Here is a 288,358-nt window from a genome sequence, read left to right as displayed (position 1 = left end):
TCCTTAAAACTTAAAAACTTAAGGAACTTTTTTTGAATGTTTTCTATTGCTTCAATGTATTTCTTGTAACTGGGGGACCAAACAGTGCTTGCATATTCTAGTGTACTCCTAACAAAAGCAAAGTATAGACATTTTATACAATTTATGTTATTGAAAGATTTGCATACACGTTTGACGAAGCCAAGTTGTTTATATGCTTTTTCTGTCATATTATCTATATGATTAGAGAAACACATTTTATCATCTATTAGTATCCCCAAGTCTCTAACTAAATTCACTTCTTTAATTGTTGTATCTCTTAATTTATAACAAAATTGTATTTTCTTATGTTAGCGAGTAAAAGTAATTTTACTACATTTTCCAATATTCAAAGAAAGTTTATTTTTTCTGTAATAGTTTTCCAATCTACTAAGATCCTGCTGAAGCTGAACACAGTTATCCATAGATTTAATTTTTAGAAATATTTTTTTGTCGTCTGCAAACATGAGAAATTGTGAATACTTGAAACAACTTTTTATATCATATAGATAAGCGTTGAATAACAACGGACCCAGTATGGACCCTTGAGGTACACCAGATGTCACATTTATAAATGTGCTCTTATGCCCCCCCGTAACTACCGCCTGCCTTCTATTGGTTACATATGATTTGATCCACCTGTATAGATCTCCACGAATTCCTAGCGCTAGTAACTTATGGAGGAGAATGACATGATCGACCCGATCGAAAGCTTTTTCGAAGTCCGTATAAATAGCATCTACTTGTTCTCCTTCGTCCATTCCCTTTAATATATACTCGGTAAAAACAGTCAGGTTGCTGACAGTTGACCGATTTTTCGTAAAACCATGCTGCTGTTGTGGTAGTTGTCTTAGGATAAGGGGACTTAACGTTTTACTAACTAATTTTTCAAATAATTTGCCAAATGAATTTAGAATCGAAATTGGTCGATAATGTTCTATTTTATTTCTAGATCCTTTTTTGTGGATTGGAACAATGTGGGCTTCTTTCCATTTGGATGGGAAACTACAAAATATATTAAGCGACTGATTAAATATATTTGTCAAAGGTTTTGAGAGTTGTCTATAGCATTTTTGTACAAAAATTGAAGGTATTCCATCGCTGCCTGAACCTCTATTGATATTTAAAGATTTCAACTCTCTACAGACTTCATCCTCAGATAGTACAACTTTGTTGCATATGTCGTCAGATTCAGGAAGGTGTTGAAGATTGTAATTAACATCAGGGGCTTGGAAAACGCTTCTAAAAAACTTGTTGAACCCTTCGCAAGCTTCTGCTTCAGTGTAGTACACTTCATCTCCGAGAATCATTGTGCTGGGGTAGCCTGGGCTGCATTGGCGTTTATTTCTCAGATATGACCACAAAGCTTTGGGATCCTTACTCAAATTATTTTGGATACTCTTCTCAAACATATCTAAGCACTTTTTGGATACAAGTTTTTGCCTAGCGCGTAACAGCGAAAATTCATCGTAGTCTCTTGGATTCCTATAAGTTTTCCACCGTTTGTGAGCTTTTAATTTATCTTTTATTATATGAATCAAAGACCTTGAGTACCAAATAGGAAATTTACTTTTACTAATATTCCGGCTCTTAGGAACAGAACTTGAAATTATTTTATTTAAAATTACATAAAAATTATCTGTCACTTCATCAATAGTATCTCCAATTAAAACATTTACCCAATCAATATTCGACAACGCTTTATTAATATCCTCATAGTTAGCGCGACGAAAGTTATATTTTATTCGTGCTTTTGGGATGGTTTCACGTAAAACTAAGTCGGTAGCATCGATTTTTAAGCAAGGATGATATATGTCAGATTTTACTAGGGCCATATCAGTTTTTGAACAGTCGATGGAAACGTTACTTAAAATTAAATCTAAGATATTATTACTACTATTAGGCGACAAATTATGTTGTTTTAGGCCGGAAATATAAATTTCATTTAAAAACATTTCGGAAATATTTTGTATTTTCGAGGTTCCTTTTTTTAATAGAATGGGCCCCAAAGGCGTCCAATTAATATTTGAGAGGTTAAAGTCACCGGCTATTATAAAGTTATCGTTTAAATTTGTGTCTATTATGCGGCTATACGAGGAAATAAACGTTTCAAGTCTTTCAGCCTGCATAGAATCTGGAGGTATGTAGACAAGGCCGATGTGGAGATTGCGCCGGCTATTGACTGCCAATGAATTATGGGGTATAGTTATCCAGAGTGTTTCAACATTATTGCAGTTCCACTCAGGCCTTTCATATGCTTTCAATTGACAAGATACATAGATGAGTAGCCCTCCCCCTATATTTTTACCGGAAGTTTCTTTCGTTCTGTCACGTCGAAACAACTGGTACCCATCACTGCACAGTTCATTGTCATAAAAACTGCTATTAAGCCATGACTCGGTTATCAAAATAATATCAAAAGTACAAGTAAGAAGATTTTGATAAAATTCATTTGTTTTTGTACGCAAGCCACGAACGTTTTGATAAAAAAAGGTTAAACTTTTGTCAACCATTGGAATACATAGAGATTGTACTAACTTTAATGTAGACTTTTAATAGAAATTTGTTATTTGGCTTTGTTATTACGCTGTTAAAACTATATTTTAATGACCAATTCAATCCAAGTCGAAATGAATAATTTAAGTAATCTACAAAACTAATAGTGAATTTATACACCGTTAATATCATAACAAAATATTGGTTCATATGGAACCAGGAAATCTCGTCTAGTAATTTTAAGAAGCAAAAACAAAGGAAGTAGTTTAAGTCTACCATGAAATACATAACAACTCTCAAATGGTACATACGAATAATACATAGTAGTAGGTTTAACGAACTATTTTTGCCAAATCCCGTTCGCAATTTATGGTTATAGCAGGGGACTCTTCGTTTCGGCGTAAAAAAATTCCACAGTTACGAACCCATACGTATTTAAAACCTTTATCGATTGCCAGCGCTTTCGCCTCCTTAAGAAGATGCTTATTATCTGGGGTCAAATGCTCATTTACGTAGAATCTTTTCGAGTCTCCTGACATCCCTATATCAGATGTATGGATTCCCCGTTTTTTACGTAGGCCAGATAATATTTTGTCTTTTACTTCGCGTGTCTTCAAGCGCACCACGATTGTTTTTGATTTGCCAGGCACAGATTGCTTCGGCTGTACACGATTGGCGAATTCAATATCGCCCGGTTGCAAATCCACATCAGCATGTTTTGCGATTTTTTGTATTAGTGAGCGTGTCGACTCGTTACTAGTTTGAGGTAAACCTACAATCTCTAAATTATTCATCCGGTTCCACTGTTGCTGCTTCCCGATTTGAGATTTTAGTTCACCTACCATGGCATTGCAATTCAAAAGATCATTCTTAAGTAGACTCAATTCCTCCCTCAGAGATTTTGTCTCTTCGACGTATGGAATAATGAAAGACTTGATTTCTTCTCGCAACTCCACAATAAGAGAAGCTTTTAGAGTTTCAATCAGTTTATTCTGTATATAACCTAGTTTAGTGTCGATTGCCTGGTTTATTCCCTCTGTAATTACCTTCTGCAAGTCATCCCTTGACAAGTGCTTGTCGCTTTGTCCTAGATCCTTTTTATGACGCCGCGTGGAGGCTTGCTGCTTTTCAGGCGATGCATCAGGGCAGCGCAGTCCTCTTCGCATACAAGGTGGGCATATCCAAGTATCACTCGATTCCTCCATTGTAAGTCCTGTACATTTACTGTGGCAACCTCTAAAGCACTGTTTGCATTGAATCTGCGTGCTTACGTCTAGGTCTTTAGAGCATGCAATGCATTTAAGCATTTTAACTAATAGTTTATTCTTTTTTCTTTATTATATATGGAAGAAAAATAAAAAAAATAAAAAAATGTAATGCAAGTTTAACAATATGTGTATGTGTTCTCGTCGCTCGGTATCGAACTGGCCTCTGTTACACACTGCGATAAGAGCTTCATGCACAGAGCCACGACGTCCGTGACGGCACAGCTGAATATATCTTATAGTATTAAGAATTTAATTTTCGTGAAGATCAATGACTAATAATATTAATTAATATATAAAATAATTGTATTTCTAGTCACGCACTCACTTTGACAGTACTGACCTTGCACTAAATCACTTCATGTATCCACAATATAACTGATTGTAGGTAAATTTAATTCACTGTATTCACTGTATTCTTCCGAGAAGATCTAACATGCACTTTTTCTGCTTTTTAGCGGCTGATAATGTTTGACAAGATAGTTCCTCAATAACACAACTCGATCATCACATTTAATTTGATTATTTCCGTTTATATTAATTTTTAAATATTAAATTTATTGAGACGATACGTGTCGACGCGGACGCTACCCTCTATCAATTCTCATTAATTAATTATATATTCTTCCTAATTTATTAATTAGGTAACTTTATCTTAAAAGTATGAAATTTAGTGGAGGCCTTAAGAACATTATTCCTGTTACTTATATTAGGCACTCCTATGTCATATAAAAATCTAACATTATGTTCGAGTCAGTATAAAGTTATAATTTATTCATTCAATACCAAAAACCTTAATAAAACCAAGACATATGAAGCTTCGATTTCAACCAGCAACTTATCACCTCATATCTCGCAGAATCACGATCTCATTTTTATATAAAACATTGGCTTTGTATCAAAATGATAAAAGTATTACGCAGGCGTAGTTCGAGATACGTTGCGTGCGGCCACACAATGAGCCCGACAGAGATTGATGACTACACATTCAACGAATACATTACGATTTTTGCTTTCATTTCATTCGATACGAATAGCAAGGTTATGATACAGTAATACTTACACTGAGGTGATAAGCTTTTTCGCTTTAACGATATATGGCGAACATTTTTGAAGTAACGCAACTTAAATTATCGTCGTGATACGTGTTACAATGAAATAAACGTTACACAATACGAATGCTCGTATGAAAGTCAGGTCGTTTAAGCTTATATGTTTCGATAACAAATCCTTTATTTACTATTTGATTCGTGTTTCATTATTAACTACTGAAAGAAATTTAAAGGAGAAAAGAAATAAATGTTTTATTAAATACTATGTTTTATTGGTTTTGTATTCACAGTCACCTATTTTAGTTACAAAACAATATTAAAATTAAATTAATAAGTTTGTACTTAACCTAGGTCATTGTCTAAGTATCACACAACAGTAGGTACTCAAAATAACTAGAAATATTCGATAACTAGATTTTACAGTTATTTTAACAGTTATATCTTTATTAGCAGCATACAATCCATTCATCACATTAAGAATTCATCTGGTACATATGAGGATTCATTTCATATGAAGCCCGCCCTAAGAAGGAATTAAAAAGTTTTTATACATAAAATATAATCATTTCCGTTTGTATAATTATAGCCGCATTGGTGCGAGGTTTTTTAACAAAAATAAAAGTATGCATGACCACGGTACACATTGAGGCTGAATAATAATCTGTTTGTGAGTTAAAATCATCATTTTCCTAAAGCAGTAAATGCAGCTTTGTACAAAGAAAATGTATAAAAATCATATAGTTATTATAGTTATAGCTATTACAATATCCATTTATTTTAATAAATTATTTACATTTAAAAGGTAAATGAACACAGCTGATAGACGACAGACTATTAATAATATCAAATGGTCTGTAGAATGAACTTGGTATGAAAATACACTATATAAATTAAAATCTAACACTTTATACACATTTAATTTACTTCATACGACAATGACTTGAAGGAAAAAGTACAAAATTAACACTCAGATTCTATACCTACCCTAAATAATCACACTTTCGACATTGTAAAGTTCACCTTAACACAATTCAAATGACTGGTTACACTAATTACACAACTTATAACAAATCTTACATAAATTACATTATCAACACGCGGGAATGGTAAAAGGAAATTCGTTAAAAATATATTTTTACAATTTAGATTATAAGGCGGTTAGACCATAGTCGGACTTTATTATGGGAGGAGTATTGGAGATGCCGGTGCCACAACCGGAACTCACTGGCGAGCTATGCGCAGAAAGGTTCGCAAGCATCGCTGGTTCCATGCCTGCATGCATACCCATCATATGCAAGTGGTGAGCCGTCATTGAATGCCCGTGATTCACACCTGGATGAGACATAGGACTTATAACTGGGTCGTGGGATAAATTTTGTTGCCCACCGAAATCGTTCATAATATTGTCAGTAACATTCTCTATACTGTCAGGTCGGCCATTATTATTTGATTTTTTCTTATCATTATTGTTTGTGTTCTTATTTGATCTACTCTTTGGTGTGGCTTTTGTCGTGGTAGTTGTGACACCAGCGGGATTCGTTTTTCTTCTTACATTTTTGGTATTGGGCAATTTGTTGTCTTTCTTCCATTTCATTCGTCTGTTTTGGAACCAAATTTTGATCTGCCGTTCTGAGAGGACTAGAGTATGTGCTATCTCTATTCGTCTCCTTCTTGTCAGATAGCGATTGTAATGAAATTCTTTTTCCAATTCTAATATTTGGTGTCTAGTGTAGGCTGTCCGCTGTCGTTTTGGTTCCATCCCAGGTTGGAAGGTTCCATTTGCTGGAACAAAAAAAATAGGTTATTGACATGAATCGATGAATTTGTGCCTATTTATAAAATAAGATAAGAAATAATTCAGTGAAATAACAAAGGTTTTAGAAATTAACAGTAACAAACTAATAAACTGACCAGTCAACTATTTATGAAGATTATTTCATCAATTAATTATATTTTAATAAGTATATTTAATTTTTATATAAAAATTAGTTTTTTTTCGTAATACTTAGTGTGAAACATAATATGTCCAAAAAAATTCTACATACATATCTTATGCTTAGTAATTAAATTAAAAAACATCATTATAACACAATTCCTAAGATAAAACCTTTTTAGTTATTAAAGATATTGATAAAAATACAACCTGAAATAGGTTGCGTGTTCCCTTCCTGAATAATGTATGTAAGTAACGACCTCTCAGGGCACTCTTAATTAATGTGCATAATAATTAGTTTACCATGAGCTTCCTTTTTCCATTGATTAATTATTCTGAGCAAATTAGTTGTAAACACAATATTGGAAGCGTATTGATGTGTTTTCTTATCATCAGTCGATTAATGATAATTATGAGTTAAGAATGACGAATAAGACTTGATTCTAATGGAAAGGAATGGTTCAGCCATAAAAATATTTAATTTTGGTATACATATTCATAAGTATAAGTTATAGCATAACTTATAGTAATCATTATTTTAAGAACCTTATAATACAGAGCAGTGTTAGCCTAGTGGCTTTAGAGTACAACGTTCACCTCTGAGGTCGTAGCTTCGATTCCGACTGTGCATCATTTACTTTTTTTCTTTATTTAACGTTCGCTTGATTGGTGAAGAAAAATATCGTGAGGAGACCGGCTTGTCAAATCCAAAAAGTCAACGGCTGACTTGCTTACTAGATTAAAAAATGATCATGAGACACATACTGAGGCCTAGACAGAAAAGGTTGTAGTGTCATTGATTTATTTAATTAAATTAGTTATAAATGATATTTAATAAATAATTTAAAATATCAACATTTCTATTGTTATAATAATACGGAAAGTTATAAAATACTGACGGGTTTACGTAAATATTAAATCGCACAGATTATGATTAAGTTATAATAAAACAGAATATTCTTCAATCTCAGAATATTTTGTAACCCCGTACCTAAGTTTAAATTCCACAAATTTTGACAGTCGATATGGCTTTCCTAAATATGGCCTTCGAAATAATCAACCAATAGAGACTATGAAATATTTCTATATTTTATGACATATCGCAGCTCGTACGAAGAACTTTAACACATATTAGTGAAAGTAAAATATGTGTTGTTACGAGGCCTCAATGAATGATTCACTTACTTAAGAATTTCAGTAACTTGAAGGTCTGGAGCAGGCCTTTGCCCGGGATCCGGAAACTAAGTATTTATTCATACGGGGCTACTTTATAAAAATGATAAAAAATATTTAGAAACGCGGAGAAAAACGTAATATAAAAAAATCATAATTTGTTTGGATTGGACGAATATTATCTAAGTGCATATTAATATTACAGTTTTGGTTAGGTTGTAGGTTCGATCCGCTGTTGATACACTGATGAATTTTTTGTGTGTATTTAAAATTCGCTCGAACAGTGAAGGAAATCGTCGAGAGGACACCGGCTTCCATTAGACCCAAACATTCATTGGCGGGTGTCAGGCATAGGCTGATCACCTACTTGTCTATTAGATTGAAAAATGTTGAAATCTGAGGTCCATGCTTAAATTGTAAAATATGGAAGTGAAGAAGGAGATACCTATTCTGGGTGTAAGCGCAAAATTATTATTATTATTATCTGCTGCAAAATATATGTAATTACTATCCAATTATATTAAGTTTTAATGACTGCATAAGATAGGTAATGTCTCAATCGACAATTGACAATACGACGAAAGTTTAATGTAAAATAAAATTGGCAATAAATTATATAAGATTTATAAACTGAATATCTAAAACTATATCCTATTCGGGACATAAGACAATTCATTATTCGTTAGAAAGGGACAGGGGGTGGGCAGCAGGAATTCCTCGGGATGAGGTTTGGGCAAGCTATGTGCGGCCGGCCGAGATTTCTAGTGGTCACCGCATTGATCCGCGCTAGCCTTTGGCTTTAGGTATATTGTAGTTTGAAGGTTAAATTGCTTTGTACGAAGAGCTATAAGAAAAGGTAGGGTTTTATGCGCAACTATCGCTACCTACCTAACATACTAGTATCTAACAATACAGCAATCTATTTGACTTAAAAACTTTTTGATACAATATTGTATTTTAAAAGCATTATATTTATGTAATTAATTATAGTTTTATTATTGTACCGTAATTCAAAAGGTGTTGTGTATTATTTTAAAAATCTATTTTACATTAAAGTATGAAGTTAACTATTAAGTATAATATTTATAAAGCTATCTTATTAGGCCACACCTCAATTTCAGACCGCGCAAGGTTTGTGGGGTCTAGGGAAGCGGCTCATTGCCTTAATGCTTATCCTTCGCCAAACACTGGCATCCTTATGGACCTTGAATCACTTCACATTACCATCAGTCTTTACTTAGCTGTACTAACTAGCATATGTACTCGCCATAATTTGTGGCTTTGAAGTAAGTAGTCTTGGAAACTATAGTCCCATTACCAAAAGAGTGCAGTTCGTTTGTCTCGTTATCCCTCGCCAGGAATAAGTATATAAGTAAGAAATGCTTCCAGCAATAAAGATACTGTCACAGGGACGAAACGTTTTAAATCTTTTTTATTTATCAATTATTATACCTAACTATGTAGGCTAAGAATATTGTGTATAGCAAATAAATTACGTGACATCTCTCATTCTATAAAATCTTCCCACATAATTTTTGACGGAACATGCGTTATATAAAAACGAAGACGAAGTGAACAAATGCAAAACGAGAACCCGTTCGTTAAAGCATATCATACGCGTCATCGGCGATGACAATCAGAATTGAATTACCAGCTACCCGTCGAACGTGTGGTCTCTCATCTGCTAATCAACGATCTCACTATCAGCCTGGTGGTCCATTACATCCTCTCTAGGCTATCACTATTATGGAGTGAAAAACTCCCGCGCACTGACAGCTACCGATAAGCGCGATTGAAAACTGCAACGCTAACGCATAAATCAGGTTTGTATGCCTTTGTTGAATATTTTGTCTCGTACCATGCTGACGATACGTACTTTATAAGGTAGAATTTACAAGCAGAAGTTAAAATACAGTATTTCTGCTTACAAATTATATTAACAGTGATGATATTAATATAATTATAATTATAACAAATTAGTATTTATTGTAAATACAGAGTTTGCTTTTTTAATATTTGTCTTGTTTGGTGGATGAACAATGAACATAGATAAAACATACTTCTGATACCGTGTAAGTAGTAAGCCTTTACTACATTACTTGAATACATTTGAAACTAACAATGATTGAATACTTTACATTTTAAACAGTTTGAATTGTAAAAAAAATATTTTAAATGTTGGTTTAAATACACCGACTAAGTTTTTAGTCTAGGTACGTACCCAAGATGAGTATTCAATGAAAGAGTGATAATTGCACATAGGAATATCTTTCAGTAGAATTAAAGCAATGGTTTAATACCGATGTCAAGGTTATAGTAGCACGCTTAACCAATGTCTATAGTTAATATGAGTAATATTTATTGTACACAGGTAATGGACTGTCAGTCATTTAAGTTGTCATTACGTGTCAGAGACGCAGTCATAGATGTATTCGAGATAAATCAATTCAAATGGTTGAATTACATCATGCGTTTGAAATCGTATACTAGTTACTCATAGTTATGGCTATATTTTACTTAAAAACATAACGATCACAATTTAAGCCTAGACTTGCTCAAGCTCTCGCGGGCTATGCTTAATTAAAGGAGTATTAATATATCCATAGAGCAATATAACCTCCGTGATAAGTACACCCCACATACATATACACGCTCATGTGCATACCCTCACCTTAACACAATCATACAAACGAATAAGGTTTTGCTTAATTATAGTATAGAATATTTTTTATTGATTATTTCCATTTGTAAATATTTAAATGCAATATGTTTGCATATCTCTATATTTGGATATTTTTCTTATACATATTGAGGCCATGAATTAAGTATGTACTACGAATTGCCACGGTTTTTATAGAATAATCTATGACTTTCTAGTAAGTCTTTGCATTCATTTCATATGTCATTTGCAAAGACATTTATGTCAGGAAATGTTTCAAATTTGATTCCTTAAAATTGTAACTTCATTGAATAGGCTGTGACTTAACAATCTGATCAAAATCTTTGCAGTGGCAATGCTAGACTTATTATTTACAACCTAAACCGTATTGAATTTTCTGTATAATTTCACATGTATATGAGAAAATTATAAACCTCTGTAGAGTTGAGGCCCAGTTTAAACAAACAATATTTCGAATAAAATTGTTATACAATTCTTAACGAAAAAATCTCAAAGGCGGATAAAATCACTGTGTCAATTGTCAAATACTGCATATTAATAATCGTACATACAATTCAAAAATCCTTAAGGGCTAGCAAAAAAAACTGATAATCACCGCGGCGAATTCCGAACCACAAACTGGCCATTTAAAAACTATAATATAAATGATACTCATTAAAATCACTGGCCCTTTGTCATACCAGGACCTGTTTAACGACACCACATTAGTAAACTGTCAAAACATATCAAAAGATCTTGAGGATTCGTAAACTTAGGGATGTTATTGATTGGCTGCAATTTGTTTATTTCTTTTAAAACGCACCGCGCACTCAAAACTCCTTAACGCTATTGTAAGTGAATTTGCACTCGTGTTACTAACAATGGTGAATTAAGCGGATATATGATGGCTATTAATCTTTTTTATGTTCATTTAAAAGTGATGGTAAGGCTCTAAATTTCTCATATGATCTATGAAAGTAATATATATCTAATAATATAGTTAAGTGATACCAATATAACTTTTTTATTTATCAAACATAATCTGACTCGTAAATAATTTAAGTTTCGAATGTTGTTAACCAATTTCAAAGAATATATGTCTTTAATAAAACTTATGGAAAAATGAAATGTCAGACAGAGCAGTGTTGCCATTCTGGTCTGGGCTATCATTCTCTCTAGGTCGTAGTTTTAATCCCTGACTGCACTAATGGTGTTTCTATCAACATACGGTGAAAAAAAAATATTATGTCTCTAAATAATCACGAAAGCTATTACAGAAATCTGAAGCCCAAACTTAACGGGTCGGTCGTAACATATTTTTTTGGATAATGTAAACCTAGAAATCTAATTAAAGTCAGTTAAATAAAAGAACAAATTCATACTTAGGGAATTCATGAATAAATGAATACATTTAATTGTTGATATCTAATAAGTTATTGCAATGTATACGTCCGATTTAATGCCTAATTAGAGTAATGAAAGATATGTTATTACTTTGAATTCACTTTCCACATAATGCCTATGTCAAATGAAGTAGATATATATTAAAGTATATAAGAGTATTTTAAATTTTAAACTTAACAAGGCTAATAACAAATTGGATAAATGTTTTAATTTGATTAAAAAAAAATAGCTAACTCAAATTAGAGTATAATGTGTAGCCGTAGCCATTATTGGATATAAAAAGGCATGAGTTCTTCTAAGATGTGCCTCTTGATCATTTTCTAATAATTTTAATGGATAACAAATGTTAACTTAACCGGGTAGCTTTAGTTTGTTAAATAATCTAAATAAATACTCTTTAGTATAAACTATTTGTTAACGAAACGTAAATAACATAATTTGATATTTAACTTTTTATAATTTACTAAACGTACACAAATAATGCTCCCACTGCTAAAGATTTCAATGCGACTTTTCAGTTTACTTATTTTTTACAATAACTTTATATATGCATAATAGGGAAAGATATATAATAATATCGCCTATTAATTGTAGAGCAATTGAAGGTATGAGTCAATCGCTGAAAAAATATATATCCCTATTTACAGTGACAAACGGTAATAAATGACAGTCTTGACCTAAACACGAATATTACTATACATATAAAAATTTACAATACGTCTATTTTAGCCTAAGATATGACTTGAAAGTATTGTCCACATTTTTCTCAATCTAATCAAAGTCTTCCTTTTGTTCGGAGTTTTTGTTTAGAGGCAGAAATAATAATTTTAAATTCAATTACTGCTTTGTCTCATATTGCATCATAGGTGATAATTTGTAAATATTTATTCGAATATGAAATTCATACATAATATCTAACAATTCAACTTTATTTATAGATAATCTTTGTTTAATATTATATAATATTTTTGACAATGAATGACATTTTTTTATACAAATGAATAATACTGAAAACTCTTGTGTGTTAATAAGAAAAAGCATAACAGATTGTCTAAATACTAACAATCAAAACAGTTGAGACGTTTGTGAAGTAGGTACCTATACTTTAGTTGATTTAGTTCTATACTAGGGTTGCCTAGAATGAATTGTTAGCGATAAGGCCGCCCGTGCCTAATAATTTATGTAACCTGTTAATTAATTGGAAATGTGGCGTCGCGTTGGGTTATACCTTACTTAATTAAATACATCTAATAAATATTTCTAATTATTAACTATTCAAACTTGTCTAATGTTTTATTAATTCACAGATAAAGAAGTTATGCTTTAACTTGCTTTTGAGTATAAAAATAGTATTTTTTATTTAATTTTAACTAACACCGCATACTTTACAGAATAAGGAACAATAGAATATCCTGATAGCATAGCCAAAAATAATTTTTTAAAATCGTCTCAAGACTAGTTAAGACTTTTAAATGATGAAATACGACTTTGACGTCGTCCGGATCTATTAAATACTTGCAAATAATACAATATTTACCTTGTGTACTACCGTTAAGATTGTTGTCTCTATGGACTATGGACTTCTAAACTACTTAACCAAATCAAATTTGCACACCGTGTGCAGTTTGATCTAACTTAAAAGATAGGATAGCTTAGATATATATAATTCCGATAAAAGAAACAACCGATTGTTGAAATGTTTTTTATGCGTTTGGGCGGAGCCCTGAATGGTTGAGATTCGCAAATCAGCCTTGCTGATGGCGCTGCAGCCGGTACTTTTATACTTTGTTTAATATCCTATTTGCTTGAGATATTATCCAGGACAACGTCTGTCGCGTGAGCTAATTTAATATATATCGCTCGTTGGAGGTTTTGTCAGACTTCTTCTATATGCTTCGAAATTAAAAAATAAGCCCGCCTGTCTTTTCCTATTTACTCATAGTTAAAATTATTATCGTAATTAAATTTGTTATAAAATAACTCTATATCTCTGTATTTATGAATTCTTGTTCTTATGTTTTTTTCTAACCATTAAGTGCACTACGAGACTTATTTTATGGACTTAGAGCGTAGATATAAAAATTGCAGTCTAGACTCTCTAGACTATATACCTACTGTACTAAGCTAATAAGTAATAGAATACTTTAATGTTTGATTTCAGTTAAAATCGTAGGAGATTTTACAGTTTTGAAAAGTTATATAATGAGCGTATAAATACAAATTCATATTACGCGTTTATGATGCGAATATAATATATCATCAGTTGAAAATATAAGCGATAATTACGATAGTTTATATGTGTATATCTACCACTAGAAAAACCCTCTGAAGCTATTATAACTTAAATAAATAACATTTGCTTGTTTATGGTGTCAGAAGATATTTTAGACTTGAATTATTCAGCCGCACGCTAATCTATTGAAAAACGCAAGACGCTGAAATATTGATTAGAGTTTAGCTATCTATGGAGTGTCGATGTTTACATCGGTGTTAACCGTATTATACACGCAATAAAATAATTGCAATTTTATGTTATATATCATAGGTTTTAGTATGTAAACTGGACAGCAAAATTATTTCCTGTTTATGTTTTCTCCATAAAATAAAAAATTAAATTATTTTTTCTGTTTATGTAATATAATAATAAATAATAAACAAAATAAAAGTAAAAATAATTCTAGATAGTAGGTAGGTACCTACGCACCTGCCGGGTAAATAAATCTGCAAAAATATACTTACAAGCACCAGCCACATGTATCTTCTTCATCCATGGATAAATAACTCGATCAGTATTATCTGAACATATTGAAGAGTCATCATCATCCATGGGTGGACTGTCCAGTAATAACCTCTCATCATCCAACTCCGAAGCTGGAGAGCCTTCGCGCCCTAGCGCTTGAAGCTTTCTTCCAGCTGGTGCGGCCTCCTCTATGTGCCTTTCGAGCCGTAAACCCAGTTCTGCTAAACCTGGAGCTGGTTCAGAGTGAATGTAGCCATGATCTGCATCAGACGGATGCGATGGTTCTGGCGGTCGAGGTGGTGGCGCCACTGGGGGATGCTGTGGTATGGGATGGTAGTAGCCGCCATAACCATAGCCAGCCCCAATTTGAACTGGGTATTGTTGGTACCCATACTGTAGTTGGTGCTGGTAGTATTCCCCTGGTGGGATGTAGTCTGCCTGGCTGTACTCCTCCGAGGGTGGGAACTTGGGGTCGGGTTGTGGTTGGTATCCCCCGTTCATGAGGAAGGAGCTCATGGTGGGCGGGATATCATTACACTACGCCTGTTAATATGGCCGCCATATAATCCTGTAAATAACGAGTTACTGAGCGCCGTTGTGTAATTTATTAATATATATTTTCAATAAGCATTGTTTGAGAAACTAATACATTATTAAAATATCTTGTAACAGTGAGAAAACATGTGCAATTATTTACTTAATTTTTATAGAATAATTCCCAGTGATGAATGAGCGAAATACATTGATATTATATTAAGATTAATTATTTTAGATGATATCATCAAAATTATTAAAATTACAATACGGCGCTTGCCACTTACAATTTAAATTACACTTAATTCACTCTCACTCAAGTTTTAAACAGTTCACAGTATGAATATCGTACTGAAAATATTGCGAAGTCACTTGATTTATCACTTTTTGATAATAAACAATAGGATCTGTAACGCGCACTCTCGCGACATTTTGAGACAATATACACTGCCCGACACGCCAGCGCACTCTGTCACTTTAAGGACCCCTATACATGTCCATCAATTTTTACATACCACCTTCCATTTTTAAGGCGGAGCTGTATTTCTACTTCATAACCAAGAACCAGATCAAACAGAATTCAACCGTACGCCCTACTGATAAAGTTGAAAAACAAACGCGTGTAACCCTTGGAACTCAATTCCATGGAATCGTCGCTCCCTCTTTAACGTTAATAGAAATCGCATGTGTGAGCGCGATGGAACGATTTATGCATTTTCGCAACCAGTAGAATAAAATTATATCTGTCTCTTTTTAATCCAAGCTTTAAAGCTTAAGAAAACGGGATAGATTACTATAGAAACAGTGCGTGGATTAAGAAGCTGTTTATAATAAAATAGGGCGACGTGGTCTCAGTTCGTTGCGACATGGCGCGGTGTTTTAAATATTTAATATGCAATTTCCTTTATAATGGTTTCTTTTAAATAGATGGCAAGTGGAATATAATTTGGCTTAAATTAATAGTTTTGTGTAATGATACAATGATGTGTAATTTTCATTGTGTATAATCAGAATTGTTCACGCCAATTAGCTCGTGATGAACATATGAACTGACTCTAACTTTTTAGTTTTAATTGCATTTAATTAGGTTAATTATAATATACATTAGGTAGGTGTATACATAATTTGACGTCAGCCGTTCATTTAAAGATTGGCTAGAAACTTTTCACAAGTTAAAAATAAATAGGTACTGGTAAAGTAAGGCTTTTAATTTTAATTAATTGTCTTTAATTACTTGCTCTATAATATTCCTTAATAATAACTTACTATGACTATATGTCATGCGAGAAAATGAAATATAGTTCTCAATCAATTTATAAGAAATAAAGCAATCCCATTTCAATCATGGTTTTGAGCAAGTGTTATATATTAATTGATTTTTTAATTTATATATGTTTATTAAACTATACAAGGACATATATGTCATGCTATATATAATGATATATGTACACCTATATTTTACAAGCTATATTATCTGATGTTAAAAAAAATATTATACTTACAATTCTAGTTTTAATTATATTCATATTTACAGGATATTATATTTTAATTATAACTAAATTCAATATGAAGTAAGAGAATAACATAATAATATCACACTGAATAGGTTTCAAGCCTCGTTCAGCTATATGTTTTGAACTAGTACCTAACGTGGTAATTACTAAGCAACTTCAAATTACTATTAAAGTTTAATATCTTTAAACGAATAAACAAATGATGGGTCCTCAAGGGAATTGTCTCAAATAATCTCAATAAGATCACACTAAAACCCTCTTGATCAGTAAGCTAACAAGGAAGCCGACAAATAAACAAAAATGTCCATGTTATTGAATTAGGAGATCACAATGTTCGGTCTAAATGCTGAGTCAGCACTGGCTTCCAACCAACAAAAGGTGGGAACACCCGTTCAAATGTTGTTTGATCAATAGCTATCGGCGGCTCTCGTTCTATAGAGAAATAATTTAATTAATTTATATAAGGAATTACTATTTAGTAACCAATTTAACTGACTTTAGAAGAGGAGGCCGATTGATATGTAATATTGGATTGGATATGGATTTGAATCTATTTGGGCTTATATTTACAATCGTTTGTTAAAATAAAATAAATTCACACAGTCTTAGTTTCATCAAAATTGGTCCAGTAGTTTTGGCGGTAGACCATTTAAACTAAAGGGGAATATGTGTACCTATGTGAAACAAAAAGTTGTTCTTTTTTTAAAATCATTGGTTTATTCCTTTATATTTAATTAACCTATCAATTAGATAACATCTTCCGTCATTTTCCTTTCCTTCGATTAAACTTCGTTTGCCACTTGTGTAGGTTACAATATCAAATATGCACTGAGTGCACTAGGCGGATGATTTATTAATTAAGCGAGTTAAAATATCATAGAAGTTACATCATATACGCACGTTTTCTGACGTCATCTTGTGATCTTTATCTGCCATACACTTGATATATAATATTATATTTGTGGAGGAAGGAAGATGTGGGTTTCCTCTGACCTAGGGAATATCCTCTACCAAGCACTGACTGGCCTGAACGCCCCAGTGAGAATAACTTTGGAATAACTGTATTAGTGCGATTTGTGGTATGATTTGGTAGTGATTATAAGATTCAAGCGTGTTCTCGGATAGAAACGTTAACAACAATCTTCTATGTAATTAATTAGTATATTAATTACATAGAAGATTGTAAGCGAGTCTACGGGACGTTTTAAAAAAAGCAGTCATCAGCCAATGGTGCCAATTTTAGTGAGTGCGTTAATGGGCTTTAAAATTTAAGTATTCATTTAGTATTAGGGCGAAGTGAGGCGCGACCTTAGTAACGCCTCTCAGTGAGCAAGTGTGCTTTCTCAACCTTGTATAGCAAGTTTTTGTATATATAATAATATCAAAATAATAGCAAAATAATAAAAGAAGGGTTTCTTTGTTGAAGGAAAATTATTTTCTTTTTTAAACTTTATATTTAAGTAAAATTCTTTATTGACCGCACCGCTTATCCAAGTATGAGTTGAGTCATCAAAAACCAGAATTGCTGCTAGTAAAACAAAAATAGTCTATATACCTGGAATCTAATCTGTCTATTCTGTGATAAAGATGTTAATGAAAGTTTTGTACCTCGTCGCGATGTTTTTTCGCAACGCTAACTGGCTCCATCCAGCGCAAACTTAATCCAAGTTTAATGAACAATACGACAGGCCCTTAATCAAACTTTGGATGTTCTCTTTTCAAGCTAATCTGATCTTTAACACACTGAAATAATGTTAATTTCACATAGATTAAATCTTGGCGTGTAAAACCTTTCTTGTCGTTTGCCAGTCGACGAAAAACCTATTTAGCTCAGTTTGATCATTTCTTGTTTTCCAAATAAAGTTTGAATTAGACTCGAGAATATTAACAGTAATTTACACTTTCTGTATATATTGCCTTATAAATAAAATAAATTGTCGATGTCCATGGGTTAGGGCGGTTTTGTTCCACGATCACCTTGTGGTGACATCGAGCCTCTACCTAGTAATGGTGGAAGTGTAGTTGAGTGCAGTATTAAAGCCAGCCATTTATGTTCAATGGAAGTTTTTCTTCTGTTTTTTTCCTGTCGCTTTAACTTCAAGAATACGAAGATAAGTAAAAGGGATAGGTAGAAAGCAGGTTAAGGTAAAATTTTATTTAGTTCCTGTTGAACTCTAGAGATCTAATCTTTGGGATAAACGGAGATTTTTTTTAAAATCATGGATTCAAATGGCAACTACAAGCTATAATATTAAAAAGGTTTTATGTGATAAAAATTAGTTTTATACAAGTAAGCAGAATTTTTTATTCTATTAAGTGGTAACACAAATTCGATTTATCTAATTCCTTCGGTATCGCATAACCAATTTTCTGTAATGCCGGGTTGCATTCGCTATCTTTGTAGACGCCGACATTTTTTGTTTCGCCCCTCCTAACCATATACGATTTGGCAAGGAATTCGAAGGGAATGTGTGCCTCTATTTACTTACGCGAATCTGTTATGTACTTTTTTACGCGTACGTTAAGTTACAAACTATAGACATACAGGATAACATTTAATAAGTAACAAGAAACTTTAAAGTAGAAAACGAGTATTTAGTTATAACAATACAAAATATAACATGTACGTCTAATAATTAGCGATCTTAAAGTACGTAGTTTACTTGCATGTGTGCGCCTTATCTTTTGTCTCTCCTGATCAAAGTGTGATTAAAGAGCGACAGAAAGAGACGAATACTTTAGCTATAACTGTGTATATAAAAGTGTGAATTGAAATTTGTTTAGTAAACACGGAAACGCTAACGACATGAATCGCATGGAGGCATAAGATTAATAAGCATAGTATAGCATAAGGTTATTATTAGTAAACTGAAGTTTTAGAGTATTAAGTTTAGGCGAAAGTATTTAAATACAATTATGTGTCCATTGAATGTTCTGTACAAGTTGCCTTTTCAAGGATCCAATTCCATTCTCGCCAAGGATCGAACCCACGGCATTTGGGTTATATATAGTATAACGGCATGATGAATTATTGATGTGTATGTCGGTCATATAATTGTCTATAAAACTAGCTCCCTGGCGCTCCTTGATAACTACCTATGTAATAGGTAGTTAAATTTTTAATTTAAAAAAAAATTATTCGATTGAGCCGAACCTGTGTTCCTTAGATTAGCGCGTTCAATCAAATACATCTTCAACGTTCTATTATTAATATAGATAATATTAAGTTTCATATTAGTTGAATTTCTCATTAAGTTCGAGTCGAGTGTTCATAAACACATAAGTTTTGACGTGGGAACCTCAACTTGTGCTTCAGAGTTTGTAATTTTCCTTTAAGATGATAAGTGAAGTTTGTTAGTTTTGCACATACGTTTAGTATGTACACTGCTTTTACGAGCTCCTCAAGATTTTATTGAAAAAGAATTAAATATTATGATGGGGTAGTTTTACATTGTCAACAAACACGTAATTTTTTTTTCATAAATTGAGTTTGATTATTGACAATTAAGAACCGTAATGCAATCATGTTATGTTTTTCTTACCTTAATTTCTGTTTATTTTGTTATTTATACTAGATCTCAAGGTGGTTTTTACCACGCACAACCGCTATATGTACCAGCTGCCAGATTACCCACCTATTTTCCTATTTCTAAACCAATTCGACTTAGGGCCTGTTTCACAATGTTCGGATAAGTTCCAAATAAACTATTTATTACTTATTGGTAGGATAAATAGTAATTTTGCGTTTCACGACTGTCAGATAGCGCTATACGTCATGAAATTTGAAGTATCTTATTTGGAACTTTTATCTTTCGAATAATTTATGTGTTGCATAGCTATTTGGCACTTTATCCATACATTGTGAAACAGGCCCTTAGACAGAAAAAAATTCGTTCTTTTTAGGGACCAATTCTTAATTAGCCGACAAGGCGCTTGCGAGACCTCTGGCAATATAAGTGTCAACCCTATATGTGTGTAAATACAGCAGGAATTGTACTTGTAACACGTTTATCTTTGAAAAAGTCACGAAATATTCTATAAGTATTTGAATACAGTATGTTAGTCTGTAGGTAACATGTATTTATTTGATTTCGAATGGTAGGCTTACCTACTCTAGAAAAGTTAATGGTTTTGCATTAATGGTAAGTCATTTTTCGTAGTACACCATTAAGTAAAAGATATGACAAAATTAATGTATTTCAAGCAAGTTATATAGTTTACATACGGCTGTATGGATAACAAAGAATTACAATAAAAAATATACTCAAAAAATTATTTTAATTCAAAGAAAATTTAAATTTGACTATATCAAGAATTAATACAAATTTCTTTAGTTCCCTCCGACTCAGAGTATCAACTGCAAAAATATTGCCAAAGCTAATAATCCCATATTTGCCATTTCATACATGCGCATGTCGTACCAAAACGTCAAATGTTAAAGCTTGAGGGGAAACGTTTGGTATTCTTCATTTGTCCTTGGTTCTTAGAAGAATTATTTTTACTTTCGAAACTCAGTTCTATTTTCAAAGCAATTGAGTTTGTTTTCGTTCGAAAGGGAATTGTCGATAAAGTCGTTTACAGTTGAGTGAACAGAGGTTTCATTAATCAGAGAGCAGTCGCGACAGTGCTGCAATACTCAGTCGCGTACAATTTTTTTCCTCTTGCGCCCTTATGCTGGACTCCATTTCCTGGGATTCTCAGGAACTGGGTGGTCTTAATCAATAATTTTGATAACTCTATTGATCGGGGCTAGAAGACATTAATATTTTTATTACAGTATCTAAAATATTTTTAGTGAGTGCGTATTATATGACATCTATGGCTATGTATATATGACTAAATATGACTAAATCTGACGATAATGTAATTAAAACTCATTCAAACTTAAAAATTATTATAATAGCTATCAAGGTGAGCTGAAACGTTTGTAGGCTATCATAGAAATAATCTTCGATATAGTTGTCTTCTAGAGCGATACAACGATTATATCTAGCGGTCGTAGAAAAATTCTATACTATTCATATACCTAGTAGGATTGGTCTTGAGCCTCAAAAAAGGCTTCAATTTCATCGATTACTTACTTTCTCAACGCAAAATTTATATCCATCGAATACTCGCTCTCTATGGTCTGAGAACATACTAATTAATAACTCTCTTATATCTACTATACTATTTTAATACCTATCTTTATTGTATTTATTGGAATTATCTTTATTGTACCTACAAGTGACGTACGTGTTTTTTTATATTTAAATATTGTATATATTTTTTTTTAATTTAAAGTTTATATATAAATATCATCTAAATAGCAAGATTTATTCTATCTATACATTCGCTACAAAAAATACATTCGTAAATATCAGCCATTTTGTCATTTATAAGTAGATTTAAACCCTAAAAAGTACTGTTTCAACATCGATAACTCCCTCAACGAAATTTACATTTTAATGCATAATTTAGGCAACATGTCGGCGTAGGGAGAGCCAGCCTATCCCCTTTATCTGCGCCCCTCAGTCACTCTTTGCACTCCATCCTGCGAATAATCCCTCTGGGAACAAACATTGTGCCCTTCTTTTACTTTTGTTAATGCTTACTGAACGAAAACTATAATACTACTCGTACTTGTGAAGGGATATTATATATAATCTAGATTCATGTATATAAGGGTATTTTCATCCATAAGCTATACATCTCAATATATGCATAGCATGTACTGCTATCATATAATATATCATGTAATAACGATTTTTACTTTAATTTATGCTGTAATCACAGAAATGAACAAACATACAAACAAACAAAGAAAATATCTCTTTATTCATCTAGGTAAACACTTATGAACTTCAAAACATTAAATTAATTGTAAATTTACATTAACTACCAGTTCGCAAGACAAGGGCGTAGAGCGGGCAAGAAGAACTGGCATGCATGAACTATGACAAGACATTGAATCGCTATTTTATTTGTTATACTATATGCAGGGACCACTGAAGTGTAGAGAAGTACTCCATATTGGGTCCTTTGTTAACTAGAAAATATATATCTGTCAATCATCCTATACTCGTACTTAAGCATCTTTATTAACTTAGCGTCTGATATGCGAAAAATGTAGTCTAGACAAATTGCATTCGTCAATGTATTGTTTTTTTATATAATAGAAATTTCATTGAAACGACATTTCATTTATATTTGTAATTCAGAGGGATGAAAGAGAACTGCAACCAACATTTTTGATAAACACATAGCAATCGCGTCTTCATAACACAATTTTTCGCCCAATCAATCTTGCACTGACTGTTACATTACACTTAAATCAACTCCAATTTCACGCATCTATATCAGCTAACTTTCTAACTGCCTGTGTGATAACCTGATCGATCGACCAGAAAATTGTTCCGAAATCGTAAATATTTTGACGCGATCGTATTACGAAGTAACGATTGTTCGAAATTTGAAAGATCGATCCCTGAGGACCAACGAAAACCTTATACGATATTTTAAATACATTCATAAAGGTGTTTGGCGAATTAAATAATGCGGAGGCCACAAAACCAATTGTCATCGTTGCATTCGTGATTAAGCAAAATCCAAAATTGATCGAAATAATGAATTTTATAAGTATTTTAATTTGTCTTGTTTTTTATAGATGTTTTATTACGTTTTGAATAAAGCTGGCCTCGAACGATGTTATAATAATCGTAAAAAAGAAAACAAAAAAATCGTACACAAATCGTAAGAATAATTTTCTTAACGAACAACCGAGAAGCAAGGTCTTATGTCAAAAATCCTCAATATTTTATGTCAAGGGAAGACTTGTGCAATCTCATACAGGATATTTAGGATAAAACGTTCGATTTTCAAAAAGTACTTTACTATATAAATTTACCTATGTAAATGTTAAGTAGTAATTCTTAGAAAAACTAGAATGCTTGACTAAAAGCGAGTACAATTATTCCACACATTTCAACAGAGGCAGGAACTGCATCAGAGAATCGCAAAAACCGCTCTGCAGCACGTCACAGAATGAGTAATGATGTGGTGAAAGCGTGGATTTCGAAAAATACTTCGTCGCATCCGCAACGATTGAGAATCACTAAAATAATTCAGATTACATGGATTTCGTAATTAAATACTTATATTACAGAGATTGTGTATTTTCAGAAGACCTATGGATTGTTCGGAGTAATTAGCTAAGTATTTAATGAAGAGTGGGTACATGCGAAACAGTTGAATCTAGGTCATATTATAGTAATAGAGCCTATGGCTAATGATACGCTAAACATCTAGATAATTGTCGTACACATTTCTGCAGTCTCGTCTCTTTGTTCTCTTAATCTAGCCTTAAAATAATGTACCGACTAATTAAAGTCAATTTTATTTATTCATAGAGTTAACCAACCTATATACGAACAATACGGGTGAAAATTAAAACGTATTTTTAATTTATAGATTGAATGCCAGTAAATGCCAGACGTGGGTGACATTAATGCTAGAACTCCTTGGTAACCTAATTTAGTATATTGCATTCATTTGTCATTTGATTTTGGGAATCGGCGGCAAATCTAAAACTCAATCAATGTTCTAAGTTCAAAAAATATTACACGACCATTTAGGGGTCGGGAAGCTTTGTATCAGATGGATTCCCCATACTTTAACCGACGATCAGAAACAACTTCGCGTGGACTGGTGTCGCTAAATGTTAAATAAGTTCAAAGACGTATTTAACATCGTTACAGGTGATAAAAGCTGGATATATTTCTACGAACCCAAAATCAAAAGGCGATCAGATCAATGGGTGTTTCCTTTCGAGGATCAGCCAACTAAGGTAAAGATAGTCAAGGTAAAAGTCAAGGTAATCTCGCCACAATTCTACTAGAATTGGAAGGACAGTTACGGCAGACTGGTATGTCATTCGCCGTTTGCCTGTTGTCTTGGAAAAAATTCGACAGCAGTGCCCTCGAAGCAGGATCCATCCTCCTTCAACATGACAATGCTTCAGCGCACTCTTTGACTATGGCAGGTGTCGATGAGTCATGACTGGATCTGACGGCTTACGACATTCATTTATTTCCATAAACTAGATAAAATTCGAGGTATTCGCTTTACGAGCCCTGAAGGTGCGGAGAAAGCGTACGAAAATGCCATAGAAGAGGCCACTAAGGAAGAATGGTTTACTCTTTTCTACTGCTTTTCTCAGTAGAAAGGAACGGAACTTCGAAAAACAATAAAAGTGTTGGCAACTTTCCACATTCAGCCGTTTTTAATTTTCTAAATATTTTCAGTGTATGTTAATATACACTATAATATGATTACATACTATGTACTATATAATTAATTGTTTAAGTAATTAACAATTAAAATTAAAATAATCTTGGTTAGAACCAACTTTTATTTATAAAATCAGTACATATAAACATTTCTCTCTTGCGCAAATCCCTTATCTTTCATATGGATGTAAAATGGTGACAACTGATATTGATTTTTATACTTGCAACTCAGAAAAGAAAAAGTTACACCTTTTTGAGTTACTTAGCTCGAACGAACAAATTCTCTTCATCTTTGCTATAATCCTATTTATATCACAGTTTCAAAAATACTTCTCATCTCATAACGATTACAGATATGTATATGACATAAGCATACAGAAGACAAATTTACGAAATGATTCATTAATACCTTCGTATGTAAAATTCAAAACTAAATTACTAAATTCTACAATACATGAGAAGCGTAGCTTTTTGAAAGTAAATCCAAAATAAAAATACTAAAAGTTGGCCTCAAAGAAAATGTTATCAGCTGTACAACTTCAGCACGAAGCGAGACGAACAAAGAGCCATACCTAAACCGATCCTTTGCTGAGAAAAATAGTAGAAAATCCATTAATAACTGTCGCCACGGCTCCTTGTTAAATGCATACAATACTTGAAGCTTTTTTAAAAGACTCACAATAGCAACTTGGCTAAATTAAAAGTTTTTCGATATCTCCGTACGAGACACTGCAAGGAAATAGAGAACGAGTAATTATTGCCACGACGGTAGTGATAGCAAAATAAAATTATAATTTACAGATTTCTTAGAAATTAGGTAATTTAATTTTTTTTTAGTACATGCAGGAAATTCTCAAGTACCAATGCAGCTTAATAATTTTTATCAATATTACATATTATTATGAATATTTCCTGAATAACGTGATATTCAGCCTTTATTAAAGAAAATCAGAAGACTCAGAAAATCACGTTTAGTTAAAATCCTGTTATTTCTTATTAAATCACAGCGATAAAAATAACAGAATGATTGACGATACATATAAACAAATGTATATGTTATTATGCTTAATTTGTGTCAGAGACATCCATTGCATATTTTAAAATCATTAACAAAAAAAAATAGGAATACAAAAATAAACGGGACTACAGTGTTTCCTTGCTGACGCTACCAAAAGTGTCAACCGGCTTGGATTTGTAAAGACGCGTAAAGTTGAAAAAATCAAAATTAATGATATCAGTGGCAAACAGTAAGGCATATGCAGGCACGAATTTTATACTTAACTAAACAGCTTTCTATAATTAGACGTTTCCGGTAACATAAATACACTTTTATGCATGCGTAAATTCGAAATGTAATCAAACAAACTTAGGTCATTTTCTATTATCGGAATATGATATAAAGCTTCGATATTCAAATATCGAAGTCTTAGTTATTAAACTTTTAGGGCCTGTTTCACAATGTCCGGATAAGTTCCAAATAAGCTATTTGTTACTTATTTGTAGGATAAACAGTATTTTTGCGTTTCACGACTGTCAGATAGCGCTATTTGTCATGAAATGCCAAGTATCTTATTCGGAACTTTTATCTTTCGAATAATTTGTGTGTTGCATAGCTATTTGGCACTTTATCCATACATTGTGAAACAGGCCCTTATTGTAACAAACATTTTCACTGACTATTTATCTTAAAAAAAGTGTTTTAGTAAATTTATTCCGAGATTGCCTATGCGTTTTCAGATTCTTTTATTAGGTATATAGATGCTACTATGAACATAAATTAGATAAAGTCAAACTTACATTAGGTATGTTTGTAAAATAATTGTATCAAACCCTAACACGCTAACAATAGACGATTCAGTAACAACATTACACAGTATTCACGGATAAGTTTTCAGCCGTAAGATAGCATGTTCGAATTTCAAATTGATTGACTTATCTTGAAATCGATTGGAAGTTTACGCGGGGGCGATCATTCCCAATCGTCGGCTGATACCATCTTCTGACGCAGCCTGACGCGATACCCGTCAATGTTTTGACGAGGATACAAAATTAGTTTACGTTATACGCTTCACTGATCCTTTATATTCTGAAGTAATATAATCAAGTTATATGTTTAGAATATTAAACGAATTAAATGTGATTATTTATGTATGTATGTACAGAAGATAAGACTGGCAAAGAGGAAGAATCGGTGGAGAAATAGATTATAACAAGAAAGCATGACCTGAATTTTGATCTAGTTAAAAAAGCAAATCGAACTAAACAGCTGACTGTAACGCCATTTCTCCGAAATATAAACTCTGAAATTACAAACTACCTGTTTTATAGTAGATCTTTTCTAAGTTATAAAAGAAGAATAAATAAGATTTAAAAAAGGTTTACGCGTCGTATGAAGGTAACATTACAAATTAAATTTTGCCTTGTATGTTTAGTCTAGTCTAGTAGTAGATTACCCAACCAAATTAAAATTAGGTTAGAACAATAACTCAGTATCCCAATAATCTTAAGATAGGTGGCGAAGTAACAGGAATTAATCGTCACTTAGCTTACTAGGAAAACTGAGCCATGACCTTTATTAGAAGACATTACAAAGTATAAAGTAATTGAAGTAGAAAGTAATTACAAAATTACTTTTCCATTAATAATTCACAACCACTCGATGACGATTTCATCGACTGTAGATTTCACCCGATAAAATACTGCGTTCTAAAGTAATAAACCTACATTTATAATTTGAATTTGGAATTGCTATAAACAAAACACTGTATCGATTGCAGAATCGTAATTACTCAAATATAAAGTGGCTCGAAGTAATCAAGACGAGACCCCGTGACCCGTTTTAAAAGTTTTATATGAAGGCGATCGGGACTCGAACGAGGGGAGTGATAAATGAACAACATCAATCAGACGAATTTAAATGTTGCGAATTTTCACCCGTATCCAGAAGTTATCGGAAAGGGGCTGTAATGATAAAATGATAGTGAAGAAAGGGATTCTTGAGTGTACTTTTAATTGCTAAAGAGATCGCCGACTGTCAACGTGTTATAGACAGCAGCTGTATTTTCGTTTTTATAGTACTTATTTGATACTCAACTCCATATTTTGCCTAAAGCAGAACCTTACAAATTGAAATTGCTTCTAATGTTAAAGTTCAATATACTTGTTAGGCGTCAAACTTACAGTCGTATGTTTTCAGTGCGATTTTGTGTATGCTCTGTCAAGTCATTTCTGCTATAATGTTTTAAATGACAAAGTCCGTCTCTATTTTATTGGACTAAGCGAGTGACCATCGCCAACTGAAATTATATATATTTTAAATAAAGCAGATAGGAATAAATATACAATAATAACTATATTTTAAACCTACATAGAGAATATAAATAATGAAAAATTAAATCAAAGGAAATGACAGGAAAGACTTATATTTGAGCCGTAGGTATATTCTTTTCCGCTGTGCCAAGAGAGGTGAGAGGGGGCTAACGTGTCCGGACAAGTAGCATCCCTTAACAAAGCCTGTTACTTCCTCCAAGGAATCAAAGATATTCCTTCATGCCGCTTTTCTCTAGCGATGCCTGTTGGCTCTAAAATGCCTAAAACATGACGGAGGCAATAGAGCGGCATATGAAGTAATTGAAAGCAGTGTGAGGAGAAAAACGACCTGCATTCTTTTGGTAATGGAGGCCCTCTTACTTCAAAACTATAGGGAGATCCTTATGGGGAGTACATATGGGCACATACCTTTAATTAATTACTTATCGTTTTAAACGTAAGGACTGAAGCAATGTTCCAATTCCTCTATTGGTGGTACAGCTCTAGATGCAATTTTCTGTATGTTTTATCATTATTATTTTTTCTAATATCGAAAAGGCCTTCAGATCAGTCTAAGGTTTGGATTCCTCGCGATCCTTCACCATGCGAGCAAGTATAAACTGTGCATATAAAAGAAAAAGTCCATTGGTGCACAACGAGGATTGAATTACCTATACCTACGACCAACAAATTTATAATCCCTTTGGGCCAAATATTTACTGACATGCTAAGCAAAAGCTTAGGTAAAATCCTTACATTTCGATCTAAGTAAGTCTAATTACTCTTTAGCCTTAAACTCGGTTAATTTGTTGATAAAATTTAAATCTCCATTGACCATATTTCGGAGTTCCGAAGAAAGCTCAATTGGCTACCCATTCGATTGCGGCGTAAGATGCGCATTTTACAACTTCTCTTTAATATTCTTTTTAATCCCAAAACCACTAGTTACTTAAAGCAAAATTTTATTTTCCTCTCCGGCGGCAGTTTTGACTTACGTTCCTTAGACAACCTAATTCTTGAAACTCCTACGCATAAAACTGAATTCTATCACTCCTCCTTTACTGTGCAGAGTATCCTGCTATGGAATTCCCTACCAATCGATATTAGACGAGCGCAATCTTTAAATGTATTTAAAAAGCTTCTTTTTGATCATTTTCTTTCTACCTCGTAATTAGTTCTGCTTATATATATTTATTTTTATAGGTTAACCTTTTTATTTGCTTTTAAATTTTTGTCTATAATTATTTTTATTTATTATTATTGCTATTTTTTCTTTGATTTTGTTTTATTATATTCAATTAGTTATAGTAACGCATGTTCTAAGTTTAAGTTTTTAGTTTTTTTGTTTTTTTGTTGCTTTTGTTAATTGATTTTTTTTTGTACTCTACCCTCTGATGGTTTTTCTTTAACGTTGTGTTTCTCATTAGGGTTGCCTGGAAGAAATCGCTTGTAAGCGATAAGGCCGCCCTTTGCCTTATATCTTTTGTTACTGTTTTTTTTATCTTTTTTTTTTATCTTTTATTTTTTTGTTATGTGTGTTTTTGTATAAGGCAATAAAGGATTAATAATAATAATAATAATAATAATAATCTCAAATTTGTATTAAAAGTATAAATATATATTAAAAGTTGCACCTTTAACAATTTAGACTTAACTTCAAAGATAATTCGTTCAACCCAATCTTAACAACTGAGATGCATTAAGCTTATCTTGTTCGATGATTACAATCAGCTACTGTAGAGAATGGGGACACTTTGGGAATACGCCTTGTTATAGTTAGTATGGGGTAATCAATTATAAAAGTATTTTACGTGTTTTGTTGATTATTTAACAATATTATATTATATATTCCCGTCCGGTCTTCAAGTATTCGAAAGTTTGAAATACCAACGTATCACATACCACCATGGTATAGGTACCATAGTACCTATACTATAGAAACAATTCTGGGTCTTTTTTATAGAACTGGGGTTAAGCGTGCAGGACCCCAGTTAACTTATCTGATGTTAAGTGATATCGGCCTTGTAAAAATTGGTACGCTATTTTCTTGAAGGAACCTAAGTCAAATTTACTTTAATAGGCAGCTGGTTCCAGATACTGGTGTAGTGCGGCAAAACTGCCTTAAAACGATAAGTGGAACGACGGACGTCGAGGTGATCGTGGAATTTCGTATTCTGCCTGCATGATGAAATTTAGTTGCAGGTTATTTACCCGAACACCTCCTCTGAACATATCCATGGTAAATGCGGTAGAACATGCATAGTGATCAGAACCCTATCTGTTGAATACGATCATGTAATAGGAGCTGGTAAATGGGGGAGCTCCCGTCCAGAGGTAAGGACAGTACTCCAAGAGCGACCGTTTCTGTGCTGAATTTGTGTAATCTGTGGTTCGAAGTGAAATGCCGTCTTGCCTTCCTGAGCATACCAAGCTCATTGGAAGATAATTCAGCGTTAACTTGCAAATGACCGCGAAATTGGACATCGTTCGACACGTCAACGCAAAGTTTTCCGATGCTGTGTCTTCCAAAAGAGTGGTAGCAACAAAGAGTGTTTTTAAAACGGAAAACGCGCAAACTTGTGCCTTTTTGTGCTTTAATTGGACTAAATTTAACCGTAACCGTAAGAGTCTCGGTAAGAAAGAATAAACCGGCTTCTCAGTTTCTAAATAAATGTGAAGCGCGTTAAGGTCAGAATTGAGACCCCTAATATAGTCCACTGTGAGCGTGGAAGGGGTTGCCTTCGATAAATTCTTCCGTTTGCCCCGAGATTAAAACCTGTTACAAGATTTTAAGTGTTGCAGCATAGCCTGTGCGTCCATATTTTTATACTAAATGTAAGGAATTTGTATGCTTTAACGTTAATATTTTTATTGATATTTCCTATCGATAGTAACTATTAAAAATGACTATGTCAAAAACTATTAATCAATATTCGATAAGAGTCCAAATGGGCGGTCCGTGATGTAAGGCAGGTGATTTATTTCAACGAGAACGTCCAGTTAAAGGAGCTCTGTTAAGAAACGTTTTTCATAGTATTACAAGAGCTCTTGAGGTCTTAGTAACTGGCGGAATATTGGCAATCGGCGATTATACAGTTAATAAAAGTAACAACGGACGAATTATTATTAATAATCTATTTACACATACTTAGAAAGTGCCTGTGAAAACAAAAAAAATAGTTTAGCCAATGGCGTAATTAAATTAAATTTATATTCCCTTTAAGCAAATGTACCTACTTCGTACGTTTCGATACATTATTTATTTTGGCTTAAGTTAAATCTAATCTTAATCTCTGATAAATATGTCTATTAAAAGTATTATTTTTATTTTAATATTTTGATTTGGCACACTAAGGGTGTTATTTTTACAAAAAAAAATTGGTATTGTTTTTGTATCATCAATTGTGCTAGTTATAATTTTTTATTAATATAGCACTTAAACAATCTATTTTTAATATTCATCCTATTTTATCAAAATATTTTATACTTTCTAATGCCATCTGTTGTTGAGTAGAACAACCTTCCGGATGCTGAAATCAAAAGCATATTACTATTAGAATTCTGGTACGTATTTCATTGCCATCTGTGGTCAAGAAGCGTCATGTAATCATAAGTAGAAGATTTTTATGCGTGATCTGTAGAATACTATCTGTAGTAGAATCTATGGCGTAAACAATTATGTACAAAATTTTTCTATATGTTCTATATGCAGTGGACTACACTTTTTACCTTTTTGAGTGAGTATTGTATGTGAGATGTCTATGTATGGATGTGAGCTACAAGTAACTTCGAGTTTAAATTGAATATGACGAGAATTATATTTTATTATACTTGTAGGAATCGATTTTGCAAAAATCCCTTTTACAAGTTATATCTAAATGCTATCTTAAGCAGTAGTTTATATTCAAAATTCATTTTCTTAAGATTAAATTTGGTTCTGACTTGTTTTGAATAGTCATTAGCACAGAGCGAAAATAATATTATTATAAGTATTAAGAAATAAGTTCGGTAATTCTATGTATAAGAATTCAAGGAATCAACATCTATTAATAAAGCTCTGACTTATTTGATCATCCGCTTCATTTGAACTGTAGGTCTTGGGTTCGTTTTCTACATGAAATAATAACTGCTTAAAACTTTAAAAAACTGATCACTTTACTTACTAAAGCCTAGTTTTATATATCACATTATTAAAGGGTAACAGGGAAAATAAACGTATGTTTATTTATGTAGGTATAAATTATTCGGACGCTTCTATAAAGTAATAATTATAATTTATTTCTGTAAATTTTAATATAAAAGTATATTTTTTTCACAACAGATATAAATAAGTGTTATTCACAAATAAATATGTATTACGTTGCTAATCAACAACAATACCTTTATAGTTAAGAGAAAAAAAACACACATTATGGATGATCAAATTTATAATTATGTATATACTTTCATGTTGGCTGTAAATGTTTTCACATTTCGTTGAAAATGTTTTCTAATTCTACAAATAAATCCTGGATTAAAGGCGTTTTAATCTGTTTAAAGAGTCTGCATATTTATTTGTGATATTCTGTTCCATTTTAAGTTCGTAATTCAAACATGGTTGTGATAGAGATAAACAATTTATTATTTGAATATGGAACTTTTCCGAATAAAAGACGCCATGACTACGAAACATACATAGTTGTTCAAGTATCGCAGCAGATATAGGACGTCATAAATTGAGATAAAGGCCTCTTAACGGCTTCCAGTGCCAATATATAGAGCAATAAACTTTAACGCCCATTCAACTATATTGAACACACATTGTATCGGAATACATTATACATTATATACCTATATTGTATTATATACAACAGCTTAACTGACGACGATACATTGTTGTGCTAAAATATACTGTTACAATACGGATGAGCTATTTTCATTATAACACACATTGATAAGTTTAAGTGGCACCATTATCATTATTATATATTAAATATATAGTATGTTAGTTTTACTACAATAATTAAAATCAATGTGGCTTAGTAAAAAGAGTTCATAACTATTGTTTGTTACATAGTAATTTTTGCTTTAAAATTCTGCACATAGTCTCCATAAAAATAAAAATCTATGAATTTCAAACACAGTTCAAAATTTCAACTTCGGCAAGAAAGAGTCACAAAGCATCCTTGTACACTATAAAAATCGGACATCAAATATAATTTTTAGATTAAGTGGTTTAAATTGTATATAATAGTAAATATACAACGGCCTGTTTTGTGACTCCACACTGAAGCAATATTTTTAATAAGTACAATAAGAGATAAAGACAAATATCTTCTCCTCCGTGTTGCAGTCCTAATGTGATGTGCTTGATTGATGATTCTTGATATGTGTGAAGTTAGTAGCGAGGTCTTCCAGCCGTGAGATACCTGTAGAGACGAGCTTCTGATGTAAACAACGCTACAAAAGCCCGGATCTACAGGGTAGATCACGAATGTGCCATAAATTTGCTTCTTTCAATTGCTGACTCTTCATTCTTGCAGTGGCGGAGTTGGGGCTATCCAAAACATGATTTATAGATTTAAACACATGCCTTCGCATACTATCTATAAACACATGTACCTAGTATAGTATATACCTAGATTTAAACATATCAATTTAATAGCATTAGTGACGCTGCGAAGCTTATATTAGTAGAACCCCAAACAGAACTCCGGGTTTATAGATTTTTTCTAAATACAGTATAATTTTACTTGTAGACATATATATTTTGTATTCTTTTTTGCATCATGCACATCGATTATTTTATCGATTATTTTTCTAACACGTAAGGTGCTATTAATACCTGAAAGGCTACAGTAGGATATCTTTGGAAACCTGACGAATAAAATGGGAATATAACCTTTTTTCTTTTTAGCATGTCCACAATTTAGTAACCACGACGCTCGGGTCTTTTGTACTATCTTCTTCATTCATTCTAAACCTTTATACTCTCTTGAATATATTTAGAATTCATAAATATGACTTTTTACGCCCAAATCTATTGGTCTGTTATTTACTGTATAAACGCAAATCATACAATGTAGGTATGATAAGCATTCGAAGCTAACTCTAGGTCACAATTGTAATCAGAAATTAGTTTCTGATTATAATAAGATAAAATATGAAATAATAGGAACATTCCTAAAAATGTTCCTATTATTTACTCTAATATCTCCATCCTATATAAGTTTTAGACAGTTCAGGACATTAATTCACTCTGCGGTCAAGATGACCGTGATCAATGTCAGTATGGATAATTTATATGTGGACAGCAGTTGTGCTTACATATAAATGGTTCAAAGCAATATGTCGATTGGGTTTAAATAACTCTTTGGGGCATGGGACAATCGTTTTTAACAGCTTTACAAGAAAGTAAATTAGCAGGCTTTTGTCATCTACCATTTTGTCGAGATTTAAACTAGAGATTTCATGGCTCATGCAAAGCTAGAATGTGGGCTACTGATTGAAAATAATATATACTTAGCCAGACTTATTTTTATGATTAAACTATATTATTTTTTATTAATTATTGTAGACGTTAGACTAATTAGACGTTGTAAATTATAGGCTTCATACTCGTGTCAGCATTACACGCCATGTCCTGAAAATGAAAAGAAATTGATTATAATTAGATAAAGACATATTTACAGATAATAACGAAATATAAAATTCCAGGTCTGAACTATATTTCAATCAGGACACTACAGCCTGGGGTTATGTGGCTAAGCGTGAAATGCCGTTGGGTGTTGGGCTTGATTCCGGGTCGAAACGGAAATTTTAATAAAATATTCCATGTCATAATGTCATTCGTAATACAGACAAGTCGTAAATCCATATATATGAAGGACACTCGATTCCTATTTTAAGTTGAAATAAGGGAAATGTATTATATATGTATTTAATATAATTCTTTAAAGCTTCCAAGAAAAACACATATTTTTTCCAGGATAAATTACACTTTACAAGGAGAAAAACCTTAAGAAACGAAATTATCATAACGTTCTCTTAAGATAAAATGATGAAAATATCTTGACACAAACGATCAATCACTCGCTTCCCACACAAATCCGCTGAATAATGTCGACGTTACTCATTTCGACATCATTTCAGTTATATTTTAGATTTAGGTATATTTTTCAGGACAATGGTCTTAAAATGAAGATAATAAACTTATTCTGTTATATAATGATAATAATACAATAGCTAATAAGACTATGAATACTAAGAATAACATGTTATGCTATTATAAAGCAAGTTTATATAGGAGAGGGATATTATATAGAAGATACATCGATTAAACTAACTTTTTACAGACAGAAATCTTAACGATCCATCAAGATCCATAAAATGCCTCCATAGACTATTCACTATTCTCCAAAAACAGACTGCCTTTCATGCCATTCACACCTCGATCAAAACCGATAAACTGCTTTGAGATACAGTACAACAACCTGTCAAATAACATAACTTTATTTTATTCGACACAAGACATTAACATCTAGTAATTAAACAAAATCACACAAAAACATCTAGTAATTTGCCTTTTTTATTTCTATGGACCACGGATTACAATTATTTTTTTTCAATTATTTTTTTAATTGTTTTGCTATCTCCCTCGTCATCTCAAATACTTCCATCTGACATAATATGGCTGTCCTTTCGATCTTGTGCCTCTTGGCCCTAGCCATTTCATGTGATGTGAGGATGTGATAACCCAAGAATGCTTATATAGAATATATCAGTGCTGTCTTACCCAAACAATTATTTGGAATTTGGGCTGCTTCAAAAATGGATTTGGATTTAAAGTAGAGATTGTATGACGTATTGTATTCGATTATGTGAATCAAGTTAAGTTCATAATTAAATAATACTGAAGCATACAAAAGCACCCTTAATCCAATTTCGGAAATGGCTAAATAAAACCTATTTGATTCTTAGGTCTACAACAATAACTAAGCGACTGCCAAATCGGAACATAAACTAAAAAAAATAAATAAATAGTCTATAAATCACATTAGAAAACAACTGATTTTTTTTTTAATATAATACAATACTTAAACATCTATCCTCATCTGATTCAATATTAAATTCACCGTTGCTTTAGCATTATTCAAACTAAATTCGCAAACAAATCAAAAATAGCTCAACTCCCGGCGGCCTAACAAAAAATAATTCGAGGCACTTTCCGCAAATCATCAGAGCATTGTGTTCTGATGTAGTAGGAACTCGGTTTAACAAAAAGACCGTAATTGCACGGGGGAGGAACGATGAAAGAGGAACATTCATTGTTTCCCGGGAGGCCTTTACACGATCGCCACTCATCAATTTCCCCCGGATTGAGATTCCCGAGTAATTCTATTTGACGTATCTTTAACGCTCACTGATTTTCAGGAAAAGATTTTGCTTTGATATAGTATAGTTATATGTATTTGAAATAGTATTGTGGTAGTTTTATTATAGTTATAAAGCTTTTGCTCTAATAGTAAAGAACATATAGCTTTAGTAAAGTACTCAAATATTGGTATATTTGCTTATGTATTCTTAGATTTAAATTCTAGTTTAAGGTACATTTTAGGCTAAATTTATGTTCATTACTGTATTCGTCGTCTTGTTAGCATAGAATAACGGATATTTGATAACTTAAGGTTAGTTAGACTAATTTAATAATTCAGTATTACAAGATATTTAATATGTTAGATATTTTATGACTTCATTATGATTTATTTAATATTTTAAAGAGATAAAAAACTTAAAACCCTTCGTTTTATTGTACACCATAAAAACGACGAAAGTTGAGGACCTACTATGAAAGTCAAATAATGTCCTGTTGTGTGTGAAAATGTGCAATGTACGTATGTGCGTTTTGAGGAGATTTACAAAATCTAATCGATTTGCTTATTTCCTTTGAAAATACGTGTTTAGTAATTTAGAGTAGGGTCGAGGCTTGAGTACTCCTTATTATATAGATTTACAATACGAGTAAGTATTTTGATCATAAGTAGTTTGTTGTACAAGAGGAGATATAAAACAGCTCAGTATGACGAGTTCTGTAATTAGGTAAATTTTAAGTCTGATGTCTTATATCTTTATCAAAGCTGTTTAATCAAAGTTACTTTATAAATTTATTCTCTTAAATCATATTTGTACTTCATTCATAATATAATCGAATCACACACCTGAAACCGTAAGTATACGACTTTAATACTAATCATTTTTTTTTCCCAATAAGAAATAATTTATAAAGCCTAAAGTAACGTTCATTATGTTTTGCACTACTGTAGCAATTAATAAAATTAATCGGGTTAGTACTAAAGAGGATTCTGCGCTATTCAACCCCGAGAACGATAATGAATTTCTAGCAAAACCAACGGATTTAGTTGTAGGTACAAATTAAGTGCTCGCTAATAGAACATCATTTATCAATCGTAATGATGTTGGCAAATATATATTTATATAACAAGAACAAACGGCCAGGAGCCTCATTTTATGATTTGATATGATTAGTGATACCGCCCATAGACAGTCACATTGCCAGAGGACTCGCAAGAGCGTTGCCGGCCTTTTAAGAATTCGTACGCTTTTTTTCTTGCAGGACGTTAAATAAAACTGTAGTAGAAATAAAGATTCTTTAAGACTTCGTATATTTATAGACTGTTTGTAACCATTACGTTAGAACTAATGCAGGTCAAAATAACTTATATAGGAAAGAAGATATATAATATATAGTCTTATTAATTGATAAAATAAATTAGGTTTTCATCAAACATAATATTGGCTATTGTTTAGCCTTTAAAATCTATTTATTATTAGAAAATTCTATATTGTTATTTAGATTGTGTATATCAGTTAAAGCAGTTTTAATCAAACATCGTAATTCCATAAGTAATTAGTTCAACAATATTCGAATATTTGGGTTTTAGCTAAATCGAACTGAATTTCTCGTACACTGTCCTTCGTTGTCATTAATCTTGCACGCTGTCGAGCAAACAGCAGCCTCAACGAGATAGGGAAGTGACCCATAATTTCTAACCAATCGATAAAAATTTAAAGGAAAACTCTAAATAGATTAGACGCCTTTTCTAACCGTCGGAGATTAACTAAATAAATAACAAATTTTAAAAGGTGTTTACAGATATACTTCGTAATTAAATAATTTTGAACAATTCAATTATGTATATTATTTTATAACATGATAAATATTTATTTTAAAAATTTCCTCATTTAAATCCTGACTTTAAAATGTTTAAACTATAATTGAAACCAATTCAATTTAAACAACATCTTAATAAGCCATAACACAAAATATCTTTGCTTTTAACCGTTGTATACGATAAAAAATTTACCGACTTATTAACAACACTAGTTCCTCGTTACGTCACAATAACTTCAAGTTGCTAAAGCTGTAGATTTCAGAGTAATACGCCTGTCTGAGCGTTCACAATGATTTTCTGTTTCCCTTCAGTGAAATTCAATTATTACTTTATTAATGTGCGGCGAGAGGATGATAATTCAAACATGAAGGTATATTATTTAAGTTTATTTAAGGATGCTTAAAGGTTTAATACGATCTAAGTTTTTAGATAACAGCGTCTATCAAAGATTGATCTTATGTTAATTGCCTTTTCCAGATGGCAAGATGTTAATATAACATTATGGCCGCCATAACAATTGCGTGAGAAGAGATTTCAAGATTACGTAATTATTCACCGCAGATTTATGTAAATAAATCCTTTAAAATTGTGTTTAAATTATCATCGATCCCACTTCGAACGAATCGCCAAATACTATACAATTCCAAGTATTATTTGGTTCAAGTCAATCTCCACTGTAAAACTTCTGCGTGACAGCCCTAAGGATCCGTGTTTACAAAAAGATATATACGGCTTACCTAGCAAAGATTGTATTCCATCTTCTTTGTATTCATACTGGCTTGTTTTCCCAAAGGTCGCCTGAAACATTCAGTACCAAATGTTACATTTCAATATGTTTACTCCGACATAACTTTTACTTCGTATTTTATGAGAAAGCAATATTTTTATGTACGCTATATATATAGGTCACTATGGAATACTAGTTAATTATTTTTTAATATACGAAATTAGCAGGGTATTTCTTATATTAATGGCTATACTAATTTTCGAATACATAAGAGTAAAAAATTCTTTTTTAGATAATTTTAATTAGATTCAATTTTGTTTAAATTGATATTTTTTTAAACGCTGGCAACGCGAACCCTCTGGCATTGAATGTCCATGGGCGATGGTATCACTTAAAATCAGGTGAGCCTCATGCCCGTTTGTTCCCGGATATATAAAAAATAATAATATGAAAAATGGCAACATTGTACGCTTACATAATATTATAGATTTGGTATTTTTACAGCTAGTTGTAAAAAAATATTTTTTAAATATATATGACAGGTAATATAAATATGTGCGTGTGTCTGAAGTCTCATTTTAGTTTACTATCAAAAGTCAGCAAGAGCACAACTCTAATCTTTTCTTATATTTGATTTTTTTGTTGCGTACCTATAATAGGCTGGGAATAACACACAAAAATTTCTTATAAAGAAATTCAGAAAGGCCTTGAATGGATTCCAAAGATAAATTTATCCAATAGTAAGATAGGAAAGAAGGAAATCACTAAAGATTATTCTTGAGATAAAATAGAAAAACTGGGAATACATTTTCCTTCAATTTATTTTTTGTATCTAACGAGATTGTGATTACTACGCATCGTTATTATGGACAAAAAGTCTGTGTCAATCTGACACAATAATATATCCTCCTGGTTTAAAGATCCAGGAGATAAAAGCATCAAGCCTTTAAATATTGAGCTATATAAGGTAATAATATTATATTTATAATAATAAATATAACATACGAGTGTGATTTCTGTATCAGTTTTGTGAACGCACTTTGTTATTCGTTTCAGGGACTCATTGGGAATTGTATATTAAGACCAAACACGATTATAGAAATTTGAGTCAAAAATTTCCATCAACAAAACATCGTTCCTTTCTTTAAATATAGAGAATTACTTATTATTTTTGTCCATACGGGGTGTTTTTTTACATTAGAGTCAGTTTGATTCCCAGACGAGACAAGTAATTTTTAGATAATCATTTAACGCACTTACTTTTCAAAATAAAAGTAAAATATCCAATCTACTATTAAAAAAATATCTAATACTATATATTTAAATTTAAAATATAACTATCCTACCTATAACATGATGTGATCTAGACTCCGCAGGTGCGGCACAAACAGCACAAATTGAATGACGAGGCGACGTGTTCTAGTACACACATACAGACAGGACTAATATTTCTAAATAAATATGATGTTATAAATAGTGCCGATGTTCATTTCTGAGGTTCACCTGCCCGGTTCTGGATAAGTCGATTGCAAACACTACTTATCCAGAATTCTTTTAGCAAGAGAAATAATAACTGGAATATACAATTCGATGTAAATTGGTGAATATAAAATAAAGACCTCTAGAATGATTGCTAACATTAATTTCTTGTCAAAGTTAAATTGAAAATGAAAAGCCGCCTAATAGTTTAATTAATCCCGCTCGCTTATAATTAATATTTCGAGAAATTAATCTATTTGACCTTGAACTCAGCCTTTCAAAGTATTTTTAAATGTAACGAAGTATTCGAAAGACTCGAAAGACAGCTTAATAGACTAATAATATATAATAATAGACAAGACTTAATAGACGCACTATTGCTGGAAGATATTAAAATGTGATATATCTTCTTCTAATTGTCCGAAATAAGAATGCATATACATAAAAAACTGAGTAAAATAATCACTAAAAAGCGATGTGCATATGAAATAGCCACATTCATATCAGAATATATGATATTGCGATAACAGTTTGGCCGGGAGCCAGTGACCGCGCAAGATTTATTTAATGCACAGCGATCGATGTTATTGGCTGGCACTTGGGACCAACCCGGCTTACCCTATCAAAATATGTGATTAGTGAAGCATGTTTTAATATTTAAATCAATTGCGTTTTCTGGTATTGATTCTGTATGGTTGAGCTAAGGAATAATGTATACAAGTAGCAGTGTATTGAAGGTTGAGAAAGGTTTAATCATTTTAGTTGGAATGTAAATTTTCGTAGGCAGCTGTGTTTGGAATTTAGTTGCAGTGTCTCGTGTTTGTTTATATTTGTAATTCGATTATTTTTTTAAATAATTTTACTTGTCGCAGCGTCTTAGAGCTGAGTTGAGCCCATTTTTAGATTTTATTATGTTTGTATTTCTTTACTTTTACATGTGTGCTGTGTGCAAATATTTTTTTCTCTCATTAAATATTTTTTTATAGTGGACTATAATATGTATATTAATTGGGACGCGGTATAGCTCCAATCCAAAACGGACATAGTTTTAGTCCTTAATAAAAAAAATCACGGCTTTTAAGTGTATTAATGTAATTAATTTATAAAATTCACACATACTGGTGAACTTTTTTTTTGTAGTACCGCCTAGAGTTTACTTTAGTAATGCGTGTCCCAATGCAAAATATACTTCCTTTGTTACTAGACAACGAATAAAAAACTTAAAGCGAAAACTTATTTCTTTTTTTGCAAACAGGAAGCGGTGAGGACACAGAAGCGAGGAAATTAAACTTCGTTACAAATAGAAGAAAATAAAAGGAATCTTATAATGGCGTCCGCCGCTCAATTTGAAACTGCAGCAACTTCTACTAGCCATTGTATTTTATTTTTCTTTGCTGCAAAGAAAATTTTTAATTTTTAAAAACTGTTCCTGTTTCATACGATATATACATACAATAGCGCAATATATATCTTTCTCCATATAAAAAGTTTGGATGTACCATGAAAATAACTTTTTATATACTTCATCACTTTTATATATCAGATGAAAAGGAGAAAAGAAGAAAGATGAAAAAGAACTAGGAGGAGGCGGAACCTGTCTCTTACTTAATAAGTCGTAACTATAACAGAAGTAGCGAATAATCTAAATAAAAAATATAATTATTTGAAGTATTCCTGAAGAAATACAACTCAGTTCAATCTACTACAGTGTCGTGTCCATAGGAGATGAAATAAGTTAAGACCTGTTTGCATTTGTTTAAAAAAGACATCGAAAATCCAGTTAAGTAGTAAGTTATTACTGCATAAGGTAAACGATTAGGATGGATGAATGTAAAAATTATTCTCGAAATTATGTTGACTGTATAACAAAGTGCTGTTCATTACACAATTCCATATCGTAGTAAAACTATTCTAACTTTAGTGGAGACAGTGTTAATAGTGCTCTATATCTTGGCCGCAGGGAAAATTACTTTAGCTTAATTCAGTTGCAAACTCCACTTGTATCTGCATAACGGCAAAGTTAAACTGCACATTTGCATGTTAACATAAACTCTGCATATTCCATTGTTAACTTATGTAACTTAACTATGCTTAAGTTAAACTGGACTAATTAGCTGGAACGGTCTTTATTTATTTGGCTACGATAATAAATTGTTATAAACTTTAATTTTCACGGATTTTATTTTAGTGCCTTCGTCTCGCTGAGGTCAGAACCCTATGGGTTCGAATACAGCTCTGCACCAACGGACTTTCTCCTTATATTTAACACTCGTACGGCGGAGGAAAATATTGTGAGTAATGAAAATCGAGGAACCAAGAAAGTCAGCATGCGTCAGGCACTGGCTGATCTACGAATACTTGACTATAAGGAGAAACAAATGATCACGAATCAGACACAAAAACCCATTCCTATTAGATTGTAGCACCATAGGCGTTTTTTCGCATTTGATAATACACAATAAACAATATAACTAATATACTTAGTAACTAAATATGATGAGCTTTTTTAACTTTAATTGTGATGCTGAACAAGATTTGGTGCTTTGATAAATTAATAAAAAACTAACTAAACGTAGGTATACCTATTGATATTTTTACATTTTTATTTAATTCGTTTGTTATTTTCATTAGTTCAGTTAATACATTAACTCCAGACAGCTCTAAATACTCTAGCTATTCCCACATTTCAAGCAATTTAGTACTGAATCTAATATTAGTCTAATTATTTTGGTCTGTGCAGGTAATTTAGTTCTACAACTATGTTAATTAACAATGGTGGTATATTCACACATTATTATTCTATGGTGTTGAAATATATATTCTTTGGTCTTAACCAATAACCAATGTGTTGAAATATAATATATTATTTGGTTAAGAGGAATTAAAATTTCAGGAAAAACAGAGCTAATCTAGTGTTCTAAAATGTGCAGTGAGTCTACCCACTACCTGCCATGTGCATAGAGTAATGTTTTCATGTAAATATAAATAAAAAGTCTATTTTTGTTGTTTTTTTATATATTAAATACTTAAAATATTTGAGTTAAACTTTATAAAGGATTAAAGACTATAATTGCTTAAAATTCATAAATAATTATATTTCTCATGAGGAACAATTATTATTAGTTGCTACGATTTCTCCTTTTCTATATGCATGCTTACAGTTACCATTACCATATTACTATTAAAATTGTGATTTTTCTGCGTCATAAGTAATATAAGAATCAACTAACTAATTTGACTCATAATGTATGAAACTTCTATTTAAAAATTTTTTCAAGAGAAATTTGTGTGCCATTATGTGTGAATATGCGAACTTTCAATTGTTTATTATTATAACGATAAAAAGCATTAAATTGTTTCTAAAGCCATTAAACATTATATAGAGCAAATCCTCAAAACAAATAGACAATTTACATAAATTCAATTCTAGTGCAATTTCCGCATTGCCCGCTAGAAAACGAGATAAAGCTTGCCAGAACATTGTTAGCTCAAATTGCATTTGCATATTTCTTTGTTTGGAGTCTAGAGTGTCTAGACTGGCAATGTAATAAACGGAAAGTATCATCGAATTATCCATTTGGGATTTGCCAAGCAAACAAGCCTTTGTCTAGGATATTTACAGATAAATGGATTTTTTAATTGTATTAACGCGTATATTAGGTATTTCGTATATTATTTTTATTATACAACTTTGTAATTTCTTTTATAATTATCTACTTTTATGTATTTGTTGTACACATTCCATACACTTTATTATATTACAAAACTGCTTTAAAGAAAAATACTCTTAAAGTATGCATTTATAATCAGGGACTCCATATTACCATCCTGTGCCCCATTTTATATTTTTTAATAATATTTCGTATGCGAAGCGTGATCGTAAAAGGGTGAGCGGCAGTAATTTCGCGCCTCAGGCGTCGGTCATAATTTCCTCGCTATCATGAATTAGCATGTATTTGATTACTTTTATGTCTGTGTGCGAAGATATATGTGCATGCGAGTATAATTATCGAGGGACAAGTGACCCTGCTCAAACATGGGCTGGTTAAGTAGATTATGAAATATAAATCTTAGCATTTAACATTTCATTTTCATAGTTTTTAATTTTGACTTGGTAAAGCGTACCTATAGCAAAGAAATTTTAATAGATGCATAATCTCTGTTACTTTCTATTGACTTGTTTGAGAAATAAAAAAATTAGGTATGCCTTTGAAATTAAAATCTTTTTACCTAATGTTTGTTAGACAATTTAAAACAATTGATACAATTTCGATTGTGAATCATCGTAATAAAATAATTAAAAGAAATAATAAAATAATGTATATTTGGTTTCACGATAAATTTTTTGCTAAACTGGACTGAAAAAAGTCAATTTTATTTGAAAAATTATTTGCAACAAAGCCTTCAGACCTCTAAATTAGTGTTGCCCAAATGCAAGACCAAGACGAGACTTAGACCAGTCTTGGTATTGGTCTTGCGTCAATACACCTGGTCTTGATCTTGGTATTGGTATTGCGCTCTCAGTCTTGGTCTTGGTCTTGATCTTGCAGCAAGAGTCTCGCAAGTCTCGCAAGACTTGTAAATACCTATTAGCCTATTGCTATTTATTCGTCACTCATGTCAAATTGTAAACATTCACTCCGAAAGCAATAAGAATTTAGAGTATCTAGCTAGGTAAATGGGCGAGAATAATAAATAAGATAGACTCGAAGCAAAACTGAATTGGAAATGACTGAAATTGAAATAAAAACTCATATTTATTTACCGACAAAGAAAAATGCGGCTTTCTTTGATAGATAGAATAAATCTTTAAAAGATTAAAAAACAGAAGTAGGTATCAGAATCAAAATCAGATAGGTTTTGTGCCTACGCAAAAATAAAGTGTAGATAATTATGCAAATAATATTGTTTATTATGTTCTGCTGTTTTTATGGAGGTTACTAGCTACTAGAGTAGATACGATAGAAGTTGATAAACCGACACTGCAAATCTCAATTTTTGGAAATGTGTGATTTTAAAACCAAATGCGTAAAGCAATATGACGTCGCTCATATTTGGAGTTTTTCCACGTTTCAAGTTTGTTTAAATAACCCACTTCCAAATTTGCAGTACAATGTCCTTCAAAAAGGTATACTTAATAGGTATTACTTAATAATAATATAAACTAGGTATATTATTATAACTAAATTTTTTATAATATCCCTACGACTACAATCTTCCTTGCGAGGACAACATAATCTACGTCCGTTCTGAGCACCCGAAAACCTATTTTATTCTTTGGAACCATAGGCAATGGCGGCGACCTTTGACATGAAAGCGACGGCGGCAACACAAAGTCTAAATTTTTACCTATTTTGGTACGGTTGTCAATGTTGGCATTAGCACAGAAAAATAAAATTAAGTAAACACAACGTTTATCACTTTTTTAATAACTAGGTATCCACGATAGAATATTTTTTCTACTAATTCCCTAAGTCTTAATATATTTTTCATAATTTTTTGTTTTTCAGTAATTTATTGTGCGTAATTGAATAGTAAACCCTAAATCTTACTTGAGAGCTTTTTTAAAATAAACTTTAACGTTTTAAAGTTAATAAAACGAAAGCACTGACATGGCATATACAATTTTCAATCTTGCTGCTCACACTTTAGTACCTAGGTATATCACTCACTATCTATCATTTAACGATATTAATAATGATTATTTCGAAATCAAAATAATCGCAATTCAATAGATGCAATACCTACTTAGTTATTAATTATCATCTCGCCCGACAGCCAGTGTGAGAATGAATTTGTACAAGAAACTCAGAGCATTCAATTTATACCTACTTACGGTCATTTAATTTTATCCTCCTGTACCAACCCTACCAAAATAGGTAACAATTTTGTGTGCCTCTGTTCGTACTCTTTGTCGGCGAATGCGGCGCTCAAACAGTGTCAAATGCTGTGATACACTTGTTGCAAACCGCGGCGTCTTTGTCGGTAAATTATCAAATGTAGGTATATATTACACCGACCGACCAATAGTTTATTCGCAAAACGTCACATTTTCCCAATCAACCTTGAACCTTAATTCTCTAGCGATAAAGTTGAAAATCTGTTAAAAAAATTTGATAACGCCCAAATCTCAGTTTGTCCTAACTGCAAGACGCAAGAGTATTGCAGGCTTAAGTATTGTCTTGCTCAAGTCTTGCAGGCTTCAGTCTTGGTATTGGTCTTGCTACGATAAGGCGGTCTTGGTATTGGTATTGGTCTTGCAAAAATGCAAGAACAAGACCAAGACTGCAAGACCAAGACCGATTTTGGGCAACACTACTCTAAATCCGACATTTTGTCTAATTATAACCTTTAATCTATGTTTATATATACGTTCATGTATATATAACAGTTATTGAACATAATTTCATTAACTAAAATATTAGATTTAATTTTAATTATTTCTGTGTTGAGCACAATGTTATTCCCAAGAAGATAATTTTACCCCTAGCCGTTTTATCAGAATAATAACAATTTAAACAAAGAACCTTCATAAAATATTATTAACGTCTAATTAGAAATTATATCAAATCGTTAAAAATAAAGGATGGAGCAATAATACTTTAATAACTTGTTGAGTTCATTTGTCATTCATATTAATTTTAATATGAAAGTTGCTAATTTCACGTTTTCCTTAGCGGCTATAAAATTTCACTAATGTACTGAAATTACAAGTTTATGCCGCCATTTTCATGTAATATTCTGTGTGCTCTCAACCGCGTTTGAAACTCGGTTGGTCTGGTTTTGTAATATTAAGTACTTTTATTCGATATATTAAATATCAAGTCAAGACGAGTTGTGGACAATTTTTGATTGTTTTAAACGCACAACATATTTTTTCTTAGTAAAAAGATTGCGCATAATATTTGAGTGTCTTTTTACGTCAAATTTCGTAAATCCACAAATTTATAGGATATAAATTTATATATATATTTATAGAATTAAAATTCATATCCAAACGATTATTTTGTATAAAATTGTCATAGTTTTAGAGATGTAAGTATTTTTAAATTTTATAATAGTATTTTTCCTTGTTTAGTTTGATCTCCTTATCAACCCTAATCTGCAAATTCCGTGTACGTATTCAGTTTATCTAATAACTTTTTCCTTTTATGTTAAAAAACCCAAATCACGCTCTACTTACACTTTGTATAACATTAAAGTGTCAATATAAATAAATTGCATTTAATTCAGAAAATTTTCAGGTGAGTGAACGGAACAAATTTTCAAGGATCAGGAAAATGGGAAAAGTTTTAATCCAAAGCTGGCAACGGAACAAAACAAAATTTCTTCCAAGTCACATCAACGAAGATTAAACTGATAAATAATAATGAGTAAGTCAAGTTTTGGGTATTACTAAATCAAGCGTTAAGGTATAGTAGACTTGTTACTTAATTGACCAGTTTTTTCAATGCAAAAAAATAATAAAATAAATCAGTGGCGCTACAACCTCTTCAGGTCTTGGCCTCAGATTTCTGAATCTGGTTCATGATCATTTTAAATCTAATAGGCAAGTATGTGATCAGCTTCCAGTGCGTAACACACGTCGTCGACTATTAGGGTCTAAGATATGTCGGTTTCCTCACGATGTTTTCCTTCACCGTTCGAGCAAATGTTAAATGCACATAGAAAGAAATTTCATTAATGCACAACAGGGGATCTAACCTACGATCTCAGGTATGAGAGTCGCACGCTAAAGCCACTAGGCCAACACTGCTCCTTTTCAATAATAAAATGGAATATATTAACAAGATGAGATAAGAGATGTGTCCAAATGGAGTATGTCTCGCAAGTGGAAGAAATGAATAGTATGTAAAACTTACATATATGACTAAAAAATACTTTTTATTCGAAGTTATTTATTTCAACATCTGCCATACAGGTAAGATAAGGTAGATAAACCAAAGTCTTAGGGTTCGATGTCTGACAACAATCATCGAATCAATTACCCTGTTATTAGTAGATTTTGATCTTATGATATGTAGCTCCTACAGAATTTACCATGAATTTTAACTTTGAAGTCAAAGTTTTGAGTTTTCATTTAAAATAATAATTTGATTACAATATTAAAAGCAAACATAAATAAATTTAAAAATTCAAAAGCTAATCAGCTTAAAACATATTCTTGTGTTTTCATTTTTAACAAATATTTGTTTACTTATATGCGACGGGTGATAATAATAATATGTTGTTAGGGTAACAAACATGTGAATAACCTTATATCAAAAAACACCCTTTACTTTAATAGTATTTATATCAATGAAATAAATTCACTCTTTAAATAAAAATAGCATTATAAAAGCGAATAAAATAGAAAGCTATATTACGTATAATATATATTAAGTAAAAAGTATATAACCAAAAATTAAACAATAATAAATAATATCTTACCTTATCCAATGCCACCATGGAAGACGCTCAGCATCTGAAATATAAAATGAAATTACTAAACACCCATTTAAAGATACAAACATTCAGAATGAACATGGTAACACTGGTGATCACGCGATATAAAAACAGATATTGGAATATTCCACCCTTACTCTCATATTAAATACGCACCTTTGGTTTCTGGGCCTTAAGGACTTTTAATAGAATTCGTGTGGCTGAAGCTCCGTCACGTCTAACTTTGAAGCGAGCCGCGCCCCTACACGCTACTTCAACTGAATCTCTACCCCTATTCCGGGCTTTGGGAGGCGGTTGTATCTAGTTCCAAATAAGCTTATCTTCATATACGGTGTACAATGCAAACTGAACTTTATTGTCCATGCTTAGGATTGGAAATTACTTGAGCTGTTAAATGTTAGGACCTTTTCAAGTCTGCCGAGTGCATTTCGGTACCCGGGGATGCTGCGCAAAATAGGAGCACAAAATATGAACGAGACTGCTAGGCGCTGCCGGGGCGGGGCGGGGGTGCGAACAGACAGGGGATATTCGAAATTTGAATAGACTTCGCCAGCACCACAGTTTATATATTACAGTTATGCTAACATAGTTTATATTAAATGTAATAAAGGTTTTTTTTAATCCAAATATTAAATAAGTTTTAAACAAATATTGATATTGGACGTTTGATTTTTTTAAAGGTTAGCTTAATTAGGGCGGTAGTACAAATCGGTGAAAAGGGCAAAGTCCATCGTTTATACCTCTGTTTTGAAAAACAAAACAGCGTTGGATAATTGAATTTTCCCTCATTACATTATCTGTGAAGCAGAATGTTTTAGGGAAATTGTATCCTCCCCATACAAACGTTATATTTGTTTTGTTGGCACGTTGTTACTGATTATCTGTTTTATTTATATCTACAAAAAGCTTGAAATAAATAAAAATTGTGTCGAAGGTGATTTTATAATATGAGCGATATAACTTATTACCACAATACCACTAAAACTAATAACACATTATATGCATTTATAAAACGTACTATAATCGTTAATTGGTTAAAAGCTCTATTGTCCCGTTTATTCATTTGAAACTCCATGATTTAAGGTTTTCGTTGCCGGGGCAACAATAACTGTATCGAATGCAAGTGGAACGTTTAAAATAAACTAAATCAGTATTAGTGCGGTGTTACTTCTCTATATCTTATACAAAATTTACAATGTGATAAAAAAAGACTACTGCTATTATTAAAATAGTATAAGATTGATTTAGTTTTTTTATGATATTGTGCTGATATGTGCTTGAACCATAGGTTTTTTTATGGTTGAACCAAAGGTTTTTTAACGGAAAACTTAAAGAAAAACATCTTCAACTTAAAAATTATATGTATTGTTTAATTTATAAAATAAGTTATGAAAGAAAAAAATGTTTCGATAACAAATTTATGGTGTCTTTTATTACTTTATTGAATATATCATTACACTGCATTTCATCGTTATATACATATATAATTCTACTGTACGTGTGTATGTTGTAGTTTTTTTTGTATGCGTTTGGCCCTAGATGGTTTAGATTCACAAATCAGCCTGGCAGATGGCGCTACGGTCGATATCTTGGTTATTTATTTTACTGAAACTAAACATCTAGTGGAATAATATCCTAATTGCTTACAATATCATGACAGTCAACGTCTGTCGGTCCGCTAGTATTTCATATGTATAACACAATACACACACCTAGATACAGAAAAAACAATCTACAACAAATACGACATTTAACAGTAAAATATTTACGAAATCGTTACCTTCTGTCTACACTCTCTGTCACACTACACTCAATTGAAAAGGCCGGTAACGCACCCGCTAGCCCTCTGGCATTAAGAGTGTCCATGGGCGGCGGTATCATCAGCTGAGCCTCCTGTCCGTTTGCCCCCTGTTCTATAAAAAAATGTCCTTTAAAATAAAGTCTTTGCAGTAATGCATGCATTGTGCTATATGTCCCCTTTTCAAAGGGTTACATTTATCATATGTGAAATATAAAACCTACTTATACAGTGTTAAATAGCGTGAAACCGACGCGCTAAATAAAAATATTGGACTATCGCATTACAACGTCAATCTTAAGATAAATGCGATGATACATCGGTCGTATTAGCCGATTCATTACGTGAGGTCAGTCATAACAGATTGTTGGGATTACGTCACAGGTATTACACAGACGACCATAAATCGGTGTCCTGTCGCCTGGAATCCACCGATAATTTACGCCTAACGTGTCATATAATTTACTGGCTTGGGATTAACTTTTTATTTGTTCATAACGTATATATGAATAACGACATTTTGTTATGACTACGTAAAAATAATTGCACAGATATATGTCGCAGTAAAGTAACTAAATCAGAGAGATATGCTATCACTATTCGAATCTGTTTTTTTTTCAGTGCAAATTTGCTAATTTAAAGCAAATGTCGTTTGCTAACTGTATTATAATAATTATCTTACCTTAATATAGAACGGCCATTCTGTCTTCTAAATGAATGTCATGTTTGCCTCTAATTGCTCATCACATTCAAAATTGTATTTTGTGTTTGTTTTTACCAATGTATCAGTGTGCCGAGCGTTGGCAATCTTTATCAATAAAAAATAAAAAATCTGTACAATTTAAAGATTCTGCCTTATTACAACATGCACGGGCTCACTGAAAAAATACAATATTATTTTATCATTATTGTTCCTTTTAGCACTATGACATACACAGCTTCAAGTGTAAATTTAAATATAACATTATCATTATTACATGGAAAACATATATTTTGTATACGAAGTAATATGTCTAAAAATGTCTCTTCAAAATACAAATTGTCTGACATCCGAAAATGAGCCTGATTAATCCCTTGCCAACTACCAACCAATAATTATATAATTATAATAAATATTTAATAATAAAAAAAAATAAAACTAATTTCACATTTCTAGTGCCTTTTTATTTTCGATACGGATATTTCAGTAGGTATGAGCTCTACTTCTAAGACTATGAAACTAACGGTAGAGATATACTTCTCGCCTGAGTAACTAAAGCTCCTTTAAATGACAATAAACTACGTCTTTATTTTCGTTAAAGTATTTGAGAAGCTATTCAGCAGCATTTAAGCCATAACTTAGGTATTATGGCCCACTGCATTTCGCTGAGAAAATACTGAAATCTTACGTTTAATAAATTATGTTATGAGACTTTTAACGCTTAGTTTTATTATCGAAACTTGTTTATAGGAACTTCAAATGAGATTATTTTTAATTAGACGGGCTAATGAATCTCAAACTAACATTTGTTTATTTATTAAACTATATAGTTTTATAGTAGTAATATTTAGTATAATAGTTTTTTTTGTTATAAAAACTTCTTAAATTTGTCTCAGATTGTCTACGATCTATAGTTACGATATGTTTTAAAGTGATGCATGTTTCAATTTTTTTATACATATATGTATGTATAGTAAATGCTGCTTAAACAATCACGCTAATACTTTATAAGATTTTCTTCTGTTAGTAAAACAAAAGGCGGTATTTTAAAACGTAAAATTATAAACTACTTTTAAAATCGCTCTGTTTAAAATGTAGAATATAAACATACATAAATCGGAATTAGTGCCGTGCTTGTAAAACAGTCATATACAATACTATTCTAAAGGTACTAATACTTTCTGTAGTACAAACAGCCATCCTAGAAAGGTTTTGGTCTATTAAGCAAGGGTATCACACGATGTAGATATTTAACAGAGTTAAACAAATATATTCATTTTGAGGCAGATCCGCTTAGTGAGGCCCCATTAAGTGAACAAACCGAGCACGTTTGGGCGTCCGCCAATTTGATGTGTAACTTGGCTCAGAGCACTAAGCCTTTGCCTAATCGAGGTTATGATTAACTATCTATGAAAAATCCTTTGATTGTTATGTTAAATCAGATGAACAAATACGAACCCAATACAACATATATAAATTTAACTTACGCTTATTTTATACATTAGATTGGCGAAATATTTTGTATCAGCCACAAAAAAGTTTCGCCTAGACCCTTGTTCAGCCGTTAAACCGTTTCAAATGAAATAATCCAGGCAATACAGATAAGACTATCTAAAGTTTGGCCGGTGACAATAGACGTTTGACAGATGACAACAATCGATAGCTTTACGAAGTAAATATAGTTTGCCATGTCTCAAAAGTCACTATTAAATAAATAATTGTCGTAATTAACAAATCAAATCATTTATTCCAATTAGACCATCTAAAATGGCACTTTTGAACGTTGTAAAATATAAAGATGATTCTAGTTGCCCCTTCCAAAAGGTAGTTTCGAGTGGAGAAGAATGGGCATGAAACTCGACACTAACACTTTTAAAATATAATTTACGATAAATGGCGATGTTTGTTCATTTGTTGTTTTAGTAATAAAGGACGCCACTCAGCCCAATATTTATTATGTATATTCAATGCTCTACTACGGACATTATTGCGGGTAATTACCACCAATTCGTAGCCATTAAAGAATAAAAAATTAAGGCACGTAATTACTATATGTGCCGTTTCCGAACCTCATTAGAGAAGCTCTAAATACCCGAGTCAACCGAACTAAACAGCGAGTCAGAACTGTAGTGAAAGTGATATTTGTTTTAGTTTTAAATACGCATTTTTTAAAATATTTATTACCATTTTTGAAGTGAACCTTATTAATAGGCGTTGGAAAAAAATTACCGTCACATTTTTCGGTTACATGCTGTCATTTTTGTCAGGACCAAGGTTGATTCGAAGAGATTCGAAGCCATTAAGAACTAAAATATATAACAACGATAACAATGATAGTATTATTACAATAATTATTTCTATTACGATTAATGAAATTCTAATTCTGTAAAAAATAGTTACTTAATTTAAAAAAATCATATACCTTATATTCAGATTATATACTTAGTATTTTATTTAATTTGAAAATCTCTAATTTAACTTATAGTTTATAATTTTTCGAAAAATAATGTCATAAAGAAGTGTAACTTCTTTCGTGTGTCCACTAGTAGACGCACACATTTTATTAGTTACTGTCCCTTTAATAACAAAGAACCAAGTTGTTTAGTAACGCTACTTAAAAAATCGGCAACGTACCTGCCCATGCTTTAACTGGATGTGACTACCTCACTTCTATAATTTAAAAAAAAAACAAATTTATCATATTTAAATAAGAATATGATCCCTGTAGGTATATCCTGTATATCCTTTTAGATCACATTTTGAAGTCATTATATCGACAAGGTTTTATATTTGTTACCGTTTACTCTCGCGAATTAAAACGACGTATTTATTGCATTAGGGTCTATTTTACAATACTATGGTATTTACAGACATTTTTATCTTGTAGTTTTGCTGTGACGATACTAACTTCCGAACTGAAATTCAGGACTTAAGATACGTATAAAAAGCCTTTATTCTATGTAAAATAAAAATATTAAGATTATTATAAACATTAATTTATTATATCAAATGCAGTTAACTAGCCGACTTTATGGAGATGCTGTAGCCGTTAAAAGCGAGGCGCGAGGACTGAATTTAATTGTGAATTTACGACGTCATTAAATTGATGCAGAAATAGTGCACAAGCGTAGGGGTAGAATTCAAAGCGTGGAGGTTATTTGCATTTTAGAATTATCTTCTAGATATGTGTTATCCCTATAATGGGTTAATTGCATACATTGCATACGAAACGTATTTACAAAGCAATATTGAATTAGGCACATTTGAAAGACGAGGTAAGCCAGGTCCACAGAGTCATCTAATCTACTAGTATATAAGAATTATAGGCACTGCTTTTTTCCATTTACGAGTCTAAAAAATTCAGGATTTTTTGTAATATATTAAAGAGAGACAGCGTAATATGTTAATTGAAATATGGAGAATTCGAACAATTGCATAAAAACTTTTATGTTCACGTTATTCAGGTGCGCCATCTATTACTTTTTTCAAATAGAAAAAAGTTATAGATGGCGCACCCTTTATTATGTATTTACTACTACCACGTTTTTTTACAGTATACAACCTGTAGAAATTCAGAGTTTATTATTTAGTATTAAGGCGATAGTCTCTGAAGTAAAGTACTAAAAAAACTAATACATAAGTACATATGCAGTTAAAGGTACTTGAAACTTCAAATCAGTTGTAATTTAGTCAGTTTCAAAATTACGCTATTCAACATGGCAACACTATATTCAAAATTTATTTTCAACTTATCTTTGAAATCACGTCCTACATTGTATTTGCACAGAATTTAAACCACATAAAGCATTGTAATACGTCGTACACGGTTATTATTGCCGGTTAAAGGGCCGTTTATATTCTGCGAACGGTACGTGTCTATAAATCAGTGCGATAATAATTATACGGCAGCCATTTGTAGTTATAGCTTCAATGGAGGTGTGATACAGCGAGGTGAATAGTTTGCAATTTCATTGGATTATAGGCGTATAACATCTGCAATCTATGGAATATTGATGTTAGATTTATTTGCGTATATATTTCTTTAAAGACCTTGAGTGAGTCAACTCATCTGAAATACTACTTTCGAGTTTTATATTTCTTTGTCAAGGATATTTGAACACATTGCATAATTGATCGCGATTAAAAAACCAACAAAATCACATAAGCTGGCAAATGTGGAATTAAAAAATAAGAGTTTTTGCACAACGTGGCATGTTTATGTAGAATTCATGTTTGAATTATATATATATACTAGCGGATCCGACAGACGTTGTCCTGTCTACACGTCTTTAATTTGAAAATTGCAAACTTTTTTTAATAAGCTAAAACATTCTGGACCATTTTGATGAAAATTATTATTCAAATGTTATGCAATATCTAACGATCCAGCACATGGTCTACAAAAACACAATGATAACAAAACTTTTTTTTAATTCGATCGCAGCGCTGTCGGGACAGACTAAAAATTAAAATTAAAATTCGAATATTATTTAAATTTTGACACTGCGATGGTAGCGCCGTCTGTCGGATCCAATGTAAAACATTCCAAAATCAACAACAAGTAATAAATTGAAAATTAATTAAAAAAACATTGTCCAGCGGACAAAATTGTGAATCTAAACCATTCCCCGATCCCCTTGAACACACACAAAAAATTTCGTCTAAATCGGTCCAGTCGTTTTGGAGGAGTTCAGTCACATACACACGCACACAAGAAATATATATATTAAGATATATTGTTCCATGTAATAAGCAAAATATATTTTTAAAAATGCAAATGATTTATATGACCTAATATATATGTATAAATAAATAAATAAATGGTAACTAAAACCAAATTCTAATCCCACGCCAATGTATGAAAATGTATAAAGAAATTTTTATAAACCAACCTTATACACAACTCTTGGTCGATATAACTTAAACAAGAAAATACGAGGTTGCGGTTAAAACGGACCCAAGACGCGTAACACATAATTCAAACAAGGATTTTACGCAGACGTCATTCGACACGCAACTTAGTGTGGACGAGTTTGACCCTTTTCCAAAAGATTACATGCAATAGACAGCTCCTTTTAAGACTTCTGGTGTAGGGCCACTATATCTATATATATATATATATATATATATATGTTCTCGTGTCATAATGTTCGTTCCCATAATCCTCCGAAACGTTTCCAACGATTCTTATGAATTTTGTATGCATATTCAGTAAGTTTGAGAATCCGTTACTATCTATTTTTCAAACCTTAAGTGATTAGGAGTGTTCAACTTAATTTTTGTTTATGAACATACAGAAATACATACAACCCTTAAGTTACCCACCCAGTTAGGTCACCCAAACTAAAACTTAAATATTATTATTTTTTACGATCATCCCCTATTTTTATTACCTATAGTAGGTACATAGTTATTTTTATTGAACTAAAAAATGTTTCCTAGAAATAATATCCATGGCAATTCGACGTTTGATGGGTCAGCTAGATGATATTTTTTCAATCAGAAGGCTGACCTACATGAATATGTAGCTAAGAATGTCGCTGAAGTTAACACAGAAATGGTAATTTTATTGCAGTTATTAATGTTTCAGATGCAGTGAAAATTATAAAATGTAAATTCATTACATGTGCAGTGAGTGCGCGGTTAGAGAGAATAACAATTGTTTCCAAAAGGTCCGCAAAGAAAATAATGAAAAATACGAGAAGAGAAGACCGGCTTCTTTTGTGATTTCACATACAGCAATAGGCGGCTCAAGTTTTATTGGTAGCTGTTTCTATGTACGCAATATCTGCTACACATGCTCGAAAGCTAGAGGATAGGAACTTTCTAGTTTCTTAGCCCTAATCAGTAGTTTGAAAATGATGTTGCAGAAACGGTTCTTTAAACTTGATTCGGATTGTGTACATTTTTACCCTTCAAAAAACTGTAGGTAAACGATACGAAAACAAATGAATATCATCGTATGTATTTCGTCCGCCCTTTCCGAATACACCCTTTTATCGGCACCCATTCGACCCTTACATTTCTCAAAATCATCACTCGTTTGCGTTTACTATAATCTCTATAAAATAAAATACCAAAATATATGTAAATTTGTAAATGATACAATTTTACTTACAAGTTACAACTCATCTCCATACTGAAATAGGGCTAGAATAAAGTAATAAACAGTATATTTTAAAACAGAACATTTCATTACATTTAAGGCTATATATATTGTGAAGATTTTTTATCCAATCACAACCGGCACTGGATATGAATATTCCTAGATCCTAGCTGCAACGGCAGAAACCTATAAATCTAAATACAATATCCTCCGCCCGGATACAATTATTGATCTATAATATAATAAAATATAATAGCCTTTTTTCAGACTATAACAATTTTTTTCAAAGACAGTACAGTAATCAAGTGCACCAACAGTGACATATTTACAATTATTGATCTTATAATACAATTTTTTATCTTAGCTGGAATCAATAATCGATCTAATACTAACATTTCCATATAAGCATTTAAAAGTGCAAAGCCATATTTCACGAAACGCAGAGATAACTTTGGACTATTGCCTAACGAATTTGAACACGAACTCTAACTGTCACTCGCATAAATTCCGCTTTAAATAACTGAATCTACTGCAGATTTATTTTATTCAAGCGCGGCAAACGAATTATCATATTTTGCAGTAACGTCAGGTTGTTTTAGGCAAATGGCTTATTTTTTCGGGGCGTCAAATGATATACAAAATAGGAAATTGTTGTCAAACCCACCGCGTACCATGTCTCAAAATATGTTGCGAATTATTCAGTTTTTGCTCTCTTGAGATCAACGGGCCCAGATCTAAACGACGTAACTACACCAAATTTTGAGTCGTTTTTTAAGCTTTATGTGTAGACCCATAAGATTTATTTATTGTTGAATGGGAGCTAGTTAATATGTTTTATTTTTTAACGATGTCGTTAGATTTGCTCTTTTACTTTCACGTTGGGATTTAGGAGGTTCTGTTAAATGTTTGTCTCGTTTTCTATAACGGAAATTGAGAGAGACGGATTTTTAAATCATTCTTTTGTAGACTATCAAAGAAACTTAGCCACTACCTCCTACCCATAATACCAAAATAATGCGATATCATATCCGAGGCAACCACACGTTGCAAATTTTATTATAAATTATTAATATATATTTCCAGAAAAAAAATATGTTTTTGTTTACTTAGTAATTTCATATGCAGCCAACATTTTAACGAGTTTTCTTGACCAAGTTAAATTTAAAATTATGTTGAAATATGTGTTCACAGTACCCCATTGTGGTATTACGTACCATTCAGTTTATTATCTACTTTTTGTGTCAAGTAAATTCATTACCAAAAACTTCAGTAATAAACAGCGTCGGTGTACAATATTAATTCTGTTATATTAATAAAATGAATAAAACCGCTCCTAACCATTAATTTAAAGATAAGGTTATAAAAATGATTTACTAAACTGCACTTCGGCGTTAAATCTGAAGATTGTAAGAGAAATATCGTAGGAAATGTGCATTAAATCCAAGGAAAATCCAAACGAAATTGCTCTTGGCAATACGTTTCAAGGTAAAAATCGCAGAGATGAGTAGCTCAGCAATAAATTGTAGTAGATTCGACCCGTATAACTTTCCGATTACAAGCGACCCGCGAAGCGCCACTGTAGGTACCAAACATTAATGAAGATTTAAATGAATGTATGCGATAAAATAGTTTAAAGTATCAGATGTAATATGCTTAGTGACTTAACATTTGCGAAGTTAAAATCATATCGAATAATCTATTTTAAATAATAACCCAAATGGGTTGGGTATACAATTCAATACCTTGAATTTGATTATACTGAGTATGTACGAGTCTAAGCGTCCAAAAAACTAATTATTATCTAGTTCGGTTAGGTTAGGTTAGTATATTAAAATTTTATTTTAAATAACTGTCCAAAAAACGAATTCTTATCTAGTTTAGTTGGGTAAGTTAGTATATTTATTACGAGGTATTGAATTGTAAACCTTAACCAATCAAATAGTTATTGATTAATGTTGAAGACACTATTTAATCATTAATACTAAAAAGTAAATGTTTCTAAACATTCTTACTCCAATCAAGCGCGTAGAGCGGGTGAAAAACTGGCATTAAACTTCGTCTTTCCATCCAATCGCTTTAGGTACATGATGCGAGTTTAACATGAATCTTTAAGGAGCTATACTAGCATCTGGATCGACATGAAATCTTAAAAAAAATCAAGTACCTTGCTACCGCGGCAAAAATTTAATGGTTAGCAAGTTTTGGAATAATAAACCCTAACCACTTTCACGCACCGGAAACAGTTAAGAAACCTAACCTAACCAAACAATAAATAATATCATCAAATTCGGGCGACGGATTTCTAAATCGTTATCAGAATTTTTGCCACGTTAACGAAATACAGTATTATAATGAAAAAAAGTTTAAACTATAGGTAATCATTTAAAATTATCTACCCACTCTATGAATCTGGGTATCAGATTTCTGTATCTGTTCTTTTCTATTGCAAGTAAGTGATCAGCGTTCTATCTCTACCTCAGCGATCTTCGCTCTGGCCGACACACGCCGTCGATTTTTTCGGATTTAAGGCATGCCGGTTTTCTTGCGATGATTTCTTTCACTTACGATTTTACAGTCCTAAGTGAGTAAATTGACAAAAAGTCCAAGTGCACAGCCGAGGTTCGAACCTACGACCTCGAGGCGACTCGCACGGTGATGGCATTGCTCCACCTAAGTCACGTCGATGTTTAGATCTATTTAGAGCGAACATTAATATTGTACCTACATAGAAGAAAATTGTTGGCGACTCATAAATAGAAATATAAATATATTATAAGTTAGGTTTGAAAATTGTAACTCTATAGATAGAAATTATGTGCGAGTGTTAAGAGTTATAAGTTAGACAAAATATGTATACAGATTTAAGTGAGAAATATGGTTCATTTATGAATGTAAATATATTAAATAAATAAATCGAATACTTCGCCGAATAAAAGGGTCACAGCTCTCGACGCGGTATACCGGCGCAAATGTATATAAGCGTAGCTCTCGTCGCGGTATACTCGTGGAGTACTTAAGCTCGGCGCGGGCGAGTCTCGAGGCAGTCTCGGTTCAGACGTGACACGGTGCAGACGCGCGTAGAGACTCGGGAAAAAAAACGTCGCTCGACTCTGCAACCGACCGTCGTCCCGTGCGGACGTCTGCTCCAGTGCTCTCTCGCTCGCTCCGTGTGAGTCATCGCCGCTTGCCACTGTGTACAGTGCGCACGCGCTCTCCGACTGCTGCCTTTGCCGCCTGCTGCGCTCTCATTGGTCGCTTCGCGCCTTCGGTGGACAACGGGCTTTGAAGGCTGCAATTTATGATCGCGGGTTTACCTGCGGCCGCTCAGATAGCCACCTAACGGTGCCAAACGGTTATCTGTCGGTTAACGCCTTGTGCGGGAGTGTTTTGTCCGGGGTGCAATCACCGTGCCTTTTTCAAGGCGCGTAACAGCCCCTCCGCTTCCTCCAAGTCCTGTTGGCGGCCGGGCCTCTTAGTAGGCACGCGATAGGGAGTAGGTACTCCAACTACTTTCCTTGCAACCGGCTAAAAACAGGTCCACTGTTGGACGGGTCCTGTCACATCCGTAGGGGCTCTATTTACCCAAACTCCTACGGGCTGGTTAGGTCGGTGACAAACCACACCTCCGCTATCACCAGCGGAGACGCATACACGTTAGGGCAAATCACTAGCTTAGGTACTCACTACCAGTAGGCTTAGGTACACACTCGTCGTCAAACTGTTGGCTTCCCGCCTTCAGAATGGCGTCCGAGGACCCACCTGACATGAGCAGTTTAATGCTCTTTTTAAACAAACGTTATCCAGACGTTATTCGGGCCTTTAATGAGTCCGTTGTCGCTGACTCGCCGCGTTCGCCGTCACCGCCGCCGCGTAAGTCGAATAATAAAAATGCCTCCGCGAAGGCATCGCGATTAATTATCGACCAATCCGGTTCTCGCACGCGCATCGATGATTGCGGTACCACCTCGCGCACCGACCAATCAGGGTCTCGCTCGCGCTCGCGCTCACCGCTCCGTGCGGAAAGCGTAAGCGATGAGTTAATAAGCCAATCACGGCCTTCGTCGCGCATGTCGACTCAATCCGCCCGGGCGGAATCATTAAACGAAACGTCGTCGAACGAGTCAGACGGCTTCGAAACGGTAGGGCGCAAGAAAAAGCGCTCGGCTAAAGGCGGTCCTCCGGCCAAGAGGCCAACTCAGCCCTCAAGCCCTCCTAAGAGGGATCTTAGCTCCCTTTTATCGGGAAAACCCGCGCCGTCCGCTCCCGCGGACCGTATTAAAACACCGCCGCCCGTTTACATTAGGGACAAGGGTGTATGGCCCGCCCTCTCTAAGCTCCTCGACACTAAGTCGATAAATTACAAAGCCCGTACGCTGCGGGATAATTTATGCGTACAGGTGTTTTCGTCGGATCACCACCGCTTTTTAACCTCCCACCTTCGCTCTGAAGGTATCGGAGGACATACTTTCCCCCTACCCGAGGAGCGCGTCCTCAGGGTAGTTGTCAAGGGCATTCCGAAGGAAATAGACTCCGGGATAGTCCAAACCGACTTAGTTGAGCAAGGGTACCCCGTTAGGGAGGTATTTAGAATGCTCCAACGCACTACCAAGGAAGAGTACGATATGGTACTCGTAGTGCTAGATCTCACTCCGAGCGGGAAAAAGATATTCGGTCTCAGAGAGTGTTGCAAGCTCTCCGGACTGAGGGTCGAAACTCCCCTCAAACATTCATTTACACGACAGTGTCATCGCTGTCAACTCTACGGGCACGCAGCCCGTAACTGTTTCGCCAGGGCGCGTTGCGTTAAGTGCTTAGGCGACCATGGCACCGCGGACTGCAAGCGCACACTTCCGTGCGCCGAGCCGCCGGCGTGCGTGCTTTGCGGGCAACGGGGGCACCCAGCGAATTATCGCGGTTGTCCTCGAGCCCCCAAGGCGCATAAGCCGGCGTCTAGGCGCGCGGCGGGGCGTGACGCGGCCCGCCGTGGCCTGGGAGCAAAGCCCACTTACGTGCCGGCCCCGCAGCCCGAAAATAGCCCCTGGGTCAAGCCCCCGGCAACGGAGGGCCCTCCCCAGCTCACGTCAGAGGCCTTCCCGCCTCTACCAACCAAAGCGGCACCTGCGGCGCCTTCCCAGGCGCCAGCGCCAACACCCGCCATAACGGAGAGGACCACCCCTAAGGCGAGCCCTCCTCCTCAAGCCCCCCGCCCTCCCGCGGAGGCATCTGCGGAGTCCGCAAAAGTTCACAGCGCATTTAATCTTGCGCTTAGCGTTGTAGGCGCGTTAGACTTGGATGCCCTGGTTGCATTCCACGAAGCCTATACGTCAGCTAAAGGTGTGAACGCTAAGGTTGACGTCGTTTCTCAGCATGCCCTGCTACTACAATCCGTGCGGCAATTTGTACAATCTAACACACCGAAATAGCTACGACCACGTCTAGGGTCAAGGCTCGATCGCTGTCCGTAGTGACATTTAACGCAAACGGTTTCAAGCCGCAGGCAGATTTGGTCCGAGATTTCCTCGTTCGCCACCAAATAGATATTTTCCTCGTACAGGAAACGTTTCTTAAACCCAGCGTCCGCGCACCTAGATTCGCGAATTACGTCGCGGTTAGAAACGACCGACCTACGGCGAAAGGCGGAACGCTCATCTACTATAGACGTGCGCTTCACTGCTCGCCGCTAGACCCGCCGTCGCTAACAAACATAGAGTGCTCTGTGTTACGCGTGGCTATGACCGGTCATCAGCCGATTATTATCGTGTCGGTGTATCTCCCTCCATCTAAGGACATCCTAGAGAGCGATCTTAGGACTCTGTTTGCGCTGGGCCCCTCGGTCTTATTGGTCGGGGATCTCAATAGCAAGCACGGGGACTGGAATAGCTCAAAAGAAAACCCTAACGGGCGAGCCCTCAGTAGGCTTATTGACGTGCTCAATTTCAATGTCATAGCCCCCATTCAACCGACTCGTCGCGGCATAACTTGTAACGGCCTTCTCTCAACGGACGTCTTAGACGTAGCGGTTCTACGAAACGTAGCACTACAGCCGCGTAGCGTAGAAGTGCTACACGAATTAGACTCAGATCATTTCCCGGTTCAATTTGAATTCGGCCCACCTAATACCCAAGAGAAGAGGTACAAGTCCATTGTCGACTGGCAGAAGCTAGACGAGGCCCTCAAGCCCGTCGAAACTTCTGACCTCTCTAACATCCCCGACGATTTAGTCTCGTCCGCTCACGCGTTAGACGCGATCTCCTCGGTCACAAATTACATTCAGACCAAGGTCGCCGAATCGTCCCGGAAGGTCCCAGATGAGTTCGCTCAACGCTGGGAGCTTCCCCCGGACGCGAGGCGTCTGTTGACCGAGAAGAACGCGGCGACTCGCGCCTTCGCCAGAGCGCCGACCGACGATAACCGCAGAGCACTCCGCGCCTCGCAGCGCCGAGTCAAAGAGCGCATGCGTGAAATAAGAAACGAACGCTGGGACCGTCTTACCAGCGAATTGTCACCTTCGCATACGGCCTATTGGTCTCTCGCGCGTTCCCTTAAAACCGACACGGTGGCTTCTATGCCCCCTCTCAAGCGTCCAAATCTGCCTGACGCATTCGATGACGACGAAAAAGCCGAGTGCTTAGCCGTCAACCTAGTGGAGCAGTGCACGCCGTATCTCGACCATAGCGACCCGGCGCACGTCGAACACGTGAACCGCGAAGTCGAACGCATAGTCGCACTGCCCCTCTCTCCCGAGCCGCTCCCGCCTACGTCGATCGCCGAGGTCAAAACTCTAATCAAGAGTTCACTGCCTCGTAAATCTCCAGGTCTCGACGCCATCTCGAATAGGGTCCTCCGGTGCCTCCCGCCCCATCTGATATGCTTGCTAGTGGCCATATTCAATTGCCTACTCGAAAACTGCACCTTCCCGGCGCAGTGGAAAGAGGCCATTGTCATAGGTATTCACAAGCCGGGCAAGCCTCGTAACAATCCCACCAGTTACCGCCCTATCAGCCTTCTCAACACGCTGAGCAAGCTGTACGAGAAGGTAGTGAAAAAGCGCCTCCTAGACTATGCCCTAGAGAAGGGGCTCATCCCCGATGAGCAGTTTGGCTTTAGGCCGGCCCACTCGTGCGTCCATCAAGTCCATCGGATCACGGAGCACATCCTTTCAGGGATGAACAGCTCACTGAAACCGAGAGCCACGGGTGCGCTCTTCTTCGACATAGCGAAGGCGTTCGACAAGGTGTGGCACAACGGCTTGATTTACAAGCTCTACCACCTTCAAGTGCCACTGAGACTCGTGCGTATCGTACACGACTTCTTGTCCGACCGTTCAATTCGCTATCGCGTGGAAGGAACGTTATCGTCTCCTCGTCCAATCAGGGCCGGAGTACCGCAAGGCTCGGTCCTTTCGCCCCTTCTCTTCACGCTGTATACCGGCGACATCCCTAGGGCTCCGAATGTGGAGCTAGCCCTCTATGCCGACGACACCGCTCTCTATACCACTCATAAAGACAGAGGTGTCATCGTGGATAGACTCCAGACCGCAACCACGTCGCTAGGCGAATGGTTCCGGAAATGGGGCTTCCAATTAAATCCCGAGAAAAGCGTTGCAGTTCTCTTCGCCAGGGGCAACCCCGGTGCTAACGCTAATACTCGGGAAAAATTTCTCCTCAAAAAAGAGGTCACCCTTTACGGACAAGCCATTCCATGGCAAAAGTCCGTCAAATATCTAGGAGTCACGCTCGACAGCGGCATGTATTTTCGTAAGCATGTAGCCGCCGTTCGCAAGAAGGCCGCTTTTGTCCTCTCTCGCCTCCATTACCTCCTAAATAAAAGGAGTCACATGTCCCTTAGACACAAGGTAACCTTGTACAAGGCCTGCGTCCGACCGTGCATGACTTACGCTAGCGTAGTCTTCGCGCACTGTGCCCCCTCGTACATCCACCGGTTACAGGTGCTACAGTCGCGTTTCATGAGAATCGCGACCGGCGCACCCTTCTACGTGAGAAACGTCGATCTCCACTATGACCTGGAGCTCCCTACCATAGCCCAATGGATGAAGTTGGCGTCCAAACGCCACTTCGACAAGGCTAAACACCATCCCAACCCACTGGTGCGTAAAAGCATCAATTACTACCCCTTCCCGACTAAAAAGGCTCGTAGGAGGCCCCGACACGTACTAACGGATCCGGATGATCCAATCACAGTAGCTAACGATAAATTAAAAGCCGCCCGCGCGGCCAATAATAATAGCAGTAGCAATAGACAGATTAGGGTAAAAAACCGCCTTCACCGGGGAAGGCGCGGACCTTTACTTCGCACTTCGCTCACTCCAGTGAGCTTCCGTCCTGCCCTTCAGGCGATTGACCCCCCCGCGACGGCCCAAGCCGAGGTTCGAGTCTCACAGGAGACGCCCTTGCGCGAGTCGCGGGAAACCCCCCCTTTCCGGCTGAGCTAAGCTCGCCAAACAGCCCGTGCTGAGCTGTAAAGGCCCTTAAGGCCAACAGCGAGATTCCATTCAAAAAAAAAAAAAAAAAAAAAAAAAAAAAAAAAAAAAAAAAGTCTCGAGGCAGTCGCGGTTCAGACTTGACACGGTGCACACGCGTAGTCTCGGTTCAGACTTGACACGGTGCAGACGCGCGTAGAGACTCGGGTTCTTTCCTCTATCCCGTGACAAAGAGCTGTGATCCACGAATAATCGGCGAAGCAAGAAACAAGAACAAGCCGCAGTTTCATTTCAAGACAACATCTACAATTACGCACTAGCAGGGGTGCGTGGGTCGAGGCGGTACCAGCGTTACGTCGAGCCGTCTTGACAAACGAGTACGTAGTCAAACCCCACCGGTATACAAAGCCGCACCGAGGTTACTTAGGTTACCGCACGGGTGTTATCAAACGAACACGATTTAAACGTACTATACCGTGCGGGCCTTAGTATATCTGCGAGTGACGTCGTGGGGTGATTGGCTAACCAATCAATAGTGGTCCTTCGAGCCGGATCCTGCAACGGTTGTCATCAAGAAGTGAATATTGCGAGAAGGAAATGCCAGTCACAAGATCACAGAACGGGATGCAGCGAGGGGATTCGACGTTGACTGTTACCTCCGCCACTACGTCCGAAGTCCGGACCACAGGCGAAGAGAAAACGATCGAGCAGTCTACGTCGACGAGCGCAGCCAGCCAATCAGAGCAAGCATTGACTCTGATACCAGCGGGTTATACCCGGCGGGCCGCATCGAGAACCGTATCAAAAGCCAGCTCAAGAAGACTAGCCGAGGCCAGAGAAGAGTTGGCTCGTTGCGAGCTGCGGAAAGCGCAGGCAGCAACACACCTGGCCAGATTACGATTAGAAGCAGAAACGGAAGAGGAAGACTCCGTTATAGAAGACGTCAACGATGACCATGAAGAAAAGGTAGCCAACTGGATGCGCTCATCGGAACAAAAGCCAGAAGAAATAGAAACAAAGAGCGACATTCGAGCAATAGCCGACGCAATAAAGGAAGTCATGACGAACCATGTAATGCCGCAACCGAAATACATTCAAGAGCTGCCAATATTTGAAGGGGACAGCTCCGAATGGACGGCGTTCCGAGTTGTATACGAAGATACATCTCCCATGTTCTCGGACGTTCAGAACATGGCGCGGCTGCGTAAAGCGATTAAAGGCACGGCGAGAGAGAGTATTAAGAGCCTCTTGTACTCAGAAGCGAAGCCAGAAGAAGTAATTAACGCTTTACGCCGAAGATTTGGTAGACCCGACGCACTGGTGCTAGCCGAACTTGAGAAATTAAAAGCGCTGCACAGAACGACGGAAAATCCCAGCGACATATGCGTTTTCGCAAGCCAAATAAACAACAGTGTAGCCGCCATAAAAGGATTGAAGAGACCGCAATATCTCTCTCACTCACCGAAAATTGTGAAAATTATCATAGAGAAGATGCCTGCAATTCTGAGGTTCAGATGGTACGACTACACGGCTGCGAGGGAAGAGGAATCGTTCTCAGATATTCAAACAATAAGCGACTTCCTCAATTTAGAAGCAGATAAATGCGGCGCATTCGCGGTAATAGAAGACAGCAAAAGTGCACGACCGAGCGCAACGATAAAAAGACCGGTGAAGCAGGCTACTTTTAATATTGCTGAAAAGAGAAGACCAGAAGAAATCGAGTGCCCAGTTTGTGAAGGCAACCATAAGCTCAAAGACTGCCAAGGATTTCTGAATGCAGCAGTCAACGATAGATGGGAAACGGTAAAGTGGCTTAAGGTTTGCTTCAAGTGCCTTGTTGGAAAGCATCGGAAAGAAAGATGCCCAAGACCACCGTGCAAGTTGTGTCAGAGATGGCACCACAGCTTATTACATGTGACATCGGAGAGCGAACAATGTCATGAAGGGGCAGCGACCGAGACAGCGACGGTCCATACAATTAGTACTCCAAAAGCTATTTTAAAGATGCTTAAGGTGGAGATCTACGGACCGACTGAGAGCAGACAAGTACTGGCGCTGCTAGATGAAGGCTCTACGGTGACACTGCTCGATGAAAATGTGGCTGCAAGCATCGGCATTAAAGGTCCTCGCGAAACCTTAAATATAGAAACTATCGGTGGAGGACAAATGAAAAATCACGAATCAATGATTGTAGATATCAAAGTGAAAGGGATAAGACAATGCGAGAAGAGCACACTGAAGCGGGCAAGGACTATCAAAGAGCTGAAATTAACCCCACAATTTATCGATAAAACCCGACTTAAGAAGTGTCATCACTTGCGGGGTTTACTGCAAGACGTGTGCTACGAAGCTGAGGCGCCAAAGCTGCTCATTGGCCAAGATAATTGGGAACATATTGTCTCATTACAAATACGACGTGGAAAGCCAGGGCAGCCGGTGGCATCAAGAACAAAGTTAGGATGGGTTATCCATGGTTACGATAGCAACGGTGTGTCTCCGATCAATTATGTAAACACATGTGCACATGCAAGAGTCGTCGAAGACAAAATAAATCAGCCAGTGAGAGAACACTTTAATATTGAGTCTTTAGGAGTTCAGCCGAAGAAACCGTCAATGAATATAGAACAGCAAGCACTAGAGATATTGAAAAGAAATAGTCAACAATTGGAAGATGACAGATCCGAGGTCGAACTGTTGTGGAAAAGGAAAGACGTACAACTTAAAAACAATTTCTCAGCGGCCTTCAACAGATTTCAAGGAATAGAAAAAGAACTGCGTGAGGACGCTAAGTTTAAAAATGAATATAGCACGCAAATAGATCTGTTGAAAAGCAACTACGCTGAAGAAGTAACAGCCGACAGCACATCGAACAAAAAGTGGTACTTGCCTCACTTCTCAGTGAAGAAAAAGCTAAGAATTGTCTTCGATGGTGCAGCCAATCACAACAGAGTCAGCCTCAACGACATTCTGTTGTGCGGACCGGACTTCAGGACCGGTCTACAGTCAATATTACGAGTGTCACTGCGAGTACGTCAAGAACTCGTATCGATAGCGGCCGATAAAAAAGAAATGTTTCTGCGAGTGAATATATGTGAAGAAGACAGAAACAGTGTCAGGTTCCTTTGGCAAAAAGACAAGAAAGCGCTAGTGAAGGATAACAGAATGTTATCAGTGATTTTAGGAGCTGCGTCACCTTGTGCCACGATTTATATAAAAAACAAAAATGCAAAGGCCTTCGTACATAAATATCTAGAAGCGGCACAAGCAATAGAGCAATATCGCTATATGGATAACTATTTGCAAAGTTTTTACTGTGTCGACGATTACCAACGAGTTATACAGCCAGTCCACTTGATCAACATGAAGGCGCACTTTGAGTTACGAAGATGGGCGTCGAACAAAAGAGTGATCATTGAAGACGACACCGAAGCTCGAAAAAGCTACCTAGAGCATATCGGTAGAATAAAAGATAATCAGCTGCCGCGATGTATGTCACTATTCTGCACTGAGGGGGAGCTGCATACTGTCGCAGACGCGAGTGACACTGCGTATGCAGCCGCAACTGGAGGTAATGGAAAATACTTGGTAAACCTCGTTGATGCCAAGTCGAGAATAAAGTCTCTGAAATCAATATGTACGCCGAGACTTGAAATGCAAGCAACCTTGTTGAGGACAGAACACATAGACAATTCTAGACCAATCACGAACCTAGCTGACAATTCGAAAAAGGAGACGCTAAAACCAAACTACATTCTCATTGGACGATCCAGTGGAGCTGCGCGCATACTACATTTTCCTGATGCAAAGCTGGTGGGCAGAAAAGATTTGAAGTCCGTCCAACGACTCTCTGATCACTTTCGGAAGAGATTGCTACGGGAGTACTTGCCCAAACTACTGCCCAGGAAAACGAATAAACTACAGAAAGGCGAGCAGCTGCAACCAGGCGACGTGGTTTTTATCGTAAAACGCACGCTACCACGATGCACTTGGCCGAGGGGAATCATCGAAACTACATACCCCGGGCCCGACGGAATAACCAGAATCGTGGACGTCGCAACCAAAGCGGGAGTGTTACGAAGACCATCGTCGAGGATCCTGATCTTGGTGCCTGCGGAGTCGCCGTGCAGAAACGACGGTGCTACGCACGAGGGGGAGAATGTTGGCGACTCATAAATAGAAATATAAATATATTATAAGTTAGGTTTGAAAATTGTAACTCTATAGATAGAAATTATGTGCGAGTGTTAAGAGTTATAAGTTAGACAAAATATGTATACAGATTTAAGTGAGAAATATGGTTCATTTATGAATGTAAATATATTAAATAAATAAATCGAATACTTCGCCGAATAAAAGGGTCACAGCTCTCGACGCGGTATACCGGCGCAAATGTATATAAGCGTAGCTCTCGTCGCGGTATACTCGTGGAGTACTTAAGCTCGGCGCGGGCGAGTCTCGAGGCAGTCGCGGTTCAGACTTGACACGGTGCACACGCGTAGTCTCGGTTCAGACTTGACACGGTGCAGACGCGCGTAGAGACTCGGGTTCTTTCCTCTATCCCGTGACAAAGAGCTGTGATCCACGAATAATCGGCGAAGCAAGAAACAAGAACAAGCCGCAGTTTCATTTCAAGACAACATCTACAATTACGCACTAGCAGGGGTGCGTGGGTCGAGGCGGTACCAGCGTTACGTCGAGCCGTCTTGACAAACGAGTACGTAGTCAAACCCCACCGGTATACAAAGCCGCACCGAGGTTACTTAGGTTACCGCACGGGTGTTATCAAACGAACACGATTTAAACGTACTATACCGTGCGGGCCTTAGTATATCTGCGAGTGACGTCGTGGGGTGATTGGCTAACCAATCAATAAAAATAATTATATAATGTAGGCACTAGGTATGCAATTATGATGAATTATATACATTTTTGATATAGACATTGTAACAAATTCTTAAAAAACAAGTGACAACCGACGAAATGACTGTTAACAAAAAACATATCATTAATGAAAGAAAGCATAACTATAATTTTAACATCGAATAATGTGGTAATTTCAAGAATAAATATGTTCAGTATTCAATTTCAGAAGTGCCGAATACAAACAAACCCAATTGAAAGGTTTCTGTTGAATTAGGATCCTAATTCTTGTTATCGGAGGGTCACAGATTCCAATTCCGTATCTTTGGGACATTTCATACTGACATTGTCGATTTATTGTCTTATATCGAATAATTAAGATGTACATAACCTTATCCACAAATATAAGCCATATAAATTGTATGTATACATTCGTCTCAAGGAATACGAAACTATAGATACGATTTATTTATATCATTCATTATGCAGGATATATCAATTAAATAAAAAGCCGCGTGTGACAAATTCAAAAAGGTAGTAAAGATGCATGTTAGAATGAACATAGTTGACTAAAATTGTGGCGGCTAATGGCGACGTGTATCTCGCTCGTATATATGCATATTATAATTAGTTTCTCATGTAAATAAAATATTTCTGTTTTTGTAATGAGAAATAAAGTTCTTTAAACATTAAACAAATTTGCCAATTTAAAGCTAATCTTAATAAATTTGTAAATTGCCCAAATCGCTAATCTCTTTACAAACATGTCTGTTAAATTTTCATGTTCTAAAGAGATAGAAAATTTACAACGAAAATCTGTAATACGACGTATTGTTATTGCGTCGCGACATTGCGAGGGAAAGAGAAGGATTAATGAAGCACATATGTGCGGTAGAGATAGACTTACCTTTTGGTACATTATTGATCTTTTGCCCGCCATTTGAGCCCGTGCCATTTTCGCTCTGGGCGTCACATGGCTTACTGAAAAAAACAACGCTTGTGCAGCGAGCGTTTTATTAAAACATTATAAATGCAAGGTTTTTATATTGAGAATGGATCTCATATTCTTTGCATTCTTTCAAAGCAAATCCAGCTTGCTTCTTCTTGCTTCTTCAAATTACTTATATGGTAAACGAAGATATTATAGAAATCCTTAAATATTTTTTGATTAATATTATATTATTGAGGCGGCAGCGATTCATTTTTAGGTGTTAAGTAATTATCAAATAATATATAATATATATGTTTTCGAGACAAAATCCCCCTCCCTTATTATTAAGCATAATGCCACGTTTGTTATGATGTAGAACACATATGTGAGAGAGAAAAGAGAAAAGACATGAAAAATAAGACCCTGTACACATAGTGTTGTAGTAGATAGTAGGATGGATATTAAAAAAAAAGATTTGGTAAAGTTTCAATCCATTTTACCTTTATTTTAAATCAAAGAAACTATCGCAATTCGTAGCAAATAAAAATTAATACCGTTAATAAATACGGCGTGTTCGCTGCGATACGTTGGTTATCAAATCGGAAAACTTTTTCATTTCGATACGTGAAAATGAAATATATAATTCAAGTACTCGCATATATTAATCCCAGAGGAACATACGGCGGACTCTACTTTAGAATCTAAAATACAGGTAAATTAGTCTTCCCGCCCAAATTATTCCTAACAAATTTCTTCTTTATCATTTATTTTATGTATTTGTCTTTTAATGTAAAGCTTCTAATAAGATATATATTAAGAACCCGTATTAGCTCGTGTGGGCTTTCTTGTTCAACTGAACAATATTTTATTCCAAATTAATTTTTTTGGTTATACGTAACGTCTTTGACATACTCGGAAAAACAAAATGCGATCGACCTCATTATAAACAGAATTAAGATAACATTTTCACCTTAAATTTTTTCCATTTAAAAAAGGAAAACCCGCTGAAACTATGGTTTGAAATGCAATATAGACTACACTCCGCGTTAATTATAAGTTTAGTCTGCGGCTTATTAGCCATTTAGTATATTAGAATATGTTCAAACAAATCTTGGTACTTTTGCTTCCAAATTGTATACGATAAATATTAGTTAATCCGATATATTGCAGGCTGTATTTATCCTGTTAATTAAACAGACATGATGAAAATATGAGGTTAATCTCGTTTGCTTGTTTCCGTTTATGAGGGGAAATATCAAAATGTGTGCATTATTTGTTGTAAATGTTATTAGGATTTTTAGGTAATACGGTTTCATAATTTTCAAATTTCATTTATTTAAATACTATTATGGTTTGTAATTTTAATAGACAACCCAACGTATATTAAGCATGTTTCATACATTACTTAAATTATAATTGAATCTCGTATAAGTATCTGCTTGAGCAGTGTCCATGTTTAGAACTTTAGCGATAATATAAGATTTAATTACAAATGGGCTTTTGTTTACACTTTATGCGTCATAAAAGAGGATCAAGTTATGTTGGCGATCCAGATTCTATTCCTGGTGAATAGTATTAATTGTTTCATACAAAATCCTTAAGAGTAGTGTTGGCCTAGTGACTTCAGTGCAAGTTACATCCCCTGAGTCGTAGGATCGATCCCCTGCGTACCAATGAACTTTATATGTGTACATTTAACGTTCGTACGGTGAAGGAAAACATCGGAGGAAACCGGCATTCCTTCGTGGCAGGCTCAAAAGGTCATTTGTTATTTCGTAAGTAATCAGACTTACAAATGGCCACGAAATAACTGAGACCTAATACTAGTACATAGATTGGAGCGTGGGTTTTATACAAAAACTTGATTTTCCTGGAAAAAAATCACAAAACTCGTTCCATTTCACTCTTCTTAAACATGTCACCCAATTAAACATTTTATAATATGAATGACGATACAATTATCAGCTATGATTCCGTGTTTTATTTCCACGAATTACTGTCTCTGGCAAAAATAATCTTCAACGTCTATAATTGGACGGTAAATTTTATAGCACCATAAAATTACCATGAAACACTGCGAATCGCTTTTAAAATCAACATTTCATTTTGTAATTAAACATTACAAAACAGATAAAAGACTCGGATAACATTACCAAAGTCTATTTATTTTATAAAATGTCCAGTTGGTATTCAGAGTTCTATTAAATTATCTCTAATTGTTGTAATAAGTCATTATAATTGTATATGTCTAAAGACATAGCTATGAAATTTAATGTCCGATTAGTTACTGATTAATTGTGCAAATGGAATGCCTTATATAACATATAACGCTTTAGTTAAACTAAATGGCTTAAGTATCCTTGTTACCTTAATGACCGACTCCGGAACATATATATAACCTATTCTCAAATTAAAATCCCCATCGATTTAAAAAAAGAAACATTAAGAATAACATATTAACATATTCAAATACTTGCTATTGCCAAAACCTTTGGCACACATACTATAACACCTGTTTCTCAGTTATCTTTTATTGGGTCAGCAATAAAGGCTTTCAGACAAATGCCGTTGTCAAGTTGGCATCAGTTCAAGTTTGGTGCTAACGTTGGCATTCCGTACATCTGTCTGCTATCACGTTTTAATAAAACTCTTGTACGAGAAACGTGCGAGTATGTTGCATAATATGCCTTTGTACTTTATATGTTTATTTTCATTATAAGCCATTGAACTATTTGAAATTGTGAACTAGAAACTATCTACATTACACATACACGGGTTATAGTTTGTTATTATATTTCACATTCTTCTTAGCTACTAGTAGTAGCTAATTAGTTTGATTTCGATCGCAACTTCAACCATCTGATTGTTAGATTTCAGTAATTTGTATAGAAAAGAAAAGAAAAGAAAATACGTTTATTTTGGAACATAAGATCATCATGGTATCACTTATTCCATCATTAAATACGAGCCTGTTGGCATCCCTACTCATCGGCAAAGAAGACAGAGGGTGTTGGCCGAGAGAAAAAGCCGGCGTAAAAAACTCTCATATTGCTCAACGTATATTTTCAGGTCAATTCAGGGTTTAATGTTATATCAGGATATGTCGTATTCCGTTACGGGAACAGCCTGCTAAAAGAATCTCCCATAAGTTGGAAAACATATTACCTACTTGAGTAACGCCGACCAAGTTTCCAAACTCTGGCACGGAGCTAGGCGACAACTTAACACCGCCTGTAAATTTGCAAGAACGAAATTAATTCCGTTGCCAACAATTTTCCAGGCAATTTGTATTTTTTATTTTTTTGTTCTTAATCAATTTTCAAGTCATATTGAAAGTTGGATATGTATTCAAAAATTTATTTCAGCATCTACTGACACATTGTTGTTGTAATATGATTATTCTTTTAATATAACTTTAAAAATACTTCTGGTATTCATAGCTTATTTTTGCACATACTATTAATTAATATAGACTGCCTGCGTAACAGATGGGCGGACAATATGTCTATAATTACTCGTGTATTGGATTCATTCAATATGATATACGGGTCCTTTAAGAAAAGAGCGTACCAGTTCTTAAAGGGTCGGCAATGCAATCGCGAGCCCACTGGTAGTGTCCATGGGCGGCTGTATCACATAATATCAGATGTGTCTCATCCCCGTTTACCTGTTCCTTAAAAAAACGTTTCTTATAATTCTTAAATTATAATCTGATGTACTTTAATTTTTTAATAGTATAACAGGGTGATAACACCTGATGTCTTATGACACAGCCGCCTATGAACAATTACATTGCCAGAAGGACCGCAAGTGCGTTCCCGGCCTTTTAAGAATTACACTATTTTCTTGAAGGACCCTTAGACGATATAATAATATACCCTTTATGCAATACTAGTTAATTTACAAACGTTTCCATAGAGGGCGTAATACATATTTTAGCCGTAGGTACTTTTCAGAACAGTTATTACCTAAGTTAAGCTTTTTAAATAATGAAACTAATTGATATAAAAGTGTTAATTATCCTTCGAATTACCGCGATAACAGAACATTTATATGAATTTGTAACTAACGCCATCTTTGAAAAGGTTTTATTTTCATGAACGCTACGAAGCCTTCAACATTCATAAATGGTACTGAAAAGCGTAACGAAACGTCGGTAATTTTTATATAGAAAACAAGATGACGTTTGTCGTCAACAAGAGCAAATAATAACATTAATATCTATTTAAATACTTACATTTTTTTATCATATTTACTCATCACTAATCACAGTTATTTTAACTTCACCAAACATGAAAGACAATTTAATTTAAATTGTCTTATCTTCGGAAACTTGTATTTGTTATCTCATTTTAAAAATTAAAAACCACAAATTATTGAATTTCGAATATAGAATTTCGGTTCACAACCAACAACAAACTGTTGACACTAGTGACTACAAACTATCACGTTTGAATCATTCTTTGGCGGGAACAGATGCACTCAAACATACTACCTCGCTCGCACTCATAATAAACTAATATAGCTATCTCACAGGTGTCGATTAAAGTAAAACCATTACAGCGAGAACAAAAAAGGGTCCCCTTTGAGTAAATTGTAATATATCATCGGCTTGACGTAGACTTGGGGCGATAGAAGCAATAGTCCACTTTTGTAAAGATTCGAGAAATTTATGGCATAACGGTTGCGATTTTTGCCATTAAAATCAAGGGCACTGCACTAAGAATTAACATAATTGCACCCAGCGTTAAGCGAAACAGCTAAGAGATCTGAGCATCCTCAAGCTGGAAAAGGAAATACAAATTAAACGATACAGTTGGAAATTAAAATTGTTTCATAGTATTGTTTTACAAAAAGTATCTTAACCCGAGGTAAAAGGAAATACTGCTATTATTATATTGTACTTATTGAGCTTTAACACTGCGCCTCAAATAGATCAAAAATTGGTACAGCAAATCAAGTATGGATATTGAGAGCGATCGTGATTACAAAATCGCGAGAAAAACCATTTTAGATTGTGCATAAATGTTTATAGAACTTACACTATACAAATCTTTTTTTATTCTGTAAATATTGGCCAATATAAATATTGGATTCATAATTTTAAATACCCCCAAATCGCTTCTCTAAGCATGATCCCATTAGTTGTAGTAACATGAAAACAAACGTTTAGTTAGTATTATCTTTTATTAACATGACTTTTACACATTTAAAGAAAAACACTTTTTTTACCGGATTGAAGTTATGTATTATTAAAAGCACGCGAGACGTCAGTTCAATCCGTTAAAAAAGTGTTTTTCTTTAAACGTTAAGTTCTTATGTTCATTATCGTTCTCTAATTAGACATATTATATCATGATAATATAATATATTGTAAACATGCAACGGCGTCGACGACTCAACTAGTCTTTGAAAGTTTAGTGCATATAAAAATAAATAATGGCTTTTTAATTCGTCTTTTATACAAATTACTCTCATTATTACCTGATATGACTTTGTTCATAGCTATTTCCAAATAGCTTATTGGAGGTCACATAGTGCAGACGAAGGCGCAGGTCAGCATAGTTTTACTTATTCGAAACAAGGGTCGAATACAGAGGAATCGGTCGTACTCAGGATTTGAATCAAAACTCCAGTTCAACATGCTAACCAATGTGGTCTTGTAGATAAAAAATTAATCCGAACGAGTTTTGAACTCGCACGAACCTCAACTCATTTATCAAACTAAAAGGATATAGCGAACGCAACAATACTTTGTAGACTATAGATATATAACAATAAATTAAAAAAAGTGCAATATTAATAAATAATTGCTTAATTTGTTGAGTATATAAAAAAACCCCCAAATTTTACCGAATGTTAAAGAAAACAATTATAAATCCGTAATATATATAATATTAGGTACATGTTATCTTTTACTAAATTCGATATACTAGTATTTATCACACTATTTTTATTAAAATATCCTTATTAGACTAAATCGGATTGACAGTGAATTTCAGGTAAAAAAGCTAATCGTGACGCAAAGAGTTTTAAGTGTTAACTCAAACCTCTTTTGAGTAGGTAATACAAAATAGATTACGTATTATAAACAGAGGGATGTTACGATGCATTGTTACAAACAAAAACGACGTTGATCTTTTAAGTCATAATTATGGATCAACTGTATATTTTTTATCTCTGCAAAAGCTTTAACATATTTTTGCTGTATTACCTTATTCAAAATCATACACATAACAAAAATAAAAAAAAACAGGTTACAAAAGTTATAAGGCAACGGGCGGCCTTATCGCTAACAAGCGATTTCTTCCAGGTAACCCCGCATGTGGAACAATGAAAAAGAAACACCTACAGAGACGGTAGAGTACAATAAATGCAAAATAATTAACAAAAAAAACTCAAAATAACACGTTTCTATAACTAAAATTAAATAAAGTAAAATCAAAAGTAGCAATAATAATAAAACATAATTTATAACATAACGTAATGTATAGTCTAGCTTCTTTTTGCAATAGGTGCAGGGCTACTGTGAAAAATCAATTGGCTGTTTGTTCTACTCTCAGTGTATATTATAAAAACGTCATTAAAATTATTTACTATCCAATCGATATAAGTCTTAGACACCGTTAAGAAAATAAATATTGAAATGCTATAGAAGTTATGGAGTACGCACGCTTTATCGTTCCTAGCTTACACAATACTCACTGATTTATGTTAAACGCATTTGTGAAGGCCTAAATTATGACGCAGACAATTTTTTAAAGTGTAGATTATGAAGTCTGTACCTTCAAATAACGATAGCAATACCGATCTCAACGAATATAATATAGTACACTCAATATTAAAATGACAATCGCTGTTAGAACTTACAGAATACCTGTGCGATAATTTATATAATGAATCATAGGGTATACCACATGCAAATCGCATGTAATTTTATAGAATTTTACTACTAAGCTGCTACTTATCTACTACTACATTAAAAAATAATTTCTGAGATTTAAGATTCATGTGCACTTTTTTACTTCTTGTTTTTCACGGATCCAGTATCAGTTTAGTTCATTTGTTTTTGTTCCTGTGTAGTTTTTCTTAATAACTATATGTAATATGTATTTTTGCACTTCTTGCCTACCTCATGTAATTTAATACATTTTTTTCTTCAATCACAGTGGTTGCCTGGAAGAGATCAGTCAAAAGCAATAAGGCCGCCAGTTGCTCTCTTTTTCATTTAATTATGTTCAATATTTATATTGTAATATAACGAAGTGTTAATAAATAAAATAAATCTATCGGACTTAGAGCCGTCCAATATTATGAATAATTCGTTCATTCGTTAGCTTCGGATTATATCTAAGTTACCGTTAACTCCACGGGAACTATTTTATTATTTTGTTAGTATATTATATTTTTATGGATTTAAGACTTGTAATCTGTGCTTTATCATACTTGGTCTAGTTGTGGTTATAATCTGTTGTTTATCTTAATGACATTTGTATCACTTCCTGATGTAGGTATGAGCAGAATACCTACAACTACATAGACTAAATGTTATAATTTTCTTATAAATCTTAAAGTATTATGTTCTACTGTAGATATGGTAATTGTGTAATAAATATTTATCATTTGCTCGAATGGTGATGGAAAAAAATCGTGAGGAAACCGGCTTGCCTTAGACCCAAAAAGTCGACGGCATGTGTCAGTCATAAGGGCATCTGCCCTGGGTGATTACACCGACTTGCCTATTAGATTGACATATGATCATAAACAGGTACGAAATCTGAGGCCTAGACTTCAAAAGGATTTAGCACCACAGATTTTTTATATTGATTGGCAATACATAATAGCAATACACATACTTACCGTACTAATACTATCGCACTTACTAATATGAACCGAAGTTTAAAATATATTTAGTTTTGAAAATTTCCATATCTTAGATTTATATTGTGAGCAAATATGAGTTTGCAACCTCCTTACCATATACTATTATTTGACAGGTTATAAAACCATAGACTAATTAATTAATAAATGTTCAGGAACTGAGCAAGGGAAGAAATAACATATAAAATTTAATCTGCCATAGAATTTTCTATTTCCATAATAAGTAATTATTTACAAACATAAACGTTTTAAGTAGCGCTGTATTTGGTCAAGTTATCACTGACAAGTATTTTAGCTACCGAAATGCATTACAAACAATTATCTAGTGCCCCTTTACTATCAGGCGGGCATACCGTCTTATCGTCAGCACACAAAGAACTCAACTACGTCAAAATGTGGCACACAACCGAACAAAGTCATTACCAAATTAACGACATTCAGGTGAAGAAAAAAGCATTTAGTAAACAAATCTTTGACTGTGCGGTCGCATATTAATTGTTATTCGTAACCCATAAATGGTGTGGAAGTGAATTATGTCTACAGCATCACCTTCCCCATCTGCAAGTGTGATTTCTGACGAATCCAATGATTCTATATCGTCAAATTACTCGTCTGGAGTCATCAAAGACTTGACGGAAGAGAAACCGGTTGAATATTTGGCTCAAAGCAGCTATTATAAAGTCACATCACATGGAGTTGAAGATATTCTTGCTGACTCCGCTTACAATGTTCACGATAATTCTTTTCAACTGTGTAAGCCTGAAGTCACCTCTGTACCTCAAACATTAGACTACAACTCACGTGATTCATCCGCTTTTACCATACAAGATATACTTGGATTGCAACAGTCGTACACATCAGAAAATCCCCATGAAGAGTTAAATAGATATGAATATCAAATACCACAGTATGATAACATAAGTAATTGTTCGAATAACAATTATGCATCCGGTGCTGAAGATGGAATTGCCGAAGAATTTCATAAAGGTGAAAATGTTTACACTTCAAATTTACAACTAGGGGAACAGGTTGTCTATAGAAGCTATGCCAACGAATCCCTACGGTGTCAACAAAGCAACGAATTAAGCAGCAATATTGTGAAAGATCCTGAAGAACAAGCTAATGATCTAAACGAGTCTAGTTTTCCCAATCAGGTGATTATAAAGCAAACTAAATTGAACTTTATCGTAATAGGCTATAAATAAATTTTGACTAAATCTATCGCTATCTAAACTAACGTCACTTATTAGAGTGATTTACCACAAATCAACCGGTACCTAATGACAATTTAATATTCTGTAAATTGCGTCAATTAAGAATTAGAACATCTAATTTAAAATTTTATTCCAAATTGAAGCGTACACATTAAAAGACGTAGAGTTTTAAGTGAATTTAACTATTTTGTGATATTTCAGAATTCCACATGGTGTGATAAAGCTTTACTAAATAACTCTGGAATTAGTGTGGCCTCTTCTTTAACAAACGGTAAATACCAACTATTGTGTGTAGTCTTTATAATATTAGCCAATTCTAGTGTATTTAAAAGCTAATGTTTTTATAAGTTACTATAATATAGCTTTAGTATTCAGGTTTAATTTATATATAAACAACTTCTAAAATTTATATAACTAAATTTTTTTCAGAAAATATGTCTTCTGACCCATATCAAAAAGGATTCACGAAGAGAGCTAGAACTGCTTATACAAGTTCACAGTTAGTAGAACTTGAGAACGAATTTCATCAAAACCGCTACCTGTGTCGCCCTCGTCGCATCGAACTGGCAAATTACTTACATCTATCTGAGCGTCAGATTAAGATATGGTTTCAGAATCGACGGATGAAGTATAAAAAAGATAATAAACATAACAAGCCATCATCATCAGTCGATGACAGCAGTCCGTCTACAAGCTCCAAAGAAATGTCACCAAGCCATCAGGACCATAAATTAAGTCACGGAAGAAGCTGCGGAGGACATGATAGACATAGAAGATTAATAACAGACGGTCATACAAGCCATAAAATATACCTCACCGCAAATGATACCGTTATGCGTCCGCCAGAATATCCCCAGATTAATTCCCTTAAATCAATAATTAAAACTACTCAAAACGCAATGGACTTGCCGTCCTACACGCCTAACCTTACTTACTCAACGTATTACGCAGCAGGTACTTCAAGCGGCAGGGCCTCTTACTCACCAGTATCAGAGGTTTATCGGTACAATGCCGATGAATCATTGCAACCGAATTCTAGTGCGCTATCTACGCTGACATCGGACAGCTATGTACCCAACGGTATAAGTATTAAGTTGGGAGATGAAATGTCCCGCTACCCTACAAGTGCCGCATCGTACTATAATTCACTATCGGCAACAATGCTGCCGTCTACGTCAGATATTTACGCTTATTCTACAGGCATTCCATCAATATCTACGCACTCATATGAAGAAAACCTTCAAAACAGACCAAATATTTCTTTAAACCAAGACGCGTACTTTTCATATCTTCCAACAACAGATAGTTCTAGTCAGAACACGTCTGCCGCATCGAAGTTTTCGTCTTCATACATATCGTTGTAATTTATGGAATAGCAAGAATTGTATCGTACTTTTAAACCAAAAAGATATGAGAATAAATATATGTAAAATATTTTTTTTATTTCCACTTAATACTTTATCGACTGTAAATATATGTATATTTTATGTTAATAAAAATATTTCTACTTATTACGTTCCGTTTTATTTTTTAGTATTGTCACATGCGCTATTAATATATTTAGGTTTGTAGTAATGGATGGAAATGGATATTTAAATTAAACAAAAATATTAAAATTACTATTTATTAAGATAAAATTAGTAGATAAATAGACAACGACACTTATATTGTATTATTTACATTTTACATATGTACATAATTCAACGATTTAACTCTTCTGCTTTATAAACTAAAAAACTGGATAACATAGATTAACTTCGAATCAATTCAAAAACTCATCTATAACACTGGACGGTGAAATACATTCGTACCTCATTAATTCGTTTTCTCTGCAGACTTCTGGAGACGTCGACTGTAAAGTGTTTTGCTGGTTTGAACGTAGTGAATTTAATAATATACTACCTTCCCGTGGTAAATGTTCATCAATAACACTTACTAACGCATTTATCACCTTATCATCAAGAGCTACGTTACCGAATTGATCAGTCCTATCGTTTATTAATTGTTCAATGTATGCTAGCCTGTCAGTATTTGAGTCACAATTTTCGTCAGATACTGGTGATTCCGGTAGTTCAGTCTTCTCTCTCCTCTCGGACATTCGCCGTCTGTTCTGAAACCAGACTTTGATCGCCCTCTCACTGATATTTAATTTAAGAGATAGTTCTTGTCTCTCATCATGGCAGATGTAAGGTCTGGATTTAAAGATTTGCTCCATGGATATAATTTGTTCAGTTGTGAACATCGTACGGGTACGTTTCTTCTTTGAAATACTTCTCTTGATTTGTTTGTAGCCCGAATCTGTGAAATTAAAATAAACTATTTAATATACGGTAAGAACATACGCTATAATACTGATCCTTTATCAATTCTCAAAACCAAATTAAATTATTAATTAATGAAAAACCATTAAATATTTACGAATCGCAGTGCAAGATCGTAAGGGTTATTGAGGCATTCAGTTGACAATCAACTGCTTTCAGCGTACTACGTTATTCAACTATTAACTGTACATATATTAAAGTTTTTTTGTTTAAAGAACTTCATTTCTCATTACAAAAACAAAAATATTTTTTTTACATGAGAAACTTAATATTAATATGTATATTATATACGAGCGAGTTACACGTCGCCATAAGCCGTCTTAATTTTAGTCAACTGTGTTCATTCTAGTTTAGTTTAGTTGTATTACAAAATGTATAAACTTAATTTTCAAAAAAAAAAATCACTAAAATTGACTTTTAAGCCAAAAGAAATACTGTGTGATAAAAAAATAGTAGGAACACTCACGTTTGCCATGAAAGGCGCCCTTCGTATGTTGTTCGTGATGCTCTGGTTGCCACTGAAAAAAGTTGCTCCATTTATCTGATTTCTCCGCTTGTGAGGTAATCTGAAATCCAACAATATACAGTTAGTACAACGATAAACTTACAACGTAAAAATATTTTGATGTAATGTATGTTTCATTATTTAATACTTTGACTATTTTACTAAATATACAGCGAAATAATATTTAATTTGGTCTCTGGAACATTCTGTTCCTCAGCACAACGCTAAGCCAGGGCCATTTACAGCCACAGCACAGCACACACAGAATATATACCTCTCATTATATCGTTTATTTATTTTTTTCTCTTTGATTCTTGTTATTTTGTGTGTTTATGTGTGTGTTGTGTTTGTAATAAGTAATATGTCTATGTCTAATTTAACATATAACAATCTAAAATTTTCAGTTTTATAAAAATTATAAGTACTTGAATGCAATGGCCTTGGTTTCCTTGCACCCTTTCTGCGTTAAGTCTCCTAATGCATGGTTTCTCATCGTATTCTTGGCTGCATGGTGAATCAAACAAACAATCCTGAAAACAAAATTTAAAAATATATTTTTTAAGTTTATAACTAATAAATCAGGAATAAACCCCATTTTAACATAGACAAGTTTGCTGAATTCTAGATATTTTACATGTCGCAAATGTAGTCTTAATAAATATTATACAGTCTTTGTAACACATTTAAATCTTCGGCGAAATTAAGATGAAGATTGTTTACTTACCTCATTGCTGTCTGGATCGAAGTTTTCATAAAAACTTTGTAGATCACATTTTATCTTGTTCTGTGCGGGCGACAACTCCTGAAATGAAATGAGAAATTAGAAAAATTAATTTACCTAAAAGTCATAACAGATGTTTTCTTTAAATAAAAAATTGGCTGTAAGTTATAAACATATTATTTAGACTTTACTTTTTGATACTAATTGAAATTAGTTACAGTATTCTTAGCACTAAACTATTATTTTTTTGGATTTAAATCTAAGAACTTAAACTAAATTGCCATTGAAATAAAAATTTCCAATCAAACACATAATCATAACTTAATTTAAATATTAAAAAAATTAACCATTTCTTGCACAGCACTCTTCGTTCCGAAAAAATCCATTTTTAACACAACTTCCACAACCCTTTGACTTGCACACACAAAATAAACTAATTAAAAAATTTGCAAAACTTAAGCTTATATACTTACTCAATTCGGAAGTAATTATCTTCATCCCTAAGATGTTGTTTACATCTTATCCTATTGGCTTAATCCTAGACCCTCATTAGTGTATACCTGCGACTAATCGGTTTGTTTATAAATTTTAAACACCTTCATAAACACTCTCTTTACCTCAAAACAATTAAACCATCGGCATTTATATATTGCGTATTATTTATTTTGAATTAATAATACCTAACGGATTTGGACAAATAAATATGGTACAATTCTTGGTTTTCCAAGTTATATAATCTTTCACCTGAAATCATAAAATATAATGAAATTTAATTCTCTATGACATTACCGATAATAATAATCTAGTGCAGCTGACTAAATCGTAAAAAACCTAAATAATAATTAAATCCATACTTTGCACACATCGATACTAAATAGAAACAGTGGGTGTAATAGTATTATTCAATATCTAACTATAAGTCTGTGATATGTATAACATTCTGTGATGTATTATGGACTATTCAATTGCTAATATTTTAACTTTTTCAATTTGTATTGCTTAATGAAGTAGTACCTGGATGGCCGAGCTTTGCTCGGTATTTTTATTTTTTTATATTTATCAAAAGGAAAATTGAAGAGAAAGTTGAGTTTTTGGAAATTATATATAAGTACGAATTACATACTAATAAAATGATGAAATATGAACAATATAGATTATATATGCTGGAATAGCTTTAGTGTTGTTGTGTCGTTAAAGCAATTTAAAAAAAATAGTATTATTATTCGCCGATAGGTGTCAGGAAGATACATTTTTCAGTTTAAATTGGGACTACTCAAACACCACCTTTTTGTTATTTTCTATCATTTATTCCTAGCTAGATCGATTTATCGCCCCCGAAACCCCCCGTATACTAAATTTCATGAAAATCGTTGGAGCCGATTCCGAGATTCCAATTATATATATATATACATATAAATATACAAGAATTGCTCGTTTAAAGATATTAGATAAATAAAAATAAGAATATACAAAATAGAGCGTAATTTTTTGTACATAAAAATACCATAGTAACTTAATTGTGTTATTTTATAATTATATTATAATATGTTCAAAAAACCAGGTCATGCAATTTTTTCTATAAAAATGAAGGTACTTTTAAAAATATTGTCCGACGCCAATGTGATCGTTTCAGTCGTAGTCGTTTTGCTCGAGTAGCGTGTGCTCTTCTTAAGTTTCGTTTTTAATAATATTGTTTAATTTATTTTTAATAAAATATGTTCGATAATATATTGTTAAATACAATTACACCCTTAGGAAATATGAATGAGGTAAATATTTGTAATTTTAAAGGAAATTAGGTCGTGGCGAAAACCGTTACTAATAATTATTGTTTTATAGCTCACCAACTGGGAGAATCGACCTTTCCAGACAATATGGCCTGAGAAGAAACAACTTTCGAATAAAGGTCAGTTTAAACTCGAATATTTTAGAACTGACAAGGCAAATTTAGTTCGGCCCGTCTTAAGAAAGTTTTTATTATATTTTGAGAGACTATCCTACCTACAATTAGCAATTCTATTAAGTCTAAGTAGTCTTAATAAATATTATAGGTAATATTATATAAATATTATCTCGTATTTTTAAACCGTTTTATTGATCAAGTCTAAGTGAAATTAAGGACATTTTGTTAGAAAGTATGTTTTAGAAGAATGTTTGTAGGGATGACATAATATATATTTTTCTCAGACATCTTAAAATATCGAATTTATTTAGAAATTGTCCAACTATATGCTTGGCTTGATCACCTGCAGAAACATAAGCAAACTTTCTTTGGACAGCAAAACGAGTTAAAAATATACATTTTGCATTATGTTTAGAATATTCTTTTTATTTCCAATACATCAATAAACTCAGACATGAACCTCATTAAGTTTTTCTATGTTAAAGATGCCTTGGTTACCAAGATGGTCCGAAAGAAGAATAAACGGATGCGCACAGCCTACACGACTGATCAATTACATGTATTAGAAGATGCATACAAGCGAAAAAAATATATAGATGCCGAAGGGCGCCACGAACTCGCAAAACGACTGAATGTCAGTGACAAATGTGTCAAAGTCTGGTTTCAAAACAGAAGAATGAAGGAGAAGAAGGAATCTTCTGAATCAAGCGATACATCTAGTGAAAGTTCTTTAATTGAATCCGTTACCCCAACGTCGCCTGTCTCACAACCATTACCAGAAAAATATAGTATTCAAATAAGTTTGCCAGAGGAAATTCAGTATCCAGAAAGCTATATATTTCCACAGGAAATTCAAAATAACTTTGAAGATCTAAAACCACAATTTTGTAGCAACGCATATAATAGTTATGCATCAGGATTCTATTTTCAAAATGATGCTAATATTTATCCAACTCAATATTATCCTACAAATTCCACACATTATTACCAACCAGACATTTATCATTATGGTAATTGTATTGAAAATGGTTATGAATGGCCGACGAGTACATTTAACATTAACGAATTTCAAATATAAGTTTTTAAATTGTTTTTATTTATTTTCGACAGTGTTATATAGTACTCAGTGTATTGCATATTTCTAGTTAATAGGTTTAAATTAAGATTAAGATAAGTTTTAAATGACTATATTTTCTATTCAAAGTTTTCTAATAAAAATTCTATACCTATTTAAAATATCTTTACAAAATAATTTATTATTTATTAGATGTTCTTTTTTTCCTATTCTATATTTATTTCTTAAGCTAATGTAAATAAAATGTTAAATTGTAATCATAATAATAATAAGTAAGTGTAAGGTTAATTAATTTATTGTCAATGAAATAAAATTTATTTTTTGTGTATTCTTTATTGTACCAATATAAATATAATAACAATTTGTATTTCTATAATAATTTAATAAACATTAAAATATATCTTTGTTTATTATTGCAAATGAGCCGTATAGGGAATAGTAAATACGGGAATATATGGCCCTGGATTCTCTGTAACCTGGGGAACCAATGGAAGATGGCAATCACAATTACAATTACTTTTTCGCAAGCTCTGTTGATTGATAATGTAAGAGCTAGGCGGGTATGTAGGTACAGCCCCATTTGTAATAATTCCCATGTTAGGATTCCATAAAACATTACCAGGTACATAGGATGGTGTATAACAGTTTGGCATATAGACCGATACACTTCCTGACTCTGTATATAGATGTTGCGTTTTTAATTCATTCGAAGACTTGGTTTTGGACTTTCGTGATAAATCTTCAGGCATATCTTGGGACTGAGATGAACAGGGACTTGTGTTTCGCTTTCTGCTTTCATCATCATTTGCTATGCTTTTAAAGGGTGTGGTGACGTTTTCTACTTTGAGATCATTAGATTTACTTGGATTTTTCTTTTCCATTTTATGGTCATTATATGGTAGTACATCGTTATGATTGATTTTTCCAGTATTAATAGTTTCCGTAGTAGTGGTTATTTCTTGTTCCCTGGAATCTTTTACGGCGTAATTAATTGGTGTATTATCAATTATGCTAGACGTTATTGCAACATATTTTGCCTCGTTACATCCAACTTGTAATGGTGTTGATACATTAATTTCATCATTAGCTGATTGCAAATTATGCACATTATTTAATTGATTATTAGTGATTTTTATTGAAACACATTGGTTTATCTCTTCCTCTTTATTTGATTCCTTTTTTTCTTTCATTCTTCTATTTTGGAACCAGATTTTTATTGCCCTCTCAGGAAGATTCAAATTTTTGGACAATTCTTGTCGATTAACATTTCCTATATAAGGGAATTTTTTAAATTCACTTTCCAAATAGTTAAGTTGTTCAGTTGTAAATGAACTCCTCAATCTTCTAGATTTCTTGGCATTTCTGCTTATATAACTTTGAGTGGAGGAGACCTGTAAGAAGAAATAATAAGTAAATACAATATGCTACAAAATATTAATATATGACACCATTATTACAAAACATGACATTTCTAAAAATATGTAATGTAATATGTAATTTTCCGTGAATTTAATTAAATTTAATATATTTAATTAAATTAAATACTAAAAGTACCTATTAGTAGAACAGATTTGAAAATCCGTGTTTGTTGTTAATGAGCGCAGTACTGAATAACTGTCATAAGTGGACTAAGGCTCGAAATTAAAAAAAAGACCGGCAACGCACTTGCGAGCCTTCTGGCATTGTCCATGCGTGGCTCTATTACTTAAAATCAGATGAGCTTCCTGCCCATTCTCCTCCTATTAAAAAAAGCCCGGTGTCTTTCTTTAAGAAATACATATTTTACAAAAAAGACCTAATACATGAAAGCCGTGAAATTAATAACCCTGGACTCATGTCAGTCATCAATACCAATGGGTTTTTCTTTATGTTTTGTACACAAAAACAAATACCCATTGGTACCCTTTTACACATGTTTTATTTGTGCATGCTAACACTTTTACGACGAGGTATAAACTCGAGGTAGGCATCTCTTATACCCAGCGTTCGCGTTGGAGGCATATAAAGCAACTTTGAAAAAAGGATCAGACAGATGTAGGTAGTTAAAACGGATTTGTAGTCGCTGGATATTTTAAACATTACTTACCAGTTTCTGTATTTCCGTGTTATGTATATTTGCTGCACTATTACACTTCGTATCTAATCCCATACCAATTTGAAGATGATTATTAAAATTTTGCATTATGTCTAAAATATTTTCACACTGAGCACTTAACAATACTAAATGTTGCAGAATCTTAGAGCGTTATAAATATAAACTATTTCGAAAACATTATTATAATTGTCATTAAATTATTTGAGCATCATTATTATTTTAGTGATTAACAAACGAATCGTTAATAGATATCAAACACTAAATAATGTTAATTACAATAGTTAAAATGAGTCGAGTTATATTAATTTGGAATCGTTAAAGTTATGTAAATATAATATATTTAAGTTATACTAGTCTATTACTATATAATAAAATATTGTAATATAACATTTTAATAGTTTTTATCATGTAATGATTATATTTTTAATAGTGATCATTAAAGCATCGGAATAAAACCATGTTTTTCATGTTTGTTTTCAACCACTTCAGCGAATTTGAATTTGAAAAAATCTTTATAATAAGTACCATAACATCTCTTTCAATAAATTATTATTCTTATACAATGCCTATACCTAAGTGCATTTGTTAGTATTACTCGTTTATAAATTACTAGTGACCCGCCCCAGCTTCGCTCGGGTGCAATGCTGATGAAAAGCGGGTTTTTATTATGTTTTGTTATTTCCGTCGCTGGAAAGCTCCGATAATATACACGTTCGATCGCTGCTAAATAAGCTGAAATGGGCTGTATAGATCTATATTAAATTAATAATGTATTCAAGGTATTTCATTGGTTAAGGATTAATGCTGTACCTATTGGTTAAAATCGCTTCAAAAAAGTAAATGACAAAAAAAAATTATTGTGGGTTATCCATAAGAGATAGACATATACCATCATGAACTTTTCTATAGACCTTTTCAATGTGTACAATACTTAGTACATTATTCTGATAAAACTCGTAGGGTTCAGCCTGCGTTTGCAAAGTAAGCGGAAAAAATGTAATTATTTACGACATCACATTAGAAACCTCAAAAATAACAGTACTTCTCCACTATTTAATGGATGTTATTATACATATAAACCTTCCTCTTGAATCACTCTATCTATTAAAAAAACCACATCAAAATCCGTTGCGTAGTTTCAAAGATTTAAGCATACAAAGGGACAGATAAAGCGACTTTGTTTTATACTATGTAGTGATGATGATAGTGAAGTAATAAACTAGGATTTCTTTAAATTCAATATATGAATATGATTTAAGATTGAGTTTTGCATTGTTTATAATTTCAGTAAAAAAATTATTGACGATTGATAATGACGCCTTTTTATACGTAATTAAGTAAAAAAATCTTTTAGTACGCATTAGAAATATGAAAATACAGTTATAAGTAATTTATAATAAAATATACATTTCTAGTGAAATCTTTTTGTAACATTAGAATTATCTTTTACATTCCATTGCTTTTTTATCAGCCTAGACTTGAAAGATGTGAGTGGGTATCCGTGCTACAATCAGATAATTCTATCCAGATATTAACGCCATTGTTCGATTTTTCTTAGATATAATGAAAATTTGGTTAGAGGTCTACCCTCTATATAATGAAAAGATATTGAGGGTAAGTAATTTTATCAAATAATTATTTACCTTAAGTAGGTAAATTTTAAGTTTTAATTTTTCAGGGGGCCGTTCATCCCTCGTCTTGTCAGGAAAAGTAAGCAAAGCTCTCATAAATATTAGTACATAAGCGTATTAATTATTTGTATGAATCCTCAAAAATGCATGTGTGGATATTATGTGTAAAGAAGTAAATAATTATTGTTAACGTAATTACCAAATAAATAAATCAATGATCTTCGTGGATATTCAGTATTAGTCGGGTGGAGACCGAATCTTGTTTAAAAATGAACGTCGCTATAAGGTCGTTGTTGCGTCATAAGGTATAAATATGTAGGACAAAATAGACAACGCACTAGACAAAATGACCGTAATATGATCAAGCAATAAAAAGAGGATAAGCTGATTATAAGATTTTTTTGGCTTTAAAGTAATTGTCTTTTAATATTTTTAAAAGCATAGTGGGCATAAGTATATTAATAATTTGTGAAATATCAGTAAAGCCTGAATCTTATGCTAGCCACAACTTCTAACCATTGTAAAGAAATTAGACTTTCCAACACTGTTATTAAAATACGGAAATGTATTTTAATAACAGTGTTGGAAAGTTAGGATTATATCTGCGTACCTAATTGTTTTCGAATATGAACTTTATTGTAAGGTATCAATGTTGATATTTCAACAATACCATTTTGTACATCGGTTTTGTCTTTAGTTCTAGATTTTTAGATATTTAGATAGGCAAACAAAATTAAACGAAATATATAAGGACAATTTCCTCCAACTATAGCTGTAGCATGCATCAAGTGTAAAATAATTCATCACAGATTGTGATATCCAATTGTTTCCAAAAGTTTTTATTTCCAAGTAAAAACGTAACTACATGGTGTCCACTGCAAAAAACGACCAAACGCCTATCCTATATATTTGTCTAATTCATGAATTATATAGTAGAATAACATCGCCTACAATATGTTCCTTTGCCTGCTATATAGAATTTCGAATATATATTTTTTAACTTACATAATTATAATTAAATTTATTATTTTATAAATTTAGTAATAAACTACTAATCATATTCATTTGATGTATGTCAGAAAATAATTTAAACTCAGTATTGCCATTTGCCATGTATTCAATTTAATCTAAACATTAAATATTAAAGTAGACAAATAAATAAATTCATTTTAATTTTGTAAATATTTATTATTTTTTATTAAACATTCTATACACACAATCCACGTTTCCAATCACACGTTTTTTATATAACTATACATAAATTACATATGTACATTTTAAATATTGCTTCACCAATTAGACTTCGTCAACCAAATCCATTATACGAATCCACGACAACTCCCAGTTATCTCCAGCAATGCACGATTTTTCTGGCCTACCTTCCACTTCGTCAGGAGAAGATGTATCATTACATGACTCGTCATGCATTATTGTGTCTTCTTGGTCTTTAAATGATGGCGGATTCATTATATCTTGCCCTGCCTCATCATTTAATAATAACGCAGTTATGTTATCCCCATGTTTTTCTTTCTCTTCTTTAATCGCTGTCGTCATATTATTCTCTATTTGCATCAGGTTAACATTTTGAAACTGAGGTTCTATTGAAGGGCTGTATGTAGGCTCAGTCATATTAGACATAAAATTGTAGTTAGGGTAATTAATTACAGTTTCCAAAGGTACAGGCAAACTTGTGTCAAGGACCGGCATGGGGACCGTATTTTCCATATACATATTTCCTTGGTGATAGAGGTCATGCTGCGTAGGTTGGTAGCTATACCGAGACGGTACATTCATTTCAGGTGATGATTCTGTAGTACTTGTAGCTTCAGCTTCTTCAAGTCCTTCCGCTCTGTCTTTCTTATCTTTCATACGCCTGTTTTGGAACCAGACTTTGATCGTTTTCTCACTCAAGTGTAATGAATCGGATAGTTCAATCCGCCGGTTGCGATCCAAATACCTCGTTCTAGCGTACTCGAGTTCCAGTTCCATCATTTGTTGCGTTGTAAAAGCTGTACGAACACGTTTTGGTTTTTTCACACCACCATTGGTGACTCTGTTAGGAGTCCAATTAGAGCGAGACGCTTGTTGGTAATTATTTGCGGCAGTTTGGCCATTTTTTAAAGTGTTCATTGCATTATAATTAATGTTTTGAGTATTAGGAGCACTTCCATTTGCATAGTATCCGTTTCCTATATGACAGTCTCTCCGATACGACAGATCGGCGTAGTTTCTTTGCGGATTTTGCATATTGAATAAAATAGGATTTTGAATGTCTGTTATGTTTCCATTATAAACTCCACCGTTAATAGGATTGTTGTCATATGATACTGGCCATTGTACACCCTGCAAAAAAAATAGATTTAAAAAAAGGAATTATCGACTTTAAAAGTAATAAATGGATGGCCAAGATTACTTACCGAAGGTTGTGGGTTCTGAGTATTGGTATCAGGACTCCATTTCTGGTCACTGCCATCACTGACATAGACAATCTGATCAGACGACTGATTAGTAATAGAAGACGATACGGACATGATGTTAGATGTGTCGTTTGCAAAAACCTAAATAACTATAATTGCATTTCATTAAAGGACCACAATATATAACCCCTGAACACTAATTAATGATTCGTGAATCAAAACAAGGGTAATCAAGTAATTAGGTTAAGCAGGTATTTTTTTTAAATTTGATTAGTTGTTTACGATTTATAGGCATGTCAATATTGTCATATAATTTTGCTATGAATCTTACCTTTTTTTGAGTTTAGAACAGTTGATTACAAATTAATTAAATTAATTAAAAGGATTGCATTATATGTACCTATTATATTGGTATAATTTCAGAATTATGTATGGTATGCGTTAGGTATTTTAATGTTTTTTTTTTCATATTAAACAGTTTGAAATAAATTTATTTTTATAAATAATGCCACAAACAGTGCATTTAAATATAACGATTTATTGCCTTACCTATAGCTTGACTTACAAATGTCTGTCTCTTCAATTTAGATGATTTAACGCATTTAAAACATTTTAATTATTATAAATATAATTAGAATTCTGTAGTAGGTAGGTACTTATCTAGCAAGCTTATTTTATTATAATTAGTATAATTGAAAGTTAATGTTTAGATCAAAGTCATTTATTTTAGTTAAATTGTTGTTTTTAGTTAAATCAACGCCATCTTTCGGTCTACATTGGAAGTGACGAAGCTGAAGACTTATAATGTTGGTTGCATTACGTGGCATTTAAAGTATCGTTGTCTAGTCACAAGATAGAACTCTTTAAAATGCTATATAAACTAAGGAACCTTATATAAAACTTATATCAAAAACACGCGCAATAATTTAATCGATAGATAACTCGGTATTTAAAATTTAAATAAGGATAGTGTTACATACGTTACTCTATATGTTTTAATTATTGTTCAATAGATGTCGGTATTCTAACATATTGCGATATAAAATACTTGAGATTTAATGGTTTATTTAAAACGCTATATACGCTTGCCTACCGCTAGTAACCGAATCTTTGTTTCATATAAATATACAGAAACGTCAAATATTCTCTTTTACGGCCTAGACTTTATTTAAATCTGCAGCTTAGCAGTTTGATATTTATAATTTAGAAATTTAAATTCATTGGAGATACACGTGTTTGCTACAATAAAGCAGGGTAAAATATATATTTAAATTTTAATATTATTATTTTTACGAGCAAGTACTTAAGCTTATAGCGTATTTAAATTATATGAATTTGATTATTAACATCAAGATGGACCTAAAAGGAATATTTCAATGTAATTTGCATACTTAAACGTTCCAGACATACGTCAATATATATAATGTAAGTATCTACATAAAGCCTAAATGCGAACTCGAGCAGAACATTGAAATCATCGCCGCGACAGTTGACGAATGCAAAATATTTCGGCAAAGTATTTCTACTGTGGCCTATGCTTGAGTTTGCTTATATTGAATAAACGTGAGTTGAATAGTGGATTAGGGCTGCCACGCATAGCTTTTTTATCATTTAATGTCTAGTGATAATGTTCGACAATAACTTTATAAGTTATCATTATTTAAATGCTTACTAATGTAATGGACTAGTTAATGTAATTGAATGTTTCGTCTGTTGATAGTAATTTGTTCTATCTCTATGTGTTATTTGCAGGTGTGTGACGGAAAGTAATAGGTAGTATATTATTATAAGTATAGTAGTTGCATGAAGACTCACTTTTCGCTTACTTTTGTAACGTAAATGAGGCAGATTATCTATTTAAGTAACAAAATATAAAAATATTCTACATAAATAAATATATATGTTTGTTATAAACGTACGTTTAAGTAACTTTTGGCTAATATTTAATTTTTTGCTGTTCTGAATTTTTCGTACCCTTGTAAGGTATGTTGGCATTTGTTTGTTTTTTATTTGTTAGCAGTATTTGATTTTACCTTTACTTAAAGTTTTACAATTTGTTGAAAAAAATATTTCTTTACACATTTTGTGTCGCCAAGCCAGAGAAACTATGTAAGCGTAAGCATGGGTGAGTACTACAAGGAAGATACATTAATTATTCACCACTAACATTATAACAAATGCTAGCCTATTAGCTTCTTGTACCATTCTCAACTCAAGAAAACAGCATGTCTCAACCAAAAACCGACGCCAAAAGCCAAAAATGGCAAAGACATGTAAAAGGTTGTACCGCACTGTAGGTTTAATGTTAATGTCTTATTCGCATTATAGACTCCAATCCATAGACTAGTCTTTATCGCTAACATCTAGTAAAGCTGCACGAATACAAAAGGATCCAAAGTCCGATTATAAATAATACAAAAAGTTATTTTTATGTCATTAACCGTTATAAGTAAACACCAGAGTGTAGAGAGATTGAGACGATAATCCTTGTGGTTGTTTACATATCGACTTTGTAGTATTGTTTGTCTGAGTATAACAATAGGAATAACATCTTAATGGGACTATTTATGTTTAGTTATTTTTACTGTATTTGCATAAAGAATAGAATATTTGATTAAGTTACTGTAATATTACAATGTACAGAAAGCTATTTTTCATTAAGGTACTTATTTATTTATTAAGTCTACAACTTCATACATATTAAATCGACTGATTATTTTATAAAATCTATCTATAATAGAAATTAAAAACATACAAGAAAAGACAAACACACAATAAAATAAAATTACAAAGAATTGTTGGTACTTAAAGGAGAAAAAAACTTGCGTCGATTACTAAAATATCGACTAATTACTTATAAGGTTTATATGACAGTGCTCTAACACTAATTGAACCTGCTAAAAATGTTAACAAAGACTCAAATGTGTCCCTGCGTTAATATATGTACATAGACATAACTTTAATAACTGACTAAGCACATACACAAAAACTCAAAATAACAATAATACAAAAAAATATAGCTAATAAGTGTGTAATGCGTGTTCGATGTTGCAATAAATAGATAGCGATGGCAAAATATACTTTAGGTTCTTCTAACTGTTCCATGTCCGGCTCATGAATTATATTACAAAATGGTATCTGATTATTTAATAAACTTTATTAAACCATTTTTTGGCAGAGAGTGGCACAGTGCAGAAAGGAATGGCGGGATTTGGAGGAGGCCTTTGCCAAAAAAGGGTACACAGATACACTAGAAGAGGATTAAAATGGAAATTTATTTGAATGTAAATGTATCTGAATAAAGGCTATTATTATTATTATGTTCCTCAACGTTTAGCTATCTAATAACAATCCAATAATTGATAGTTCATTAATTAGCCGCGGTGGCAAATAGCTCTACACCATACGCTATAGACTACGACTCTACTGCGGTTATGGCTACTTTCTTTCAATACGATTTTAAATAGAAATAAAAGAGGATATCTAAATTGTGTTTGCCGCAGCCCTACGCTCCATCCGTCGGAGATCATCAATCATCGAGCAAGACAATCACAACCGGCGCATCTGCCGCATCGCGTACCCGGCTTCCCCGCGTCGCGTCTGCCACCTACTTACCGAATATTTACTTGTGACAACCGTAATACTGTTTACCTATAATATAATTAACGTTAGAAGTGGAATTTGGATGAAACAATTCGATAATTTTCATAACACTATAAAAAATATATGTGATGGTAATAAAGGCATTGAAAATACAGATGAAGCTATTTTTAGGAATTGCTGATAAATATACAATATAAAATTACTAACCAAAATTGATATGTGCCATATCTAAAGCTTGTGCCTTACCTAATACCTACTAACGCCCAAAGCCAAAAACCTATCTCAATCCATTTTTGATCTGATATATATATCAGATCTAATAATCATCTATATCTTAATCCAAATATGATAAATGTGTGCTAATAACCAATCGACGGATTGTAATAGACATCTGTCGATACAACTATCCATGGTAGGTCAGATCGGTGTATTTCGAATGCCCTTGTATGAAAAGGACAGTTCCAGAGTGCCAATATCCTATCTAAGATTTTAACGTACACCAGTTTTTAAAATAATTGAAAAGATTGAAAACAATCTGAGATTGTGGATACATTATTTGGTTCAGGCGTTAATTCATTACGAAAAGTGAGATCAATCCCACATTTCAAATATTCAATCCTATACCTAACACGAAATACTTTTAGTAATAAACCCCTTTATAGTCTAATTACATGTTACAAATGACATATGCCATTTAGCTATAATTTTAAATAAATGTTAACCCTAACTGCTCCTTAACACGTTGTTATATTCTCATAAAAAATCACTTTCCATTTTTCACTAGCGTATTGTAATATTGCGTAGCCCGCTTCTTAATAAACATTTTTTTCGTATGAAAATGACATTCGGGCGTCACGTGTGACATTGATGAAAAAATATAAAAGAAATGACGGCTTCGACGAGAGATGAGCCGAGGGTCTCGCGATATCAACTTGTACTGTAAAGATATAGTTTTTGTTGTTTTATTAATATGGAGTTCTGTGGATCTGGCTATATAAACTCTTTATACACAACCTGTTGGTTAATAAATAAAGAATAAATTCTTTCCGAATATAGATTATGATTTGGATTTGAACTAAAATGCCGTTTGTTAGCATTGACCGAAAGCGTATTATAAGTGTTACAGGAAGTAACTATTGATGAGTCACAGATAAAAACATAGAGTGGTCTTTTCTTTATCTGACCGAGTCACCCACCGAATTACAAACAGTTGAGTGTAAAAATAATCAGTGCAGTACAGTTGCAATTGGACAGTTAGTTAGATGTAAAATTATCTAGAACACTATTTATGTTTATATGTAATAGGAACTAAATGGGCAGGAGGCTAATCCTATGTTATACCGCCGCCCATGGACACTCACATTGCCAGAAGGTTTACAATTTCACTGCCGGTGTTGTAAGAAATCGTACGCTCTTTTCTTGAACTATCCTAAGTCGAATTGGTTCGGAAATACTTTAGTGGGCGGTTACACATAACGGTAAAACAACAGTTTCTCTTTTATACGAAAAATATTCCCTTATAATTGACTTAGTAGAAACTACGATCTACAATAACAGTAGTATTTATATTTTACTGTCAGATTCAATTACATTAATCATTCCTATATAAATCTACCCTTCATGTTTCTAGAGTAATAAAGCTTTACATCACCTCTAAACACCTTAAATCTTTCGCTATTCGTTTGTTTAACGGCTTAAAATAAAGGCTTCTATTGTTTATACGGTCCCTTCAGAGCTACAATATTGTATGATCGTTTTAGTATATTTGTTGATGCTATAGCGGCTGGGGTCCCGATTCCCTTTGACAAATGAGTATCATTATTTGACAGCCGCGATCAGGCCCAAGGAGTGTCAACATGTTGTCTTGTGTTTTATTAAATCTGAACATCAGTTATGTGAAAATAATTATGATGGCGTTAATTCTGTTGAAATACTTTTTAAATAGAGTTTAATGGGCAACTGTAATGCTAGATGCTACAAGACTAGAATATGTGTCTTAAGGTCGGGCGTTCGAGTCACGGCTATGCACTAATGGACTTTAGATCCGAGTAAAATTAAAACAAACGTCTATGTGCTTAAAGATCATAATATCTGTTTATTAGCTATACAAGTTAAATTGTTAGATTCGCGCGATTTCAAATTAAGAAGGTAAATTGACAAATTAAAAAGTATGAAACATAATATGTTTTTAATAAATTAATTAAAATTGTATCAGTTTTATAAAATAATGAATTGAATAATTAATTACATTATACCTATTTTAAACCTTGTATTGAACATTTAAATGGTATAAGAAATAGCTAAAGAACCGAAAGTAAAGCTGCAAGGGAATCTCATTCGCAATAAATCATACACGTCGCGGAAACAAATCCGTGATTCGGTGCACAAGGGGTTTATTTAATGCTCTTTGTGTGGCTTTAACATAGTACTAAAGATAGAAGTACCCTTTAAAGAAATTAGAAAATAGAGCACTTCTGTATTTCATTAGGTTATTATTTTTTTAAATGCAGTATGTAGCATTTTTTTCGGGTGCATTAAATCCTCTTTACGTGATAGATTTTATTTTTCAGCCAGTATTTGGCAGCGAAAAAAGGATTTATTAAACTATTAGAATTTTTCATTACTACCTCGTAAATCATTAGTTTATTAATCGATTCACTAAGTATTAATGGTGATCAATATTATTTCAATTAAATAATTGCACAATTACGTCTGCATTAGTTTAGTCATTAAATTCGATATATGTAGTATTTAATTAAGTGACATTAAGGTGACCCATACCTTAATTAATAAAGAGTAATAATTATGAGTAATCTATAAATTACTTTTTAAAATTAGAATTTGTTTTTCATACTTTATACGATTTAGTTAAGACTTTTAATAAGTAGTATTAGGTACTCGTTGCTAAAAATATAGAAGTACCAAAGTGTAAAATTATAGTAAAGTGAAAATAACGTTTTATTATTTTTAACATTATAGTAAAAAAATATTTAATATTTGAGTGATTCATACGGTAATTCTACATAAATATATCACTACTTTATGTTATATATGTTTTCAATACATTTAAAATCACACTTTAACTTCCAGGTTTTCGATTCCGGCGATATTTATATATCTCAAAAAAATATTTATTTATTTATTTATTAACACTTCGTTACATTACAATATAAAAATTGAACATAGTTAAATGAAAAGGAGAGCAACTGGCGGGCTTATCACTTTTGAGCGATCTCTTCCACTGTGAGTGAAAGAAAAAAAAATATCAAAAAAATTCTAAATTTATCAATGAAACGATGATGTGTATCCAATTATTAAATTGGATACACACGGGATTATATATGAATGAGTCAAAATAGCTATACGGTGTTGATGATTCCCTATATCGTAGAGCGAGCAGCGCACATGATAAATAGCCGAGCGCTGGCGATAGGCCAACCTCGCGGAATAATCAAATTTCGTCCTCCACGTTAGCTTCTCATACTGCCGTGTCTTTTATGGATTTTATTCCCCTAACAAGATGCTGAGGGTCCTGTGGTGGCTTGAATTAAATTGTCGTTGATAAAGTCTTTCGAAACCCGCTTATTTCCTGTTGAAACTCAGATAGATAACGTGGAGGGCGCAGTGACACGCTCCATTTGTTTTTGTAATATACGCAAATTTTTTTTAAATCTTTAACTGTCGCTTACAGGATTGTGATGAGTTGTAATTTATATTAGGGAGTTTTTATATGTTATGTTAATATCTTCTCTGCTAATCTGTGCGGCTTTTGCTACCTATATTTAACGCTGCCTTAAATTTCAAATTTGTATGAGTACAAGATGTGTAGTTGAAGCTTTGGCACACCCTCGTCAGTATACTTAGAACACAATGACAAGGTAAATGAACACATCAATGCACCGATGTGTTTATTTTCGCACAGAAGTTCACCGCTCAGTTCAGCTAACAATCTTTATAAATAAACCGAGCCCATTGCCTATTCATGACCGGGCAGAATTTGCCCCTTCCCCCTCCCCCGTATCAAACAAGCCCCTTCATGTCAAATACTCCGCGCCCGGGGCCTGTCAAACTCTTCGCGAGCGTTTGACAGGGATCCTCCCTAGCCGCGGGGAGGTGGTGTGCCACCTTGCACCGTTCTGAACGAGACGAACAGTACGCTAAATAGGGGTATTTAAAGTTTGATTTCGTACTCCGATTCGGTTTCACCCCCGCAGGCCGCTCGGCTGTCACAAGTCTAGGTGCAGGCGCCACGGCGAATGATGGATGACGTCAGGGAAGGTCGGCAGCATCACGCGTCATTCATGTGTACACAGGCGTAAGGGATACGTTTTTCGCGTGACGATATAATATTGGTGATATGCAAATTTGCTGTCAGGCTCCCGTCGAATTCGACAGACAATCGCCCATCGGGTTTTTTATTCAAAAAACGTAGCTGTTCGTTAAAATACGCCTGATTACATTTTAATAATTTTCGCTGGGTTTTTGGAAATCGTTTAAACAATTATTATAATGGTGAAACGATTTCTTGAATATAGCATTCCCCGCGAGACATCAGGAAGGCGACTCGTTCCTCTAATGTATACTTTATGAAAATTAAATATTTCACTCGCAGCGGCTTTGCGATGTTCCTCCGAGTGGGGATTACAACAAATTTGCATTATTTAATGGATACTGAGCGTGAGGATTTGTCACGACTTCACTTGTTTAGATCACGTTGCCATTTTAGTAGCTTATTTTGATTGATGGTTTCAAGATGTGCTATGTGCAATTAGAAAACAAGACTTCTATACGTTGTTTTCTTTTAACTAGCTAAATGTATATTAAGTGTTTGATGAAAGGAAAAATATAATGCAGTACGTGGCTTTCTTAAATCTAGTCTTACTTTACATAACAACACAAAACTTAAGGAGCACATCCAGACTTCAGACTATTCAGAAGTGTTTTCCGTTTATTTTTCTTTCTTATTTTTTCATGAATAAAACAACAGATTTCTTCTATCGCGGGATAACTTCGCCCTCCCACCTTCGATTTATTCTTCGGATAAAGAAAACTTCTTTTAAAAATGTAAGAAAAGTTCCCTTTAATATTTCCGTCTGTTAGCTACCTCGCAGCTTGCTCGTATTATGCGCATTTAAAATTATCTTTTATTTTGGTGCCTGTAACTGTTCTCTATTTCGTATGTATCAAAGCTTTTTAAGTTGAATCAAATGCTCCGATTATCGATATAATAGTAGATTTTTTTTAAATTAAATAGTATTTATTTATATAAAAATTAATTTCTGTTTATCTTGAAAATGTTGGACCGACTAGCAAATTATGATTTTGAATTATTTGAAGAAGGTTTAGGTAAATATTAGGAAACATAAATAATAAGTAAAGAAAATACTAAAACCGACAATAGAATTTTTCAATAAAAAACTGTTCCTATAGCAAATGTTTGATGCCTTTTGCCTTTTTAAAAGTTAAAACTGTCACGTGGCCCTCATATATTTATGATGGCTTCAGAAATTTCTGTTTCATAGTCAGTTTTCAAGTCCGATCGATTGGTCAGATTTGATACGAAGTTCACCGGGTCATCTAGTTCAAACAACATTCGACCGAGGACCAAGGACATTGCAGCTTAACCTATCACTTCTACTACTATAAAAATGCCATATACATACCTGAATTTCGTAGCCGAGTCGAATTTTTACTCGGCTGGGAAATTCAAAGCCGATTTGTTAACAATCGTTCGTAAGAAGCTCAGCGCGACTAACGCAAAACCCCTTTTTTCTTTCTATTAAATATAAGATGGACTTATTCAAATCTTAAGAAAATAGCTTAAGAGACTGTTAACAACTTTGAGTACAGGTGGATGACGTATTTAATATCTACTTAAACTAATCCTCATTAGTTTTTAAATAAGTCTCTTTCTTCCTATTAAAACCCACTTTTCGGTTACAACTATTATAAAATATAGATAAAACACAAAAAGCAACTGCTTTTGGATATTTTATTAATATCGTACTTCACTTAAACTAATCTAATTTAACTAATTTATATGAAAATAGGATAAAGAATAATCTCATCAAATGTTTTAATAAGGAATATTTATAAAAAGAACAACATTCAAATTGTTTGAATTACTTTATACACCGTTAGTGTTTAGCGATTAGTTAGTAGATAAAATTTATTAAATATTGTTTTATATGATAGGGGTCAACGAGCTTACGGACAACCTATTTTAGGCGTTACGGCTTTTGAGGGAGATTTATACAGTTTTTAAAAAATGTAGTTCGTGTCTTCCAGGAAATTTTCTCACCGGTAGTCGATCCACAGTTGGCTAGTTTGAAACTGTCTAGAGAAACGGACCCGTAAAGTTTTCCGTTACACAGATAAAATTTTGTAATACGGCTCGTTTGCCTACAGTTAAGCATTTGTTATTTCCATATCTTGCTTAAATTGAATAAGCATTATTCTTAATTTACACCTATACCGCGAAGCCATCTATACATTGTATTACATTAATATTATTATCCTTGAATCATGAAGTTAGCCACGCTCTTGCAATATCCTGCCGTCAGGCGGTTACGCGTCATCTAATTTGTAATTCTAATGTGCGGTAGTTTATCATTAGATTTATATGAGACTTCATAACTCAATCTTCATATCATCACACCGACTAGGAGTGAGAGGAGTTAGCAAAAATAAAATGAAAATATCTATGGCTTTTGAACTTTATGGACGCCCCGTGCCCACTAAGGACATTATTTTTCGTATATGTTGTGTGATTCTTTAAATTTAATTTTCTACTTTTTTTGCATTATACATACTTTTTTAATATAGGCAATGTTAAATTATAGTTGAGGCCTTCTGAAAAGCAATGTAAAGATCAGAATTTAGATCTGTTTTTCTCATAATAAACAATTTATAACCTCCTGGCGTGTGTGGATCCAGTTTCGATTCTCCGCGAAACAATAGGTGTTTCGGGTCGAAGCGCAAAAGTCTACTGGCAAAAACTACCGAAGAGATACACTACACCTTGAGATAGCTATAGAGTATTTTTCGGATTTTCCTCAAGAATATATCTTTTCAATTACTAGGTATGTATGATTAAGTAGCAGGCTATCAATAGCAAAACAGGCAACTTGAAGTTAAAATTGAGACTATAATGAAGCTCATATCAGCCGATCGACGATCCATCAAGATTCGCTATCGTGGACACAATATTTAAATTAGATTTTTATCGCATTTCGTACTTTACTTTCTTTTACTATGTTAAAAGTTTCGGGATAGGATAAATATATATTTAGATGTCTGAGAAACGCTAATAGACTTAAATATTCACTTTCCTCGGTCAATGAATAATAATAATAATATTGAAATACTATTTATATTTATGTATTGGAAATAAATATATATAGACAGAAATAGATACAAATTTTTATGTAATAAATACGTCCATCAAAAAACAAGTTCATATTTTTTATATTGAATAATGCAAAAACTTATGTTTGTCTATTCAATAAGTCCTTAACTGTAAAAACTACGACTCGAACATCAAAAAAATAGTTTATTTACAGTATAAATCACATGTTCCATAGGGCACCTCCGTTGCTTAGTAGACTGCCCTCTAACGTCCGAAAAAAGAACTAAGTTTGCCAAAACATTTTAGTTTTTTTGTATACATTAAGCATTTCCTATATACCATATAGAAATACATCTGAAATAATAGCATGGCTTTGCGTAATTGTTTTTCGGAAAAGATTTTCATAAATATTCATGTAGTATTAGCGTGCGGGGCTCAAACCCCATATCGGCGGTGCGGCGCTGTCTGTCATTATATCGTCATTTGCCGCAAAAACAGCCTGCACCTTCATAACAGGCCTTATATAGGACTATATAGGATTTGTAATATCACACCTAAAACCATTTATTACAATATAATCAGGTACCGTTGAAATAACTGATTAAAATTTATCAACATGCATTTCTTGATCTACTTTATATGCAAGTGTCCAACACAATAGGTTTCAATATAGAACTTATCAGAGTTTTATAGAACATAGGTAACTCCAATGTATCTTTGGTATTTTTTCTTAACCAAGTATTTATAATATATATTATTTTATCTTCGATCATTAATCATGAAAGTAGGTAATATAGGTTCTTTCAAGCATAACAATTACCATAATTGAAAAAAAGAAAACTTAAATTCAAGGAACGCTTTGAAGCGTACTGAATTAATAAAGGAATCCACGCCCACTCGCAAGGGTAAAAGAAAATTATAATCCTTTCTTTTAAAATGCAATGAGGTGGTTTAAAAAGATTTACGGGGTAATGCGCCTTTGTATTTTCCCAATAGGTAATTAATCGTTGGAATACTTGAAGATTCGCTATGAAAAAAAAAATAGAAAAGAGGAATATTTTACCTGTACCTCAGGCCCTGTATTGCTCCTAGGATATGTAAATTGTCTTAAAAATTGCAATTAGTGGTAACATTTATATTTTCCTGTCTGGTATGAGATTTTCAATTTTTAGTAAGTAAAACAGTCGTGTGTTCATTTGATTGATTTGAGAACTTGCAGTAATTAGAAGCATCCAATGTATATTTCTTTTTTGACGTTCATAAGTGTACATTATGTTATGAATAAATGATTTTTTAATTTGAATGGTTTCTAGATGTTAGATTTTAATATAATAATGTCACGAAACGTTTTACGGGATACAGAAAGCGTTATGGAGCGTTTAATGGGGGGGGGGGGGGGTGTCGAGAACCTCCAAAAATTGCGTGACGTAATATTTGACGTACCTAATATTTTTAGGTTAGGTTAGATTAGGTATATAAAAATATTCTACGCTAGTTTTCCTTAAAAGTAAAGGAAGTATATTTTATACACATCATATTTTGCACAAGAATACTAGCGCTTCTCAAAATACCAAGCTATAAATGCAGGGTGCAAAATGCCCTGTAGACGAAGGCCGGAAGTGACGTCAACGCTATCAGCCACTGATTGCTCGTAAACTCGGTGCGCTCTAGATAACAGTTGCCATAATATTGCTATATACATATTGTATATGTTTAGCTTTGTTGAGAATATTTAACACTAGTTACTGTCTGAAACTTCATTAGTTCATTAGTCTCATTTGTATTTGTGTGAATATAGTACTGTAATTTTTACGATGTAGCTTTAAAAAAAAAAAAACTAAATGTAATAATGAATTGCCATGAACGTGCCTTCACTAGTATAATATAATAATTTGGCTTATAAAAAAATACTGTGTGTGTGCGTGTAAGGGTATGTGTGAGTATTTCGAGCAGTGTTGACCTAGTGGCTTCAGCGTGTGATTCACATCCCTTGGGTCGTAGGTTCGATCCCCAGCTGTGCACCAATGGTCTGTCCATCTATGTGCGCGTTTAACTTTCGCTGCAACGGTAAACATCGTGAGGAAACCGGCTTGCCTTAAACTGAGGCTGATCGCCTGCTGATTTATCTTGTGACTATTTACGTAATCAATTATTTTGTACATCATTTTGTAGAAGGTATTTTTATCAAAAGTGTCAATTAAATCATTATACCGGGCACAAATTCGATTATTGGGGCCGTTACGAGAAGAGATAGAAGGATAAGATAATTAATATATATATTCAGGCAACGTAACAAACAAACGTAGGTATCTAAGCAAATTAAAGCCGAATTTGCACCTATATATAATATTGCCTTGTTATTTTAAATACATACGAATATATTCTATTTTTACTGATTTGTAGAAAAGCCCATAGAAGCTGTAATTTTCGATTTCCTTTGTTAAGCAGGAAACCGCACTGAGTGATGAGGAGAATTTTAGTGATGTCATCATCGGGGCCCAAGCGAGCTTGACATTGTTAGACAATGCCGTGTAACTGTACCAGTGGTTAAGTATGTTGGCGCTTTTGGATATATCACATATAACACGTTTAGTAATGTATTCCTTTTACCAAACCGGTTCATCTTTATTTCTAACTGATGGAAGCAGGTGTCAGACCTTTCTTAAGCAAGAAAAGAGAAAAATGATTGTAATGTCCCACTAAAAAGGAATTAACAACTGGTTTTTTTGATTATTATTTATTCATTAAGCATATTTACATATTTTCTTCCGTAGCTAACAATTTTCTATTATATTTAATTTACTGCAAATCTGTGGAATCATTAAAACTGACTAATGCAAGACTTTACTTAAGTCATTGCACATAACAAAATATACCTTAATACAGCAACATTGAGACGATATTACAATTTTCAAGAACGTATAGTAATTTTTAAACGTAGCACGAGTAATATAACGTAACATAAGTTAGGTTACATTACGTTACAGTATAGTACGTATAGCAGTGGCGAAGAGTCCATACAAGCCGATTCCCACCGGGTTACCTTTCAAAAATCAGTTCCATATTCATACAAAAGTATTTACATTCTATTTCATTAACAAAGTGTTATTAATTAAATGCCTGCGCGATTTATAATAGCAATAGTAATTCTTAGCAATACCCTAAGTATCACATTTCATTTTATAGTCGTAAATTAATCAGCGCGTCAATTTTTCGTACCTAAATTACATTAAAGGTAACTCGACGAATTACAGCTTATCTCGGCCAACGTTTTACTATGAGGCGAAAAGAGACAGAGCGTGTCAAACCATCTCTTTCTAATGCTCGCTAACTGTACGTAAAATTTAAAGAAAGATAAGGCTGATCGCGACCGGCTTGCAGTTCTCTCCTCTCCTCTATTAGAAAGAGACAAAGAAATTATTGTTATTGAACCACGGCACGGGAGAAAGAAAACACGACAAAATTAAAAAGAATTAGCGTTATAATGAAATCCTTCGCAAGTCATATTCTTTTTATTTTGGCATATTTTCGCGTTCCATTTCGTTTGGTTGAAAATAGATTATTTTTAGTGTGTGACATGTGTTCCTATACCACTGGTGCGTGATAATTTCGTTTGTTATATTTTAATATTTGTGTTATTTAAACTGTGACTGATTCTGTAAGGTAATTTAATCGCAGATTTGGTTAAATACTGTGGATTTTGTTTGTTATTATGGCTTTAATTCATATAGTGCTGTTCAACATTTTTTTGGACCGGCTTCCCTTTGCCAAAATTTCACCCTTCGCCACTGACGTATAGTATATTTATATTCGTTAATAATCAAATCAAATGTTAGCAATCATCGCACACTTGAAGCTTAAGCCAAGTTAGTTTATTCTTAGCGTCGCAACCCCACTGTCCCTATTTTTAAGTTTGCTACCAGCTCAATTTTTAAACGATTAAATAAACTTGACACTAAGGTTCAAAGTCACTACACTCACACAAAAAACTAAACTCATACAAGTTAAAATTCATAAAAGCGCCAAGATGACATGAGCGTAGTATTCTGTCATCGGCTAGGTGTAACATCATTTATCACGAACGGGGAACGATCACACCGAAATAATAATATTAGATATTTATACAACGACCATTATCTTATACAACTAGGCATTTTATATGTTAATCAATAATTTACAAATCTGGCTCTTTGTATTCTGTGGTAAAATGTACGATTTAAAGGTATCTTGGTGGACGCACCAGCAGCCTTTCGTATTCTGGGGGGGAGGGGCAACTCTGCGGTAAAAACTGGCGAACCCCTTGGCATTGAGAGTACCCATGGGTCTCACTTAACATCAGGTGAGCCGAGCCTCCTGTCCGTTTGCCCCCTGTTCTATGAAAAATATAACTATTATTACTACACTAAATTCAATTTTCGTCTCTGTAAAGTCTGGCAACGTACTAGACAAAATTGTGGCTGGTCTGATACTTTGGAATACAGGTCCGTTTCGATTATAGAACTTGGTTGTTAAACGAAAATACCGTTTTAATTCAGCTGTGTTTAGCTTTTCGTGTTATACGATTTTTAGCATATTACTAAAATTTCAGCTTTCTGTGTCTACTTTAACTATAATGCTTACTAACAATTAATTAAATACTTCGAATTAACTAATAAAAATTGCTAAAGGTAAGAGTCAAGTCTAGAACTAAATAAAACATTATACATATATAAACATTATAAACCTATCTTATAATTACAAATCGCAAATCAGTCACGAATTCTATTGATGTACGTTATAAAGATTTTATTTTACAAAATACAGTCCATAAGTAGGTCTGTCTTTAAACCAATCAGACCATCATATCAAACGGTTATAGAAACACATTCAATATTATTACATCACGTAAGAAGTATTTATAATATTCTTAATCTGTAATGAAACTGAATGAAAAGACAACTGAAATAAATTAAAAAAATCATTTTGTGCTTCGTAATGCTTACGTCTATTATCAATAAATATCTTATTTAATAAAGCAATCATTAAAATTGCACATAATTGATTTAATATACCATAAACGTTATAATATTTTATTTAAAATATCATTACGCATTGAGATTTCTATCATAAAACTACTGTATCATTGTTAGATAATAAAAGCGAATGACAATGTATTATTCGCTATTCATTTCCCACAGCCAATCTCGGAAATTCGGATTTTACGAAAAGGACCAACACAATTGGATTTTTGGTTAGAAAACCGGAATAACACAAACGGGCGTTCTGAAAATCTCTGATTTGAATCGTTTCAACGGGGCTTTAGTGTGAATTGGAGCTCCGAAGGTATTTTCCGCGTTTCGCTAAGTCACGCTACGGGTGAAAACAGAATGGAAGAAATCGCATCTCGACAACAAAAACCTCTAAGAATTCATACATACTTATGTGTAACAATGGCACAAAAATATCAAGTGATCAAGATATTTATACTAATATTGTAAAACTGTATTTGTTTTTTTATATTTGAAAACCCCGATATAAGAAACTGGATTTAGTATTAGAAAGTACATTTGTTGAGGTTTAATAATTAATAATTATTATTGGACATTATTTATAAAATTTGGTTGCGACCTAAGGCGGGTGAAACGCTTTTAATACTGACGATATCTCCTTAGTTTTTCTTAACAAATAAATGTTTTTTTAGTTCATTTGTTAGTTACATTTTTAATAAGAAATTTGCGTTTGTTTCATTGACGTATAAATATAATCAAGATGTAGGTAATTGATCAGCTCCGTTGCTTTAATTATGTAAGAGATATTAAAATTTGAAGAATTGATTGCAAACTACATAGAAAATCATTTTCCCGTTATGTTTATATCTACGCTAATAGAGGTTGCATGACAATTTTTTTTAGGATTGTAAGGCCTGGTGATAAGACCTTTAAGCGAATCATAAATTCTTCATAGCAGACCACGACGTCATAGCGTCGTAAAAACTTTGTTTAAAAACAAATGAAAGATGACTTTCAACATTTATTCGAAGCTCTTTCATAACACATAACATTATTATACGTTATCTGTTTTGTCGGGCGAACAAACGGATAAAGCCTTTGTGATTCTCTATGCTTCTTATTGAAGCCTTAATGTTAGCATATTATGCGGATTTCGTCATCCAAATATAAATTCTTCAGTTCTGAACATAGCTATTTTAACACAATCTAAAGAATGTTTTAGCTATATAATGGAATTTAAATTAGGAATCAGTATCTACGATTTTTCAAGTAGGATGGATTTATAGCCATTGTCTAAATTGTGTAGTGTATCCTGGTGTTGTCTGTACTTAGTAATATTTGAGGAAAAAAACTATTGCTTTTCGACTACAATCCCTTTGAATGTAATATGGTGGCAACACATTTTAAAGATGCTAGAATAACGATAAAAGCAGTATCGTAATGTTGATGTAAATAAAAAGTTCGCTATGCTATGCAGCTCGCATGGAAGTGACGCGAACAAATCTAACCTATCTCGCAGGCCCTAATGTAACATTAAAACCGGTTAATTTGTATTTGTTTAGATCGTTTTGAGAGATGGAAATTCTCTTGGACTATCACCAACGGAGTTTCCATCCATCTTCCATTCCTTCCTCTATACAGTTACACCAAAAACTGACCGACAACCTACCTAAATCAGTTTTCGGTGGCTGCTAATATTTTTCAGTCCTATCAGTTAGACACCACTCTCTCCAATATATCATAAATCCACCCGTGCGATGGACTCGATTTCTGACCTTGACCAGTTCGATGTTCCCAGCGCCACTTTACATACGATAGTCCAATTCCCCTCTCCTCCAGTACACCGGAAATCCAGTAAAGAATGAGTGAGTGGGTAGTAATGTGGCTTAATATAGATATAGAAGATACCTTAGTCGAACCGCTTACTGGCTATATTAAGTTTAATTCAAGAAGTGCTTTTGGAAACAAAAGTCTTACTAAGGTAGTTGCATCCAATAATTTAATTAACTTCTTATTGGAACTGAAATTCTAATTTCATATTCTTATAATACAATTAGTAAGATACTGCATACATTATAAAATTGAAAAGAACTAAACTTGCACGGTCAACAAGAAAAAGGATCACCAGCTATAGAAATTTACTATAATATACTATTTAAGGTAGTTTTGGCCAAATGGCTTGAACGTTGCACCCTCATCCCCAGGGACGTATGTTCGAACCCCGGCCGTGCAAGTCCCTTAGACTTTTTTTATTTCTGTGAAGTATGTTTCCTAACCTGGTTTAATTGATTTGGTTACAGAAGTACTAAAATTTATTTATAAACATATCTATGCTGGCATAAGAATTTCTGGGCCTTCCAGTTACAGAAGATTGATGATTTCCTCCTCCAGATGAAATGCAACTAAAAGCAATCTTTTTATAGCTTACATTGCATTAGATTATAGATCGCAGGTATTTGTTTTTTGCAACAACAATTTGCAACCGCAGCTTTCTAAAGCCAAATCTCATGTGAGGTTTCAACAAACCAATACCGTTAGTTTATTCCATTATTCAGGCATGTATACTAATGCCCGCGGTGCCTCAAAGAGCTAGGCGTGACCCGCGAGGCGTGAGAACGTGCCGGCGCCGCCTCGGGTCCCCCCTGCCCCCTACAGTGTTGCCATAAAAAAATATTACTTAGTCACAGTAATTAAAAATCGTATTGGAAAAGGATTCGGTTTTTTTGCAACCAAATCATTTCAGAAGGTCGAAAGGAAAGGTTAAAGGAAGGAAATATGTCAATAATGTCAATCTATAAAATATAAACTATGGCAGTTTTCTGTAGTCAAAAAAATTGCTACCAATTTCGACAATTTTATAATGCTTTATAAGTTATACTATTATTACACTTAAAAAGACACTAGTGTTAAATCTGGACGATTGTAATCTGTAAAGAAGTACGGAATGTCTTAGACAACTTAAATACATTAAAACAACACTTATTTCATATACATTTAGATGGCATACATTCTAATAAGAATATTTTTTATGTTTACCCAAATTTTCGGGAAATACTGTGGCCTGGCTACACTGGCCCCGTCCGACCACATAGCATGCTACGGGTCACGAACAATACCGAGCACCGAGAAATTCTTTCAACCGTGAAACGTAAATGTATAGTTTCCTAAGATCTCACCGGCTTGGGAAATGCGTACCGTCAAGCTTTTCAAACTGTTAAAATTAATAAATGTGCGGTTTTCTTGATGGATTGAGAAAATACTAAGAAACGTATTTTGCATTGCAACACCTTCCTACTTCGGTATTAAGATATAACATTTGTTCTCATTCGCAGTTTGACGTATAAATATAGTTTGCATTTAAATTATATAAATATAGATAAAATTTGTTATCTTTGTATAACTTTTTCATACTTTCTAAGAATAATAATCATAACGATAAATAAATTAATAAAATATGTTGCGTAAGGCAACTTTGGGCTAGGTTAAGTAAAAAAGTTTTGTAGCTCTTGTAATCAAAAAAAATGATCTGCTATTTTCAAGAACGCCATTAAATTATTAGGTTAATATTACTATAGACGTCAAAAATTTCTCGTTCCATACGGTATTTAGCTAACTTTAAAATGGAAGTTTTTTTAGTTTGACGTATTTGGCTTTGTTAGAATTTTAAAATGGATGTACGTGTCTTAAATCACTCTGTGGGTTTCTCTTTTGAAGCAGATATAAGTTAACAAATTTCATCAAAATCAGTGGTTTTTAAGATAATTACATCTTTCCACGCATTCCTAATATGTTTAAGTAAACCATGTTATGACATATTTTATTAAACTTTTCTTAATTAATTTTAACTTTTATTACTTTACAGCCAGAGTGGAGGAGGACCTGCCTTTTCCATTCTGGCTGGATCACTGCCTTCTGGATAGCCGGCAATTGGTTCGGAACAGGGAACGCTGGAAGATTCTCGTTTCGGAATCCAAGACGCTTTTGGGTTCGCAGAGTCAGCGGAATAAGTGATTAATTACTTTTATTTTCTACAGTTGTAATACTTTTTTGACAGTTTTGTCTTCAGTCACCGTGACCATGCACGCTGTAAAGCACGCGAAACGTCGGTTAAAATTAAAATTATGTTTAAATACTTAATTATAAGTTTACAATAATACATAACTTCAATCCGTTAAAAAAGTGTTTTTCTTTAAATGTGTAAAAGTTATGTTAATAAAAGACAATACTACTTTTATTATTTTTAACAATTTAATTTTTAGTATAAGAATAATTCTATCATTAAACTTATAGCATTTTCTATTATTGTGTTATCATCAAAGTCGTCTTCAGATATTTGTAAAAGACAATCACTTAATAAATAATCTTGAAGCCCTCGTAACGGTCAAAATTAAGATCGAAGTGTGAAGTCCCATATATCCAGCACGCTCTATTAAACATATTAGTAGCGGTCGTAGACAAATATTACACGGACAGACATAACAATCATTTATATTTTTTATTTAGCTTCGGAGTTGTCAATATTTTGTCACGAATCCCATTTATATGGACATGTACTAATGACGTCATTAATTTGTTTGAATCGAAATTAACGCGGTGTACTTTGAAGTGTTAACTGTCAGAACGTGAGTTTAACTGGAACATAGGTGTTTTAAATTTTAACTGTTATTTTATTTGAACCATACTTGGAGTATTTCAATTTGTTTAAGTTGTTTAGTAACTATGGTACGGTCATTCATATACTTACTAATTATAGAGGAAATACATAAAGCTTACTAAATCTTTATCCTGTGAATTTATTACAACTAGTTCATTTGTAAAAAAACATGGTACGAATTCTTAAAAGGCCGATAATGCACTCGCAAGTCCTCTGGCATTGAGAGTGTCCTGTTTTTTTAATTCATATAAAACATATTTTACTATATAAACTAAGGATTTTTGAATTTGTTTTAGATTAAATTAAGTAGGTTAATCATTGACTACTCAATGATACTAACAATGATCTTCGCACTACTGAAATTCATAGACGAAAACGCCGTATTTAAAATTGAAGAAACTTAGTTTTCATTTTTAAAAAGCACTGTGGATTAAGTATTACATTATCAGGCCCTAATCCCGGATCATGACCCACAATCTCACGATAAGAAAACATACGAAACAATATTTTAATTGCGAACGAAAACCACGCCCCTCGTCACGCAACATCGCGTTCTACCCAAATATAACCCAAGTATATCTATAGATACTCAACAATATAATAGTTATGAATTTATCTATGTAATCTATTTCTATATATGTAAAGTGTATATATTTATTTCATAATCCTACAGCTAACATAATATATTATATTTGGTAAAAAACGATTATAATAAAGATATAGCCAAATATGAATTACATAATTGAAACAAAAAGGTTCGAATATTCTCGAAACAAAAATAAACTATTCAAACAAATAAGAAATATTCAATACATTCAAACTCAGTAATACCTAAGTTTATTCAGGTCTGCACTATGGATATTCTTAAAAATCACTTTTTAAGTTGAGTTGTTGATTTTATTGCCAGTTCTTCTCCTCTAGTTCTACGTCCTTGATTTGAGAACTGGCAGTAAATGTAAAATTAGAAACATTTAATACATATTTCTTTTTTGACATAGTGTACATTATGTTACCTACATGAATAAATTATTTTTGAAATAGAATTTTGAATTCAAATAAATATTGAAACAAGTCCGGTCAATCATATCAAATGCAATCTTAAAACTGATCAATTTACATATTTATTTATTTATTTATTTATTAACACTTTGTTGCATTACATAAAAGGAAAATATTAAACATAATTTAATGACAAGCAACTGGCGGCCTTATCGCTTTAGAGCGATTTCTTCCAGACAACCACTGTTAGTAAAGGAAAAAACCACTATGAGTATATTAGATAAGGTAGGCAAGAAGTGCAAAAAATAAAAAAGGGAAAAAAAACATACTTAACAGAAACATTTCATTATTTTCATTCCTTTTTTGCATACCACGTAACGCGGTGCGGTAACGGGACCTATATAAGTAACGCTGACATATTTCTTCTGCAATTAGAAAAAAATATTTTATCAAGCTTGATCTCAACGCTGTTCTTGTCGGTGACTACACTCTTCAACGATACAAAAAATAAACTTATTCAATATTAAAAAATCGCATATTATAATATGTTCAATTATTGACAAAACCTGCGCTCGACTTGGTCATGTTGTAAATACTTTTTTATATAACGGATGCAAACGGATTGGCCGATTGATTTGACCGACGCCCATGGGCACTCTGAATGAGAGCGACAAAAACTACCTTAAAGTAAGATATGAAATTCCAATTAACCAATAATATATAGATATGTATTAACTAAATCGATCAATATCTATTGGATACCAATCAACCAATCGGCGTCTCCGATTCAAATTCGATCGAACATAAATTTAAAATTACACCTGCTATAAATTTCATCGGATAGCGAGAGACTATAATTTTCTTACGGCCAATAGGAAAAAGTTTATTGAAGCTCATTTTTAAAACGTTATAAAAAATGCATGCGTATGCAGCCGCTAGGGGCGGATCGAATGCGTCGAGCTCGATTTCGACCACTTTTTATTGTTAATTTCAAATATAACTATATTTTACCTTCACATCTGCCGTACGTAAAATAACATGCTACTGGTATCGTAAAATTATGTTTAAATGTGTATTGTATGATTAATTTTATTTGCCATAAATACAAATATGTATTTTTTTCGAATAAACAAATACAGACACTCGTCACCTACACTAAGACATTATTGGTATTGTTAATAGTATAAGAGGTACATCGTTAGCTCAACTGAGTTAATAATAATAAAAATACATATGGTATAATTAAAAAAAAAATTGTAAATTAACTTGATCGTTGTCAGTATCGTTAATAAATTATTTATTTACCTTTAAATGTAACTTTAATCTAACATTTTCTCTTATTTTTAATAATAGGTCTTAGACAAAAATGTCTGCTAAAATTAAACATGTAAGTGAAAAGATGGATGCTCGAAGCTGCAGGCATTTCATGAGTATAAACGTTTGAAGCGCCTCCCAACCATACATAATTTACCAATTAGATCGATAACCGGTCATAATATTACCACTGGGACGTAAGAATCTAGCGAACTTCGAGTAAAAACTGATGGTAGAAAATTATAGATAATTGACCGATTACTGCGGCCCCAAGGCGGTGCGACCGCTTCGTGCCTTCGGACGACGTAATGTACTGATTAATGGTACCATGTGTAATAGCATCGATTTCGGATTCAGCGATGCTAATTATGTTAAGTGAGGACCGAAATATGAGCGACGGTAATCGGTGGTAATCATAGCATGGTTTGACTTTTTCATATAAGACACCCGATGGATATGAGGGAAAATTTATAAATTGTATAACGGGTTCTCGTAACCAGGCTTTGAGAGGTGGTTTTGTCTAATAAGTAGAAAGGATTGACAAATTCTATAGTATCATCAATTATGTTTGTCGGCAAAATAAAACATCGTATTCTTTACACCAACTAGTACATTCATATTACAATTATTCCTAATATTGAGTGTGTTTTGTTTTGTTTTTTGACCTGTGATCACTGTGATACTTCTCATTCTCAAATAATGTATGCAATGTGTATCCAGATGGCGCTACGAATTCAATACAACTATTCCGTCTTTAAACGTTCTCTAGTTACAATAAAGACTAATACTCGATTTTTTTTAATTATCAAAGTACGTAGTAAAGTACTTTGTAATTGTGCACAAATTTATACATTATAATTCTATGATACTTACATTTTGCTTTAACAATCGGATTTAATATAAATTGTTTTCTTGTATCCAAAAAATAACCTGAAGGAGCTTAAATAGTATTTACGTAAAACTCTTTTAATGAACATCTTCCTACGGTAAAGAATGATGTGTCCAAAAGGATTCTCTAATATAGTTTAGATAACCTCTTAAGGCCAACGTTCCCTGAAGGGTCATCCCTTTATTTCTGCAACAATCACTCGGAAATTGATATTGATGCGAAAAGGGCAGGTTTTCCATAAAAATAGGGTTTATTTGAATAAAGGATGACCGGGTGAGGACGTGACGTGAGACTATACTTTATGAGGTCGTCTGTGACCGGGATACATGGGTCCGGGGTAAAAATAAAGGATTATTTCAAAAACATCTTATATCAATTATAATGACGGATAACGTAACTCGTACGCAAATAACCCTTTTTTCGTAGCAAATAACTTTTAACAAATACACTCAAGAAATATATTTGAAAATGGAATTTAATTAATTTGAGTGCAACGTGTAATTGTGGGAGTTTCAAAATGTACTATACAATAACTGAAAAAAAAATTCGCGTCTTTCCATACTAAGACTGCTCTGTAAAACCCACAATTACAAGAAACAAAAACTATTGACAAACCCCAATTCTCATGTAGTTGTTTTAATATCCGAAGTAATAATGTTGCTTGTTTAGTATTAGCTGGTATCTTAAATCAATATAGGAATCGAAATCTCCATCTGTATTGACTATGGCAAATTCTGTCAACATAAAGATCTATTCTTTTATTTTCTTATTTGTTTTACATTTTACATAAAAACCCAATTCTATGCTATACCGAATGTTATTCTTTAAATAAAAGCAGCCGATGTCTAGCTTAAAAAATATTTCCTTCCCAAATCGTCATTATATTCCTTTATAATTTTGTTTTAATGTCATTACGGCAGGGCATGACAAACTTCCGTGAAATGGGGTAAAAATGTGTCGGCCTTGCCATGTGCCGGACTCCGGTTTGATTCCCGGGAGGGTCACGATGTAATGTCACGCCTATTATTTGCCAATATATCTTCGGTTGACGTCAATATTTTTACTTTTGTACACTTTTGTCCATTTGGGAGTTCATTACTAAGTTATCTGATGGTGGTAAGTTAAGAGAAATTTTCAAATAATTTGTAGGCAAGTTTAAGATCTATTGTTTAATACTTACAAATTAGTATGCTAATTTTATTAGCTAACCAATTTGAAACCTTTTAATACATGGTATTTTTTGTATGAAATTTGACGTGATTGAGGTCTTATACGGGCGTACAGCTACAGCATAAATTGCGAAATAAGGAGATATATATACGTATTGAATTATTTTCAACAGTTTTAAAGGCCTACATTTCACGTTAATAGGTCGTGAAACAATACACTTATGGAAAACGGAACAAGTATGCTCATATTAACACCACTCGACTATGTTCGTTTTCACTGTAAATTGAACTTTAGTGTAAGTTATTTAGGTTGACTTTAGTTTGCATTGTACTCAAAAGTACAACCAAAGAATTGACATGTACACCGCAGTTCAATTAGGCTAATGGGATAGGGCTCAAAGGGATTAAATTAATTAGTAAGAAAGTTCCACTCCATTTTGTTATACCGCCTTTGTAACCGATACGATTTTTCCACTGAGGGGAGCTTTCTTATAGGAAAATACTACCGTTTGAATTAAGTTTAAGAACTTAATTTAAGAATAAGAGTATAGCAAATATTACTTATATTTGTAGGCATGTTTAAGATCTAATCTACTTGATTGACTAAAACAATTTACAATCTAATATAGAAGAACGGATGCCCTTGGCGAAGAATAAGAAGGCTGAAGGAGTATGACGAGCTGACCGCCAACCTCCAGTAGTGGAAACACACTGTAAGAAGAAGACGATACATTTAATGTCCTTATTAAATAATTAAACATAATTTAGAATAAAAAATATAAATAATCAATGATTTTGCAAACATGGGCTGTCACTGTTTGTCTAGTTTTAATACCATGGAACGTATATTTTGACTTTCGAAACACAAAACTCATTCAGAATAGAATAGTTAAGTTTATTACTAAAATATAAAATTACAATGATACCGGAAAATCCTCATTTATAATGTTAACTGAAAACCCAATCAAGATCATTTATTTACTAAAAACCTAGAATTACAATAGTACATAACTTTCATACCACTCTTCTTAAGTAACCCTATACTTCCGATACAGATTCTTACACAATTATACCTTCACATTCATAACGCCCCGTAAACTGAAAACGATTCGTTAACAGCTTGTAAGGTCGTTACACCTAATTAACGATATTAAAATACGTCGTGTAGCCGCAAAGGATATTCGTACATTGTTGTGAGCTATAAAACGCAAACGTTACCCTCCTTATTTATACGAATGAGAATTTTAAATTAACTGTGTAAATCCCCAGCGAAGAATGGCCGGGATGCTGAGGTGTTGTGGTGCGTTCCAATTGGTATCTTTTTGTATGGTGTTTTTATTTCATTGTAACAAAGTGGAAAATTCTAAATCAGCTTAGTAATAGTGTTAAAGCTGGTTTGTTTCATCTTTACAAATGTTGAATATACAGTTTTACATAAATACATTTCTTACGGTAATATTTGTGAGTGTGGAGAAGATATTGGTGACCTCGACCATATTTTCTTTTCTTGTTCCGAATATGACCTTTCTGAATTCCTTACATTTACTACGTGTTCCGTTTCCAACTAAAATCTCCTGCCTTTTGCTTTATTGTATTATCTTCTTACATAATAAATAATAATATTAAGATTTAATATTTATGTATATATTAATATTTTTAACTAGCTTATCCCGTTGTTTTCTTTTGATATGTTTCTTTATTTCTTCACGCGTGTCGTTCCTCTATCTTTTATTTGAAACTGGCAAAAAGTTATAACTATTGCCTTAAGCCTAAAAAAATACATTTAGTTTTCTTGTTACCCAGTATCCTAACCAAGTATCCAAAAGCTCACGTGGTCGTTCACCAGCCAGAGTATTGATCAAATGAAAGATTCATCGTCCTCAAAGCTACACACTCGAGAGGAGCACCCATCAGACACTGGTGGAAACAGATTGTCCGCTCCAGAAATTTCCTTGCTAACTAAGACGCTCAGACTTGAGCCACCCACTGAAGAAAGACAGAATGGTGTCTAAGTAATAATTCAAATTGTAGTCAATCGGCTGCCCGTAAAATGTGACTGAGCAGAAACTTGTTTGCAAATCAATAGACTTTTTATTTAAAACGTTACTTATAGAGTTCTTTCTATCTAATCAGCGAGATTCCATTCAAAAAAAAAAAAAAAAAAAAAAAAAAAAAAAAAAAAAAAAAAAAAAAAAAAAATCTTTCTATAATCATTTAGGTACTTGCGCACGTGGAAAGTAAATTCCACATCAGTATTGAAAGTTTTGCTTGTAAATAAAATAGGGCAGCGTAATGGTAGCCATTTGATAGCATAGTAATAATAATCTATTAATTACTAATAATACAATGCTGAAATTAAATTTATAATTGTCACACAAATTTCAAGTGCAAAGTGGCATATCCAAAATGTAATGGTGCGGTCATTATATCGCGTTCTTGTAAACAAGTCGCAGGCACTCTGATATATCTTGGTGCGGTCAAAGCCGTAAGCCCTCGTGTTTTATCGTCCCTCTTACTTTAATTGAAATTATTATTGCCATTGAAAATTAATCGTTCCTTTATTTTAATAATTAAAATTTAAATGTTTAAATCCGTACGCAGGGATAGATATGATTCGTTTTTTGTGGCATTTTATTACTAATTTGTTATACTATATTTAGATCTTCTTCTAGACTTTCTATAGAAACTGTGTATGGTCGTTGGGCTGTCACAGTTAGCAGTTAGCTGTAACAATATCAATAAATAGCTTTCTTTAAGTAAAGAAAGAAGAAATGGAAAGAAATGCGAATTTTTCTTCCGGTAATAGGTGAATACGCAATATACTACAGTGCATTACTATTGTTTGGTTGGACTGTCTGTTTAAGTGTCTGCTAAGCAATGATCCATTTTATTGAGTAGAAAGAGAGTTATGCGACCCCGCGAGTCACAAGGGGGCGCTCCTATCAATCATTAAAGGCTTTTTTGAATTTAATAAAATAAAATTTGTATTTTGTCATCGGCGCTCCCTCGCGTTTAATACAGATACGGACTTATGGACTTTTGTCGGCTTTTTACATATACCTTTAGCACACTAAATGTTTTATATTTTTCATTACCAGTGTTGTCTGGAAGAGATCGCTTGTTATCGATTAAGTCACCTGTTGCTTCCCATTTCTAAATTTATTTTATACCAATTTTTTTTATGTTTCGTATGTAATTATTAAATAATTAAATGAATTGCACATTTATTTATTAAGTTACTTTAATACTAGAAATAATTCAATAAAAGAGAATTCTATTATGTAGAAAACAAGTGGTGCTAAAACTGCTAAATTGCTATTTCCTCACAATGGTTTCTTCTACTGTATATGTGTTAACTGTGCACATAAAAAAATAGTTACACAGTTATAATTGTAATGCACAACCTAAAAAACAACTCGATGAGTACAACAGAATTATATTTTTACTGTAGCAATCGTGTACCATGCCTTCATCTAAAACAAAAATTATCTCACAAATCCGGCCCTGTCTAAAGGCAGGAGTTGGCGCGACGGCAATGCAGCGCATCTGTCACCGTTCAAGTTCCCCCTTCCCACACCTCACCCCTTCACCCACTCCTAGCTTACCTTGTAAAAAAGAATGCATTTTTACTGAAATAAAACATGCCTATCTACGTTTATATTGTTGTAAACATTCCAAAGTATCGTAAGACAAGAATAATATTAACAAATCTAGTGTGTAATTGAATAAAATTGAGGGAATGGAATTTGAACCCGACGATTATACCAATTACTATTTTTTGTAAGTACATATATGGTGTCTTACAATATATTTTTCGTCAAACCTCTAAGTATTCATAAAAATAATTTCTAAAGATGCTTTTGCACGAATTTGAAAGTTATGTGGAATTTCTATATATTCTATAAGTTATGGTTACTTGCGACACTTTCGATTTAATACGTGTCAATATTACACATTTCCTTCAATCAAATTCACAACCAACTCAATTTGACAACAAAGCATTCGGAGCTCGGTTGTTGCAAACGATTTTATAAAAAAAGGGTTATTTTCTCAAAATGTAAGGCGCTCCGAAATAATGATTAATGATCGCAAATAAGCGGGTGAGTGCGGCGAGCAAAAAGCGCATCGGTGCATCGAACTGAATACAATGTGAACTTGCATACGCGTACTTAAACCGACACGTTTTAATAAAAATACTAGTGATATACGTGAATATGCCAATAGGAATTGGGAGTATATTAGCATATCAATTCATACTCCTTGAATGAACTATGCAAGTTTATCCTTATTTATTTACATATATAAATCTCCTGTGCGTTTGTAATTAAAATCCTCCTAAACGTGTGTACAGATTTTGATGAAATTTTTCATGTGTGAATTCGAGATTGGTTCCTATGACCTATAGGTAGATGATTTGTTTTATTAAAGACGTGTGTACAGGACATATTTGCTGGGTTATATAATTTCGTTTCCAGGTCGGGAATAGAACTCATACGTAAATAAACGTGACTGTAAAAAGTATAGTTTTGAAAAAGCTCATAGACAGACTGAAAGCTTTGTTATTGAAGTAACCGGATATTTTGTTGTTTGGTCTACTTGTTTTCTAGTAAACATATTTATTTATTTAACACATGTTTTTTCACTCATTTGTAGAAGAGAATTTCCGATTATCGAATGCAAATGTTGGTTGATACATCATTATTACAAAAAAATACTCATTAAATACATAAAAATCAAAACTTTTTTTTGTTTGTTATAAAAATCGCAATGATGCAAATTCAACTTATTTGTTATAATAAGATTATACTGCATGTTTTCTAGTATCTAATGGCACTCTCTATTTCTCATTATAGTTACTTTCCACCCTTACTTACCTTTTAGGAATATGCTATAAGTCTATTATGTACTTCTATCCCTTGGTGGTTAATCAGCACTTTGTATAATCGAATAACACTAATCTAATTCAGATGAATATTAATCAATTTTCGTAATTAATTGTAAATAGCACGTCAGACGCAGGCCAGCAGGTGGGAAATCTACAGGAAATGGTATAATTAGAGCCTTCCGTACACTCCGGATATCCCTACAATTTCAACAGTGTCTTATTAATCTCCGGTTTATAAATATAATATTACATATTTTTAAATATTTTTTTTTACAATTAACTATATTTGTTGTGTGATGTAAAATATCATTTATTTTTATTATTTTTGAGTTAATTTGTTACCGAAATAAACATTAGTATTATGTGTATATAAAATATAATTTGTAAATTACAAATTATATATTATATACACATAATTAACGTTTTGTAAGTACATATTTGTACGATTTTTTTTATTGCTAAGCCTTTATTGCTGACATCCAATAATATAACATTTAAAGTTATTTTGAAATTAAACAGTTAATAAATTAATAGACGTTGTAACATTTAGAAAAAAAAATATTAACAAGATATTATACCTTACATATTAATAGCATAATATAATAACTAACCTTAAAATGTAATAACTAAAATATATTATTAAAAGGATTCCCTTTTGGCAAGGCTCCGAAGATACTGGCAGCGTTCCCCCTTTGAATAGCTAGACTAATTTTTGTTTCCATGAAGATGGGAAGGGGCCAGTGTGTCTGAACAGGTTGCATCCCATACCAGCACTCGGCCTATCAATCTCTCTTGCCATCGTCTCTTGCAATTCCAGTGCCTACTGAAACTGTGTGGACTGGAGCCTTCCAGTAGACTTGGCACGTTGACGATGGCAAGGGACCGGCTTATGATATTGTTGAGTGCGGCATGTCTCGAGAAGCGGCCAGCACTTTTTTGGCATGACAGCCCGTGATGTCAGGTTCAAGAAGAGTTCGTGTATTTGACGAAGGGTAAGCGTGAAGCCAGTAGCCGGCCTCATGCGTACCCACTGCCAAAAGCCTAGCACGCGCTGAACCTGTACTACAGCTCCAAAGATTGTCATATATCAATTTGCAGGCTATGTCATCCCAGCTCCTCCGTAAATTTAGAGAAAATAAAAAAAATTGACCTAGGCATGCAATTAAGAAAATGTTTCTAGCTTCTTCCAAGCCAGCAATTTCAAAAAAAGGGCCCTTAAAATTTTACGTATGAGATTTGCTGAACTATGAACAGAAGATAGGAAGGCTGGTAAAGCGACACTGGAAATTTTGCGAAAAATATTATAAATATACATCAGATGTGCCGGTTTTGGTGATCAGCATTTCCTGTACCACTTAGAGCTATTTTAGCTGCTTCCATTCATTTAATTTTAACTCTTCATCTCCTAGTTGCATTTCCTCCTATTCTCTTTAAATGGTCTGCGCACATTTTGCTTTGTCCTTTTCGCTTAATCCTAGTATGTCCCAATTTATCTTTGAAGGAACTCTAGGTCGGTAAGTTTACGTCTGTTGTCAATAATAGACAATTCAAAGTCGCGATATAAAGTTTCTGAGCTGAAAGTAAAGTATAATTCTAAACAAAATATACATCTACATAAAAACTATTTTGTATGATGACGAATATCAACATTTTTACTGTTTAATAATATTTGTAATGCTATTTAAATATCTAATGTCATTTTTTCTTTTTCTAGGGCAAGGTTAACTTTCTTAGTAGACAGACTCTTTCCTTTGAAATAAAAAAAGTCACAAAGTTACAGTCATATCTCCGTAAGCAAGCTGTAACTGAATAAGTATTATTAATATAAATATCAGTGTATTTTATATCTATTAATTATATTAAACTATTACTACTAATTGTATCACAAGAAAAGAGTTGGTCTTTATAGGTCGTAGGTTTGAACCCAGGCACCTGTAGACTTACTATATGCGTATTTAACACTCGTTGAAGGAAAACACTCTGAGCTTGGTTTAAACCCGATTCAACGGCGTGTTTCACAGAGGGCTGATCACCTATTTGCCTACAAAAGTTTGCCCAGACCTTTATGGTTATGTGCCCACAGGTTATAATTAGAGAGTACAAGTACATAACAATAGACCCAAAGCACGTTAAAGCAAATTTTCCTTATGCTACAAGGATGAGTAATGACTTGCATATTAGGATATGGTGATACAATGCGGAGCCGAGATTACATAATTCTGTGAAACGCAAAAACGTGACCCTGTGGTCAGTTACGATGAATTGTGTCAATGTAATTACATTCTCACCTTGATTTGTGGCACAAGGCCTCCTCTGAATTGAGGATCTGATATTTCTTGCAGTAAAACTGCTTCAAAGATAAAAATACGAAAACTACATATTTTTGATTAAAATTTAATTGAACACAAATACAGACATTTATTGGGTTAAAAGCAACGATCACTATGATCTCTTTCTCGCTGTTTTGTTTATCGTTCTAATTAAAAAAATAAATAAAGACAGATACCATATATAAATTTATTCCACCTCTCTCTATGCCGATTTACAAACGTATTTCACAAAATTTTACTATAACACCTACTTCTCTCGCTGTTTAAATCACATATTTATAGTTTGTATAGCCTCAATTAGCAAGTACATTTTTTATTGTTATTTTTTATTTCTGTATTTAGATGTAAGCTTTTATTGAAAAGCACGAAAGCAAACCGCTTAATAAATAACTATATAAAAATTGTATATAAAACAAAGATATTTATTTATTTATTTATTTATTCATAAGAAGATTCACAGCACAATACAAAAATAGATGAATATATACATAACAACATGGGCCAATTATAAATCTTCACAAATAGTTTAATTTGAATGAATATATATAACAAGAAGGTACCTAGACATTTCAAAAAATTTTAGTGTTAAACAAAACAATAACAATAAACAGAAAAACAGAATTTAATTTGTTGACAATGAAAATGAAGTCAATACACTTCATTCATCCTGGCTAAAATAATTTTGTATATATATATATATTATAATATTAGTAAATAATGTTGTTGTTGTTTGGCTTACTCGAGTAACATAAATTAAAACTTTTTTATAGATATACACGCGAACTCATTAGTAAAATTGAAAAACCTGTATCCATATAAATAAAATATATTACTAATAGTGTGGTCTTATTTACATTTATTTTCAATGTGAAATACAACAATATATTTCATGTGTATAACGATTCGATGTTAAGTCAGCTTAGGCGGTCACCACATATGACACTAATGAGACCAACCCTTTGTAACAAGCGACATGTGACACCAAATAATATGAATATATTGATAGATTTCAAATCGATGACAGACATCGGTCGAGTAATTCTGAACTGTAATTTTTCGTTGCTTATAAAACGTAGACTCAAGATACCGTACTTGTTCGGAGTTCCGAACAAGTACGGAACAGATCAGTTGATCTGATGCAGAATATGAACCTCACACGCCCTTTCATGACTTCTAAATTAACTTATGTTAAACAGTTATGCTAAAGATAAATATATCTTATCTCAAAAACAATTAATGTTTAATTCCTATTTCGTAACTACGAAACCGTTCGGAATTTAAAGCATAAAAAAACAAAAGACGGTTCAAATTACCATAGCTAATGTAGACTGATACAAATACAGATAATACTAAAAATAGCTATAACATTTTTTACAGATGTAATTAGAGTTGAAGGCGGTAATAATAATTAAAGTAATTAACAGGCGATACTCTGTAATTATACTTTATAGCGTTACAAACATTACTCATATGTTCATTGTTAATGTTACAAAAAGTAATATGTAGTAGTTTATTCAATTTTGCATACTTTTTGCATCGACTTCAATAATATTACAATGCTTGAAAGATTTTAAGTGTTCAAGTAGCAATGTTCCATAACGTTTCTATTGAGTCGTAAAATTATATAGACTATAACATCAAATGATTTATCACACGTTTATGCATAAGTTGGCCGCAGAGCAGCGTTGGCCTCGTAGCTTCAGCGTGCGACTCTCATACCTGAGGTTCTAGGTTCGATCCCCGGCTGTGCACCAATGGAGTTTCTTTCTATGTGCGCATTTAACATTTGCTCGAACGGTGAAGGAAAACATCGTGGAAACCGACATGTCTTAGACCCAAAAAGTCGACGACGTGTGTCAAGCACTGGAAGCTGATCACATTCTTGCCTATTAGATTTAAGCATGTTCATGAAACAGATTCAGAAATTTGAGGCCAAGACCTAAAGAGGTTGTAACGCCGATTTCTTTATTTATTTTACTCAAGGAGGGTCTTGCATAACAGGACCTGTTGGAGGTCGAGCATTTCTTGATGTAGGCTTTCTGCTTACTGTATGTTATTCCGGTAGTTTCGAAGTTCTGCACAACACCATCCTATCTGTTGGTTGTCGCGACTTTCCTAGCCTCTGGGGTTTCCATTAGGTACTCTATGGTGCCTCTCCGTCCTCCATCCGACCAACAAATACAGGTTCTGTAGTAGCCTTTTGATTTTCATGTCTAGATACATTTCTCTTTCGCTATACCTGTTTCATTTTGTTAATTCATTCAACATTCAGGGAAAATATGCGCTCAATTCACGTTATTTTTTTTAATTGAGTTATTTAATCTTATTAACAATAAATAAAAAACCAAATGTATGCAAATAATTCTTAATTGAATGTAATGAAATCTTTCCTCTGACAAGCCAAAATTATAATAACATGTTTTTTTTTAAATTCCTTGTTCTCTTTAAAGCGCTGACTTCATAGCCCAGTCATATTAGGTAAGAAAAGGGGTCAACCTCGGAATGAAAGATAATAAGCTGCAAATTGGTATGAACCTTTGTTTTGTCATTCTAAATGTTGTCTCAAAAGTCACAATCGTTATCGTGTCCGCGTCTTAAGATAATCAAGGTCAAAGGTCACAAAAATCGGTTTTTCGCGAATATCTGGCTTCCTATCGGTTGAATGAGATTTGCATTTATTATAAAAGTTGTAGGCTATAAAATTCCCTACAACTTTTGTTTAAACTTTTTTTTCATACGACCAACCGTTTTGAAGGTAGAGCGCGAAGTGCACATCGTACAGTCATATACGGCCTAATGCAAAAAATTCCTGATTTAGATAAACTGGTGGAAGTATTTCAACAAGAAAACTGCCCAAAACAAACATTATTAGAAAATGGAGTGCGCATCTTGTTGGCATTATATAATGCTCCAAAATCTGAGGACAACATTGATCATTTCCGCTACACGCAATTCATCAAATTTACAAAACTAAATAAACCTGTACAACTGTCAACACTTCCACCAACAAGTGTAGCAGCTCATCAACACATAAAACGTGTCTACTACCAGATTCAAACGTGGTTAGGGAAGGACTTAGAACCTCAAGAATGGGGCTGGATGCTTGAAAATGAAATCCTGGAGCCCATACGAACGTTATTACCTCCAGCACCAGCCGAACTACTAAACGTAATATTTTGCAATTGCAAAAATGGTTGTGGTTCCCGCTGTGGATGCAGAAAATCAGGGCTACAATGTTCTTTAGCTTGCGGCCAGTGCAACGGACAAGCTTGCCTCAACGCTTCACTGTATCCAAGTAATCCCGATGAAGAAAATACATATGATCCCGATATTCTGGAAGGTTTGGAGATGAACATGACAGATAATGAGGATGATGACAATGAATCGAACATTTTTGAGCGACAAGAAGAAGAAGAAGACGAAGAAGAAGAAGATAATTAGCTTCCATTTCCAATTTCATTACAATTAAAATCAACAAAGATACTTTTGATATTTGAACTCACATTTTGATAAATGTATATTATGCCGTATTTAATAATAAATAAAAATATGTGTAAAATATATACTCTTACTATCATTTTAACTTAAAATAAAACTAAAATATATAATCCAGAATTAATAATATTTTATACTTAAATAGTTAAATATGAATAATTATATATAAATAATCAAGTTACTTACTTTAATTAAATATAAATAATTAATAGTTAGTACATAAATAATAGGCATTGTTTAATAATTATAATTTCCAAGTAAATAATTGACTTTATAACGTACTGATAACCATAACTCACGCTTGACCTTGCAATAGGCCGTATATGACTGTACGATGTGCACTTCGCGCTCTACCTTCAAAACGGTTGGTCGTATGAAAATAAAGTTTAAACAAAAGTTGTAGGGAATTTTATAGCCTACAACTTTTATAATAAATGCAAATCTCATTTAACCGATAGGAAGCCAGATATTCGCGAAAAACCGATTTTTGTGACCTTTGACCTTGAATATCTTGAGACGCGGACACGATAACGATTGTGACTTTTGAGACAACATTTAGAGTGACAAAACAAAGGTTCATACCAATTTGCAGCTTATTATCTTTCATTCCGAGGTGAAAGCCCTAATATGACTGGGCTATCAAGGCATAGTGCATCAACACATGAGTGAGATTCTCAGGAATATCGCAACGATGGGCGATGGAACCGATCCTATATAAATAAAATTCACCTTCTTCGGATTAGTTATTGTGGATAAGTAATTAAAGCTATTATTTAAATAGAAATTAGAATAACTAGTTAAAATAAAAGGATGATAAAAACGAGCTTCGAATGGCTGATGTCCGTGGAATATTTAAATAAGTTTTTAACTTCGTAATTATTCCTTTTTCCTGTTGAATATTCAGCAGGAAGCTGGCCACAATAATAAAATACAAAGGAATGATAGAATTTTTATATGTCGTGAGTTTTAATTAATTTATAGGTTTTATTTTATTTATGTTTGTTAATTTTTACACGTGGAATTATATTGTCGTTTTCTGCATAGATAATATGTAATATACCAAATTTTAAATGAATTTCATATATAACAGAGTTTTTATCCGTGCCCATATTAACGTTACCGATTATAGTAAAATAGCTTGCTTGGAAGTACAAGTATTATAAAGTGTAAATAGGTATATTTTACATACCATTAACATCCTTCTTAAATAAATACGGTAACAAAAATATACATAATATTATCTTTCCATTCAAAGCGAATACAAACATTCAAACTCTTTTAACAATCGCAGATATTTTCGTAATGCGTATAATCGATTCGTTCACAAGTCGAACACTATTCAAGAAAGTCTCAGAGGGTAATTAACGGCAACGCCGCGGCCGAGGCCTTGACCGACAGCCCTAATGAGGCCCGCGAACTGAGCTTGAACCTTACACGTCAATACAGCCAGGAATATGTAGACGTACTTATTCGTCCTCTGTGGTGACAAGACATTTATGAAATCCCTCGTTTATCGTGTTTCCATTTTTGAAATTTCTTCAAATACATCTACATAAAGTGCGTTGCGAAGTTATAACCAATTCTTAGGAATAAGTAAAACCTTTGTTATCTATGACGTGTTCAAGTAACGCATAATTTATATATAGAGTCGCAGGCAGTGTGAATATAGAAGATATAATCCAAAAACAAATCAACGGCCATATTGCTACAATGCATTTCTCATGCAGTGTCCCGTTCGCTAAACAAAAATCGAGCAAGAGTTGCGATGAGCCGGTTTAAAGTTTTTTACTCTTATTCAGACGACAACGCGATCAAACGAAGAAGGTGCTATGTCGTCCCGAAGAATAAACTCAAATCCCACGTACATAAAAGGCTTAACTTTCCCAAAACAGGTTCTCTTTAAAGACATTTTGTTTTTCAATATTAAAGCTTCAACACGAACGCTCCGCCTACACTTGATTTAAAATTAGAACATTTGCTTGATAAACGCCGGTAGCTGGAAATTATATAGTAAAAAGTTAAACTTTATTTACATGTGATAGAGCACATTATTCAATAATAGTTTATCTGCAGTAAGGTGGGTCGATCCGTAAATGCCATTGGCCCAATAGCGCAATGTGAAATAAACAAGATATGTGAGAGAAGGAGATAGCACTAATCAACGAGTAGAGTTTTGCATTTTACAATACAAACTCGTGTTTTAAACTATTCTCATATTTACCTTCAATATCCTTTACTTATCCTTAAATTTTAGAAAATATCGCAAGATTATAGATAATTATAAAAAACTTTTATTATGAATTTAAAGTTACTAATGACTGAGATATAACATAGCCGCCTTATACAGGATAAACAAAGAAAGAAGATACATTTTGGTTTCGCGTCGCTTAGTTAAGTTTATTCAAAGAGCTCTACCATCATATTGATATAAAGCTCTTTATTTCTCGGAGTTAAAGTCTAAATTTGCGTAATATGTGTTATGTGTTATAACGTTCTTAAATAAATTCAAATATGAAAATGGGCATGGCGGCGAGCGAACAGTGACGATTCGTTTAGTAGACAGTTGACAGTCGACACGCCACGCTGACATTCCGATAGTAGGACTGATAACAAATCTATTGATATTTTTTTTGTTGACTTTGTGAGAACATAGTGATTATTGTTCTATGGATTATGTGTGAGTGAAGTGATGTGTTGTTCAGACAAAATTAAGTCATAAACTTTGTGATTTGGTATACCTAGTAATAGTAAGTTGCGTATGTTTTTACTTAAAAACAAATAAATTTAACATAAGTAATATTTACAATCATTTCTTTTAGGTGATTCCAAATATTGATAGATATATCAACTGGTAGGGTATAGGTACGAAACGGTACATATTACATATAGTCTGCATACAATAGATAAAATATTAAGTATTAGTAAAAATATTAAGAGAGTAAGAAATCAGTAACTTTATAAAATATCTAGATAATGAATGTTTTAGTTTTAACTGACTTTAATTCAATTTTTTTTAACTTTTAAATTTATCCTTATCTAAGTTCAAATTTATATAATTCAAGGATGTGAACTTTAATACACTTATTCTCTAGAATTCAATGTACCTATTCATCAGTAAAACTAGTAAATATATTTTAAATTTTAATTTCTTTGTAGTATAGTAGGTAATATAATAATAAATAAAGTTAATAAACTAATCAACAATCAAGGCAACAAAAATTAAAAATTAAAGAATTTTTTTGAATTTGAAAACAAATAGTTTAATTTGAATAAAATATAAATAACCATATTTTAAAACTCCTAATAATACTTAAAAATATTGACTCAGCTAAAGAAAAATTATCTACTACTAAGAAATAAACGTGCTACCTACTTATTATTACAATATATTCCTATGACTCCTACGCAAGTTGACTTTATTGTATTCACAATTTCCCAATAATAATTATAAGAAATTTTTTACTGAATAATATAGTCAAATACTTATGTGTTCAAACGTATAACCAGATTGTATGCAAAGATATTCTTCTTATAACTTAATAAATAATCTGTATATTGTTACCTAGGTATTTATAATAGAATCTTGAGTTTAAATTCTTGATAACGATAGGTCCCGCCTCCGTCGCTGGGCGGTTTTAGGGCACGCCCATCCGTGATACAAACCTGTGATATAACGTAGATATCCTTTAACACACCCCTTGGCAAGCGTCAAATCGATCTGTCTAGATTCTAAATACCTAGCCGTGAAAATTTCCGTTAGGCTGATAAGTATATAATTAAGTTGCTATAAAATTGTAATGTTTATTAAAGATTGAGAAGCAAGCAGCAATGAAATCTTCTTGTTACCGTTATTTCATAGTTATGAACATAAAATATTCACGTCAAAATCGGCACCTGTATATAACTGCCATATGACATGTCTAAAGTAGTCTTTCGTCTGAAGCTATATCATTATGATTAAACTGAAACTTCTAGACGCGTTAAATACTTTATAGTAATAAAAATGTCTTTGCAAGAATATGGTAGAAAATGTTATGATGGTACAATCTAAAGTTTGCATATTCTGCCACACATAATGGTGTGCAAATTTGTTGTCAAATTGTTGTATATAAACAAGTTTCATACATTATAAAACAGTCAGTTATTATATTCATTTCTTATAAGTACATAGTTACTACAACAAGTACAGTACAAGTGTATAACACAAGTAACACTAAAATGTTTATAAAATGATAACCTGCTTAATGTAGAAAGTTGCCAATACCTACTTTTATTATATTTCTGAGTAATCTCTGTTCCTCCATACACAACATCGCATTCGATGGGCCCATTCTTCCTTAGGAGTCTGATTTTTTGATTTTGATTCATTGTTGTGATGAAGGATCTTGCTTGGTGGGCTATGCTGTCGAATTTTTTCTAAGACAACAGGCAAACAGCGATTGAGATACCAGTCTGCAGTAACTGTCCTTCTTCTAGTCCAATTGTCGCGAACCTTTCCGACCAAAGAATGAGGCAATCGTCTTTTTTCTTTCACTTTTTCAAGGAAACACTCACTGAGCTGATTGGCTTTTGGTTTCGGATTCGTAGCAATATATCCAGCTTTCATCACCTGTGACGATATTAAAGCCTTTGAGTCACCGCCTTTGAACTTATCTAACATTTGACGACACCAGTCCATGCGAAGCTGTTTCTGGTCGTCGATTAAAGTATGGGGAATCCATCTGGTACAAAGCTTCCTGGCGCCTAAATGTTCTAATATTTTTTAATACGTGTAATATTTTTTTGAACTTCATACCTAGGCTTGCCCGTATCTGCTGATAGATCACTCTTCCTCTATTATGCGTCGCACAGCACTGAAGTCATCTTCAGTTGTCGCTGTTTAAGCGACTATTACGCGGATCATCTTAAATGCTGATCGCGCTCAAACTCGTTAAACCAGTTGTAAATAGTCGCACTAGATGAGGCTTCGTTGAGTAAGCCCACAACGAAAGTCCAAACCAAAAATTTTACCGCGTTAGTTTCATTTTCACGTCAAACAATAGTTTTATTTTTTGCCGCCAATTCACAATAACAAATTACAAATGAATGCAATATACTACATTAGTTTACTAAAGAGTTCTAAAATAACTTTTGGTTTAAATTAAAATCTCTAATATGAACAATAAATTGTTTCTTCGCTGAGAAAACAACAATTATTTCAATAGGATATTACCTTCATATGAATTACATAATGTGTTTGTTCATCTTCCTTTCAACATCAACCAACCCCAATGCAGACACACCTAAACTATGAATTCAATGGAAAACTCAGCAGCAGACTTTCCTGAGAAAGAAAAATCTGACTCTGAAGTCAGATTTAAAACTGTAGTGTATTATACTGATGTATATACATATATTCATATGTTTGCCTAATGGTTTCTATCCCTGGGGTCGTAAGTTCGATTCCCGACCACCAATAGACTATGTATGTGCGCTTTTAAATATCACCCGTACGATATCACGGAACAATATAGACATTTGAGGCCCATACTAAACGGTTGTAGCGCCATCGGTATATGTACATATTTCATATAGAGATTTGCCGTAACAATTTTACGAGTGGAATCACCCCCGCGATCCATCACGAATCTCGGCGTATTCGGGGTGATTCGACGTTTACGAGGCATCTTATGACCTGTGCCTTCCGCTACATGATCACAACACTTGACGCTTTGTCACTTACCCTTAATAGATGTAAAGGATTTATTAGTCTAAAAGGGGTTTGTTTGTTAGGACGTAAGGACTATTGGCGAATAACCGAAAAAAAAAACAATAAGCAAATTAAATATTTTAGTTTTATTTCTACTTATATTGATTATCGCTGTCTTAACCGGTACTAGTTAAATTTTTCTGTAATGATGTATTAATTGTACAACTTTCTTTTCAGTCAGAAATTTATTTGTTTTAAGATATTCTTGTCTGAAAATAATTGATTATTTTAAGGAGACCCTGCCTCGAATTGCAGTAAGCCTATTTGTTTGTGTTTGTGTCTAATTTCTTTCGGGTTACAAATAATTTTTAGTCAGAGACAAATTCTTGTTTATTTAGAAATGTATGTCTTGCATTCAAAAGGCATCGAATTTATAATAATTATGAATTCATCATCTATAATTATGTGCCAGCATTAAATACCAGAGCATATTTGACTATTTAGAGCTGATAAATTTTTTAATTTAAAAACGTTACAGCTTCCGCTTGGGAATCTAGTTTAGGTCTTACCTGTTATCGAAATTCTGTATTAACATCTGATTTGAATAAAAGAGAAACGTGACAAAATACAATCGTCTTATTAGTCAGTAATTATTTGTTTTATTTATTTATTCACACTTCGTTGCAAAGAAACACAAATAACACAATACATAAAAATTACAAGGGATGCAACGGGCGGCGTTATCGCTAACAAGCGATCTCTTCCAGGCAACCCTAGTAAAAAAAAAGAAATAAAAATGATGTGTGCAAGAAGTGCATAACCAGAACTTAAAAAAAATATTTATCTATTTATATTTATCTACATTAAGATATATTAATATATATCAAAAAAAGAGAAAAACAAAAAAAAAATAGAATTTTAAAAACTAACTAAAAACTAAAAAGCTGATCTTAAGGATTTATGAATAGCTAATAGTGATATAATACAAAAGAAGAGGAAATACAGGAATTAAACAGGTCACGATTAATCAGGATATGATAAGGTTAGAAAATGTTTATATAGAAGAATTTTAAAAGACAATAGGGATATACAACTAATATTTTGCAATAGACAGTTGTTTAACTCTTTTTATAAGGGCTTTTGTCTCAGTTGTCATCTTTTTTACAATAGAAAAAACATTACACGTAAGTATAGAGACTGGTTGCATAAATGATTTTAACTTAACTATCATGATGTTACAGCCGGATCAGATCCTTCTATTTAAGATACCAGTGCGAGTCTACTTAATTATTTTAATGAATTATTGTGCAACTAACTCCCCACAGCTCGTATGCCAGCATCAAAAAATTGTTGCACATCAGTCTACAAAGGCTGCTATTACACCGATATTATTTAGTACTTTAATAACAGCTTTGCTATTTCTAACCCAATAGAATATTTTAGATTTAAATTTAAATTCAAATCCAAAATAATTTATTGATTTAGGTAATACAACGTAGAAACAATTATAAACACAAATAAAGAAATACATATTAAATGCTAAAACTTTATTTTACGTTGTGTAGAACGGACGAGAAGAACTGGCAAGAAACTCCACCACTCTTTGTAATCGCCAAGTTTTTTGTTTTACAAATATTTCCTTAAATCTCTTAACAAGCCTTTGTCTATATTGTTATGCTGTAATTAAACTATTCTAATACGAAGATATTTCTACACATGAGCAATCCCCTAGGCTTTCTGACCATGAAATGAGTATTATAGCAAAAAAGTTATTAAGAGTTGTGTAAGTTTTTGTTGACCTTCAGATGAGATAGATTAGAAAGTTAATTATAAGCATGAATGTAAGCTTCAAGATGGCTGCGATAATTTCTAATGGAGTTTCCACTGTTGTAATTTTCGCACACGCTTTTCACATAAATTGAAAAATTCAAAGTTGATGTGGAAATGCCGTGTTTTATGTGTTTACAAGGTTTCAAAGCAAAATCTTTGCATCATTTCAATTATTGTATTTTCTAATTTACTTTGATTTGTTTGACAAAAACCTTTGGAGAAAATCTTAAGAGTCCCTAGTGCTTTCATGCAGATATGCACAATAACGCGATTAACTCTATAAAAATATCAAATACCATCCATGTTTAGTTATTAGAATAGTGTAACAATATAATAAGATATACTACCACAAAACTACCTTAAAAACTTTACTCCAAGGTATCAGATTATAAAAATTGCTCTTTCAACTAGTTTTAATAATATGTACCATATCAAAAGAGTTTTCATATATTTACAAAAAAAAACCTATAGTATGACAACTGACAAGCGACATTCGAAATTTGAATGATTTGAAACTTCAAAATATGTTTATTAACGTATAGGACGTCTCTAAAATTATGAAAAGGACATCGTGGGTAGATACGTGGGTCTTCAATGCCTACGTGGGAACAACAATGTATGATATAAAGCTTGATTTTATCGTAAATTCCTTGAAGTCTTTGTTGGATAATGATAGATACGTAGACCTACTCTTTTATAGTTTTAGGGTTTCTTCTTAATATTCATAAAACCCTTATTTTTTACGTGCTGGGTAAAACTTGTAACGCTATTTTATCAATTTCAAGTATAATTATTTCTTTCAAATTTCGCTAATTTTATCCATAATAATAATATTACCAAAAGTATAATATAAGAATAAGAATAGTACCAAAGAAATATCAAGGGTTATTTTACTATTATTAATTTATTAAAGTTTATTGTTTCCACATCTTTACTAGCTCAGTGACTACTTGCTTATTATAGTTTGATTCTTGTATGAACGTCAAAATAAGTAACAATAACAAAATTCTTATTACACTAATAATAACACAATAATCCCTCTATACCCCGCGGAATTATCACAATTATATACATGCTTAATTAATTCTGAAACTTTCTAAAAAACTAATAAAACTAATGTGGTTACCTGAAAGAAATCGCTCAAAAGTGATAAGGCCGCCAGTTGCCCTCTTTTTCATTTAATTATGTTCAATTTTTATATTATAATGTAATGAAGTATTAATAAATAAATAACTAATGTAGAATTATTATAGCAACGTTAATTTCAGAGATAAGTTGGATAGAAACAAATATTTAACAAATTGACGTTTCTTTTTCATTATGTAGGCTAGAGCAGTGTTAGCCTTCAGCTTCAGCGTGCAACTCTCATCTCTGAAATTGTCTGTTTAATTCTTGGATCCAATGGGTTTTTTTTAACATCCATCCTTTATCATTCGAGCGAACCGTGAGTAAACCGGCTTGCCTTGGACTTATAAAACATAGGCGGCTGATCACCTACTTGTCTATATACTAATAATCACGAAGCAGATACAGAAATCTGAGGTCCAGCCCTCAAAAGGTTGTAGCGCAACTCATTCACTTATTATTCTTTTAGGGGCTTATCAGAACTTCCAGGATTAGGTTTTAAGCATTTTTTTTAATATGATAGAAGTCACAGGTATTTTCGTGCGATTGCATTCTTTTAATCATAAAGCACAAATTACCTAATAAACATAGAAACTTTAGAAAATACAGAGCATTGGCATTGCCTCATATATAGAACAAAAACATTGTTTAGCCTCAGACCCATTTGCTGGTAACTCACCTTTGATTAAAGATAAAACCTTTCAATAGAAAATAAACCTTTACCGGGAATATGAAATGAAAACAAAGGAAAATGCAATGGTGTTCATGACGTATTCCATTTTTAATATATAAGGCAGTGTATATACATAGTGGGCGGGCCCTGGACGCACGCCATTCTATTCCCCGAAGAGGAAATCGTTACGGCTAGTAAATTGGAAGCTAACCACTACTTGCCCGAACCCGACACGCAGACATTTAAATAACTAAATTGGTAGCAAAATTACACTGAAATATTGTATACAAAGTAGCTGGCGAAATATTTGAATTTGGAACGTGTTGAAAGGTTAGCTTTAACAATTAAGTAGGTATATATACAACAATAGAAATAATTCTAGTGGCGCTTCGGGCTGCCAAATTTATCCTTTGTGCCGTAAGACCTGAAATATTTCTTTGCTTTGCTGGAACGGAAGCTGCCGCGTACGTAGTGTTCCTAATAGATAAGATAGCACATATTGGAATTTATCGTAAGATAAAATATAACATTCCCATCGCTCTTCGTAGGTTCTTAATACTATCAATTAATATTAATAATTTTTAATTCTTCTTTTTTTTTCATTTTTATTTAAGTATTTGTTAAATATGACATAGAATTTTAACATAACAAATTTTCTAAATCGATTCTTAAATTAAAGACACTACAAAACGTTCATCTATGTATTATTATTACAACACAAATTGGTTGTATTTTTTAATCAATTCTATTTATCAATGTCAAAAAAGGAAAATAATAAATAGATTAATTTGACGTTCATTCCTTATTAGGAAAATAAAAATCTACCCCAACCCTTCTAGGATATAACAATAAGCCAAACACATGAAATTAGGAAAACTGCTATTTTATAAGCTCTCACATTTCAATGAGTATTCTGTAAATAGCGCCATAAATAAATTCATAAGTAGGCTATGCTCCGGATTTTATGCGTTTTTAAAGGGGAGTCTACGGGGTACCGGGAAAGTGAAACGTGGCGTAAAACCTCCCCCTGAAGAGGAAAACAACAGGGAAGGATACACAGCTTGACAAACTTTAAATTATCTTGATAGAAAAAATATCATTATCGTTTTGTTTCTCTTTGTTCAGATAAAAAAGAAACCGTGTATTCATATATTCTATAGGTATTCAAATATCAGTTTATAAAACGAAATACACAACATATAAAGTATAGGTAATCAAACAACAATGGACTATAATTCATTTTGTTTCAACATATAATCTGCATTTCCGGTAGATGAAATATCCGTTCTGCATGCCGGGAAACAACACACTTTTAAAGAAATTACATTTCATCGTTCATACGGAAAACGTGGTGAGAATTTTAATTCAGAACGCAGACCCATACACATTAAAATAGGTTTAACCGCCAGCCGTTCCACTTTCGAAAAAATAAAATAAAACAAAAAGGCGCGATCCCGCCATACCTCCCGGCGAACCGCAAATTCCAACGGAAAAAATCGTATTTCGAACGTGGTTTGAATTTTAAATTGACGCTCAGCGAAAACCGTGGTGCCATTTTGTGAACATTCCCACTTCACTAGTCAGGGTAACACTATAATGTCCCGCATTGGTGGACGATTCAAAAGTCGTCAACTATTAAGTTTCTTCTACAATATCAAAACAAATAAAGACTGGAGATATATTTTTCTATGACATGACATTAAAATATAATAGTACATTAACTTACTAATTAATAACTTAATGAAGGTTTCATTATTTTGTTGGTTTATTGGACAAAACAATCAAAATCACTTTAAACAAGTGCCGCAATGTTTTGCTTAACCAACTGACCTCTAGTATTTTCAATTACATACGAGTATTATCCTCATTGCATTTCTCATTTGAATATTATGTGTTCATTATCTCATCATTCTCCGCTGTAGCAGCTCATGACAATTTTAATAACTTTATTGTTGTCGACATTAGGTACGCGCTATACACTCCATGATGGCCGCTGAATTATAATAAACAATTTCGAGCGCTCATTATTTCCTCGCTCATCACGACTCGAAATTATTCGACACAAGTGTTGAACGTCCCACAAAATTGCCGAATGAACCACGACTTAACCTATTGTATTTGTAATTAAGGAATATTAGTCTTAATTTCTTTTTACATCACATTTTAACTTCTGGTCAATAACAAAGGTCAAAATATGCTCTACAACTTATTAACATTAACTAACACGTGTCTAAAGTATAATAGTATTTTTACATCAAACATGTAACGATCAATTTCAATATTTATCGTGATAATAAAAATCGATGTCTACGATTTTCCTTTGTATTCATTCAATATTTGTCGATGATTCGCTATCGCGGAGTGTCTAATCTTACACTGACAGTATGAATTCATTTAATGTGTTGGTTTCCGGGTTTGTATCGAGTAAACCTACTACGAGTACTATTTCGAATGTTGATGTATCAAAATGTGTAAAACAGTGTTTACAGCTGTCACTCCAAGTAGTAATGGCCCACGGAAAATGTTGCTGGTGACACAATCTAACAGCTGATTTAGGCCCATTTTTCTAAAAGGAATTTAGTTTTTTTTTTTTTAATTTATGTATATGCTTTAGTCACTTTCCTCTCAAAAAAAAAATAACTATATAAACCAAAATTGTTATAATAATGTATATGTCTTACGTTTAAAATCCCCTATTTTGTTAAACCTATGTCTAGATTAAATAACTAATGAACTAAATATCTGTTTCAGAGATGTTGCTACCACGTTGGTCCATTGAAACTGTATGCCATGAAGCACACGCCGTTAAATACGAAAAATGCTAGCGATCACCGCGAAGCCGACACATGAATGACGTAAAAGACAGCTATGCAAGAGATTTGCAACTCAGCCGCACTGCCACTCGACAGTAACCCTCTAGTGCGCAAGATAAAATGCGAAGACTTCCCTGTGAGGGCAAAGCCTACGAGAGTTGGCATGGGGGTGCGCGATGAGATGGACGAAGAATTTGCAGTAAAGGCAAGGAACACGCCACCGATGGGGCCTGCGCAGGACCATCGCATGGAGCATGGGGGAAACGGCTTCTGGCTCGCGGCCGTTACGGCTGCAGGAGCACCCCACCCCATGCTGGAAACCGAAACTGGCTTCATTAACAGCCAACCGTCGATGGCTGAGTTCATGACAGCTCTTCCACAACTGGGTGGCGGAGAACTAAGTCCGCAGCACACGCCTCCTGGATACGGTCCGGACTTGCCGTCCCCTGGTGGTGGTCTCAACGTACCCGAGTATCCCTGGATGAAGGAGAAAAAAACTACCAGAAAAAACAGTCAACAAGGTGAGTGGTGAATTAATGTAAGCAATAACAATTTTTGTAAAGAAAGCAAATAGTTTCGTAACTGACTACAAATGATTATCATTATGCCTTTCAACGGTTACAAATGACCATTGAACCATTGTGTTCTGGTTCACGGTCCCAGAACTTCTTTAATGAACGTCAAATTACTCTAAAATATATTGAATTGCTGACGACATCTCTTGTTGCTAACCGTTTTAAGTTTGTGGGATCGCGTCGTCTAGTGGTAGGTCGCCGCCATTCGCCGTGTAACGGAACGAATTCGACATGCACTATAAACACAAATTATAAGTGAGAACATTTTAGAATATAATTTTTACATATCGGTTGACTGTGTATTGTATAAAGGTAATGTTTATAACACTTAAATAGAACCTTACATATTGAAGCTTCTTGAATCCGATGAGTATAGTAGTCTCAAAAAAATTAATATGTTTGTGTCGTTATAAATAATCATAATATTCAGATTAACAATTTTTTTATATGGTCATTTTATAACGGTAACTGACAAAGAGAAGAACGCCAATAAAAAAGTTTTTACTGATCACACAAAACAATTGACCCCAAATTTGTCTCTGGGATAAAACGTAACAAAACCCGACATGATGATCCATCACCATACGTCGTGAGAACACGACCTCACCTGGTACTCATACGTCATTTTTGCGATCAAATTAGTACAATAATATTAATAGGGTGATTTTTATACTTTAACTTATTTTACGTACTGAAACCATGTACGCAAACTATTTGTCCAAATAAGGGAAAAAATACTTAGCTTATATAATTTTAATATCTAAAAAGCAATGCTGTTCTTTTATCTTTTATCTTATAATATATTGTCTCCAGTACTATTATAAATCCACGATATTATGCCCTTTTGTAATTAAGTAAAAACTCTTCTAAAATACGCCTGTAATGCAATAAATATATGAAGAATAAATGTTGATGCAATGAGCGCTTGTCCAACAGAAGCAATCTCCCGCTGCGCGCGCTGGGGGGCACTCACCTTGCGTATTATGCGTAACTTATATTAACACTTTTTTAATCAACACATACATAAGCATGCTAATGATTTTACCTATGTTTTCAATACTAATACTACCAATACGTCCAATAAATTCTTGTTAGAAAAGCTCTCAGTACAAAATATACTACATAATGTAACGTGTAACAAAAATAAAATAAGCATTTAATGTCCCATACATTAATTTAAGTAATTATTTCACATCGACACAACTTCACTGTTGATATAAGTAATCCACTATTAATTTACTACATTAATCGAACAAACAATAATTAATAAAATCGATTTTAAACAAAAAATAGCGAACGTCTGAGAGATATAGTTTGGCGCAGGCCGTGAACCGCTACCGATCATCAATCATTGTCAGTATCGAGCGATGCACGCCCGCTTCTATGCAGCGCTTTGTGTACGGATATTGGATTCGCTAACTTTTGACTGATTTCTTAAAATACGTATTTATTTTAAACTTAATAATTGCTGACGTAGCTTAACGATACACACATAACCTAGAAGTATGTACGTTTACGACTTATTTCGGTCTGTGTCTCAGAATACGGTTGATATCTGTAGCTCAGTTTCATCATCGGTCATCGAGTAAGAAGACGATATTCCATCCGTACCACTTCGTTCTCCGTCGTTCGTTCATTTAAGCCAGTTTTCGCCGCGCACCACCACTATGCGGAACTGCCCATCGAAGTATTTTTGAAGAATTTCGACTTTACGAAAAGTTCATTCATTCTTAAAAGGCTGGTAACGCACTCGCAAGCCCTCTGGTATTTAGAGAAGGACACTCGCGATAGTTGACGGTATAAGTTGAGCAACTGCGCCTTATGCCTCTGTCCTACCGGTTTGCCCTCTTTTCTTTAAAAAATAAGTGTCATTCTTGGACGGGATTACAAATTGTACAAAATATACATTTTAATATTATAGCAATACATAACTTGTCTTATATTGTCAAAGCATTACCTTTTATGCTTGGCTTGAACTTGTTATAGATTGCATTGTTCACATAATTAAGATTTAAAATTATTAATATTGTTCTTAACCTACAAGAAATTTTAGAGCTCGATTTAAACATTGAACAATTCTACACAACACAAACCTTGCTTCAAAAAGGTATTTATCTCATCCTCTATATTAAGTTATCCAGCTTAGAAACACCAAATTTCACCAGGATAAGAGACTGTAATACTTGCACATTCAATTTCCTTCTGGTGAATGCTATACTGGCCTTTACGCCGTTTTCAATTATTTCAAAACAAAAACGCTTGTAAAGAATCTCTCGAAGAAAATACACGTACGTCTTAAAAGCGGGATTTATATCAAAGGTATCTAGGGACATGAAACAAATCGTTCTCGCGACCACGCCTCCGGCACTCGGGAATCGAAATTAAAACGAACGCCCTGACACAATCGATCATTCCGATTCTTTAATACAATGTATTTTTGCAAGCCTCAATTTGTACTTGACTGACGTGTGATACGAGTTTTAATCAGTTTCTTTTGGAAATACAAGAAGTGGAACGAATTGTTTGTTTTCAAGTTAATGTGACTTAAACTTAAGAATAAGAACATGCATTCGACGCTGCTAGCTAGTACGGTAATCTGAGTATTATTGAAATAGTTTTGAATGTAAAAAAACTGATGCAAATTAAATTCAATAATGATATTTTGTATAGGTTTTCTACATTTTGTAAGGCAATTCTTTTCCTTCCTTAGTGTAACCTACTGTTATATACATATATAGACAAGTTTTGAGGCACAGAACTCAGTGTGCAGCATTCAATACCAATGTAGTATTTTATTATGTACTGTGTCTGGCTTATAAAAGAATATTGTTGTAACTTAAACACCAATAGTTTATACGCATCTTTTCAATTTTCTAAATACCAAGTTTTCAAAAATATCAAGCTTTTCAATATAAAGAAACACTACTAGTGCTTTCCTCGCTTATTCAATATGACAATACATGTAGCTAACATATAAAAAATACACTTGAGAATCTCCTGCATCTTATAGACCAAAGTACAAAAGAACGATGGACAGTGAAACCGAAAATAATTCAACAAAAGGCATGTTTACACTTTCATTTTCGCAAATCTGTTTTTGCATAGAACAAATCTAATAAAGCAGGTAGTTCTTCCTTATAGAGTAATAAATCTTCAAGCGGCCGCTCTTTGATTTATGTGAAAAATGACCGTAAATTTGAGGTTAGGTCGACGTCGTAGGGCGGATGTATTCCAATCATATGTCCACAATTACATGGTTTAGATGTAGATTTCTTACGTTTCTGTGGCGGGTGAAGAGAAATCGATTTAATAGTTATGATTCTAGTACTTTCCCTATTTTTCTTTATTTTACAAAATAATACAAAATCTCACAAAATGTTACGTCAGAAAACCACTGTCGTTTGTATTAAAAACCTATGTTCGCTTTACCTATCCGTAATTTTTGACGTGACGACTAATGATCATATATGTATATTCATCATATTTGTGTTATTATAATTATATACTATTAAATAGCTATATTATGAAAATAGCCTTGATGACTTATCCCCGAGAAACCTATTTATAATATATTTATATAATTTGTGAGTAGGAAAGCATATGGCTTAGTAAATATATGCACAACCTAATTCCTAATTAAATATGTAAAATATATTGTATCAATGTACAATCTTATTACCATAAGTTATAAAACAAATAATATATTATTCTTATCAAAAACTTGTCATATATGTCTAATTAGAATTTCAACTAGTCGTTAATGAAACTGGTAATAATGAAATCACAAACCTTAAATTCGTCATAGGAAAAGCCTCAAATACTTTGTATAATCACTGTATTCATAGGAAAAGCCTCAAATACTTTGTATAATCACTGTATTCATAGGAAAAGCCTCAAATACTTTGTATAATCACTGTATTCATAGGAAAAGCCTCAAATACTTTGTATAATCACTGTATTCATTGGCTGTCAATACAGCGGTATGATTTACGGTAACACTTTCGCCTTCATCATCCCCCACACATAAATCAATACAGCGCTAGCTTTTATTGAAATTATGATGTTTAAAACTGGTAATATTTGTATTAAGATTTATTTGTATTCTGGGCTGTTAAAATTCTGTGTTCTGAATTTTGTTTTAAGTATACTGAATAAGAAAAGCAAAGGAAGTAGGTACATGTAATTTTTTTAATTTTAGTATTTTAACAAGAAGCTAAGAATGATATGGATATTATTAGAAACTTATTATAAAAATAAAATTCACATAAAGGATGTAAACACAGAATATATCAATACAATTTTTGTACAAATTCGATATTGCGAGTGCCTTCCATCAATCGTAATCATCTATAGACAGTGCACCCAAAACAAAGAGTCATGTAAATAATGTAATAATTTTGCAAAATCTGTTGAAAACTTGTATTTAAATTTATAGTAGCGTAAAAGACTTCCACTAAAAACTAAATCAGTCGATTTTCACTCTTTACACTTAACTACTCTTTTGTGAATGCTTTGCTGAAAGGCGACAGATTACCACATAAGATAAACAATAACAAAAACATTGATTTAGTTTAGATTAGATAGATTTATTAGTATTACCAACGGATGGATAAATGGATGGGCCATTTATGTGATTCATTTATTATGTGAAAACAGTCTTTTCAAATATAAGGATTCTTTATACAATTGTGATTTATTAACATAATTTTTACACATTTAAAGAAAACACTTTTTTTAACCCTTTATACTCATATTTATATGTATGTATTATTTTACCCTTTGTCTTCAGTCACAGTGACCACGCACGCTGTAAAACGCGAAACGTCGGTAATTTTTTTTAATTATTTATTTATTTTTCCACTACATTATTCTACCTTAACAGTTACTACCAATTTAATAAAACGCCAAAAATAATTACGTAAAATTATTATAAGTTTATAATAATACATGGCTTCAATCCCAAAAAAGTGTTTTTCATTAAATAAGGATTCTTTATTAAATATAGTACCATTACCTCCAATTTCTAAGACCTTAATTTATAAACCATATCAAACGGAAGCCGCATCAAACAAAGAATAATCCGTCTAAATACACAATAGACAATCAATAAATCACTCGGCCTTTAAGGCGCCGTCTTTGTTCCAACAGTCGGCGGCGATTTTAACAGCAATTAGAGACACTTACCTGGTAATCCCATTCAGGTGCTGTGTGTGGGCTGGGTTAGTCAGCAGGTTTTTAATCGGGTTAAAAATCAAGTTGAATTGTTGTCGATGAATGGTAAGGTGTTGAAGCTACCGTAGGTTGGCTCATTGTAAGTTACTTTTCTTCCACAACTTTTTGCCTAGGATAACTATGAAATCAACTAAACGCTTTCTTACACAAATGGGAATTTACCATGTATGTTTTAAAAGTTATATATATTTACTCAAACATCACAGATGTTAAAATGAGGACAATATGAAAATATGCTACAGAATATGTGTTATAATGTGAGAATGCCAGGAGAACTTATGAAGGCGTACCATCGAGTACCCTACAATGTCGCAGCACAACTCTCGAAAGGACTCTTTGTATTGAAGAAGTCAACAGATTTCTTTAGTCTCGTTATGTGCAAGCAAATAAGCAGCGGTCTAAGCTTTCAAGTCCATTTTTGGATTTTAGACCTTTCACCCATCCATTAGGTTGACACGGCTCATGTTTTCATAGATTTTTATTACGTAACTAAAATTATTATTTTAAATGTTTATTGTGATGGGTCGTCCTAATATAATAAAATAAAAGCACAATATTGGTGGCCAACTGTAAAACGAATCTTTATTTCTAACTTTAACTTTATATTTTAACGTATATCTTTGCTCTTGTATTTATATTTAGTGATTATCTATTATATATTTCTTGACCTCAAGAGTTGTTCTAATAAATCATCAAAAAGTTTACCAATCTTAAACACAAAAAAATCTCAGTAAACAATGATCACGCAACATTGTCGTCTGATATTAGATTGTTTAACATTCGCACCCCAAGTGAGCTGTTTGCTGTAAACTGATTTATCATATCTGAGAGTTCTAAACAAGCATCATCTTACACGCATAAACCCTCATATCACGCCGCAAGTTACATACTAACTCCACTCCACTTTGAACAATATGTATTATATCATGAAGCTCTTTTTTTTCCTCTTCCCCCGGACCGCCGATAGGTGTAGACGTGTAGTGGACCCCTTGTAAAAGTTTATTTAAATATTAAATAATAAATTTGGTAACACTAAATTCAAAGAAGAAAATAGGAGCGCATAAAATCACAAGAGGTAACCGGCGTGTGAAGATACCCAACGTGTGAAGACTACGTAGACAGAGAAACGATCCTGCCACCCTGGTACCTGAGATCGGCGACAACAAACCAGCGCCTGCGCAGCGAACAAGAAGTACGGGTAACACACCTAATTATTAACTATTGGTCATACGTGACCTTGAAGGCGACCACTCACCGCTAAGCTCCACCTTTCACAAGCGCCACTGGATAATTACCTAATTAGCGACACCCCTTTCGCTAATTACCTTGTGACTAATTGGCCCGTTGTAAGATACGCATTAGTGGTTACTTTGCTGTGCATTATTCCCTGGTACAATGTCCGCAACACAGTTAAATAAGTCGTTATCTGACAGTAACATAAATGAAGCAGGTATTGAAAGTACACCACCGAATTTTAATTCCATGCGAAATAGTAGGGTCAATAAAAGGTGCAGAGTAGAAAGAGAACAGGAAATGCATACTTCACCCGCTGAACCTTCGGATTTTTCTCAATTTAAATTATACATGAAAGAATTGTTCGCGTCATTTACGAAGACTCAGCAACAAGAACTTAGAGAAATTAATAACAATCTCAAGGAAATGCAATTAACTAACAGTAACATAGAAACATCAATCACGCGTTTGTTTGCTCAACAAGAAGAGTTTCAGAAGAAGATAGAATCACTAGAGGTACAGACTAAGAAAGATAGGGAGTATATTAATATCCTAGAAGATAAAATAGAGGATCTGCAAAGGACAACTCGGAAGACATGTATTGAAATTAAAAATGTGCCAAAGAACGGAAACGAAAATAGAGACGACTTAATTAATATGGTATTGTGTCTCTCAAAATCTGTAAATTTTAATATGAGCCAGCAAGACATAAAAGATATTTACAGAATCCAGAGTAGAAAGTCTGGGGTAAATAACACCCCCATAATTGTCGAACTAGCCTCATCGATTCTTAAAATGGATTTACTTCTGAAAGTCAAGAGCTACAATATTAAAAATAAAACAAAGATACAGGCTAAACATCTCGGATTTACCAAAAATGAAGAAACCCCTGTCTTTATATCGGAACAGTTAACATCAAAAGGAGCCCGACTATTTTTCCTGGCCCGAGACCTTACAAAATCAAAAGAGTACAAATTCTGCTGGACTAAACATGGCCGAGTCTTCGTCAAGAAAGATGAAAATTCTCGGGTTATCCTCATTAGCAGCGAAGCCCAGGTACACCTTTTGCTACAGGAAACGTGACTATACTGTGAAACTTCTTTTTATTTCTTACTATTCTTATCGCTTATTTTTTGTGCATGTAGTATTAAGAAAATAATTATTAGTCTATTCATACTTAAAGTTTTAGCATTTATAATTAACCTACATTGTTTTGATAAACCAAGTAACAGTAGTTCAAAAAGTTGTAATCTACGGTATCTAAAAGTATTATTCAGTGTAAAATCCCTTTTTTTACGGACATACATACACACTTAAACACACATACACAAAATCATACACACTCTTACACAATAAGTTTAACTGTCTCAATAGCACTATATGTACTCTCAAAACATCGTTATCCTGCAACGGTACTTACATGCAATTATTCAATAGAGTAAAGGGCAAGCTACGCCATTCTGCACGCGTAACTGAATATGGATAATCATTTAAACACCTTATGGGAACTAGATAATACAGAAATTAGTAACTCAAAAATAATTGACATCGAAGAATTTAGTAACTACGTTGAGCAAAATAATTTCACTGTCTTGACACAAAATATTAGAAGTATTTACAGTAATTTTGACGACCTTCAGGTAAATTTACAGCAAATGAATCATGATGTGGATGTAATGATCCTTACAGAGTGCAGACTAAATAATAGTAAACGCTTACCACTCCTCCGTAATTACTCTTCATATCATACTACAAATCAGCTCAATCAAAATGATGGCGTTGTAGCATACATAAAAAACAACCATCTCTGTCGGGTAACAGAAGTTTCACTCTCGCACGCCTCGGCTATACAGCTAATTATCGCCGAATACGTTATTATAGGTATATATCGTTCCCCATCACACGCCTGTGCAGATAATTTCATAACTTCCCTAAATAGTTATCTCGATACTATTACTACACCTAAAAATATTATAATAACTGGGGATATAAACATCAACCTAATAGGTAGAGAGTCTGAATCCTTACAACAGCGTCACAATAGATTAAATTATTTAAACATGCTGGCAGAACATGGGCTGCTTCCCGGGCACTGTCTACCTACTAGAGAGTCGAACTGCCTCGACCATGTTTTTCTGAAATTCGATAAACTTAAGAGCTCTGCTTTTGTGGCTGTCTTGACTACAACTATCACGGACCATGCCATGGTAGTATTAAACCTAGCACAAAAAACTGTAACTAGAAACTGCCATAGGTATTCAACTTCTATTGACTTTGAAAACGCGTGTAAAGACTTATTTAACTCAGACATGTCATTTTTCAATATTTACAATGATCCGGAGACCTTGGCTAATAAATTTATCCATGAAATAAAAACCATATTACTTTGTAACACTAAAACTAAGACAATCTCTAATAGCAAGCGAATTCTTAAACCTTGGATATCACTAGGAGCCCTACGCTGTATTAAACTTCGCAATAAAATGCAACTTAAACTAAAGAAAAATCCTTTTAACGTAATCTTAAAAATAACATTTAGACGCTTTCGTAACTTCTGTTCAAACTTAATTAAAAAACTTAAACGACAATTTCATAAAACTCAAATAGCTAACTCAGTTAAAAATCCTAAACAGCTTTGGATAAAAATTAATGAAGTAACTCAATTTAAAACCCCCAAATCCTCAAATACATGTCTACTGAATATTACTCCGAATCCGCTTGACTCACTAAACCGTATCAACCAATTCTTTGTTAAAATAGGGTCAACTTTAGCTGAGGACATTTTACTTAACTTCGGTAACCCAACAACTACAGACATTTGTTCTCGGGTGTCTTCGTTTGTTCTTCTTGAGACTAGTCCTCGTGAGGTGGATGCTATACTCATGGGTCTCGATTCTGGGAGCGCACCTGGTTGGGATGGTATACCCACAAAGTTTTTGAAAATGTCCAGAGACTTTATTGTCCCGCTCATTAGCCAGCTGGCTAATTCCTGCTTCAAAACAGGAATATTTCCAGCCGTATTTAAGAGATCGTTGATCACGCCTGTGCATAAGAGTGGGGACCTGAACGACGTCAATAACTACCGTCCTATATCCGTACTGCCATGTATCTCTAAAATATTAGAAAAGTTACTGAACAATAGACTGGTCAATTACTTAAATAAATTCAAAATTTTATCCAACACACAGTACGGATTTAGGAAGGGCCTGTCTACACAAGATGCCGTGACTGCACTTACTAATGACATAATTGATAATGTAGACAGAGGTATTAAATGCGTAACAATATTCTTGGACCTTAAAAAGGCATTTGATACCGTTTCCGTTCCCATTCTTCTGCGCAGGCTGGAAGCCATAGGAATTCGTGATACAGCTCTCTCCCTTTTTAGAAGTTATCTACAAGGTCGAAAACAACAAGTTAAAATTAATAATTTGATAAGTGAAGAAGAAACCGTGGAATATGGCGTCCCGCAGGGAAGCGTGCTTGGCCCGACATTGTTCCTGATATATATAAATGACCTTTGTAATATTCGGAGCAATGGCGGACGGATCTACTCATACGCGGATGATACCGCGATTGTGTACACGGGAGCGACTTGGATGGCTGTGAAATCCGCAGCTGAACTAGGTCTGGCTGAAGTAGCTGGCTGGCTTAATACCAACTTACTTTCACTTAATGTTAATAAAACAAATTTTATATGTTTTACTGCGAATCAAAGATCTCAGCCGGGTTACGACTTTGGAGTTAGGATTCATAGGTGTGGTGATCCGATTGCCCAGAATTGTAGCTGTCAGACCATAGAACGTGTCAACTCTACCAAATATCTTGGAGTTACAGTGGACCAAAGGTTATCATGGCACTTACACATCGAAACAATTATGGCCCGGGTTAGAAAACTTATTTGGATATTTAAAAACTTACGCTACGTCATGCCCGCGTCATTGCTTAATAAAGTTTATCTAGCCCTGGCTCAATCTATTATAATATACTGCATTCCCGTATGGGGAGGAGCAACTAAAACTAAGTTTTTAGATTTAGAGAGATCTCAAAGGGCCCTTATTAAAGTAATGAACTACAAACCATATAGATACTCTACCGATGACCTTTACAGAAATAGTGGCTTATTGAGCGTTAGAAAATTATACATTTTGCATATCACCCTACGTATGCACAAAACACTACCATTTAGTCCAGGTAAACTAAAGAAGAGACGTAAAGATATTGTAGCATACGCCCCACGCGTGCACACAGTTTCTGCTCAACGTCAATATACTACACAGGCTGCCTACATCTATAATAAACTGAATCAGAAATTAAATATATATCCGATGTTATTATATAATTGTAAGAATACCGTAACTGGGTGGTTGAAAACTATCACATATGAAGAAACAGAATTAATTTTGACGAGAATCAGATAAACACACACACACACACACACACACGCACGCACACACACACACACACACAAACACACAAACACACACACACACAAACACACATGCACGCACTCACACGCACGCACGCAAAGACCGTGCGTTATTATTTGTTTAATTTAGTTAGTTTTTAATTCAAAAATAAATAAATAGAAAAATAATATATTTTGTAACTAAGTTTGTCAAGTCATATTTCAGTTGTTTTGGTCCAAACATTGTAATCTATAATTTAAGGGAAGTTGCGAGGTTGCTCCATCACAAGTATTATTTAACTTACTGGGGCTACCTCAATTTTACATGTATGTTAATGTTTGTGATTCAATAAAATACTTTTTCTTTTTCTTTTCTTTTATGAAGCTCATATTTGGCTAACCAAAACGCAACATCTTCTCGGACTCCCCTATTCTAAACATCGTATATACAAAACGTTGTCACGGGATTCTATTTCTAAACTACGAAATATTAAGATCTGAAATCCCTTGTATATTCTCATCGTATATGATGATTTGTTAGAGAAGGAAGAAGACGTAGAGAAGCTTGGTCGAGACGAGGGTGCATGTATCGTGTTGTCCGGTTTCCGGACACTAGTCTGGTAATTGACTAAGTTTGTTGAGGAACGATGTGTTTATGGCGAATTGTCCCTTATCTCTTACAAATTTTACACACTGCCGCGGATCTATATATTACTTCTACATCAGATGTATGTTTTAGTTAAATAATCTTTGCTTTATTTTGAAACTTAGTATATACAATATTTTTGTAAATGTCATATAGTATTTTTTTCAGTATGCACGTACCTAAATACGATGTGATGTGATTTCTGGTTCAAGTCCTTAGAAGTTCTGTCTACATATTAATTTTATTTACATACCTAATTTATTTGATCTAACAGGTTTATCCACATTACATAACACTTTTTAATATACCAATGACCTTCCAGGTCTGTGCCTCAGATTTCTCTATCTGGTCCTTGGTCATTTCCATCTTTCTAATAGGCACATAGGTGATCAAACTTCTGTGTCTGACACACACCGTCGACTTTTTGGGTCTGCCTGCTTTTATCACGATGTTCTCCTTTACCGTAAGAGAGAATGTCAAATGCACACATAAGAAGAATGAAAGGTTGGTGCACAACCGAATATCGAACCTACGACGCCAAATATGACAGCACTTACATAACACTTTCAGCCATGTAGAAACATTATACGTGTTCCAAATCTATCTATTGTAATAAGATCAGTTATTATAGTGAAACATTTCTAATTGAACATATGAAAATTACGTCAGCATGTGTAAGATAAATCACCGTAACATCTTAAGCCGCGAAATCCGTTTAATCATCTCGTAGGTTATTAATAACGTGTTTGAAATTAAACAATAAATTTGGGGCTAATCGCGCAGCAAGGCCGCAAAGCGACCGCGCTGAGTCAACATTTATAGAGACAAATTGTTGCACCACTAACAGCCTCTGTCTCACGATGTATTAATCTTGGAGCCACGACACGGGGTCGCTCCCTGCAACGCTTTACTAAATGATCTTTCGATAAAAACACCGCATAGACAAAAGCAAGGTAGATAGTACAACGTAGATTATGTTTCAAAAATCTAAAGACAATTTTTATTCAAAGTATAGAATTTTTTTCTACAAAACGGTGTGTCATTTCTTGTCTTTAGCGATCATAATACTAAATGCATACGCAAAATCTTTTATGGTTAATGATACTACGTTCTTACCAAGTACATTTTAACGGCGTAAAGTTTACAGTTACTTATTTAAATTATTAATTTAAACCATATAAACTATGATAGAGGTATTCTATTACTCACCTATTTACATCGTTTATTTGATATCCGTACATTATTTTAATGACGTGTACTGAAAGCTTTATTACTTCAATTTTCCTAGCGTTAAATATCTGACAGTTTATTATAGATAAATAGCCGCCATTTGTTAAGTAGACTAAAAATAAACATTTAATTAAAGCATTCGAAATTCAAATTGTAATTCAACCTTCGAAGGAATGTGGCGAATTTTGTGTGACGACAAAGAATTGGATGATTCTATCTTAGGTTTATTGTTCGGTCTTATCACGTATGATGCGAACGTTTTCCCCCATTTCCTCGCATGATGTATGGTCGCTAGTCGCAACTATTAGTGCATCAGTCATTAGTCACCGTCAACGCAACGTTTAGCAACTATCGGCCCGTCTCTGCATAAACAACTACATTTTGACTCGAGCCGCTCTTCAAGCAATTGTTTTCTATAGAGAAAAAAAATCCTCCTAAAACTTATTACTATAAATAATTAATAAACTTATTATTGATAAAAAAATATTTATAAATAAAAATAAAATAAAATCATTTATTTCAGACCAATTAATAAGTCCATATGTTGTCCATAGTAAAACTTGTAACTATTTATTTTATTTATGGTACATAAAATAAATTTTTGTTTTAGTCTAATACGGTTACAATAACATATTATATTATTATATTTATTTATTTCTATAATATATACAATAATATAATTATAGTACTTTTACAAACTTGTCCGCGTAATAATTGTAATTTCCAATTTTCCCATTACATTCTGCAAATTATATAAAAACATTTTCTATTAATGTCATTTGATCATTAGAGAAGCGGTAGTTGAACCGTTAGAGCCCGCCAGAGGGCGCTAATTTGCTAAGGCTCTAATGAAACCGGCGTCTTACCGCTGACATTCAGATCCCCGATAACACCGCTGTATCAGGAAATTGTCGCTTTAACACATCCACTCGTTCGATAAATAATCCAGGGTTGAATAGAGTTTTGTTTAAACTGAGAATTTACTATGTAACTTACTTTACATCTGAAAATATACTAAGTATTTGTATGAGCAGACATAACCTTTTTAAAGACTGTTGCTTCAATTAAAGAAAACACTTTTTAACCGGATTGAAGCTATGTATTATTGTAAATTTATAATTATTTAACGTAATTTTAAATTTATCCGATATTTCGCGTGCTTTACAGCGTGCGTGGGCACGCTGACTGAAAACAAAAGGTGTTTAATGTCAAAAAAGTATTACAGCTGTAGATAATTTTATGTTTACAGTAATACATAGCTTCTATCCGGTAAAAAAAGGTTTTCTTTAAATATGTAAAGCTATGTTAATAAAAGACAATACTACTGTTGCGTCATCTCAAACATAAAATAGGACACATGCAGTAATCTGCATTCTAATTTGTTATAGAATATCTGAGCTTATCATTGTAAAGTTCTGAGTGATCGCGTATATTTTATAAAAACACAATGACATTATTTAAACTAACCTGTCGTCTTAAAACCAATTTATGTTCAAGATGTCACTTTTCTCACCATAGGCATCACATGTCACTAATGAGTCATGTTACAGGAAAAAAAATGTTCTTGTAACAATCTTACAGTACTGTCTTAATAATAAAAATATACACCTATATGGTAAAAAAGTCCACCCCGTCATATCGAGCGATCGATTTGATGGGAATCACTCCGCTTTGAAACTAATTTGATTTTAGCATATTAAGGGGGTCTTTAGATATAAGGAGCGCGTCTTGCCACCCCGTTGTAATAACGAAAATGATATAAGGTGTGCCTTTAATATCCATCAGACCCCGTATTTGCTTATCTAGGAAAACACGGAAGTGTAAAAATCGTCAGCCTTATCAGTGTTGCCTTTAGAAAATAATGAGTTCATTTTATTGCTTTTAAGCCTGTATAGAAATATTGCCAGTTTATCGTAGCTAAACATGAATTCTTCAGTATTACATTGGGGTATCGATAAAAGAATGAACCTTCTAACTTTTATTACTCGCGCAAAAGAATTAGTTTCTGTTACGAGGACCGCATTACGTAAATTTAATATGTGAGCCCAAAAACACTTGCTTCATAAAGTCAAGCAATTTGAACACATGTGTTTTTACAAAAACAGAAAATTTTTACCTAATGTAATATGTGTATTTAAAATAAAATTTCAAATTCATATATCACAAATAGAATTGTAATTAGTAGGTCATTGACTCTTTACCATGATTATTTAAGGCGTAAGAACTCGTGGATGAATTTTTATCTGCATATTATCTTACTTTGTTAAACGTAAATTGTAAAAAGGGGCATTAATATATATTAAATATTATTGTACCACACTTTTTAAAAACAAATGTAAAATATTATAAAGAGCTGAATAAATTATAAGGTAAAACATACTTACTATCATATATATTTATAGATATAAAAAGATAGGGTAAAAATAGTTAAATAGAAATAATGTTTCATAAGATTTCAATATAATATGTGAAATTCAATAGTGAAAATGAACCCGGTGACACTAGTTCTAGTAGAAAATTCTACCGTCTATTAAATTAGGATCTGTACCTATAACATCGAATTGTCCTCTTTCTTAAAAAACACTTGTTTTATATGCTTCGTTTCTTTCTGACATAATAAGATAAACACAATCATTTATTTTGTATTTAAACTTTATACACAGCTACGAAACGCCTACGATCTACGAAACTCGTAGCAATATCATTTCCAAAACATTTATCTGATCGAAGCTCGCATAATCCCGATTAGCCAGTGGCAAACTCATTTAACTTAAAGAATCGCCTGAAAAATCTCTTGCCACTTCGATTTTATTGTCTCCCGGCCTCCTCACAATACATTTATTTATCAGTATTTACGGATTAAGGGCGCTAAACGCGAAACGCTATCTTTTTGAAAGTTTCGGGTTTGCGTACAATCAAATGGCAGGAATCGCTACGGAAGGTACTTGTACGGAAATAAATGTAGGCGCGAAGGGTAGATAGACACCGGTCGTACCTCTCAATAGGAAGCTGAGGTACATAAATAAGAATGAATGAAAGTCTTATCAAGGCTTTTGAATACGTACAAATGTGCTCAGTCCCTTAACGTCTGGTTAGTGAAATGATTTGGTGATTTTCTTTTCTTATTTAATCAAATGGAATACATTTTACCAATAGAAATATTTTTGGTACAAAACGGAAAACTTAAAATAGATTGTGTGTTTTTACATCCACTTTTTTCGCAAGTAATTAATTGAAACCGTTAGTACAACAGTGTATTGAACCGGAAAGCATTTGTAATCGTTTAATACCCTGAATTCTTTATCACCCGTGGGGGAATCTCTATCTTCATTCATTCCCCGCTGATACAATACTTAGTGAAAACCATCGCATTACATTTATATATATTACTATAATTTTATTAATAAATTACATGTTTTACCTTACCTCTGAGTTTCGAAAAAAGTACGCTATACTAGTGTTGTAGAGAGTGTAGACTAAGTTTTATCCGTTGTGCGTTAATTCCTGGTTAATTAAGAACCTTCCAGAATCTCAGAAGTTTCCTGGGTACTTCACAGGCTCCACGCTCCTCACTGCTCCAAGGATTTCTGTTTAGGAAACCACGCATTCCAGAATGCGCTGAAACTGCTTCTACACTAGGACAAAGGGATGGATATTTAGGCGACAGTATCACGTAATTACGCTTTACAATATTATATAAATTGTCCCCTCAGCTATGGTTTGTGTATTTATGCTGCTAAGGCCAAGTCCGTCATCCGTTTTTTTTAAATTATTAGATATAATTTATTTAGAGGCCAAGTCAATTACAAGACAAAACTAAAACTAGCTTTGATACAACCTTTGTTATTTGTAAAAGTTAATTAAAATAAATTTACCAGGACACTTTTGATACATATCTTATCCTATTTATTTAACATAAAATACAAATATAGCATAAGCATTCTAATTTATTGAAGTAGTATAAGCCGCCACCCTTAAAGAAATCAAAGTCAATAATGACGTCATTTGCTTATCAATTGACCATTACCGAAAATCGAACGGTACATTACCCAAAGTCCGATTTCAAATAAAAACTTATCAGGCCAATGAAAACAGCCCAATCGAAAAACGCATAAATTCATCCCATTTAGAAAAATAAAAACATTCCTTACCTTATCTTGTTCGATTTTTAAATAAACGCGCACTGGCTCTATACAAGGTTTTCGGCCTCGGTCCCCCTTTTTTCCGGGGAAATTCTTTACGCAATTTAGAGCAGAGTCGATAATAAAAGGGCTCTAACTGCCTGAATCGCACCCTAATGAAATCTTGAGATCTCCTCATTTCAGTATCAATAACTTATATTTATTGACTTAAATCAATAGAATCACCTTACGTTTGGTTCAGTAATACAAAACTATCTTTGGTTTACAAAAGTACATATCAGTGAAACTTCTTTAAGACATTTCTTGCGTTACGTTTTCAGCTGTTTAGGACAAGTAGTCAGCCACATCATGTCAACAGTATTTCGTAGTAATATGATACGATCAAAATTTTGTTTATTTTATTTATTTCAGAAATACACAATTATAAGAACGCATAAGCTTAATTACACTCCAAAATTATAGCTATGTTTAGTTGATACTCTTTTTAGCACGAAATTTATTTTAAGACTGGACGTTTACATACTTTACATTGTTAAGCACGAGTTTAAAGTCATACGATTCCATTTAAACAACAAATAGGGTATTTATCGTAATATGATAATCCTGTAGCACTTGACCCACTTGCACAGGAACAAATCGAAAATCAATGTGGCAACGACCTCGGTATCCAGTGACTCCCGCGCTCGTCATTACTAATGCACCTAATAAGATATATCACATGTTTTTTATCCTAGTATACAACCTACTATGTACTTTTACTAGGTAACAGTCTATATAAAACAATTATTTATGCTTATGCATTCACATTATTAATTATACTAATATTTAATTCCTACTTATAGTAATTATTTAGAATATATGATTGTTATTGTAAATTTATAAAAAATAAGAAAAAATTTATAATTTTATCAAAACACACAGATATATTATATCTACAGTTAACAGTCAGCTTAACGCCAATCTCCAAAACCTAAAATACAATTTAAAATAAGATATTCAACACTTAATAAAAAAAGGTATTAACTATTAAGGTATATTTTTTTAATTAAAATGGCACGATTAATTATTATAAGTACTTCTAAGATGTAACTCAAGAGCAGGAAGGGAGCTATTTTTAACGATCGCTCCCCTCGGTCACTTGGTGGTCACTAATTGTTCAGCTGGGGTTTGGGTACACGAAACCTATGCTATTTAAAACAATAGAAAATAAAACAGATAGTTATGAACTACAATACACACTGATACTTTATGTATAGTGTAGGTTGATAAAACGCACCGTTATATTTGTGACAAATTTATTATATTTAATACAGTTTTTAAATAGTTGTAGAATAATCACCCAACTCTGGACATTAAAATCCTTAAGCAATATCATGTAGGTACGTCTTATACTTCTACGTAAAATCTTACAGCGCCGTTGGGTAGCGTAGGTAGTTTGTACGCTTAGGTAGGTAAGCGTACAAACTTTGGAGTTATTTTAAAACGTGGATTAAAATAATTATCGTCTTGGTTACCATAGTAGCCTTTTAAAATAATCACAAATACTTGAATAAGATCCAGATATTCAACAAATAAATTTCTTCTGTATTAAACTCGTTGCAATAGAAGGGCTTCTCATGGAGGCTCTTTGCAGTGAAAACGCAAAAACACGCACATAATATAAAATAGAACTTAATAAAATAACTTACTACATAGTTCATAAAAATGTTAAACCAATTTAAATAAATCCTACCAACATTACTAAAAATTCCACGTAGTTGAAGGCATCAACTCAAATTCACAAGAAACAGAATTAACATACGCCATATTGAGATTGTTGAAACTGTGAAATTATTTACAAGCGTACCACATGTCCTTTCTCGGAACTTCTGCGTCGAATTCCTGTATGGAGTAGAAATACGACGTTATAGGAGTAAAATCATACTTTCTCTGGGTGCGGGGATCGGTTCACTAATGACCGCGCGGGGGGTAGCGTCCCTACATAGGTATAACTACACGTTTCACTCACACAAATGTAACTACTGTTTTTTCACTTATTTGTTTACCGTTTTCCTCTTGACAACTGCAGGTGTTCAAGGTTGTTATACGCTATTGCCTATTTAGATTTCTTATTACCACACAACATTGTTATGGTCTTAAAAAAAGAAATCTTTGAAAATCTTAATTCAGCCCGCATCGTGCATAAGTAGGAGTAATATTGTCAACTGCAGAATTTTAGTCAAGTAAATATCTTCTAATATTCCTTTAGCTTTTCAAATCCTCAAATATCTACTTTCAAAACGAGCGACTATATAAGTCATCATGAAACATAAGACCTCTTTAATTATATGTTAAATAAAACATCCGAGTAAATTGTAAAATGGAGATATGCACGGTATTGATTTGTTCTGGGGATCAATTAAAAAAGCCTGTCAGTAAGTGGCAAGTCACGTAAGCCTAACCCATATTGGGTATGCATATGTCAGGAGTCAACGTAAACCGCCAACTCATTCACCCCATGTCAAATCTCAATGGACACTGGTGTTTTGCACATGTGAATATCCTAATTACAAAATTGTTCATATTCTTTTCTAGTTCTTTAATACGAAACAAATTAAGAGGCTGCGTTTTAAATACCTATTATTTAATATTTTCGTATAGCTAATTAATATATTAACAGTGATTGAGGTTTTAGATTTTAGGAACATTTACAGTTTTTTTTTATAAGGCAGGAGGCTCACCTGATGTTATGTGATAAAAAATCTGCGTTTGCACAAGACGTTATGCTACAGAATTTCCATCTAAAGTTCTAATATGTAACTACTAATCAAATTAATAAACCAATAGCGTTTATTTTTTTTCGATCTCCCTCTCTCAACTAGTCTTAATCGCTCTCTCCTTTTTCTCTGACAAAAACGCTGCAAAACTTAGTGACGTTCCGAATTTTTTTTACTCTCATACGCCTAACTAATTTTCACTTCAGAAAAGACCACAATTATGTGTGTAACTACATATTATAGGGGAAAAAACATATTACAGTTTCAATTTTGTATGAAATTGTAATATGTTTAATATTGAACAATCTTAGAAATAGTTTTATACAACTAACATTTCGATTTCGACTTTCTCGTATAAATATCGTTAATAAAGTTTATTGAAATATAGATTGGAAAATCCATACAAATTTGAATACACGAAACATCAAAATTCATTCTCTTTAGAAGCAGCATACATACAAACTGTATATAGATATGTGACTGATATACTATAATATCCGTTCGCACGAGTACTATCATTACGAAGGAGGGAGACCTCTTATTAGTCTGCCCGCTCCATTACATGACTATTTTTATTCAAGACAGGTATAATCTTAGGCTAGTTATAATTATAGAGAAAATTCTTGCGAGGAGAAAACGTGTGTATTTTAAACCCAATCATTTTATAGAAAATCTAGACTTATCAAGTAAATTTTGTAACATGAAAGGGTGTTACTAACACCCTTTGTCTGATGTTGAATTGAGTCGAGTCATCATTTTTTTTTCAATATTCTATATTTAAAATCATCATATCTTTTCCTAGTTCACTTACTCTAGAAATTTAACTGTTTAACAGATTCTCATATGGTAGTTATGCTGTGTTCATGGTATTATTTCATAGAAAACAAATGAAATAATTTAAGAATTTAACTAGCGCAAAAAATCAGTTTACAAACGTTGTTATTAAAATAAATTAAGTATTGCATAGAACAAGGTAAGAATAGAGTTTAAGCAGCAACAATCTCCTTACAATAAAACTCTATGGATTTAGAATTTTTCAACACACATCTAAATTGTTATTAGAGTAACGCATCATCCATCAGACGTTACTGTGGGGTGAAATCTTGAATATGAGTAGGATGGATAGATCGGAAACCGGTAATGTTAAAAAGGGATGGAGGGATGAATTTAAGAATTTGCATAAGCTCGAGCACTTTATCATTGAACCACGTGGCAGTGACTAGTGCACTCGCGGATTACGAGCGCTGGATTAAATCCGCATATGTATGTGTAGTTTAACCCCTCCAAGAGGGGGGGGGGAATACTTAAAACGAATTTTTGCGTCTTTACGTCCTAGCTGAGATACGTATTAAAAATGACTTACATTTTGTTCCCCTGGAATCTATCCTTGGGGAAGTCATCATGTCAGGAACGCTTGCTCTTCCAAATGTAGACATTGCTGACGAATATTTGAAATAAAAGCATTATACGAGAAACGGTTACTTGGTGTTGAAACTTAGTCTAGGTTGCAATTAGGTCAAAATCAATAAGGGTCAGTTATAGTCGCTTCTATAATTAGACATTTCAAAGGTAAGAAACTAAAAGCAGTTTTATTTAATTTTACATCTGTGCCAACAAAGTTACGTCATACATGTCAAAGAATACAGAACTACTATATAACTATACGTAGATAAATTCAACGAGAATATAAAATGGAAATAAAATAATCAAATGATAAATATCACGCCGGCAGTACGGACGAAGGAACGTCCAAAAAACGCTTAACTTGTCCTGTTACAAAAGGAAAAAGCCAGCGTCTTCCGTTCGGCCGGAGCCAAAGAAAAAATCTTTGCGAGGGAACCTTCCATTTATCATATTCCATATTCATTTATTCGTCAAGTTCTTGATTCATTTATTCGTCATGTCTTGATTTCGTCTCATTTATTATTAAAAATGAACTGTCCGGAACAGAACGCGAATACGACGACCACTGTTTCAATCTTAGAATAATTTCATGCTGAATTAGGTCATTCCTAAGGAAGTAGTTCTTGCGGGCTCGAGCCATTAATTATTAAATCTCCTTTAATTTCACGCACCTCATTTAGCAATGAAGGCTTAAACAAAGGAATAACGCTCTTATTGAAATGATTTAATACAACGTAGTATTAATCGATATTTTGTTTGTGGTCTACAAACAACGTCTCCATTTATTGGAACCTGTTTTTACCTGTATATATATAAAACACATAATACTATACTATACTATATCTGCACAATAGGCAATTGTGCAGATTTAATTTTGTAGTATGACTTTATAGTAGATGTGATACATTTAGATAAATATAGGAACCTAAAAATCATCGAATCCTTGTTTGTATGTAACCGAAGAGGTAATTTAAATTCAAGCGAATAATGTTTTAGTACAGCAATTATTTCAACAACTTGTCAAAGTAACGTTCAAAAGCTTATACGTAGAAATCAATAGTGCTTTATTTCTATTGGTTGAATAAGATTTCGAAGATATATTATACAATTCGTATTAATGAGTTTTCGGAAATATAAATGAAATTTACGTATCGAGTAAATATAATCCTCGAAATCTTATAATAGAGATATCCTTTAATAATATGAAACACGCGATGCTTTTTATACGCATTTTGCAACAATGAAATGCCTGTACAAAGTTAAAAATACAATAAATAGCCTAGTTAGAGTTGGCCTAGCGACTCTCAACTGTAAAAGTTCGTTTAAGTCTATTGTGCATAAAGGATTTTTAATTCAACGTGCGCAATTAATCCCACTTTTTAAGGAAAAATCGGTCATATTTAATACTGAAATTAATTTTTACGTAGTGTTTTTCTTCACTAAATATTGTATAAGCAAAGTTTTAAATCTTTCTAGTTTGAAAGAAATATAAGGTTATGATGTGGGGTCGAATGCGATCCATTTGTAGGCAATCTCGACAATAAAACGTCAGTCTTTGTGTCGGCTGTCGGCGAGTCGTAATTCTACCATTTTGCGAAGATAACAAATGAGGGCACATTACTAGTGGTCTTTCTGTAGTCACTTCTTAAAGTAAATAACCATAGTTTTGAGTACGTATTATTTTTATTCATTCTGTTTTTAAATTGAGGCCTCAAATATTCATGGGTGCGTGGGATAAAATATAAATACTTTCAATTTTCAACATGAAGAGAAGTTATTATATACTCATGATAAATCTAGACTAGGTACATTGCACAATTGCATCATATTAATAATCATAAAGGAATTATACAAAAGTCATTTTAAAATATAGCTATTATAAAAAAACGTGGGTAGAAGAAACCACACCAACCAGTTAAAAGTTTTACTAACATAGTCATAATCATCATACAAAGACCTGCGTCCAGGCAAATGAAAAAGTTTTAGCTTTCAAACCAAACGAAAGCTGTCTCCAAACTATAAAAAACAGGCTTTGATAGGCATACCCGCCCCGGGCGCCGCAACGACAGGAACAAATGACCTCGCATCATAATAAATAAAACAATTTGTTGTTAATTAGATTTCGTGAATTTAATTTTCATGCCAGTAATTGGTCGGTGGGCACAAAGCTCACTCTATCAGTGATGGATGATCGAACGGCGCCTTCTCACTATTTACCTTCGAACATAATTAGACGCTACAGAAGTTTATTTTCATTGAACCTATTTGAGCAGCATTTCCTTTTGATTATTTTTTTGCGGTCCATTTGGAGTACAAGATAAAGACGATAAACGAAATTATTTAAATCATCTCTTCTCGTCACAGTGTAAGAACAATTTAACAGCAGGCGATGAAGAACTCCTAAGTTAAAATAATAAAAAGAGTTTTTTTAAGACCAGTTGTTTAAGCGCAGATTTTAAAGATGAATTTATTAATGTTCCATTCAATTTTATTTAATATCTCAAATGTATCAATAGCTGATATTAATAATGGAAGGTACTCTTATATGCTTAATTTAAGGTAAAAATATAGACTTAATAAGTAAGCAATTGTATATATAGAGCTAAATTAATATTTTAACATTGACAAGCTACATATCATACGTTTTGTATATAATAAGCATCTATAAAAATATAAAATAATTAAAATCATTCCACCAAAATAAAAACAAACAAAAGCCAAATCAAATCGTTTATTTTATGTAGTCGACTCGCTACGAACGCCAAGTAAACTTTAAAAAATAAACGCCGAAAAATCTTCGAAAGTCACGGACGCTTAACTTTCTTCCCTCATTTAATTTTTCGTTCCCTCTTTTGCATTTTTCATCTCTTTTCATCTTGCAATTAGTGGTATTTTCATCTCGCTCGCTTAACGGATAAGTTACTTTTTTAAACTGCAGGAAAATCGAAGTCGTTCACTGGGTAAAATTAAATGCTGGCACTTGCAGACACAAGCAATAAAAACGAAATATGGATATTAATCAAAAATTACGAACGATCTTTTCTCTTAAGCGGGATTTTAAATTAAATTTTTGGAAATAATCTTATGCACAATAGTATTATTAGGATTAAAATTACATCACTCGCATTACAGTATATTGGGATAAGAATTTATCTTGCATAGATAACAGAAAAATCACATTTATTTTGTGGGGAAGTTTTTGCATGTCATACTTTTAAAACTTATTGTTGTAGTACAGTCGGAAAAAAAGTGAACTATATACTTTTATAAATTTTCTCAAAATTTACATAACAAATCTATCCTTGTCTGGATCCGGTTAATCTGAGAGGCCTTTGTTTAATCTGATATATCTAGTTCGACGGCCAGCTCAGAAGAATTATTTACTTCAGCAGTAAAAGTCAAATCATTTATTCAAATTAGATCATATATAAAGATGATTCTATTTGCCCATTATAAAGATGATTCTATTTGCCCCTTTGCCCCTTCCAAAAGTTTCGTGTGGAGAAGAATGGGCAAGAAACTCCACACTTACTCTTTTAAAGTAGGATTTACAATATTTGTATACAGTACTTAAATGTGAAGTGTAAATATTATGTGAAGACAATGTACCTACTCCTAGAATATTTTATAAATTCCTCACATTTACAAATATTGAAACAATAAAATATTATACATTAAAGAGTAATAAACAAATAATAACACAGTATGTGAAATAATAACAGTTACAAAAATATGTAAAATTAGATCAGCGATCAATTTGATTTTCTCAGGGCTTACCTAACCAATACCTAACGGAACCAATACTTGAAAACTTTATCTATGTTTTTCGTACCGTACGATGCAAATGAAATGAGCTTCGTCACCGTGTCAGCGCGGTGCGGGGGAACAACGCAAATTGCAATCATCGAGCGAACATCGAACCGCAATACTGGGAAACTTTCCTACATTCACATGGAATTCATTTCGTAAATCTTTGGATATTACCTTTGCGGGGAAGTGTTAGTATCATGTGATTATCAATTAATAACGCCGAATTAAAATCGTGTAAATGTATGTCAAAAACATATCGGTTTTAACAAGTCGGTCAGTCATAACTCGTATAGCAGCTATGATTCATTAATTGTTCTAATTAGGAGAAACTGGGTTCCATTTTGTTTATTCCATGTTTGTTCTATTTTTGATTCCATTCTTCTAAACGTTTTATCTTTAGGTACAGAAGGCATATTTATATTCAGAGAAATGACTACGAAGATCAACACAAATGATAAGTCACGTGACAAATCAATCTATAACATATTTTTTTCTAGTCCGTCAGTCTGTAAACCAATTATACTTATACTTCTACAAAAAAAAACGTTAATCTAATTAAAATGTCTACTTTAGGTACTTTACATATACGCAGGTATTATAGGGTTATGGATTTTATAAAGTTATAAGCTGTTGCACAAAAGCGCTTAAACAAAAAGTAGTGATCCGACAGGACTCGCTGATATCGATGCGAGTGACTTGCAAATACCTCCCTCAGAATGCCAGTGTTATGGACAACTAGCGCCCTCCCTACTGTTTGTATAACAAATATTGCCCTTAAATATTTTACTTCAAACTTAACTTTGGGTTTATTTAACAACATCATTCAAAGCTCGTCGTCTTTATAGATGGTTAGTGTGCGTTAAAAACATAAAATTCCTATAAACACTTATTTATTTCCGTTTAATCAAAATAAGCTTTGATTTCAATACAATTTGTGAGTAATATCAGGATTAATTTTTTTATGCAAATTCCGTCTCTATTTAAGTATAATATATACTGTTTGGTTCATAAATTAAAGCAAAGAGGTTTTAAGTATCTCTCTGTTAACAAACTTCTCCCAGCCATAAAACAACTAACCACAAAGGCCATAAACAATGCCAAAAGCGTGGAAGGAATATTCAAGAGGAAAGTTTGTCTATGCTCAACTCAATGTTGGCAACACTTGCATCTAACGGGCAGAGTTCGGACATCGTGTGTGCATTGTCCCCTTAATGAAGCTGGACCCATAAGTTTGATAATAGGCTAAGTTATTGCGGTCTAAACTCACTTTGATGACCACTTAAACATTATCCTTATAGTTTCCATTCGGTTATTTAGTGCGAGATGGTGGCACTTCAGTAAAATACATATTCCTTATGATATTGCAATATATTACAAGACCAAATCTATTTTAACACAAAGTGTAGAACTTGTATAGGTACCTAAACTATTTTGTAAATTTGTTTTTTTGAGATGGCAATGATAGTAAGTCTCTAAGATGATCCATGAAGCAGAGGTATGTGGCTGGCTTTTAGTTATACTGGTAATTATGTTTATTATTTTTATTTTTCACATTATGTAATGCACAGAAATAATAACAATGGAATACAATATAACGAGTGTACATGTAAATTTCAGTAAAATGTCTTATAAGTTATTAAAGACGAATAAATAATAATAATATTCATAATTATATATCAGGTTAAAAACGAGCAACAAAGATATTGCTACGGAGTGCACTAGCTTTTAAAAAACCCCAATTAAACGTGCAATTACTAAGTATAGCGAAATCATTTTCAGAAATAGTTGAGATTTTTATATATTACCATTCTACTAAACCTTACTTCTACTAAACCGTAAAAAGTATTAGAAAATCCGGTGATTTCTATCATTTGTTACAGAATGTTACAAAAACTTTCAAAGACTACATCACACGCGACTAACTCCCAAACGACCCAACGATATGAATCCTATTATTTGCTACAATAAAAACTTTTTCTCCTAAACTATTTGTTGGGCGTGTCTTTCGCTTATACTATTTATATTCTGTCCGTGCTGATATGTCATTTTATTATTAGTCTAAGTTATAATAGAGTTAACTTTATACAATTATAACTATATGAAAAATAAAACGAATAAAAGTTAGGCGAACACTCTTTTATTAGGCATAAATACAGATTATTCCACTTTAAATTAATTAATAAGTAAAAATATCTATATATAATTATCTAAAAAATAAAAATGTTATTATTACTACCATATAATTAAAATGTCAGCGGTGTTTAGTACCTATGTTTTAAGTACTAAAAACTGTATCAATAGGACGTCTCATGGAGTGTATTAAAAGTCCTATTGATTACTGATTCACAGAATTATTATATAAATCAAATATCACATAAAAGATTCTTAAATCTAGCTTATTTTGTAAACTGTCATTCTGCTCTCTCGTCACAACGTCCTACTGGACATCATCGGATGTTATGTTTTTATCTTGGGTAACATTCTTAACAAATAAAATGTAAAATACGATGTGGATTGATGTTTCAACCAACGTAACATTATTTTTTTTATTCTCAATACATTATGAAGATGTAAATGTATAAATTGATAAAAAATATTATTATTTATATGTAAGGTGTAGATAATATGTTAGAGAAGTCTTAAATAGTTTTTGACCGACTTCACGTAGGTATATTTGTTTTATTTATTTTTATTTCTTCAGGTTAATGATTATGTCATAATTGTTAAAAGCAAACGCAAACGTTACATAAATATGAAAATGTTAGTATTTTTAGTATCATTAAAAATACTGCTTCTAAACTGTATTCTGAAATAACTTCTTAAAAGATCTTTCAATGATCCGCGTCAATCGACACTTTGTTGACAGATGTAAAAATAAATTCTTAAACAAAACAACATCAAGTTTCTTTCGCACTTGTGTTGACATAATTCTTAAAATAACAATCTCCTTTTCAAAAATATATTTCTGATGCAATTGTAATGAAACTATCTTCACAGAGTTATTGATATTACATAGATGACTTTTTTACTTCCCACCAGTATTAGTCAAAGCGAGGTTATGAAATGTGACACAAGCATCGCGCTTGTATTCAATATTATTTCTATGAAATATTGTCAACTAATTTAGGATAAGTGAATTTATTTTAATTTTCTACAAACAATTTCCCCTCGAAATTTTCAAAAATATAACATCGCATTCCACACAGAGACTTCCGTTAGAGGACAGGACAGGACATTGTTTTGGCTGTTTCTTTTAATTTTACGATCTTGAATGGAGCTAATGACGGCGGTGCTGCGCACACGTCTAACGGTCGAGCTCATTCATCAGAACTGTCAGTGACATCTATTGACAGTTGACTTCTGTGTCACGCCCGCTCGTCACATATTTCCCTCCGATAGCTGTTATTTAAACGTTCATATTCTACTAATTACTTACCATATCTATATATTAAACAGAATATTCGTACTAAGCGGTAAATCTTTCCTTCGATCCAATGAAAAAAAATTGTTGAATTAAAAAAGCATTATTAATGAGCTAGTAAAAATTTCTACAAGTATTACCAAACATTCGCAAAAGGTTTCACAAAAAAATTGAATTGTAAATAAGATAATAAAAGCCGCGTATAAGTACGCGGGTTCTATAGAAACACAAAAATTATTCATCTTTTGAACCCTTCGCCCACAAGCATAATAGTTACCGATAAGAATGTTAAAGAAAACTAAACCATTATAAGACCATCAGTCAACCCCGCGGTGGGCAGGTCAGCGACTGAGAAAAAACCTTACAATTATTCCGAGTTGAATTCAAATGAAGAATGATTCATTTATGAAAATAAAATGACATTGAATGGCGGAGAGACACAATGACTGCTACTGGCCACCGCTTTGTGCCACGTGCTCTCATCACCACTATTGTAAAATATGACCAAAATGATTCTAGGTATGTTCAATACTATGCTTTTAGTTTTTTAATATATTTAAAGATGCTTGTTCGAAAACGATTCATCACGCTCCCCACTGTAGGTATATCGTATTTATTAACTGACCTTCAATTATATTCACTGTATAGCGAAGTTAAATTTATATAAAACATATGATCAATAATATTTTGTAATGAAAACTTATCTTAAAAAGAAGTTGTAGCCTCATTTTTGACATTTAAACATTGACCTTATCTTGTAAAAATGGCAATTACTCGCCGCCCCGGTTATACCGCAAGTTAGTGAACTCCAAATACTAAGAAAGAAGGAACGGGCAATGAAATTAAAAATATGTCTTAAGGGCAATTAGCTTTAACTTTTACAGTAAGTGCCCTATCTGCTCGCCGCACCCTCGCGCTTTTCAATTGTGGGGCCAGTCTTTCAGTTTGAGTGAATTTTATGGACTTCATTCTCCTTCTTACTTTAACCCTACCGAATCTTAGATGCGATTATGAATTTGGACTCAATGAAATCAACGTTTGATCAAACTAATTTAAATAATTTTATCACTTAAGAAGCTTATAAATGATTTTGTTTATTAAATAAATATTTCCTTGCTTATGTATCGTAAGTAGGCTTACAAAGTAAATTCAGTAAACATTCTTAGCTTGTAACGCATTGACGGAGTGTTTAACAATAAATTTCCATTTATAAAGCCGCAACCACGGTGGCTTTGGGGTGGCTGCTTCCGACGCTTTTTTCCTTCATTTCCTAGAGGCCACGGGGTGACCACCCTATCCTCCATTGCAACGAATTAAAACATTTGCTACATTTATTTCTATGTTATCATGATCGATGATTTACGGCAAACCCTAGCAATGCAACTGCAACTCCCTGCACATACTATAAACTTAACCAATTTAAATTAACTAATTAACCAATATCAACTACAAATCGATGACAATTTTTGCCTTTAAGGCGCTTCATATATTTTAAGCGTGATATGTTTAACAATAACTATACAAAATAAATACAGATACTATTCAGATAAATTTTATACAGTGTACAAAGTGTTCAGCAGTAAGACATTTAAGAGAGATTATAATTTTAATTAAAAAGCATAAGGCATAGTAAATATACGAGAAAATATTGGCGGGATAATAATTAAAAGAAGCGATAATGTCCCCAGTGCGGTGAAAAACGACCGCACCATCCTTTTTATTTGATAAATACAATTTATTCCTCGCCGCCCTGCCTTCTTTGTGACTTTTAAATTCCTATAAACGATTTCTTTCTTACAATTTGTTTTGTTTTACGAGCGAAATCTGAACGCTGGAAACAACTTCAACCTTCTTTTTATGTTTAACTAGGTTTCATTTGGTACCATGTTGCAAACAAACATACAGGCATTAGAATCTAAAAAAAGTAGTTTTCTAAACAAAACGTGGTCTATCGAAATGAAATATTTTGCACTACGGCGTTAGGTAATTTCGAAACAATACAAATAAATTACAAAATATATTTTTTAAGCACTGATTTGACAAAATATCACTTACATTTAAAAGAATAGGTCAATAAGAACATTGAACTATTAAAATTCCCCTATCGTAATCAGGCCTTTACTGCGCACTAAATATTCTCCCGGCGACAATCGCGATTATGAAAAGTGCACCGTTATTTATATCCCGAGTCGTTTATTTTTTGTCGCCCCTTTCAAGGGCAATTAAATACCACCAGACTTAAGCATTTAGCATATTCTTAGAGTGGCGTCTTTATTATCAACCCCTTGGATATAAAAATCGCGTAAGATAGCTGTTGAATTAAAAATAAAGATATTTAGTGTTTGATGTTTTGCTCAAAGAAAACGGTATTTTAATTAATAAACCACAAAAAATATGCAAAATAACTTAAAATATTTTCTAAAAAAATAGTTTCATTCACTTTTAACCATACTGAGTTTTATTTTAATTACTTTAAGGACGTAAGTTCACATATCACTAGTATTTTACATCGACCATCCTTTTTATTTTGAGAGACAGATATTTATATTGTAATACAAAAATATAACAATCAATCAATCGCTTTAATATTTAAATCAAACAAAACACTCTTAAACATTTCAAACTAAACACAAAACAATTTTCCCCAGATCCAACAATACAGTCAAATGCTACTTTTCGATTAATGAAATTTCCTCGTCGAAGCCGGTTCCCGGGAGACAACCTGTCAAACTCTGACAAACTTGCACCGTCTGTGCGACAACTTTTAATAACCTGCTGTATCAGCCAAATGGATTTGGGATCCGTTACGCGTTCACTTAATGTTTACAAACTGTAGTTAAAGACATAATCAAGTTTTTGTTCAATTACCATGCAAAAATTCATTCAACCAAGAATTTTAAGAAGTGTCTTCTATCAATAAATCCTTAAATATTATTAATCCTTAGAGTACTTATAATTATATTATCTAATGTTGTATTCGAATTATAAACCCAACCTCACCATTCATGTAAAATAATTACAGAAAAGAATATCAAACGGTTCTAAAATTAAGTTTGCATAAAGACAATATCAGCAATTGATCATTTATGTTCCCATCCAAACATCGCTTTAGAAGACCTGCACGTCTGCACATAGTTATTAGCTTAATGACAAACTTTTTTAAACGTAATGGCTACATAAAATATTTTATGTAACTAGAATTAATCTTTAATAGCAGTTGTTTGATACCTACGAAGATAATTATAGATCGTCACACATAAAATTAATAGCAACTGTTAACATAACTAACAGACCAAAGTTTACACTTACATTCATCCGATTTTTGACTGTCTAGTTTCATAATGTAGCAGCAAATACGAAAACCCACATCTAAATGCATGAATGTACGTATGTGGGTGTGACAAAATATATAAAATCACATACCTCTATACACTTGTATGGGAATAGGCCAACGTTAATTAAGCGTTTGCAGATAAAATATATTTATTCCCTATTCAAGTTTGAATTTAAAGAGGTTTTACTGTCGGTATTATCAATCCCCGATACGCACACTACCCTACACCGGCGAAATTGAACGCCTCAGATCTGTCTACTCGTAATCCACGCTTATAATTGATGCGACAATGTCAAGTGGGATCCAGCAGTTCTAGATAATCAGAAAAATGCGGATCCAACATAATGATCGATCGAAGTAAGGACTTGCTTTAAATTGACTCTATCTGGATTTAACTACCTAAACATCAGTAGGACAATTCATATTTTCGTCACCAATAAAATAAACCAAAATTAAATATAGAAATATTAATAATATATACAATATATCTCTGTTTCCTTAGTTGATTATAAGTAATGTATCATCGCAGCGAGACAATAATAATGTTGTTGTTTTAAGTAAAAAACTTAGGTAGGTACCTTCTATTATCGGTAAAAGGTGAAAATTTGTTCGTCATTTTGGTGGATAAACTATTCTCTTACTAACTAACTCTTAACTAGACTCTTTAATTGTAAACTACGTATATAATAATAATAAATTAATTAACTATAAGCGATGATTTTGAGAAAAAGTATATCATTCGAAATCTACTTAATAGTTTTTCATAATTTTATCAAATACTAGCTGCTTCCGCGAACCTCGTTTCTCCTTAATGCCTAGCCTACCTTTTTAGTACATGCCAACATGGAATATTTACGGTTAGAATAACCGTTTTGCTATGCTATGCTACCCCTTTTTTATTTTTTTGTTGATGTTTTACACCTTGTGTCCGAAAAACCCTAGTATCTTACGGAACCCTATTTTTGTTCAAAATTAAATATAGCCTATATTACTCGTGGATAATGTAGGTTTCGAATGGTGAAAGAATTTTTAAAATCGGTCCAGTAGTTTATGAGCCTATTCATTATTTTTTCATTTTCATTCAACAAACAAAGTTTTTATAATATTAGTGTAGAAATACTGTGAAAACTTAAAGGAATAATACGATCTCATAATGCCCAATAAATCCTAATTTTATGTCCCGAAAATTCTGTCTACACTTATTGATTTTTCTCATTCATGTCTTTCACACCTCATAACGTAATATTTCTTCTTGTACGCGCTCCCTTACGAAACTTTTCTGTTGCAGTAACATTCAAAATAAATGTTAGGTGCTTTATCAAACCGAAGTCAGAATATGACAGTCTTTGCCACGGGTTACACCGGCTCTATTTTGTAATTTATTGAATGCATTAAAGTAACTACTATGTAGCAACGACCATTTTCGTCGGCCTCTTTATTGCAGTTAGAAAAGGAATTTTTAATGGTTGATATGCATTAGAAGAAAAATTAAAAAACATATGTGTTAAAATTTTTCTTCGATGACACATCGTATGTTTTCAGGTACTTTTATAGACAACCCTTCTATAGACAAAACAAAATAAAGTCTTGTGTTTAGTCATATTACCTAAATATATTTCTGAGAAAAAATAATACGGCTTTGGTAAGAAACCAAGAACTAGTGAATTTACACTTTGATTTATTCTGATAGCACAGTAACAAATGGCAAGACCGTATCGTAGAGTAAAATAAATTAAGTATTCGTAATTTCAGCCCTTCACCATGTGTTTCTAAACCCGACACAAATAATGTGACCACAGCATTTAGTCGGCACTCGGGCATCGAACGTACTAATGGCATCCAACCGCCAACTGGTCACCACATTAATCCTTTTGGCTGTTGATTAATTATTCAAACTTGCCTTTGGGGCTCTTCCCAGCAATGCGCCGTATTCTTTGGAAAGTTTTAGCAACTATGAACTAGATAGATGTTTACAGACTACAATATATTATTCCCGAAATTTACCTATAACAGTAACTTTACTAATATTTATTATATCATATACAATGACTATTTTTGTATGCAATTAATGCCTAGTGACCAAGATGCTCCTTTAACTAAGAATAAGAAATTGTTTATTAAATTAAATTGATAATTGTGAAACTTCTGAATTCAGAACATTACGATATTTAATAGCCTTTTGTCTGAATTCAGAGTAATAACTCACCAAGTACACACATACGAGTATTATCTCATATATGGTACCAGGTAACCAATGAAGTCATAAATCCACCTAACATGGGTAAAGCGATATTATCAAATTAAGTGCGGACACGGTGTCACCTCGAGATGCAAGTGACCCTTAATTCGCAGTAAATCTTTGATCCGGGCGCGAGGGTCAAACAAGCCATCGCTACTCCAAAACCATTTATTACCCACTTGCTCTACACGACAACGAACCATTTGTCTGAAAAACATTTGTACTTAGATCAAGAGCTTTTTAGAGTAGGTTCATTGTGGCTTTGATAAATAATACTAACGGACAAATGGAAATCAATTCTTAAAAAATGCTTACCTAACATAGTATGTGTTGCAAATATTTCCTTTATGTCATTAGGGACTAAATTTTTGAAGTGAAACTTCTTTAGGCACTTGAGGGTTAGATTTTAACGGATGAAACATCACGAAGATGTGCAGCGTTTATGTCGAAGAAAAGGGAGGTAGCGATTGAGAGAGATACACACTAACAAACGGCACAACTAAAGAAAAAATGCGAATTCTTAGCTAAGCGTTTTAAAGGATCGACAAAAAATATCAAAACCGTAAATCTATGAAGTTCACTGACACGGAAGCGGGGACAACCCCATAATGCTCACATTATGCGCACCTCTCGCATAATACCATCCATTATTAGCAAAAACTTGCCACTGCCACGCTTCTCTTGCACTTCTCAAATAAGGACAGCCGCGTCGAAATGTTAAATTTAATTTTATTGAATAAAAAAATTAGCCTATATTTTCATTTAAGTGCCTACTTATATAAGCATTAGTGTGTGTTCTGCTAGTTGCAGACATACCTACCAAAATAAAATCAGATGTTATACTCACCAATAGCTAATTGTACAATACAACTTCAACTTTATTATTTACTACTATCTAAACTAATCACCTAAAAAATGCCAAGTTATTTTTAATAGTTAAAACTTGTCAATTTTATAGCAAAAAGGCTATTTATTTTGTTCCAAGCCTATACTTGTTGTCAGGTCAGCTTAAAATTTACAAACGATCTTTCTTAAGCGACTGTACTAGTTGAACCCGTAATAATTACACTCGTAAGTGACCAAGGGCTATCGGGTTTCAGGTCCAGTTAACTGGTAATTTACTTAAGCACTTAGAACTTTCAACACACCTTCAATAAATAATACTCTATACAAACCATACTCGAATAACAAAATTTTCAATGAAAGACATATTCATACATACATACTTCGTGTTCCAGAAAAGTTACACATAAGTGTTATCCTATACAATATACCAGAATAGGGTAGGGTCCAAATCTACAGTTGGAACCAAAAACAGCGCTTGTTTGATTGACAGCTAGCTCTGCCCAATAGAAAATGCGCAACTCGACGAAACGTCAATCAACCTCTGTCGAAAGACAAAGTTATATCGGAAGTAGTACAAACTATAATAACCCCTAATCCTTTACAGGGAAGAACGAAGCCCCGAATTATGATAAAATACGTGCGCCCTGCGGAATTGTCACGCGAACGCGATCACCCCATTATACGCCGCCCTTTGTAATTTGAATTTCGAATTCCAATTCGTATTTGTGGTAAAAATACAGTTTCGACACAATGGCGTCAAGGGCGGTGCTCTGACATGCGATCAAGTTATTACATTAAAGAAACCCAAGACCCGTTTCCTATTTTGGCTAGTTATTGCTAGGAACATTTTAATAGAAGAATTACTTAATTCAGTAAAATTTATTAGTTTGCCAAATCCGCATACATTTCAATCATCCTTATGGTCCTTAAACTCGATTTTGGAGCTGCAAATACTATACTACTACTATATTGTATTAATATTACAATTTTTATTTTACAGAAAATGGACTACCCCGAAGGCTACGCACAGCATATACAAACACACAACTTTTAGAACTAGAAAAAGAGTTTCACTTCAATAAGTACCTATGCAGGCCGAGAAGAATTGAAATCGCCGCTTCCCTTGACCTTACAGAGAGACAGGTGAGTTTCATGTTCTAGGTGTCCCAGTCTAGAAAATAATTGTAAAACTATCACTGTAAATAGGATTTTATAGGTACATAACCACAATAATAAAAACATATAAACCAACTGAAAAGAAATAGTGTGGCGTATTGTTATATCGTATATCAATTTAAGCTGGTATACACTTATGGAAGGTTGCTAAAAAAAATTTTTTCATTACAGGTCAAGGTATGGTTTCAAAACAGGCGCATGAAACATAAAAGACAAACATTAAGTAAAAGTGAAGATGGCGATGACAAGGACTCAACTACCTCCGAGGGGGGCAAGAGCAAAACTGGCATGGAAAAGTTTACAGATGATGATGGTCCTCTATCTGGAAAGAAGAGCTGCCAGGGTTGTGAACTTCCTCCCGGCGCATTACTGTCTCCTGCTGAGGACATACCCGAGCTAACATCACGTACAAGAAATAACAACACGCCAAGTGCTACCAATAACAACAGTTTTGCAAGCGACGGTGCTTCGAGTGTAGCATCTTCGTCATCTCTGGACAAACTAGCCGAAGAAGATTCAAGAGATTCCCATCCTCCTAATGTCTCAACAGTCCCTAGAAATTTAGCAAAGAGAATAAAACAGGAATCACGGAAACGTTCGCCATCTCTGGACGCCGTTGGTTGCAAAATATCTCCATCTTCCTCTAAAGATGGGCTCATTGGCATGGTCGGCCTGACAGATGGCGGAAAGTTTTCTTCTGTGAACCTTACACCATCATCAACACCCGGCACACCGTCTAGTATGCATCAAAGTCCCCTTGGACACTATCCAAGACCTTCGCCGCCAAACGTTCCACCTGGACCTCCCCACCAATCGGTTCCAAATGCTCTTCCACCCTACGTAATCAGAGGCAATGCTCCTCCAGGCCAGTTTCTTCCACATCCTGATTTCCGTATGGACAGCAAGCAATTCGTAGGTAAATTAACACAGTATTCTCAAGGTAGTCGATCGTACGATAGCTATGCTACAGCTTTACAAGGTAATGAACAACACCTGTACTCACGGAACAATCAAAATGCTAGACAAGACAACTCACCGACGTCGAGGCCTGCTAACGGTATTACGACAAAACAGGCTTACCCCCACGAGATATATCAAAATTATGCATACTCTGGTTACAACAAAGAACAAGTTGGATATGGACATCCAGGTTATGATCAAGCTCAAGCATATCCAAATGAACACATGGCATACGCCAATAGCCATTACGGATATCATTACCAAGAAAGTAGTCCAAGTGACCATACTCATAGTTATTATGTTGGCGACGGACAGAAAGCACATAGCAATGATTACGGTAAGAGTTCATTTTACGACGCAGCTACTTATCAATCAGGAAGCCAAAGCAATGGGACTGGTACAGGATCATACACAGGTATTCAGGCTGGCGCAGAAGGATACGCTGGTGCCAATGAATGTAACGACAACTATAGCTCCTTTCAACAGTTTTATGAAGCATCCCATGCCGCTCCTGCGACAGGTGATAATTCTAACTCTTCATCTGATTTCCACTTTCTGAGCAACCTCGCTAACGATTTTGGCCCAGAATATTACACCATTTGAGATAAGGACTTCGCCGAACAGGCGAATAATTTATTTGTGTAACGCCTTTCGGATTAACAATATTGGACACAGTTATAAAATACCAATGCATTTAAATTAAAGTGCTCCTGTGCTTCGATGGGCCGTTTGTAATGTCCATAATAGAGGCGAAATAATTACTTTCATGCCTTTAAATTCTGGTTATATGATTTGTGTAAAACTTACAGTTCGGTGTAACTACTTTGTAATCATGTATGAAATTGTAAATACACAAGCCTATTTCTAGTTTTAAATTTATCATAGTATAGTTAAATAATTTACATCACAGTTGTGCAGGTTAATAATATTCAAGTACGGATTTTAAATAGCTATATGATCTCAAAAATTACTCAAAAAACATAGTTGTAAAACTATCAACTGTTAATATCATGTTATATACAACCACAACCATAAAAATATTTTAGCTGTGGTTACTTTAATTGCAAGTTATATAAAAAACATATGGACTTGTTGATTGGTCTGAAATAAATGATTTTATTATTATTATAAATGCTATGGAAATTATGGGCCTGAAGTGATCACGGTTTTATAGAAGTCAATTTTTTAAAATACTTGACTTTAGATCCAGATTTCACCTAATCTCCTTATTATTTTTCACGACGACCCACACCTTTTTCAATTACTTCAATAAAATCATTGAAGTTTTTTGATACATATTATATTTAAATATTTTATTATTTTCGAAAATATGTTATCGTTAATTAAGAAGGAAGATAGTCGTTGCCTTATTTAGTTTATATTATTTGTGAATGTAAGACATTGTAGATATATGATTATTATAGTTACTAGCTAAACATTGTATGTAGATATCAGTGCTATCATTTTGGCCTATTAAAAAATAAATAATTTGGTGTCGCATGTTGTTTATTTATCCTTTTTCGACACTACAGCTGAACATACGATGTAATGTCGTAGCGGTATTAGAAGTCTCTGAAGCGGACTCTGAAGTTTTACAATTTCGTATTATATGGCGTAAAGCTGACATATGCGTACTCTTTATAAAAAGAGTAGTAAGTAAATGAATAAAATAATGAATATATGTATGTAGGGTGGACTCAATTTCCCCACTTAACACTCTCACTTGGACCGTCCATTCCATTAGCTAACCAAAGATGATGTTCGAGTTCCTTGGATGTTGTTAATATATTATTGGCTAGTCAAATGTAGCCCAAATATCAATACATACAGAAATACATTGTTCATAAGACAAAAACTCAACATATAAAATTTTAATATTTTTTATTTTAAATAAGCATAAGTAATGTCAAATACACTTCTAATACAAGTAATTTGATAGAATGAATATGAGAAAAATATCACAAATCAAATGTTTAAAATCTTTAAAGAAAAGGTTAGCTTGGTTATTAGAAATTAACTTTAGTGTAATAATGTGAATAATGTTTTTGAAACGGTAAAAAATAATACATTGCGTTAATTCTCCCATACAACATTGATTTATACAGTTCTGTAAAAAGCAAGAAATGCTACAGTAACGAAGGCAAATTGCTTTAATATTTTAATATACCAACTATGCTACTTATTAATGTGGATTATAGTACACTCCAAGGAATATCAAAGGTACAACACTTTATTTTTTGTTATTCATTAAAAATGATTTTGTTTGTTTGTTCATAACATTATTTTATAAATTTCACAATTATTAAAGTATGTTGTATTTGTCAGTAAAAACAATCAACCTAATGAGAATTTTAAAAGATGTATTAATTTTATCATAGCAAACCACGTTTGAATAAATTGAGAACATTAATTAATGTTATGATGTTGATGTATTCTGTGCCTGTGCTTGAACTTTCATTTCTATCATCATACAAATTGCTTCTCGCACTTTGGTTTTTTCAATTCCTAGTACTTGTATTTTTTCCATTTGCTCTGTTACAAACTTCACTTTCCTATCAAAATAGTCCTTTGCTCCTGCAACATTCTGTAAGAAATACATAAATTATTAAGTAAGAAAATAAAGTTCATAATTACCAGGAAAGCACTAGGCTGACTTAATTAGTCAGAACTTGAAACACAATTTGACCACATGGGCATAAGAAAAAAAACAGAGTCCACACGACATACATACATACTTAAAAATTATAAAAAAAAGTGGAGAGCAACTGAAGGTAAAAAAAGTAACTCAAAGCCAAGATTTAGCACTAACACTGACTGACAATGAAGAGCAACAGTTTATATGATTTACACTACACATTACCACCTTATTTCACAGATCAATATATGTACATTTAACAGCAAGAAACACTATCAATTTAGATAAATTTATAAATGTCTTAGTTGAACAGGTTATGCTACAGGCTGATAAGATGTCTCAAACTGCAAGTAAGTGACAAGCATAAATATCGTGTAGGATTTATAACAGTAAGTAAATAACAATATTAAAGAAAATACAAATTCAACTTTACAAAACTATACAACTTAACATGGTAACCTTAATATAATAACAAATAATTTATACCTTAATAAGACATAGTGAAATAAGGTAAAATTAAAATTATTTAGTGAATATTTTAAGAATATGTTTATTATCAGATGACTATGTATTTACTTACTTTTTGTGCATAATATCCAGTGCCAATATCAATAATGACATTCTCAGAATCAGCTATAGTGCCAGGTACATACATTGATCCTGTTAATGGAACCAACAAGGTTCTGCCTTTTGTTTCTGGTTTCAGTTTTTCAACACTCTCACCAGATTCTACAAATTTTCGTTGAGCTATTTTCAGCGTTTGTAAAGAGTCTTGAAATACGTTCAGCTCCTGCAGTAAGGAAAATAATAGGTAAGAAAGCAATAATTTTACAGGATATAACACAATCAAACAAATATTAAACTCATGTATAGAATATAATATGTATGTTTTTACTTGATCAAGTTGCTGCTTCAGTTGAGCCAACTGATTCAAATTAAGCTTCGATAAGTCGATTTGATGCATCCCAGGTGCCGGGGCGGTTGAAACACTAGCCATTTTCAACGAATTTTTTTTCCTGAATCTCTGAAATTGATAACTTATTCGGTAATACTAATTCATTTCATATTAAGTAAGTAACCTCAAAATCACCAGGAATTCTTAAGCAAAACGTCGTTCTAATTATATATTATATACCGACCTATCAAAACACAAAAAATGTAATGTCAATTGTATGCTGTCAAGCAAGTTTATTATTTATCTGTGCAAATTTATATCATGCTCTGAATTTTATAAAATTACTTGTCTGTGAAATAAATTTTTAGAAACATATCTAAACATTATATAATATAATACCAGTATATGTATATATATTTATAAACCACCGTAATGTCAACTCACAAGTCACAACTGTCAAGGAACAGGATTATCATAGAACACGAACTTCTACCTATCTTAACCCTTGAGTGTTGAGTCTTGATCAAACCAAATTGATTCTCGAACTGCAATTAAATCAGTCGGGACCGGTTTAAGTAATATTAGGAGTTGTGGTTTTTAAATATTTATATAAAATATTGTTTAGCTAGTTGAATACTGTTGATTTTCATAGATAAAAATAAATAACTTACTAACCTAGAAATGTCGGTTACAAATGTTGACACAGTAGAGAAGTTCAACACCTTAATAGGGTTTGTTTAATATCTTAAATTCAAGGTCCATTACTGAGACACGGTGTCCAAAAATTTCAATTTTTTTTATTTATTCCAGATCATCAAGATTAACCGTAGTTCACTTTTCTGCTGAATGGGCTGAACAATGCAAACAAGTTACTGATGTTCTGAAGGAATTACTGAAATTGCCAGAAATAGTCTCAAGCGGTAGCCAATTTGGAGTATGCGATGCTGAAAATCTTTCAGAGGTTTCATTGAAATTTAAGGTTTGGAATCATACACTTCAAATAAAAATTTATAGCATCAAACATGTATACTCTAAATCTATAACTATTACTTATTTATTAGTCTATTCTTATAAATTCATTCAAAATTGTTGTATACTTTTTCTTTTAATGCTGATTATCAATACCTATATGTTGTATGTTGCATCTACAGGTTGCTACAATACCTATCTACATAAATTTCAAATCTTTTCTGCATTGTCACCAAGCATATGTGAGTTTTCATTAATTTATGATTAACTATTATTGATAACATATTTAACATTCTAGGTAGATTCAGTACCAACAGTTATATTATTTAGAAACAACAAACAAATTGATAGAGTTGATGGTGTGGATGTAGCACAAATATCATCTAAAGTGAAAACTCACAGTATTGGCAAAGCCATTAGTGAGGATATTCCTAAACAATCACTGGAAGATAGATTGAAAGCTCTAATTAATAAACATAATGTTATGATATTCATGAAAGGAACAAGAGATGCTCCAAGGTGTGGGTTCAGTAAAACACTTATTGGAATTTTGAATGGAACTGGGTGGGTATAATGTCCTTATTATTAATTTGTTAATTAAACATCACTTTAAAATCTGTAACATGTCTGATCTATTTATAGTACATAGTTCAATGTATACTGTTTAAGATTAATTAAACCTTTCTGGATTGTTATTTCTTTCTTATAAATATATTTCACTTACTTTGGTAGGGTAACCTATCAAAGTAAGTAAGTAAATTATATAAAGGAAGCAGGCTATTTGGACCTTTATATTGAAATCTAAGAGGTATAATGACTTTAGAGATATTGGTTAATATATCGACTTTCTATACAAGTATATTATGTTATGCTTGTTTAGACAAATTAAATTTAATACATGTACAATACTAATATGATAAAGTTTTCTTGAGATAACCTAAGGTCAGGATCAAATAAAATAGTTTATTTATTTCTTTGCTCTTAGCATTTAAACAGACCTGTTATAAGCAACCATTTTAATCAGCTAATACCTTATAATAAATTTATGTATTATCAAGAATATTAATTTTGGCCTATATTTAACCTATACTTTTTCCTTATAGAATTCAATATGAGACCTTTGATATTTTAATGGATGAAGAAGTTCGTCAAGGTTTGAAAGTTTTCTCTGATTGGCCTACATATCCACAGGTGTATGTTAAAGGAGAATTGATAGGGGGTCTTGATATTATTAAAGAACTTCAGGGAAATGGTGAATTAGAATCTACACTTAATGGATAAGTGTTTTTATTGTAAAGATTAGCTACTTATTATTTATTTAATAAATTTTTATTAAAAATACCTATTTATTTTTTTAAATTACCGACTAATTTTTTTACTACGCCGGGTACTCCCTAGTACAAGCTTCTTCCACTTCACTGTATTCAACTAAAATTGGTTCAAACCGTCAACGAAGCCGGCATCGTATCAAGCCACTCGGAAAGGCAATTCTTTTTCGAGCGGCTTGATACCATGGCGTTGAGTAGAAATGTGGGGTCATGATGAAGAAGGCGGTAGAAGATGTTGGCAACTTCTAGCGCCTTCTTCAATGGTGTTGTGTGGTGAGTGTCTTTCCACAACAGCGATTTATTTTACGCAGTTATTGCCGAGCACAACAATTATGTGGAACCACTTGCCCACTGAAGTATTTCCGAACCATTTCGATCCTTCAAGAAAAGAGCGTACCAATCCTTAAAAGGTCTGCAACGCATTCGCAATACCCTTTTGCTTTGAGTTTCCATGGGCGGCGGCATGAGCTTCCTACCCGTTTGCCCCATTCTTTAATAAAAGGATACAATATTTGTTTGGGTAAGTGGATTAGAATGCCAAACAAAATATATAATAATTGTAATAATGTATTCTTAAATTATATAATGTATTCGATTTTATTAAAGTTATATAATATATTTAATCTTATCGTTCGTCTCTCAACATTTATTAGCTTGTAATGGCCTTTAATTGTTTGTTTTTTTCAGCGAATATTAAAATAAACAAGAATTATTCATTGTTCTTGTTTAACATTCCATGCTAGCTGTTGCGACCGATGACGATTTCTTTCATCTGTACCTATAAATAAATGGAACTTTAAGTGGTCCAAACTCCAAATTATAAGTCTGTCTTATTTAATATTACTGATCTGTGGCAATAGTTTGTAAAAATTCACAGATTTATAAATAGTAGAGGTAAATAAAACTCGTAAAGGGAAACAATTATCAAATTGTTTTAAATTTGTCCTGTAAATCAACAATTTAAAATCTGAATTCAGTATGGATAACATTATCAACGACAGTGAGTATTTTATTTTTTACTTAACACTTTTTAATGTTACAGTTGTTTGTGCTATTTACTTATATCATAATGTTTGTTATTTAATTAGTAATAATGGGAAAAGCCAGAACTGCAGGCGATGGTATGGAATCTGAAGAAAATGCAATGGAGGCAAAGGTTTTAAACAAACCTATTTCCAATGTTTCTCACAAGAAAAAGGACTCTTTATGTAAAGGTCGACTAATTCAAGTCTATGCTACCAAAACTTTTGTTGCTGATAAGAAAAGTCCACACATATATTCTAAAACACCCAAATTTGTGCCTTATGAACCATATCCAGCTGCAGTGAAGCCAATAAATCCAAAATCTGTTTTAAAAGCAACTAAAAAGTCTAGAAATCATATGGATTTAAATACACTTGTGAACCAAATGTCACAAATGAATACTAACCTTAATGAATTTAGACCTAGACTAAAACATGCAACTTCAAGTAATGATAAAGTTGAGGAGAAGCCTGGCTATACTGATGAAATGCAAAAAAAGGTTGAGGAATTAGTGAGAGATAATGAAAGGCTAAGTGAACAGCTAAACCAACAAGTACAGGTATGTTTTGGTTAGGTTTTATTTTAATACTATAATAGTGGCATCTGGCCATATAGATGTCCACAATCAGAAAATTTGTTGTGTGTTATAAAATGAAGTGTATTTTTACTGTTTGTGGCAATAAAAATAAAAATCATCATATACTGCTTACCTTCAATGTTAGATTATTTTGATTTTTCTTTTTCTAACATAATATAATGCTGTTTAAATTATGTATAATATAAGACATATTGATGACCAGCTGTGGCTTTGAATATAAATAGTTTGCTGTTACAATATTGGCAATTAAACTCAAGACCTCTAAGTCCATACATTAGTAAAAACAAATAAAAATTGATTACTTAATTTTAAAGGTAAACAAAGAATTGAAAACCATGCTTGTAGCATCTATGGGAGAAGATCTTGAGACTCAAGTTCAGTCATTAACAGAAGATAAGAAACATTTGGCTGACGCATTACTTAATTCAGCCCAACATCTGTCTACTCACCAAGTAAGAAAACTCTAGTTGTCTATTACACAGGTTTTGTAATAAATTTGCCTCATCAAAACTTATTTAGTTTTCTAAAGGATTTTAGAAATTACCATTAGTGGTAATTCTAATATGTATCTAAACTTGGCTATAATATATGTATTCAATTATACATTTTTGAATAGTAAAAGACAGTCATGAAATATTATTCCTGTTAAAAATAATTGAATTGGCTTTTAGTCCACACATTGTATATATATATATATGTATATTATATTTTATTCTATGGCTATAAATTATATTCTTGTCAAATTTCAGGAACAAACGGAATGGCTTGCAGGTCAATGTGAAGTATGGAGAAGCAAATTTTTAGCAAGCAGGTAATTTAGATTATATATTTATAATATTGTATTAATTAATGTTTATGAGCTTAAAATAATTTCCCAGTTAATATTTATTGAAGTTTGCTTTTAAATCTGTATTTTTTTAAACTTAACTCTTAGTGCCTAATATTTTAACGACATTTTATTTCCAGTTTGCTAATTGAAGAATTGGCTGCATGCAAAAAGATACTTAATGAGAAAACTGTAAATTTACAACAAGGAATCAAACAATTATTGGATGAAAGATGCAGAGTTAGAGACATGATGCTCTGTACATACAAAAATCTATACAGTTTACATGAACAATGGTTGGAAAATATTACTGTCTCTGAATATATGGGAAGTAGTAAACTTTGTAATCGGCCCATTGGAAATCTTAACTTCAATGCTACAATGCCGCACTCAACTAATGTCATTGACATGGCATCTGTAAATATGAAGTTATCAGAAAATATAAGCAGTGAAGTGTGCAAACAGGATATTGGACATTTGGATAATTTATCATCTATCACTGATGGTGAGAAATTTGCAGAACAGGTTAGTTTTTTACTATTTAAAAATTAATCAATAGTTAGTTAGTTAGATAGCTACAACCTTTTTAGGTCGGGGCTTCTGATTTCTGTATCTGTTTCATGACCATTTGTTTATCTAATAGGCAAGTAGGTAATCAGCCACCTGTGCCTGACATACTCAAGTTTTGGGTCTAAGGCAAGCCGCTTTCCACAAGATGTTTTCCTTCACCCTTTGAGTGAATGTTAATGATCATAGAAAAAGAGGATTGCTGCATAGCTGGAAATTGATTTAATCATTATCAAAAAGAATAAATATTGTTACTTAAATCGCAAAATATTTATCTTATCTCTAAGGTATCTGATTTTATTAAATCATTATATTAATAATCAGTCAGAATGTAGCCTAGCATGATTACCAGACAGAATAATTTTACTTAAAATTATGTTTAACTTATAAATTTCAAAATAAGGTCTTACTATAGGAATGTAATTATTAGACTGCAATAGCTTTGTCTGGAACAGAAACAGAGTAATTAGACTACAAACACCTGGAAAAAATTAACCTGTGAAATGTAGTAGCGTGAATAAAGACTGTATCTATGGCTTAGTTCCTGTATAATTAGTCTCATCTTCCCATTTCAACTGGGTACGACAAAAATATATATTGTTGCAACAGGCGCAAAAAGTTTCGGTTAAATTTCGATTCATTTAATAGCGATTTATTAATTTATACTTCTTGTGGTATAATATCTAAATATTTTTTTAAGGTAATGGCAATGCCAGTGGATATAAAAAAATTGAGTGAAGAACCAGTGAATGCATTAGTACATCATGCATATACAAGTGGTGGTAATGTCGCACCACCCGTCGCCTCTTGCGTTCATTGCAATGGAAAAGTGCAATTATTATAATATAATTAAATTAAATTGATAATTAACTTACATTATGGCCGGACAACGCACGCGCCATTCAGAATTGTGTCTTCTACAGCAGGAATTTTTAGTTGCTTTTGAACATTCGTCGATTTTTACTAGTTGTGAAGGAAATTTGATAAAGGATTTAAGAATTTCTGCTTAGTCTTAGGCCACCATAATACTATATTCCATTTTTTATATGCTCTTGTCTTTTTTTAATAACGAAAGCATGAAACGTTTAGGTAGATAATTATAAATGCCTGTAAAAAAGACTGTATAGATGTTTTACTCTAGAGAAAATACTTTACCTTTTAATTCATGGTATTATATTTATTGGTACTAGCGTCAAAAATTGTGAATCTTGTGTCATAAATCTTATAATATTTAATAATATTCTTATTATCAATAATATATTTTGCACAAAATAAAAAATATTTAATAAGTTTATTTCATTACATTTTTGTAAATTAAAAATACATTTGTATTAAAGGTTGTAATATTGTATTAAATAAAACTGTTTATATTTATACCGCTTTATTTTCTATACAAGTGAAGATCTAACAAAAATCAATGTATGAAAGTAAAAAACCTAACATTACAGGAATATATATTAAATGTACAAAATATACTTCTTAAATAAATATGTTGTGACATTTGAAAGACCAGGATAGGTCTGGGGATGTAATTTAACATGAAAAGTCTTGTACAAAGAGATCTAAAAATTATAGACACATTTAACGACGCGCTCTACTATTTATAGAAAACTATTTAAACCATTTCTATAACCAATGAAAATAATATAGAACGACAATATTCTTAATCCGAAACCAATAGAGGACCTATTTTGCCTTAAAGGGTTACATGATGATGCCCTTGGCGGTAATGTTGCAGCATTTCAGTACCAGTGTAGTTGTAAGCGAGGTAGTCTTTAACAGGGATATATTTGGCCCCGCCGAACCAGTCCACCATTGCTATTTGGGCGATCTTCATCTTGGTGATAAACCAGTCGTGGTCTGAAATACGTATTTTTTTTTACGTCATGCGAAAAATTTAGGTAAGTATTAAACCTGTTAACCAGCAAATTTAATTTACGGGTTATATTGATACAAGGAGCGTTGAAAACAATTTGTTATGTGCCGAATTCTACTTCACTATAAAACAAGTCATAAAAATAATGCATTAATTATATTATACGAATCAATTGTGAGATCCCATCGTGAACAACCATAACTGAAAATTAACCATAGTTAATATATGTAATTGTAAAAATCAAATATTTGGCAATAACTTGGCAACAAATATATTTGAAGCTAAAATATCCTTGTATAAATGCAAATAGGATGGAGAGACGTTCGTATGCCTAGAAACATTGCAAATTACGTAAGTATGAATAATGATTTTTTTATTATTACATGTTTAACGTTCAAACTGGTTTACAAAAACTATTTAATATATTTTTAAACCTAAGCATCACGTCATAATGTAGGCACCTTGACCCTGGCTTATCGGTGCGTGTTATCTTTGTGTAATTTCAATATTCGCAAATAATGTATTGTTAAAATTGTAATCTCAGTAAAGATGTTATTCCAATACCTATTACTATTTGGGGAGTATTTTATGGAAATCCATATTGTTTAAAAAAATTTTTTGATAGTGTATTAGCACGACTTTGATATTTACAAATTAATACAACAAAATTGATACCGAGGTCATCTGCAATGACTTTATTATTGTCCATAATACTTTTACTTCATTACAAATATACTCGTATAGATGTATACATTTTCTTCATATAGATGTAGCTATATCAAGAAATTTGTAATTATGTACTGTATCATTGTTATGATTAGGTGTTAATAAACGATATAATTGTTTATCAAGGCCATGGCAACATTCTCCTTTTGAAAATGTAAAAAAATATTGGCAATAAATACAAACCAGTTGGCCAAGTCGCCATCGCCGGATGTCTCTCGAACAAAGCGGCCTTCGCAAATTCATACTCGGGAGAGCCGTCTTTGACCTGTCGGAATAATAATGTTTTATTTTAATAAGTACTATTGCGAGCGTTTTTCCAAGTTCCACAAAAATGACTAAACCGATTTTTAACATTTTTTTCACATTACATTTACATAATTAAAATTAAAATGTAAATTTTTGGGAAGTCTTTAAAAAATATTCCATTTCAATCGAATTATAAAGTAGGATTTTGCATGGTTCTTTGCTTGCAATGAGTAGGCTTGGGCGGTGAAAGTGGGACGTTAGACTGGATCGCCCTTGCATAGATCATTATACTGGATTCCATACACAGCAGAAAGATTGTGTAAGTATTTATGGGTAATAGATTTAAGGTACAAGCGTACAAATTACTATATCTTAAATAAGACTTACTAATAAAATTTAAACACAATTTAGTAACTAGTACTTAACACGATTGACTTATAATTGTTTGAGAAATAATTATTGTTAACTTATGTAAAATACATTTACGTCGCTTATACACAAATATTTAAAAACCAACATTTAACAATACAACATTTGAGTATGAGTAGGGTGTTATCAGTTATCTAATAAAGGCATATTTTGCAATCAACAAGTAGGTGATCACCCTTTGTCAGGACTATAGAAATACTGAAATTCTAACTCAGCAGGTTCTAGTTGCACGAAATAACAACGTGCCACGAAGATAGTTTTGAGTTTACAAAATAATATGATTATTTACCTAAAATAATAAAAAAATATTCAGTGCGTTGTATTTCAATAATAGCTTATAATAAAGATTTAAAGGAATTTTAACTGTTAGTATAATAATTATTTCAAACGATAAACAAAGACTATACTTACCTAGGAAATGCTTTGAAATGAATTTCACAAGTCATCTCTTCCAAGCAACACTGTTATATACAAACTTAAAAACTATATGTCAGAATAAAAACCTATTAAGATGGAAATGATGATGTTATAAAATATTACAACATTTTTCATCATTTTATTATCTTGGGAATATTTACAATACGTAGTGTTATCTCTTAGCTAAACCCAAACTTAATCTGTCTTTCTCAGTATGAATCATTTACTTCAATCGTAATCGTCTAACTTACATATATTATTTTATATTCAGCTTTAAAAATATAGTTTACATAACAAACCTTTTTCATTTTTCCGGACAACATAAGACGGGTGCAACGAGGGTCCTCGGGGTCATATTTTTGATTTTCGCAGAATCGTGTTTCCTCCAAAGTAACCAATATCGTGGCACGACTGTTTTTCTAAAGAAAATAATTTAGAACTTTGAATCTTTATTCTAAAAAAAACACTCGAGAACAAATTATTAGTTAAACCTAAACGTGTTTTACGCCGTGGATATTTAACAATTTATATAAAAATAATATTCAAATATACCATCAAATCGCGAGCCGTGAAGTCCAGGGGAGAGACATAAAAGTATGGAATTCCAGTAGAGTTTGCAAGAGACCCGTCAACAATTGATTTTACGTTTGAAAACGGAAATCCCTCGATAGCTGGCAATACTGATATGGTAGCTATAGACGCCCAGTCTGTAAAAAGAATCCTTCTTTAAATATTTTATAAATAACAAACGCAATCATTTAATGTTGACTATATAAGTTAGACTATGTAATTGGTATTATATTGCTATTAAAAAAACATGTTTTAAATGCACACTTATTGTGTGTGGGAAAATAACGATCTTGGAACTGAAATTGACACATATTACAAAATCGGAAAAAGAAAGGAATCTGAAATAGAGTTTCTTTGTTTTATGTTAAGTGTAATGGGATCAAAGGTGATTCACTTTCTGTTATCAGTTCCTGGAAAGTATCGATGTGGAAGTAAACATCGTACAAAGCCTTTTTGTCCTTTTACTACATATAAGTACATTTATTTAAACTAGTGATTCACGCGACGAGATTCTTTTTTTAATATTTTTTTGTGGGTATGGTACCTGTTTTCTCGAAGAATGTTTTAACTATCAGATGAAAGGATTACATTTGCAGAATAAAAACCATCTAGGGCTACTATAGGATTATACCCGTACTTCATACTTAATGGCAACCTACTCAGTGCGTCCGCAGCAGTTATTCATGATTGTTATTTGAAAAAATTAGATCGGAGGTTAATCATAAAATCCAGCTAATATAAATTTATTTTTTCAATACGTACTGGAATTGTGAAGGACATATCTGGCCATAGCAACAAGTTTCGTGTGATCTGGAGGACCAGCGTGATGGGTCTTCCTGGTAGATATTTCATTAGTTATCCAATTACCATGATGCTTTCCTTTGGGGAATAGATTGCACTCTCCGTACAAAATTAGACAAGTAGCAAAAATAATCAATATCCTCATTGTGCCTAAAAAAATTATCAAGTTTGAGAATTATTTTCATTCTTTGTCTAATAATAATTACCTATGTTTAATTGTAAACTAGAATATTAAGGAAAACTTGGTCAAATATTATTTTAACGGGTCTTATTATTTTACGAGTCAAATATTGTTTTATGGTGTATACATTTAAATGATAATAACATTCATTTTATTTTAAGAAAAAAAAATTGAGAACCTGCTCCTTTTGAGGACTAGCTGGTTAAAAATTACTCATACCGACAAAAACCCTTTAATTCGTACCTAGTTAGTACACATTTGAGTTTTGAGCAATCGGAAGTTCAAGTCGCGTCCCCTAGTCGAACTATAATTTTTAATAATTAAATGCAATGTTACAATTTGCAATACATATCCTCGTGACATTCAGTATTTTAACATATTTGCTAATGTATGGAAAGCGTTTGTATTTCTATTATTTAAATAAAAATATAAACCCAGAAATTATACGGTTCGTCTTTTATCTTGGCTATTGTATATTCTCTACCTTGTTCAGTAGTATCTTTTAAGCTTCTACTGCTCAGTAAGCTTATGAAACTGGCAATTACATATTATATACATAAATATGGAAATATGTTAAGTAGGTACTACGTAAACTATTAGATTAGACGCACTTTAAATACCTCCTACATAAATATTGACTCATTATAAAAAGTACGTATATATTATATATGTATATATAAACCAAAACTAAATAACTGAATTATAAATTTTCCTGAATCACGTTTTAAGGTCATGGAGTGTGCGAAGTTGCCGCGTAGTTTAAAAAGTAATTTGGCAATGTCGATTATCCGGTGCTCTTTTAATAGGTACTTTTAATAATAACTTTAATAGTTATCCAAATAAAAATTAAATAAAGCTTCTGAACAAACATTACTTTTAAATATTAACAAGAAAAAAAATAATTCTACTAAGTTATTTTTTTATTTATTTCCACAGCATTACTTACGTGTTCTAAAGCCTCCAAATGCGGTTTGTTTAACTTAAATAACGTTAATTAATTAATGCATGCACAGTCACGCAGTCCCACCAACTGCTCAGTTTCAAACTGCAAATAGAATATAGCATACAATTTTTATCAGAATAGCACACCGTCAAACACGTTTCCTGCACAGACTAGAAAGATTATGTGTTGCGATAAAATAAATATGTATTTCTTTTAAGATTAGCAAACTACACAGCTTACAGCTATCAAGTGAAGTACTGGATATTTAATTTTATAGATAAACTCGCAGTTTACTTACTTTACTATGATGAATTTTACGTATAAACGTTAACTTATTTTTTGAAAGTACACGGGGAAAATGGGCAGGCTCACCTGATGTTAAGTGCCACCGCCCATAGGTACTCTCATTGCCAGAGGGCTCGCAAGTTTGTTACCGACCTTTTAGCACGCTCTTTCTTGAAGGACCCTAATAGATTCAAAATTACTTCAGTGGGTAGCTGGTTTTACATAGCCATTTCACCGTGGAACAACGGACGTCGAGGTGATGCGATTGTTTTTTCATTGGTTTGTCATTATTGGAATGCAAATCACTCGATTACGTCCACAATCTCACGTCCGCGTCTTGGTCATGTTTGCACTCCTGTTTATCTAGCCAAGCTTCGGATAAGGGATCACTCTATCTGTGAGTGTGGCTTAGATGAACTCACTGTATCTCACATACTATTTATACTGTACTTATCCTAGTCCCCCGTCCTTTAAGTATTAAATGTTTGTTAATATATTTTGTGTTTAGTCCATATTGCAGATTTTGATGTAAATATATAGCAAGTAATAAAATTAAAGTGTAATATACATATAAATTATTCATAAATAGTATTTAATCCTGTTTTTTTTCTCATATTTGTGTTGTCTGTGCTGTCTTTAAACTATCAATAATCGAATTCCAATAATTTTTTTTAGGTTCATAATAATTATTTTTACCGATCAATCTCCTTCGTGCCTTCTCCATCTACACGACACTGGCGAAGTACCTTGTGCCCAGTTGGCAGTACAAATTACAGCCATAAAAAAATAATAATAATGCAATAAAGAATATTTAATGCTCTTTGGTACTTGGTAGTCGGAGCGGGCCGCCGCCATATTTTAAACTTTTACAAGATAAACAAATTTTTAACTGTCAAGAGTAAAAACAAATATTTTTCAAATACAAGCTTTTAAATGGACAGTTCAAGTAAAAACTGTCCTAATTGCTGCCAACTTTACTATCTGAAGGGTGAGTTCAAAGTATAAGTTAGCGTTTCGCCGCCTAAATAAATACATCTGAAAAGTATAGGATATATTGAACATTCTTGTTAATATTATTTTCCTGTATTTTACAACTTTCTCCCATGCGATTTATCATATTGCATACACATTTATCTTTTTAAAATAAAGCTTGTAAAAGTTTAAGTTTAAAGGATTCCTAACACCTAGAAAATATATTTAAGTGTTATTAAATGAATGTACATTGACTTCTAAAACCTTAAATTCCTCTATAAACGCCAGTATATTTATGATATATAAAGATAATAATAGTTTATCATAAATTATTCAAGAGTTATCTTGAATTGCAATGCTTAGTAGAAATAAAACGCTACTTGTGTAATGATTTTAATAAAAATCATTAACTTTTTTCATAGAGATTGGTATAATAGTATAGTTTAACAACAACATCTATATTCTACAATACTTTAGCAGTTCTACTATTCTAGATTCTATCTGTTGATGGATTTCAGCATTATCGCCTGAAGGATATGGAAACCTGCCTATTGTTTTATAATGTGGTCATGCCATGTGCCATAACTGTGTATGCAGTATACTAAAATCTGTTGATGGATTTCAGCATTATCGCCTGAAGGATACGGAAACCCGCCTATTGTTTTATCATGTGGTCATACCATGTGCAATAACTGTGTATGCAGTATACTAAAATCTATTGATGGATTTCAGCATTATCGCCTGAAGGATACGGAAACCCGCCTATTGTTTTATCATTTGGTCATACCATGTGCCATAACTGTGTATGCAGTATACTAAAATCTATTGATCGATTTCAGCATTATCGCCTGAAGGATATGGAAACCCGCCTATTGTTTTATCATGTGGTCATACCATGTGCCATAACTGTGTATGCAGTATACTAAAATCTATTGATGGATTTCAGCATTATCGCCTGAAGGATATGGAAACCTGCCTATTGTTTTATCATGTGGTCATACCATGTGCCATAACTGTGTATGCAGTATTCTAAAATTTGAGGAGCCTTTGGACTGTAAGATATGCCAGCAAGAAATGACAATCAGTCAAGAAGAACGGGCCATTATGTTGAAAAATAAGACTGAATTTGACAAATATTTTCCAGTAAATGTATTCATGTTGGGAGAACTCACAATGCAACATCTTAAGGTATCTTACCTGATCTTAATATATGAAACAAAGTCTACTTTGTTGGAACATAACTTGAGAATGATTGATTTTCATGGATTTTGGGTTTGTCTCAGTCCCAAAAACCCAAATCCATTACAAAATAATCATGAGTTTTACAACTGCAACATTTTAATAAAGCTTTTAAATTTACATATTCTAAATATTCAGATAGTGTAATATTTGAGTTTAAAATGTATAATAATGTCTGTAATGCAAAAGGATTGACATATATATTCATTGCTTGTGTGCATTTTGAAGTTTAGTTTGTATAAACTAAGCAAAATATATTATTAATAGTTATAATTATATAGCTACTTTATTAATTTATACAACAAATCAAGGCACATTGTAACACTAAGTATTGCAATTTGGTGATAGTAATCAAATTAATATTTATTTTGTATTTACTGCATTACATTCATAAAATTATAAATTAGGCTCAGCTAATGTCTAACACTTGTTCATTGACTATTAGATGATACCAAGCCACCAGATAGCTAGTATATTATAATCCTCACTGTTTAAAAAGTAACATAGATGAATAACAGATGACTTTGGACTTAATTAAAATGACTACTACTAATACAGTATTTTATTATTAAAAAGGGCTTTAAATAATAAATATCATTATAATTTGTATATTTCCTGCTTTACAGGCTACTAAAGAAAACAAAAACCTAGAAATACCATGCTTTATTGACCTGGATGCTATCATCAAAAGTACTCAGACAGCTGAAGGTACCAGTCTAATATAAGTATAAATATTACATCCATTAGCTGTGCACAAGTTTAAATCCATGGCATATTTTCCTCCAGTTTGTATTTTTTTTTATCACTGTTTTCACGTTTTCTTGGATCAGCTGTGGCTAGGCCTCTTGCTATGGTTCCCACTTGATCATTGTTTTTGGTGCCAAACAGTATTAGAATTTTTAAAGAATTAGTTTATCATATAACTAACAGTTTTCTTTCAATACAAAAACATTAGCATTAATTGCAAAGATGTTCATTAAAAATAATATACAGCCTATATTTTAAAATCTCTAAAGTTTTTTATTGCACTTTTAGGGGAATGTACTGAATGTGGAAGTCCAAGTGATAAAGTCTGTCAACAATGTGAAACAATTTTGTGTGTTTCTTGCTTTAATAAATCTCATAAGAATTTCATAATATTTAAAAACCATGTTCTGCAAAATCTAGGTAAGTGCCATATACATACTTTTTCAATTTATTTATGCATTTACAACATAACATATATTAGTAACTAGCGACTGAAGCTTATATTAGCATATTTTTTTAACTTAAATAGGTGTGTTTATATACCTTCATTATAATATGACATTTGGTATCAGATTAAATGATATTTTTTTTGTTTTTATATGTCTTCTGATACTCTGGTATCTTTGTATTCTATGTTTCAGGAGTGAAATTTGACGAAAGCAACTGCAATCTGCATCAAAAAAGGCCCTTAGAATATTACTGTAAGACATGCAAGAAACCCATATGTGTTGACTGTTTACTTCTTCCTGATGAGAAATCATGCAAGAATCATGATTTTGTTTCCATTCAACAGGAGGTATAACAGTTTTTATTATTTTTATTTTTATTACACACTAAACAACATTTGAAAATCTGATATCCAATTATATCTGTACACAGCATTTTACACTAAATATCAAGCAAACAACATACACATATTAAACTTACTGACAAAAAAAAAGAAAAAAATATATATATATATTAATTAATTCAATTTAGTAATTAAGGTTGCAAGTATTCACCATGATATGGGATATCAATATTTATGGATTTACACATTTTAAAAATATGCTTGCAATGCAATTCTATTATAATACACACTTTTCATGTTAGGTTAAATTTACAATGTATGTATACTGAACATTAAATAACAATTTATTCATTTTCAGAATGAGAGATTCCTTGTTGAAATAAAACAAGCAACACCCAAAGTAAATGAGCTTTACAGAAGACTCACAAAGACTGCTGTTGTAAGTACTCATTAATATTTATCGAGTATTATAATTATTGCACAGATAACAATTATTTCTATGGCAAAAATTGTTATTTAAGGAAAACTTATGCCATCTCCATAGCATTTATTTTGTATATTTCTTAACAGGATGTTGGAAATATACTTCAAAGCATTCAAAGTGAATCTGATCATTCGGACTTCACTCAATTGTTAAATCAAGTAGAGCAACATTATTCTAAATTAATTTCACTTATCAAAGCGGAGAAGGACAAAGTAACTTCAAAAATAATAGAAATGAAAACATTAAAGAAGGAATCATTGTTGGAGGTCAAAAATAATATTGAGAATGCTATCAAGAAGACAACTCAATTTTCTAATATTCTCAAAAATATTGATCAAACAGAACTTCAAAAGGTATGTTGGGTAAGATTCAGAGCCAACGATTAACACTAACTGACTTCTGAATGTCAACACCGTTGGACGGTTCCATTTGAAACAGTCACTCGAGTAGTGAGAGGCTTTTTTAAAACGCTGACTTCATGGTTAATATATATTACAATTAACATTAATTTGTTACACTACAAACAATTACACATTTACAATAATTATGTTTTAAAACCCTATTTCATCATAGAAGTCAATCATCAGTTATAATGTTAAAAGACTTTAAAAACCTTCTTCTATTTAAAAACTCTTACATGTGATAAGTGTTACCTCCCATTACTAACACATTCAAACTTGAACAAACACCAATAAGTTTTTTTTTGTTAATAGGCATACAATTAGTTACTAGGTAATTTAATGGACTCTCAAAATGGTGTGCAATTTTTTATATAAGACTTTAAAGAGTTTAGAGTTGGTTTAGTACTTACAAATTGTTTTAATAATTGTATTACAGTTTTCAGTATGTTTGTTTGGTTAGTCGTGGTTACATAAACTTATAAATTATATACAAACAAACAAAGAAAATGTCTTATTACCTAGTAAACAAATACACTTATGAACGTCAAAAATATTAAATTAATTGTTAATTGTATAATAAATCTTATGAATTATTTATACTATTCAAATTATTAAGTTAAAAAAGGGTTCTGTGTGTATTATACACCTGTTATGATAAATAACTTAATTATAACAGCTGATAAAATATCACAAAATTTCGGAATAAAGCATAAAATATATTTAATAATAATAATACTTTGTTTAGGTTAATTGGGCAGCTGTTCTAGATGATGCAAAGAATATCTTAAATCAGCCCTGGTATTTGAAAAAGGACGATTTAGAGGATAGCATTCAGTGAGTTTTAAGTGTAATTGTATTTTATTTTCTTCTCACCCTTGTTTATCTTATTGAATACTAGCTGCCCATCCAGACTTCGCACGGGTGGGTATTTATTTTTTAACATTTTTTGCATGCGATGAAAGATATTTTATAGGCATTTTTTTACACCCAAGGAGTAAGTAGCTTTAGAAGGGAACCTTATTGTTTTTCTTGCAGATATACCTATATTAATCGGTGAAATTGGTGAACTTTTTGAGCCATTTTCAGCCATCGTTACTTCTAAATTTTTTTTCTTCAAATCTTTATCTATACTTCTATACTAATATTATAAAGAGGAAAGGTTTGATTTTTTGTTTGTTTGTTTGTTTGTATGAATTGAATAGGCTCCGAAACTACTTGGCAGATTTGAAAAATTCTTTCACTGTTGGAAAGCTACATCATTCCTGAGTGACATAGGCTATATTTCATTTTCAAAAAAAATAGGCATCCTTACTAAAATTACGATAACATTAACATTTGTTTATTATTTGATACAATTCTAACAGAGGGCGCTGAGTTAAAGGTAGTATAGTTTAGGTCCGTGTCGTGGTACCAACGTTTCACATAAGTTCTCCTACGGTTTCCCTTGATTAATTTACTACTATGTAATATAACAAAAACCTTAGCCACAGCAACGCTTGGCCGAGTCTGCTAGTTCTTTATATATTGGTATAGATATACTGTTTTGCATTTTTTGATATCTCTTTGAAATGATGTACTCCTCTCCTCGAACACACTATCCCTAAAGCCATAGTCGGAATCGGTCATAAAAACGCACTAGCGAGCCTTACTGGCATTGAGTGTCCATGGGCGATATCACTTTACATCAAGTGAGCTTTCTGCCCGTTTCCCCTCTGTACTATGAAAATATAAAAATGTTATATAAAAAAAAACTGATATCATGTATATAAAACTAGTTGTTTTAATATAATTCTTTACTCTATGTAACAGAAGTTCTTATGCCAATTCAAGATTAGATTTGAATCCAATATTATATTTTGTTCAAGGGTGACCGTCAATGAGAAAATATGTGATGAAGTCAAGGGCTATGTTCATTTGGAAGGCACAGGTGCTGCTGCATACAAACTTTGCACGACGAGTGAATTAGAAGAGCAGGGTATAGAAGTGCCTTCAGCTCCGTGCGCACCGGTTTACCCCCCAAAGATAGTAAGAGGTAGGTTTTGTTTTTTTTTGTTTTTTGCAATAGTTATAACTTTATGCCAGATTCAAGTAAAAGCTAGGGATACTAAACGCGAGAAAAAATAAAGAAATATGTACATAAAAAACCAAAGGGATAAGCTAGTTAAAGGTGAGATATTTAAAGGAACATAATACATTCACAGGTTATAAAAGAAAGTCAAGCGCTACAGTTCGGTACCGTATGACGGCTTTATCACATGACATCTATCTATTCAATTATGTATTAACATTATCAAGCAGCTTACCACGTAATTTCAATTGGATTCCAAATTTTAAATACCGAGTTTTCTTACCGATTTATTTGAAACTTGAAGTTTGCTTTCCTCGTTAAAAGTTCAATAGTAAAAAAAATAGAAATTTCGTAATAACCTTGCTAGCGTCATACTTCAAAAATAATTCGATTCATTGTGAGCAATTCATGAAAAGCAAGCAATTACAATTTCTTTTAAATTCCTAATTTAGCTATCGCGAAATAGATTATAATCTGTATCGAAAATCTTACGGTGACATTTCTATTTGAACCATTTCAGATATACGTCAGGTGGAAAAGAAAAAAGAGCCAACAAAGTTAATATTGTATAGAAATGCGCCGACATACCGCTCAAAGAGTGGATCTTTCTCTTCCGTCAACTCCTCCAATAGCGAAGCGACCACGGAATCTGGATGTATGTAGTATTTAAATGGCGACTTAAATTTATTTTATAGATAGCTTCAAACCAATATGCATGTTTAATATATGACAGTTCTAATTTTTATCTCACATCAAATTTATTAGAGCAGAAATTACATAATTGAAAAAATAGTAATGGCCGTTCAAGTACCTATTACGTAAGATTTACTGCAATTTGACTATTAATCGTAAATACCGTTATTTCAGAAAAAGTCCTTAAAACACTTTGTGTAATATTTATTAAATAGGGACTTTGATATAAACATAAATGTATTAAAGTAATATATGATACTTTACTGATTTATAATATTATGGGTCTGTTTCATAATGTCCGGATAAGTTCCAAATAAGCTATTTATTACTTAATTGTAGGACAAACAGTATTTTTGCGTTTCACGACTGTCAGATAGCGCGATTCGTCATGAAACGCGAAGTATTTTATTTGGAATTTTTATCTTCCGAATAATTTGTGTTGCATAGCTATTTGCTACTTTATCAATACATTGTGAAACAGGCCCTAAATTTACTAATACATACATAATTTTAAATACCTATTTTAATAGAAGTAATTTTATTAATTAAATAATATTTAAACAGTTGAACAATTCTTGAAGCCGATTGTTCAGTCAGTGTCACCGTTTCCGGAAAGTCAGCACCCAAAGCTGAAGGAAGGTAAGTTAAAACTAATGTGGTTTAGTAAATGGTTTTGAAATTCAAGAAATAAATATAGTCAAACCTTTGATTTTGGTCAATACAACCGGTAACGTTGTATTGACCAAAATCAAAGGTCCCGGCTACTCTATTGTATTAGATTATTATATAGATATCTACACTAATATAACTAAAGAGGAAAACTTTGTTTGTTTGTTTGTAATGAATAGGCTCATAAACTACTGGACCGATTTTAAAAATTCTTTCACCCTTCGAAAGCTATATTATCCACGAGTAATATAGGTTACATTTAATTTGGAACAAAAATAGGGTTCGGTAAGATATTAGGGTTTTTCGGACACAAGGTGTAAAAAATCAACCAAAAAAGTTACTTATTTTGCGTATCCTGCCTAAACTATTAAAGATTAAACCATAAATGTTTTAAGCAATTGTAGATCTTATAAATATCTACAAAAAAGTCCGCGACACACTATACCTATCCATGTCGAGTGAGGCACAATAACCATAAATGATATACGTGGCAAAACGACGTTTGCCAGTTCAGCTAGTATTGTATAGGATTCTTAATAACAATGTCAATATCCCTTGGTAGAATGCTTACGCGACCCCAAGTTACCCCAACAGTGACGTGATTGGTGGGAGGGGTTTAGTGGGTAGGTCTTTTTAGAGCGAAACCCACATTCTGTGTGGCAATGCATTCCCCTCAATAAAAAAAAATAACAATGTCATCGGCTGTTACGATTATCAGTTTTTAGAACGGAATACGAGTAGTCCCTAGATGTCGTTCTAACAGATTTTGACTTTATTAATAAAAACTAATTGTCTTGTCTAAAAGCTAATATATTAGGCTTATTTTAGTGCCTACTTTAAAAAAAAACATTTTTGATATCAATGTTTTCCTTTCGTTAAATGCGTACTTAAAATATAAATTGGTGCACAACCGTGATTCGAACGCATGACCTCAAGAGTTGAGAGTCGCAGAGAGAATAATCATTATCCAAGAACAGTGGCACCGCCGTAATTTTTTAATCATATTACGATTTGTTTAATTACTATATTGTATGATTTGAAGTGATTTCGAAACATAAGCTCTTGTCATTTTTTTTTCAGGAAGTCAAGAAGTCATATACATCTCGCATATAATCGATCCTCACAACTTCTTCGTACAAAGAGCATGCCTTCAACCGCGGGTACAGGAATTGTTGCAGGAGTTTCGAAACCCCGTTTCCTTACCTAAGCCTGCACCCAATCATATTGCTGAAGGTTTGTTTACATTTATATGTACTTTGCCTAAATTATTAGTAGGAAAAAATATTCCAGTTGGGCAACCCCTACATGCAAAAATAATATTGTTAAAAAAACACATATTTTTAGCTTTCTTGCGACATAGGAAATGCTCATTAACCTCAGTTTGCAGTTATTAACGCAGTGTACAAAATTATTTCACTTACAATAAAATCAAACGTGTGGCAATCGCGCACTGCCACGGAAGCTTATTACATAGCATTTTTATCAATGCGCTATTTATTTATTTTTTAATTATGCAGTTTTTATTTTTTGATATTAATTCAAATCTTTTGTTTGATATTAATCTACCATTACCAGACTAAGGATAACACGCCTATATATTCTGTTTCACTCTAATGCGTATTGGCCGCACCTATGTTACCTCACCGTGTTAGGTTAAGTATAAGAGTGAATAACAATAAACGCCAAAATTTTAATGCTATTTAAAAATGATGTCAGCCCTGCCACCGATTATAAATTTAACCAAAAACAAATTTTATAAAACTTATGTTTACAGGCAAAATATATTTAATGCACAACAGTGCAGACGATCTGTGGCTTCGATGTCGTATAGTGAGCATTGAACGCAAGAAGCCTCATACTAAATACCGCGTGTTCACCTTCGATTTTGGAGCCACTGAAATTGTTACTATTGACAAGTGAGTTTTTAATTTTTATATTTATTCATCTTCAATAATAAATTTATTATGGAAATTAAAATGAGATTTTAGCGAATTATTGTATTCATACTGACAATCCTTTGATAGAATAGAACAGCCTTTATTACCTTTCTAAAAATCAATTAATAAAATTTCACATGAGTGAAAGAATGCTATAATTGTGTACATAATACACATTATTTATACATTGAAAACCATGAGTTTTGTATAAGTTAACTACTATCCTTGAATTTATAAGATCTGTATGTCCTTATAGCTGAATGTAACCCTGACTTGTAAAATAATCATTGTGTATACATGTCTTAAAAAATTTAAAAATCGTAATGTGGTAAGCTGAAGGCCCATAGAGAAAATAAATATTACTGGAAATTCTTCTTAACAATATGGTCGTTATTTAAATAATTATAAACTGATATTTTTTTGCTAACAACCATCACCATCATTAAGCATTCTAATGAATATTGAATCATGATCGGTTCATACACAGCTACAATACAGATACGTCAAGCTAATTTTAATTAATTTAAGGTTACGTGTTCTTCCACCCGCTCGTATACGTTCCCCACCCCCTTTCGCTATCAACTGCTGTCTCGCAAATTGTCAACCAAAGAATGGTACTTGGACCAGGGACGACGCTTTCCTCATACAGAATATTGTTGACAAGTAAGTAATTTAAATTACTGTAATATTCTGTATTATATATATATAGCATCGCTCAAAAAGATAGAGAACAGTGGAAAGGATTAGAGGAGGCCTTTGCCAAGAGGAACGCCGAACTCCCGAGATATACTGGAGTGAAAATATATTAAAGTTTAAATATATCAAGTGACTGAGTTTCGGAGATAAAAGGCTATATTATATTATGTAATAATATTCTGTATAAATGACTTCATTTTAAGATTAAGATACACATGAGACTTGAGACATATAAACGTGACAATTTGAATGAAATTTCGTTTAGATTAGACGGCTGGTGTCAGGTCTTACTTGCCTATTAGAAAAAACAAATGATCACAGACAACAACATAAGATACAGAAAGCTATGACCCAGGCCCAAAAAGGTGTAGGGCGACTAGTATTATGTGTTTTTCCACTTCTCTGTCCTACTTCTTTTTTATCTTTTTTAAGAAGAGTTCTTTTAAAAGAAGAGGTGGCAATCCGACAGGAGGACTATCTGACCAGCTTTTCACTGCCTTTTTGTGTGTTCTACTGTAAATAAATAAAATAATAATATTAACATGCCTTAATAGTTTAAATTATTTTTTTTATAAGAATTACTAAATATTATTATTCTCTTTTAGCAAACAAGCCGTGATAAATGTCAGACACGTTCGATCAATGGCGGCTGAAAGCGTTACTCTAGAAGTTGACGTAACCACTCTAGAACACGGAGTTAGCCTTGCTCATGCCCTTGTATTCCACTCACGGGCCTATATGCCTAATAGATTGCCGGTGAGAAGTAACATCATATTTTTAGTCATTTAATTGTATAGAAAATCATCTTTGTACAGAAATTCTTAGAATTGTTTATATTTACCGCAATATTAATCATAATATTTTATTGATTAATCATTATTAAACTATTGTTAATTAAATAAGCGTAAGTTGATGCTAATGCTAACATTAGGTCATATAACCAAAATTCATCATCATCAGCATTATTTAAAATACCCCATTTTGATACCTTTAAATATAATTAAAAAATACTTGCTTTTATACAAAAATTATTCGCTTCCGTATTATCGGAAATCAAATGAAAATACATTGAAAATAAATCAAATGTTCGTGTCTCTGGAATAATTACCAGCACTGTGGAACTCGTCTGCACGTAATGCTGAGCCGGGGCCGCAAACGCGTACACACATGTAAAATGTACCCTATTCGTTTAGAATGTTTTTTTTTTTTGTTTCTGTCTGTATCGTTAGTAATTAATGATAGTTTTATGTTTATTATTCTGTTATAGTATGCAAAGCTACCCCAACTTAAAGAAAAACTTAAAATTTTCGATAATAATTATCATTTCCAACGAGATAGTGAGGTTGAAGTCTGCATTACTCACATTGAGAGTCCGGATCGCTTCTTCGTCCGATTGGTGAGTTAATAATTTTATAATTAAATTGTTAATAAATTTTTAAGAAAAAAATTGTAATGTGACTAAGACTTTAAAATATATTGTGTTTCTTTTCTATTGTTAGTACAATAATATCTATTGACTGGTTAATTTGCCATGGACAAAATATATTCATCATAAATTGCAACAATTTTCTATGTATTTATTATGTTTGTATTCTTTAGTGCCATCTTCAGACAGTCTATCAAGATGTGTGTGATGAATTGGAGCAAGAGTTCAGTGCGAACAATAAATCAGGAATAATATACCTACCTGAAAAAGGTGAGATTTATGATGATAAGTCTTATATTAGTTGCTTTATCAATATTACCAATTATAATATATAAAGTTTTAAGTTCATAATAATTGTGGATAAATCTAACTGGTTTAGTGTTTATTGGTGATATGTTTCACAATAGCTTTGCGTGTAAGTATCGTTAACACGCGTTGTGAAATAAGGGGATATATTTTTTAATAAATTATAGATATGGTGTGTGCCGTGGACGTTGAGAGGTATGGGGTACGTAGCGGCGGTCGTTGGGAACGTGCACGCATCTGTCAACTCCCAGGTCAAGGGCGCGTTCGCGTATTTTTACTTGACTCGGGATTTACTTTACTCGTACACTGGGATGCTTTGCGACGTCTCACGGCGAAGCACACTACACGGCAGGCTCTGGTATTAAACATTATTTAAGGATGCTAATTAATGCACTTTTTAGTGTGATTATGTGTGTTCATTATCACACTATATAGAAAACTTTTGTTTCTAGACTTTTAGTCCTATAAGTATAATTGGTGAGCTACATATGAAAAAATAGTATAGTATTGCAATTACAAAACTCCTTTCTAGAATTTGGCTTGAAGAAAAAAGAAATATTTCACACTTTATAATATATCAAAATACATAAACTTGTACGTACGATGGCGTTCGGATGAAATTATAATTTGTGCCAGAAATATGTTTTTTTTCTTTATTTTACAAAATAAAATAGTATATCACAAAATGGGACATTAGAAAACCGCTGTGGTTTGTATTAATGTAACAATAGCAGTCATGTCTAGTAGCGCGACAAATGCAGGTGAAAGTAGTTTTTTAATTTACAGTTTATGTTGGTTAGTGTTAGGCTATCTATTATCTGCTTGGGTAGACTATTTATTAACCGCGGTAGTAAATACCGCAACGTTCTCTCCCCATATACATTGTTTGCTCTCGATGTACAGAGCCGAACTTGCGTTACCGCTAGAATCTGTACAGGCTATACCTGTAATGTAATCCTACTCTTTATTTTATTCACAATATATTACGTCTAAGACATACATTTTTAGGCAACAGAATGTAACTTGGCGGGCATTACACCAGCGAACAGGAAATGGAGTCCCGAATCTGTACAGCTTCTGAAGAAATTTGAGGATCGCTTGTTGAAGTTGCGAGTGGAGGAAGCGCGGTCACATGGATCTCTTGGCGTTAGGCTTTTCAGCACATCATCTGACGATGATGAGGAAACTATCTGTATCAATGAACTAATGGTCCATCACAAATATGCTATCGCATTTGGGTGAGTTTTAAGTGTGCGGTTTTTTTTTTAATTTTGAGGTATCTGATGTATATTGTGAAATTATTTTTTGTATTGCTAAACAATACGAAGTTGTAATATACAGGGTGTACCAAAAGTCGACGTCAAGTCGAAATTTTCTCATAGGTTTACGTAGACTTTGTTTAACAAAAAAAATTCTTATGGTCGATCTAAGAAATAATGGACTCAGTGTTATACCACTGTAGAATCCTTATTAAATGCATGTAATACTATTTTTTTTCAGGACGATCAGTTGAAGTAGTGCGAAAATTAATTTTAAAAACTTGGTATAAAATGACATTTTCCTAAAAGTTGGAGTGATCAGCACAGAGTTTAGGATCGTAGGTTACATTAAACATAATTCGGGATGACAGAAAAAATGAGAGAAAAAAAATTGGCAAAAAGTAAATATTTGTAACAACAGGAATGAAAAAACTGTCACATGGTGTGCATTTTCTGGAATAACAAAAAAATATCCATAACTTCAAAAATACATGATTAATTTTTTTTTTTTTTAATTTTTCTGATAACTGGTGTGGCATTACCTATGAGAAAATTTCGACTTTTGGGACACCCTGTATATGTATTTATATAAAATATATATGTTTTTAACTAATTTGCACTCTTATTTTTTTTAGACTAACAATGTTCAAAGATAACATAGACGACAAATATCGCGATCAGAAAAAGATAACCAACATACCCGAAAAGAAAGTTCAAGAAAAAGCTACCAGTAAAGCATCATCATCATCATCTTTCGAAGCAATAAATAAAGGTCCACTGAGACTAGAAGTTAAAATACTAAATTATAATTCGCCTTCTCAAATGTACGTTTCATTGGTTCAACAGCAAACGGCACTAAATGAATTATTTGATAATATACAAAAGTATTACACAAAGAAAACAGATCTTAAACCCAAAGAAAATTGGAATGTCGGTGATAGATGCTGCAACCTTTCAAACACGTCAAAAACATGGCGGCGAGCTGCTATATTAGAAATTATAGATAACAATGCAAAAGTTTTCTACTGTGACTTTGCTTGTGTGGAAACTGTGCCCTTGAATGGTTTAAGAGTGCTCCCTGAAAAGTTCTCTTCTATTGGAGATGGAGCCATTTTGTGTCATCTCTTTGGAATAATGCCGGCGGGACAAGAATGGCCCTCTCTGACAAAAGAGTATTTAGGGGAATTGCTTGATGCATATTCTCGTATATTTATTACTAAGACGGGTAAGTTTAAGGGCAAGAGTATGCCCGTTGAATTGTGGGTTTACCACACGACACCAGGGGGCGCGCTCGATCCAGACATTTCAGAATGGCGATGCCTTAACAACAAGATTATTGACCAAGGCCTTGCAATACCAGATAAAAGTCAAATGGTAAGAAATGTTACACAGTCAAATCTCTATAACTCGAACCTCGTTAAGTCGAAATCTCTTCTTCTAAGTCGAAAAAAATTGCCATTCCCTTAAAAAAAAAAAAAAAATGTTTATTTTGGAACAAAAGATCGCTTATTCCACGTAAGTAGATGCCTACTTACTCATCGACAAAGAAGACAGAGGGTGTAGGCCGAGAGAAAAAGCCGGCGTAAAAAGCTCTCGGTACTCTTTTAAAAAAGCAAATCATCAAACAATACTACAATATTTAAAACAAATATAGCAAATTAATTAGAAGTAGCCTGCCCAGCACTAGTCACAGGCCCTTTTCTCAACTAGATAATTGCTAACTTTATGTAAGCCTTTTTACACAGATTTTCTTTAATACATTTCCTAATAATTTAATGAATAATTTATTAAAAGGCAGAGATAAAAGAACCTCTGGGATTTTATTAAAAAAGAGTATCCCTTTTCCCGAAAAATAATTACTAACTTTAGATAGTCTAGTATGTGCTAATTGCAGCCTGCGTTTGTTCCGAGTATTGTGCGTATGTTCTATTCTAGTATACTTATCACAATTTTTTTATACACACATAATTATACATACACTCAACTTTCTAAGAAGTACAGCTTTTTTTATTTTTTTAGGGTACAGTTTACTTTATTAATATTTAATTCGATTTAATATGTAAAACATATAAAGTACAGGGGCAGGTTCAGCTTATTCAAACTCTACTCTACAAATCGAAAAATACACTTAGAAATCACGCCTGTGTATTGCTAATGTCCAAGTTCTTTTTTTGCATTTCTCTGAACATTCGAGTTATAGAGATACCACTGTACGTAAATAAAATTTGAGTTTGAATATCCCAACAATTACTTATTTATTACGACTATGGTTTTAGGCCACAATAGAAGGTTCGGAACAAGTGGGTGATTTATCATTCCTAAACTTGACCGGTTCAATTCGAGACTGGCTTCAATTAGAACCAATACCAACGAAATCTTCCAAGGTCAATCCACCCCAAACCACTCAAGAAACGACTGATATCATCCAAGAAACGGATGCTGTACTTGCCTCTTCTGATACTGTGTTTGAAGTAATAGCAGACTGGTTGCCGCCGGAGCCATTTAAGAAAAAAGAGTTTAGGGCGGTTCCCACGTTAGTATGCTGCTATTATAGTCTCATCATAAATGCCTATGCTTGTAGGTTACATATTATAGCTTAATAAGTAAAATCCCGACTACTAATATCTCTTTCCTGTTTTATAAATTTTTTTTAATGATATATTCACGCCCTTTTTCCCGAAGGGATAGGCAGGGTCACGGTCCCTACTACTGCTACGATCTTGACATATTTCTCTCGCTTCTTCCACTTTCATGACAGCCACCATGCATGCTCATCGGTTATGAGAATTTTTGTCTTGTCCCATTTCTATTACCACTTGTCTATTACAATTTGGTTCGGGTCCGACAAGTCCTAACCACGAATTTTATATTTTAGTACACAGAAGCAGTATATTAAAATAACACAATCGAAAATATAAGATAAAGTTCTTAATTTAATAAATTTTCAGGTACATCGACAACAAAGGTATAATTTACTTACATGACGTTGAACAGCAGGACTCTTTGGAACTTATCCAAAAGGCTTTGTATACGCGCTTCAAAGACCCAGATCCCAAAGCAAAATTCGCAAAATGGTCAGTTGGAGAACCATGTATCGCTCAATATTTTTTGGACAACCAATTTTACAGAGGCCGCGTTCTAGAAGTAAATAGCGAACCACCGTCATGTCTCATACACTACGTGGATTACGGAAACGAGGAGATTTGTGCTTTTGAAAATCTTAGAAAAAGCATTGCACTTTATCAGTTCCCAATCCAGGCAAGCAAATGCGTATTGAGTCGCATAAAGCCTAATGGCAAGCAGTGGGATACAAAATCCTTAGATTATATTCACAAATCGATAGTTGATAAAGAGTGTTTCGTGAAAGTTTGCGGCGAACCCATTGGTGGAATTATTCCCATCGAACTGAAATTTGACAAACTCTGGATTAATGACCATTTAGTAGATTTTGAGTTAGCACAATACACGGATGGGTCTAAGCCTATCGTTCGTGTATATGCCTCAAATGTGAATCAACATTTAGAAACAGAGTCTGTGGAAGACTTAGATTCGTGTCCCGACTACATTGTCAATTCTAGTGACGAACTAGATAAATCTGTAGAATCTGTGTCAACCAATGAAAATAAATCATTTGGAACTGCTGACTGGAATAAAATGATAGAAGAGGACTTGTATGAATTTAAAGAGTTTCCGAAAAATATAGTTTCAGAATTTTTGTGTAAAGTTACCGAACTTAACGGAATAAATAAACTTGAACTAAGCATTATATTCGACGAAGATGAAAACGAACAATACGAAAATATGTATGAGAATCTTCAACAAGATTGTTTAAATATGAACGCTTTAAACGGAATATTAGAAAACAAGGCTTGCGTTGCAATTTTCCCGGATGATAATAAATGGTACAGGGCGATTATATTACAATGCAACCAGAATAAAGGACTTGTAAAAGTTCACTACGTCGATTATGGAAATAAAGAGATTATATCTCTGGCTAATGTGCGAGAAATAAGTGATGACTATTTGACACTTCCACCTGCTACTATCTCTGCAAAATTACATAATGTCCATATAAATCCAAATATAGATCCAGAGAATGTTATAGAAGAAATGGTTGCCATATTTGCTGACCGTGGTCCTTTTCATGCTAAAATTATAGATAATGACGGTGAAATTCCTTCTGTTGAAATTCGCGATGATGACCATAACTTAGTTTATGATGAGTTATTTAAAAAAGAGATATTTTTCCATGCTGACTCAATTTAATAAATAAGTTATTACATGTTTAAAATATATTTTTTATCTTTTTTCCAATGGATTTCTTTACTTGTAAGCACTTTAATGGTCAATACAGGAGGATATATTTTATTACTTATTATCATTTCAAAAACCCCTTTTTGAAATGATAATAAGTAATGGGTAAGGGGTGTTTTTATATGTGCGATACCTGAGTTTAAAAAGGCTCTTATAATTTAGTTGCGTTACTCGTATATAACGTACATTGAATTGTAAACATATTTCGTACTGATTAAAATTGAGTTAGCTTTGTGCTTACTCGGTACGTAATAAAAATTTTTTCCAAGTTTTATCAAAAGCTATGTGTGCTTGATTAGTATCAGTTGAAGATGTTTATGACGCTTGTGCCTGCTTTTCATTTTTATGTGGCTCTCAGTACCTTATCTGTGGTTTTGTACGCATAATTCAATGATATAGACTGTCAAGTATAAGTTGGCGTTCCAGTGGCGGCGCCTCCTACAACCCTCTGTGTTGCCACTTTTTTTGTTTAGTTTGGATTGATGGATATTCTTAGATATTACATTAAAGGTAAATAAAAAACTCAATAACAAAAAATTATTTTTTATAGTAATTATGGTCTGTTAGAGGCATTATTCCTTCCATGAATTCTTCAGAGTCATCTGTGTCAGAAGAATCTGAGTCGCTGCTATTCAAATCAATTAAAAATGGTTCCATTACTGTTTCAAGGCGGTTGTCTGTCATACGATAATTATTTTCAACATTTATAACGTGATTACAGTGTTTCTGCCATTCTTCAGCAGTTATTTTGGAAAATGCACTATAGATTCTCTGTTCCATGTTTTCAGAGAGGCCAGTAACATTTGTGTCTGCAAATATTCTTTTGAACGAACTCCAAATGAATTCTATTGCATTAAAGTCACAATGATAAGGCGGAAGTCTTACAGCCTTATGACCATGTTTCTTTAATATTTCATCAATTAAGTAGACATTCTCCTGATTGATTGTTTTTATAATTTCATACAATTCTGCTTTTTTCATGGTTTCCAAGTATGAAAGATTGTTTTTTTTTATGAAATCTTGCATCTCTTGTTTCTTACTGTTCATTGTCACGCGTTTATTTATTTTAATACAGTGATATGACGCATTGTCCATCACTATTAATGAATTGGGCTCTAAGTTTGGGATAAGCTTTTCTTGTAGCCATTTACTGAAGTTATCTCCATTCATCTCGTCGTGATAATTCCATCCAAATCAGAAACAGTTAATTTTCTTTTTCTACTTTTACCTGGAGTGACTAGTTTTATCGTCTTAGCCTCGGAAGTAGTGTTCTCTGGTGTGGAATTGTCATCACAAGCTGTGGATGTGGAAGGTCCTTGAGCTGCTTGATTAGGGACTTCAGTTCTCGCTGTAAAATTACTTTCCATGATTTTTCCCTCTGAAACTATACGGTTCACGGTTCTTTCAGAAACACCTTAAATAAAACAAAAAATATTTTAAGTTATCCATCAATCACATTTACTTTCAAAAGCAATTATTATTTTTCCCTAAATTTGGGGATATAAATATCACTTTTAACTGGCAATACTTTACCTGTCAAAGCCGCTGTTCGAGCATTCACTTGTTGAAATGGAATAATCGGCCCATTGTTACGTTTCTCCTCTTCACAAAAACGTTTTACAGCTAGAATAATTTCTCTAGCTGCACTCCGCACTACTTTTGGCATGTTTCGTAATGATTTTTACACTTTAAAACACAAATTATTAGCACCGACACACGTGAGGCTACCAAGCTGTTAGAACTGTCAACACAACTGTCAAAATTAGTACCTTTTTCTGCCACACGCCAACTTACACATGACAACCTATATGTCTGTCATGTACAGTGTGGTCAACTTAAGCGATTTATCGCCATTTAGGATACTCGGGACTAGAATTATTAGCCATGAAAAAATCTGATGGCGACTGGTCGCCTATTAGGATACTTCAGGGACATGACATGAATCGCTTATGAACTTCATTTAACTATCGATGAAATAGCTCCTCCCAATGATACTGTAAATTAATGGGCACGGGTGTTGAACATGAAGAACGCTGGAGGTAATTTCATGTTTTAAGACTTAGCTGAATTTTCCTTACCTTTAAGTAATGTCGTCGCAACCAATTTTTTGCTTGATGCGGACGGTGAAGACAAAAATACTAAACAGAATGCAGACCCATGCAGATCGCTACCCTTTGATAGCAGATAAAACAGAATCTTTTTAAAGTCATATATTATGTATAAAGTTAAAATAAAATATACGCTGCAATTTTATTTTTATAAGTCGGCTCCTTTTTAGGCTACGGATTCTGAAATTCGGCTATATTAGGCTGCTTTTCCCCTTAAAAAATGGCGATATCAGTCCATGTGTTGTTGGCAACACTGGTCATGTGTCAGAGCTTAAAATAAATGTTTTATTTATGGCGCTTCTAAACGGGCCATGTTTTGCTGCAATTGATGGCTGCAACACATGGCCCGGCAACATTGCAAACAATGTCAGCCACACTATGCAATGTTGCAGTAATGTCCCGGCCATATAGCCAAACATGTTTTGTGTAGCCACTTATGGCCGATATGGCCCCGATGGGTTGCCGAACGATCGCTAGGCTATCGAATTCAACTGCAATATTGCACAGCCAGTTCTATTGTTGTTTCAGTCACTCTCTTTGTTATGGCATAGTGTATCCTTTTCTACGCGACATGAAGTTTGCTATGAGTGAAGTGTGCCTGTTGCTATATTCTGTGTTTTGCGATCAGCTGCATTTTGACAACTACGTAAAAATGGTTACTGGTCTAACAAGACAATTACTGATTTTATTGAAGAAATACATTTGCACCCCGAGTTGTGGGATATAAAAACCGGCTCATACAAAGATAGAAATTCTAAAAAAGATGCATGGAATGAAATCGCTGAAAAGTTTGGCATAACAAGTAACGAGGCTTACAAAAAATTCAGAAGCCTAAGAACTTACGCAAATAATGAGGAGAAAAAGAAGAAAAGTGGTAGTGCTGGCGGTAAAACAGTAAAGTGGTTTGCTTAAGATGCGATATCGTTTCTCTTTATTCAAAATACCACGAAAATAGGATTAACTAGTGAAAATGAAAACTTCTAACGTAAGTATCTTTAATAAAGTATTTTAGTCATTATAAATGTACATATCTCTGTATTACGTATGTATCATATCGATTGATAAATTGAACTTCTTCCCTCGAAATCATTTGCAACTTGTTTCCATTCTGTTACTCCTGACGGCATCTGAAAGGCTTAAAGATATACTAAAAATTTTATGCATTCACAGGCGACTGAAACTACATACTGACATCAGTGCTGACCCACGTGAAGTCGTAGAATCAGAAACAACCGACACTTTGGAAGCCGTCGATACTACTCCAAAACCACGTACTAAAAGGCTCAAAATATTATACGCGATGCTGGCGAAAATAAAAACGAATATGCTGCTACTAGATACCTATTATTATTAAATTTAAAAAGTACATTATAGTTACTACCTATGCGTAACATATTTAATAAACCTATGTTAACTTACCTTGATGTATTATTTTAATCCTTCTATAATAGCTGTACACACCTCTTGTATAAAAGTTGAAATCTAACACTCTACTTGAAATCTAACATCTAACACGGAACAGGTACATAAAACTTTTAAATGAATCTCCTGTTGCCAAAAACCGTAGAGTTATCGCAAATCTCGTGATGGCGATGAAACAGGTATTGCTGTTCTCATGTTTGTATCATTTCTTTTTATTTTTGGTCCAATTTTGTTTAAGAGAAAGTCAAAGTCGCCTTTTGAAATTCTAGCCAAGTTCTTGAATAATTTATTATCAAGGCTTATTACTGCTAGACTCAAATTGTCTACAGTTTCACGCCTATTTAAATAAGGTCGAATCCTCAATCTCTTCTTTTTCTGTTCTTTTAAAATTAATATAAGCTGCTGCGACAAGTGTGATTTCATCAGCCATTGTTGCCGGTATGTGTGGCCCGTTTAGGAGTCTGCATCATGGGCCATACTATTGCTGACATATTGCAACACATGGCCCGGCCATAGATTGCTCGGCCATCATCTGCATTAAAACATTTTTGTGATGGCCGGACAATTAATTGCCAATAGTGCAGCCATCAATTGCAGCAAAACATGGCCCGTTTAGAAGCGCCATAATCAAAATAAGCGTAATAATGAAAAAAACGCGGGAAGCTTCGAATTTGGCGGGCGCGATTTTTGCTTGAATTTTCTGTAAAATAATATTTTTAAAAATTTAGTGATCAGAATAGTTAAATATTGTATATATTTATAATTTGTATTATTATTTATATTTTTCTTCTTCTTTCTTCGAGTTTTGGTAAGCTTTTTTGAGTTTTATGAACGAGCCTCCGGACCCGGGGGGCACGGCGCCCCCCGCGGTTGCATTTATCACCATTTCCAATGAATCCGGTATGGATTCAGACTGTTCTTTGGCCTCTAAAAGGAAGCTGAAGCGCAGTCACAGGCAAAATTTACATAAAATTTGCAAACATTGCAATAAAAGGAAACGCAAAAGTACTACAGAACACTCTAAACCCTCAGACAGTCATTCTTGTCAATGCACAGATGAATTTGCTGAGACCACTGTGACACCACCAACTAACAATTTGCCTCCACCTAGTCCTCCCACAAATAAGACAACAATGCCTCTTTCCACCGGTATATCTTCTAAACCCACCACACAAATTGGTAGGGCTAGTTACGATGCCAATGACCACGGCCCGTTTGTGGTACATGTGCAGAAAGTACAATCTGCTGATGATGATAGCACAGTTTTACACCCAGTTGTATTCGGGAAATTTTTAAAAAAATTTCTGTTTTAAAAATATTGTAGATGGTAGTTTAAAACGTATTGGCAGAAATAAAATGACATTAACTTTTAGTAAATATACAGACGCAAACAGCTTTATAAATTCAAACTGCTTACCAACTAACAACATGAAAGCTTTTATCCCTACTTTCAATATTACAAGGATGGGTTTGGTTAGGGGAGTACCAACGGAATGGTCTCCTGAAGATATTATGGAAAACACTAACATACCCATTGGGTGTGGGGAAATTATAAAAATCAGGCGACTTAATTATAAAATCATGGTCAATAACTCACCTACGTGGAAACCTTCACAAACAGTTGTTTTTACATTTGATGGACAAGTTTTGCCTAAACGGATATTTATGTGTTATAATTCTATGCCGGTTAAATTGTATGTGTATCCCACAATTCAGTGCTTTAATTGTTGCCGCTTTGGGCACACCAAGGTCCAATGCAGGTCAAAGCCCAGGTGTTACAAGTGTGGTCAAGGCCACACTGGAGATACTTGTAATGTAGAGGAAGACCATGGTTCTTGCTGCTTATGCTCTGGGCTGCACTTTGCTTCAAGCAAAAAATGCCCAGAATATGTGAGACAAACAGATATAAAAGTAACAATGGCAGAGAATAGCTTATCTTATATTGAAGCGTCAAAATTACATCCCCCAATTTCGAAATCATTTGCTGATGTTGTATCCTCTCTCCCAAGTAAATCTCTTCCTGGTGGAAATACAGTATTGCCTGGTTCACCACCTCCACGTACAATATCTTATAAAAAAACAGTCTTCACTAAACCCAGAACACCTCCTCAACACAGTAAAGGTTTCGATCATGTAGCACATGAGTCTCTTGTAAGAGACTACAATATGCCAGAGCCTTCTAATGGATGTGCATTACCATCATCGCCTAAGGCAAATTCACAACAGACAATAATAGAGTTAATTACTACATTAATTAAATTACTTTCTCAACCTAATTTATCTATACCGTCCCACGCTGCTAATTTAATTAATTCCTACACTGATAATAATAATGGCCAACATGGACAGGTTAGTTCAATGGAACTGCCGCAGTATTATAAACAAAAAGCATGAAATTATACACATTATAAATAATTTTAATCCTTTTATTTTTTCTTTATCTGAAACCTGGCTAAAGCCAGATCAGGTATTCAAAATACCTGGTTATTCTTGCTTAAGAGAAGACAGGGCTGATGGGTATGGTGGTGTATGCCTGCTCATCAGAAACTCAAGCATCTTTTCTTCCTTCCCTCTTCCTTCACATAGTAACAGCTTTTCTATCATTACAGCTATTGTTGATGGTATCTGTTTTGTCTCTATATATGTCCCTCACCCCTCCTTACAAATATTCAATGAAATTAAAAACTTAATTTCAGTTCTCCCTCAGCCTTTCATGATTCTGGGTGATTTCAACTCTCATCATACATCGTGGGGTAGTTCAGTATCTAATAGGTACGGGTATGAATTATTGGATATCTTAGACATGTATAACCTGTGCATTTTAAATACGGGTTCTCCTACTCGCCTTACAAAGCCTGGTGAAGTAATTAGTGCCATTGACCTGTCCATCTGTACTCCCAATTTAGCATCTTCTCTCTCTTGGTCTACTTTGTGTTCATCTTACAATAGTGATCATTATCCCATAATCATTTCATTTCCCTGTAAAAAAAATAGTAATATGTTTATTAAAAAGTCTCGCCTTAAACACAAAATCATAGACTCGAAATGGAGTCAATACAGTTTATTAGTAGAAGAGAAACTGAATAATTGCTCAGAAGATAATGTCACAAATAGTAATTATTTACAAGATGTTTTGTTAGAATCGGCTGATAGTGTTTTTCCTAGGAAAAAGCCGAGTAGTAATAAGTTGTCATCTCCACCATGGTGGGATGAAGAATGTACCACAGCTATTAAAAAACGCAAGGCAGCTGAGCTTAATTATCGCAATGATATGACTATGGAAAAATACGAGGTCTTAATGAATGTAATGAAAGAGGTTAAAAAACTATTTAAAAAAAAGAAATCTGAGGGTTGGAGGAAATATTGTAGCTCTTTATCACCTGGAATAAATTCTTCTGTCATTTGGCGAAATATCAAAAGATTCAGGTCAGCTATCAATCCTTCTAACCCGTCGTTGCTTCCTATAGAATTAGCTGATCAATTCCTTGATCGCTTGGCTCCTCCTTCTGCTCCAGATCTCATCCACTCTTCTACACAAAATAACTCTGATGTTGTCCCTTCCTCACTAAATCTACCTTTTACGTTATTAGAATTAAAAGGTGTATTAAATTACGTTAAAGACAGTGCTCCTGGGGAAGATGGGATCCCATATTCCTTTTTGTCTCACCTTGGCGAAAATGGATTAAATTACTTTTTAAATTTAATAAATAAAGTTCTATTGACAAATGACATACCGCCATCTTGGCGAAGTCAAATAGTGCTGCCATTTTTAAAACCGTCTAAGATTCGATCTGATATTAAATCATACCGTCCTATAGTCTTGTCATCGGTGATAACAAAAGTTGTTGAACATTTAATTAAAAATCGGCTTGAATGGTATATAGAAAGATAATGAGTTTGGTCCGTCGTTGCGGGTTTAAGTGTTAACACGTGTTTCGGATTTAATTATTTAGTTTTTTCTATTTTTATCGTAGTTTAAGCTGACTTATCTAATTGGTGGTGGTTAATTAATAACATCAACTAATAACGTAAGTTATTTTTATTTATTTTTTAATTTTTCCCTTTAACTTGTTATATTTTTAGTAGTCCTTAATGGAGAAACATCCTCCAGACCCTCCGGATCCTCCGGATAGGGTCTCTTCTCCGGTTGAGTTAATGGATTCATCCCCCTCAATGTTTTCCCATCCCGGTGTCAAACGCAGACTCGACACTGACAAAGAAGTTTTAATGGAACCCTCTAAAAAACCATTGATTGAAGGCCGGTCATCTGCTGATGATGTCAACCCTGGGTTTTATACCCATCCATCATTAACTGACTCACCCAAGACTTACCTTGTCAATGACAAGGGTCCTTTTATAGTACATGTTTCTTGCCCTGAAGCTGACCCATCCGCTGGTACATCAATCCGCCCAATTAAGTTTGGTCACTTCTTGGTCAAAAACAAAGTAGCCAACATTGTTCGAGATGGTGTTAAGAAAGTGGGTCGTAACAGAATATCTGTTGAGTTTAAGTCGGGTTTAGATGCCAATAATTTTATATCTAGTCCCATAGTACCTTCCAGCAATTATTCTGTTACTATTCCCAATTATAATGTTTCCCGTATGGGCCTTGTGAGAGGTGTCCCAGCTGATTGGTCGATGCAAGAATTTGTTGAGACTGTTGAAATTCCCGAAGGTTTTGGTATAGTCCTCAAGGCCAGACGCCTAAATCGCAAGACAATCTCCGATGGTCAAATTACATGGACTCCAACACAAACCGTTGTTTTGACGTTTCAAGGACAAAATCTTCCGGAGAGAATATTCTCCTGTCATAATTCCCTCCCCGTAGATACTTACCAACTTCCGACAATCCAGTGTCTTAACTGTTGCAGATTTGGCCATGTTAAGTCACAATGCCGGTCGAAACCTAGATGTTTTCGTTGTACTCTAGCCCATTCTGGCGATGAATGTAATATCCCGGAAACAAAATCATTATGTTTATTTTGTACTGCCCCACACTTTGCAACCAACAAAGCATGCCCTGAGCATAATAGACAAAGAAATATTAAACACTGTATGTCGCAGGAAAATATATCCTATCTGGAAGCATCAGCTCGCTTTAGACCTAGCAGTGGCAAATCTTTTGCAGATTCTGCAAAAGCTACCCCGTCCTCTTCATTCAGTTTATCCCAGCCCATTATTATACCTTCCCAAGTATCCCCCCAGACTACATCATACAGGAAAACTATATTTCTCCCTTCTCGCTCTAGGCCAACATCAGGTAAATCTTATGATAAAGCGGCCCATGAGGCCATTACTTCCAATTTACCCTCATGTTTACCAAATGGTTGTGCCATAAGCCCCTCTTCCCTTATCAACAATGAAGTTTCCCCTAATGAAAATCTTCTTGACTGCTTATGGTCATTGATTTGTAACATGCTATCTAAGTATGATGATATCCCCGTACCGTCCCACGTTGCCCAAAAAATCAACTTGCTCCACTCATTTGTTACCAAAAATGGCGAATCTGGTGATTCAGTGGAATTGTAAGAGTATTCGTAATAAAAAATCCGAATTAGCCTTTCTGATCAACAAATTCTCTCCATCTATTCTAGCCATATCGGAGACTTGGTTATTGCCGGATTCCCGCTTTAGGGTTTCTGGGTATCGTTGTCTCCGAGATGACAGGGATGATGGCTATGCTGGCTGTGCCTTTTTGGTCAGTCGATCTCTCACCTTCCACTCATTATCCCTTCCTCATAGTGATGGTATTAATGCTGTGGCTATGAGGGCTTTTAATATCTCATTTATTTCTGTTTATATTCCCCATCCCCATTTTGACCTCATTTCTGATTTACGTTCTATTATCCTTTCGGTTCCTCCTCCTGTTGTCATGTTGGGTGATTTCAATGCCCACCATGTTGCTTGGGGTTGTCATTCCTCAGATTCTTTTGGGTCCCTTCTACTCGATTTACTTGATGATATAAACATAAGTGTCTTGAATAATGGGTGTCCTACGAGAAGGTGTCTTCCATCTCAGAATCCCGCTAGCGCAGTGGATTTATCACTTTGTTCTCCTGATCTCTTCCCTTTTCTATCCTGGCGGGTTTTTGAGAGCACATGTGGAAGTGACCATTTCCCTATTTTCATTGATCTCCCATCCAATTTAAGGAGTGTTATTCGCCATTCTCCTCTCTTAAAATTTAATCTGAACCAGGCCAATTGGTCAGACTTTTCATCCACTATGGACTCAAAAATAGCTGCGCTCCCCGCAGTTTCTGCTGAAAACTGTCTATCTTCATACAATGATTTTATCAATTCCCTTAACTCATCTGCCTGTTTACATATTCCTCTTAAACCTTCAACACATAGAAAAATTTCCCCTCCTTGGTGGGATTCCGAATGCACAGAGATGATTCAAAAAAGAAAAGCATCAGAAAGGTCATACAGTCTCTGCATGACCTTGGAAAACTTTTTAATTTATCAACAAGCCTCTGCAGCTGCTCGTAGACTTTTTAATAAAAAAAAACGTCTTGGGTGGCATAAGTTTTGTGAGAGCATGTCTCCTGGTACCCCTTCGTCTGTGGTTTGGAGGCAGATCAGAAGATTCCGATGTTCGCTCAATTCCTACGATGTCCCTTTCAATGATCCTTCCAGCTGGATTACCTCCTTTGCCGACAAATTGGCTCCTTCTTCAGTCCCTTTTTATGATTGTCTTCCTTTTAAGTATAATTCTTTTATCCCCTCTTCAAACAGTCTGGATTGTCAATTTTCCTTGGAAGAACTCAACAAATCATTAAATGGTCTTTCTGACTCTTCCCCTGGAGTAGATGGAATCCCCTACTCATTCCTCATAAATTCTTCGTTAGGCACGAAAAGATACTATCTTGATTTAGTCAACATATTTTTCGATCTTGGAATTATTCCTGACTCATGGAATCGACAAATCGTCATTCCACTGCTTAAACCTGGCAAGGACCCATCAGATTTCTCTTCATACAGACCTATTGCTTTGTCTTCCACCCTCTTAAAAATTATGGAATATATGATTAAAAATCGTTTAGAATGGTTTTGTGAAAATAACAATATCCTCGCAAAATCCCAGTTCGGTTTCAGGAAGGGCTTGAGTACGACGGATAGTCTAAGTGTCATAACCACCGATATTCGGATTGCTTTTAAAAAGAAACAGTTCCTTGTGGGTGTTTTCTTGGATATCGCATCTGCGTATGACCACGTGCTGGTTCCAGTGCTCAGGCAAAAAATGCTTCAGCTGAGTATCCCTGAGAAGTTAGTACGTTTTATTTGCAATTCTATTTCGTGTCGTTGTGTTATTATAAGATCCCAAAATACCGAGCTGTCTCCTAGATCTATATGGAGGGGCTTACCTCAAGGTTCTGTGTTGAGTCCACTCCTGTATAATATTTACACCTATGATCTGGAGCTTGTAGTGAATTCCTTCTGTCAGATCCTTCAATACGCGGACGATGTAGCCTTATACCTTTCATCAAATTCAATTGAAGAAGCATCATCACGCATAAATTCGGCTCTGGATTACTTGGGTGATTGGTTAGATGATCATGGTCTTTCCATTTCTGTGTCCAAATGTACGGCAGTCACGTTTACTAGAAAATACAGGGTTCCTCAATGTAACATTTCATTTAAAGGGTCCCCGGTGTCTTGCTCTAAGCATGTAAAATTTTTAGGCCTTATTTTAGACTCAAAATTAAACGGTGTTCCCCATTTCAACCATGTCATTAAAAAAAGTGAGAAGGGTGTTAACGTTCTTCGTTCGTTATCTGGTGTGAGATGGGGAGCACATCCCTACTCGCAAAAGCTTTTATACAATGCTGTAGTACGAAGTCATTTTGATTATGGCACCTTCCTTTTAGATCCTGGCAACAAGCAAGCCCTTGACAAAATTTCCAAAATTCAATCAAAATCTTTACGCATCATCCTTGGTGCTATGAAATCCTCACCCATCAATGCTCTCCAAATAGAATGTGCTGACCCCCCCCTGTATCTGCGTAGACAATTTTTAAGTGACCGATTCTTCATCAAAGTCCTTCAATATTCTTCACACTCCATCTTGTCCAAATTACGTCGCTTATCTTCTCTTACGATGCCATCTAGTACAGGTAATGTTCCATGCCTATTACTCAGTTTTAAGAAACTATCTCGTCTTCCTAATCCCGTTGAAAGTTTCCCTAGTAATCCCTTGTTTTTAAATAGTTACGAATCCCTCATTTTTGATCCTAAAATAATTTTAAACTTTGGAATTGATATAAAATCCCCCCAAGCTTCCATTTCTTTTCTAGAAAAAATTTCTAAAGACTGGCAGGGATGGTTGCCGATGTATACTGATGCCTCCAAGTTTCCCAGTAATGAGTGCATCGGTGCGGCTGTATGGGTCCCTTCATACAAAACAGTTTTGAGCTATAAACTTCCTCCTTTGACCTCCGTATTTTCAGGTGAAGCTTTTGCAATTCTGGAGGCTGTTTTGTACGCTGAGTCCCATAACCTGAATAAAGTTACAATTTTTTCCGATTCTCGCAGCTGCTTACAGGCAATTCTTTCTAATCCATTTAGATCTAAAAAAAAACATATTACAATTTTAAAAATAAGAGAAGCTTTGTTTAGGTGTAGTAAAAAAGATATTCAAATTGTACTTATATGGATACCTAGTCATTGTGGTATAGCGGGTAATGAAACTGCTGACTCTTGTGCAAAAGGTGCTATTTTCTGCGGGTCTTGTCAGCACCCTAACATCTCAGCCCACGACCTAACAGCTCTTGCATACTCCCACCTTCTAAAATCCTGGACTATTGATTGGCAATCTTCTAAAGAAAAAACCGGCAAGCACTATGCCAATATTCAATATTCAATCCCTTCTTCGCCGTGGTTTTTTAAACATAAGTTTTTAAGCAAAAAGGTCACATCTTTAATCTGCCGTCTTCGTATAGGGCACGCTTGTACTCCCGTTCACTTAGCCAAAATTAAAATTAAAGACAGTTCTCTCTGTGAGTGTGGTATGGACGAAGGCTCGACAGATCATATATTTTTTAACTGTTCTCTAATTAATGACTCGTTATATGACCACCTACCTCCAAACTTCCCTCGTCCATGTAACCTTAACTCCCTTCTTTCCCTCCCATCCAGTCCTATCGTCAAAATGTTAGGGAAATTTATTTCTGCTAATAAATTAAACTTATAGGATTCTCCCCTCCATAACTTGTAGTATTATGTTAACCTCTTGTATATATTAGTATATATCTATGATTGAAGTAAGCTTTGTGTGTGTTGTCTTTTTTCTGTGAAGTCATTTTTGTTTTGGGTAACTCTGCTTAGATTTAATTCAATCCATCAAATCTATCCTCACCGTGATAATGCTTAGAACGTGACATTGGCGGAATTGTGATTGACACAGAAGTCGCCATTAAAAATAAAATGAATGAATGAATGGTATATAGAAAATAATAAATATCTGTCACCAACTCAGTTTGGATTTCGAAAAGGTAAAAGTGTGTGTGACAATTTAGGCATATTAGTCACGGACATTCGTAATGCTTTCTCAAATAAAAAGTCAGTAGTCGCAGCTTTCTTGGATATTAATTCGGCTTATGATAATGTTTTGTTACATATTCTAAAAAGCAAATTAGATAAATTAAAGGTTCCTTATTTTTTAAATAATTTCATTGTAAATCTTCTATCAGAGAGGAAAATTATTTTAGATGTTGGCGGCCCTTACATGCCTAGTAGGCTGGTATGGAAGGGCTTGCCACAAGGGTCTGTGCTGAGTCCTTTATTGTACAATATTTATACATATGACCTAGAAAACTCTATCGGAGATTCAGTTAGTATATTACAATATGCCGATGACTTGGTTATTTATGCCTCTGATAAGTCTGTAAGTAATGCTGAACAACGTGTCTCGTCCTCTTTATCTTTCCTAAAATCTTGGATGGATGCAAATGGCCTAGATCTGTCTCCCTCAAAAAGTACCGTCGTACTTTTCACTAAATCCAGAACTCCTCCCTCACCAACTATAAGATATGATTGCGATAATATATTACCCGTCAATAATCAAGTAAAGTTCTTAGGAGTTATACTTGATTCTAAACTAACAGGTCAACCACACTGCGAATTTGTGGTTGGTAAATGTGAGCGACACTTGAATATGCTGAGATGTCTCAGTGGAGTTTGGTGGGGTGCTCACCCGGCCACATTGAGGTTGGTATATAATGCTGTCATTAGAAGCGTTCTTGATTTTGGGACCTTTTTCTTAGATCCAGGTAATGTAGCAGGCTTTAGAAAACTAGATCTCATACAGTCTAGGGCTTTGAGGATTGTTTCTGGTGCTATGAAATCGAGTCCGGTTAATGCTCTGCAAATAGAATGTTGTGACCCTCCATTAAACTTAAGGCGTCAATATCTGTCAGATAGATTCATTTTTAGAACTGTCCAGTTCCATAATCATCCCCTCATTTCCAAACTGGAATCTCTTTCTCAAAAATTACCCTCTTCACATAAACCTTTACCTTGTCTATTAAAAAGCTTTCTGAAATTTAAACAATTACAAGCCCCAACTCATTCCTTTTATATACTTCCCATATTTAGCTCTTCTTATGATTCTCTACTTCTTTCTCCTGAGATATGCTTTTCTATTGGCATTGAAAAATCTGATTTTAATGCCAATGCAAACTTTAATTCCAATGTCAATATGAAATGGCCTAACTGGCATCAAATGTATACAGATGCTTCTAAACACTCCAATGGGTGTGTTGGTGTTGGAGTGTACCACAAACAGTACAACATAGTTCAGAAAATTAAATTACCTCCAGAATCATCGGTCTTTACCGGTGAATGTTTTGGACTACTAAAAGCTCTTGAATATGTGCTGTGTTTCAAACTCAAAAAAACCGTTGTATTTACCGATTCCTTAAGTGCATTACAGAGCTTAGCAAAATTTTCACTTAAACTAAACCCATTCTTTCATGTTATATTTGAATGTAGAAGAAAGCTGTTGCAATGCCAATTACACAACTATTTAGTATCATTTTGTTGGATACCTAGTCACTGTGGTATCTCTGGAAATGTGAAAGCTGACAGTTTGGCTAACAGTGCTACTGTGACCGGTGACGTATACCCGTACAAGAATTTTGGCCATGATCTTGCTGCTTTGCCCGGCATATATCTCCACAAATCGTGGAATATGTGTTGGGAAAAGAACGGCCGGATTAAGGGTCGTTTCTTGTATGCTATACAGTCTTCCGTTCCCAGGAAGCCGTGGTTTGCCAAATTGTCGCTTGGTAAAACTGCCACTTCTACTATAATCCGTATGCGTCTGGGACATAACAGCCTTCCAGTTCATTTGCACAAACTCGGTATCGTAACTAGTACCGCCTGTGAGTGTGGCGAGAGTTATTCTGACTTGAATCATGTTTTCTTTTCTTGTCCTAAGTATGACCATTCTTCCTTATATACTTCTTTAGTTTCTCTGTCCGTTCCCCTTCCTACCAATATTTATTTACTTCTTCGAGATTTAAATCCCCTTGTATATAGTATTATAAGTATGTTTATTGTAAATAATAACATTAAACTATAATTTTGATTTTTTTCCATTATTAATTATTCTGATTTTTTGTAAATTTATGCGCTTTCAATTATTTATGTTATGTCGCGATTGGTTTCCTTAGTTTTTTCATTATGCATAAACTGTAAATAATTAAAACACCGAATTATAAAAATCCCATACTTGACGCTGGCTAATGCACAAACAGTGTTAACGCCAAAGGGAAAAAAAAAAAAAAAAAAAGCGTAATAATATTGTTAATTAATCTTTACTCTTTTAATTCAATGAAACGAAATAAAAACGATGCCGTTAAAGCCGTTGTTACTTCCTACTTAGAACGTAGAAATTACCCAGTAAGTAATATTTTATCTTAAATAATATATTGTTATTCTTAACATTTAGTTAAAGCTTTAAGCGTAATTTTTGTTTTAGGATATTGATATATTTAATACCAACAACTCTATAAGTCAAAGTGCGGAGGAAATGGCAGTCGCTACTATTGTACAGTGTGAATCCAGTCGTGCCAATTCTGTTTTATTTTCTTGTATTAATAATGACCCTGGTCAGTATGATATTCAGTATACTAGGTAAGTTCCTGTTACTGATATATATATTCTACTAACATTATAATGCTATAAGAACGAAATTAAATCTTTGAAACTATCACTATTCATTCGGTTTACTTTTACAGACTATTTAATTTTATAAAAGAACTCAAAATAGAGCAAGTAAGAAGTGAATTACTGGGCTTATTAACACCACTTCTTTGTCACTTGTACTTGGAAATGTTAAGAGGCGGTCATAGTGGACCTGCACAAATGTTTTTGAAGCGACATTCAGCATCACTTCCTCAAAAAGATTTATCTTACCACCAGCCAATTGATGGTAACCTACCCTCAGCTCTTTATAGGCCTAACAGCTTAGAACAGCTATTTAATTCTATACAAAATGGTACTATTGATAATGAAACACCTGAGAAAGATTACATGAATCAACTGCTTGATGACATTGGGTCAGTTTATAGTCTTCAAGAGATAGAAACCAGACCAACTATTGCAGCATTTAGGTAAGGTTCTATAAAAGTCTTATGGAAATTCTGAAAACATTACTTTTAAAAACCTATTACAGCTTATGTATAGAAAGTTATATTTTTCTCAAAATATCTAGTAATTTCTTCAAATTTTGTCAGTCTTTTTGAAGAATATTAATAAAACTAACCCTAGTTATCCATATATTACAAATTTTAACTTATTGTGATATCTATAATAAGAAAAAATCTTACTTTCAGGTCTTGTAAATTTGACATTTGTTTGTCCCAAGATTCCCTGAATATGCTTAAGGCATATTTAGCAAAACATGGTCATGTTTTAATGATACAGGTGTTGCAGACTTGGTTTCACATAGATGTTAATGGAGAAAATGGTAAAAGTAATACTGTAAGTATATATCACTGACATGGTTTTAGGCAGTACTCTGTGTCAATAACTTAACTTGGCTTTTGACTAAATAATTGCCAAACCCTTCGCATTATAATTACAGAACAATATATGGTGGCATGGATCATTATAATCTGATATATTAAAAAGTAAAGACATTAATAAATATGTGCCACTGCATAACATTTACAATATTTTAGGCTCATGTTTATGAAAACGGGAGCTAATCTTTAATAAATTAAATGAATATACATATTTGCTTTAAAAATTTCATGGAAATATACTAAAAATAATATTTTGAGAGGAATAATGAAATATGTATGTAGCATGCATATAAGAAATAATTTTATTTTTTTAACTAGCTGTACCTTATTTTCAAACATGAATATTTACATCTGTATCCATTGCATTGATTTTATGATATTATTTTGATATAAGGGAAGTGAAGTCTGATACTTTTATTGTAGCATGTATTATGTTAATATTGCTAGAGCCATTTAATAAAAATACCCTGTATCTATAAAGAGTGTATTTTTTTAAGGAAGATGAAGAAGAAGAGGATTCTAAGGATAAAATCAAAATTGAACTCAATATAAGTGAAAATGTAACTGGTCAGTAAATATCATGTTTAAAAATTTTACTGTCATTTAAATATTGCTATCCTATTTCACAAAATATTTTTATTTTACAACATATTATACCATAGAGAATATTAAATGAATATTTTTGAAAGAAAATAAAATTACTTATCAAATATTTTTAGATGTGTTCTCTAAATGTAATGGACATTCTGAATATGCAGTAGACAAAGAACTAAGGGATCTTCAAGATGCAATAAAGGGAGTAAGGGAATCTCTGGCACCACTGAAATTGTATAAAATAGCCGCCCCTGATACTGAGTAAGTGTTTAATGTGAACTCATATTATACATTCCTCATTTATAATATAAACCCTCAGATTGAAGAATTTACCTTTTATTGACCGCTTAAATAAACAGCATTTCATTATTATATTAATGTTTGACCATATTATTATATGATCTTGATTAACCAAAGATTTGATAGAAATAATCTATTCAAATGTCGCATGTAAATCTACTTATTTTAATATTCATTAGCTTAACTTAAAGGCAAGTGGCACTCACAATAATACTTAATGTGTTTAATTAAAACAATTATTGGTAAATTTTTATTTTAATCTTTTACAGATTAATATGTGCAAAAACTGATCAATACTGTAATGTTTTATGCGGAGGATTTAGTAATTCGGAAATAAGATTGTGGGACCTTGGTCAGAATAATATTAATAGAAGAATTAATAGAAATATTTCAGAAATAGAGCTGGCGTGTAGCGTTCCACCAGATCCAGAAATAAATGATAATACAAGGTATGATGATAATAAGCCCGAAAATTTATAATTAAAAAATATATTTCATGTTCCTTCTGTTTGATTCTTGGAAAAAACTTCAAACTAAGTTCTATTTTGATCTATGCCATTCTTTACTATTTTCCTAAATTGGACAAAAACGTATTTCATTTTGAAATGTGTCATAGTTCTGGCTAAGCATTCACTCCTAATCCTAGCCTCCTAATCCTAACCTTAACAAGTTTGATTGATGAATTTGATATCTTATATATATATTTATGTGAAAAAAACGAATAAGACGTATTTTGTTTTCTAGGCAAATAGGTACAGGCATTCCCTTACGAGGTCATTCGGGACCTGTACAAGCAGTCAGCATTTTGTCCAGAGAGGAATTAGTTCTTTCTGCCTCACATGACAGTACAATGAGGGCATGGCGAATATCGGACTATTCGTGTGCTTCCGTTTATAGGTATATTGTCTTTGGTTGGTCGCGCTTATTGAAGCGATTTTGGTACCATTCTAAAAGTAAAAAAATGCATTTTTTTTAGAAATATGACTTAACCAATTATATTTCAGGGGTCATAATTATCCAATATGGTGTTTGGATGTATCGAAAAATGGCCTATTTATAGTAACTGGTTCACACGACAGGACAGCTAAGTTGTGGTCACTTGATAGAACATTCCCTGTGAGAATATTTGTTGGACATATGTCTGACGTCACGGTAAGAAATTGTCTATTGTAATTGTTGATTTGATAAATGGTAGGTACATACTTGTACTTATCATGTTTGCATGAAAGTACACTGTACTTGAAACTTTAATAAGGAAAATAATTTTGTTACGATTATATTTGTAGTGCGTTAAATTCCACCCTAACGAGGCGTATGTAGCGACGGGAAGTGCTGATCGATCCGTGCGTCTGTGGGCAGTGTGCGACGCAAGACTAGTACGCGTACTTTGCTCGCATCGCGGGGCCGTAAGAGCGCTTGCCTTTTCGCCAAGTGGAACGCATCTCGCCTCTGCAGGTATATAAAATAAAGGGTCTATTAACTGGCACGCAGGAGATATTACTCAAATATTGTCTATTCACTCTAGCCTGATCGAACAAATATACTACACAAGGCCTAGACCGATTTATATCCCAAGGTTAAATATGGGCTAAAAAACATCGATACCTATAGCATTTTTTTTTTCAGGAAAACTAGGAGTTAACCCTAAACGTCTTTTTGACGTTAAACACGCTAGCCACTAGTGACTGAACTCTAGAGCAATGTGTCGCAAATATTCAAATTCCAGTTATAAGATTTTTTTAATTAATTTATAATAATAAATAATTGTTAACCTTACTAACAACGTGCGTTGACTGTATTTAGTCTCATAAATTTCGAAACTATATGTACTAACACTATTTTAAGAAATCCACCAAAACATTTATTTGAGTTCAATTTATATTTTGTTTAGGCGATGACAAGAAAATCAAAGTATGGGATTTGGCTGCATGCACATGTGTACATGAATACAGGGGCCATTATGGAAAAGTGACATCCATAGATTGGTCTGCTGTTGGAAAGCCAACTTTAACAAACAGAATTTCTTCAGACCTAAGTGATATGACTACAGATAACTCTATCCTATGTTCGGCCGGAATGGATGGTATTGTGAAAGTTGTTTGGGATAGTCAATTGAAAAACAAGTAAGTTAAAAAAAAACAAATCATACCTTAATTTGATTGATTCCACATATTTGGCTTAGAAGTTTTATATCTGGTGAATTTGGTTAAGTCAGATACCTCTAGATTTTAAATGCATTATTATTTGTTACTGCATGGTCTTAAATTTTAGATTATATTAAAAATAATTAAAAATGGGGTTTTTAAGATGCAACACTCAAATATTCTCATTAATTTCAGCAGTTTATATCTTTTGTTTCAGACAGTTATCTAGTCCAGACAATTCAACATCAACCTTTAATACTAAATGTAATTATTTAGTAGATGTACAGGTACATCCTGATTGGATGGTTGCTATAGGTACTAAGAAATGAATGACATAAAGATACATTTTTATATTAATTTGTTTTATTTATATATAGTAACAATGATTTCAATATTAAATTATTACTTCTATAAATATAAACCTTTCTTATAAGGATTGTTATACATAATAGAATGATTGACCCATAATAAATACAAGAACATACATGCGATAGCTTTGTGTTTTCATAATACAGTGCTGCCACAAATGGTGTAAACAAAATCATATTTCTTCCTATAAACATTACTATATGCACCAGGATATTTTGTACTGGATTTTTCAAGACATCCTGATGTAGAGGTGCTCCATACGTTTACACTTAGGCTTCTGAAAAACCTTTTGACAAATAAATATATAGGGCTTTTGAAAGAAATAAATCTGTTTTGTACAAAGTAGGACATTGCCTAATCCATAAAAATCCTAATTCAAAGTAACCCGAGTTGTAATTTATAGGTGTTTAAGGTACCTTTACAAATGTGAATTGTAACAAATATAATTCCATGATCAATTTTAAATTACATCACTTTTTTTTGAAAAAATTCATTAATGTAGCTTGTTTTCCCTTCTGAGGTGGGGAAGCTTTTTTCTTCTTTGGTGAATTCTTCACATCCTTAGGTTTTGTTTTCGGAGAAATTTGTAATTTCTCTTCTTTAATTTCTTTTTTAATGGACACCTCTTTGTTTACACTTTCAGAATCAGAACAGCTTTCATAAACCTCTTCTCTTTTAGTAATTATGTAACCATCATCACTCATATATGTTTTATCTATAACCTTTCTCTTCTTTCTAGGATTAACAATTCCTGATGTTATTTTTAAATTATTTGCAACTGGAGTTGGTGGAATTTCTTCATCAGATTCAGGAGCAATTTCTTTGTTTTCCTCAGCAACAAAAGGATCATTCTCTTCTTCACTATCACTGTCAGAAACCCGCAACACCCTTTTGCGTTTCTTATCTACTTTTGAATGTTTTTTGATATTATTTAGTATTTTATTATCATTCATTATACTTTCATTTCTTGCTTCCTTTTTAACTTCCATTTCTTCTTGGTCATCAACATCCATTATATCATTTACTGCATCCTGTTCTGTTTTAGAAACATCTGCTGCTTTGTGGCTAGTTGCCTTTAAATCTACTGTAATCTTATTTTCTTTTTTGTTGCTAATTCCATTTTGTTTATTGAAAAATCCCGCAATTCCCTTATGAGTACTTGGTTTGTGTTTTGGATTTAAATCTTTTTTAGGGGAAATAATTTCTTTTTTGATATCAATATCAGGTTCAGATTTAAGGGCTTTACCATTGACTTCATTTACACTCTTCGAAGGTTTCAACTTATCTTCTTGTTTTGCCTTTTTTGCTTGTGGATCTACCTGATTTACATTTTTTTTCTGACTCCTACTTTTAAGAATACAAATTTCTTCATCAGATCTCTTGACATTGGCCTGACTCTTAATAATGCCAGGACATAAGTTAAAATCATCATATTTAGTTATGGTCACCAATGCTGCCGAATTTTCCTTTTGCCTTCCTTTGCAAATACTATATATGTGAATGAAATAGACAACTTTAAACATTTTCTTACGTTCTTCCAACTTATCTTCAGGGCAAGCGGTTATCCTGACTTTATTTTCGTCAATTAAACCAGATATCAAAAAGTTTATGTTAAGCTCTTGTTTAGGATTCCCTTCACGAGTAGATTTAATAAATCTATGCATCAATAGTTTACTATGGTTAATGTGTATACAAAGATCTTTTGCCAATGTTAAATAAGTAACCAATTTTCCTTCATCTAAGATCATGTCCTTTAGAAGGTTCATATGGGTATCATCCATCTCCATTATGCAGAAAGCTAACACTTGCTACGTGATGAAAACAATTTGAATAAATATCAATTGATGCTATGAAATATGCTATGCATTTAACCGCAATACATCTATTGACTGTTCACTTTTAATAATAATTAAATAAAAGACCTATGGCTTCCTGAAATTTCAAAATTTACAAAACTGACACAGAATAGAGCCATAACATAAGTGGTGTTTTCCCGCTAGTCGCCTTACGCCTATATACAATTTATAATATTGTCTATGGCTATATCGCAGAATATGCACCCAAGGCGAGATTTTATGTCAGTTTTAGTTTTTTTATTACATTTTGACTTCAAGTGATTGCCAATATTTGATATATATGTTTAATAAATTCAAAATGACCCCTTCAGTTTTTCCTACACTCATAAATTCTATTACATATAACTCTCTTGTTTCCGATAATGTCCAATAAGACAACCACACTTACATTTAGTGTTGCAACCCCACTACCCCTAATATTATATTAGTAATTAGCTTATACTTTAAACGATTAAAGTCAGTCGACACCGAGCCTCGAACAAAAAGTTTCATTCAACATATACACTGCCTTATAACAACAGCCAAAACTTAACTCTCGTTAAAAGCTTTGTTTTATATTAAGGTCGCATAATTCTTATTTGCATAGTTTGTTAAGAAATTGTCAACTTTGATGGTTTCTTTTTATGTAATGGCTTCCTATTTGAAAATTGTTGTCTTTTCTGATGCCCCTTTAGCATTTTTAAGTGGAACATCTTCAGGTGCATGAGGGTAAAAATTTTACGGACGAAGCGCAATAATAATAATATTAGTGTCGCTCTCTCCTTTTTCCTTGACTTGCGAACCGGTAGTAAAAGTAAATTCACAATTTATTTAATTTTTTTGACGTTCATAAGTGTACTTGTTTACCTAGATGAATAATATTTTTTTGTTGTGTTTTATCGAAGAAAAGGGAAATAGCGATTGAAAGGGCGAACGTAGAAGCCATGGCAATGGAGTAAGAGTAGGGCAAGCAAGTGAGGAAGATCAAGAGAGAGAGAGTGAGATAGAGTGAACGTTGCATCACATACATTGCCATGGAGCGAGAGGTGGGGTAAAAATACACGCTATTGTCTGTTTTAAAATTCTGGTATATGTCCTAAGAAATAAGACCAGAGTTGTAAAACATACAAGGTATGCAAAATAATTTATAAGTTTAAGACGGCTGGTTGTTTCTTATAATTTTTAAGTTTTTAAAATGAGACATATATAGACCAGCCAAGATATTGCATAAAAAAACAATACACAATATTACATGCTAAATAATTGTTGATATTATAATATAAATATTGTTACAATTTAATCTGATACCGAATAACAATCAAAATAATGTTTTTTTATTCTTAGTGGTATAACGGCAGAAAATGAATAATGCATAGTCGTTTATACAATAATTCAAGTCTGACCAATGACAGTTCGTCGACGAATTTTCATAGAAATTTAGTTTTCGACTTTCTATATACGTTAAGATATCTTGATTAAGCCCCCAGTCACCTTAACTAGCATCCATTCACGAGCAAGACGCATGGTCATTGGATCCCTTGCCATATTGTGACGACCCAACAAATTGATGGCCCGCAGTCCGCACTACAATTTACAACATTATACCTAGTGACGGAGACTTTGACAATCAAATATTTTTATTCTAAGAACAATAACTAAAGCATAGAAATCGTGTAGAAAAATAAGACTGGACACCTACCTAAAAGCTAGTTCTAAACATTATCTGACTTATGTAAACGGAAGATGTTGTAAACTCATTTATTTACTATATATACAGGAAACGTTAACAATTTTTGTTTCAAACTTAAAAGTTGATTTTATAATTTTTTGTGTGAAATCAATTAGCAAAACAATTATCTTTAATCGATAAGTTTATTTAATAGCTGAAATTATTAAAATAAGTAAATACACATGAAATAGACATGTCCATGGCAAAGTTTTTCTTTTATAATTTCATATTTTTGAAAAGCTATACCTAGCCGATTCGACAATTAAGGATTCAAAGATTATAAATTTATAATAATTGACAGATGACAAGAATACTAGATGAGTAAAGTTTGAAGTTAGATTCTAATTAAGTTCTTAATTTCTTATTATTTTTTGGAAAACTTAATAAGCTTTTCATTTTGTATTGGTGTTAAATTTAACTATTTATTTCCACAATTGTTTTTAATATATAATAATTATCATAAATAAGTAAACTTGTAATACGTTGCTCTAAAATTTGGACTGGTTTTGTCGTAAGTACTTGCACCTACTGAAATCTATTTTTGTTTGTATTACCTAATTTTTAGTTATGCGATTGAGAATTATTATACAAATTGTAAATTTTCTTTTTGGCAGATAGATTAAAGAACATCAGCAATTAGTTTTTTTGATACCTTTCTTATTTTTGATCAAAATGCCTGGGTAAGCTACATTTTATGTATGTGGGAGTGGTCCCACATTCATTTACTCATTTAACCACCATAACAAGCAATAGTTTAACGTCTGTTTAATTTATACATTATTCATATATGTATTTAATTCATTATAATATACATCATCTATGTCAAGTTTCACTATTTCCTTATGAAATAAAGATCAGATGTTTTTTCTCCATCAATGACCTTCACTTAGGAATTCATCCTAATTCTGTTATAGCTTAATTAACTCTTTATGTTTCATACAGCTTTGTAAAAATTAATAAAATACAAATATTTATAGTAATTATAAAAAAATATAATATTAAGTTTGAAATGTTTCATTAATTTGTTATTGTCTTAAATGAACTGGAATTTGGTTGATGAATCATATTTCATTTTATTGGCATATTTTCCTGTATAATTTTTGTGATGTGTATTAATCAAATAAGAATTTCTTTTTTAGAATAGGAAAAATGTCTCTTGATAACATGTTTTGCACAAGATGTGGTGATGGGTTTGAGACTAATGAAAAAATTGTCAATTCCAATGGTGAACTGTGGCATACAAACTGTTTTGTGTAAGTATTTAAAAAAAAGCTTCAATGACAATATGTTAAGGAAGATATTTTGTTATAAAAATCCTGAAAATTTTATTGTGTTATTAATTTACTTAATTCAAAATAATATAATGATACATTTAATTTTTTAATAATTATAATTTAAATAAATCTTTAGGTGTGCCCAATGTTTTCGAGTTTTTCCTGATGGAGTATATTATGATTTTGAAGGCCGTAAGTACTGTGAACGAGACTTTCAAGTGTTATTTGCACCATGCTGTGGCAAATGTCGTAAGTTTTATTATATATTATTTTTGACCATTTAAAATATGTTACAGTAAATGTTATCAGCTTCAATGAAATAATTCATTCTTTATATTTCATGTTAAGTGGTTGACATTGAAAATGTTTAGAACTGGCCAGTTAGCATTGCTTATGAGAACTTTTTTGAATTTAAATTTTAGAATACTTAGGTAACCTAATGTAGTATATTGCATTCATTTGTCTTTTGATTTTGTGAATTGGCGGCAAATCTTAAACTCTTGTTGCACCTGAAACCTAGCGCGAGAAAATTTTCGGTCAATAATTTATTATGACTTATGTTGTGGGTGAACAACAAAGCTTTAAAAGGCTGCAATTAGCATTTCTTAGTGAAGCCCCATTTCGTGCCTCTATTTACAATCCTTTAACGAGTTGAAGCGTGGATGTAGCAATCTAAATGATGATCCGCGTGATGAACGTCCTTTAACAGCGACTATTGAAGTTAACATCAGTGCTTTGCGACGCATGATAGAGGAAGATAAGAGAGTGACATATCAGCAGATATGGGCAAGCCCAAGGCATTGGTATGTTTGTGTATATGTTTCAAGTTCCAAAAATATTACATATTTAGGCGTAAGGAGGCTTTGTACCAGATGGACTCCCCATACTTTAACCGACGACCAGAAACACCTTCGCATGGATTGGTGTCGCCAAATGTTAGATAAGTTGCAAATAATGCTGTATTTGACATCATCACAGGTGATGAAAGCTGGATATACGAACTGGAGGTACGAACCCGAAACCAAAAGACACTTACTGAGCTACAGTAGTAGTAGTGTTTCCTCTTGTGTATCGGCAACTAAGGTAAAGGAAGGAAGAAGTCACGGAAAAAAGATGATTACCTCATTCTCTGGTCGAAGGTCATTTCGCGACAGTTGTGCTAGAAGATGGAAGGACAGTTACTGTAGAATGGTATTTCAATCGCTGTTTGCCTGTTGTCTCGGAAATAATTCTACAGCAGCGCCCTCAAAGCAGGATCCTCCTTCACCATGACTTTACCAAAACGGTCTGTTGAATATTTGACTACGGCAGGTGTCGAGATAATGAGTCATACGCCATAGAGTCCTGACCTGGCGCCGTGCGACTTTCATTTATTCCAAAGAACTAAAGATAGAAATCGAAGTATTGACTTTACGAGCCCTGAAGATGTGGTGAAATCGTACGAAAATCCCGTAGAAGAGACCCCTAAGGAACAATGGGCCCACTGCTTTTCTATTTTTTTAGTTGTTCCAACGAATGCAACAATGTATAGAGAAGAACGGAGATTACTTCGTAAAACAATTAAAGTATTGGCAAATTTCTATATTGAGCCGTTTTGAATTTTCTAAACATTTTCAGTGTTACCTAGGTATACCAATTTTGTGTATCATTTGTAATAATAACAAATGATCTCTTATAATAAATACTGTCAAATCCGTTTACGACGACATCGTTTACAACAACATACCGGTTGTATCGACAAAAATAATTTCGTCCCGGCTGAATTCTATTATTTAAGGTGCTTAATAACGTCATCGGCTGTTACGACTATCGGTTTTAACGACCCATAAAGCAATGAGCAGTCCCTTCGATGTCGTTATAACAGATTTTGACTGTAATACTAAAATCCTACTAGAAATATAGAACAATATTACCAAACAAGTTATGTAAATGACATATTGCAGGTGAATTTGTTATTGGTCGGGTAATAAAGGCTATGAATGCTAACTGGCATCCTGCATGTTTCCGCTGTGAGGAGTGCAACATGGAACTGGCTGATGCTGGTTTCATCAAGAATGCTGGCCGTGCTCTTTGCCATGGTTGTAACACACGTATTAAAGCGGATGGATTACAAAATTATATGTGCCATAAATGCCAGTTAGTATTACGTCACAGTTTTAAAATAGTTTTAATTGAAACCAAGCTAGATAACCATAATTTTAAGGAAAATATGTGTAAAATTGTTGTGTAATTGTATGTAACGAAAAATAAATTGTGCATGAGATATATTACAAATTTTCAAATCAATACAGACTATTCCGACATTGAATATAAAGAATATTTAAATATTTAGACACAATGAAAAATTTATAAGAATTTTTGTTATTAACAAAATATAAATATTTAGAAAGGGTATAAACTTCCTACGTATCAAAACATTTACAGAATTGTATGTCTTATAATTATTTTTTTGTACTATTAAGAAAAGCATTCTGAATTTGTATAAACACAAGCTGGAAATTGTGCAATTGAATCACGGCCATTGGCTATGTGCACAACTATCACCTGTTTATGGTGTGAAAAAACGTAAGCACCAACAAACCAACCAAAAGCCACCTTAGGCTCAAATAGCCGCTTGTCAGCTGCAAAAAAAATATATCAAAAACCTGAGTCCAACATTGTAGCGCCATTGCTGTTTATTTATCATTAACATTATTATTTCTAGTGGTGTGATAGATGGTGAACCTCTGCGTTACCGTGGCGAAGTTTATCATGGTTATCACTTCACTTGCGCCACTTGTGGAGTAGAACTGGATCATACGGCGCGCGAGGTCAAAAACCGGCCTGGGTACGCCGCTAATGATGTGGTAAGTTGAATCGGGGCATTAGATAAGTAGGTCAAGAACCATTCAGGTATAACTTCTGTGATTGTCAATCCATAAAATAAAGATAGTATGGACACTTTATTTGCGGCTCAAAATTGAAAAAAAATTAGTAGGCTATATTTTCTATAAGCGGTTATTTTGTATGGAATCTCGCTGTTGGCCTTAAGGGCCTTTACAGCTCAGCTCTCCTGTGAGACTTGAACCTCGGCTTGGGCCGTCGCGGGGGATATAAGCGGTTATTTAAGCGATTACATGCATGTATGTATTAAACTTTTTAACCGCTGACGAATTCAACATAGCGGCGGCACCGCTAAATTGGCATCAATATGGGTGAAATTGCTAGCAAAAGTTTGCTTCGATGTTGTGTCATATGGTCTTTATATTGTAGGAAAAGCAGAGAAATCAAATTATAATTATTAGAGTAAAAACCAGTTGAATTTTGAGTCTCAATAAATGTTCGGTTTAAATAATTAATTTTCTAATAATTTTCTTTAAGCCGATAGTGTATTTTGAAGCGCTATCAGTTCACAGCCTAAGTAATTCTTAAATAAATTCCTCAGAACAATCTATTCTGCCTACGTTGTCACGACAAAATGGGTATTCCGATTTGTGGCGCATGTCGTCGACCCATAGAAGAAAGGATTGTCACCGCTTTGGGCAAACATTGGCATGTTGAGGTAAGACGAGAAAATTATTTTTCTATTACATGTGGGCTCAAAAGTTTTAAAAATCAATCAATTCGAAATTGTATTTGCGTTCAGAAGTGTTATGAGGATAAAAAGCTTTAGTTGTCCTTCCTATATTATTGTTTTTATTCCAATCACTATTGGCAAAATTTTAAATAATGACAAAATGGCATAAAAATTAAAATTCTCTTAATGTAATTATTAAATTGCACACATTAATCCTCAAGGAACGACCGATCTTAAAAAAGCTTCAAAGATAATTTCAGGTCGTTCTCACTTCAATAGAAAAAAAGAAAACTTTTCCATCGTTTGAAAAGTTTTCATTTAATTCTTTGATAATTGTAGTATTAGATAGGCTATAAAATATATATTTCTACAGCCTTTATTTGTTTATGTGCCTTACTATTTGTGATGTTGTGTAGCACTTCGTGTGCGCAAAATGCGAGAAGCCCTTCCACGGACATCGTCATTACGAGAAGAAAGGCCTGGCCTATTGCGAGCAGCATTACCACCAGCTGTTTGGCAACCTCTGCTACGTCTGCAACCAGGTCATCGCTGGAGACGGTTAGTGGATATTGATAAACGTTATAAATTTACTTTTAGTAATCAATGAAACAATATGAGTTAAAATGTATGTATCATTAGAACCCATATTCTTTAAACACCTTTGATAATTTTAGAGTTAATGTTGGTAAAGTGTTTAAATTATAAAACATAGACACGCTTTGGGCCTTGAAATCTTAGTCTTATTCCCGATAAAACAATTTTGGTTTCGAGTTGGTAGGTCAATAAAGCTGTGTTATCAAAATCGGCTTAAATACTTAGCCAAGTTTACAGCGGTTGTTACTGACCGAACTATTCATTTTTTTTTCAGTATTCACTGCGCTAAACAAAGCATGGTGCGTACACCATTTCTCGTGTTCCGTATGTGATACGGCCTTGAGCACGCGCAGTAAGTTCTACGAATATGACGAGCGTCCCGCCTGTCGCCGATGCTACGAACGATTTCCCGCCGAATTGAGGCGACGATTGCGACGCGCACACCATTACACACTGCGCAGGAACTAAGACACAGACAGATCATAAATTTACCTGCCTTAAACAAAAACGATGCAACATGCATGTCACGTGACCAATTTCATACAATTTGCAGATAGGCCTGTCGCAAAGTATTTTTGTCTAAGGCCCAGTAATACAAGACAAATATACCACTCTCATTTGATGTTTTTGAACTCGACTTAAATAAATTTTTTGACCTATGCACTCTTACTTGAGAAATTAAAAACTAACATTTCCTCATACAAAATCACTGATAGTTGATTTCAACAAACCGTTAATAAAATTGGTTTTAAACAGTTACTTAACTTCAAACTTTCGACCTTGAATCTTGTTAGATAATCGCTAACTTGACAAATCGGTTACCTAAATAGTTCCAAGGTTTTACATATTCTTTCTTATTTAATAAAATTTTATTATCTTTGTAGTGTGTAGTGAATTCTAAATGTCTACCATGCTTTAAATTTAGTTCTATTATTTTCTTAAAAATATAATACAAAAGTGCCTTAATGACTGTTATGTTTTGGTGCTATAATATAGTGCGATTAAATTTTATAAAATATGATTATTGTGTTCTTGGTGTCTCATGATGTACTCTTTGTTTCTACACTTATGTAAAACTATTTTTACATATATAAACACTAATTTATTTACTAATTTATTTTTCGAGTGCTTTTCAGAAATCGTGATCAGCTACATATTCTAGCATCAAGTTGACAAAGTATTTGATTATTAAAGATGATTAGTTTTATATCAATTTGTTACATGACCCCATGGTCAGCTGACTAAAGAAATGTATCCATATACAAATCCTTTAGTTAGATATTAGGTTACTCTATAGTAATGTTGCCATAATTATTAGACAACAAAATTCTTATAGTATTTGTTTTCCTGGATGAAGATACTTGTATTATCATTAATATCCATTAAAGAAATTGTGTTTAAAATGTAAGCAGTGTTAATAAAACTTTAAACACTAAGAATAATGAAATAAAGCTTCTAAGTTAAATTTTTATATAAACAAATGTACTAATAAATAATGTTTAAGACTGGGAAATCTCACCAGAGTATATAATAATTTATACTAAATAATTAATTGTGTAATTGTTCTTAGTTAAGTTTTATTATTTAATTCTCTATAAAAAAAAATATAAAAACGTAACAAAAAAAAATTATAAAAACTTAATAAAAAAACGCAGTTAATATTACAAATAAATGTGCCTATTTACATGCGTAAGACATAATTGATAGAAGTTTATATTTTGTATAAGAATTAATATATCTAACCTTTACTTCTTTTTTTATTTCTGCTTCATACCTCAGATACGAGTAGTTGTATACAACACATCCTGATCACAAAAAACTAAAAAAATTCAGTCAGAAGACGTTTCTCTTAAAACTTCAAAATAGGTACCGGGCCAATTAGCTTGATTATTACTATTAATGGCTAAAGTCATAGCCCTGTACGATGTTCGATAGGCATTATCCTCGTACATTGGATATTAGCTGGTTTCTGCTTCTATCTATAGATATATAGGTCTTCGCCATGTTGATTGAAAATAATTTCCCAGTTTTTATAGCTGAGAGACGTATTGTGGTTATTAGCGACTTTTTGAACAAATCTAAACTGAGTCTTAAAAGATTTCCATCATATTTATGGCACTGTATTCTTTATTTCATTTTAATATTTATATTATACCTACGTAGCGCATAAACTTATAATTTAGCATATAATAACTCAAAGAACTTTACTTACTGTAATTTAAATAAAACACTTAATGGAATAAATTTATTTTAATCATAACACTATTTTATAGAATAAGTTAACTATACTTCACAAATTAATAACATCTTGCACAAATTGGAACGTGACTTTGAAAATTGAAATAAAATTTGCGCTACTATGCACAGGGGACTTTCGTCACAATAATACTTTAAATTAATTATCTTTCTTCATCCTAGTGCTGGTCATACGGTATATAATGGAGTCCCTTCCTGGATCCATGTCCATGATGGCGTACACAATAGCGATGAGTGTGAAAGCAAACACTACTCCAAACCACAAAATGATGTTGAATATAGCTGCGTAATCTGCCGTGTAGTTGTCATCAGCCTGTCATCAAAATAATAAAATGTTCTCATTAGCTAACCCATTACTAATAAAAAAATAATCCGACAATTGCACGCTTTTAAATAACGTTCCCCTATTTCATCTTTTTCTTCCACTTTGTGTTTATGTTTTGATTAAAAGAGACAAATGAGACTTATGTTTAAATGGTGCAATTAGATTGAACTAGTTTTTATGACTAAGGGGCAGATGTCTCTAATTTACATCTAATTGACATTATAAATACTACACTAATCAGATGTAAATATGCCAATGGTTTGCAAAATTTTAATATATTGGAAAAACTAACAATTTAATAATCTTAATAGTGTTTTTAAACCAATATTACACGATACGAGTTATGTTGACTAAATATTAATAATTAAATTAAATGAGTGACTTACTAGAAGTAATATTAATAAATCTATCATCAGGTTGATACAACATTAGACATTAAGATCAATCTACAATAAACTATAGTTTTATAGCACTAATACTAAAAGTATTTGTCAGGCTCACATTGATACCATTACCACTTGGAGTACTACCGGGGCTAGAAGCAGAGTCTTCTACCTGTTCCTTTATAAATTATATAAAAAAAATAAGTTCTTTTAAGAAATTTTCAACATCCCACAATTTTTTTTAGTTTATCGACTTATAATTGTTAAAAAAATAAATAAACCAAGACACTAACCTTGAATACTTACAAGATGATTAGAATTATTAGTTCAAAAGTATAATTATTAGTTACAAATTGTTATTATCAACTACTATACAGATATTGATAAATTTTGGTACAGATAACAATTTCTTAAACATGAGATACTTAAAAGATTTAATAAATTATTTCCAATACATACAGGATTCATCTCATTGACGGGAGCATCATTGGGTGCTTCACGAACCGCACGGCGTGTATGCGCGATGTCTGTAGTGACAGCTGTCACTAGTACTTTTCCATCATAGGCCTTAATAAAAGCAGTGCTCAAAGCCTGAATTGCCTCACCTATATAAATGAATTACAACATAAATATTTCAAGTACTTACTGATATTAATGGTAGGCAGCTAAAAAAAAATCTACCATTATGAGGTGTCAGACTAATGATACTGTTTAGTATAAGTTTTTTTAAGAGGTAACCAATGTTAAGCAATTTTTATTGGCTTTAGATTTTTGTATGTTGTCTTTCTAGAAGAATTTTTATTTAAATGTAACACTGGTGCAACTTAACTACTATAAAATAATGTTAGTAATACAAATAATTTACCTAAGAGTTTTTTAGCTTCCTTGGTTTGCAAAGAGTTGGGTCCATGGAGGTCTGATAAAGCATGGAGTGACGTAAATCTAAAATTGTAGCAGTCTACAATATTATCAGCAGATATGGCACCAGAATTAATCTAAAAAATTACATAACTATAAACTAAACTATAGTATACAATAAATAATTTTTTTAAAGTGATTTCATCAGCCAAGGCTGCTTTCCATGACAACAATATTATCAAATCATGCATTAAAGAAGCTTATTTTAAAGTATATTTTATAATATTGTATTTATCTACCTTATTAGTAATAGCCTTTAATGTCTCCAACTCAAAGAGAAACTGGTAATCTTCTTCATAGCTATCATATTTCAAATGTTGCAGTAACTGTTTGCCAACTTTTGGGGGTGCAATGTCACCAAAAACTTTGGAGTAAGCAATCAACTGTAAACCAAATTCTCATATATTTTCTAAATAATTTTAAATGTGATTATTATAAATATTTTTTCAATAACTATAATAAAAATTTATATTTATAAATAAGTAGTTTATATTAACAAATAAAAATCATCAATGTGCCTTGGGTGCCAATGAAACACATAATACAGAATATTTTTTTCATTTATGTGACCTCTTCCTCTTGAAATTTAGTTGAATATGAAAAATATATTCTTCTTACTTACATCATCAGGTTCGGACAGTCTAATATTTACTAGTTTGTTTCCACCATTTGTGAAATGTTGCTTAATCCTGTGTGCGACAGAATCATATGTATCAGGTTCGTACTCATCCACAATAAGGGGGTACGTCTTAGCCTTTAACCCTGCCTATAACAAATATCAAATTAATAATAAAATAGTTATTTTTGGTAAAATTTTAAATTCTTGCGACGCAAACCTACAGCATTTCCAAGAGAAGACACGCCATCAACATAAACTTCAACTACAGCCTCAGGGGTATCAAAAGGATCTACAACAGATAGGCCATTCCACTCAGAGTTCTGAAACCAATTAAAAAATATATTAACATCATAACTACTTTACATTGTTACTTCCACATTAAACTTTAATATACCTCTTCTACGGAAAGTCCAAGAGAAGCCGAAAATACTTCTTTGAGTTGGCTTTCTAATGTCTTTGAAGATCCAGAAAACCTCAAGGATTTGGGGCTGTGTAACACACTAAATTCTCCTCCAGCGTGGATACCTGAACATGTTAAGATATAATATGTATGTAAAAGAAAATACAAATTGTTGAAAATACGTTAATTTTGGTATTATACTCACCAATTACGCTTAAAACTAGAGTTATCCAAAACAGAGCCATTGTTGAAATCGCTACACCCCCGAGATCGCACAATATGACTGATTGTCATATGATTTCGATGTTACCATACTAAAATTTCGTTCGGAAATCTAATTAATTATAATACATACATATACATTTCTGAATTGATGCTCGTTTTTTTGGTCCTATAATCTTTATCATTAACAAATTTATATTAAGCAAACGAGTGTTTAATTAAAATAATAAATAAAATTAATGTTCTAAAAATTTGAATAACCATTGTTGAACCGATTTTACGTCATGAATACATGTATTGATTCATGATATTCTAGTACTTGTACTTTAAATAGTGTTGTGCAATGTGCATTGCCGTTAAACACAGTATGCAGTCAATAATCGATTTATCTTTGCGATAAAAATGCGAACGCTTCAAATATCGAGCGCATTTTTAATTTTTTTCTAATAAAATAGTGTCTTGTATTTTATCACATTATATGTATCAGACAAATTTATGCATTAATCAACCTACAATACCGTACCAACAAAATAAATCATTATATATATCGACCTGTCAATGATTCGAAGTCACTGTTCACTGTTCGATTTTTGAACTTACGAGTAAAGTAAACATTAAACAACTATTCGGCGTTTGTTCACAGGTGGTGACTGTTGACCTTTATAACTTTATTTTCAATCAAGAATTTAACCGAGCAGTAAACAAAGTCATTTGTTACAAGTGAACTTTAGTTTCGTAACTAGGAATTAAATTTTTATGGTGTAAATAACAAAAATTATAAATGTCGCATAGATCAAGTTTTCAACTTAACGATTTATTTCCCAGAGAAATAGATATCGAAGTGTGTTTAAAAACTCTTCGAATATATCAAAAATTGGAAGGTGATGTGAACTGTGTAGTTTGGGATGCGTCCTTAGTTCTCGCTAAATATCTTGAAACAATGTGTTTTCATAAACCAGATTTTCTTAGCGGTGTTAGGGTTCTTGAATTAGGCTCTGGGCTTGGTGTTGTGGGACTGACAGCAGCTACTTTAGGGTAAATAAACCATCTATATGACATAGAAAGTAATTTTATATATTTTTACTAACATTCTTTTAACTAATATTTGTTTTAGGGCCCAAGTCACACTAACAGACTTACCTGAAGCTCTTCCTTTGCTAAGATTAAATATTGCTGAAAATAAATCAAAGATTGCTAGCATGGGTGGATATTCAATTGCTGAGTCACTTGTGTGGGGTGATAAAAATTCAGATATCCACAAACAGGATTTCGATATGATTTTGCTAGCAGACTGTATTTATTATGAAGATGTAATTTGCTTTTTAAATATTTATTGTACAACATTTTTCAAATAACTAGGAACTAATAATTATCATTTTACAGGCTGTTGACACCTTAATTGAAACTCTGAAAAGTTTGAATGATACTATTAATAAAAAACCAACAATATATTTAACCCAAGAATTAAGGGATTCAGAAATTCAGAAAAAGCTATGGAAATCCTTTTATGAAAAGTTAACAGAATATTTCTATATTGAAAAAGTACCTGAAGAGCAGCAACATATTAATTATAGAAGTTCTGATATAGTTTTATTAAAAATAACCAAAAAATGATATTTATATAGTTATGATAAATGGTGATGAACTGAATGAATTTATGTTGACCGAATTAAGTAAGACCTATGGCTCTCTTTTAGTATAATTTATTATATATGTATTAATTATGCATTGTTACCCATAATTGGAATTTAGACATTTATCAAATATATTCTATGCAAGTAGTCTATTAAAAGTTTTAATTAAAATGATAACTATATAAATAAAATAAATTCATGAAGAAAAAATAACATTTTTAAACTATATAACACCCAGTTCTACTTTTTTTCTCGTAATTTAAAAAAATAATCATGTAAAACACACTTGAAATAGATCTTTTTCATATAGACAATAATATATAAAGAACAACTACTTAATATTCAAATAAGTTATCCTAAATATGCTCATAGTTTTAAATTATTATTTATATAAATATTGATTTTATGACCGTACTATTATTAAAATGTTCATATTAGTTTTTTCCTCAAACATTCTTAAATTGATTAATTTAAAAAAACATAAAATTGAAAACATTTCTGCCTTTTATAGGTATATATTATGAAAATAACAATTAACAAATTGCTAATAAACCTATCACTATCTAAATATATTCTGAACTTTTTCTTTGTCACAAACATTTTATTCTACCATACAATTTGTACGAGTCTTTCTACACGCTAAGTATCGATTCTTAATCTTATCCTTAGAGATAATGTAATTCGTGCTTAAAGACACATGCAGCAGAATTAAAAGCAAAATAAAGTATTACTTAAACTTAATACTTTTGTTTTACGAGTGTACGAACGATTTTACGTTCTCAAACTCGTGGACGTAAAAAGCCAGAATTAGGCGGGAAAAGCAGCTCTATAATCAGATGCCACATTACAATGTTTTGTATTCTACGTAAGAACAATAAATATATTGGTATATTTTGCTATACTCAGGTGTCACGGACATCGGCTATTAGGTTTATTTTATTTTAAACAAACGACCCATAAGATATGAGGTATAGTAGGCACCCAGTTTTTGTAGGATATTGAAAATAAAATAACTATGTAAAGAATATTTTATGTTAAATATAAAATACTAAAAGTTAAACGTTAAAATCTCTTATGTATCATCATATCAGCTGAACCGCACAAGGTCGTGTAATATCTTCTTAATTAATGTTTTATTATAAGTAAATTGACTAGCTTTAGTTGAAGCCTTTTCCTTCCATTATTCCTTGTGCACAGTATTTTGGAAACTGAACCACAGACAGCAAGAAATCGGTGAGACCCTGAAATAAAAAACAATTCTTAAAGAACTCCAGTACGTTTATCCACTTCTACTGTATCAAAAGAAAATACTACCCATATTTCTTATACTCCTTATTCTTCCATCCTCCATATTCTTATATTCCATATTACTCATAGTGTTTCGTAAGTAAAAAATATATTTAAAAGAACAATGTGTATGCAGATAATATAGATCAATTACAATTTACCTGCCCATATAAAAAAACGGTGGCGCTATACCTTTGGTCTTGTTCTCAAATGTCTGTATGGTTTATTAATATTTATTTATCTTAAACGAAAAGATCAGCCTTATGTGCCTGACACGGTCGAAGGCTTGCCCGGTTCCTTACAATATTTTTCTTCGAATAACTGTTAAATATGCACATACGATGCACGTAGCAGAGAGAAATGCTTAAGCTAGTAGGCAAACACTGTTTTTACCTACCTCATAGAGTTTTCTAATTTCTATCATCAGTTCAAGTAACAATCCTATCATGAATTTTCATTATTCTTTTTACTGTTTTTACATGGTTTTGCATGCAGTGTAGTTATATTTGTAGTACTTATACGGCAGTTTGCTTTTGTGACTAATTGTCTGTTCGTCGTAAATTTTGCAAATTCTCGATATTTTTTTGTTAAAGTAGGTAGTTTAATTACGGTTAATTAAAATTATAAGCAAATATAATGTATTAAAGTGTCCGGTGTTACGCATTGATAAATAAAATAATATTTGAAATAGTCGGAGTATTAGGCACTCTAAATTATAGTACAGTACTTAAATAAGAAAACAATTGCTTACCGATAATGCGTCTATGCAGACCGTGAAAGGAAGTACTAAAATATAAATTCCTGCTGCAATACCAGCAATCCAGAATCCTATAAATATTAGGATAATCAGCCAAATGATTGAAAATAATATGTTCCCCATTTTCTGTAAACAAAACACAATATTTTATAAGATTATGACTAAGTATGTAGGTATTCTATGTAATCAGCGTACTAGATTTTAAAGTTTTACGACGTCATTAATAGGACGGTGAACTCAAACTAAAAATTATAAACGCCATTAATAAAATTTCAATTCCGAAAACATCTGTGTTATAAGTTATATTAATTGGTACATAAATAATATTCACGATGATTTTTTACCTAGAACTGGAAGCGATTGCTTAATGTTTGTGTGATGTTTAAAGGTAGGAGTGGAAGGTATAAAATTAACACATTTATATGTACAATGAGGTCGCTAACTGTTAAGGCCCGCTAAAACAGAGTAGATTTATAGATTTCGACTGCGATGTAGACTTTTGTGTACTTATATAACTGCGCGACATCGTTTTAAACTGTAGTTTTTCTAAACACAACCTCAATGTTGGCCTATTAATTCAACAATTTAAATAAGTTAAGCTATTTTTGATGGAATTTGTCATCTGCGTATTAATTAAGATCAAAATACTAATATACGACAAGATAAAGAGGTTCGCTCACTTCGAGACCTCTTTCAATTAACAACATTTATTTAATATTATCTTACTAGCTTTCTATATTGATGCTTTTATCTGTATCCAAAACGAAACTAAATTAATGATTTACATATAAAACAAAATATTCTACCGCATTTGTCTATCAGGCAGGCTGATAAAGGTAAACTTAAAAACTACAATATACCTAATACGTAACTGGGAAGTTTAGGTTTATAATTTGTCAAGGTTTAGGGACAATTAATTGCGTAATTGGAAAAATTCAAGCCGCTATTGATATTCGCTGGTCATTCAATAAACATGGTGTAAATATTTTTTTTTTTTAGAAAAATCCTGGTCGTTCTAAACAATTGACTTTATGGTGTTATGGTAGGGGAGGCCAAGCGGTGATAACTCGTACCCGGTAAAGTACCTCTACCAAATATGAGGCCCCATCATAGGCCGTCAATGATAAAGGATCAGTTTAGTAAAAAAATCAAAACGATCACAAATTGTCGAATGCGTCTAATTAAGGTAGGGTGACACTAATCTGATAATTTGCAAGTCACGTGAAGAAAAGGCAGTGCTGCAAAGTTGTAAAAAAAAACGACATTTTTCAACATTCTCGAGCGTGGCAGATGCTTTTATTTCGAAGGAAATAATCCAAGTAAGGAAAATTCGTCGATAAAGTTTAATACGTGCGGCTGAGTGATGCCTATACATATATGTATAATGGCATAGTTTTAAAATGTTATGATTTATATTAACATAAAGTGTGCATTTTGTGGTGACTCTTTGCAAAAATCTATAAAATTTACATTAGAAACATTAGAAAAAACTATACATATTTTAAAGTATCTTAAGTAAACCGGTTCCTCCGGTTAATGAATTTATATAGCATTTTAAAAAAATTTTTAATAAATACAAGTTTTACTTATTAATTTATTTCAATGATTTTAAAAAATATGTTTGAAATTGTCAGATTAGGCGGATTTTTTTTGCACATTCTGTTAAGAACCACGTTTGCGTTACATCCAAATCGTCAGATTTAAGAGGAGAGCTTTTTTAGGTTCACTAAACATCCCCTTAGAAAATCTGACACGCTCGATTATTTTATTTTTCATTTTCAACCCTACGTACGGCCACCCCCAAAATGATAATAATCAAATTAACATACGTTCCTACATGATCAAAAATACGTAGGAATGGATGCGCACAATATCTGACCCACTCGAGTCATGGCATAGTTTTTTACATTTTTTAAATCTATAGCCGCTCCGATGAAAAGGTACATACATTACTTGTTTCTTTTAATTATCTAAGCTTCAGCAAACAATAGGTAGGTTTCTATGAAACTCGATTAAATCCCCATTTATCATTGTCAATCCCCTACTATTAAAATTAAACGCTTTTTACAAATATTTTCTGTCATAAAATAAAGTACCAACGACTCTGATGTATTTTTAATGTATTTAATCCATTTGACTACTAAGAAACCAGTTATTGTTGCGTCACATATAAAGATTATGTAGGTATTTATTCATTATTATACTAACAGATTTTACATAGTCGTTAACATGTTTATTTTCATACTTTTTCACGTTATTGCCCCAATAAAACAATTGATTGAAAAATTACTAAAACGCATATAAAAAATATGCCCGTTAACTTAAAACGCACCAAGCATTTTGAAATAAGATTTTTTGTTGATTAAAGCCGCAGCGCATATATATCACGGGATAAAAATGTTCAAAATTAATTGATTTCATGTTTAGGTAAAAAAATAAACACCTGAAAATTTTTTAAGTATCGAATAAAAGATAACAACGAATTACCATATCTATTCCTAGTAGGCAAGCATTACTGTAAGATAATGATCCAACGGAATTCAGGAAATTGTTTAAAAAATATAAACCGTCGAGGTATGTTTTCTAGATAAACATATTGAATTATTATATGTATGTAATGTAATGTATTTAATTGGAACGTTTATTTTATGACTTCATTGTTATCGAGATATGTTATCTCTAAAAATGTGGTGAGGTTAAATTCTACCTATACATATACACCTATTGTAAAGCGTACTGATCAAGTGAATTGAATTGTTTACAAATGGTCCAAATAAACCTAGTTAAATACATTTTCATTTAACTAAATCGTCGTTAATTAATATAAAATAATAATATAATAATAAGTGATTAATATTAAATATGAATCCACTATGACCCAAATTTTATTAGCGTATCACTATTCACTACTGTGTAACAGTATGACATCACGTTTACCTAAGATGGAATTTTGTTACTTAACCATAAACACAAACAGACAATAGAGTGGAAAGAATAAATTTAAATTATTAGGTCAGCTACCTACGTAAAATTACGCCATTGTTTACAGGTTTTATTCTATACTTAGATTTTATTGCAAAAGTTCACTCTTACCGAATTAAAGATTACGTCGTCACACGATGAAAATAATACACTAAACTATTGCAAGCGCGTGCGTCGCGTTGCCCTTAGCTCTGAGTTATGTAGGTAACTACTAACGAGCAAAGTGAATAGCGTGATGAATGGGTAGCTACGTACCTTATTTACTACGATAGCGTAACATGAAAAAGGAACGCCGGACGATTCAACATTACGGTATCATGGAAGCGACGAAGCAACCTCATTCTTGTACCTACGTCAAACTAGTTTTGAGATGCTGCGCCCTCGCATTATATCAACAAGTTGATATCGGTTGGATAACATTAATAACACTATAATGTTGTGGGATGAATGGATATCGCAGGTTTTTAATTTTTTTATGTATTACACAGGAACATTTCTATAAAAGATAATGGAATGTATTATACGTCAAATTGAAACTCTCCTCTTTTTTTTTTGAAGTCGGTTAAAACTCTGAATCTTAAAATACATATTTTTCTTCAAATGGTAGGTACATAATATTAATCTTATATGAATTATGATAGTCATTATATTATATAGTACCTACTGCAAGTAAGAGAAGGATGCTTCGTTGAAGTATTATCTACATATATAAATAATTTATTTCGTGACAATTTTAAATTATAATTTTTTAACATTGAGATATACAATTTGTGTTGCAACTTGTGAGATTGCGAAGCATCAGTTACAAAATATATAAGTACCTCAAAATTCAATTATCAAAAAAAAAATTATATATTAGGTATCAACATTATATTCAGTTCTAAAAAATTTACCTTATAATGGCAAATTCTGATTCGGATCGGATTCTGTTCACAGTTTAGGAAAGAAACTCTAGTTTTAGATTTGGACATACACGTACATATACATGTATATAAGATACATTTATTTTACTTATTTTGACATCGAACTAGTGATGAACTTGGTCGCTTTTTCCCTCAAATTTTGGGAGAATCAAGACGTTGGTGGTGTTTAAAGTACCCCATAAATAAATGTAGATACACAGAAACATTTATTTAGAAAGTACTTTACACAAACCTATAGAATGCATTTCCTAAATAAATACACGATTTCATATAATTTATTTAAAGTTAAGAACTAAACCAAATATAAACTTCAAGCGTGTCTATAACTGAAATTTAAAAAAAAAACTATAATACTACATGATCGAAATTTTATATAACTTGAATGTACTTTTAATGCACGTTTAAAATAACCTCTCGAACCGAGTGTACAACAAAAACTTTTGGTCATTTATAAAATTATTATATTATTTAATAATAAATATATGTTTATAAACCACCAAAATTTAGTGCAATTTTAATTAAATTCTAGGGGGAACATTCTGTAGGAGTTGGCAATTGGCATCACTGCAATTGACAGATGGTGTAAAAGTAAAAGTCATCAACAAAAGATTTTTTTTTTAATTAAAAACTTCAAAGTAAACAAATTGATGAAACTGTCTTAGTGAAAAATAATTTCCAGCAACTATTTGACTACAATTGATTATTGAAATTTCAGTGCAGTACATGTTTCTGCCAATTTGTCATTAATTTTATTTTTGTAATCATGACTGACTATTTCCAAGAGATGGGATGGAGAGAATTGCAAGACGGTGAGCAGCCAAATCACTTTTTACATTTGGCTCGACTCTTGATGGATTATAATATATTTGACGACAACTTTACTGGAGAATGGCCTAGGTAAGAGATGGATTTTGGTTCCTTGATACAGAAATAATGTGTAAGTTTTTTGGCTGCCCGTAAAAAACTCTTACATAGTACTGTTTTAAAATATCAAATGATCTTACAAAATGATATTGATATGATATGAATTCTATGGAAAACATAGTGAGACGAAAGAAAGGTGGGAGATAAGGTTCGCTCTTTATTTGCATATGTTGAAGGCTTTGGATGGTAAATGTTGATTTTACTGTATTATATAGAAGTGGCAGTTATTTTTTTTCTAAAGTTGCACAGAAAAAGTATTTCAACTAACTAAATTTATTCCCATTTCAGATTACCACCTCCAGCATCAAAAGAAGTAGTAAAAAATTTACCTGATATTACTATGGAAGTAGACGATAAGAATTGCCCTATATGCCTAAAGAATTTTGAAATAACTGAAAAAGCTAAGCAAATGCCTTGCAATCATATTTTTCATCCTACATGTATTTTGACTTGGTTGGAAAAGGTATTAGCATGCCCTTGAAGTGTGATATTAGTATGAATTAATCTGAATATATGTAACCAACATTCCTAATTAGTAAACATAAAGTAATGTATTGTAGTTTTTTAAAACAGTTGAACATTTCTAACATATTAAAATTAAATATATATTAAACATTTTAATATTAATGATGTTAATGAATAATAAATATCTGCATAATTATTAATTTTTTAGAGATGAATGAAATTTAATATAGTTTTTAAATTAAATTGTTACATACAACAAAAAGATATGAAATTTTAAACTAACTATAATGTTTAAATTAGCTAATCTATCTTAAAATGTAAATATTGTTTTAATAACTTTCAGACCAATTCATGTCCCTTTTGTCGCCATGAACTACCCACTGATGATGTGACATATGAAGCATTTAAAAAGGAAAAGAAAAGAGCTGAACAAAGAATAGAAGATATAGAAGTTCTTCATAACTCTATGTTTAGTTGATGCTTCTATTATGTTATATATATTGGGTAGTAGGGAAATTATTTCATATTAAGTTTAAGATTTTAAAGGTTTATAATGACTGTACCATTTACTAATCATTCCTTTATAGAATTACTATGGATATCTAAACATTGCAGTATCGGTTTACTAAGTAACCTAAGAAGCTAAATTTACTGCTTACTTTGACTTACATATACAAAGATATATATTTCTGACAGGGAAGTCATGCTGAAGTTTTAACTCTGGATTTTATAATTGAAGACAGTAACATTTAGTAATATAGTTTTTATTTTGTCTGCACATGTGTTTCGAGATTAAATTTAAAAAAAACTTTGATAAAAATTCTAGATATATACTATCAATTACCTGTATATATATTTAATTTTTAAAATACCCACAGATAATATCACCACCACTGTGAAGTATGTTGATAAAGTAAAAGCAAAAAAAAATTATATTTTCACATTAAATTAAGATTCCTTAAAACAACAAATTTGAGTCAAATATGTTACCATTATTGTGATTGCAAATATTATACTAATATGTCATGAGAAAAAATATTTCCTCTAAATGCTTCTTTTTTATATTGCAATTATATTGTGTCCTTTTTGAGGGGAAATTGTGGTTGTCAGAAATATAAATAAACACTGTCAAAAGTTCATCTAGAATTTATTGTCATTTTTGTTAATAGAATGTGTCACATATATTGTAAAATTTTTTAGTTAAAATAAAATAAAAATTTAAAAATACAATAAATATTTTATAATTCCAAAAACAGAGAAACAATGAAAAAACGGTAAGTGTTTATCACTTGTGTCTTATTAATGTTATTATAGGAATAAAAAATATTGATATATAATTTTCAGACTCTGTAAGTGTCCACCAAAATTGCAGCAAGTGTGTAAGGCAAAGCAAACCGATTGCAAAGATGTTTCCGAAATCATCGAGGCTCTTACATATCAAGCTGAATGTAAGATTTTCTTTTATGAACTTAGCTGTGACTTTGTAATTAGGATCTCCTAGATATCTTAAACATTAGCATCATTGGTTAAAAAGTATCAAACAAATATAGGGTTTGTTACAATTTGTATTTTATACTATTTTATCAAGTTAAACCAATAAAAATAAATAAATAAGAGCAGTGATGGCGTAGTGGCTTCAGCGTACCTGAGGTTGTAGGTTCGATCCCCGGATGTGCACCAATGGACTTTCTTTCTATGTGTGAATTTAACATTTGCTTGAACGGTGAAGGAAAACATCGTGAGGAAACCGACATGTCTTAGACCAAAAAGTCGACGATGTGTATAAGGCAGTGGAGGCTGATCACCTACTTGCCTATTAGATTTAAAAAATGATTATAAAGCAGATACATAAATCTGAGGCCAAGACCTAAAGAGGTTGTAGTGCCACTGATTAAGTTAAATCAATATTATTTTAGATAACACTATCTAAAATGTGGTGGGTATGATTCACTACTTACTCATCTACGTGATGTATGCAATGGGATGTTAATAAATTATTACGTTCCCTAAAATTGCTCATTTCTTAGTAGAAATTTGTCACTCGGTAATTTTGTATGTATTACGAGCGTATGATAGGCATTGATGCAAAAATAGTTTAATATTGCCTTTGGCCTCACTCATGCATTAAATTTAATTAATAAAATGTTACATTAAATTATATTTAGGTTCAAAAAAGGAGAAGAAATCTAAGCCACCTACATTTAAAACAAAACCATTCAAGCCAAGGCATTATAAGGACACATGTGTTCCCATGGCGCCCTCTATGCACACTCGGTAAGGGTTTTGATAGATAACAGCCTGGACGCTTTCTCCAAATTTAATAATTAGGAAGAATAAAAGAAAAGTAAAAAAATATTTTAACTAAGCCTTTTCAAAATATAATGTTTTATGATGCAACAGAAAGCGTCAGTTTAAATTTATCCCTAGCATTAGGTACTACTTACTGTGTATATCACGATGATAATACATAATTTTTAATATGCCTTTTTATTTTATATGTAAAAAAAATCAAATTTCTGCTGCTGAAATATTTAAATTTTTAGTAAAGAATTTTTGTGTGCCGTTTCAGGTTAAGATACATAGGTCATTGTTCGGCAGAACCGCCTTCTAGAAGATCTGAAAACGCGAAAAGGTAATCTTTCTTGCATGCAAGTAGATAATATACATAATGTTTAAAGAACTTTATTTCTCATTACAAAAAAAAAATATTTACATACACAACTTAATATTAATATATATACGAGCGAGATACACGTCGCCATTAGCCGTCTTAACTTTAGTCAACTGAGTTATATCGTTTTATTTATCGTTGAATTCTGTTAGAAATTGAAAAATCAAATTATTTCGTAAGCCATATTTATAGTATAGTCCAATTAACCAATGTAGCAACGTTTGAATAATCGCATACACGAGTGTTAATCTGCGTTTAAGCGCCATAAAAACATTCAAAATTACCTATTTAAAAACGTACTATCTGCTCTTAAATACTATCATTTACTTATGTACCTCCATACTTACATTAAACATCATTTAATTATGCCGAACATAGTCAAGACAAGCCACAGATAGTGTTATAATAAAATCAAAAAATTTGAGAATCGATCCGAAACAACTTGACTTTTTTAAACCTTTGATTTTTAGAAAGAGATACGCCGAGCTTGAGTCTTCATCATCAGACGAAGGAAGTGGCATCTTAAGAAAAAGAAAGAAAAAAGAAAGTAGAAAGAAAAGGGTGACATACTTGGATTTGGTACCCGCTGATATATCATTACCTGTTCCGCCTCCTATTGTGAAACACACGTCATCTGATAAAGAGATTTTTAATGTAAGGAATAATTTTACTTATATTTAAAGATATTGTTATTCCTTTAAGAGATTGAGGTAATTTTACTGTAGATTCTTCCTATGCAAGCGTTACTTCGAAGTCCAATAACTTTTAATTTTTTTAAAGTGAAACTTCTTTAGGTTATAAATATTAGCGTCACAAAGATGTGCAGCGTTTTTGTCGAAGAAAAGGGGGAGGGCGTTTGAGACCGATTGAAAGAGTGAGAAAGGGGGAACGTAGCATGAAGCAAATAGCCATGGCATGAGAGGTGGGAGAAAGATTTAGAGAGAGAGTAAGGGAGATTGAGAAAAATTACACGCTATTGGTAGATTGACAATTGGTCATGAAACAGATTGAGAAATCTGAGGCCCAGATCTAAAAAGGTTGTTGCGCCACTGACATTTATATACACTATAGAACAGAAGACCAACTCTTAGCGATGATAATTTTGTATAATAATAATAAATTTTGTGTATTTACTTTAGGTCGCTAGTCCTAAAACGAGTGGCGAAGTCATTCGTGCTGAAAAGACTGTTGTCAAACTCAAGGATTATAAGCCGCCATTACCACCGAATGCGGGTTATGAGTGAGATGATATTCAATTGCTTTTTAAACGGTTAAAAGTAGGAATAGCCTACTTAAGCGTGCGATTCTTAGTTAGTAGAGTTTGATAATCTTTAGGGTCGTCTTCAAAACCCCAAATGAGCATCGTTTATCCTGCGTGCAGTTGCAAAATATACGAAATAAAAACATATCAGGGTATCTGGTAGTCAATCCAAAAATTATTTGCCCATAATGAAAAATTAACTAATCCCACTTACAAATTTGATTATTAAAATTTCTTTATACGTATATTTTTAACCGTGAAAGACCGATGTATAATCAGACGTTTAATCTTTATTTTAATTGAGTGATCTAATTATTATTGTCAAAATTTCATTAATTCCAGATTGTTTAAGCCACACAGTGGTATAGTGATAAACAGAGATAAATCATTTGTTCCTGATGCCGTGTACGCGCCTGGCCCGAGAAAAATTATTAGGTATTTTATATATTATTGTTTTTAGAATATTATACCGTATTAAAAACCCGTTATTTATATAGATTTAACTTAAGTGCTCATTCTCTTTAAATACCAAATAGTGATTACACTATAGACAAAACTGTAACGTTTAAAGTAGAATATTCTAGAACGTCAATCAAACTTACTAGTTTTATTAAACCCTTAGTAACTATAAAAACTACTGTCAGCATTTTGCAAAAATTATTTATTTACACTCGATAAAAATGGACATAAGATAATATTGACAAAACACAATTTGGAATTACAAAAGCGATTGAGAAATTTAAATTATTTTGGTTTCAGTGATAAGCCGAGAAAACCGTGCCATAAGGGAGGGTATGAATCACAGTTTTAAATTAAAGTATAATTTACGTAGTATTATGTAGGTGAAACAACATAAGGAGAGAAACTACACTTTTTATAACACGGTTATAAAAGGTATGCGTATTATTATCGAAATTTTTTAGTTTTGACACAATTATTTATTTTTCGTAGACGTTTAACCACCAAAACTTGCCTTGCAAATCAGTAAAACAGACCACTGTGAGAGAAGAAATAAAGATTATTATTATTACTGTGATCCAAGTCTCATTGAGGTCTTAAAATGTTAAAAGCCTTGCGCCATTGTAAGCGCAATTCTTCTCGAATTTATCTTTGAAGAATAAAGGGGAGAATAGTTTCTAATGTTTTTATACATTTATGCCTAAAACTTAAACTTATTAAATAACAATAGATAAGCGCAAGTGAGGCTGATTTATGTGAAAGTAACAAATTTTTTTTTAGGATGTGCTTAAGAAAAGATTGTCCAAGGAAGAAATGCAGGTAAATATGACTACAGCTCTTTTAATCATAAAATCGAAAACGTTGGTAGTAAATATGAAATTATAATATTTCAGAAAGTATGCCGCTATGCTGAGAAAAAAACAAGGTTTCGGCAAAGAAGGAAGGTAAGTGAAATAAGACGGAATTTCGTAACGAAAATAAAAACCTAACCTACGATGACGTAATATAGGTGCGGGTGCGCGTTAGAGCGGGACAGAACGCATACTGCGTCTCACATCGGTCTGGCGTAATCGGTGACGTAGCGTAAGCGCGGGCGGTGCAGTTGATACTCGTTAGAGTGAGACAGACTATGCAGGCGTGTTAGTCTGAGTCTGGTAGAGTGGTAGATTGTTATAATACCAAAGACGAAACTTGAAATAATATCAAAGAAAGAATATACTGCACATATAAAAAATATTATATTATAATTTAATAATGTGTCTATGGTTGAATTGACTATACTCTAATTAAACGTGGCCAAAGCATAATGCCCCATTTTCAGCGCAGGTTGCCATAGCAACCATTGTAAACCTTGGTATCAAAGTATATGTCGGCGCGAAGGGCCTGTAAATAATGAATCCAGATTAATTAAAGCTGTCATTAAATTATTGAAGATAATGACGTCAGTAATACTGGTGTCATAGATTAGTTTGTTGGCATCTGCCTTTTAATTTCGACATTAGAGTCTACACTTTAAAGGCTTCTGCTTGGTTCGACCGCTCAATCGAACTGAGGCTCGTACCAATCAGTTCCTGTATTTATAACAACCAGAATTTGTAATAAACAAGCTTCGTAACATTTCGGGTACTCGTTCCACGACCGAACCCGAATAGACAACAGAGTCAAACAGAGTCATAAGAACGAGTGTCAAAGATTACTTTAATATTTATTGTTATCTAGTTTCCAATATTTAAAATTATGATAAATAACTTTCCATAATAATAATTATGACTATGGAGTCAGAATTATTATCGATCATTGAATAGTGATTAATTATAAGATCTAGCAACATTGACAAGTTAAATGAACTAGTCATATTAACGGTTTTAAAGAGATTTGACTTCGATGTCATTAAATGATAATGACAGTGGCAGCTGACACTAACACGCCATTGCTGTAACATAAATAATAAAGAATATAAAATTACTACAGACTATCATAAAATATGAATCCCAAACATTATTAATATTTTTCGTAACAATATATAAATTTGCGCCGATACGGCCATACTGACTCCAGCGCGTCCCTTGCGCTGCTTTACATTGCAACAACTTTAAACAAGGCATCACTCATGACGAGATCTAGCCCACACAAGGCATCACCCATCCTGGGTTCAGCCAACAAGACCAGGATCAAGGATACGCGTGGTGGCCAGCCAGCGTTTTAGGAAGGTTATTGGATAGGAAAACAAAAGGCATCACTCATTACGAGATCTAGCCCACACACAAGGCATCACTCATTACGAGATCTAGCCCACACACAAGGCATCACTCATTACGAGATCTAGCCCACACACAAGGCATCACTCATTACGAGATCTAGCCCACACACAAGGCATCACTCATTTAGAGATCTAGCCCACACACAAGGCATCACTCATTTAGAGATCTAGCCCACACACAAGGCATCACTCATTTAGAGATCTAGCCCACACAAGGCATCACCCATCCTGGGTTCAGCCAACAAGACCAGGATCAAGGATACGCATGGTGGCCAGCCAGCGTTTTAGGAAGGATATTGGATAGGTAAAACACATTTTTATTTTTTCATAAACATGTCAATGCATATACATAAAATAATTATTACCTTTAATTAGATTAGTTATTCAGTAATTCAATGCAATTACCTAGATCCAAAAACGTCAGTAGAAGAGGTCGAGGCCTCCTCACATAAAACTCTCCGACAAATCTTCCGCCGATACGGTCAATTCGACTGAAGTATAAACTCATGGCGTTCAAAGAATTGCTCCAATTGGTTACTCAACCAACCACAACATGTAAACCGCCTCGGCCTGCTGACATCTAGACTAAGAATTATAAAGCAGTTCTTCTCAAAAGCAGTCTAATGACAGAATATACCGATACCCGTTCTCTTTAAAAAAAGATATATTAAAAATTAAAACCCACAGTAAAATGGTATCACAAAATACTTGATATATTTTTTTTTGTCATCACACTATTATCACATTAGTTATTCACATCAAATTACATTCATGCACCTGATGTTCGTCAAAAATATTAGAAGGTTTAATTTTACAATTACTTTTACAGTTACATTTACAACTTAAATTCAAATCTTTATTACTCATATCTGTAACGTATGGAATGTTTCGCTTATGATGGTTGATATAAAATGCACACTTAAGTTTTTAGTAATGGGCCAAACCCAGCAAAATAGAATAAGAACGAAAAGTGGGTAGAACGAATACGCAACGTACGGTAGACAAAAATCACTGCATTTTGATGTGTAGAATGTAACTGAGCTGAAGAGAAAGCGTTTTGGATTGAGTATTCATACAAAGTTGATATTTGTCATGACAACTATGAATAAAATTAAAATAAAACACGTTTATTTTGGAACATAAGATCGTCAAGGTATCATATTTTCCACGTCACCAAATTCGATCCTGTAGGCATCCCTACTCATTGGCAAAGAAGACAGGGTGTAGGCCGAGAGAAAAAGCCGACGTAAAAAACTCTCGGTAATTTTTAAAATAAAATAAGTCATCAAACAATACTACAACGCTCATAGCAAATTAATTAGAAGTAGCTTGCCCAGCACTAGTCCTAGGCCCTTTCATCAACTAGACAATCGCTGACTTTATAGTAACTTTTTACACAGCTCCTCTTTTTAATACATTTCCCAAATTTATTAAAAGACAGAGATACAAGAGCATCTGGGATTTTATATTAAAGAAGAGAATCCCTTTTCCCAAAAAGAATTAGTAACTAAACCACTCAAATCAAATTTAATTTTTTTTTGTGAGCAGTTAACGTCTCCAAATATTTGAATGTTCAAATTTATATTTACAACTTTGATTTGGATTTTACTTTGCCATATGTGCTAAATATTAGAGAATGTTTATAATGACCGATATAAAATTCTCTTTTCACTTTCAGCGATGACGAAAAGTAAAAATACATAAATTTACCGAAAGACATACGTAAATATTAAACACAAAAGCTGTTTTTTTTAATAGTGTCATCTGATTAGGGAATTCCGTGAAAGCCAGATGCTATATCTAAGCATCTGTAATATCGGGCTCTGCCTATCTCTAAATTTGGTCTGCTAATATCTCTAACCGCACTTGAATTCAACACGCAAAAATCAACGCAAAGTTGGTCCGTCCCGTTCTTTTTCTCGATTCATAAAATTCATATCTTATTATGACTTTCTCGAATTAATTGACAATTTTAATAGTTTTAAAAAGTCTTATACCTTTCTTTGAACAATTAATTACATATTTTGTTGTAGTAAGTTTAATAAATGAACAATACTTAATAGTTTAATTTAGCGAGTTACATTCGTCATTTTGACGGTAGTAGCAATTTTACTCTAGATGACCCACACAACGGCAGAAATCTCATTTAATAAACTGTGCCATGAAAACCGGTATTGTTGTTACTGAATTATGACGAAATAACGTTATGCTTAGACGAATTTCTCACTTTGCAGTCCCGGTAACACGACAACGACAAACGACCCGGTTTAAGAAAGTGAAACGAACGAATTGATATTTTGAAGATACCATAACACGGGATCTTTGTTATATCATTATATTTACTCTACTTTCGATTTTACGCCTACGAAATATTATAAGAACTGATAAGAATTTATTTAGTGAATCGGAGGTAATTCTCAGTTACTCAGATCGAAAAAACTCAGGGTAAATACCTGTGATCACCGCAACCATTACCTCGGCGTCGGCGTCGGTAGCATATGGTCGAATCCTCTTAAAAAAACGTCCGTGCCATTGTAGCATACTCTGCGTAACGGCTCGCTTGGTCCGAAGTGTAGTTGCGCCATTTCGGCACGTCAATCGAGTACCGAAACTCTACACGTCACTTACGTATGGATCAGCTCTCCCGAAGTCTCTTGGAGATGTGTGATCCCACCGCTGCTGTCGGCGCGAAGGGCCTGTAAATAATGAATCCAGATTAATTAAAGCTGTCATTAAATTATTGAAGATAATGACGTCAGTAATACTGGTGTCATAGATTAGTTTGTTGGCATCTGCCTTTTAATTTCGACATTAGAGTCTACACTTTAAAGGCTTCTGCTTGGTTCGACCGCTCAATCGAACTGAGGCTCGTACCAATCAGTTCCTGTATTTATAACAACCAGAATTTGTAATAAACAAGCTTCGTAACATTTCGGGTACTCGTTCCACGACCGAACCCGAATAGACAACAGAGTCAAACAGAGTCATAAGAACGAGTGTCAAAGATTACTTTAATATTTATTGTTATCTAGTTTCCAATATTTAAAATTATGATAAATAACTTTCCATAATAATAATTATGACTATGGAGTCAGAATTATTATCGATCATTGAATAGTGATTAATTATAAGATCTAGCAACATTGACAAGTTAAATGAACTAGTCATATTAACGGTTTTAAAGAGATTTGACTTCGATGTCATTAAATGATAATGACAGTGGCAGCTGACACTAACACGCCATTGCTGTAACATAAATAATAAAGAATATAAAATTACTACAGACTATCATAAAATATGAATCCCAAACATTATTAATATTTTTCGTAACAATATATAAATTTGCGCCGATATATATTTAGTCCGCAATTGTATGACCGCCATGGTCAATTGTCGACCATCGCACCATTTTGAGTTTATATTTAAGGATATAAAAATATAAACACATAATGAAAAGAAAGCACTTTCTTTACATGTACATACCTTAAATATATGTATTCTCAATTCCCAGGATGACTGAGGTCCCCTATACAACTTTAGGAGTGACTGACGGAAAGCCAAGAGCGAGAGGGACACAGAAGCATTTAAAGGATGATGATTCAGTCTGTGGCTTGGATGAGATTCCTAAGCCTGAACATGTATGTTTTTTTTATAGTATTTTAAATAATTTTTAAATAATCATAATTTTAAATTTAAACGTCGGTTTAAATTTACTTTATTGTCGGTACTGATTGTAGCTATAGATTGTGGATGCCGCTACACTCTGCGAATTTTTTTTTGAGAGCGAAAGACTCGAGAATGTTCCCTAGGAATTAGATTAAAATATATATGTGTGTTATTTCTAGGTACACATACCGGCGAATCTTAAAAGGGGTACACTACAAACACATTCCTTGACCGTCCTGCCTTGTACCAAAGAAAGGAAACCTGACGTTCATTACGGCATTTTGACTGGATCGTTCAATATGTATGATACAAAATTCGGTAAGTTGTTGTTCAACTCTTAACAAACATAAGTTATGAGAATTATCTGTATGTTTGTAATATTAGAATAGTAGAGTGAAATTATCTATTAAGGTTTCCAAGAACGTGTGCTAAGTTTCGTTATACTTTTATATGGATTGGTCACCAATTTCTCGGAAATTATGGTTTAGGTTATTTAGTTGCGGGAGATTTTACCGAAATTATGCTGAGGGTTAGGTCCATAGTCTAATTCGTATCACAATATTTTTGAGAGTTTATTACCAGTTACCACTATAGAACTAGTACTACTACCTCCTTGTATTTCTGACTCTTTCTGATTTCTGATTTTGATGTATTTCTGACCCAATTCGAGTTAGGGACTTTCAAGAAAAGAACGTACTTAACTGAACGTACGTTCTTAAAAGCCTGGCACTTGCGAGTCCTCTGGCAATGTCAGTGTCTATGGTCGTCGGTATCACGTAACGGCAGATGAGCCGGCCTGCCCCTTATAAAGAGGAAAGATTTTATTTTTTATTGGTAACAGATAAACTTCTTGATCGATTTTAAAAATTATTTCACGAATATGCATCATCACCAAGGAACATTGGCTACATAGAAATACACGACACCCACAAACATTTACATATTAGAAAAATAAAACTGCAGTAATCCGCAGTAACAATGTGGCCTCTTTATTATGCTATGGACACTAGGGCAAGTCTTGTGACCACATTATTGATTGTTATGCATCATAAACACCAAATTGACAATACTGAAATCACAGAAAACTAATTTATTACAGAAATACACACATTATCTTTACAGCCTATGCCAATCTGATAATGTCGAGAAACATTTAATAAAATATAATTAAGTACATAAAAATTAAACACATAATACACAATATCGCCACTGTGAATTCACTCTGCGAACATACAAATATGTCGATAGTGTCGGAGTTTAGTGTTTATAGGACTTTAATAATAATTCGTGGCGAATGTTACTATTTTGAGTAAAGAGAATGTAACCTATTTACTTACAGGCGGACGTTCAAGAGGCAGACAAGCTCTCACAATGAGCGTTATGGCATATTGCTTAGCGTTTCACTATCATCCAAAACAATGGACTATGAAGTTAATTGATAATTTAATAGATGCTGGGGATCAGTGGTGAGTTTATTTTAAATGTTTTTCTAAAGAGGATGTATTAGTAAAAGCAACGGTTCGTATCTACTGTTAGTCTCTTATAAATCCCTAGTCTCATTTCTCAGATTGTTCTGTCTGTGCGTATTTAACAGTCGCACGTACGGTGAAGGAAACATCGCGAGGGTAACGGCAGAGTCAATGTCAAAGTTTGCTCTACCTAATGTCCTATTACCCCAACATGGGCTAGAGGGCGATCACAGTAACGCTCCATCTTTCGGTCTTAAGTCTTGTATTTCACCATGCTCCAAGTCTTTCCGGCCATTTTGCCTCCTCTGCAACAGTACGATTCCAGGTTTGCTCGGGCCAAGCTTTCGCTGTCCTTGTAGGTTCCAATCAAGCGCCTGCTTTGGAATATGATTGGAATCTCTTCGGAGTTTATGGCCTTCATTTCCACTTGCGTCACATGATCTGCTGATCAGGGTTGCTCACACAATTGGATTTAGACAGACTATTGTTTTATGGGTACAGTTAATTATATAGATGAACTAAGCACTAATAGCAAGAATAAATTAACTTGGAACATTGCAACTGCTTCCGAGTTACTTTACATATAATTTATTTTATAAATTGTAATCAAGAAAAGAGCGTACCAGTTCTTAAAAGGCCGGCAACGCACTCGCGAGCCCTCTGGCATCGAGAGTGTCCATGGGCGGCGGTATCACTTAACATCAGGTGAGCCTCCTGCCGGTTTGCCCCCTGTTCTATAAAAAAAAAAAACAAAGACACTAAACCTAGAGGTTGTTGTGCCACAGATTTGATGTCGTACGTGGCGGTTACGGGAATATAATACCATTTTTGTAATGTTCAGGTACGTGCAATGTTTGGATAAAGTCCACGATCACTCTGCGGTTCAAGGGATCTGTGAGGTTCTACCTTTTGGGAAGAAACAGACGTTAATATTGAATGGAAAGCGAATGCAGGTGCTATTAGGAGAACCCGAAATTGTTGGCTACACAATGTCACTTGATCCAACAGTTTATAATCTTTGTCGTGGGCTTAAAGCATTTTTTAAGGATAATCGGGCCGGCGTCGTGTTGACCAGGTTATTGATTTTATAATATAAACTGAATTAAGTTTTTGCATATTAAATGGCTTACGCTTAGGAGTGACCCAATTGCATTATCTAAACTATTCAAAAAGTAACCTTTAATACAAATAGATAAATTAACAAACTGTTGAGTTGCTCTAGTAGTTTAAGCGTATGACTCTGCCTGAGGTTCGAATACCGACTGTGGGCACCAATGGTCTTTCGGTCTATGGGCGCGTTTAACATTTGCTCGTATGGTGAAGGAGAACATTGTGAGGGAACCGGCATGCCTTTGCCGAAAAAGTAACATTGCCCCATTAACTCAATGCCGTGTGTCAGGCAGGCAGGCTAATCACGGATACAGATATCTGAGGCACAGACTGTTTTTTAAGTAAAAAAAATAAAAAACGTTAACTTTACTCATTCGTGTAACTAACGCCATCTATCGGTTGCAATGAATACTATTTAAAACTTTTAATTGTACACATTTCAGAGTGATGAAAGTTGTTATATGGAGAGACAAAGTTTGCTATTACATATTCGATCCAGCCGGAAGAGATTCGAGAGCGTACTCGAACTTCTCCAACGGCTGTTCCGCTTTAATAAACGTGAAAGATCTACCGGGCGTCGCAGACGTCATTCTGGCTCGCAGCGTTGTTGAAGATCAGAAATTTGTACTCGCCCCCGTAAAAGTACTGAAAATGGTCGACGAGAAGTGCGACGAGGATTTCGAATCTGACAAGGAGTTAACCCAAGCCGAGAAAGCGATGATGGGGTACAGGATTTTGAATGAGAATTGCGCCATCGTGAACGCTAACATGCATCTGGGAGATCGGTGTTTTGAGGACGCGAAGTTTCGTCAGGCGATTCCCATCGCGGTTGTGGCGATGACGTACGCGAAAATATCACCCCCCAACACGTGGTTCTCGAAGACACTGGACAAAGTCTTACGTCTGGGAAACAAACTGTACATGGATTGCTTACACCCAAAAGTTATGATCGACATGACCATAGACAATATTCCGAACGAAGTAATCGTTGGGCCGTACGCGTGCGAAATCATTATTTATAGAGAGCGCGTGAAGGGACAATTGTTTACGACGAAAGAGTGCATTTTCAATATTAAGTCTGGGTTGGAAGATTTTTTCAGCCATGAGTACAATAGTGGAATTTTAGACTTCAATAACTACGCGTTAGCCGTTTGGAGGCAGAAAGAGATGTACTATCTCTTCGATCCTTACCCTCGGAGCAATGACGGTTTGAGGTCCGTGAACAATGGGAAAGCGTGTTGTTGGATGTTGCTCAACCCAGAGGCGATGGCGTCTGTGTTTACCAAAAACTGGGATTATATGCCAGCCACAACTCAGTTCTATATACATGCGTTTAAAGTGTTGAAATTGAAGAAGAGGGAGGCAAAGGTATCTTATATACGCATTTAATCGCTAATTAATGTTGAAGAAAATAGGGAAATGTAATAAATCCCTAAATTGTAAAATCTGTTTCGTAAAAAGAGGAAGTCAAAAAATTATTATTCCGTAATACATTAAAATTGTATTTCAATTACAAAATTTATAGCAATGCTATATGCTAATATTTCAATGTTTGATACAATTGCAGCTGAATTGTAGATTTGAGTCAGATAAATAAAAAGAAATTGTTGTGTAGTTATTTTAATCCCCCCCCCATATGGGTTACCTAATAAATAATAATAATACCTAATACATGCCTACAAAGCTAATCTTTATACGATGTTTTTTTTATATTCAAATGGAATCAATTTTTACCGGGAATCACATAAAGATGGTCCTTATTTATTGACCTCATTTCAGACTCAAATCGTGTGTACCCTAAGTGATGAGCAGTTACCGGGGGCGAAAGGTAAATCTAAAAGAAAAGTTCTGCCCATGAGCAAGGCTCAAGGTGATGGGAAGGAAGTGTTTCACGACGTTATGCCGAGGGAAGATTTTGAACTGCCACCAACAGGGGTAAGTAATACATAAATAGGTTTTATATATTTTTCACTTTTTTTTTTAATCTTAATAGGTTTTTTTTACAAATTCTTTGCTACAATTAATTTTGAACTGTCTTTCTCTTGATCGGATAATTATTAAAGCAAAAGAAGATGGTACTTATTTTTTAATACAGTTGCTCAAAAAGTGGCATATTGCAGGGAGGTATAGCGTTCGGAAAGTGGGCTATTACACACTTGTGCTTTTTTCTTTGCCATTCCCGCACTCGTGCGTTTTCTTTGCCAACTGTCAAAACAATGTGTATTAAAAAGAAAAAACCAACCACGAAGGTTTTATTAAAAAGATTCATAGAAGTTTTTATGATATATGATTTCTAAATATTATAATAATTGGATTCAATAAGGTCGATTAGGTTTCTTTTCATTTCATATCAATTAAAAAAATATTAAAAAGAATTTTATAATATATGCAAATACGTATTTTTAAAAAGTTTACTAATAATTAGATTCTATAAGTTAGGTTAGGTTTATTATATTTCATATCAATAAAAAATATATTAAAAAGAAAAAACTAACCATGAAGTTTTTACTAAAAAAAATCACAGAAGTTTTTATGATTCATGCAAATATTTTAAAAAGAAGCTATAGCTATTTGTTTAAATATCAGATTTAATGATTGGACTCAATGAGTTAGATTTGGTTTTCTTTCAATAAAAATAGTCTACTGAAGAATTGGCTGTATGGGCCAAGTTCCCTTTGCCTACCCAGAATGGGTGAAGAAAAGAAAAAACAAACTTTGCTCATATTCTTTGCGGTTGGCGCCATTTTCCAAAAATGTTCTTTCGAGTTGAGTTATTTGTTGCACTTGATGTACATGTGATTACAAATGAGTAATTTCGACGATATTTTATTTGAATGTATACCACCCGAACGCAGTATAATTGCATAAAATGCTTCGGACAACAATTTACCGGGAACATATAAGTCGCTACATATCTACGTGCAACGAATTTATTCCGTAGAGAGAATAGAAAAAAAGCAAATAGTTTAATTAAATTGCTTTATTTTTTCGCAACTGTATTAAAAATAGTCGTTCAGTACACGTGCGGTACCGTCATTGCAACTTGTTCCGACTGTCAACCCTCACCTTCGGCTGCGCCTCGGCTCGCGTAGACATTCGTCGGAACTCGTTGCAATGACAGGCTTTCCGCACTTGTAATGAAATATACTATATCATTTAAATTAATAGGTTTTGATTTACAGTCTTCATTAGCGGTGTACCAAGAATGCTGCTAGCATTTCTCTTAAACTTGAAACTATAAGATTGAAGAGTATCATTAAGGTCGTAGGTTCGAACCCCTGTGCAATTGACTTTCTAATGTGCGCGTTTACCACTCGTTAGATGAAGGAAATACAAGGAGATACAGAAATCTGTGGCCCAGACCTAAAAAGTTGCAGCGCCACTGGATTTTATTGACACTATTGGTCTGATTGTGATTTTTTCGTAGCCTCAAGATGAAGAGCAAATGGGAGATATTATATCTTTAGTGGACAGCATTCAAGAGGACTATCTACCGCCTATTCCACTGAGGTATAAGAATGCTCCTTCGGAACCGCTTGAAGAAAAAGTCGGTATGTAATATAAAACATTTATGTTTTTGCTAGTTTAAACATAAGATTATTATCAGATAGAGATCTTCATAAAGGCCGATAGCGCACATGCGAGTCTTCTGGCATTAAGTGACCAAGAGCGACGGTATCATTTAATAACTGGTGAGCCTTTTGCTAGTTTGCCCTTCTATATACAAAATGCTATAAATCGCGCCTATATAATAAAATAATTTTGCACCAGAGGTTGCAAAGATTATTTACGGGTTTAATACTTCGTCTTACTCATAATAGAACTATTGTTGTGTAACAGTGAACCTGGACTCTCCTACGGTGTCTGTCACCCAAGTGGTGCCTCCGTGGCCGAAGCCCCGAGACAAGAGCAACGATATACCGGAGCCCGACCCAGATCCGGAGCCTACGCCCCCGCCTACACCTCCGCCGGCGCCGGTACTTACTGTTTATTCCTACAGTTGCCTTTAACATACGGGATATTTTCTTTTAATAATTTACTGAATACGCCAAATTAAAGATAAAAATGTGTTGCAATTACTTTGTCTTTATGCGAGAAATTACGAAATCGTGACGCAGTTTTACAAGTTCTGCTAAATTCTTATTTGCTACTTTGTTGAAAGGTTAATTACTAGGCTATATTTATATATATTTTCAAAATTATCAATAGATAACTAACCTCTTTGTCTATATGTCTGTATATGTAAAAGTATACGTAAAATCTGGCCAAGTTAAGTTTAACAGTTTTCAGAATCTCAAGACAGGCTAGCGTACTAGAGCCGTATAATTATCACACGCTTACTATAGATCAATGTTATCGAATACATTAAAATGTTTTGTAGATTAAACAGTACCTAGATATAACAAAAACACAAATGTTCGACGTATACTTAACGTACAATGTATCGTCCATTGTACGTGTACCAAAACTATAACTACAGTTGCAAATTCTCTTTTATATCCTGTAATAAAGATCATGTGACTTAGACATTGACTTGAACAATTGGATATCTGTTTCAGCCACCGGAAGGAGGAGCAGAAGAGGTAACATTTGTTCAATTATTTTATTAATTATAAATATAATTTACAAGTATCATGTGACTTGGATATTTTATTGACATACCCGTATATCACTGTCACTGTATTATTAATTATTATTGTTAATGTTTAAGGGAGAAAAATAAATAAATAATAATAATTATTATTATATATAATACAATTTGTTATGTACATAACGCATACGTACATCGCACTAGTCGCGACGTTGGCACAAGAATATGTAAAGTATATAAAAGAAATTTTTTCGTAAGTTTTGTTTCGATAAGCAACGTTTTAATTTTTTTCTTTATAAATAAACATTTTCTGAAGTCAAAAAGGAATAGATACAATTCATAATTTGCTTTTTTAAAACGTCTTTGTAATTTAAGGAGGAAGAGATGGGCGAAGAGGAGGAAGATGAGGAGACTATGAAGAGAAAGAAAGAGGAAGAAGAGAGAAGAAAGGCTGAAGAAGAGGAAGCCAGGAGGAAGGCTGAAGAATTGCCGCCTCCGCTTCCCCCGCCGCCGCCCTCACCGCAGCCAGAACCTGAAGTACCGGTAAATATTACTTTTACACAGTTGAGCTTATATTAAAATTCCGTAATAGGTCGTAAGTATTCTTGATTAATAGTTAGAAGGTAGGTAGAAGAAAAGTCGCCATGGATTTTTTATTTAATTTCACATGATGACTTCTAAAATATTTATTTATGCCATTGATATTGTGTTTATTCGTTAAAAAATAACTCTTCTTGTCCTAAACAAGTTATTGAGCACTGAATCTCCCTTTTTTACACCAGTTGGCTCCAGCGGAAGTAGTAGAAGACGAGGTCCAAACACTCCCCGCAACCAACGTCGACCGTCACATTCTACTAACAGAGGACGCGCGTTACCGTTCAAAACTACGCCAACTCCGCAAGAAAATGACCCAGCCTCTCACTGAAGACCAATTAGAAATCAGTCCCGAGGAAGAGCTGGCCAAACCCAGCAATTTCAAGAGTCTACCGGACAACACTCAAATCGTGAGAGGAACCTTGGCCATTAACGATACGAAGACCTTGGACGTTTTGCCTTTCGCCGCGATAATGGCGATTGTGACGTCATACAAGTACAGTGTGAACACGTGGACAATTGGTATTGTCAACTTTGTCGTGGAAACGGCGAAGAAACTCCATGAGAATAAGCAACAGAAGTTTCAGCTTGCCCCTGTTCATGTCATACCGAAGATCGCTATTGGACATCAGGTATACCATAATTATGTTTGATAACTTGTTTTCGATGATAATGCTCAGATTTAAAAATGGTCTTGGAAATGTCGTCTTAGTTGGTTAGGAATGGCTCAAATTTAAAGGATCTGTCAGCTGTCAAAATCCACATATGACAAATGTAAAATACTTGTACTTTGAAGAAAAGCCTAGATCGTTTCATTGTTTTCGTTCGAACAAGCTGTTTTAATATTAAAATCACTTAATATACAGGAAAGCTGGATAGCACTAAGTATTTTTCAAGTCAAAGGTTAGAAGTCAGAGAGATTTAGAGTCGAGACTTAGTGCTAAGTAGTAATTTATTTATTTATTTATTTATTTATTTATTTATTTATTTATTACAGACATGGCTAAACTCACAATAAAATAATAATAATAGTAATGACGTATGTTAGTTATATGGTATTTTGATGTTAATGACATTAAAATGTTGCAATATGCAGGCATATAGCGCAGTTATCGACGTAGTAGGAGAAGGTCCGACTTGGCAACTAGAAAACACGTTGAATCGCAAATTCCTATGTAGAAGTGACCGTGGAATGGTTACGACCGCTACATACAGCTGTGCATTTTTCAAGAAAAATGGCCTTTTTTATCTATATGATGGCAGTTCTTGCAATCCCATGGGTTTGAGAGATCTGTCTGGAAAAGGAAAGGCGTGTTTATTACGATTTACAAATCTCCACGATATGGTGGTGAGGTAAGTAGTATTTTACGAGTATTTTTTAAAATATAATTGTGAATATTGCGAGAAAGACGTAAAGTATATACCTATACCTATAAACAACTCATGATTATTAGATTAGTAGTTTATATATTTACTTAAAGGTAAGTTTTGTAAGTGGATAATAAATATGATATATATAATTATAGGCCTTAGCGAAGTTCGGAGGCTAGGAGAAGAAATAGAAGACCATGGTAATTTTGTATTCTATTTTAAAGGCGAAACACCAGGCAAATATGGAGTCGGATTTCTTATAAAAAAAGAACTTAAAAAGAATATCGAGGAGTTCTTGGGAATATCGGAACGAATTGCTATTCTGAACATTACAATGCCACAATCGAACGCAAAATGGTCTATAGTACAGATTTACTGCCCTACGGAACAAGCCAGTAACGCCGATGTGGATTCCTTCTACGCAGATCTTAGAAGAGCTATATTAAATTATACACATAAAAATCTCATTGTTATGGGAGATTATAATGCTCAACTAGGTAAGAGAAGAAAAGGAGAAGAAATTATACTAGGCCCTTACTGTACAGGGAAAAGAAACAGGAATGGAACTAAACTTATAGAACTAGCATACGAAAATAATTTAAAAGTTCTAAATAGTATGTACAAAAAAAGACCGTCAAATAGATGGACATGGATTTCACCAAACGGACTCTACAAAAATGAAATCGATTTTATTCTTACAAATAGGGCTAACATGTTCAGCGACTGTACAATTCTTAAGAATCTAAACTTCAATACTAACCACCGTATGGTCAGAGCTAACCTAAAAATAAAATTAGATAAGACTAGACCTTTTAAAGCTAGGACAAGAGAATCAAAACACCTTGTCGGTAATATCAGCGAAAAAAAAAAGTACATTTAATCCAACTAAACTTGGAAGAATTATCAGTACAAGAAAAGTACAACAATGTTTTAGAAGCCATAACTTACAGTTCAAACAGAGTGTCTCCAAATAGAAACAAGTGGCGTTCGGTATCAGACGAGACGTTCTTACTCCTTAAGCAAAGGCAGGAATTAATTAAATTGGAGAATAAAACGAAATCGATCAGAGTAGAAATAACGAAGCTTAGTAAACAAATTAAATTATCACTTAGGCACGACATACAAAAACTAAGATTAGACACACTTGAACGGTACATAAACAAAACTGGTGGCATCAAGAAAGCTGTCAAAGAACTAAAAACTAATATTAACTGGGTCCCAAATATAAATAACAAAAGAGGATATAAAATAACCAAACGCCCGGATATTGTCTCAACGGCGACAGCTTTCTACAAACAACTATACTCTACCCAAACAAGCAATAAAGAAACGACGCTAGAAGATGGAGAAGAGGTACCTGATATATTGCCAAGGGAGGTAGAAAGGGCTATCGAGACTCTGAAAAAGGACAAATCACCGGGTCCAGATTACGTCACCAACGAGCTTTTGATAAGTCTAAAGTAAGTATTGATACCTACTTTCACCGTTCTCTTTAATGAGATAGTTAGAACGGAATCAATACCGGAACAATGGGCAAACTCGACGATAACACTTATACACAAAAAAGGAGATAAGAGTGACATCAACAACTACAGGCCCATAAGCTCTATAACGAATATATACAAAGTCTTCGCTAAAATAATTCTACATAGACTTGGTAAAATCTTAGATGACAACCAACCTATAGAGCAGGCAGGTTTCCGGAGTGGATATTCGACAATAGACCATATCTTCGTAGTAAGGCAAATCTTAGAAAAAAGCAAAGAATATAATCTCCCAATCTACCTATGCTTTGTTGATTATTCTAAGGCGTTTGACTCTCTGGAACATGAAAAAATATGGCAAGCCTTGCAAAGTCAGGGGATAAACAATAAATATATAAAAATAATCAGAAATATATATAAAAATGGAAAAACTAGAATAAAAATGGATAAATTAGGAGGGATTATAAATATTGAACGGGGAGTGCGACAGGGAGACCCTCTGTCACCTAAACTGTTTTCGGCTGTTCTGGAGGAAATTTTCAAAAAACTAAGTTGGGATAAATACGGACTAATGATAAACGGCGAAAGATTGAACCACTTAAGGTTTGCAGACGACCTAATTCTATTTGCCTCAACACGCGATGAACTGGAGAAGATGGTCACAGACCTTGACACAGAAAGCAGGTATGTCGGTCTGAAAATGAATACCGAGAAAACCAAAGTAATGACGAATTCCAGAAAGGAAAAAATACTGTTAAATAACAATATTATAGAATACGTAGATGAGTACTTGTACCTCGGGCAGACAATATCTATGACCGATTCAACAACAAAAGAAATCGACACAAGAATAGCAAAAGCATGGAAGAGCTTTTGGGCGCTTAAAGAAGTCATGAAAAATAAGAAAACAAGCATGGTAATTAAAAGAAAGGTCTTCAATACTTGTGTACTACCTGTACTAACATATGGATCACAAACTTGGGCGCCTACTAAAGCGCAGTATACAAAGCTACAGGTGTGTCAAAGAGCGATGGAACGATGTATGATAGGGAAAACAAGAAGAGACAAAATAAAGAATACAGTATTAAGGAAAATAACAAAGGTAACAGATGTTACAATAACGATCAAGAAGCTAAAGTGGAAATGGGTGGGACACATCGCAAGAGGTACAGAAAAGTGGAGCAAAAAACTGCTTAACTGGTGCCCAAGGTACAGCAAACGCAAAAGAGGGAGACAGCAGAGAAGGTGGATTGACCACATTAAAGAAACGGCAAGTGGTACATGGCAGAGAGTGGCACAGTGCAGAGAGGAATGGCGGGATTTGGAGGAGGCCTTTGCCAAAAAAGGGCACACAGATGCACCAGAACTAGATTAAAATGAAAATTTGTTTAAATGTATATAAAATATATAATGTAAAATGTATCTGAATAAAGGCTATTATTATTATTATTAATAAATATGAAATTGTTGTGGAAAAGTATTATTTTAAATAAAAACGCGTTTAATTTTCGGAATCCTTTTAATTAAAAAAACACAACAAAATAGTAATTTCCATAAAAATATATAATTTAATTATATGTATTAAAAAAAAGAAATATTAAGTATTATTATTATTATTTAATAAGAGTGCATGAATCATTTGAGATTCTCCATGTTATAAAAGCTATTTACTCCCATAAGAGTTATTACTCGTATAAATAGGTCTTAATCTTTTTATTAAATTTAACTATTCAACTAGTAAAATAAAAACTTAACTTTTTCCAGGATTTCGTATAACAAAGATGGCAAAAATCCCGAGCAGCAGTTTGTTTTGAGCAAAATCATCGTACGGAGACTTTTGAATGAACCGCGTCTACAATTACCAGAAGATTACGACTTTGAAACCGGCAGACCTAAGTCTGAAAAATCCAAAATGTCTATCGTAGACTCAAAAAGAAGCTCTTCTGATAAAAAGAAATCATCTATTGATACAGAACCAAAAAGCGAAATGGTAATCGGTTACCAAATAATCAATGGAATATATAGGATAGAAGGAACGACGTCATTAAAAGATAAAAAGACATCTACAGATGTTAAAGCATGTCATTTTGTTTGTCTCATCGCGATGTTACTGGCAACTATGCACCCAATTAGAACATGGGATCATTTACTAGTCGACACGTGTATAGAAAAGGGTTTGGAGATATTCGAGAAGGCAACGAATAAAAGCATTTGCGAGAAGAGAGTTATCAAGAACATAATTCTAGATGGAAAATTCATTAACGTGAACATTAAGAAGATTCTCGTCGTCAACGATAATCCAGAGAAACGTCTCGATCAATACATAAGAGCGGTTCTGAAGCGACTTCGCTACGTTATAGTTAGGTTTTCCTCCTGCAATGTTGTAATTTGTCAAAGCGAAGGCTACTATCACCTGTTCGATCCATATCCGCCCCCATCTGAGAAAACAGAACCAAGCGAAGCCGAGAAAAAGAAGGCAGCTGAAACGGGTACTTCTCTGAAGACTGCGGCCTCAGTGGCTACGTGGACCCTCTACCGATCTATAGATGCTATCCTCGCACGACTCACTCTAATTGCATCAGATCCTAATTCGCCCGAATTTTATACTTTCGAGTTGACATCCGTCAAAACTGCGCCAAGGCATTCCGCTTTGAATTACCGGTTGAGTCCCCTTTTCAAACCAGACGAAAATCCAAATACGCCCTATTTAAGACGAAAACGAGTGCGACCCTTAGTAGATGAGAAAATGTATTGGTTGAATATCGAAACGATTCCCTGGTCTCGTATGAACCCTGTCAACGATTTGGGTTTCGAAAGAAAGACTCCTAAAGCTATGTGGAAGGACTGGGACATCGAATTTCCTGGCGATTTGTATTCGCTTTGGGGCTCAGTGCATCCTAAAGACAGCAAATTTGAAGAGATGCACCGTGGACAGCAATACTTAGCAACTTGTGTTGTCGCACTGGTTATGACTCGAGCATGTAATCTCAGCGCTTGGACTGGTAGCTTTCTTGATGGAATTGTCGAAAATGGCCACAAATATCATAAAAAATGCCATACTAAAATAAGTGGTCAACAGAACCAAGAAATCACATTAGAATATCTCGACACAAGTTATGATGATATGTATCCCTATTCATTCTCATTCAAATTTGATAAAGTTATATTTGGTTTTGTTTACAATATTCAGCCAGACCGTTTTAATTTAAGTAAGGCATTGGTATACTTTTTTGAAAAGAATAGTAGTGGTATATTAATAAGTCCAGCAAAAAACCTGGCTTTTGGGAGAACTGATACGTCATATTTTATGTTTGACTGTCAAAGTCATGGTGCTCCGGTATTTTGTCCTGGTCAGGGGTCTTCATACATTTTGAAGTGTGAGAGTCTCAATCGTCTTATATATTGCATCGCAATTACATTAAATATTAGGCGACATGGGCAACAGTTTCATCTATTTAATATAAATGTTACACTTACAGAAAAATCGAAATAAAGTGATGTTAAACAAAAAATCTTTTATTTTTTACTATGTGATATAGTGCATAGGCAACATATGCATCCATTGATTCAAAATTAAATGTATATATGAACTGGTAGACATTTACCACCCATAACCAACATTTTTTGCTTGAAAGGTGAAATGTATCTCAATCTGTATATAATAATAAATTAAATTTACTGCATAAAGTGTCAGAAAATGTATATGTATGATAAAGTTAGGGAACTTTAGACTAATGCCTTATAGAATATATGTTCCTAGTCTGGAAATTATTTTAAAGCTCCAACTTTTTAAAGTTGTATCCATACTTAGTATTTGATATCAAGGCTGATAATTTCAGTTTTTATGAATTGATTTAATATTAAAAGTATTTAATTATTCAATCAAACATCCTAACCTAAAAATTATAGTCATGGTATTCATACCATTACTTTTACATTGCAAAATTTACACAAAACAAATGTCTTCCAAAAAATAAAACAACGATCTACCATAAAAATTTTATTGTAACTGTAAAAACCTTAAGATACATAATGTAATGTTAGCACTACCAATGCTCTTACTCCAAATCTGGCAGATTCTCATCATCTGAATCACTTTCTAAATCATCAAAGGAGGGTTTTTCAAGCTTATCACCGCCACCACCACCCATAGAACGAATCATTGATTCGAAATCAAAATCTTGGCCGCCGCCGCCGCCACCACTACCCCCAACACCTTCTTCATTCTCATCATCTTCATCTTTCCATTTATTAAAATCTATCTTAAGATAATGAGGCTTCTTCCTATCCTTAGTCAAAGAAGGCCAGTAGCTTGCATCCTTTTTCTCTTTGCGTAAAATCATTTCTATGCACCGGCCTTTATTAACAAAAGCACTAACCTCTGGGACAACGGCATCGTACAAAGGTATAGTTACTTCGTAATTTTTATTGTCTGGAGCACTTACTCCTTTAAAGTACACGGATTCCTTTTCTATTTTGATGTTTGGATCTTTGGATTCAACACTAAATGTGAGAAAAACGTCTTCCTTGCGCTGTGCCCACAAAACAGGAGGAGGAACTGCTACTTCATTGGCCATTATGGAATTGTGTAAGGATAGTTTTAAAGCTTTTTGCACTAGATAGATATTAAATAAAATTGACTAAACTAAAAGTCTATTATCATTAATCACTATTTCATTAAAATTCCATGCACTCTTGACCAACCCGCAAATAATTCAATAAAAGATAAAAAAATCAACGATGCTTGTAGAAAATTCCATAGAGTAAAGCACAGATTACTACTAGCTCCGACATGCGCTCGACCACAGATGTTTGAGTATAATAATATTATATTATTAATAGATAGGTTTCTAAAATTAAAAGTGTAACTAAATAAATAAATATAATATAATAACATATTTTGTCGTGTATATATATATACGACAACGACAAGTGAGTAGTTTGTTTTCTCTTGATGCCAGTTAGTTTTCTAACCATCACCTTAAATCAGGCACTTCATATTTTTATTTATGATTAAGTAGAGTCATAAGGAAAAGTCCCGAAAAGTACACGTGACAGCTCATCGCTCGTTGCTTAACCCTTTCAGACCTGAATTATTTTTTTTCATCCGATGGATTTGGTAAATTCCATGTGTCTAAAGTATAATCAGGACACTATTAAAAAAATAAATAAAAAAATATTAGCCTTAAACTTTACGGGAAAATCAATTTTTTCTTAATGTGCACAATTGTGGACTCTCGTCCTACATAGTAATAAGAATAAGGTATGCGAAGTTGTTCTGAAATTAAATAATATTAATTTAGAAACATTTTTATTACAAATTATAAATGAATTAAAATAGTTTAATTCTTTCTATAAAAGAAAAATAAACATTTATTATTTTTTTGGCATAATCAGTCATTGGCACATGAACAATAATTAGGAAAAAAATATTTTTATCTAGTGTGGAAGGCCAAGAAGCAATTCTTTTCTTTAGTTAGGCATACATGTACTTTACACTTTATGCATTTGACACGGGATTTTCCTTTGCATCCCACCATTTTACACCTAGTCCCAGTTCCATCGTCATGTGTAGGGAAATGCCCAACACTGTCACCAGTAATTTCAGCTGCAGGGCGAATCTCTCCTGGCCTTCTTGGTATAATTTGCATCGTTGAACTACTGCTAGATGGTCGATCTCTTTTGGCGATAGAAAATTTATCTTGTAGCACCAAACTGTCAGCCAAACGACGCCGAAAGTAAAGCAAAGTAAGTCGTTGCTTTTTTGGTGTGCCTAATAAGTCGTTTGGTGTGCCTAATAGGATTTGTAGTAAATGGTATGATGAAAAATAATTATCAAAGTAAAGCTCATGACCCTGGCTCTCTCCGATTCTCTTTGCGAGATGTACAACTATCGAAGCACCATAGCCAATATTTTTTGCAATATTACTGTCAAGTTCTGGAGAGGAGGTCTGGTAAAGAATGAGATCATAAGCTTGGCCATGTTTACCACATAAAAAAAAGATTTTGAGACCCCATGGACAAGGTTTTCCTTTTATATATTGTTTGGCTACATGTTTTCCGGTGAAAGGAACCATCTTTTCATCAACACAAAGTTCTCGTTCAAGTGGTAACTCTAAGCATCGATTCCGAACAGCATCATAAATTGATCTCACTTTATGAAGTACATCTTTGCAATCAGCCGGAATTTTCGTGTTGTAAACAAGATGTAAATTATTTCGTAATTCAAAAAAAACGGTCCCTTGTCATATTAACTGTGAGGGAATGCTAATGTTTGTCTCCCAGTACATTATCAAACAAGGGTAACTAAATATTCCTGTGGCTAAATGTAATCTTATAAAATTGGCTAGGTCCTTCATCGTCATCAGATTCAGGTGGAAATAACTCCCTTTGGTTTTGGTGAATGACATCTGCTCCAACTCTAGCAGCTAAGGGTGCTGTACAAATTGAATCTCCATAAGAATAATCTTCGTCATCAGATGATAACAACAAGTCAGAAAAATCTCCTTCTTCTAATGCTTGTAACGCCTCCGGTGAGAACATATTGGTGTTTTTGAATCTGAAAATATACCTAAACAATATCTTAATTAATTTTATACATTGTTCTTATTTATATGATTAGCAAGACGTTAAAAATAAAAACAAAACATATTTTCGTAAGAAACCGTTAACAATGAGAAAAACTCAGTTGAGTCCTGATGGGAACAATTGAGCACAAATATAAAAATCGAGATTACTAATATAAGGTGATAAAAAATACACAAACATTACGTTACACATGACCCTAATAATATTAGATATCCATTTATAATTTTTCCAGATGATTTCTTGCACTAATTTTTATTTAAAAAAAATAAAATAAATAGCTTACCTGTACAGTTCAAATCACGAACGGGCACTGGTCGCAACTTATCAAAAAGCGCTAGAATATGCTAACAGATGGGGTTACTAGTACTAAATTGTGAAGTTTATAAGTGAACAAATGAATACAACAGTTTTCAACCGGAAAGCTTAAGAGTTTAATATTTATTTTTTAAATTAAATCTTATGTCTACAATTGTGCACGCCAGTTTTGAAAGGGTTAAGAGCCAGCACAAATCAAAATCATTCATTGTAGATTATAATTTTGTCTAAGTATGCGACGTTCGAATAAGGAGAAAGTATTTATTCTCCACTACAATTTACATATTGGACTCTAAATAACAACATAATATAATATCCAACGATTATATATATTAGTTGCAATTAACTGGCTATGGAGTCGCATGTGCAACGACGGCGACAAATAGCTGTATCAGCAACAAGAAACATTTTAATTATATAATATATTGTTTATTATATTTGCGACAAAAAAAAAAACGAAAACGAAATAATAATGCTTAAGAATACATCAAAGTTACGGATCACGCGAATCAAAATCGCAACGGTCTACACTGCGCCCGTCAAACGACCGTGGCACCTTTGATTTCTTTGAGCATCGCAGGCGATGCGAATCATTCATCACTCATGAATCAATCATTGAACATTATAGGAATTACATATAGGTATAATTATATATCACATGATACCAATATAATTTTATTTGCTGTTAGGAGACAATTAAAATAAAATAAGAAATTGATAAAATAAATCAACTAATAATGGTTAAAAACATAAAATATTATAGAAAAAACGTGTTCTTACAATTTTTACTAGAATAAAGTTGTAATGTGCAGATGATTCAGAACGTATCATTATCGAAAAATTATTTGGAATTCGACATTATGCTTACACACAGCCCAAAAAAAAAGTTTAGTAGTATGTTTTAGTTTATATAATATGTATTAGTGTAGATTAAATAGATGACCTCGCTACATTATATATACGTCTCGATTTGAACATGATGAAAGCTAATTTTTTTTATAGGCAAAGACCACGCAGGCTGAACCATGTTTGATTTATTTAAACTTCATTACAATAAACTTTAACCAAAACCAACTTATAAGGGATGCATCATGCAATGATCGGCCTTACCAAAAATACAAAAATAAAATTACAATAATTTTACATTATTTACTCATTATTTTGAGGTTTTACTGTAAAACTAAGCATTATCTTTTCCCATTGATTTTACGGGCGATAATTACGTTACTTTTTTTTCTTTTAGCAACGAAAAATAAATTAATAAATTACTTTTTATTAAATAATTATATTATAACATAAGCACCATTTCAATTAATATTGTTTTAGTTTTTATAAAATATTTCAAATTTCTTTAAAAGCTTTTCATTTCATGATGATATACCATAATATATTATCATCGTGGTATTTCTGGTTTTCTCCATATCTGGAAGTTAAATGCCGTATCAAAACTTTAAAGCATGATATAAGTTGAATTACAACATACATACAAGAAATTAGCGGAAAGTAGGAATACAATTGACAGAATAAAAATTATAGTTTTAGGGACAATGCACCTACAAACATTTATCTGTTCAAATTCACCTTTGACTGAGAAACCATTGCATAGCAAAATGGTAGCTATGTATTTATGTCTTTGCGTAGTCTTTGTATAATGATCCAATTTTTTGCACCATTCCATTTATTATAATGGACAAGTCTTCAGGATTTGACAGAAGTGCAGAGTCCGCCATTATGGCAAATCTAAGAACGCCGCCATAATCGAGGGCAGTTACTCCCACACCTAAAACACGTTTATTTAATTAAACCAAAAAAATAGTGTAATAGTTCTATAAAAATAAAGATTAACAAACAGCGCATTAATATGTGATGAAATATATAAAATTAATATTTCAATCTAGTCAGCGTTCGTCCGCGTAAAATTCGGTGTTATGACGCACACTTGTTACCTGATTACACTTATTTGAATCCGATCAGTTTTAGAGATTATCGGGATTGTTATCAATACTTATAACATCTATAAAATTATTGTAAAGGGATATACTTGTATATTCGTTGATTAAATCGAATATTAACATAGAAAATGTTTCATATTTTTTAATTTAAAATCGTAAAAAAGCTTTATATCACACAAACCGGTGGTTCCCTTATTTGGTACAAAGAATACCATAGATTGCATTGCGCAGCCACATATCCTTAAGCTTTTTGGACCAGGAATGTTGCTAAAAATCATCGTCGCTTGGTTACTATTGACAACTGGCTCCAGAATACATTTCGGGAAAATGCTACACAATTTTAGAAGGTAGTGGTTCGCCTGAAATTTGACAAATTATATATACTATTATCGAATAAGACAATGCGTAAACCCGCCCGCTGGTTGGAATTGCAACTCGAATTTTAGTACAACAGTAGTTATTTCGGTTGGTACTTGTAGAGTTTAAGAAAAGTTCATACAGTCACAGTCCTCACATTTATCTAAATCAAAATTATTACACAATATATAAAAAAATGATACGTGAGGTAGACGCAATATAACTTACGAGAATTGAAACCTTTCATGGGATTTTTAGACGATATAATGTGTCGTTTGTTTTGTGTGTTAGAGTTCGTTTGTTCGTTGCGTTCATGCTGATTCTTAAGCGCATTGATCATAAACGGCAATACGAATACAACAGAAAATATGTCATTAGAATATTTTAAGAATATCTCAATATGTTCAAGAAGTTAAGTATAAAATATTAATATAATATTTTTCAATAAAGCACACACATGAAAGATATTCACTTACTAAAGGATCAAGGCTCTTGTGCACCGTATTAGAACTTTGGTTGATCATGTTCAAATCTCCTGTCAATGGTAGTGGCAGTATGGTAACTGTAAAATTGTTCTTCAATATCCTATCAGATTCACTTAATCTTATAGGAATTATTACTCCTACATTATCCGGTACGTAAAGCATAGTCTGTTGACAAAGTAAGAACCTGATAAAAAATACTTCAAGAAAAATTACTTTTTTTGATTGTCAATAAAGTTAAAACTCAACATTTGAAATAAGTAATTTAACTAACCTGAGAAAAATAGTCTCGTAATCCAGTTGATAATGCAGTTGCTAATATATCAGTAAAGTTTAAACCACTCTGGGTTTCTTTAATTTCCTTAATCATATCCAGTAGGTTATAATTTGTGTCAATCCACCTAAAATGTTTTTTGCCCTCAAGTTTCGGTCCATGCAATGAATTAAGGTCAGGTTTTCGTATTACTCCGTCTACTGCGCACATGATTATCTCCTTAAGTTTGCTCAACAAATCTACAAGATCTTTTGCTAAATTCTCTTGGATCAAGTTGCAAACTTCTGGAGGTTTGAATAAATTTATGTCACTTTCATCATCCAAAATGTTACAAAAAAACTCTATCAAAGCGATGCCATCACCAAGTGAATGATGTATCCTAAACATTATCGCGTAGTTATTTAAAAATGATTCTTCTGTTATTTGAATATCGGTTACCAGTATTTCAAAGAGACCTTCACCGTCGTATGGCAAATCATCTTCAGATAATTGAGTCATGATAGTTTCAAGATCGCTCTTGCTAAGCCCGGTTGTATTGGATATCTTAAGTATTTTTACATATTGTGTAACATCGACAGTGTCGGGTCTGTGCCAGTAGTAAAATCCAAACTGTTCAAGACGTCTATAAAATACCTTTTCCACTGCTGCATTACCTACTAAATGATTGAGTCTTTCTCTTATGTTCAAAATTAATGCATCTGGAGACTCTGCTTCTATGAAACCAAGAACTTCAATGATGTTTTTGTTAGCGTTATCTAAACTCCAAAACACGTCAAAACTTTCAAGAAATGATACAAAATGTTCATCTTTTCCTTTAATAATCATAGAACATAAATTCTTATAAATCACACTCAACATGATAAATATTACAATCGCTGGTAGAAGAAAAAATAAAACGACAAAAACTGATATTCGTAATATATCCTTATCGTCTATTTTTAATTTAACTTTATTCCAAACTTTATCGTACTGAAATAAAAAATATTAATTTGAAATAGCGAATACCGTACTCTATCTCTTTTTTAAAATTAGACAGGTTTATTGAGAGTTTTATAGTGAAGATTGTTGGATTCTCGATACAAAATTTCAGACATTACATAATATTAAAACTATGCCTCAGCGGTAGACTGCTGTGCTATGTACGTTAACCGTACTTTATAAATGCATAATACATATTTGTTAAGGATTAAACCATACCACTTTTAAGGTTAAAAAAGATAATGCAAATTTATATTATCATTTTAATAGATTTAGATACCTAATTGTAATGAAATTACTATAAATAAAACCTTCTACTGACTTACTTCAAATCCAAGTAAAAACGACATTACAACAGCTAGCACGCAGCTTAGGTTATGAATTATGTATCCTATTCGATCAGATACTCGATCAACCATAATATCACTTGCAATATTATCTGGAAAAGCTATTCCCTTTTCCAAATCACTTAAATAATTTTCCATCTTATTTCGCACAAGCCACACACATAAACTAGGTGAAATAACGAAAGAAGTGAAGTCGTCTAAGAGAAACCATAACAATTTCTGAGTCTTTGATGTGATCTAATTAGTAGTGGATATCTGTAATCTACTATATAAAAATAAGTCGGGTTTTCCTTCCTGACGCTATAACTTCAGAACGCACGAACCGATTTCCACGGTTTTGCATTCGTTGGAAAGGTCTCGGGCTCCGAGAGGTTTATATTATTTATCAAAATTCAGGTAGTATTTCAACAGAAAAACGGGAAAATCTTTTTTCATATACAGCGCCATCTCTGAAACATAGCATGAATCTGCACAAATCAATATTTTAAGTAGATGGTGCCGGTGCGTGATACATTGTTAAATACAGGACACTAAGAAAAAGAAGAAATCAGACGTCACTCAGAACAGACTTTTAAGACGAGTGAGCATGTATTTTTTCCCTTGAGCGTTTGTACATATAAGAATATAATTTAATCCCTGTTGTTTGTGAAGAAATATACCAATTTAACAAAGATAAAAATGGGTTGTGGGTTGTGATTTATAAAAATATAGAACATCCCATAACGTGTATTATATAGAGTGATTCAAGAGGAAGGTTTATATGT

The 288,358-nt window shown here is 33.2% G+C and overlaps 20 protein-coding genes and 4 long non-coding RNA genes across 25 annotated transcripts; 11 read left to right on the top strand and 13 right to left on the bottom strand.

The window, feature by feature from the left end:
• Window positions 1–5,081: 5,081 nt before the first annotated feature.
• On the bottom strand, window positions 5,082–15,734 carry LOC110992164 (homeobox protein Hox-B4). The gene is made up of 3 exons (XM_022257874.2): window positions 15,562–15,734; window positions 14,740–15,308; window positions 5,082–6,613 (listed from the first exon to the last, which is right to left on the bottom strand). Exons 2-3 carry the CDS (start codon window positions 15,254–15,256, stop codon window positions 5,979–5,981), a joined length of 1,152 nt encoding a protein of 383 aa, XP_022113566.2. The 5' UTR covers window positions 15,257–15,308; window positions 15,562–15,734; the 3' UTR covers window positions 5,082–5,978.
• Window positions 15,735–34,927: 19,193 nt separating this feature from the next.
• LOC110992225 lies at window positions 34,928–49,401 on the bottom strand. The gene is made up of 4 exons (XR_002600153.2): window positions 49,344–49,401; window positions 49,173–49,206; window positions 39,274–39,334; window positions 34,928–34,986 (listed from the first exon to the last, which is right to left on the bottom strand). It is a non-coding gene; the product is annotated as an uncharacterized LOC110992225 (long non-coding RNA).
• A 31,479-nt stretch (window positions 49,402–80,880) lies between these two features.
• LOC110992178 (homeobox protein Hox-A3-like) lies at window positions 80,881–82,579 on the top strand. Its single transcript, XM_045629324.1, has 3 exons — window positions 80,881–80,890; window positions 81,319–81,388; window positions 81,547–82,579. The coding sequence occupies exon 3, from the start codon at window positions 81,552–81,554 to the stop codon at window positions 82,479–82,481; it is 930 nt and encodes a 309-aa protein (XP_045485280.1). The 5' UTR covers window positions 80,881–80,890; window positions 81,319–81,388; window positions 81,547–81,551; the 3' UTR covers window positions 82,482–82,579.
• Window positions 82,580–86,302: 3,723 nt separating this feature from the next.
• On the top strand, window positions 86,303–87,083 carry LOC110992205. Its single transcript, XR_006750371.1, has 3 exons — window positions 86,303–86,433; window positions 86,504–86,570; window positions 87,053–87,083. It is a non-coding gene; the product is annotated as an uncharacterized LOC110992205 (long non-coding RNA).
• A 969-nt stretch (window positions 87,084–88,052) lies between these two features.
• On the bottom strand, window positions 88,053–89,802 carry LOC123689390 (protein zerknuellt 1-like). Its single transcript, XM_045629180.1, has 2 exons — window positions 89,729–89,802; window positions 88,053–89,033 (listed from the first exon to the last, which is right to left on the bottom strand). Exons 1-2 carry the CDS (start codon window positions 89,789–89,791, stop codon window positions 88,053–88,055), a joined length of 1,044 nt encoding a protein of 347 aa, XP_045485136.1. The 5' UTR covers window positions 89,792–89,802.
• Window positions 89,803–92,664: 2,862 nt separating this feature from the next.
• On the bottom strand, window positions 92,665–93,674 carry LOC123689396 (homeobox protein Dlx2b-like). Its single transcript, XM_045629222.1, has one exon. The coding sequence runs from the start codon at window positions 93,613–93,615 to the stop codon at window positions 92,665–92,667; it is 951 nt and encodes a 316-aa protein (XP_045485178.1). The 5' UTR covers window positions 93,616–93,674.
• A 47,949-nt stretch (window positions 93,675–141,623) lies between these two features.
• On the top strand, window positions 141,624–180,072 carry LOC110992183 (homeotic protein proboscipedia). Its single transcript, XM_045629243.1, has 3 exons — window positions 141,624–142,110; window positions 177,866–178,008; window positions 178,213–180,072. Exons 1-3 carry the CDS (start codon window positions 141,645–141,647, stop codon window positions 179,602–179,604), a joined length of 2,001 nt encoding a protein of 666 aa, XP_045485199.1. The 5' UTR covers window positions 141,624–141,644; the 3' UTR covers window positions 179,605–180,072.
• A 793-nt stretch (window positions 180,073–180,865) lies between these two features.
• LOC110992203 (prefoldin subunit 5) lies at window positions 180,866–182,768 on the bottom strand. The gene is made up of 3 exons (XM_022257923.2): window positions 182,532–182,768; window positions 182,217–182,426; window positions 180,866–181,585 (listed from the first exon to the last, which is right to left on the bottom strand). The coding sequence occupies exons 1-3, from the start codon at window positions 182,631–182,633 to the stop codon at window positions 181,418–181,420; spliced, it is 480 nt and encodes a 159-aa protein (XP_022113615.1). The 5' UTR covers window positions 182,634–182,768; the 3' UTR covers window positions 180,866–181,417.
• A 182-nt stretch (window positions 182,769–182,950) lies between these two features.
• LOC110992116 (glutaredoxin-3) lies at window positions 182,951–184,841 on the top strand. The gene is made up of 4 exons (XM_022257801.2): window positions 182,951–183,262; window positions 183,342–183,510; window positions 183,799–184,064; window positions 184,604–184,841. Exons 1-4 carry the CDS (start codon window positions 183,213–183,215, stop codon window positions 184,779–184,781), a joined length of 663 nt encoding a protein of 220 aa, XP_022113493.2. The 5' UTR covers window positions 182,951–183,212; the 3' UTR covers window positions 184,782–184,841.
• Window positions 184,842–185,515: 674 nt separating this feature from the next.
• LOC110992177 (golgin-45) lies at window positions 185,516–189,080 on the top strand. Its single transcript, XM_022257891.2, has 6 exons — window positions 185,516–185,828; window positions 185,917–186,410; window positions 186,764–186,901; window positions 187,199–187,260; window positions 187,416–187,800; window positions 188,543–189,080. Exons 1-6 carry the CDS (start codon window positions 185,807–185,809, stop codon window positions 188,684–188,686), a joined length of 1,245 nt encoding a protein of 414 aa, XP_022113583.2. The 5' UTR covers window positions 185,516–185,806; the 3' UTR covers window positions 188,687–189,080.
• Window positions 189,081–189,206: 126 nt separating this feature from the next.
• LOC110992172 (protein CREG1) lies at window positions 189,207–194,190 on the bottom strand. Its single transcript, XM_022257882.2, has 6 exons — window positions 194,035–194,190; window positions 192,869–193,057; window positions 192,089–192,243; window positions 191,836–191,955; window positions 190,628–190,709; window positions 189,207–189,702 (listed from the first exon to the last, which is right to left on the bottom strand). The coding sequence occupies exons 2-6, from the start codon at window positions 193,050–193,052 to the stop codon at window positions 189,539–189,541; spliced, it is 705 nt and encodes a 234-aa protein (XP_022113574.1). The 5' UTR covers window positions 193,053–193,057; window positions 194,035–194,190; the 3' UTR covers window positions 189,207–189,538.
• A 938-nt stretch (window positions 194,191–195,128) lies between these two features.
• On the top strand, window positions 195,129–212,313 carry LOC110992124. Its single transcript, XM_022257813.2, has 22 exons — window positions 195,129–195,304; window positions 196,235–196,476; window positions 197,154–197,235; window positions 197,563–197,694; window positions 197,916–198,070; window positions 198,423–198,503; window positions 198,635–198,901; window positions 199,695–199,783; window positions 200,815–200,981; window positions 201,538–201,672; window positions 202,275–202,349; window positions 203,460–203,612; window positions 204,154–204,295; window positions 204,845–204,979; window positions 205,618–205,768; window positions 206,280–206,408; window positions 206,612–206,708; window positions 206,912–207,102; window positions 207,753–207,982; window positions 208,639–209,377; window positions 210,280–210,536; window positions 210,952–212,313. The coding sequence occupies exons 1-22, from the start codon at window positions 195,250–195,252 to the stop codon at window positions 212,267–212,269; spliced, it is 5,022 nt and encodes a 1,673-aa protein (XP_022113505.2). The 5' UTR covers window positions 195,129–195,249; the 3' UTR covers window positions 212,270–212,313.
• A 1,024-nt stretch (window positions 212,314–213,337) lies between these two features.
• On the bottom strand, window positions 213,338–213,911 carry LOC123689389. Its single transcript, XR_006750370.1, has 2 exons — window positions 213,851–213,911; window positions 213,338–213,731 (listed from the first exon to the last, which is right to left on the bottom strand). It is a non-coding gene; the product is annotated as an uncharacterized LOC123689389 (long non-coding RNA).
• Window positions 213,912–218,257: 4,346 nt separating this feature from the next.
• On the bottom strand, window positions 218,258–219,725 carry LOC123689385. The gene is made up of 2 exons (XR_006750367.1): window positions 219,228–219,725; window positions 218,258–218,826 (listed from the first exon to the last, which is right to left on the bottom strand). It is a non-coding gene; the product is annotated as an uncharacterized LOC123689385 (long non-coding RNA).
• A 7,912-nt stretch (window positions 219,726–227,637) lies between these two features.
• LOC110992142 (TAF5-like RNA polymerase II p300/CBP-associated factor-associated factor 65 kDa subunit 5L) lies at window positions 227,638–232,266 on the top strand. The gene is made up of 12 exons (XM_022257836.2): window positions 227,638–227,748; window positions 227,828–227,982; window positions 228,087–228,461; window positions 228,684–228,831; window positions 229,373–229,442; window positions 229,595–229,730; window positions 230,039–230,218; window positions 230,514–230,666; window positions 230,774–230,921; window positions 231,056–231,224; window positions 231,661–231,892; window positions 232,131–232,266. Exons 1-12 carry the CDS (start codon window positions 227,680–227,682, stop codon window positions 232,240–232,242), a joined length of 1,947 nt encoding a protein of 648 aa, XP_022113528.2. The 5' UTR covers window positions 227,638–227,679; the 3' UTR covers window positions 232,243–232,266.
• A 77-nt stretch (window positions 232,267–232,343) lies between these two features.
• On the bottom strand, window positions 232,344–234,270 carry LOC110992143 (DNA polymerase delta subunit 3). Its single transcript, XM_022257837.2, has one exon. The coding sequence runs from the start codon at window positions 234,067–234,069 to the stop codon at window positions 232,753–232,755; it is 1,317 nt and encodes a 438-aa protein (XP_022113529.2). The 5' UTR covers window positions 234,070–234,270; the 3' UTR covers window positions 232,344–232,752.
• Window positions 234,271–236,167: 1,897 nt separating this feature from the next.
• Window positions 236,168–242,227, top strand: LOC110992217 (LIM and senescent cell antigen-like-containing domain protein 1). 2 transcript variants are annotated; one of them, XM_022257938.2, is made up of 9 exons: window positions 236,168–236,357; window positions 236,461–236,526; window positions 236,986–237,099; window positions 237,257–237,369; window positions 239,064–239,256; window positions 239,825–239,966; window positions 240,545–240,661; window positions 241,093–241,234; window positions 241,545–242,227. In XM_022257938.2, exons 2-9 carry the CDS (start codon window positions 236,519–236,521, stop codon window positions 241,736–241,738), a joined length of 1,023 nt encoding a protein of 340 aa, XP_022113630.1. In that variant the 5' UTR covers window positions 236,168–236,357; window positions 236,461–236,518; the 3' UTR covers window positions 241,739–242,227. The 2 variants fall into 2 exon arrangements, with proteins under 2 accessions (XP_022113630.1, XP_022113631.1); XM_022257939.2 differs by lacking the exon at window positions 236,461–236,526.
• A 1,278-nt stretch (window positions 242,228–243,505) lies between these two features.
• On the bottom strand, window positions 243,506–246,504 carry LOC110992218 (ATPase H(+)-transporting accessory protein 2). Its single transcript, XM_022257940.2, has 8 exons — window positions 246,377–246,504; window positions 246,166–246,296; window positions 245,993–246,091; window positions 245,775–245,918; window positions 245,392–245,535; window positions 245,100–245,229; window positions 244,694–244,839; window positions 243,506–243,839 (listed from the first exon to the last, which is right to left on the bottom strand). The coding sequence occupies exons 1-8, from the start codon at window positions 246,414–246,416 to the stop codon at window positions 243,666–243,668; spliced, it is 1,008 nt and encodes a 335-aa protein (XP_022113632.2). The 5' UTR covers window positions 246,417–246,504; the 3' UTR covers window positions 243,506–243,665.
• A 125-nt stretch (window positions 246,505–246,629) lies between these two features.
• LOC110992219 (protein N-lysine methyltransferase METTL21D) lies at window positions 246,630–248,552 on the top strand. Its single transcript, XM_022257941.2, has 3 exons — window positions 246,630–247,428; window positions 247,508–247,703; window positions 247,777–248,552. The coding sequence occupies exons 1-3, from the start codon at window positions 247,175–247,177 to the stop codon at window positions 248,005–248,007; spliced, it is 681 nt and encodes a 226-aa protein (XP_022113633.1). The 5' UTR covers window positions 246,630–247,174; the 3' UTR covers window positions 248,008–248,552.
• Window positions 248,553–249,045: 493 nt separating this feature from the next.
• On the bottom strand, window positions 249,046–254,032 carry LOC110992220. The gene is made up of 3 exons (XM_022257942.2): window positions 253,947–254,032; window positions 250,066–250,197; window positions 249,046–249,268 (listed from the first exon to the last, which is right to left on the bottom strand). The coding sequence occupies exons 1-3, from the start codon at window positions 254,022–254,024 to the stop codon at window positions 249,185–249,187; spliced, it is 294 nt and encodes a 97-aa protein (XP_022113634.2). The 5' UTR covers window positions 254,025–254,032; the 3' UTR covers window positions 249,046–249,184.
• Window positions 254,033–254,554: 522 nt separating this feature from the next.
• On the top strand, window positions 254,555–256,595 carry LOC110992146 (E3 ubiquitin-protein ligase RNF181). The gene is made up of 3 exons (XM_022257840.2): window positions 254,555–254,873; window positions 255,189–255,363; window positions 255,709–256,595. The coding sequence occupies exons 1-3, from the start codon at window positions 254,740–254,742 to the stop codon at window positions 255,841–255,843; spliced, it is 444 nt and encodes a 147-aa protein (XP_022113532.2). The 5' UTR covers window positions 254,555–254,739; the 3' UTR covers window positions 255,844–256,595.
• Window positions 256,586–279,801, top strand: LOC110992145. The gene is made up of 23 exons (XM_022257839.2): window positions 256,586–256,639; window positions 256,710–256,813; window positions 257,531–257,639; window positions 257,935–257,997; window positions 258,507–258,690; window positions 259,176–259,276; window positions 259,640–259,732; window positions 260,057–260,089; window positions 260,537–260,575; window positions 260,650–260,700; window positions 265,528–265,654; window positions 265,862–266,000; window positions 267,022–267,148; window positions 267,993–268,226; window positions 268,705–269,629; window positions 270,041–270,196; window positions 271,689–271,812; window positions 272,102–272,238; window positions 272,821–272,844; window positions 273,228–273,395; window positions 273,635–274,078; window positions 274,543–274,799; window positions 278,066–279,801. The coding sequence occupies exons 1-23, from the start codon at window positions 256,629–256,631 to the stop codon at window positions 279,792–279,794; spliced, it is 5,379 nt and encodes a 1,792-aa protein (XP_022113531.2). The 5' UTR covers window positions 256,586–256,628; the 3' UTR covers window positions 279,795–279,801.
• Window positions 279,802–280,288: 487 nt separating this feature from the next.
• Window positions 280,289–281,057, bottom strand: LOC110992115 (co-chaperone protein daf-41). The gene has a single exon (XM_022257800.2). The coding sequence runs from the start codon at window positions 280,876–280,878 to the stop codon at window positions 280,360–280,362; it is 519 nt and encodes a 172-aa protein (XP_022113492.1). The 5' UTR covers window positions 280,879–281,057; the 3' UTR covers window positions 280,289–280,359.
• A 3,479-nt stretch (window positions 281,058–284,536) lies between these two features.
• LOC110992196 lies at window positions 284,537–287,955 on the bottom strand. The gene is made up of 6 exons (XM_022257912.2): window positions 287,574–287,955; window positions 286,270–287,238; window positions 285,990–286,163; window positions 285,338–285,515; window positions 284,786–284,984; window positions 284,537–284,627 (listed from the first exon to the last, which is right to left on the bottom strand). Exons 1-5 carry the CDS (start codon window positions 287,730–287,732, stop codon window positions 284,830–284,832), a joined length of 1,635 nt encoding a protein of 544 aa, XP_022113604.2. The 5' UTR covers window positions 287,733–287,955; the 3' UTR covers window positions 284,537–284,627; window positions 284,786–284,829.
• Between the last annotated feature and the right edge of the window lie 403 nt (window positions 287,956–288,358).

Source organism: Pieris rapae, chromosome 8 (assembly GCF_905147795.1).
Source record: "Pieris rapae chromosome 8, ilPieRapa1.1, whole genome shotgun sequence".
In the NCBI taxonomy this organism is placed as follows: domain Eukaryota; kingdom Metazoa; phylum Arthropoda; class Insecta; order Lepidoptera; family Pieridae; genus Pieris; species Pieris rapae.
Note: the sequence above shows the minus strand (reverse complement) of the source record. Positions and strands in the feature narration are given on the sequence as shown.

Coding starts and splice junctions, on each gene's coding strand:
- LOC110992164 (XM_022257874.2), bottom strand. CDS start 15,256: ATGAGCTCCTTCCTCATGAACGGGGGATACCAACCACAACCCGACCCC. Junction 6,614..14,739: donor GATACATGTGGCTGGTGCTT/GTAAGTATATTT, acceptor TTTTTGTTCCAG/CAAATGGAACCTTCCAACCT.
- LOC110992218 (XM_022257940.2), bottom strand. CDS start 246,416: ATGGCTCTGTTTTGGATAACTCTAGTTTTAAGCGTAATTG. Junction 245,919..245,992: donor TGTCTTCTCTTGGAAATGCT/GTAGGTTTGCGT, acceptor TATTTGTTATAG/GCAGGGTTAAAGGCTAAGAC. Junction 245,536..245,774: donor GACTGTCCGAACCTGATGAT/GTAAGTAAGAAG, acceptor TTTGGTTTACAG/TTGATTGCTTACTCCAAAGT.
- LOC110992217 (XM_022257938.2), top strand. Junction 239,257..239,824: donor TATATGTGCCATAAATGCCA/GTTAGTATTACG, acceptor TATTATTTCTAG/TGGTGTGATAGATGGTGAAC. Junction 241,235..241,544: donor CCAGGTCATCGCTGGAGACG/GTTAGTGGATAT, acceptor TTTTTTTTTCAG/TATTCACTGCGCTAAACAAA.
- LOC110992172 (XM_022257882.2), bottom strand. CDS start 193,052: ATGAGGATATTGATTATTTTTGCTACTTGTCTAATTTTGTACGGAGAG. Junction 190,710..191,835: donor TGTCCGGAAAAATGAAAAAG/GTTTGTTATGTA, acceptor TTATTCCGACAG/GTCAAAGACGGCTCTCCCGA. Junction 189,703..190,627: donor GATGGCGACTTGGCCAACTG/GTTTGTATTTAT, acceptor TACGTATTTCAG/ACCACGACTGGTTTATCACC.
- LOC110992203 (XM_022257923.2), bottom strand. CDS start 182,633: ATGGCTAGTGTTTCAACCGCCCCGGCACCTGGGATGCATCAAATCGAC. Junction 182,427..182,531: donor TGAAGCAGCAACTTGATCAA/GTAAAAACATAC, acceptor TCCTTACTGCAG/GAGCTGAACGTATTTCAAGA. Junction 181,586..182,216: donor CTGGATATTATGCACAAAAA/GTAAGTAAATAC, acceptor TATTTCTTACAG/AATGTTGCAGGAGCAAAGGA.
- LOC110992178 (XM_045629324.1), top strand. CDS start 81,552: ATGTCTTCTGACCCATATCAAAAAGGATTCACGAAGAGAGCTAGAACT.
- LOC110992142 (XM_022257836.2), top strand. CDS start 227,680: ATGAAACGAAATAAAAACGATGCCGTTAAAGCCGTTGTTACTTCCTAC. Junction 227,749..227,827: donor TAGAACGTAGAAATTACCCA/GTAAGTAATATT, acceptor TTTTTGTTTTAG/GATATTGATATATTTAATAC. Junction 228,462..228,683: donor CCAACTATTGCAGCATTTAG/GTAAGGTTCTAT, acceptor TCTTACTTTCAG/GTCTTGTAAATTTGACATTT.
- LOC123689390 (XM_045629180.1), bottom strand. CDS start 89,791: ATGGGATTAGATACGAAGTGTAATAGTGCAGCAAATATACATAACACG. Junction 89,034..89,728: donor ACACGGAAATACAGAAACTG/GTAAGTAATGTT, acceptor TTCTTCTTACAG/GTCTCCTCCACTCAAAGTTA.
- LOC110992116 (XM_022257801.2), top strand. CDS start 183,213: ATGTCGGTTACAAATGTTGACACAGTAGAGAAGTTCAACACCTTAATA. Junction 183,263..183,341: donor AAGTTCAACACCTTAATAGG/GTTTGTTTAATA, acceptor TATTTATTCCAG/ATCATCAAGATTAACCGTAG. Junction 184,065..184,603: donor GGAATTTTGAATGGAACTGG/GTGGGTATAATG, acceptor TTTTCCTTATAG/AATTCAATATGAGACCTTTG.
- LOC110992124 (XM_022257813.2), top strand. CDS start 195,250: ATGGACAGTTCAAGTAAAAACTGTCCTAATTGCTGCCAACTTTACTAT. Junction 199,784..200,814: donor GATTTAGAGGATAGCATTCA/GTGAGTTTTAAG, acceptor ATTTTGTTCAAG/GGTGACCGTCAATGAGAAAA. Junction 207,983..208,638: donor AAATATGCTATCGCATTTGG/GTGAGTTTTAAG, acceptor TATTTTTTTTAG/ACTAACAATGTTCAAAGATA.
- LOC110992177 (XM_022257891.2), top strand. CDS start 185,807: ATGGATAACATTATCAACGACA. Junction 186,902..187,198: donor AACATCTGTCTACTCACCAA/GTAAGAAAACTC, acceptor GTCAAATTTCAG/GAACAAACGGAATGGCTTGC. Junction 187,261..187,415: donor AGCAAATTTTTAGCAAGCAG/GTAATTTAGATT, acceptor TTTTATTTCCAG/TTTGCTAATTGAAGAATTGG.
- LOC123689396 (XM_045629222.1), bottom strand. CDS start 93,615: ATGCAAAATCCGCAAAGAAACTACGCCGATCTGTCGTATCGGAGAGAC.
- LOC110992115 (XM_022257800.2), bottom strand. CDS start 280,878: ATGGCCAATGAAGTAGCAGTTCCTCCTCCTGTTTTGTGGGCACAGCGC.
- LOC110992146 (XM_022257840.2), top strand. CDS start 254,740: ATGACTGACTATTTCCAAGAGATGGGATGGAGAGAATTGCAAGACGGT. Junction 254,874..255,188: donor TTTACTGGAGAATGGCCTAG/GTAAGAGATGGA, acceptor TTCCCATTTCAG/ATTACCACCTCCAGCATCAA. Junction 255,364..255,708: donor TTTTGACTTGGTTGGAAAAG/GTATTAGCATGC, acceptor AATAACTTTCAG/ACCAATTCATGTCCCTTTTG.
- LOC110992145 (XM_022257839.2), top strand. Junction 257,640..257,934: donor GCGCCCTCTATGCACACTCG/GTAAGGGTTTTG, acceptor GTGCCGTTTCAG/GTTAAGATACATAGGTCATT. Junction 259,277..259,639: donor CCACCGAATGCGGGTTATGA/GTGAGATGATAT, acceptor CATTAATTCCAG/ATTGTTTAAGCCACACAGTG.
- LOC110992143 (XM_022257837.2), bottom strand. CDS start 234,069: ATGGAGATGGATGATACCCATATGAACCTTCTAAAGGACATGATCTTA.
- LOC110992219 (XM_022257941.2), top strand. CDS start 247,175: ATGTCGCATAGATCAAGTTTTCAACTTAACGATTTATTTCCCAGAGAA. Junction 247,429..247,507: donor CTGACAGCAGCTACTTTAGG/GTAAATAAACCA, acceptor TATTTGTTTTAG/GGCCCAAGTCACACTAACAG. Junction 247,704..247,776: donor ACTGTATTTATTATGAAGAT/GTAATTTGCTTT, acceptor ATCATTTTACAG/GCTGTTGACACCTTAATTGA.
- LOC110992183 (XM_045629243.1), top strand. CDS start 141,645: ATGCAAGAGATTTGCAACTCAGCCGCACTGCCACTCGACAGTAACCCT. Junction 142,111..177,865: donor CAGAAAAAACAGTCAACAAG/GTGAGTGGTGAA, acceptor TTTATTTTACAG/AAAATGGACTACCCCGAAGG. Junction 178,009..178,212: donor TTGACCTTACAGAGAGACAG/GTGAGTTTCATG, acceptor TTTTCATTACAG/GTCAAGGTATGGTTTCAAAA.
- LOC110992196 (XM_022257912.2), bottom strand. CDS start 287,732: ATGGAAAATTATTTAAGTGATTTGGAAAAGGGAATAGCTTTTCCAGAT. Junction 286,164..286,269: donor TACGAGACTATTTTTCTCAG/GTTAGTTAAATT, acceptor CTTTGTCAACAG/ACTATGCTTTACGTACCGGA. Junction 284,985..285,337: donor ACCAAATAAGGGAACCACCG/GTTTGTGTGATA, acceptor AACGTGTTTTAG/GTGTGGGAGTAACTGCCCTC.
- LOC110992220 (XM_022257942.2), bottom strand. CDS start 254,024: ATGTCCAAATCTAAAACTAGAGTTTCTTTCCTAAACTGTGAACAGAAT. Junction 250,198..253,946: donor TCAGAATTTGCCATTATAAG/GTAAATTTTTTA, acceptor TTTTGTTTACAG/AAAATGGGGAACATATTATT. Junction 249,269..250,065: donor TCTGCATAGACGCATTATCG/GTAAGCAATTGT, acceptor TTTTTATTTCAG/GGTCTCACCGATTTCTTGCT.